This window comes from Scyliorhinus canicula, chromosome 4, assembly GCF_902713615.1.
Source record: "Scyliorhinus canicula chromosome 4, sScyCan1.1, whole genome shotgun sequence".
Lineage (NCBI taxonomy): Eukaryota > Metazoa > Chordata > Chondrichthyes > Carcharhiniformes > Scyliorhinidae > Scyliorhinus > Scyliorhinus canicula.
Genome location: NC_052149.1, coordinates 102,413,200 through 102,701,557, shown reverse-complemented (window position 1 = coordinate 102,701,557; position 288,358 = coordinate 102,413,200). Strand labels below are relative to the sequence as shown.

General features: G+C 46.9%; 1 protein-coding gene across 2 annotated transcripts; it reads right to left on the bottom strand.

Moving 5' to 3' along the window:
* Positions 1-58,558: 58,558 nt before the first annotated feature.
* Positions 58,559-260,069, bottom strand: ddr2a (discoidin domain receptor tyrosine kinase 2a). Of its 2 annotated transcripts, XM_038794916.1 has the most exons (18): positions 259,904-260,069; positions 209,808-209,951; positions 142,217-142,324; positions 121,717-121,819; positions 110,227-110,455; positions 106,805-106,952; positions 103,951-104,056; positions 99,370-99,556; positions 87,836-88,079; positions 82,450-82,521; positions 81,822-81,958; positions 79,442-79,649; positions 78,409-78,632; positions 76,116-76,243; positions 73,808-74,005; positions 72,460-72,694; positions 68,604-68,753; positions 58,559-59,648 (listed from the first exon to the last, which is right to left on the bottom strand). In XM_038794916.1, the coding sequence occupies exons 3-18, from the start codon at positions 142,299-142,301 to the stop codon at positions 59,499-59,501; spliced, it is 2,604 nt and encodes an 867-aa protein (XP_038650844.1). In that variant the 5' UTR covers positions 142,302-142,324; positions 209,808-209,951; positions 259,904-260,069; the 3' UTR covers positions 58,559-59,498. The 2 variants fall into 2 exon arrangements, with proteins under 2 accessions (XP_038650844.1, XP_038650845.1); XM_038794917.1 differs by lacking the exons at positions 209,808-209,951; positions 259,904-260,069 and adding an exon at positions 176,085-176,898 and having other exon boundaries at positions 59,499-59,648.
* Positions 260,070-288,358: the final 28,289 nt, after the last annotated feature.

Sequence of the window (288,358 nt, the reverse complement as noted above, 5' to 3'; positions counted from 1 at the left end):
CCCCGGCTGCCTATCTCTGTCGAGTATTTTCAAGTTTGGCTGTTTGACTTTCCATCAGGCCCGTTTGTGGTTTTCCTTGTGGTTTTAATTTAAAGTGTTTAATCCTTAATTTAAAGTGTCCAATTTTATGTCGGGCAGTACCTCCTCCTGATCCAGTGAGCGTCAGCGAACAGGATCACACAACTTTGACCGAGTTCCCAAACTGCGAAGTCCCAGAATCTCAGGCAAACAATCCTAATCCCTAACCCAACATATACACATTTCATAGACATCATAAATAAAATACAAAATTAAACTGCTTATGGACAAATACAATGGTTGAAATATGGATAAATACGAAGAAAATAAATACATAAAACAAAAAAAACCCTTTCAGATGTGAGTCCTTAATAGGCCCCTCAGTCACAGTGCCAGATCAACCATTCAAGCACCCCATTCATTCCTTTTTCCAGTGGATGGGCCTTATCGTGAGGATGGTTAAACAGACACCATCCTCACACTCGGCCGCATCCGGTGGAGTGAACCACATGCATCCAGGGTATTTTAGTGCAAATTTTCGATCATGTGTCCTTTCCGTAGGCTTGTATCATCATGTCCATTTCAGGGCGAAGAATCCCAGGCAGCACACTGCGAGTGTGTAATACATTCTGTAAAAGAGATAAGGGTAGCATCTGTTATTATTTCCCGATATCTGACCTCTTTTTCCTCCCACCAGATGCTAGCTCGCGCTCTTACTGACCCCTTTTTATAACAGCTTTGCCACAGAATTTGAGATGGCCAGATATATTTAAATTTACGCCTCCTGGGGCTGATGGGTTTTGTGGCTAACACCACAAGGCAGAGTCGTCTGGACATCCTCGTTTAACGAGTAGATGAGACAGGGCAGAATTAAACGGAAGTCATGGACGAGAAGAGATGACAAAAGAATGAGATGAGAAGAGGTGATCAAGCAAATCCGACTTTAGAAAAGAGTAGAGGAGACTACATTCTTGTATGATCAAGATGGAAGGTTGTTCGAGGGGAGGTGGGTTGATGATAATGGCTACCATCATCTGTGCTATAATCTCATGCCGATAATTGATACCAATCTTATCGGACCTTGGAACTGCCATGTATAGTTTATTCATTGAGCAGAATAGGGTCTCCTACTGGTTTTATTGGCCCAAGTTTCGGGCACAACAGGCAGGGGAGGCCATCTTCCATGAAATCAAAGGAAGAAAGAGATGTGGATAAAGTAAAAGTGGACAAAGAGCCTGTTACAGGGCCTAAAGATAAATACAAAATGAACACGACATTTTAAAAATTTACAATAAGGGATGGCAGAGTCTCTGTATTCCTTCTGGGGTGGTGATTTTAAGTGTGCGGGCTTTGGCTACCTGGGACCTGCTTTTCCACTGCCTCCCTATCTGAGCGCCGTACTGGGAACATCCATGGATCCCTGTGCCAGATGCCCTGGAGTGTCCGTGGCTTGATCATGGCTCGCTTCCTTTTTCTTCGTGACATTAGACGGAGTCTTGTATCGGGTTTGTGGGGGTGGCGGTGGCAGAAAGGTTTCAGGGTCTGGACCCCAGGGTCGGGGGCCACTGTCTCAATTCCCTCTCGCATTATATTGGACAGGTGATAGTTGCTTTGGAAGCCAAATGCCTACATTTGGTTCACATTGTACCATCTGGCTTTTCCGGAATCCATCAGCATCTGGTAAATGGATGGGCTCGCCTTATCTACCACCGGGTCGCGTCCTGCGTATCTGGGAGATAGGAATATGCCTGGCTGGAAAATTTGGAGCATCACCTTCTGCCCAACCTCATACTCCATGGGGTTCACCTTGCCATCAAAGTATGTCTGATCCTGATTCCTTCTTTTTCCCATTTTAATGGCTGCTTCCAGTTGTGCAGCTTGAATGTTTTCCAGCAGTGTTTTGACTGCGGTCTCATAGCTTTTGGTTACGAGCTAGGGTTCGGATAAATCCAGCCCTAGCAGGGGTTTTATCCCTCTCATGGGTCACCCTGTCATGAGCACAAGGTGGGGTGAACCCCCAGGGTTCAGTAAGGTGGGGGGTTGCCCCTCCCGAGCACCCTGATTGGCCAATACACCTACCGTTATGTTCCCAGTTGGGAAGGTTTTATGGTGGGCTAACTTCAATGATGCTATACTCACAACCTTGTCAGTTTGAAAAATAAATTTAAGCAGGGGTGTCAATGGTAAATGTTTCCCATCTGCCGAGTCAAATACTCTTAACTTCCCACAGTGGCAGGAAGTCAGTTAAAATATTGCAGACATACATGCTGTCCGAGTGTATGTCTGCAGTGTGGGGAACTGGTCAGGGTGGCTGACTGAGTAAGCTATGGCTGCTAGCTCTGCAGCCTGGGTGCTCATCTGGCTGGGACGCTTTTGGCCTATCCCCCCAGGGACTTGCCTTGCTGGTCTTCCACATAGGTGACGTACCTTTTCTTTCTGTTCCTGTCCTCCACCATAGAGGATCTGTTTACAAATATTTTTAAGGCCTGTTTGTCTGCTTCCCTGGACACTCCCCCCTTTTGTTTTGGCACTAATTGCCCCTTGGAGTCATTTATTGCTGCGACCTGGCACTCATTAGGTTCCCCTCCATAGCTCAAGTTGTCGGCTAGGAAGGTGGGAGCTTGGGTACGCTTTACCGTGATGTCGCAGCCCTGGAGCATGAGGGTCCAGCACACTGTACGGTTTTGACCAATTGTCCCATCCCGGCTGTCCAACAATAACTATGGGGGTCTGCTCCATGAGAATGGTTAGTGGGTTTAGGTCAATGATATAGCTAAAACTTTGCACCGCCCAGAAAATCGCTAAGGGTGCATCTCGCACACTGAGAATCCCTGTTCGACTGGGGTTAGGAGCTGGGAAGCATTGGTCACCTGCAGAAGTACGGCTGCAAATGTGCTGCTCGTGGTTGCTACTAACTGTGTAAAGGAGTGGTCTGGGTTAGATACTTGCAGTGCTCGGGCCTGCACTAGAGCATGCTTTAGCTCCAAGACAGCCTGTGTGTGGTGCTCGGTCCACTCCCATGGGGCATCTTTCTTTAGGGGGTCTAAAGGGGGGGGGGGGGGGCAGCTTTTGTTGCAAAACCATCAATGTGGCTTTAGCAGTACCCCACCAAGCCTAGAAATGAGCTCAACAAGCTCATGTCCTTTGGCACGGGAAGGCGTGTCACTGACTCAATCTGCTTCCTTTCTATTTCATGCATCCTTTCGGTCACTACTGTCCCCAAGTAGGAGACTTGTGATCTCATAATTTGGGCTTTCTTGGGGTTAATTTTTGGGCCTAACATAGTGAGGAGGTTCAACAATTCCTTCAACAGTTCAAGATGTTCCCCTGGTTTTGGTCTGGAGGAGGAGATCGTCCACATACTGAACCGAACATTCGGGTTTGGAAAACCCTTCCAGACTCTTTAAGAGTCTCTGGTGAAATATGGAGGATGAGTTGTGGAAACCTTGTGGCAGGCACGTCCAAGTATATTGCTTCCCCTGCAAGATGAAGGCAAACTTATACTCACATTGCCTGCCAGGGGAATCGACCAGAAGCTTTTGCTGATATCCAGCACCATGCAATACTTGGCGTGTCGGGCCTGCCTCATCATGGCTTCAAGGCTGGTCACTATCATGGGGCTGTGATCAGGGTGATTCTGTTTTGTTCCCGGTAATTGATTGTCAGGTACCATGACCCGTCCGGTTTTCTTACTGGCCAAATCGGAGAATTATTGGTGGAGGCGCAGTACTCCCTGTTGCAATAGTAATAATAATCGCTTATTGTCACAAGTAGGCTTCAGTGAAGTTACTGTGAAAAGCCCCTAGTCGCCATAAACTGTTGATTATTTTGGCCACCTCCCCCTCGGTTTCCTTGGGGAAGCCGTACTGTCGGGGCCATCTATAATGACTTCCCCTATCATCCGGCCACAGTCATGTTTGTGGCTTGCAAATGCCTGTGTGTGCTTCACAAGGATTCCCTGACCCCCGGATCATTTGTCATGTAGGTGGGTTTTATCCATAACTCCCCGATGGTGGAAATGCTTCCTACCTGTGTAGTTCCCCGTGGTTACTTCTGTCATTGCCTTACTTGTCTGGACCATCAACCATAGGCACTAATTACATTTCTCTCTCTTGAAGTTGGAACCCAGGGTATGGTCTGCTTCAGGTGGAGGTTAACTAAGATGGCTGAGTGATTGCACGCCACGTCCTCAGCGTGAAATCTAATAGATCCATCTTGGACCCTTCCTGAAAGTGTCCTGTAAAGCCACTTAACATGATCTTTACGGGGGCGCGCCACGTGTTACCCAAATCGCAGGATGTATTAAGGGTAGTGCAGGATCCTCCTGTGTCTGACAGGAATTTGACGGGGTGGCTGCCTTCCTCGCCTTGTACCAGGGATCTCCCTACCCTATCCCATTTGGCATTCAAGTCGGTGAGGCCTTACACCGTCATACCCTCAGTTCATTGCCTAGCTGGAGTACAGGCTGTATGGATTATCGGTCACCTCCACTAGTGTTACTGTGGCCTGTCGGGTGGGTCTCTGCAGTGGTATGGGTCGGGATCTTTGTTTTGGAAACCGCTGGTGTGTTTGTGGCTGTTGGCTCTACACTCTCTGACATAGTGGTCAATCTGCCGCAATTGTATATCGCCCCTGCGGAGGTGAATACCTGGGGTCCCCTCAGGGCTGATATCTGCTTCCAGGGCTGGGAGGAGCTTGTGGGGTTGGTTACCCTCTGTAGTCACCTCCCCTTTCCCGGTCCCCCCCCTCCCATTCTACCACACCAGGCCGGGGTTGGACTTGGTTTGGATGGGGTTCAGTTTCCTCCCCTCGTGGGTTTGGGCTTATCTACCTCCTGTACCTCCTCCCAAGCGCGGGTCATTCTCCGGATCGCACATACCTCGTTGTGTGTCGTCAGCTGGTCAAAATTCTCACATGTCTTCCGACTCCATTCGGTGGCATGTGAGACAATGCTCGTTCAACTGGGCTCAGTCCAACTGCCCAAAAATGCCATAAATTGTCCACAGGTGACTTGCATGCAAAAGGTGTTCCCTTTCCTTTTACCTACACTTATTCAGGCCGTCCACTGGGTCCCCTACATAACATCCCACGGTAGTCAAAATTGCAGCCTTCATTTCTTCTAGGTCCCCGGCTACATTTTGGGGATTGGGCAAGGCTGTGGATTATAATTATTGTTGTGGATAAGCATATTAAGATCAGTTTTACCTCCTCTGCATCATCTAACCCCTGTAAAACCCTCTATTGGGTTGTGTTTTCAAAGGAGGCGTTTGGATACCTTGTTGGTTCAAACACCTCAATTGTAGCGATGTTGGTGAGTTGCGCTGCAATGTACGGAGTTACATATTTAACATTAGCGTTCTGGTGCTCTCGCCAGCTAGTAGTGAGCGGACTCATAGGGCAGGGACATTTTCTGGGTGCCATCAGTTCTATTGTCTGGAACGGAAATGAGGGTCCCCACCTATTCTCAGGGTCGGTATATTTGTGGGCTTCCTCGACTATCTCTTCCCACTCTGCTATCCCCTAATTCTGTTGAAAAGGTTTAGATAATCCCCTTATGGACAATCACGCACAGGCACTTTGAATGTTCCATGGCACGATCTCTATTGTCTTTCCCTGCCTGGTGCAGGACTTTTACTGCAGCCTGAAGGGTGTTACATTTCTCTTTTAGTTCCTCTACTACTACTTGTCCTGTGTCTGGATCCAGGATCGCATGCTGCACTTTGCGATATGCCTTCTCGCATTGAGCCTGACACTGGCTCATATAGAAAAAGCTGGCTTGGTGTGGTGAATCACAGTAGCGTAATTCACACTGTATTACACATGTTGTACTATGTCTCTGTAAGCTTGGCACACGAGCAGTTGCGCTGCTCTGCCACTAGGGGGAGATGCAATGGGAGTGTACGGGGGTTTGTACTGGGCTCCACCCACGGCTCCTCCCCCAACCGGAAGTATAAAGGTTGATGCTGAGAGCCTGCCTGCCAGTTCATCTGGAGTTCAACTTGTCACAGGCAGGCTCTGTTGAAAGACAATTAAAACCACTGTTCACTTCTAACCATGCGTCGCGTGATGGTCTCATCAATTTAATCGTCTTACACTCCTCGACGAGTATTCCCTCCCCAGGATTGCAGACATGGTGAATCAGATCGCCCAGTATCAGATTTTTTCCATGGTGGATCTGAAGTCTGCATACCACCAACTCCCAATCTGCCCGGAGGACCGCCACTTCACGGCTTTTGAGGCTGATGGCCACCTCTTCCACTTCCTCCGGGTCCCCTTTGGCATCACGAATGGGGTTTCGGTGTTCCAACGAGCAATGGACCGAATGGTGGACCAGTATGGGCTGCGGGCCACGTTTCCGTACTTGGATAACATCACCATCTGTGGCTATGACCAGCAGGACCATGACGCCAACCTGAACCGATTTCTCCAGATGGCCCAGAAGCTTAACATAGAACATAGAACATAGAACATAGAACAGTACAGCACAGAACAGGCCCTTCGGCCCTCAATGTTGTGCCGAGCCATGATCACCCTACTCAAACCCACGTATCCACCCTATAACCGTAACCCAACAACCCCCCCTTAACCTTACTTTTATTAGGACACTACGGGCAATTTAGCATGGCCAATCCACCTAACCCACACATCTTTGGACTGTGGGAGGAAACCGGAGCACCCGGAGGAAACCCACGCACACAGGGGGAGGACGTGCAGACTCCACACAGACAGTGACCCAGCCGGGAATCGAACCTGGGACCCTGGAGCTGTGAAGCATTTATGCTAACCACCATGCTACCCTGCTGCCCCATACAACCTCACATACAACAAGGAGAAATGCGTTTTCTGCACAACCAGACTAGCCATCCTCGGCTATGTCGTTGAAAACGGAGTCCTGGGCTCCCTCTTAAAACTCCCTCTCCCTTATTGTCCTAAGGCCCTCAAACGGTGCTTGGGATTCTTTTCGTATTATGCCCGGTGGTCCCTCAATATGCGGACAAAGCCCTCCCACTCTTTAAGGCCACACTTTTTCCCCTGTCAGCTGAGGTTCGCCGGGCCTTCAACTGCATCATGGAGGACATCGCCAAGGCTGCCATGTGGGCAGTGGATGAATCCGTCCCTTTCCAGGTTGAGAGCGATGCCTTAGAGGTAGCTCTTGCAGCCACACTAAATCAGGCAGGGAGACCAGTCGCATTTTTCTCCCGAACCCTCTCCGCTTCGGAACTTCGACACTCCTCAGTTGAAAAGGAAGCACAAGCCATTATGGAGGCTGTTCGTCACTGGAGGCACTACCTCGCAGGTAGAAGGTTCACCCTCATCACCGACCAAAGATCGGTTGCCTTCATGTTTGACAACTCGCAAAGGGGAAAAATTAAAAATGACAAAATTCTGAGGTGGAGGATCGAACTCTCCACCTACTAATACGATATTATGTATCGACCGGGGAAGCTCAACGATGCCCTGTCCCGCGGGACGTGTGCCAGCGCACAGAGTGACCGCTTAAAAGCCATCCACAATGACCTCTGCCACCTGGGGGTCACCCGGCTTGCCCACTACATTAAAGCCCAAAACCTGCCTTTCTCCACCGAGGAGGTAAAAGCCATCACCAGGGATTGCCTGATATGCGCGGAGTGCAAACCGCACTTCTACAGACCAGACAGGGCCCACCTGGTCAAGGCGTCTCGGCCCTTTGAACGCCTCGCTATCGATTTAAAAAGGGCCACTCCCCTCAACTAACAGGAATGTGTACTTCCTGAACGTCACAGACGAGTTCTCCCATTTTCCCTTTGCTATCCCGTGCCCCGATATGACCTCCCACACAGCCATTAGGGCCGTGCATAGTATCTTCACCCTGTTTGGTTTCCCCAGCTATGTCCACAGCGACCGGGGTTCGTCCTTCCCAGGGGGAACGGGCAGGTGGAGAGGGAGAATGCGACGGTCTGGAAGACGTCCTACTGACCCTCCGGTCCAGGAATCTCCCGATTTCCCATTGGCAAGAAATCCTCCCTGACGCGCTCCACGCTATTAGGTCCCTCTTATGTACCGCTACCAACCAGACCCCTCACGAGCAGCTCTTTATTTTTTCCAGAGGCACTACCACAAGGGTTTTGCTCCCAGCATGATTGAAGACACCGGGCCCAGTACTCCTCCGGAGGCACGTCAGGGTGCACAAAACTGACCCACTCGTAGAGAAGGTGCTCCTTCCCCCAGTACGCATTCAAACCCCCAGTATGCCTTCGTAGAGTTCCCTGACGGCCGTCAGGACACTGTATCCCTCCAGGACCTAGCACCTGCAGGATCCAACCCCCCCACTACCACCGCTGAGGTACCCCTCACACTACATCTCACCCAACTCGCCCCCCACGCCCCCGCACCTACCAGTTCGCTACTTTTTTTTTGCGCTCCCACGCCAGCTAGCTCCCAGTGCCCCCAGTCCCCAGTCGAACCAGACGGGTACGAAGCTCGGGCGGAATCCGCCATCGTACCCCAACCGACGGTGCTCACCCAGTCACCAGAAGGGGCTGCAAACCCGGTGCTCCGCCGATCACAGCGGACAACTCGGCTACCGGACAGACTCAATCTGTAAGCCACCACCCCCGCCAGAGTTGATTTTTTTACAGGGGGTGAATGTGATGAATCACAGTAGCGTAATTGACACTGTATTACACATGTTGTACTATGTCTCTGTAAGCTCGGCACACTTGCAGTTGCGCTGCTCTGCCACTAGGGGGGGAGATGCACTGGGAGTGTACAGGAGTTTGTACTGGGCTGCACCCTTGGCTCCACCCACGGCTCCTCCCCCTAACCGGAAGTATAAAGGTTGATGCTGAGAGCCTGCCTGCCAGTTCATCTGGAGTTCACCTTGTCACAGGCAGGCTCTGTTGTAAGACGATTAAAGCCACTGTTCATTTCTAACCATGTGTCGCGTGAATTGATGGTCTCATCACTTGGTTCCTCCTCTAATTTGCTTTGCAGTTTCTCTATCTGCTGCCTTGCGTTATTTAAGTCTTGTTAAAATTTTAAACTCTCCGCCTCTCTCCTGCAGAGCTGTTCCAAACAACTAGCGAACACAATTGCCTTACTTAACTTGGAAGCCCGTCTGTCCAGCAATTTATAGCCGTGGTCCTGACAAATATTTCCAGATCTGCTATCAGGGTGTTACCCAATTCTATCCACTTAGGCCATTTCTTGTTCAAATATTTCCTGAGTGTTTCTTTCCATTTGGCACGGCTTGCCATTTCAAATTCTCTCACTCTCTCCCTTGGTTCATTACCAGTGTGTGGACGGGGAAGAGATCCAGTTTTCACTAAATTCGCTCCCACAGAGTTTACCCAATGTTCTGACTATCCTAGTTGTAACTAAGTTGTTTGTCACCTCATGTTACAGACACCTGGTTTATGGCCTAATTTACTGGTCGGGTGCCTGTACTCGCGTCCACCCACTTGAACCCTGGCCATAATGTGGGACGACTGCCCTCTTAATTCAGGCTCAGGCTGGATGTTGGCAAATACAAGGTTGGTGGGTTTAATTCAGAGAAACTAGGTCACATCATATTGAAGAACACCCAGAGGGATGCCAAATGTTGTCTGTAAAGTTCAGACGCTTAGACCAGTCTTATATGTGTGCAAAGCTCTTCAGCTTACTGGAGAAGAACTAACCAGTGTTGTCCGAGATTACTCTCTGGATTGGATTGGATTGGATTTGTTTATTGTCACGTGTACCGAGATACAGTGAAAAGTATTTTTCTGCAAACAGCTCAACAGATCATTCAGTACATTGGAAGAAAAGGGAATTAAACAAAATTCAAAAAAATACTTAATAGGGCAACACAAGTAATGTAACTGCATAAGCATTGGCATCGGATGAAGCATACAGGGTGCAGTGTCAGATGCAGTGTGTGGCAATGTGTCTCTTGGCCATGATTATGACTGCTACTCTTCATATCAGGCAGGCAGTCAAGGTCAACCACAGTAGCCGCTGGCAGAGCCTTTATTTCGACTGACATCGGGGTCCATCGCAGCATTTTCAGAAACTGAGTATTGAGCTGGCTTGTATATGGGGGAATCTCCCCACCTAATTGCAGTTCAGCTAACACAAAAACACACAAAGACAGGAACTCTGGTTAAGATGGCTTTACTTTCCAAACTTGGGTCAACAGACGAGGGAGAGTGATTTGGATAAATGGCAAAACCACTCGGCTTTACATTGCTTCAGGTTCAACAATTATAGAATCTCCAAAAATCAGTAGCCCACCCCAGTTGGACTCGATCCAATCCTTGTAGCTGTGGATTTTACCTTGACCAATGAATTTTACATGAGGCAGCATGGTGACTGCGTGATCAGCTGGTGGTTTAGCCACATTCTGTTCTCTGGCCATCTGTTATTTTTCAAGACCCTTGTGTCCGCTGTCTCTTGCTCTCCCCTACTCCCATTTCCCTTATGGTTCCTGCTCATACCATTGTCTGTCTGAGCGCAGGATGCTGGAGCTGCTGATAAAGACTGCTTATTGAGCTGGCTGTGTTATTGCAGACCACATTATCCTGTCTGATTCTGTTTGTCTTAGGAATGTGGTCAGGGCAGCACAGTGGCACAGTGGATAGCATTGCTGCTTACGGCGCTGAGGACCTGGGTTTGAATCCCAGCCCTGGGTCACTGTCTGGGTGGAGTTTGAACATTCTCCCTGTGTCTGCGTGGGTTTCACCCCACAACCCAAAAGATGTGCAGGGTAAGTGGATTGGCCATGCTAAATTGCCCCTTCATTGGAAAAAATAATTGGGTATTCTAAATTTATTTTTAAAAAAGGAATGTGGTCAAGTTAGCTAGCTTAAATCCCATCATACATTGTGGCCACTACTAGTAGTGAGAGTTTAAACACTTGTTACAGCTATGTTCTAAGAATACATGTTTGATAGATAATAATGCTTACTGGATATACTTTCTATGATTAGTTTCAATCTTTAATAAACTAACTTATGTAGAGCTATTCTAGTGTTATTTTAGCTATTTGGTTTTAAGGGTCTCATCTTAGGACCCCTCCCTTCAAGGTACTGGATTTTAGGCTGGATAGTTGACGAGGATAGATACTGATTTGGCAGATTTTGTGGCTGAGGAGTGCAGCATAATATTTTGTGTGATCTTGGGCACATTTCCTCAAGTAGGTGCTTGGCTGAGCATACCACCTGATTTGCAAGGCCATTTGTGTTTGGGTAAACGGGGCTACTCGAGAGGTCCTCAAAGTCCCATGTGTGTGCAAAACAGCTCAGCTCACTGGAGACAAACTGGCCAGTGTTGTCTGTCATTTAGCGAGTTGGTCACACCGCAGGTGAAAGTTACTGAGGGAGATAGAAAATGGGTGACCAAAAGACAGAGCAAGAGTAAGAAGGCAGTGCAGGTGTCCCCTGCGGTCATCTCCCTGAAAAACAGATATACTGCTTTGGATACTGTTGAGGGAGATGGCTCACCAGGGGAAGGCAGCAGCAGCAAGTTTCATGGCACCGTGGCTGGCTCTGCTGCGCAGCAGGGCAGGAAGAAAAATGGCAGGGCTATAGTGATAGGGGATCCGATCGTAAGGGGAATAGACAGGCAGTTCTGTGGACGCAATCGAGACTCCAGGATGGTATGTTGCCTCCCTGGTGCAAGGGTCAAGGATGTCTCGGAGCGGCTGCAGGACATTCTGGAGGGGGGGGGGGGGGGGGGGGTGAACAGCCAGCTGTCGTGGTGCACGTAGGCACCAACGATATAGGAAAAAAACGGGATGAGGTCCTACAAGCTGAATTCAGGGAGTTAGGAGTTAAACTAAAAAGTAGGACCTCAAAGGCAGTAATCTCAGGATTGCTACCAGTGCCACGAGCTAGTCAGAGTAGGAATGTCAGGATAGATAGGATGAATGCGTGGCTTGAGAGATGGTGCAAGAGGGAGGGATTCAAATTTCTGGGGCATTGGGACCGGTTCTGGGAGAGGTGGGACTAGTACAAACCGGAACTGTCTGCACCTGGGCAGGATTGGAACCAATGTCCTAGGGAGGGTGTTTGCTAGAGCTGTTGGGGAGGGTTTAAACTAATGTGGCAGGGGGATGGGAACCGATGCAGGAAGTTGGAAGTAGTAAAACAGGGCCAGAAGTAAAAGGAAGTAAGGGGGAAAGTGCAAGGCAGAGAAGACGTAGTCAAAAATCAAAAAGGGCGACAGTACAAGGTACCGTGACTGAGGGGAGCTCAGTGAATAGGCCCAGTAATACTAAAAGGAATAAAACTGGATATGTTAAGATTCAAAGCAGAGGTAAAAAAACCAACATAAGTGTACTTTAACTGAATGCTCGTAGTATTCGGAATAAAGTAAATGAGTTGATGGCGCAAATCATCGTGAATGACTATGATTTAGTGGCCATTACTGAAACATGGTTAAAGGATGGTCACGACTGGGAGTTAAATATCCGAGGGTATCAAACTATTCGGAAGGACAGAGTGGATGGTAAGGGAGGTGGTGTAGCTCTGTTATGTAAGGATGACATCCGGGCAATAGTAAGGGATGACATCGGTGCTATGGAGGATAAGGTTGAATCCATTTGGGTGGAAATCAGGAATAGTAAGGCGAAAAAGTCACTGATAGGAGTAGTCTATCGGCCACCAAATAGTAACGTTATGGTGGGGCAGGCAATAAACAAAGAAATAACTGATGCATGTAGAAATGGTACAGCAGTTATCAGGGGGATTTTAATCTACATGTCGATTGGTTTAACCAGGTCGGTCAAGGCAACCTTGGGGAGGAGTTTATAGAATGTATCCGCGATAGTTTCCGACAACAGTATGTAATGGAACCTACGAGGGAACAAGTGGTCCTAGATCTTGTCCTGTGTAATGAGACAGGATTGATTCATGATCTCATAGTTAGGGATCCTCTCGGAAGGAGCGATCACAATATGATGGAATTTAAAATACAGATGGAGGGTGAGAAAGTAAAATCAAATACTAGTGTTTTGTGTTTAAACAAAGGAGATTACAATGGGATGAGAGAAGAACTAGCTAAGGTACAGTGGAGAACCTTCCAAGCGATTTTTCACAGTGCTCAGCAAAGGTTTATACCAACAAAAAGGAAGGACGGTAGAAAGAGGGAAAATCGACCGTGGATATCTAAGGAAATAAGGGAGAGTATCAAATTGAAGGAAAAAGCATACAAAGCGGCAAAGATTGGTGGGAGACTAGAGGACTGGGAAATCTTTAGGGGGCAACAGAAAGCTACTAAAAATGCTATAAAGAAGAGTAAGATAGAGTATGAGAGTAAACTTGCTCAGAATATAAAACCAGACAGTAAAAGTTTCCACAAATATATAAAACAAAAAAGAGTGGCTAAGGTAAATATTGGTCCCTTGGAGGATGAGAAGGGAGTTTTAATAATGGGTGGTGAGGAAATGGCTGAGGAACTGAACAGGTTTTTTGGGTCGGTCTTCACAGTGGAAGACACAAATAACATGCCAGTGACTGATAGAAATGAGGCTATGACAGGTGAGGACGTTGAGAGGATTGTTATCACCAAGGAGGTAGTGATGGGCAAGCTAATGGGGCTAAAGGTAGACAAGTCTCCTGGCCCTGATGGAATGCATCCCAGAGTGCTAAAAGAGATGGCTAGGGAAATTGCAGATGCACTAGTGATGATTCACCAAAATTCACTAGACTCAGGGGTGGTCCCGGTGGATTGGAAATAAGCAAACGTGACACCATTGTTTAAAAAAGGAGGTCAGCAGAGAGCGGGAAATTATAGGCCAGTGAGCTTAACTTCGGTAGTAGGGAAGATGCTGGAACCTATCATCAAGGAAGAAATAGCGAGGCATCTGGATAGAAATTGTCCCATTGGGCAGACGCAGCATGGGTTCATAAAGGGCAGGTCGTGCCTAACTAATTTAGTGGAATTTTGTGAGGACATTACCAGTGCAGTAGATAATGGGGAGCCAATGGCTGTGGTATATCTGGATTTCCAGAAAGCCTTTGACAGGGTGCCACACAAAAGGTTGCTGCATAAGATAAAGATGCATGGCATTAAGGGTAAAGTAGTAGCATGGATAGAGGATTGGTTAATTAATAGAAAGCAAAGAGTGGGGATTTATGGGTGTTTCTCTGGTTGGCAATCAGTAGCTAGTGGTGTCCCTCAGGGATCCGTGTTGGGCCCACAATTGTTCACAATTTACACAGATGATTTGGAGTTGGGGACCAAGGGCAATGTGTCCAGGTTTGCAGATGACACTAAGATGAGTGGTAAAGCGAAAAGTGCAGAGGATACTGGAAGTCTGCAGAGGGATTTGGATAGGTTAAGTGAATGGGCTAGGGTCTGGCAGATGGAATACAATGTTGACAAATGTGAGGTTATCCATTTTGGTAGGAATAACAGCAAACGGGATTATTATTTAAACAATAAAATATTAAAGCATGCTGCTGTGCAGAGAGACCTGGCTGTGCTAGTGCATGAGTCACAGAAAGTTGGTTTACAGGTGCAACGGGTGATTAAGAAGGCAAATGGAATCTTGTCCTTCATTGCTAGAGGGATGGAGTTTAAGACTAGGGAGGTTATGCTGCAATTGTATAAGGTGTTAATGAGGCCACACCTGGAGTATTGTGTTCAGTTTTGGTCTCCTTACTTGTGAAAGGATGTACTGGCACTGGAGGGTGTGCACAGGAGATTCACTATGTTAATCCCAGAGCTGAAGGGGTTGGATTACGAGGAGAGGTTGATTAGACTGGGACTGTACTCGTTGGAATTTAGAAGGATGAGGGGGGATCTTATAGAAACATTTAAAATTATGAAGGGAATAGATAGGATAGATGCGGGCAGGTTGTTTCCACTGGCGGGTGAAAGCAGAACTAGGGGGCATAGCCTCAAAATAAGGGGAAGTAGATTTAGGACTGAGTTTAGGAGGAATTTCTTCACCCAAAGGGTTGTGAATCTATGGAATTCCTTGCCCCGTGAAGCAGTTGAGGCTCCCTCATTAAATGTTTTTAAGGTAAAGATAGATAGTTTTTTGAAGAATAAAGGGATTAAGGGTTATGGTGTTCGGGCCGGAAAGTGGAGCTGAGTCCGCAAAAGATCAGCCATGATCTCATTGAATGGTGGAGCAGGCTCGAGGGACCAGATGGCCTACTCCTGCTCCTAGTTCTTATGTTCTTATGTTCTTATTACTTTCTGAGGGATGCAGTGTGTGGCAATATGTTTCTTCAGCTTGATTATGACTGTGTTGTTCTTCATGTCAGGCAGGCGGTCAAGTTCAACCAAGCCAGAATAAAAGTTGACTAGGACGAAGTAAGTGTTTGTTGTGTTCTGTGACCTTGCCGTTACAATGATGCACGCAGAACCGCTAGTGACTTAACTAGAATGATGATTTTTTTTTGGGGTTAACACGTGGAAAGATAACAAACAGAATGCTATATAGGCTGGGTTACTATTTGAGTTTTGTGAATGCTCCTGGAACTACCCAATGTGCGACTGTCCTGTTGTATGCCTTACTACCAACCGGGGTAACTCCGATGTCACATGACCGATGTCTGACACCACCAGCTGGTTGGAGGTCGCATTGCTAACTATGTACAATATTACTCATAGGCATATCACCACAGTGTTGATTGCCATTCCATTGGAAAATGGAAGTGACCACGGAAGGGCCGGAACGCATGTAGGTGCAGTGACTCTTTGGCTTGGTGTGTCTTGTGTGCGTTGCATGGTGCATATCTAGATACCTCCCTCTCTTTGTCAGCATACATGGAGGGCTATTATAATGGTTCTTTTGCCCTGTAGCTGGTTGTGTCTGATCCTGAGTGCCCTTGGTGGTGTTGCTGGGTATAATACCTCTGCAGAGAGGTGGGGATGTCGAATCACTGCCCACGTAGTATTAGTTCATCTCTGATGGCAAAAAATGTGCGAAGATCAAATGGAACGTCCCTTGAGAACATGGGCCAGCCTTTCACAATGACATTGTGAAACTGTCTGCATGTGATATCTGGATGTAGGACATCCTTGAATTCTGGATTCTGCGAGAGGAGAGCACCTCTATAGTTGTGATGTTGATGTCCTCCTCATGATCTGCTTGGTCAGTGATGGGTAGGAAGGTTGTGGAAAGTGCAGCAGCCAGGTACTACTCTTTACCATGTTTGTGGCCGACACTGAGGTTGTAGCTTTAGCATCATGAACTGCAGCCGTGCAGACAGAGTGTGAAGTGACTTTTTTAGAATAGTTTTCAGTGGCTGTCGAGCAGCTTCTACACTTACAGGACGACCATATATGAAGTAATGGAATTTCTGTCAGGCGATAACTAGGGCGTGGAGTTCCTTGTTGATCTGTGCATAATAAGTCTCAATGTCAGTGAGAATCCTTGATGCAAAGGCTATTGATCTGCCATTCTGGATGCAGATTGAGCCAAGTCTGTGCTGGGAGGCATCTGCTGATAGTGCAGCTGCTCGAACATCAAGGTGTTGTAGCGCTGGCACGGTTGAGAGTGTCTGTTTGAGTCTATTGAACTGTAGTGTGGTGCTTTTGGAGAGGAAAACCCGAGGATCAGCCCAGGCTGCGTGGAATTGGTTTTGCCATTAAAAAATAACTCACCAACCGGCTCTCGGAGTTCCTTATCATCATCAATGAGCGCCTCATAAACCTCCGTCTACAACTTGCCAAGAACCAGCTGGCATTGGTTGTGAGGACTTATGCCTCAGCCCTTGATGCCAATGATGAGTCTAAAGAAGGCTTCTACTCCACCCTGGCACCATACTCTCCAACAGTCCAAAGGAAGATGAGAGCCTCTTCCTCAGGGTCAAGGTTTGCAACTTTGCGAGGGGCAAGGTTTAGAGGAGATGTACGAGGCAAGTTTTTTTACACAGAGGGTAGTGGGTGCCTGGAACTCGGTGTCGGAGGAGGTGGTGGAAGCAGGGACGATAGTAACGTTTAAGGGGCATCTTGACAAATACATGAATAGGATGGGAATAGAGGGATACGGACCCCGGAAGTGTAGAAGATTTTAGTTTAGACGGACAGCGTGGTCGACGCAGGCTTGGAGGGCCGAAGGGCCTGTTCCTTAGGCTGTACATTTTTTGTTCTTTGTCTTCAATACCAGGATTGGAAAGGACTCTCAAATCTGGAAATGAACCATTGGAAAGGAAGATGTTGGGAATTGCAACTCCAACAGGGTTCTCCTGCTCACCAAATGCATGGAACACCAGCTTGTCATCACTAACACACTGTTCTGCCAAAAGTTCAAGACTTCCTGGAGACATCCACGATCAAAGCACTGACACATGATCAATTTAGTTGTCCGATCCCAAAACCAAAAGAATGCCCTCATTGCCAAAGCAATGACCGATGCAGATGTCTGCCGGACAGACCACTGGCTCATCTGCTCCTCCACGTCCAAGAAAATCCACCAGAAGCAGCAGAAGATAAAGAAATAGCTCAGAAAAAAGATTAATGTTGAGCGGCTACAAGAGCCAAGCACGCAAGCGACCTTCCATCAATGTTTTCTACAAAATCTCCAAAGGATCCACTTTAATTGAGTGGAGGAAAACTGGAAAGAGCTGAAGACAGCCATCATCTCAAGCTGTGGAGAAACTATTGGCTACAAGACCAGGAAACACCAAGACGAGAACGACCACACCATCCAAAACCTCATCAAAAAGAAAGGGAAAGCTCTCCATGCCTGGAAAAATTATGTAGCCAGGAAGGCAAAGAGGAGAGCTCATCAATTGGAGGGTGGAGGTACAAAGAAGAACGAGGGAAACAAGAACCAATGTTGGACTGAGAAAGCTAAGGAGCTGCAACTCTTCACTGACAAACTTCTTCAGTGCCACCAAGGTGATATATGCACCCAATATTCTAGGCCTCAAACCCATCCAGAATAAGAACGGAACCCTCTTGAGAGACAGAGAAAACATCGGCCTTTGATGGCGAGAACACCTCAACGAACTCCTAAACCGTGATACAACCACAGTTGTGGACGTGTTTTAGGAAATCTCCAAACTCCCCATCAAAATAATATTGGGCTCCCACCAAGCGTGCACGAAGTCAAAGTCACCATTAAAAATATGAAGAATGGAAAAGCCGCAGGAATGGTTGGGATCCCAGCGGAGATTTTCAAAGTTAGAGAAGAGATTATCCATCATCTCCATCAGCTGTTGCTAAAAATCTGGGACAGAGAATACATTCCTGCCAGCCTTAGGAATGCTGTCATTGCCATCATCTTCAAGAAAGGAGACAAAGCAGACTGTAGGAACTACCGAAGAATCTCCTTACTCTCCATCGCCGGGAAGACCATCGCTTGAATCATTGCTAGCTGCCTTCTCCCATCCTCTGAAGAAATCCTTCCAGAAAACCAGTGTGGCTTCAGACCAAACTGTGGAACAGCGAACATGATTTTCACTGCTCGGCAACAAGAAAAATTCCAGGAGCAACACCAACCACTCTCTGTGGCTTTCATTGGTCTGACCAAAGCTTTTGACTCAGCCAATCGAGCATTCCTATGGAAGACCCTGTCAGGAGCTGGCTGTCCAGAGAAGTTCATCAACATCCTCCGACTCCTCCAAGACAACAGTACTCACCAATGGAAATAACACAGAAACGTTAGAGATCAAGACTGGGGTCAAGCAGGAATGGGTCATCGCACCACCTTTTTCTCCATCTTCATCGCCACCATCCTTCACCTTGTCAACTGCAAGCTTCCCAGTGGACTGAACATCATCTACAGGATGGACGGAAAGCATTTTAATCCTCAGCCAGTTGAAATCCAAGAAGAAAACGACACTGACATCGCTATCTCCACTCTCTCAGAACAGAATCTCCAAGCTAGGCTTGCCACCTTCATGGAAGCATGCCAAAGAATTGGTCTCAGCCTCAACCTCAAGAAGACTTAAATCCTTTACCAACTTTCCCCAGGGTAAGATCCAGTCTCTCCCTCCATCAAGATCAGTAGAGAAACCCTTCCGAATATGGAACATTTCCCATACCTGGGAGTCATCTCTCCTCAAAAGCTGGCATCGATGTGAAGATCCAACATTGTATCCAATCCGTGAGCTTTGGACGCCGAAGGATGAAAGTTTTTGGCAACCGTGATATCCGTGCTGACAACAAGATTCTTGTGTTCAAGGCAATAATCCTCCCAACTCTTATATACGGATCTGAATCCTGGACTACATACAGACACCACCTCAAGACCCTGGAGAGGTACCATCAATTCTGTCTGAGATAGATTCTCTGCATCAACTAGGAGGTCAGGCATACTAACATCAGTGTTCTTGAAGGAAACAAGAGCACCTGCATTAAGGCCATGATCACAGGTTTTCCCACTAACATGGCCTTCAATCTCCCAAACTATATTTGGTGTTCAGTGGACCACAGCGTTGTTGCTTGTTTCCGCAACATATTCGATATGCACTGTATTCCAGTCTCTAACTGAGCCAGCCTCCGTGTTTTTAGTTGAGACAGACGTGGCTTTATTGGTTCAGCGTTTCTAAGTTTCATTTCTACATTATGATTAGTTAATGGAGTGCCCGCTGGTGTGTCCCGACAACTCTGTCAATATTCTTTCAGTATCTTAATTAGAATCTTCTCTCTATTCTTCCTCTGCTGATACCTTTGGTTTTAGAACTCCCTCTAATAGCTTCAAACAGTGCCTTGTTTATCACTCTCAGCTACAAAATCAAAGACAGCGAGCTTCTCTTTGTCAGGTTTCTGACTGTTCAAGTTAGAGAGGATCGCCAAGTAAGTTTCTTCTGCATTTCCTTCTCTTTCTGTCTCTCGAGTAATGTATCTTTTCGAATTGTCCAATGAATGATTATCCAAATTTTGAGGATCTTCTGCAGCCAAACTACAAGCAGTATTGTCAGTGTTGAGGGAAATATATGGTTCATTTTAAATCAATAAACACTCTTCAACCCCTCAAGCTTTACATTCTCTCTTTTCCTTCACATGGTTACTTTCAGCGACAAGTAAAGTTGAGGGTTCATTCTTTGCAGAGTCTGTCATGATATGCACTCATGCACATAATGAGGTACAGACAGGCAGTGACAGACACCCAGTACAGCCAATCAACAAACAGGACAGAACACAACCAATCACCAGGCAGAACACTAGAAGGTGGTCTCCCACTATAAAACACACGAGGCAGCAACACTCTGCCTCTTTCCACTGCTGACAACTGTAGTGACAGTCAAGGTGTAAATATCAGTTAGCACCTTCTACACATGGCTCAGAGCTAGTCTGGTCTAGTTAGTTATAGTAAGCATGCTTAGATTAGTAGTGTCAAACCCACAGCGAACTGCGTGCACTGCTTAACAAGTTCAATAAAGTGTATTGAACTAACATCACAGTTTGGAGTCTACTTTCAAGTACAACTGGATCCAGTTGCAGTCCGTGTTACCCCAGGGTGATTAACACGGCAGAGTCAGTTGGCTATATATGCACCATTCTTTGTTTTACAGCATTTACCTTCTCATCCGAGTCTTCGTAATCACAGTTCTTATCTCCATTTAGTAATACAGACTAATACAATTTGTGCTTTCCAGATTTCAACTTTCCTTCTTTATTTTCAGATATATCAAGGTGAAGCCTGTGGTTAGAAGTGTCCGCGATGGATGGGTTGAACTGAGTAGATATTGTTCCTTTAAATTATGATGGCTTGTAACCACTTTTCACATTTATATTAGAATCAAAAGTAGCACATTGTTGGTTCCATTAACTTTCAATTTTTTGTTAACAGATGTGGTTTTAGAATCACTGCATAGCTCTTCATCTACCTTCCTCCTCATTTTCAAAAGGAATTGATCACTAATTATTTAATCTCTTTTGCCATTTGCTTCCTTGAAGAGGCACTGTGGTCTTTAGAATGATGTGGGTTAATCAGCCGGGTTCTTGATGTCACATCACAGTCATTGCTGTCCTCATCCTGAACAGCTGATGCCATGTATATTTCTCTTCAAAACAGGCATGCTCTGTGAAATATATTCAAGTTAGCAAAATACTGCGGATGCTGGAATCTGAAACAAACACAGAATTCTGGGAAAACGCAGCAGGTCTGGCAGCATCTGCCGAGAGACAACACAGAGTTAACATTTCGCGTCCTTTTGCCTCTTCATCAGAACTAAAAGAGAGGGAATATGTGTTGGATATTATACTATAGCTGGGAGAGATTGCAACAAATATGTAGCAAACTTAAGGACAAGTGATAGATGGCCCAGTTTGTGTGTGTTTTGGAGGGAGTAGTTGGGAGGGAGGGTTTTTACACGGACACAAAAAATGTATGGGATATTAAAATAAAGTTAAGATGGAGGAGAAAGGCCACGTCTGAAATTGTTGAACTCAATGTTGTCCTGAGGGCTGTAATGTGTTTTGTTATGCCCTTGATGTAGCATAAGCTGTTTCCTTGATGTGCACTCTGACAAAGGAAGGTTCAGACTTGGAGATAGCTTTAACACATTTATTAAACTGTTAATGATTCTCCTACTTGGATTCGACTCTCCTGTTAATCCTGCTATAGCTACTCAGACTAATGAACCAGCCTGCTACAATCCACATGATGGGTGTGATGTGTTTCAAATCACCCTGTGTACTCACTGAGTGTCTCCACTGGAAAGAGGAAGATCATGTGTGCTGTGTCCTTTTATATGGGTTGGTGTAATGCCCCCCCTGTGGTAGTGTCACCTCTGTGTGTATCGTGAATGCCCATTGGTCGTGTCCTATCTTACTGGCCTATTGGTTGAATGTCCGTGTGTCATGTCTCTGGTGCTCCCTCTAGTGTCTAGCTAGTCTACGTGTATTTACATTAACCCCTTGTGTATTTACATTGATGCGTATCACCACATAATGTGCCTAATTGGAAGATGAAATGCACTCCTCCAGCTTGCATTGGGCTTCACTGGAGTACAGCCATGAGAGCAGGGTGCTGAGGTAAAATGGTAAGCAACGGGAAGTTTGGGGTCATGCTTGCAGGCTGAGTGAAGGTGTTCTGCAAAGTGGTCACTCAGTCTGTGTTTAGTCTCCCCAGTGTAGATGAGATGATACATTAAAATGCCTGCTTATTCTCTGAATTTTAGTTTTCCAAAAGGGCCCTGCCCAATTTGTTGTCCAGTCTCTGCCCTTCACAGATGCTGATGATCTACTTTATGCTGTTCCGTTTTAGTTTCAGATGTCCAGCATTTGCAATTTATTTAGCAGAATAGTGAGCAGTACAGATATCTTGCCAGCAGATGTCACTGACATTTATATTAAGCACTTGCATGTTTACAATTAGAGAGTCAGGACATACTCAGTTCATCATAATTTTCCTCATGTTGAATGACTCGATCCAGCATTGCTCCTGCCTCAAGAGTCAGAAAATTACAGGTTCATGTCCCACATCCGAAACTTAAAACTCAATCAGGTGGCTAGCACTGTGGCTTCCTTCACAGAACCAGGGTCCCAGGCTCGAATTCCCACTGGGTCACTGTCTGTGCGGAGTCTGCACATTCTCCCCACGTGTCTGCGTGGGTTTTCCTCCGGGTGCTCTGGTTTCCTCCCACAGTCCAAAGACGTGCAGGTTAGGTGGAGTAGCCATGCTAAATTGCCCTTAGTGACCAAAAAGGTTAGGAGGGGTTATTGGGTTATGGGGATAGGGTGGAAGTGAGGGCTTAAGTGGGTCGCTGCAGACTCGATGGGCCGAATGGCCTCCTTCTGCACTGTATGTTCTATGTTATGTTCAGTCAATAAATTAAAGATTCATTACAAATTTACAAATTAGATTACAAATCTAAGGATTCATTAAAACTTCTAAGTTTAAAGTCAATAATTTTGGAAGAATTTAATGTACTATGTGTGCTGTAAATGGCTTATATCTAATAACATTATTATTGCTGCAGAAATGTGGGAAAAGGAACACAAAATAAAAGCAACTATCACTTTCACAAATTTGTGACTCACTGTCGAAGTTGGGTAAAGTAAACATGCTCCATGATGAATGCCAATAATCTATAACTAAAATGGAGAATGTGCACAAGGTATGTTAGTGGTTGTACTCAATAACGCAACAATGTGCAAGTTAATCTCACAAATCCATTTCCAAGCTTTTAAAATATGAACTGGAATTGATGGGGTTCTGTGAGCCATTTAAATAGGGTTTCTTGAAGCCAACCTTCTGACATTTGTGCCTTTTCTATCATTGTAAGTCTGAAAGAGCAGTCTGTCCCCATCCCAGTCAATGACGCTCGCATTTCCCACTGGTGGAAGTTGGGAACTGAATTTTAATAAATATGCATCCTATTATTGTGGCCACACACAAGAATCATCCTGCCTTTTTTTTAAAGTAAATTCAGAGTACCCAATTACTTTTTTCCCAATTAAGGTGCAATTTAGCGTGGCCAATCCACCTACCCTGCACATTTTTTGAGTTGTGGGGGTGAGACCCATGCAGACATGGGGAGAATGTGCAAACTCCACATGGACAGTGATCCGGGCCAGGATCAAACCCGTGTCCTCAGCGCCGTGAGGTAGCAGTGCTAACCACTGCACCGCTGTGCCACCCTCGCCATGTCAAGTTTAAATCCCACGTCGACATGATGACAGAACAGTGTGCTTCGCAACAGCATTTGAAAGGTGTGTGACTGACAACCTGAACTTTGAGGAGAAAATGGAGGTGAATGTACATACTCAGTGCAGCACGCATGAGGATCCCAATGCAAGGAAGTGTCTCCATGGATTGGGGGGGGGGGGCAGAGGCCAGAGGCCTGTCTCCACAGTAGCTTCTTTGTGGTGCTAGAGCAAGGACAACAGTGTTGGAGAGAAGGGATCCCCGGGCAAGGGTTACAGTGCAAGGGGGTTGGGACAGAGAATGTGTTGGTCAAGGGAGCACAGACTAAAGGCTACACAGACTAAAGGCTGCATGCAAACACATGCCGTGGAGAGAGGAGTGTGTGAAGAAAATGGCCAGGCACACAAAAAACATGCCAAAGATGAGCACACCTGCAATTGAGACCATTTAGCTTGAGCTCAATTGGCATGCTTGGAGTCAGGCTAAGTCAAGAAATTATGCCCACTCAAGCAGCTGAACGTCAATGATTGCTCCTCTACTTTTAACCTCATACTTAACCTCACACTTCAAAATCCAATTACTGCTATGGCACTGCATTACCTTTGGGTGACTCAAGCTCCAGAAAGGTAGCCATGGAACACAGATTGAGATGTACACTCCGAACCCCTTGCATTATGTTTAAGGATAGCCATGATGTGGAGATGCCGGCGTTGGACTGGGGTGAGCACAGTAAGAAGTCTTACAACACCAGGTTAAAGTCCAACAGGTTTGTTTCAAACACGAGCTTTCGGAGCACGGCTCCTTCTTCAGGTGATTCACCTGAAGAAGGAGCCGTGCTCCGAAAGCTCGTGTTTGAAACAAACCTGTTGGACTTTAACCTGGTGTTGTAAGACTTCTTACTATGTTTAAGGAAACATTGAAAAATCTACCTCCTGGTCCAAGCAAATGGCAAAGCCTTGGAGTGCAGGTTAGGCAATGCCTGCACTTGAGATGAGAGTTCAGGATTCAGTTGACGGGATAAAGCTGTTGCCTCTCGTTAAGGTGATGTGGGTGGTGGGGTTTAATCAACCACCACGCACAATAAACACTGGGCACCCATGTGGTGGCCAAAACTCTCTGACATGCATAAAGAGGCCTTGAGAGGTAGCCACAGACAATGACATCACCAAGAGTGGTCCTTCGGAGACAGTTGCTGACATTCGTATCTCTTTTTGACACTGTAGTGAGGAGACCGTCATAAAGACAAGCCCTCTCATGGCGCTGAGGACTCGGGTTTGATCCCAGCCCCAGATCACTGCCCATGTGGAGTTTGCATATACTTCCTGTGTCTATGAGAGTTTCGCCCCTCAACCCAAAGATGTACAGGGTAGGTGGACCGACCACGTTAAATTGTCCCTTAATTGGAAAAACATTTTAAAAAGCAAGATAGCTCCTCATGATCTCTGTCTGCTTCATTGTTTATGGGAGGGGAGACTAGTTGGCACAGAATGTGACGGTGGCGCTTGGCTTTCCAGGGGAAGGAGCAGAACCCTCAAGACCAAGGAGTTGCAGGGCCTCCTCCACATGCAGAGGATGAACCCAGAGAATTATCATTCATATACACATCAATAGACCCAAGATCTACAGAAGGCGCAAGTGTTACCTGCAGATGAGTGATGAACTAGAGTTAGATGGAGTCATAGATGTTTATAGCACGGAAACAGGCCCTTCGGCCCAGCTTGTCCGTGCCACCCAGTTTCTATCACTGAGCTAGTCCCACTTGCCCGCATTTGACCCATATCTCTCTATCCCTGACCTGCCCATGTAACTGTTTAACTGCTTTTTAAAGGAAAAAATTGTACCCGTCTCTACCACTGCCTCTGGCAGCTCGTTCCAGATGTCACCACCCTCTGTGTGAAAAAAGTCCCCCTCTGGTCTCTTTTGTATCTCTTCCCTCTCACCTTAAACCTATGCCCGCTAGTTCTAGACTCCTCTACCTTTGGGAAAAGATGTTGACTATCTACCTTATCTATGCTCTTCATTATTTTATAGACCTCTATAAGATCACCTCTAAGCTTTCTACACTCCAGGGAAAAAAGTCCCAGCCTATCCAGCCTCTCCTTATAACTCATACCATCAAGTTCTGGAGCATCCTCATAAATGTCTTCTGCACTCTTTCTAGTTTAACAATATCCTCCCTATAATAGGGTGACCAGAACTGAACACAGTATTCCATGTGTAGTCTTACCAATGTCTTGTACAACTTCAACAAGACGTCCAAACTCCTGTATTCAATATTCTGACAAATAAAACCTAGCATGCTGAACGCCTTCTTCACCACCCTGTCCACCTGCGACTCCACCTTCAAGGAGCTTTTCCCCTAGATCTCTTTGTTATGTAACTCTCCCTAACTCCCTACCATTAACTGAGTAGGTCCTGCCCTGATTTAATCTGCCAAAATGCATCACCTAACATTTATCCAAATTATACTGCATCTGCCATTCATCGGCCCACTGGCCCAATTGGTCAAGATCCTGTTGCAATCTTATATAACCTTCTTCACTATCCACTATGCCACCAATCTTGGTGTCATCTGCAAACTTACTAACCATGCCTCCTACATTCTCATCTAAATCATTAATCTTTATAACAAATAACAGTGGACCCAGCACCAATTCCTGAGGCACACCGCTGGTCACAGGCCTCCAGTTTGAAAAACAACCCTCCACAACCATCTTTCGGTCGCCAAGCCAATTTTGTAAACAATTGACGACCTCGCCCTGGATTCCTTGATATTTAACCTTTTGCAACAAACTACCATGTGGTACCTTGTCAAAGGCCTTGCTAATGTCCATGTAGACAACGTCGACCACGCTGCCCTCATCTACCTTCTTGGTTACTGTCATGTGAGAGTACCTTTAACAAATGGGTGTTTATAAATGGGTGAGTATATAAATATCTGTAGTTGGTGTACCTTTAAGAAATGGGTGTTTATTACTGCAGTGATGTCAGAGAGTGGGTGGAGCTGGTCTGTCTGTCAGCTTTTTACTTTCACTTTAGGCTTTCTGCTGCAGGGTGGGTTTGGTTTCATTTTAGTTTTGGAGAAGCTGAAATCACAGCAGGATGTGTATGAATCTCTGCAAGCTTATGAATGTTCATTTGCTGATTTCAATGTGGCAACTGTTCTCAATAGTGTATTTAAAACTGATCTTTGTGTTAAAAGGGTCTTTTGTCTTCTGAATGTTGTTATGGAATTTATTAAGGATTACTTAGTGTTGTATTCTTTGGGGGTTGTATTTGAATTAATGGTTGCTAAGATGTTCACGGTATGTTTTAAAAAGGTTAACTTGAGTTCATAGAATAAACATTGGTACATTCCCGTACCAGCCTCCCCGAACAGGCGCCGGAATGTGGCAACTAGGGGTTTTTCACAGTAACTTCATTTGAAGCCTACTTGTGACAATAAGCGATTTTCATTTCATTTCATTGTTTTACTTTAAAAAAAATACTTTTCCATTTCTGCTGTACTGCTCCTGTAGAGTGGGCCATGTGCTCCCCATACCACAGTCTATTAAAAGTTGTGGGTCAGGTGAACTCCATAATACACTTTGGGGTTCTCTAAACCCTGGCCCATAACAGTTACCCTTTCCAACCTCGGCTGGTCCGACACCCAAATATGGTCTCCCGAGGGCCCGGGTCCAGTTTCACGTACATCACTTTAGAGATTACCCTAAAAGCCTCCTTCCAGTAATCCTCTAGTTTTGGACAGGACGAAAACATATGAATGTGGTTTGTGGCCCCTACCCCCACCCCCCGCAACATTCACACACATCTTCTACCCCTCAAAGAGATGGTTCATCCTCGCCCTTGTAAGGTGTGCTCTATATACCACCTTCAGCTGTATCAGCCCCAACCTTGCCCACGAGGTGGAGGCATTCACTCTCCGGAGCACCTCACACCAGAACCTCTCCTCCAGACCCTCTCCCAACTCTTCCTCCCACTTTGCCTTGATCCCTTCCAGTGATGCCTTCTCCTCTTCCAAAATAGCTCCGTAAACCGCCGAAACTACCCCCTTCTCCAATCCCCCTGTCATCAGCACCTCTTCCAGCAATGTGGAAGCCGGCTCTACTGGGAAGCTCTGTATCTCCTTTCTGCCAAAGTCTTGAACCTGCATGTATCTAAATATTTCTCCCTGCTCCAGCCCATACTTCGCTCCCAGCTCCTTCAATCATGCAAACCAACCCCCAAGAAACAAATATTTTAGTGTCTTAATTCCTTTCTCCTCCCATCACCGAAAATTTCCATCCCACTTCCCTGGCTCAAATCTATGGTTCCGCTAAATCGACATTTCCCGTGATCCTGCCCGCAACCTGAAGTGCTGGCGAAACTGCCTCCAAATTCTCAACAGAGCTATTACTACTGGACTCACTATCTCCCCGGGGCCGTCGGGAGCGGCACTGTTGCTATTGTCTTCAATCCCGACCCCCTGCACAAACTCTCCTCCATTCTGACCCATTGAGTCAACACCTCCTACCCAGCTCCGTACCTTCGCCGCCCAGTAATAATACATCAGGTTTGGAAGACCCAAACCCCTGCCTGCCTTCCTCTGTAGTAGCACCTTTCTAATTCTGGCCACTTTCCCTCCCCATATGAACGAGATAATCATCCCTTCAGTCTCTCTAAAAAATGCCGTTGTCAGGAAAATTGGCAGGCATTGGAAAATAACCAGGAATCGTGGCAACACATTAATTTTAACCATCTGTACCCGACCCGCCTGAGGGAGACCATCTCACCTTGCGAGATCAGCTTTCACCCTCCCCACCAAACTAGAAATGTTGTACATACGGTGCCCCCCCCCCCCCCCCCCCCGCCCCTCGCCCGCAATCCCGAGCAACCTTCATCCTCAGGTACCTAAAGTGAAACCCTGCCCGACGGAATGACAGCCCACACCCCCAGCTGAGACACCACAAAATATTCACTCTTGTCTAGATTGAATTTGAATAGAAATGTGAGTTGTTGTTGTTAAATGCTTAAAGGAACATTACTTCAAAAAAGAGTTTTTGACAGATCCACTTTTTTCTCAGTTTACTCAAAAAATATGATGTGGAGATGGCAGTATTGGAGTTGGGTGGGCACAGTAAGAAGTCTTACAGAACCAGGTTAAAGTCCAACAGGTTTGTTTGAAATCACTACCTTTTGGAGCACTCACCTGAGGAAGGAGCTGTGCTCCGAAAGCTAGTGATTTCAAACAAACCTGTTGGACTTTAACCTGGTGTTGTCAGACTTCTTGCTGTATTAATAAATAATCATAATTGACAGAAAACCCATTCAAACATATCCTCACAGTATTCATGCCCGATTTCCCTCTAAAGAAAAAATACAGCTTTCCTTGCCGTCCAAGCAAAAACAATTACGATTCTTGGAAAGACATTGCTCCCTCAAAATAGAGTTTCCTCCTCTGGTTTAAATTAATGAATTTGCCGCACTGTAATTTTCCACCACTATGCACAATTTAATTGAAGGGTGCTTCATGAAAAAAATCATTTCATTCACTCAAGAGATCCTGCAGGATATTCAAAGACCCTGAGCTTATTTGCAGCTGGTGGGCACGGCATGGTGCTGGCAGCATGGAATGTGTGAGTGAAGCTTAATGGCCCACAAGCCATCTCAGGAGATCGTTTTCCCAGTTGGCAGTGCATTATCCTCTTGCCAGCCACACCGGTTGACCTCAAGTGCTTTTTTTTGCATAAAATGTGTGGGAACTTGATTGAAATGTAGAGAAATAAAGCACATTGTGTAAAGCCCCTCTGCTAGGATAGTGAATCATGCTGTGTGGTCCATTCATCTATCGGGATCAAAGGATCTCTCAATATGGAAGCCATTAGGTCAATGATACAGGGCAGATTTTAAAACCTGAGAGAAATGTCCTGTGATGCTTTTAAAGGGAAAAATGCCTCTTTGTGTAATGTTTTACATTTTCATTTTCCTAACACGTTTAAATTGTGATTTAAAAAAAGAACCTTTAGAAAGATTTTATTTCAATTTCTGATGTCTTTCTGTAATACCCTGAGGCAGGGGCAGGTTTGGTGCAAACAGACGTAAATTTTACTGGGAACATACGTTGAGATGTTTACAGGCTTGTCGCCATCTTACTTCCCGGAGCACAGCATTGGCACTGCCCACTGGCTGTTCTGCAGGAGGGAGGGATGGCCACTTTGCTTTTTGTATTAGAGTATGTGGAGAACATTCTTGTCAAATTAAAAGAGCTGTTTGTGAAATCATGGGAAATCCCAACATAACTGAAGCATTACAAACCTTCAGCAGAAACAGGAAGCATGACGAAAAGAGGTGTAAATACTTTACCAGACACCTCGCATCAATGAGGTATCAAAATGTAAGTTACTGAGTCCCATGATGGGAGCCAGCCTCAAGTTAAAATAAATAATCAGGGTTAGTTTCAAATACTGTATTTCATTACTGAAAGAGGGTGTACCGGGTGTCATGATATGCAGATATGCACATAATGAGATACAAACAGGCAGCTAATGAATACAGAGAACATGACATAACCAATCAGCAGGCAGAACACTTGGGGGTGGTTTCCCACTATAAAAGGCACGAGGCACTCACACTCCGCCTGTTTCCACTGGTGACATCTACAGTGTGAATCAGGGTGTACATATATAACTCCGACAGCACGTGGCTAAAAGCTAGTCTGGTTCAGTCAGACAGATTAATCACACTAGGTTAGCAGAGAGTCGAACTCACAGAGGATTGAGCTAACTGTGTGACAGGTTCAATAAATCAGATTGAACTAACTTTAAGGTGTGGAGTATCTCTCAGGTAAAGCTGCACCCAGTTGCAGCCCGTGTCATCTTACTGTGCTTAACACGACACCGGGTAGATCATATAAACTGAGGAGGATGGACCGGAGTTGGCTATTCAACTCTTTGAACGACACAATTAAATCATGGTTGATCTGTTTCCTAGCGAGCAACTTCTCCATCTCTTTTCCCTCTGATTGATCATTAAGCACCAGAGCTGGATTGCTATTATCCACATTTATACCACTTATATCTGCAAGCCTCAAGGACTGAGGACAACTGCTTACACAGGTCCAGGGTCAGCAGGGAGCCAGTTGCAGAGTGGTGCCAGTTGCACAGAGGAGGCCTGCAGCTGCCCTACTCTATGGAGATGGCACCGCTAGTAACAGTCAGGCTCCCTATTGCCCTCGATGGTGCTGCTTCAAGCGCCTTCCAGTCCGCTGTACAGATCATCTGTAGTTTGTAGTACCTGATAATGTGGCAAACAGGGTATCAGTGTGCCAATCAGTATAACCAGCTCTTTCACTTCCTTTTCCATTCATGTGAATTACAATACATAGAATTTACAGAACAGAAATAGACCACTCGGCCTTATCAGTCTCTATTGGGGTCAATGATCCACACAAGCCTCCTCCTAGCCTATTTCATCTCGCTATAATAGCATACCAATGTAATAGCAAAAGGAGCAAGCAGGGCTACATTTTTTAAAGTAAAGAACAATTAATAACAGCCAAGAGGCTATCCAGGTTTCTGCCTCCCCTCACTTACTATTTTCCTCATTAGACTCTGTGACTCACCGGTTTCTTGCTCGCTCCTCCAGCTCACTGACTGCTTCTTCTGGGATGTTGTTTTCTGCGCTGGTTGCTTGCAAATAGTGGGCTGAATCTTGCATACCCGCTACAGGCTTGTTTCCCTTGGGGAGGGACATATAAAATGGGATGGGTGCCAAACCATCATCTTCCTGCCCACCTCCAAGCTCTGCCCCATAATACTCATATTTAAACGGATAATTAAGGGTTAATTAGGCTTGCTTCAAGCCAATACATCATTGGGCTGATGAGCCATCAATTGCATGTGAGACGAGTTGCTGTACAAAAGTTAGGCTTAATAAGCTAGAACTTAGCCCTGCGGTTGACTACAATAAAATGGACGATCGCCGGGCGTTCTGACTATTTATACCTCGGTATGGAGGCGTGATTAACTCAGTCTCTCGATGGGCAGCACGGTGGCCTAGTGGTTAGCACAACCGCCTCACGGCGCTGAGGTCCCAGGTTCGATTCCGGCTCTGGGTCACTGTCCGTGTGGAGTTTGCACATTCTCCCCGTGTCTGCGTGGGTTTCGCCCCCCACAACCCAAAAATGTGCAGAGTAGGTGTATTGGCCACGCTAAATTGCCCCTTAATTGGAAAAAATAATTGGGTAATCTAAATTTAAAAAAAATAAAAAATAAAAAAAAAATAAAAAAAAACTCAGTCTCTCGACCAATCGGAGAGCCGTCACATGACTGGTCTCAACCAATCAGTCGAGAGGCACATGACCGACCAGGGCCAATGGTAAGCCGGTGTTCTGCACCAATGGCAGACAGCTATGCAAATCATACCACCACATTCACCCCTTGGGGGTGGGGGAGAGAGAGAGAGAGAGAGAGAGAGAGCTTCCCACAGGCCCAGACAATTAGCAATAGTACACAAAGTCCCAACAAAGTCCATGGAGCTGTTGTAATTTAAATTGATTCGATCAGTCTTTTCGTGGCCCGTGACGTTCTGGCAGACCGCCACAGTGGAGTAGGTGACGTCAGTTCAGCCGATGGTGGTGGTTCCGCTGACGTCCTGGAGTCCGGGAACGATGGTCCTTGAACAGTCTCCGTCACCCGGGCTGGTGGTGGAGACGCCATGGATGGGGGAGGGGTGGCCTGGGTGGGGCGCTGCGAGGAAAAAAACAGGGGGGGAGTCTGTGGTGAAGGGGGGGAGGCCGCACGCCGGCGGGTGCCAGGTCCCGGAGGGAGACCGTGTCCTACCGACCGTCGGGGTACTCCACATACGCATACTGCGGGTTAGCGTGAAGTAACTGGACATTGGTTCCACCAATGGGTCGGACTTGTGCACCCGCACATGCTTCCCGAGCAAGTTGGGTCCGGGGGCGGCCAGCCACGTCGGGAGAGGGGCTCCAGAGGACGACTTCCTTGGGAAGACAAGAAGACGTTTATGAGGTGTCTGATTAGTTGTGGTACAGAGGAGTGAGTGGATAGAATGTAGGGCATCGGGGATAACCTCTTGCCATCGGGAAATAGGGAGATCTCTGGACCGGAGGGCCAGTAGTATGGTCTTCCAGATGGTACCATTCTCCCGCTCGACCTGTCCGTTACCCCGAGGGTTATAGCTGGTCGTCCTGCTAGAGGCAATGCCCCTGTTGAGCAGGAATTGACGCAGCTCATTGCTCATAAGGAGGACCCCCGATCGCTGTGTATGTACGCGGGGTAGCCGAACAGGGAGAAGATGGAGAGGAGGGCCTTAATGACGTTCGATGTGGTCATGTCGGGGCAGGGAATGGAGAAGGGGAAGTGGGAGAATTCGTCGATTACCGCCAGGAAGTAAATGTTGCGGCTGTTAGAGGGAAGGGGCCCCTTCAAGTCAATGCTGAGACGTTCGGAAGGGGCGGGATGCTTTGATCAGGTGCGCGCGCTCGGGGCGGTAGAAGTGCGGTTTGCACTCTGCGCAGATGTGGCAGTCACGGGTTACTGTCCTGACTTCCGCGATGGAGAAAGGCAGGTTGCGGGCCTTAATGAAGTGGTAGAGACGGGTCACCCCTGGATGGCAGAGGTCCGCGTGGAGGGAGCGGAGGCGGTCTATCTGCGCGCTGGCGCAGGTACCGTGGGACAGGGCATCAGGAGGCTCATTGAGCTTCCCAGGACAATACAAGATCTCATAGTTGTACATGGACAACTTGATCCGCCACCGTAAGATCTTGTCGTTCTTAATCTTGCCCCTTTGTGCATTATCAAACATGAAGGCTACTGACCGTTGGTCTGTGAGGAGGGTAAACCTCCTGCCGGTCAAATAGTGCCTCCAATGTCGCACAGCTTCGACTATGGCCTGGGCTTCCTTTTCCACAGAGGGGTGGCGGAGTTCGGAAGCCTGGAGAGTTCTGGAGAAGAAGGCCACGGGTCTGCCCGATTGGTTCAGGGTGGCCGCCAGAGCAACCTCTGATGCGTCGCTCTCGACCTGGAAGGGGAGGGACTCGTCGATGGCGCGCATCGTGGCCTTTGCGATGTCCGCTTTGATGCGGCTAAAGGCCTGGCAGGCCTCTGTTGACGGCGGGTAGGTCGTGGTTTGAATGAGGGGACGGGCCTTGTCAGCGTAGTTGGGAACCCATTGGGCGTAGTACGCGAAGAAACCCAGGCAGCGTTTGAGGGATTTGAGGGTATTGGGGAGAGGGAGTTCCATCAGGTGGCGCATGCGTTCGGGGTCGGGGCCTATCACTCCTTTACGCACTACGTAGCCGAGGATGGCTAGACGGTCGGTGCTAAACACGCTCTTATCCTTATTGTATGTGAGGTTAAGGAGTTTTGCGGTTTGGAGGAATTTCTGGAGGTTGGCGTCATGGTCCTGCTGATCGTGGCCGCAGATGGTGACATTATCAAGATACGAAAAGGTAGCCGTAATTCGTACTTGTCGACCATTCGGTCCACCTCCGTTGGAAGACCGAGACCCCATTTGTGACACCAAATGGAACCCTAAGGAAGTGGTAGAGGCACCCATCTGCCTCAAACGCGGTGCAGTTGCGGTCACTCGCGCGGACGGGGAGCTGGTGGTAAGCGGGCTTAAGGTCCACAGTGGAGAAAACCTTGTATTTTGCGATATCGTTTACCATGGCGGAAATACGGGGGAGAGGATACGCGTCCAGTTGCGTAAACCGGTTGATGGTTTGGCTATAGTCGATAACCATCCGGTTTCTCTCCCCAGTCCGGACCACCAGCACTTGGGCTCGCCAGGGACTGTTGCTGCCCTCAATGACCCCTTCCGTCAGCAACCTCTGGACCTCGGACCTGATGAAGGTCTGGTCCTGGGCGCTGTACCGTCTGCTCCGTGTCACGACGGGTTTACAATCGGGGGTGAGATTAGCAAACAAGGAGGGGGGGTCCACTTTGAGGGACGCGAGGCTGCAGACAGTGAGGGGGGGTATAGGGCCGCCGAATTGGAAGGTCAAGCTCTGCAGGTTACACTGGAAGTCCAGTCCTAGGAGTGCCGGTGCGCAAAGGTCAGGGAGGACGAGGAATTTATAATTTTAAAAAACCTTCCCTTGGACCGTGAGGTCCGCGATGCAGCAGCCGGTGATGCGGACGGAGTGCAAACCTGAGGCTAACACGATTTTGTGTTTTACAGGATGGACAGGGAGCGTGCAGCGTCTTACCGTGGCAGGGCGAACGAAGCTTTCCGTGCTCCCGGAGTCCAACAGGCAGCCCGTCACGTGGCCGTTGAGGTGGATCAGCATTGTTGTTTTGGCGAGCGTGCGTGGACGTGACTGGTCGAGCTGAATGGCCGTGAGCCGTGGAGACGATCCATAGTCGTAGTCGTCGGCCGAGTAGGTGCTGGAAGAACCTTGCGTGCCAGTCAACCTCGAGGGCCCCACGGGCGCCGCCATCTCGGGGCACCGACTCCACATGCGGGTCCTGGGCACTGCCATCTCGGGGCACCGACTCCACATGCGGGTCCTGGGCACTGCCATCTTGGGACCTCGACTCCACGTGCAGGTCCTGGGTGCGCAGGCCAGGCGCAGGGGCCCGGGGGCGGGGGGGGGGAGAGAGTTGCGCGGTGCTCTGTGGGGGCCCGGAAGGCCCCGGAGGAGAGGAGAAGGCGCGCAGGCCGGGCGCAGGGGCCCGGCGGCGGGGGTGGGAGATTAGCGCGGTGTGCTGGAGGGGCCCAGAAAGGCCCGGCGGCGGGGGTGGGAGATTAGCGCGGTGTGCTGGAGGGGCCCAGAAAGGCCCGGCGGGGGGGGGGGGGGGGGGAGATTGGCGCGGCGGATGGCAGTGGGGAAGCGTGCCAGGAGGCCCAGGGCGCTGCAGTGCGGCTGGGGACATAGGCGCAGGCGTGTAAAGCGGTGACCTCCAGGGAGGTGGAGAGAGTCCGTGCCTCAGTTAAGCTGAGGTCGTCTTTCTCCAGCATCCGCTGGCGGATAGCGGGGGGCTACATCCCAGCCACGTAAGCATCACTGATCAGCAGTTCCATCTGCACCTTGGCTGAAACTTGGAGGCAGGAGCAATTCCTCCCCAGGATAGCGAGGGCCTGGTAAAATTGGTCTAATGACTCACCGGGGAGCTGTTGTCTGGTGGCCAGGAGATGTCGGGCGAATACCCTGTTGACTGGTTTAAGAAACTGTCCATTCAGCTCAAGTATGGCCGCATCGTAATCTTCCTCTTCCTTGATTATCGCGTAGGCTGCTGTGCCCACGCTGGAGTGGAGGACGTGAAGCTTCTGTGCCATGGTGGGGGGGCTGGTTGCAGACTCCAGGTATCCTTCGAGACATGCCAGCCAATGTTGAAAAATTTCTGAAGCGTTCTGAGTTTGCGGGCTGATGCGGAGGCATTCGGGCTTGATCCGGAACTCCATCTTCATAAATCTAGCTTATTAAATTGATGAGCCATCAATTGCACGTGAGACAAGTTGCTGTACAAAAGTTAGGCTTTAATAAGCTAGAACTTAAGCTAGGACTACAATAAATGGATGACCGCTGGGCGTTCTGACTATTTATACCTCGGTATGGAGGCGTGGTTAACTCATCCTCTCGACCAATCGGAGAGCCGTCACATGACTGGTCTCAACCAATCGGTCGAGAGGCACATGACCGACCAGGGCCAATGGTAAGCCGGTGTTCTGCACCAATGGCAGACAGCTATGCAAATCATACCACCACAAGGGCTTCTCCCTCTCTCTCACTCAATAATAAGTCTTACAACACCAGGTTAATGTCCAACAGGTTTGTTTGAAACACCGAAACTCCGAAAGCTCGTGTTTGAAACAAACCTGTTGGACTTTAATCTGGTGTTATAAGACTTCTTACTGTGCTCACCCCAGTCCAACGCCGGCATCTCCACATCATGTCTCTCACTCAACTGTGGGAATGAAAATGACTTATTGTTACAAGCAGGCTTCAAATGAAGTTACTGTGAAAAGCCCCTAGTCGCCACATTCCAGCACCTATTACAGGAATTGAACCGTGCTGCTGGCCTGCTTTCAAAGCCAGCGATTTAGCCCTGTGCTAAAGCCAAGGCTTTAAACAAAACCCAATATTCTGGAATGGACACGTCTCAGGGGTGGCAGAAGACTGCTCAGTTCACCTCTTCACAGTTCTATCTCAGCACAGCATTCTCTTCAGGATATTATATAGCCACACTGTAGAAGTCAGGTATTTTAAATACACTTAATATAGGTAAGAGGGCTGTTTAAAGCATAAATATTAAATCCCAGTTTTAAAATGAAAGAAACATACAACTTCCAAACTCAGACATGAGTTTGGGAAAAACAGAACCACTGATAAAAACATCACATTCTTTCAAGGACAGGGGCTAAATCCCATGGGCTGTAAGGTGGAATAATTAAAGGCTCCATTGTTCTGATTTCAGGCCACTTGTGATAACAGCCCGAAACATTTTAGACTGTGTCAAAAAACAGTTTAAATTATAGTATGATGAGATGACATAACGTCTTAATTGTTGCAGATAAGCAACAATTGGAAGTGGCGTTGCATCGTGAGGATGGACGGCTTGTTATCAAATCAAATGTGTTTTGAATATAGCTTAAACCAATTAGGATTATATTGGGGTGTGATCGGATCGCTTAAGACAGATATGAAAGAGTATATCCATGGATGATTTGGCCACCATTTTAGACAGAAAGACAGAAAGACAGAAAGAGACAGGAAAGAGACAAAGAGAACAAGACAGAAAGAGAGAGAGAGAAAGTAAAGGAAGAGAATTAGAAAAGAGTTCTGTATTCCTATTTCATTTTCATACTTTGACTTCAGCCTTTGACTTTTAAAGTTGTGTTCAGGCTATTGTCTCAGAAGATAATTCCTGTGATTCTTTGAAGAAAATCAAATTGTCTACAAACTACCTTTTAAATGAAATTCAAGTTGTAACCAATGAACTTCAAATAAAACAATTCTTATTTGCACCTGACAAGTTTTTAACTTGAATTTCTACTGAGTTTCAACAATGTCTCAACAACAATCGGCAACCGTAAATTGAATAAACTTCAAATCCAAAGATATAACACACACCCTCTAGCATAGCGTCCAATCTCACTTTCATCTTGTCCCAATTATCGTTATCTGTCCTTGAAATTTCTCAGAATATAAAAATCTTTTATGTTCTCCTTATTTTCAGGTAATAATAAAATGTAATGACTTTGCCTTATTTATTACGCCCTTTGTTAAGTTGTAAACTCCTTCTTACCTCCCTTTGAAATTCAACAGCTAAAATTCCAAGACCTCACCTATCTCCTAATGTAATTTTCTACGCATGATGCGTTTATTTGTAGAACATCTAACTGGGTCATATTCACTTCAAATACCTCCTTTTCACTGCTATTCCCTTTGATGGTCTCAATTCCATAGCCTCACAGTCCACAGCTTTATTTAAATTAGTAACAAACACAAGCACACAGCATTTCCACACACTAATGCAATAGCCTCAAAATAATAACATTAAAAAAAAAATCAGATTTCCCACAATGCAGTGCTGGCACGCTGTGGGGAGTTTTGTGTGGGGCAGTTTAAAGAAGGAAACCTGAAGACTGAATCTGGGAACATGGACAAGAAAAATAAAGGAACCATTATTGCTCCATTATTTTAAAGGCACCCATTAACTAAAGCCAGCCATGCCCATGGGATTCTTGGTAGTTGGAAATGGTTGTCGGAGGAGAATTGATGGCAAAACCCTGCATAGAGAAAGGAATTAGATCTCTACTTGAGGAAAACAAAGTACTTTGTGGCGGAATGAGGTGTCATATGTGCTGAGCGGACTACCTGATAAATCTTCGAGACCTAACTTTGTGGTAACTGATATTTAAAGGTGTACTTTAATATAGTTCATAAGGCCAACATTTACCTGTTAATTTCTGGGTGATTTATGTTGAGTTGGTTTGATTGGTAAAGTTTCAAAAAGTGAAATCTTGACTAATGTTTTTTAATTGGGATCATTAATTACTTTAGTTTGTTGGACTCCACGGGGACAAGTACAAGTGCAAGATGACGTGTGTGAAATTTGTATGATATGTTTATTTGTGAGTGAATGAGAAAGGAGGACAAGACAACAAACTGGAACAAGCCTTATGGTGGTCGTGTGGTGAGTGTGGGGGCTGGGATGCGGGAAAGGGCTGGGGATTGGAACTCAGCTGCAAGCTCTGCATCCTCCAAGGTCATATCATTCCTGAGGTGTGTTCCAGTTAAGGTCTGCTCTTTTGCATTACGATTCCACCTGTACATACAGGCACTAAAGTGGCCTTGGTGTGTTGAAAGAGCATGCATACAGAGACAAACTTGTGCCTGCTCATCTGGCAGCCCACCCTGTGCATCAGGAAGTGACCAAGCCTTATGCAACTTCAGGCATCACAAGATTCTACAGCCGAAGCTCATTCAAAGGTCAATGTCCTTAAGCTTTCAACTGTAACCTGTCCCTTGAATAATATGGAATCCAAACCAGTCATGACCTCGTGCTTCAATTTAATACGGCTGCTAAAGTGACAGAGGAAACCATACTGGGTATTTTGATGCTTGGGATATTGTACCTAATTTATTTTCTGACATGCAATACTTAGCTGCACTTCACAGGGAAGATCTTATTTGGATGGAAAACATGTCAGTAAATCTATAGCACAATGATGATGATGGGGTACTGGGCATATTTATTGTTCAAGTTGAGTAGTAACATGGGCATCCATCGCTCAAGTTCCCAATTTAGGAACTTCAGCTATTTTAAATTACCTAATGGATGTTACCATGTAACGTACCCGTGTAATGTAGCCACCTAATGTAACCATCTCACGGTTCTTTCCATAGTGTTAAAAGTGGGGAATACAATCCAGGATATTATCCTTTGAGATTGGTAATGGTCTGAACTTCATCTTTTTTAATGGATTGTTCCAACTCCTGCTGCCTGTTTTTAATAGATGGCTTTAACTTTATTGGCATGCCTATTTATTGAGCTGAGCATATTTCGAGTGCAGGCAGAATAGCTCTGGTCATTGCTATTTCACTATGGCTCATAGGAGAAAGTCAACTAATTGTATTGTGAACTGGACTTGCATTCAGCAGTGAACAGATTAAGAATGTATAGATTTATTCTTTCCATCACAGAGAGATCACTTTGTTCAAAGCGGTCAATAACAAGAACAATTTGTGTTTTTATATTGCCTTTAATGTAATAAAACATCCCATAGTGCTTTGCAGGAACTTTGGAAAACCACATTTGGTACTGGGTCACACAATGAAATATTTGGGTGGTGACCAAGATCTTTGTCAGAGAAGAATGGACGATGGACTGTCTTATGGGACATTGAGAAGCAGCGAAACGGTCAAGTTTAGAATCTTAATTGCAGTGTTGGGGCACAGTCAGCTGGTGTCACAACCACCAATGGTGGAGAAATCAAAAGTGAAGTTGCTAAAGAGCCAGAATTAGAGGAATGCAGATATCTCAGAGGGTTGTGAGGCTGGAGGCCATGGAGACTTTTGGAAACAAGGGCGAAAATTTTTAAATCGAGGTGTGCCTTATCTGGGAGCCAATGTCGCGAGCAAAAGGGCGATGGACCAATGGAGCTTTGAATGTGGGCTGCAGAATTTTGGATGAATTCAAGTTTATGGAGGGTAGAATGTGGGAGAGTGACCAGGAGAGTGGAGACCGTGGCTACCTCGGAGGATGACTCTGATAAACCACCAGCACCCTCCCTCAGGGCAGATTTGTGTACCATGAAGGGGTCTCGAGTGAATTTAGAATGGGTGACACAGGGTGAGCATCACATGAGCAGGAGATGGAGGTAGAGGCACCTGCGGGCAGGGTAGACGAGAACTCCAGACATACTTACCCAGCCGGAGATGCTGAGTTTTGGGTAGGGCATGTATAAAATGGGTGCTAGTGGTGCAGCAACAGGAGATGTATAAATGTCTGTCAGAGCTTCCTGAGGGAATGCCGTCCTTTTGATGAAACTAGAGACCATCCATGATATCTGCACCACAATGTCTCAAACATCTTCCCTCATGAGATTACCCTTATGAAGAGCCATATGTGGCATCCATCAGATCGTGCAGGAGCAGCGAACTTGCATCAACAGATTGTATGACACATTTTGTACTGTTGTAGTAATGGTGCATGCATGCACACACAACTAATCAGATGCTGTCCTGCACCAATGAGTGAGGGTGTGCACATGTGCTATTGAGCCATGAAAGGGCTGAGGCAGGAAGGGGATGATGCAGATGGTGCCACTCCCCAAGGAATCCCTTCTTCAGGAGGTATCCCCTCCGCCACCCTTATTGAGACACAGGATAAGCCTCATGACCCCTTATGACAAGTACCTCAGCCACCGGGACAACCACATGTGCAGCCAGTCCCAACTTCAGCTCCAGGCCCATGGGGAGCAATGTGTAGGAGTTCTCACAGGAGGGCAGAGAAGTGGTGCTAACAACACAAAAACTAAGTTTCATCTAGTAGCAGAGGATAAAGCTTTTGTTATATCCATGCACCTTAAAGTGAGGAAAAAGCTGTGTTCAAATCTGAGGGGGTTTAAACCCAGCTGACTGATTTTCGCTTTCCAGCAATTTACAGGTGCTGCTTCCTTTTCCTGAGCCAGAAGGTGTATTGCCCCAGGTGAGTTTTAAAGCAGTGATTTTTTTCACTGCCTCTGTCTGAGCTGCTCTCTAGCTTCTAGACAGGGTGTCTCTCTTCTGGGGTGCACTGGGGGGGTGGGGGGTTTCTTTACTTAAGGGGTCTCTGGTGGAGGTTTCTTTAATTACGGGGTCTCTGGTGAGGGGATCTGGTGGGGTGGGGTCGACAGGTGTTGTATTTTAGGCGGAGAGTGTCCCGCCCATGGACTTTTGGCGCAACTCCCTTGAAGAGTTATCCCCTTCGCCCACTGAGATCCATTGCGTCAAATACATGCTCGTCAAGACCTGCACCAATTCTCGCCTACACGATTCCCAGCCATGAGGGCTGGAGAATCACAAGGGCCCGGAGAATATGGTGCCCGGCCAAGAATAGGGTCCTCCCACTGGGGTGGGGCACAACCCTCGATCCTGACACTAGTGGGGGACTGGAACTTCCACGCCAATCCCCTTTTTCCCCGACATTGGATTTCCCGTTGTATCAGGAACTCCGCTATTGGCGGGGAGTGGTGGAGAATCCAGCCCTCAGTCTCCCAAATGGAGAATTCCAGCCATTAAAACATCCAAAGGAGATTTACAGGAGTGATAATCACATAAATTTGACATCAAGCTACATGGGCAGATATTACAAAGCTAGTTTGGGAAAAGAGGTACAGGTTTAAAATATTCTTAAAGAAGAGTGAGGCAGTGATGATTAATTTTTTTTTTTTTTTTTAATATAAATTTAGATTACCCAATTATTTTTTCCAATTAAGGGGCAATTTAGCGTGGCCAATCCACCTACTCTGCACATTTTTGGGTTGTGGGGGCGAAACCCACGCAGACACGGGAAGAATGTGCAAACTCCACACGGACAGTGACCCAGAGCCGGGATCGAACCTGGGACCTCAGCGCCGTGAGGCGGTTGTGCTAACCACTAGGCCACCGTGCTGCCCCGCAGTGATGATTAATGACTAAATTGCAGATCTAGACACCTACAATGGAACGTTTAAGCTAAATTTGTTCTAAGACTCCTGGTTTTCTTTCAGCTTGAGCCTCAATGAAGACATTCATGATTTATTTGTGTTGCCCATTTGATTTACATCCGCAAGTTCATTATTTTACCTGTCCAGATTCGGTTCCATCTGCCAATGTTCTGTCTATTTTATTTGTTTTAGTTTGTGCTTTGTCCTTCCCTGGAATTCTCTACTCCTGTTGATCTTCAGAATGGTTTGAGATTTTTTTTCCTCCTGGAATGATTTGAAAGTGAGAGTTACTTCTGAAGGATTTTTCTCCAAGCAAAAATGTGTCTTGATGTTTGGGAGGGGGCTGTAAGATAAAAGGTGGTTAATAAATATCCTGAATGGAAGTCATTTTCCCACGAGCTAAACTTTGAACAATCCGTTAGCTTGCTCCATTACTATAAAGACATTTCACCCAGTGACGTACGTCCTGATTTTAGATGTTAGTGTAAAATGGATGATAGCCAGTTAAAAATCAGGAGCAATATAAAATGGGCTGTAACTTGCTTTCATTCTTTTTACATTATCGCACAAAGTCAAGATCTATTCCATATTGTTTCTGGAAAGTCCTTTGATCTTGTCTGTGAGGAGAGATAAAAGAGAGGGGGATTTTTTTCTCAAGCAAGAGGGAAGCCACATGGGCAGGCATGCTGTAAAGGAGACAGAAGGCGACAAGAAAAAGGAGCTCCTGCTCTTGGTTTTGCATAGGATGCAGAGAAAGTTATTCCATATGTGTCTCTTATTTTAAAGTTTTAACTTCTCATCTTTGTATTTAATTGGTCTGTAACCTTGCTCTTCCATTTCCACCTGACCTTCTCCAAGATACTCTCGAACACTTTCTTCTGACTCCAACCTCTTGTGCATTTTGCCACACTCCAACCCTCATACCCCCACATTTAGCACCCATGTCTCCAACTACTTAGGCCTCATGTTCTAAAAATCCCTCTCTAAACCCCCCTGCCTCTTCAACTCATTTGCCCAAGAAGCTGCAAATGCTGGGGCAATTGAAATTGTGAAAATTGGTTACAATAGATTTCTGTTAGCTAACAGGGGATATGGAACAAAGGAGTTTAAGTGGTGTTAAGATTCTGTTTGCTGCAATAAGAAATAGGAGGCCATTTAACCCATTGAGCCTACTCCATCATTCAGCAATGATCTTGGGTGATCTGATTTTGGCATCAACATCACTTTCCTGCCTGTTCCCCATTGCTCCTCATATTTATGGTTTAAAAATCTGTCTATCTCAACTTGGAAGGAATTCAATGTGCCAGCCTCCACTGCAGTCTGGGCTAGAGATTTTCAAAGATTAACGATTCTGAGAGAAAAGAAATCCTCCTCATGTCTGACTTAAAAGGGCAACCTTTGATTCTGAAAATATGCTCCCCGGATACTCCCACAAGGTGAAACATCCTCCCACCATTTACCCTGTGCAAGCTCCTTCAGAATCTCAAGCATGATCAAGGGGCTGAATGGCATACATCTGATCTCTGTGTCCTTCTGTTAAAGCCTTCTTTTAAACCCAGCATATTGAAAAGCTCTTGTTGCTCACTTTTAATAACGCAGTGGTTGCAATTATTGCAGGCGGGGTTAAAATTGGGGCTAATTGCTGTTCTATAATAAACTTGAGAATACACAAGAAACAGGAGCAGCAGTAGACTATCTGGCTCTTTGAGCATTTTCCACCACTCAATGGTGGGATACTTCAGCCTCGCCCACCCGGCGATTGGAAATTCCCATCTGAGGTCAATGAACCTTTACATGATCCGCGTCCTATCAGTGACGATCGTAGTGTTAGCCCGGCTGAAGAATCCAGCCTAATATCATGTTTGATCTCCAGCTTCAGCTCCTGCATGCTCCTCATAATCCTTGATCCCCAGAGAGATCAAAATGTATCTGTCTCAGCCTTAATTACATTCAATGATGGGGCACCCATAATCATCCAAGATAGAGAATTCCAAAGATTCACAACCTTTTGAACAAAGAAATTTCTCCTCACCTCTGTCCTAAATGATCAACACCGTATCCTGATACCGTACCCCTGTGTTTTAAATTCTCCAGCCATGGGAAACAAACTTGGTGTCTATCCTGTGAACCCCATTTAATATTATATATTTCAATGAGATCAACTCTTGCTTTTATAAACTCCAGAGGGTGTACACCTAATTTACTCAGCCTCTTATTATAGCACAACCTCCTCATCCCAGGTACCAATCGAGTGAACCTTCACTCTACTGCCTGCTATGCAATTCTTTAAATGCGGAGATGAAAACTGGAAAAACTGGTTTCACCAAAGCCCTAAATTGTAGCAAACTTCTTTATGTTTGTCTTCCAGTCCCCTTGCAAGAAAGTTTAATATACCATTTGCCTTCCTTTTAAAAAAAAAATTAGAGTACCCAATTTTTGGGGCGAAAACCATGCAGACACGGGGAGAACGTGCAAACTCCACACGGACAGTGACCCAGGGCCTGGATTCGAACCCGGGTCCTCAGCGCATGGTCCCAGTGCTAACCACTGTGCCACCGTGCTGCCCTGTCACATACTATTTGCCTTCTTAACTGCTTGCTGTACCTGCATGCTAATTTTATGGGCGTAATTGTATCAGAATTTGGCTTCCAGTCCCCACCACAGAGGTATTGGGCATAACTCAACTCCCATCATCAGGGGCTCCCTCGCAACCCCCCCCCCCCCCCCCCCCCCCCAAACCACTGCGGACGAATCTCTGCCGTGGCCTCGCCCCCCCCCCCCCCCCCCCCCCACCGCACCTGCAACTTTTCCCCCAGAGCCCCCTTTCCCACCTCCCCCCATCACACATTAGTGGAACCACCCCCCCCTTTGGCACTGCCAACCTGTGCTGGGGCAGTGCTAGGATGAAGTGCCATGTCCCTCTCCAACTGAGGCTATTATTATCTCTGAACCTCCGGAGGGACCCCCTCAACTGTTTCTCATTCTGGTATGAGGTATTAATATTCAGTGAAGGTAGATCATGCGGCAGGGAGGCCATTAATAATATTAACATTTATTAAAATATATTTAAATGATAGGGCAGCAGAGTGGCGCAGTGGTTAGCATTGCTGTCTCATGGCGCCGAGGTCCCAGGTTCGAACCCGGCTCTGGGTCACTGTCCGTGTGGGGTTTGCACATTCTCCCCGTGTTTGCGTGGGTTTCGCCCCCACAACCCAAAGATGTGCAGGGTAAGTGGATTGGCCACGTTAAATTGCCCCTTAAGTGGAAAAAATGAATTGGGCACTCTAAATTAAAGATATATATATATTTAAATGATGTTCCTGCCCTTTATGGGTATGAACCTCATGACATTGTGGTGAGGGGCGGGGAAAATCAGGAAACACAATCTCTCCTGATTTTCTGCCTACATCTCTGATGGTGATCATGGGTTGAAAATCGCTCCCCATACGTTTCTTATCCAAGCACATCCAAGTCCCTCTGAGCATCAACATCTGAAAGTTTCACACAAATAATTATTTTCTATTCCTACTATCAAAGCCAATAACTTCACACTTCCCTACATTATATTCCATCTGCTGCCTTGTTGTCCACTCACGTAACCCATTTCTCTTTGCAGCCTCTGTCCTTCTCACAGCTTGAATTCCCATTTAACTTTGCATTGTCAGCAAGCTTGGATACATTCCTCTGTTTCTTAAGTCATTCATGTAGGGCGCGATCTACCGGCCACGTTACGTCCAAAAGGCAGCGTGGCGTGACGCAGCCGGGAGATACCTCCTCCAGGATCAACCCGACTCGCCACGTCATGATGTGAATCCCGCCCATTGTGAGCGGATCACTTTTTAGCAAATCTGCATATTAGAGCGAGACAGCTAGTCTCATTCTTAAATGTGCTCCCATGATCTAACCATGGCATTGGTGTCTAACCCCTTCACCTTTCAGATCTCGGGCAAGCACCATTCAGTGCTGGTCTCCACAAATGGTGACCAGGTGGAATGGCACTCATGGGGGTCTCCCAGGGGATTGGAGGTCCCTAGGTGCTTGCCCTGCTGGGCAGGATGCCATCCTGGCACTGCTGATGCCACCTTGGCTCTGCCAGCCTGGCCCTGCGAAGCGGTACAGTTTGGGTGCCAGGCAGGGAATGCCAAGGTGCCAAGCTGGCATTTTCTCCATAACAGGGACTGGGCCCAGGGGTGTCCTGTATGGGTGCAGGGGGTCAGAAAACCCCCTTTTGGTGAGTTGGGGCTTTGTGGGGATTTGGGGATCGCATCAGGGGTCAAGAGATCAGGATGCTGTCATAATATACATCTATGTATATAATGGAGTTAAGACAGGCAGTGATTGACACACAGGATGACCAGTGAGCACACAGAACACAGCAGCCTATCACCAGACAGGACACGACCACTATAAAGCCAGAGGGCACCAGTTTTCCCGCTCTCTCGGGACCCAGCCTCTGAGACAGTCAGAGCCCGTGAGCATTAGCCAGTGCAAACACCATGTGGTACTCAGTTAGTCTGGTCAGGCTAGTATCAGGTCTCCAGTCAAGTCAGCATAGTGCCAACCCACAGTTGAACATGTATAAGGACATGTATAAGGACATTAGGACAGATCTGAGGCGTTCAAGGCAGATGGCCATGATACAAGAAATCCAGGTACGACCTCCGCGAAGCCATCCGAGATGCCAAGAGAGAATATCAAACCAAGCTAGAGTCACAGACAGACCCTCGGCAGTTGTGGCAAGGACTAAACAACATAACGGGCTACAAAGCGAAGCCGAGCAGTATCTCTGGCAGCAGCGCACCCCTCCCTTATGAACTTAATGCATTCTATGCTCGGTTTGAGCAGGTAACCAACAATCCGCTGTAGAGTGCCCCAGCAGCCCATAATTCACCCATACCCACCATCACAGCTCCCAAAGTCAGATCAGCCTTCCTGAAAGTGAACCCGCGGAAGGCGACGGGCCCGGACGGGATCCCTGGTCGTGCACTCAGAGCCTGCGCAGACCAGCTGGCAGAGGTATTCACAGACATCTTTAACCTATCCCTATTCCACTCCGAGGTCCCCATCTGCTTCAAGAAGACCACCATCATACCGGTACCAAAGAAGAACCAGGCAACGTGCCTCAATGACTACCGTCCGGTGGCCCTGACGTCAGTTGTTATGAAGTGCTTCGAGAGGCTGATCATGAAGCGCATCACCTCCATACTCCCGGAACGTCTTGACCCAGTTCAATTTGCATACCGTCGCAACCGGTCCACATCAGATGCCATTTCCCTGGCCCTACACTCATCCCTGGAGCATCTCGAAAACAAGGACTCCTGCATCAGACTCCTATTTATTGACTACAGCTCTGCCTTCAACACCATAATCCCAGCCAAGCTCATATCAAAGCTCCAAAACCTAGGACTTGGCTCCCCACTCTGCAACTGGATCCTCGATTTTCTGACCAACAGACCACAATCAGTAAGAATGAACACCAACACCTCCTCCACAATAGTCCTCAATACCGGTGCCCCGCAATGTTGCGTATTTAGCCCCCTACTCTACTCCCTGCACACACACGACTGCGTGGCAAAACTTGGTTCCAACTCCATCTACAAGTTTGCTGATGATACGACCATAGTGGGCCGGATCTCGAATAACGACGAGTCAGAATGCGGGAGGGAGATAGAGAACCTAGTGGAGTGGTGTAACAACAACAATCTCTCCCTCAATGCCAGCAAAACTAAAGAGCTGGTCATCGATTTCAGGAAGCAAAGTACTGTACACACCCCTGTCAGCATCAACGGAGCCGAGGTGGAGATGGTGAGCAGTTTCAAATTCCTAGGGGTGCACATCACCAAATATCTGTCCTGGTCCACTCACGTCGACGCTATCACCAAGAAAGCACAACAGCGCCTATACTTCCTCAGGAAACTAAGGAAATTCGGCATGTCTACATTAACCCTTACCAACTTTTACAGATGCACTATAGAAAGCATCCTATCGGGCTGCATCACAGCCTGGTATGGCAACTGCTCAGCCAGGACCGCAAGGAATTTCAGAGAGTCGTGAATACCGCCCAGTCCATCACACGAACCTGCCTCCCATCCATGGACTACATCTACACCTCCCGCTGCCGGGGGAAAGCGGGCAGCATAATCAAGGATTCCTCCCACCCGGCTTACTCACTTTTCCAACTTCTTCCATCGGGCAGGAGATACAGAAGTCTGAGAACACGCACGAACAGACTCAAAAACAGCTTCTTCCCCACTGTCACCAGACTCCTAAATGACCCTCTTATTGACTGACCTCATTAACACTACAGCCTGTATGCTTCATCCAATGCCAATGCTTATGTAGTTACATTGTATATCCTGTGTTGCCCTATTATGTATTTTCTTGTATTTTCTTAAATTTTGTTTAATTCCCTTTTCTTCCCATGTACTGAATGTTCTGTTGAGCTGCTTGAAGAAAAATACTTTTCACTGTACCTCGGTACACGTGACAATAAACAAATCCAATCCAATCCAATAATAGTTAGATGTTTAATAAAATCGTGTTGCATCTCATCAAGTGTTGGAAGTCTGTCTCTCGCTGCACTGCATCAAGTGCAGTCCACATCGACCCAGCCTGCCCAACACATCAGATGCCATTTTTAAATGGCGTCCTGATCTCCTTCTACACCGAGGAGGAGCTCCTTAGTGCAGAAAATGGGACTAAGTGCGGCCTCATTGGGGAGTTCCCTGCTGAGGCCCTGAATCTACCCGAATGGGAACAGAGTCCCATTCGATAGAATGGGGTTTCTCGGCACTCCGAGCGCCAGGAAACACCCAGCTAAATGTGCCCGTTATGGGACTCTATTCCATTCAGGCAGATTGCGTCCATAGATTGTAAAGAACTGAAACCCCAGCACTGATTCTTGAAGCACTCCACTAGTTACAGACTGCTAGCTTGTAAATGCCGCATTTGCTCTACTCTTTACTTCTCCATTTACCAATCCTCTGTCCATATTACGATACCGCCTCCCAACTCCATGAGCCCTTACCTTTTGTGGGGTTGGTTTGACAAATTAACCTATGGATCTCATTCACAAACAGAACAATTGTATGTGGCAAGACTCTTGACACAAAGCCTTACTCAGAGAATTGGATGTGGGAATCAGCTAAGCAATTCAAATCAAGCAAAATCCTGGCACTGGGTGCCTCACTTTACAAAGTTTACTCCAAGGTATCCGAGTTCAGGTAACTGAGACACTGAACTCTGTAACAAAATCGTTTGTGATACATAATTAATAAATAATACATTCCATGAAACGAGTACGGGTATTGTTTCTTCATCAGAACTGATCGCACTTACAGCAATTATGCTTCATAGCATCTCTGAAAGTTATTGTTTTGATATTGGTCGAACCATTTGTACAAACTATTGCATAAATGGACTGTTGGTCTATACTGCCTAGAGTTTAGAAGAACGCAAAGACATCTCATTGAAACAGAAAATTCTTAAGAGACTCGACAAGTTAGATGCTAGGGGGTTGTTACCCCTGGCTGGGGATTCGGGAACATCGAGTCAGGTAAGAAGTTGCCCATTTAATACTGAAACGGGAAAATATTTCTTCACTCCAAGGGTTTTTGGAATTCCTGGTTTAGCTCACCAGGCTAAATCGCTGTCTTTTAAAGCAGACCAAGCAGGCCAGCTGATGAGCTATCAATTGCACGAGAGACGAGTTGCTATACAAAAGTTAGGCTTTAATAAGCTAGAACTTAGCCCTGCGGTTGACTACAATAAAATGGCCGACCGCTGGGCGTTCTGACTATTTATACCTCGGTATGGAGGCGTGGTTAACTCAGCCTCTCGACCAATCGGAGAGCCGTCACATGACTTGTCTCAACCAATCGGTTGAGAGGCACATGACCGGCCAGGGCCAATGGTAAGCCGGTGTTCTGCACCAATGGCAGACAGCTATGCAAATCATGCCACCGCATTCACCCCTTGGGGAGAAAGAAGACGGGGGGGGGGGTATCAACGAGAGCCGGGGGCGGGGGGGGCGGGGGCGGAGAGAACTGGTGGTATGAGTAGCAGCCGGGCGAACAAAAATTTTCTCTCCTTTTCTTTTATTACATTTTTGGCTTCCCACTGGCCCAGACAATTAACAATATTACACAAAGTCCCAACAAAGTCCATGGAGCTGTTGAAATTTAAATTGATTCGATCAGTCTTTTTGTGGCCCGTGACGTTCTGGCAGACCGCCGCAGTGGAGTAGGTGACGTCGGTTCAGCCGATGGTGGTGGTTCCGCTGACGCCTGGAGTCCGGGAGGGATGGTCCTTGAATAGTCTCCGTCACCCGAGCTGGCTGTGGAGACGCCATGGATGGGGAAGGGGTGACCTGGGTGGGGCGCTGGGGGGAAAAAAACAGGGGGGGGTCTGTGGTGAAGGGGGGGAAGGCTGCATGCCGGCGGGTGCCAGGTCCCGGAGGGAGACCGTGTCCTGCTGACCGTCGGGGTACTCCACATACGCATACTGCGGGTTAGCGTGGAGTAACTGGACTTGTTCCACCAACGTGTCGGACTTGTGCACCCGCACATGCTTCCAGAGCAAGATGGGTCCGGGAGAGGGGATCCGGAGGACGACTTCCTGGGGAAGGCAAGAAGACGTTCATGAGGTGTCTGATTTGTTGCGGTACAGAGGAGTGAGCGGATAGAATGTAGGGCATCGGGGATAACCTCTTGCCATCGGGAAATAGGGAGATATCTGGACCGGAGGGCCAGTAGAATGGTCTTCCAGATGGTACCATTCTCCCGCTCGACCTGTCCGTTACCCCGAGGGTCATAGCTGGTCGTCCTGCTGGAGGCAATGCCCCTGCTGAGCAGGAATTGACGCAGCTCGTCGCTCATAAATGAGGACCCCCGGTCGCTGTGGATGTACGCGGGGTAGCCGAACAGGGAGAAGATGGAGAGGAGGGCCTTAATGACGGTTGATGTGGTCATGTCGGGGCAGGGAATGGCGAAGGGGAAGCGGGAGAATTCGTCAATTACCGCCAGGAAGTAAATGTTGCGGTTGTTAGAGGGAAGGGGCCCCTTGAAGTCAATGCTGAGACGTTCGAAGGGGCGGGATGCTTTGATCAGATGTGCGAGCTCGGGGCGGTAGAAGTGCGGTTTGCACTCGGCGCAGATGTGGCAGTCACGGGTTACTGTCCTGACTTCCGCGATGGAGAAAGGCAGGTTGCGGGCCTTAATGAAATGGTAGAGACGGGTCACCCCTGGATGGCAGAGGTCCGCGTGGAGGGAGCGGAGGCGGTCTATCTGCGCGCTGGCGCAGGTACCGCGGGACAGGGCATCAGGAGGCTCATTGAGCTTCCCAGGACGATACAAGATATCGTAGTTGTACGTGGACCACTCGATCCGCCACCGTAAGATCTTGTCATTCTTAATCTTGCCCCTTTGTGCATTATCAAACATGAAGGCTACTGACCGTTGGTCTGTGAGGAGGGTAAACCTCCTGCCGGTCAAATAGTGCCTCCAATGTCGCACCGCATCGACTAGGCCTGGGGGGTTCTGGAGAAGAAGGCCATGGGTCTGCCCGCTTGGTTCAGAGTGGCCGCCAGAGCTACTTCTGATGCGTCGCTCTCGACCTGGAAGGGGAGGGACTCGTCGATGGCGCGCATCGTGGCCTTTGCGATGTCCGCTTTGATGCGGCTAAAGGCCTGGCAGACCTCTGTCGACGGCGGGTAGGTCGTGGTTTGAATGAGGGGACGGGCCTTGTCAGCGTAGTTGGGAACCCATTGGGCGTAGTAAGCGAAGAAACCCAGGCAGCGTTTGAGGGATTTGAGGGTATTGGGGAGAGGGAGTTCCATCAGCGGGCGCGTGCGTTCGGGGTCGGGGCCTATCACTCCTTTACGCACTACGTAGCCGAGGATGGCTAGACGGTCGGTGCTAAACACGCACTTATCCTTATTGTATGTGAGGTTAAGGAGTTTTGCGGTTTGGAGGAATTTCTGGAGGTTGGCGTCATGGTCCTGCTGATCGTGGCCGCAGATGGTGACATTATCAAGATACGGGAAGGTAGCCCGAAATCCGTACTTGTCGACCATTCGGTCCATCTCCCGTTGGAAGACCGAGACCCCATTTGTGACACCAAATGGAACCCTAAGGAAGTGATAGAGGCGCCCATCTGCCTCAAACGCGGTGTATTTGCGGTCACTCGCGCGGAGGGGGAGCTGGTGGTAAGCGGACTTAAGGTCCACAGTGGAGAAGACCTTGTATTTCGCGATATCGTTTACCATGGCGGAAATACGGGGGAGAGGATACGCGTCCAGTTGCGTAAACCGGTTGATGGTCTGGCTGTAGTCGATGACCATCCGGTTTTTCTCCCCAGTCCGGACCACCAGCACTTGGGCTCGCCAGGGACTGTTGCTGCCCTCGATGACCCCTTCCTTCAGCAACCTCTGGACCTCGAACCTGATGAAGGACCGGTCCTGGGCGCTGTACCGTCGGCTCGTGTCGCGACGGGTTTTCAATTGGGGGTGAGATTAGCAAACAAGGAGGGGGGGTCCACTTTGAGGGACGCGAGGCTGCAGACAGTGAGGGGGGGTATAGGGCCGCCGAATTGGAAGGTCAGGCTCTGCAGGTTGCACTGGAAGTCCAGTCCTAGGAGTGCCGGTGCGCACAGGTCAGGGAGGACAAGGAGTTTATAATTTTTAAAAACCTTCCCTTGGACCGTGAGGTCCGCGATGCAGCACCCGGTGATGCGGACGGAGTGCGAACCTGAGGCTAACCCGATTTTGTGTTTTACAGGATGGACAGGGAGCGCGCAGTGTCTTACCGTGTCAGGGTGAACGAAGCTTTCCGTGCTCCCGGAGTCCAGCAGGCAGCCCGTCTCGTGGCCGTTGAGGTAGATGAGCATCGTCGTTTTAGCGAGCGTGCGTGGACGTGACTGGTCGAGCTGAATGGCCGCGAGCCGTGGAGAAAATCCGCATTCGTCGTCGTCGTCCGAGTAGATGCTGGAAGAACCTTGCGTGCCAGTCCCGGAAGGCGGTGGCCAGGATCCGCACGTGGAGTCGGGGCCCCAAGATGGCGGCGCCCAGGACCCGCACGTGGAGTCGGGGGCCCCAAGATGGCGGCGCCCAGGGCCCGCACGTGTAGTCTGGGAGCAGGGGCCCGGGGGCGGGGGGGAGAGTGTTGCGCGCCGTCCAGGAGGGGCCCGGGAGGGCCCGGAGGAGAGAGAGATGCGCGCAGGCCGGGAGCAGGGACACGGGGGCGGGGGGGGGGAGAGTGTTGCGCGGCGTCCAGGAGGGGCCAGCAAGGGCCCGGAGGGGGAGGATCCCTGGTCGCTGCCCGGAACCGCAGCGACCGTTTTGGCCTGGCAGACAGTGGAGAAGTGGCCCTTCTTCCAACAGCTCTTACAGAGGGCGGAGTGGGCTGGGCAGCGCGAGCGAGGGTGTTTCGCGAACCCGCAAAAGTAGCAGCGGGGCCCCGTGGACTTGTCGGGGCGTCCCGCGGCGCAGGCCTGAGGGAGGTCTGGAGCGGCGGATGGCGGTGGGGAAGCGTGCCAGGAGGCCCAGGATGGTGCAGCACGGCTGGGGACATAGGCGCGGGTGTTTAGATCGGCGACCTCCAGGGAGGTGGAGAGAGTCCGTGCCTCAGTTAAGCTGGGGTCGTCTTTCTCCAGCATCCGCTGGCGGATAGCGGCAGACTGCATCCCAGCCATGTAAGCATCTCTGATCAGCAGTTCCATGTGCTTCGTAGCTGAAACTGCGACGCAGGAGCAATTCCTCCCCAGGATAGCGAGGGCCTGGTAAAATTGGTCTAGTGACTCACTGGGGAGCTGTTGTCTGGTGGCCAGAAGATGTCGGGCGAATACTTTGTTGACTGGTTTAAGGAATTGTCCATTCAGCTTAAGCATGGCGGCATCGTAATCTTCCTCCTCCTTGATTATCGCGTCGGCTGCTATGCCCACGCTGGAGTGGAGGATGTGAAGCTTCTGTGCCATGGTGGGGGGGCTGGTTGCAGACTCCAGGTATCCTTCGAGACATGCCAGCCAATGTTGAAAAAGTTCTGCAGAGTTCGGAGTTTGCGGGCTGATGTGGAGGCATTCGGGCTTGATCCGGAACTCCATCTTCAAAAATCTAGCTTATTAAATTGATGAGCCATCAATTGCACGAGAGACGAGTTGCTATACAAAAGTTAGGCTTTAATAAGCTAGAACTTAGCCCTGCGGTCGACTACAATAAAATGGACGACCGCCGGGCGTTCTGACTATTTATACCTCGGTATGGAGGCGTGGCTAACTCAGCCTCTCGACCAATCGGAGAGCCGTCACATGACTGGTCTCAACCAATCGGTCGAGAGGCATATGACCAACCAGGGCCGATAGTAAGCCGGTGTTCTGCACCAATGGCAGACAGCTATGCAAATCATACCACCACACCAGCAGCACGGTTCGATTCCCGTACCAGCCTCCCCGGACAGGCGCCGGAATGTGGCGACTAAGGGCTTTTAACAGTAACTTCATTGAAGCCAACTCGTGACAATAAGCGATTTTCATTTTTCATTTTTTTCAGAGGGCTGTGGATGTTCAATCCTTGAGTGTATTCAAAATAGAAATTGATTGATCCTTGGAGACAGGGTATCAAGGGATATGAAGCCAGTGCAGCTAGGTGTTGATGAGATAGAAGATCAGCCATGATCTTACTGAATGGTGGGGCAGGCTCAAGGGGCCGAATGGCCTTCTCCTGCTCCTCTTTTCTTATGGACATTTTAGCATCCTTTTTATCGGGACTTTAATTGGGAATTGGAAATAAGAGTTAGACGTTTTCACCCACATCTGTTAACGCCTCCCACCTCTGCTGGGCAAAGTATTACATTTGTCTGGAATTCCTGGCTTGCATGCCAAACATTTCTGGAGCTGGGTACAAACAGAGATGTGGTTCAGAGAATTAAACACAGCAATGGACACGTTGGCCAGTTGGAAGTTTGGTTAAAAATAAAGCACAGCTGAACGGTTTCTAAGAAAACCAGGTGTGTAAATATTGGGTATGTTACACTTTGGAAAGTATTCCAAATTCCTCTCATCTCCCACACTCCCATTTTATTCCTGTTCATCATATTTGTGCTTCTTCCTTTTGCACAGTCCACCAGACTGTGACCTGGACAGTCCCAGTCATCTTCCTAAAGGAGATTGAAAGGAAATGCATAAAATCTTGGAGGAAAAAGCTCACTTGCAAACAATCATTGCTCTGTTTGAATAAAGGCTTGTATGTTAATTTGTTGATTAATTTGGTATTCTTGCTGTAAACAAAACACAGTTTCAGAATCACTTTTTTAATGAATCAGAAAACCGAATAAAAATTTACTTCCCTTGCAGTAAATAATAAGATGAAAACGTGCCAGCAAATTCCCCACCCCCAAGAGCCACCAGCTCTAACTTCTCACTTGTTCACCATCTGACTTTAGGTGGTTTCTCCATTCACCACTTTCTGGTTTCTGCTTCTCACCAGGCCTCAGATGATGAAAAACATCCAGTGCAATTAAACGGCCCTTGTCACGCCCGACGGTGTCAGGACGAGGTTGTTGAATCTCGCTAGAGGCAGCGGAGAGAAGCTACCTGAGCCAAAACATCCGGTAACATGTCGTATAGCCGGGTGCTCCTCGCCGCTGTAGCTGCCAAGAAAACCCGCAAATTGCACCCAAAACTGGACAGATTGTTTCCGGTTAAATCGCGCCCATCGTCTCCACTAAATGCTATTAATCTATCATTTTCTCTGCATACAGATGTGTTTTTGCATTTATACTTGCAATTATGTACTTGTGTATGCAGGCAAATGGACATATGCATTTAAACTGTGCATTTGAGCTTACTTGTGTGAAGCAATGAAAATATATGCTTTCGCAGAAAGATATGTAGAATATGGAACCTGTAGGAAAAAGAACTGTTGCCTATAGTCAAGGCTCAAACAGGCTATCCAATCATGATAAATTTGGAAGATGCTGAAGTTGTTTAAAGATGCACTTCCACATATTTCATCAGTGAACATAAAAGGTATTTATTAAAAAGAATGGTGCAGCCACATAGACTGTAGCTCATTTCCAAAATGTCTCTGCCTAGGAGCCTTTCTCACCATGGGGGTGATTATCCACTCTGAGTCCCCATTGGTAACCCAGGCCCGGTGATCATAGAATCCCTCCAGTGCAGAAAGAGGCCATTTGATCCATCGTATCTGCATCGACCCTCCGAAAGAGCACTCCACCTAGGCCCACTCCCCAACTGTATCCTTGTAACCCCACCTAACATTGGACACTAAAGGGCAAGTTAGCTTGGCCAATCCACCTAACCTGCACACCGTTGGACTGTGGGAGGAAACTGGAGCACCTGGAGGAAACCCACGTAGACACCGAGGGGGGGGGGGGGGGGGGGGAGATGAGGAGAGGAAAGTACAAACTCCACACAGTCATCCAAAGCTGGAATTGAACCCATGACCCCTGGTGCTGTGAAGCAGCAGTGCTCACCACTATGCCACTGTGCTGTGTTGCCCTTAAAGGGACAATCAACACAATTTGAATAAAAACACCCATCACGTTTTTGAGAGATTGGTAGCACAGCTGGTGGGAAAGAATTTGTTTTGTTCAAGCTTGACGCCGTGGGATGTCTGTTAAAGTATTTTCCCAAATGACCCAGACGGTGTTATCAGGAGAGGACAAAGAAGAGTTATTTCAAACAAAGGCTAAAACCAGGGGGCTAGATTCTCTGCCGGCGGGATGCTCCATTTTGCCGGTAGCCCGGGCGATTCCTGACTGCGTGGGGCTGCCCCAGACTAAGTCCCCACACCGCCGGGAAAACTGTGGTATTTACGCCAGGAGAACTTGCATCAAAAGGCTACCAATTCCCCACTTTGCTAGGGGCTATCAGGGAGCCGCCGTAGAGATCGCAGCTCTAACTGCCGATTCAGCCCCCAGCACTTCCAGTTCAGAGGTCACGCATGTACACGGCGGCGGCCTGCAGCGGCCGTGCCGTGCTCCATGGCGGACTCAGCCGGAGGACCTGGACCGCCAAAGTAGTACCCCGCTTTGGTCGCTCGCGAGCCCCGGATTGCCCGCACACATTGCCCCAGCCCCGTATGAAGCGTCCCCTGCCCACTGATCGGACCTCCCCCAACTGTGACGGCCCCGGACTGAGTCCGCAGCCACCACGCGAGGATCCCAGATGGTGTGAGCACACGTAAGCCACGCTGCGGGAATTTGGCCAGTCGGCAACGGAGCATTGCGGGGCGGTTGCCTGAAGCGATGGATACTCGGCGTGGCGAGTGCGTTGATTTTCAGGGGGCAGATAATTGAAAAACCACGTCGCTCCCGATTTCGGCGCCAAAACGGATTCTCCGCCACGTTGCCGAACACGATTCCGGCATCGGGGAGTGGAGAATACAGCCCCAGATTTGTATCAGTCAGTGTCCCAGGACTTGATAAGTACACTAACTACTGGCTGACAAAGCACTCAGGCTTCACTTCTGGATAATTGCCAACTTAGTCAACGTGAACCACATTCGGCAGAAGAACACTGGAAGGTCATGACTGTCCCTCAACTTACCACATGCTAATGGAAATTGAACTTCGAAGAAACAATAGGTGAAATTTTCCCTTTGAATTCTGGGAAGCAGTTGAGATGGAGGTGATGTAACTCCATGGCCTGAATTTTCAGGATGCTGGGGCTTGGCCATTAATTTCTGTAAGGCAGGACTTCTGCTCCTCACTGTGGATGTCGTCACACCTTGGAGAGCTACCAGCCAATCAGATTGGCCAAATGGGATACTGCAGGGAGCTGCCTGGCACTAATTCCCAGGAACTGGAGGACAAGGTATGTGGCAGGGGTCCCAGCGCAGGGAGGGTAGGGAATGCCTGTGGGGTTGTGAGGTGGGTGATTGGAGTCTCATGAGATAGGCCGAAGGATGGGTGGGGAGGTCCAGGACATCAATGGGAATTAAGGCGAGGGTGTCCCAGTCAGAATGGGGCTTTTGGTGGAGGCACCCTTTCCTCTTCCTGCCCGATTTTCCACTATGTGACCCTCCCTCTATCCACCACCGAGCTGTCACCCACTCTCTCGCCAACCTAAACATTGAGGCTGAGCAGGAAATGGCCATTAAATGGCCACTTGAGGGCCTTAATTGGAGCAAGGGCAGACTTTCGTCTGAGACCCTACCCACCCCTGCTTAAAATCTAGTCCAGCGACATTTCCATTATGCCACCATCTCTCCATACCAGTATATTACCACCAGTGTATTGAATTATTGCATTGGCAAAGAGTAAGAAAGACTTTTGATGGACAACTAAAGATTTGGAGAGTTTCCCGGTCAGAACTCTCGAATTCTCCCGTTTAGGACTAAGAAAAGTCTCATAGATGGTACTGAAAAGATTGATATTTGCACATATATTTAATAAAATTTGCATAAATATCTAAATACAGTTGGGCAACTGCGCTCAAAATGAAAACATCTAGACAATATACAGATATCCAAAATCAAAATAATAAAGCAATGACGCAAGTCTGCCAATAGACATTTTGATACCTAAATTAAACCAGCATCCTTACTGCTTGGTCATAACTCAAAGAACAACATGCATTAGTAGACTTACTTTTGATGCTGTAAAATCTGACATGAAGCCATAAGCAATCTTATTCTTGAATATAAATTGCACTTTGAAAGCACTCATGACTGTGCTCTTCCTAAACATTAGTAGCAAAAAAGTGCTTCTTTTAAAAAAAAATGAAAAATAGTTTCTCTGTATTCCGAAGCGATGTGCTTTGATGTGAACCAGGTGCTAAAGAAAAATCAAAGACAAAACACTTTACCAAATACGTTATACCCTCCTATTCCAAACAGCATTTACAATTTCTCCTGACGATTTAATGAAAAATGTGAATAGAACATTTTGAATAAAGATGTTCATGGGAAGGAATTTCTTCTATTACATGGTTTCTTCTATTATCTCAATTTCTACATGTCCTTGTACCTTACCAAGAAACCGTCTACTCTGATATGGCTCTGCTTTCATTAATTTGTCCGCTTAATTGTAGGAAGTCCAAATGAACAAGGCAAAGATGTTTGTCCGGAGCCATATCACTAAGTTCCAATCTCCACTTTTTTATTGTGAAAATAAGACTTTCAACTTGCATATGTTCTCTTCATTTTTTCCTCCTTTAAATATGCTTCCATCTTTCGGCACTGGGAAACTGTGGCTTTCATTCCTCACCCTCCACAATTTAAACACGCCAGAAAATGCGCGATAGTAATTTTCATGAAAAGGTCTATTTAAAGTCATGACTGTTTGGCCGTCCCCCCCTCGCAATGCACTCATTCTTCCATCCCTTGTGCAATGGCGGATTCCTGCAAAACGTGGTGAATATCTTGGAATGTGGGCCGGGTTTTGGGTTCACGTCGCCAACAGCTGAGCATCAGCTTGTACACACCATTCGGGCAGATCGCTGGCTGAGCGAGATAAACCTACACACAATAGAACAGAGAAGCAAAACCAATGTCAGAAATCCATTGGCGTGGATTACAATAAAAACCACGGTAATGTTGCAACAAAAAAGAACAAACATGCATTTAGATAGCACCATTCATGGCTGCAAATGTCTCAAAATGTTTTACATCCAATGTAGTATTCTTTGAAGTATAGTCACCGTTCTAGTGTGGGGAACTGTGGCAGCCAATTGTTGCACAGGAAGCTCCCACAAACAACAATGTGATACTGACAAGATCATCTTTTTTATTGATGTTGATCGTGGGAACAATATTGACTAGGATTTCATAGAATTTACAGTGCTGAAGGAGGCCATTTGGCACATCGAGTCTGCACCGGCCCTTGGAAAGACCATCCTGCCCAAGCCCACACCGCACCCTATCCCTGTAACCCCACTTAACCTTTTTGGACACTAAGGGCAATTTAGCATGGCCAAACTACCTACCCCGCACATCTTTGGACTGTGGGAGGAAACCGGAGCACCCGGAGGAAACCCACGCACACATGGGGAGAACTTGCCGACTCCGCACAGTGACCCAAGCTGGGAATCGAACCTGGGACCCTGGAGCTGTGAGGAAACTATGCTAACCACTATGCTACCGTGCTACTCTGCAGGATACTGGTCCCCTGCACTTCATAGTATCATAGAATCTCTACAGTGCAGGAGGAGGCCACTCGACCCATCAAGTCTGCACCGACCCCCGGAAAAAGCACCCTTCCCAAGCCCATACCCCAACCCCATACCCGCAACCCAGCAACCCCACCGAACCTTTTGGACATTGTGGGGCAATTTGGCATGGCCAATCCACCTAACCTGCACATCTTTGGGCTGTGGGAGGAAACCAGAGTGCCCGGAGGAAACCCACGCACACACGGGGAGAAAGTGCAGACTCCGCACAGACAATCGCCCTTGGCCGGAATTGAACCCGGGTCCCTGGTGCTGTGAGGCAGCAGTGCTAACCACTGTGCCACTGTGCCACACAAAATAGTATGATGGAATCTTTTACATCCACCTGAGAGGGAAGATGGGGGTCACATTTTAACATCTTATTTGAAAGATGGAACCACTAACAATGCAGCACTCTGTCAGTACTATACCGAGAGTATCAGCATAAGTTTTGTCCTTGAATGCACAGACTTCTGACTCAATGGCAGGAGTGCTATCAACTCTACCACAACTAATACCTAATGAAAGTGTCCAACAAGAAAATACACCAGAGGAAAAGGATGGTTACACTGAAACAGCTTCTTTTCAGATATTGACTGACCTGCTACATGCTTCCTGTAATCATTCTTTTTGTTTATTCTAGCTGTTGTACAGCCATGCTCTCTATCAAATACAACTTTATGAATTTACTGAGTGGCAACCACAGATTGGTGTTTGAAAGACTCTACCAGCTTTCCAATGACTGAATCAGCAGCTGTTAAGATGGCCACCAGATTCTGTGGACCTCAGGTTTCTAGAAAGTTCTGAATTGAATGACCATGTTTGGGGTGCCCTCGCTGTAATGGACATTCTGAGACGAGACCAATGTGGAATTTACGCCCCCTATTTACCCAAAATCTCTGGATTCCTGAACATGTCTCCGAGCTCAACACTTAACAAAGAGAGCTGCAGAGAAACCAATTTATTATAAGCTGGTGTGAACAGTCACCATACATTACCCCACTGTGAAGCAGTAGCTCCTAACTTCAAACCATTTGAGCGAACAGTAGATCAATATTGACTCCAGATAACAAATCCTATCACTCCAAGGGCAAGACAGAAACAAATGAGTCTGGAAGCCAACTGCATCTTGCAAACGTGAACCATGTCTACTCTTTGACCACCTATCCGCCACAAGCAGCGTTTTTTTAAAAGAGTGTTTTTATTGGGCTTTCACATTTTGTATTTCACAACTCATACGTTACACTTTACATAACCTCGCCGAAAAGAGGAAACAAAATGAGCAAGAATAAAACAAGATGAAATGACAGGCAGAAATCAGTCAGATATCTACATAGAATTGCTTTACTTCCTGCTGCGACCACGATCCTCCTTTGTTCGGTGTACCTTTGTTCCAGTTACTAGTTTGGCATATTTACAGATGTCTATCTACAGTTTTGGTCCCTTGACCCTCTTGTATTCTTTGCATACTCACACCCCCTGTCCCTCTTCCCACTCCCCCTTCCCACCTCTTTCCTTTTTGTGATTATCCCGTGACTCGCTTGTGACTCCCCTTCTTACTCTATTGGTTGCCGGTTACGAACAGATCTTGGAAGAAGTTGGTGAACAGCTTCCATGTCCTTTGAAGTCCCCTTCCAAACCTGCGGATGGCAAATTTTATTTTCTCTAGTTTGGAAAATGTTGCCAGGTCGGACAGCCAGTCTGCAGCCTTGGGTGGTGCTGCTGATCGCCAGCCGAGCAGGATTTTCCGGCAGGCGATCAGGGAGGCAAAGGCTAGGGCCTTGGCCTCCCTCCCAATGAAGATTTATGGCTGGTCTGAGACAACGAAGACCGCCACAACCCTGGGCATTGCCTCAAAAAAGGTCATCCAGTACCCGATAAGTCTGGGGCAGTCCCAGAACACGTGAACATGGTTGGACGGGTCTCCTGGTACCGATCACATTTGTCCCCCACCTCTGGAAAGAACCTACTCATTCGGGTTCTGGTTAGGTGCGCTCTGTGCACAAACTTTAGTTGCGTTAAGCTGAGCCCTGCGCAGGTGGAGGTGAAGTTCACCCTGTGCAGTGCTCCGATCCAGAGTCGTCCCCCTATTTCTATGCCTAGTTCCTCATCCCATTTTTCTCTTGTCTCATCCGGGGGTAATGAACCTGCTTCATTAGTCACCTATACCGGTCTCCACAGTTTCCCTTCTCTAGTTTGCGTGCATCCAACAGTTCTTCAGCTAACAAATGTCCTGGTTTCTGGGAGGGTACGTCGTTGTTTCTTTATGGAGGAAGTTTATGACCTGTATGTATCTTAGCTTGTTTCCTTTTGGCAATTGGGACCTCTCCGTGAGTTCCCCCAGAGTCGCTAATCTGTCGTCCGTGTACATGTCCCTAACCGTCAGTGTCCCCTCGTCCTGTCTCCACCTTTTGAAGTTGGTATCCATTATTGCGGAAGTAAACCTGTGGTTGTTGCAGATGGGGGTCATGGTGGGCATTTTGGTTAGGCCGAAATATTGCCTCATTTGGTACCACGTCCAGAGCGTGGCGACTACCACTGGGCTTCTCCAGTGCCTAGCCGGGGAGAACGGTTGTGACTTGGGCTCAGAGGGACATCCCTATGCAGAAACTCTCCCCCACCATCACCCATTCTGCTCCCAGTTCCTTCACCCATCCCCTATTTCTTTCTGCTGTGCCGCCTCCCTCCGCCCAGCGGTAGAACTGTATGTTTAGGAGGGCCAGGCCTCCCATGTGCCCTTTCCTTTGTAGGACCTTCATTTGGATCCTCGGGTTCGTTCCCCCCCCCCCCCGCCTCTCCGATATAGAACATAGAACATAGAACAGTACAGCACAGAACAGGCCCTTCGGCCCTCAATGTTGTGCCGAGCCATGATCACCCTACTCAAACCCACGTATCCACCCTATACCCGTAACCCAACAACACCCCCCCCTTAACCTTACTTTTATTAGGACACTACGGGCAATTTAGCATGGCCAATCCACCTAACCCGCACATCTTTGGACTGTGGGAGGAAACCGGAGCACCTGGAGGAAACCCACGCACACAGGGGGAGGACGTGCAGACTCCACACAGACAGTGACCCAGCCGGGAATCGAACCTGGGACCCTGGAGCTGTGAAGCATTTATGCTAACCACCATGCTACCCTGCTGCCCGATATACAATGCCATGTTTAGTTTGTCTACCGTGTTGAAAAAGGTCAAAGGCCTTGGGGATGTAGATCGGGAAGGATCTGAACAGGAAAACCGGGGCAGTATGTTCATTTTGATGGTCTGCACTCTTCCTGAGGGTGAGAGTGGGCCCCACCTCTGCAGGTTCCTTTTTACTTCTTCGACCAGACACGTCAGGTTCTATTTGTGGATCCATGTCCAGTCAAGGTCTATTTGGATCCCAGGTTGCGGAATTTGGTCTGGGCTTGTTTGAACGATAGTCGCCCCAGGTCTGTTCCTCTGCATTGTTGGCTCACAGGGAAGATCTCACTATTGCTCAGGTTAAATCTGTAACCCGAGAAGGCTCCAAACATTATCCCTTCCATGCTAGCCCGGGGGTTTGAAATGTAGAGGAGCAGATCATCCGCGTAGAGTGAAACTCTATACTGTCTGTCCTCGCTTTGGATACCTCACCACCCGTGCGCCATTCTGAGGGCCCACTAATGAGATGCAAACGGGATTTCAGCTACATGCGGCATTCATCGCCATGACGTCGTTTTGGAGGGGGCAGAGCATTGCGACTCGGCGCCAAACAGGAGTCTGCTGCGATTTCAGCATCGGGAGCTATTGTCCGCCCGATCACCGTTCCCAAGCTCAGTGTCGGCCAACGGAGAATCCCGCCACCTGTCTTTTAACCAAACACTGATAGGAATTCTAATTCCATTGCATGGATTTGAAAAATTCTTCAATATGCGGGGAACTGGGCACATTAATATACATTCATATTGTCACAAAGCAATGTCAAATAATAATCTATAATCCAATTTGCCTCTGTGCATATTACACTTTCAAATCATTGGGGTGGAATCAGGGGGCTGGATTTTCCGATTTTGAGGCTATGTCCGGAGGAAGTATCTAGTTTTACGACGGCAAAATCGGCGCGGCCCCAGCACCGATGCTCTGACCGGTGAGGGGCTAGCACCCGTGCCACGTAAAACGCACGACCTTCCCAATATCAACACCTGGAGAATTGCCTGATTAATGGCCGTGCATGTGGACAGCGACGACCTGTAGCGGTCGCGCCATACATCATGGTTACAGCCGCGTGTGGACCCGACCTGCCAGATAGTGCCCCCTTGGACACCCCCTCTCCATCTCTGGGCCACCCCACCAGTCCCCCCAGCCCTTGCTGAAGCCCCCCCCCACCATCGACCAGCAGCACGGCCCCCCATCCCCCTGCCCCCCCCCCCCCCCCCCCCCACCCCTGACTGTGGCGGCGCTGGACACAATCCGCAGCTGCCACGTCTGGTTCCCGAAAACTGAGAGCACATGTGTCCTGCGCTGTCGGGAACTCGGCCCATCGGAGGCTGAGCATCGGTGGATGGCCTTCAGGTAACGTCCTGAGGCCGTCCCAATGGCGCGCCCCTCGATGACGCTGATTTGGAGGGGGCGGAGCATCCGAAAACAGGCAACTACCCCGATTCGGTCGTAAACACGGATTCTCCGCCCGATCGCTGATTACAATATCGGCCATCGGGCAACAGAGAATCCCGCCCAGGATGTCTGCAAAGATCAATCAAGCATAATGACTTGGAGAGTATGGGTGAACGACTTGGAGAGTATGGGTGAACCCATATCCGGTCCCCATAATCAAGGCATCAAGGCAGTCACTCAAGGTATTCAACTGGTGGCAATGAACCAGTAAGCCTAATCATTTGGACAATGAGACCCTAGTAGAGACGGGTTCCCAGACATGTACTCATCAAGCTATAACGGGAATGTTTTAAACCAGTCAGTTGAACAATAGAACCTTCGCTGTGAGAGGGTGACTCCCAGACATGAACTAATTACAGTTACAACGAGGAATGCACTAACAATAACCACGTTTTGAATCATTGGGTGACAGGCCCACTCTTTGTGTAATTAAGTTTCTGCTTTCTCTGCAAAGAGAACAAGTGGCTGAGACAGCAAGAGAGAAGGCCTGAGTGAGGTCCCTCCTTTCTCTCCAAACCACCTTGCAAATTTCAAACCCTCTTTGTTGACTGTGACCATTCAGGCACAGCCTGCTGCAAACAGCGGCTTCCTAAAATAATTTGGCCCAGCACTACTGTCACAGGGGTGCAATCAAATCAGCCATCTGCATCTTTAAATCACTGAAGGAGTCAGAGACCATTGAATTCTGCCTGAAGCCAGCCGAGTCACAAAGGATATTCCTTTTATTTTTATACACTCTAACTTGCCTTCCATATCTTTCCCCACTCTTTAATCTATTTGTGTGCATGTGTGACCTTCAAGTGTGTATGTGTGTGTGTGTGTGTCAGTGTATTAGTGTTAATGTGTGTCTGACAGTGTGGGTGTGTATGTGTGACAGTGAGCGCGTGTGTCAGTCTATTAGTGTATGCGTGACATTGTTGATGTGTATGTGTGACAGTGGGTGAGCGAGTGTGGTAGGGGCATATGCAGGTCATTCACAATGGGCGGGATCCAGGGCCGGGATAGTCCCCTACCCGGCGGGGCGGGGGGGTCCCGGCGTAGCGGAGTGGCGAGAACCACTCTGGTGTCGGGCCTCCCCAAAGGTGCGGAATTCTCCCCACCTTTAGAGGCTAGGCCCGCGCCGGAGTGGCTCCCGCTCTGCTGACTGGCGGCAACGGCCTTTGGCGCCACGCCGACCGGTGTCAGGGCTGGCCGAAAGGCCTTCGCCGGTCGGCGTGAGTCGCGCATGCGCCGGAGCGTCAGCGGCCGCTGACGTCATCCCGGCGCATGCGCAGTGGAGGGGGTCTCTTCCGCCTCCATCATGGTGGAGGCTGTGGCGGCGGCGGAAGAAAAAGAGTGCCCCCACGGCACAGGCCCGCCTGCCGATTTGTGGGCCCCGATCGCGGACCAGGCCACCGTGGGGGCACCCCCGGGGTCAGATCGCCCCGCGCCCCCCCCCAGGACCACGGGGCCCACTTGCTCCCGCCGGCACCAGAGGTGGTTTAAACTACGTCGGCGGGAGAGGCCTGACAGCGGCGGGACATCGGCCCATCGCTGGCCGGAGAATCGCCGCAGGGGACCCGCCGACTGGCGCGGCATGATTCCCGCCCCCGCCGATTCCCGGGTGGCGGAGAATTCCGGCCATGGTGGGGGCAGGATTTACGCTGGCCCCGGGCGATTCCCCGACCCTGCGGGGGGTCGGAGAATTCCGCCCCAGATTTGCATATTCAAGTGAGCAGTTAGGTCCGCTTGAATATGTTCACGTCGGAGATACCCAAAACGTGGGATTTAACACCCGCTCCTTGGGGACCCTGAAAGAGCGCCGTTTGGCACTGTTCTCCACCAACGTGGACCTGCCGCACCGGCACTTTGGGGGTCTCCAAAGTGATTGGGGTCCCTGGATGGTTGGGCTCTGGACAGGGTGGTACCCTGGTACCCCTGATTCCATCCGGGCACCATGCCACTGCCAGCCTGGAGTGCAACCTGGGTGGCATTGCCATGGTGCCCAGGTGGCACTGCTAGGCTGGCTAGGTACCCGGGTGGCATCTTGCTCGTGCCAGTGATTGAGCCCGGGGAAGCCGTGCCCTTATGAGGTGGAGTGTGGCGGTCTTGTGGACTCTCATTGGTAAGTTGGGATGTTGGGGGTCCAGAGGCCGTGATGGTGGTTCAGAGATCGGTGTGCTCTTTTTTAGTGGCACCCCGATCTCTTCCCGTACTGGCGAGTGGAGCTCGGTTGTGAGGAAATGGTATTAAGTGGCAGGGTTTTCCTTGTGTAGACCCAGAAATGAATCAGAGTCCCATTTAATAGTGGGGTTATTCTCGATGCTGCCAACACTGGGAAACACCTGGCTAAACGGGCAGCACGGTAGCATGGTGGTTAGCATAAATGCTTCACAGCTCCAGGGTCCCAGGTTCAGTTCCCGGCTGGGTCACTGTCTGTGCGGAGTCTGCACGTCCTCCCCGTGTGTGCGTGGGTTTCCTCCGGGTGCTCCGGTTTCCTCCCACAGTCCAAAGATGTGCGGGTTAGGTGGATTGGCCATGCTAAATTGCCCGTAGTGTCCTAAAAAGTAAGGTTAAGGGGGGGGGGGGGGGGGGGGGGGGGTTGTTGGTATAGGGTGGATACGTGGGTTTGAGTAGGGTGATCATTGTTCGGCACAACATCGAGGGCCGAAGGGCCTGTTCTGTGCTGTACTGTTCTATGTCTATGTCTAAACGTGCCCGACACAGGAATTTCATTTCCGTTAAATCGCACCCACTGATTATGTGTCTGCTTAGCTCACTTGATTAGACTTTTACTTCAGGCAGAACATTATGGGTTCATGTTGCTCTTGCAGAGTGCCAGCATGGACAATTAGGCTGAAAAGCCTCCTTTTGTGTTATAACCATTTGATGATTACAGGTCTCACTCCAAGACTTGAGCACACAATCCAGACTGATAATTCGGTGGTGTGTTGGGCAGACTGCTGCAGTGTTGGACATTCCACATTTCACATGGTCCCCTTTCAGGTTTGTATCTATGTATTTACATTGTGTATTTATGTTTGCTCTATGTTTTTTTTTCATGTATGGAATGATCTGTCTGGGTTGTACGCAGAACAATACTTTTCACTGTACGTCAGTACACGTTCTTCATAGACCAGCATGTTCTTCATAGAATTTACAGTGCAGAAGGAGGCTATTCGGCCCATCGAGTCCGCACCGGCTCTTGGAAAGAGCACCCACCAAGGTCAACACCTCCACCCTAGCCCCATAACCCAGTAACACCCAACACTAAGGGCAATTTATCATGGCCAATCCACTTAACCTGCACATCTTTGGACTGTGGGAGGAAACCGGAGCACCCGGAGGAAACCCATGCACACACGGGGAGGATGTGCAGACTCCGCACAGACAGTGACCCAAGCCGGAATCGAACCTGGGACCCTGGAGCTGTGAAGCGATTGTGCTATCCACAATGCTACCGTGCTGCCCCTACAAAAATGCGAATGCGAGGGGGAGGGTGGGGGGGCAAAAGTAGTGACAATAAATAAATCAAAAAATCTAAATCATGGGGTACATTATTGGATAGAAATGGACAGGGCTGAGTATAACATTTATAAATTGAATACACGATAAGTTGAAGATCAATTTAATCCAAGCTTACTTGTCGACCCTGATCTCTGAAGAACTCGCCAGTATTTTCAATGACTTGTTCATCTGACAGTTGGGAGTATGGCTGTTCTCGGCAGAAGGTTAAGGACTCCCATAGGGTCACGCCAAAAGCCCACACATCACTTGCTGTAGTAAACTTGCCCTAAAGAGAAAGCAGGCAAAATAAGGGCACATCACCACTTTTGTTAAAGAATTAAGAACATGCAGTTATCTTTGTAGTTGAGAGTGTAATAGTGACTGAAGAAAAGAGGAAATAAAAAATAATCGACAGATGCCTAACAAATGATTTTTATCTGTAGCGATCGACATGATGATCAAATATTCCACCTGGAATTATTGTCCATGTTGTTACTCATTCAACCACATTCTATAAAAGGAGTAAAACCCAATTAAATTGTAAGCCACTAATTCCTCGTCGCAAGAACACAAGACATAGGAGCAGGAGTAACCTCATGGCTTATTTAACCCGCACCGCTATTCCTGGCTGATCTTGGGCTTCAATTCCCCATATCCCTCAATTCCTTGAGAGACCAGCAGGTTTCAACCGAAGCCTAATTAGTATATCAATTTATCCGCCCACTTTCTTTCTTAAATAGCTTTATCTCATTTTGGTCTCTACAAATATCTTGGAACTCTCTTGCCATTCCTTCACTGTGGCTGTTTCAACATCTTGGAACTCCCTTCCAAATAGCAGTGTGTGTGTACCTGCACGAAACAGACATCAGAGTGTCAAGAAGGTGACTCACTACCTCCTTCTCAATGATGTGGAGATGCCGGCGTTGGACTGAGGTGAGCACAGTAAGAAGTCTTACAACACCAGGTTAAAGTCCAACAGGTTTGTTTCAAACACTAGCTTTCGGAGCACTGCTCCTTCCTCAGGTGAATTCACCTGCAGGGTGACTTGCAGGTCACTTGCAGGTCAGGCATGTCCCTCATCACTTGGGGGCTATACTCACCTGAGGAAGGAGCAGTGCTCCGAAAGCACGGGCGCGATTCTCCGCTCCCGGGAAAAATCGGGAGGCCGTTGTGAACTTGGCCGAGTTTCACGATGGCCTCGGAGGCCTCTCCTCGCCCCCTATTCTCCCCTCCCGGCGGGGCTAGGAGAGGCGCTCCATAACTCTCAGCCGCGGGGGCGTCGCGCAGAGAATGTCGCGCCCGGCGCGACTCATGACGTCAGCCGCGCATGCGCAGGTTGGCCGGTTCCAACCCGCGCATGCGCGGATTACGTCATCACGCAGACGGCACAAACCCGCACATGCGCGGTGGCCGTCTTTCCCCTCAGCCGCCCAGCAAGACGTGGCGGCTTGATCTTGCCGGGCGGCGGAGGGGACATAGTGCGTCCGATTTGGACGCTGGCCCGACAATCGGTGGGCACCGATCGTGGGCCTGTCCCCTCCTGAGCACAGTCGTGTTGCTCTTGTCCCAATCGGCCCCTAGAAGCCCCAAACGGGCATCTGGCGCCCGTTTCACGACGGCAGCGACCAGGTGTGGTTGCTGCCGTCGTGAAACGGTCGTGAACTGCCGGCCGCTCGGCCCATTGGGGTCGGAGAACCGCCGTTCGCCGTGAAAAACGCGCCCCTAGTGTTTGAAACAAACATGTTGGACTTTAACCTGATGTTGTAAGACTTCTTACTCTCCTTCTCTATGGCAATTGAAGTTGTGTCCTGCCAGCAATGCACATCTCCTTGTTAGCTAAACGGTAACTACAGGGGCAAAGTAACTATTCAATGGTGGAATTGTCCCAATTTTTTTCAGAGTGTCAGTATCAGACTGAAAACTGGCGTGTAGCTCTCCAGTTGCCCAGCTGAGTTTTCATTCCAGCTTTTCGGGCACTCAGTACTCTGGGGGTGTGTTTGCAGGGCTCCACAGAGATCGAGGCGCCATCTTAAAAGGACATCCTGATCTGCGCAAAAACTAAACTCCCCACCCCTCCCAACCCCAGACATAGAGGATTCCCTCACAAGTATTCGGGAAACACCTCCACAAGCACAGCAATCATCCCCTCAAAAGGCACTGGAGCATTCCCCACACCGTAAGCATCAGGGCACTTGCCCCCCTCTCCCCCACCCTCGGGGCATCAGCATGTCCCTCCCCTCCACCCCAAGCATCAGCGCGTGCACCCACTATACATCAGACCACTCTCCACCATGGGGCTCCCGAGAGGGCCCACCCATGGCACTGCCACAGTGGCATTGCCACACTGGCATGGCCAGGTTGTCACTTGCAGGTCAGGCATGTCCCTCATACTTACCTATGCACCCTCGGCGTGGTCATCACGACTGGTTTTCGCTTTTGAAAAGCAGTAGTAATTCACGTTGGTGTGATGGCACACCGGATGAGTGGGAGGATACGCTGAGGGTGGAAATAGCAGCATCAAGCCTGCTATTGAGATTATAATAATGCAAATCAGGCTCCCGCCCCTCTGGAGTATCATCAGACCGGGAGGGGGGGGGAGGGGTGAGGAGGATTGGAATCCAAAATATTGCCAGCGCAAATCATGTTTTCGGCCTCGAACGAAAATTGGCAGTCATTATGAGATTTGCACCCGTGGCTATTACACTCGTTCAGTCACGGCCAATATCTCTGCCCTTTCGCAGACATTAAGTGTGAGTTTACCATATATGCCCCTTACTGACCCAATCCCCATCTTGGTTTATCTCTTGTTATTTGTGTGCAGTAGAATATTTAACTTTTTTTATTTATTTGTGGCTAAAATCATAGAATCATAAAATCCATTGAGTTAAGAATGAGGCCATTCGGCCCATCGAGTCTGCACAAACCCTCCGTAAGAGCACCCCACCTAGGCCCACTCCTCATCCTATCCCTGTAACACCAGCTAACCGTTGGACACTGAGGGGAAAAGTAACATGAACAATCCACCTAATCTGTACATTTGTCGACACTGGGAGGAAGCCGGAGCACCCGGAGAAAACCCACGCAGACACGGGGAGAATGTGCAAACTCCACATGGTCAGAATCTAACCTGGCGCTGTAAAACATTTTACATATTTAAATTTTCTAATCCCTTTTTTGACTTTTTAATTGTAATCGCTTTGTATTGTGATCCTCTAATTTACTGTCTTTCTACTTGGTCAGTGCATTTTACTTTAATTTCAGTGTTGCTCTTATTTTTCGAATGCTGATGAGGTTTGATGAAATAGGCTCATAAACACTATGTCCAATGGCCAGGCTGAGTGCTGTAAACGCTATGTCATTCTATGTTAGGGTTGTCAATTGTGATTAAGTTTATTCCTGGAGATTTCATCACATGACTCACGCCTCCCCCACTCCAGCCATTCATCGGCCAACAGAGAATCCCTACCGTGCAGAATGAGGCCATTTGGCCCATCGTGTTGGCACCAACCCTCAAAAGAAAACCCTACCTGGACCCAATCTGCCACTCTGTCCCCGTATCCCCACCGAACCTTGGGACACGAAGGGGAAATTTAGAATGGCTAATGCACCTAACCTGCACATCTTTGGACTGTGGGAGGAAACCAAAGCACCTGGAGGAAACCCATGCAGACACATGGAGAATGTGCAAACTCCCCACAGAAAATCACCCGAGGTTGAAATCAAACCCGAATCACTGGCGCTGTGCGACAGCAGTGCTAACCACTGTGCCACCGTATCGCCTTTGGACATATCCGTCCTTGTGACGTATTGCCTGCCGACACCAATTGGAAAGCAAACAGGTTAATTACGCAATTGGATGATTGTTGAAAGAAGATAAAGTAAAACCCTTTGCTTCATCAATGCCTGGGGAATGCAGCTTCCAGACCCCAGACACGCATGTACACACGTGCACATTACCCCCAGTGAGTTAGAATACAAGTTGAGGTGCTCACCAGTAGAATGCTCTCCCAGGACATCCAGCGAATAGGAAGCACAGCTCGCCCTTGGATTCGGTAGTAATCTCCACTGTACAGGTTACGGCTCATACCAAAGTCAGCTATCTTGATTGTGTAATTCTTACCCACCAGGCAGTTCCGAGTGGCAAGGTCACGATGAACAAAGTTGAGTGAGGAGAGGTACTTCATGCCGGAGGCGATCTGCATGGCCATCAATATGAGGTTGGCATAGCTGAGATTAGAAAAGAAACAGACACAACTGAAAGGAGCTGTTGTTGTTGATTTATACGCCTGTTCCTTATGTCAAGAACAGATACCAAAAGCGGCCTGTGGATTTTGATTGCATAGCTTAAACAGAGGCCTAGGAAATGAGTTACTACTACTTTGTACAGCGAGTTTGACAAAAGAAATGACACCAGCAGCTAAATATACCAGTAAACAAATCATGTACAGGCAGACATTATGAACAGTTCCTGACTGAATCCAAACTCTCTGACCCCCCGCTGGGTCGGAGAATCGCCGGTGGGGGGGGGGGGGGGAGGGCCGCATGAATCCCGTCCTGCCGCTCCGACGCCGGCAGCCGAATTCTCCAACGCCGTTTATTTGGCGGGGTCGGGGATCACTTTGCGCCGGTCGGGGGCCGTTGGAAGTGGGCCGAGCAGCTGCCCTTTTTCGGCCAATTCCGCCGGCGTGAAATGGACAAAGTCCATGCCGGCGGGACCTGGCTCTGAGGGCGGTTAACGGGGTCCTCGGGGGGCACGGGGGGAATCGGGGCCCACCGATCTGCAGGCGGGCCTGTGCCATGGGGCAACAATTTCCCTCCGCGCCGGCCTCTGTAAAGCTCCGCCATGGCCGGCACGGAGCCGAAACCCCCTGCGCATGCGCAGGCATCACGCCAGTGGTTCTGCCTATGTGCCAGAACATGCTGGCACTCCTGCGCCAACTCGCGACGGCTGGAGGAGGCCCTTCGGCACCGGATGCCACGGCGCCAACCACTCCAGTGCCGGCCTAGCCCCGCAAGTGCGGCAGATTCCGCAACTTCCGGGTGGCCCAACGCCGGAGTGGTTGACGCTATTCTTTGGCGCCGGTATGGCCCGCCCGCTGGTTGGGGGAGAATCCCGGCCCAGAATTTAATTTGTTGATATTATTAACAAATATAGTATAAAAACCAAAGCCTATGCATGAGCTTGTTAGCAAAGGCTTACCTTTACACATTTGAATGAGCTCAGTTTTTAACTTTGATATCTCCCCTGTGCTGTTCAGATAGATAAGCAACACTATAATGCTATAAAGTATCATAGCAAGCATTAAAGTGACATTGAACAACTGCAAATAGAAGCCTCACCTTACAATGGGTGCATTGCTTGCCATTGGCTCTGCACTTTCTGGTTCATGGCGTGTTAAGAACTGATTAAGGTCCCCATTTTCCATGTACTCGGTGATCATACAGAGGGGGTCATCTCTGATGCAGACTGCCAACAATCGGATAATGTTTGGGTCTTTCAGCCGGGACATGATCTTGATTTCTTTCAGGAAGTCATTTCTGCGGAATGTTAAATATGATTGAGTTGAATTAAAACATGGTTTATGCTGTGTCGTGAACGGAGATTAAAGCAGAGACGCGCAGAAATATTTATGGGCCACCGGTTAAGTCACTATCCCCCAGCCATGCAGATTAGAAAGGTTTCGGGTTCCATTCCTAGTCCATGGTGAGTTAATTGGGCCCCGATCGTGGGCCAGGCCACCGTGGGGGCACCCCCCCAGGGCCAGATCGCCCTGACCCCCCCCCCCCTCCTCGAGGACCCCAGAGCTCGTGCTGCCTGGTCCCGCCGGTAAATACCTTGTTTAATTCACGCCGGCAGGACCGACAGAACAGCAGCGGGACTTCGACCCATCGTGGGCCGGACAATTGGCGGGGGTGGGCCCGTCGACAGGCACGGCGCGATTCCTGCCCCTGCCGAATATCCGGTGCCGGAGAATTCGGCGGCTGGCGGGGGCGGAATTCACGATGGCCCCCGCGATTCTCCGACCCGGCGGGGGGGTCGGAGAATCCAGCCCCAGAATCCAGATCCATAAAATCTATGTTTCATTCTTACAGGCACTAGATTAAGACAAGGGGCACGATTCTCCTGACAAATTACACTGTCATTTCGGACGGGAACCGCCGAGTGATTCACGCCGGTTAGATGGGCGCAATTCATATCGTTATTCACCCACCTTTAATATGTGAAGGTATGCACATCGGAAACCATGCCTGATCTCACACTTGATCTTTGCCAAAAGGGGTAAAGGGCATTAATGAAGTTGCTGGCATTAATGACAACCCATCAGCTTTATGGTCAATTACCCTGCTAGTTGTTTTATACTTCTAGATTTAATAAAACTTACTATTTTGAAATGTTTTGAGATGGTAATCTTCCTTCCTTGTCGCTGTTACCTCCTCTAGTCTCTGCACCACCTTCCCCCCACTCCCTCCCTCACTGCCAACTCCCGCCCATTTTCCAACCCTTCTTTCTCAGATTCTGCTTTCTATCTCAACTCCTCCGTTCTCCCCCGTCAGGGGTGGTCTTGTTTGTAGCTACCCAGGTGCCACATTCTGCATTCCTTCCCAAACCCCTTCCTCCACTCCTTCACACTCTGCTTTAAAGACTTTTTCTTAAAACTCATCACTTCCACCAAGCATTTGGTCTCTCCCCATAATTTCTCCCCCAACTTTACTTCATGTCTTTGTGAATTGCCTCAGGAGATTTCTCTGCATTAACAGTGAAAATAAACTGTGACAAACTTCATGAGAATGTATATCTCATTATTTTTAGCCAACCTCAAGATGTTGGGCTGTTGATAAGGCTGGTATTTCTTGTCAGTGGTTACTAAGGCATTTCAGAAGGCAGTTAAGGTGGGATGGGAGTCAGATACATGGCAGATGAGGTATAGGGCATTTTAAACAAAACATTCCATTCTCAGAGTTACAAAGTGGGAACTACAAGCCTTTAATCTATCTCCTTGCTTGCTCCAAAAAGCAATTAAAATTCAAATTGAATCCAATTCATGGTTCCCACAACGGGGACCTACTCAAGGTGACAAGAAAAGGCATTATACCTGATCTCACACTTGATCTTTGCCAAAAGGGGTAAAGGGCATTAGTGAAGTTGCTGGCATTAATGACAACCCATCAGCTTTATGGTCAATTACCCTGCTAGTTGTTTTATACTTCTAGATTTAATAAAAAAACAAGTCCAGTTCTCAAATAGCCATGGAATTAATATTTACATTCTTCAGGATTATTACGCTAGGCTTTTGGATTATTATCCCAGTAATATAAAGAGTTCACCATTGTACAGGATAAAGGCAAGCATCTGAATCTGTATATCAGTAGTTAATGAAATTTGGTATTTACAGGTTCAAAAATGTTTGTTGTTGTCCCTGAATTCACACAGGCATTGTGTTGCGAAATACATGGCAATATGGAGGCTTTGCAAAACCATCTGTTTACAGTAGCTTCTCCTCATTCTTTGAAAACTCTTTCGCATGTGACCCAAGCAAAATATTTGCTAATTGAATCAAATGAACAACTTTGATAATGGTGATAGTGAAGTCCTGGGCAGGGTCTTTGGAAAGGGTTTTTTGAGTGAGGGAACACAAGGAGCATTTACCTGGCATTTTTGTTGGCATCTGATCGCAGCATTTTTACTGCAACCAACACTGGCTGATTGAAGCAAATGTCAAATGGGAACTCCTTGTCCATGAATTCTTGCATCCCTTCTGCTTCACAGAGATGGACCTGAGGAGATCAGAATTTGCATCCAGTGAATTGTTAGATTTTGACATTGAGGGTTTGTGGCATGCAAACTGTTGCCAACCAACGATTTAAAAAAATTGATAACAAGCCTAATTGACCCTTAAATATGCATTAAAATATGGTGGGAGGGCTGCTGATTTCAGGGCCCGTCTGCCACCTTCTTATAGGGTGAGCTTGTGGGTGGGCAGGAAGTTGGTGGGATGAGCACCCAACCTATGTTATGTGGGGCCTTCTCCACATGGGAAATATGCCCGCCAGGGGGCAAGTAGAAATACTGCCCAGTGTGCCTGGTAATGATTTTTCCCAAAACTGACCAAATAGTAGCCATAGAGATTGAGCTGGTTGGGTGGGTGGTCTTTCGAAGCCGGAGAGCCAATAGGAGCCCCTCCAGCTAGGAGTTGAAGCCTGCAGTTCATCTCCATCTTCAGACACCGTCGTTCCAACATTTTAATGTTTCAAATTAAAAAGTAGCCTGAGCAATTGGGCCACCATTGTGGAGAAGAGAACTCTTTGATATGATGGCCTGCAGCCTCAGTTGTGGCCAAGCAGATGGGAAGGGCCTTAAAATCTGTCTGAAGGGCTAGCTTCTTTTGGTCTGCCGCTGTGAGGTCACCTCCAGGCAGATGGCCTAGTCCCTGACACCTTGGATTCTCCCCTACCCGGTGGGGCGGTCCCGGCGCTGAGGTGTGGCGTGAACCACTCCGGCGTCGGGCTGCCCCAAAGGTGCGGAATCCTCCGCACCTTCAGGGGCTAGGCCTGCCCTGGAGTGGTTTGCTCCCCGCCGGCTGGCGGGAAAGGGGCTTGGCACCATGCCAAACGGCGCGAAGGGTCAGCCGCCTGTCACGCGTTGGCGCATGCGTGGGAGCGGGCGTCATCCCCGTGCATGCGCAGAGGGCTTTGTTTCCACACGGGCAATGGTGGACCGCTACAGCCGCCGGTGCGGAAGAATAGAATGCCCCCACGCCACAGGCCCGCCCACGGATCAGTGGGCCCCGATCACGGGCCAAGCCACCGTGGGGGCACCTCCCGGGGCCAGATCCCCCTCGCGCCCCCCAAGATCCCCGGAGGCCGCCCGTGTCACCGGGTCCCGCCGGTAAGGACCTACTTCAATTTACGCCGGCGGGACTGGTGAAAAACGTGCGGGACTTCTGCCCATCGTGGGCCGGAGAATTCAGGTGGCCCCAGGGCCCATTGAGTCGCGCCGGTCCCCGCCATTCTCTGAGACGAGTGGCGTGATTCACGCCGGGGTGATTTTTGGGGGGCCGGAGAATTCAGAGGACGCCGAAGGCGGGTTTCACGCCAACCCAGGCGATTTTCCGACCCGGCTGTCAGTTTGAGAATCCCGCCCAATTCGGTTGGCCATGAACCGACTTCATTTGTTACTTGCCACTTACAAGGGGTATGAATTTCCACATCCAGCTAATCTCTGTACTTGTGATCATATGGGAGGTATTCCTCCCTACAGAGTAGTCGATTAGTATAGATGCCAAGTTAAGGAAACGATAGTGATAATTGTAACAAAATAGAGCTTTAGTTCATGAGGGAATGAGAAAGCGGGTTTGAAGACTGAAGGCCGTATTTTAGTGCTTCCTTTGTGAATAAACTACATTTTTCAGTAAGAATTGTTGCTGGTCTCCAGCTAAGTAAAATAAAATGTAGCCCCAAATTTAGGGTAATTGACTTGCATATAATTAAGTGCGTGGGTAAAAATGTGGCAAATGTGAGGCCATCTACTTAGTGGCCAACAAAAGATAAAGCAGACTATCTTCAAATGGAAAGAAAGTAGTAACTATAATGGAGCGAAGAGATTTGAGAGCCTCAGTCATTAAAATATACAAAAGGTACAGAACAGCCATGATCTGTACAGAATCGTGGAGCAGGCTCGAGGATCTGGATGAACTATTCCAGTTCTTGGTGTTTTCCAACTAAGGGGCAATTAGGCATGGCCAAACCACCTACCCTGCACATCTTTGGGTTGTGGGGGTGAGACACATGCAGACACGGACAGTGACCCAGGGCCTGTATCCAACCCGGTTCATGGCACTGTGAGGGAGCAGTGTTAACCACAGCACACTGTGCAGCCCGCAGTTCTTGATGCTCTCATGCTCTAGTTCAATAGCTAATTACAGCTAAAGTATTGTACTAACCTCCCCAAATTGTCCCTCTCCGAGCTTTTCTTTCAGTGTCAGCAGCTTGCGTGGGAACTCCTCCACAGCCACATCTTTACCAGACAGCAAGTCCATGGTCACAGCAGGAACAGAATAAGTGTTACTTCCAGTGACACCCTGTAGGTTCACAATGTCGGCCTCCGCATAATGTGGCACATTATCCTGCGGTGCTCCGAGTGGCTTTGCATAGTCACTGCTACACCCTGAGTGAAAAATAACAACATCGCACTCAATTCCCTGAACGGCAAGTTTAATCTAAAATGTTTAAAAAGAGAAAAACAAACTGTTATTCTAAATTGTTTTCTCGGAGGGACATATCACTGCTTATGAATGCAAGTAAGCCATTTTGTGCTCGCTTAGAAATGCATATTTTAATTACATAAATCCTCCTGAATCTCTCCAATTGGCCTCTCCACCATCATCCGTACCACAATAGCAAAACAACTCTTATCACAGTCACAAATGACATCCAATGTGACTGTGATGAAGATGAACTTTCCTTCCTCATTCTCTCAACCTGTCTTCTGCCTTTGACATGGCTAACCACATCGGCTTCCTCCACGTCGTGCAATTGGGTGAGACAGCTCTCACCTGGTCCCATGCTTTACCCATCTAATCATATCCAGAGTATCACTTTCAATGGTTTCTCTTCCTGCTCCTGCACCACCCCCATCCCCATTCTCCGCCCTTTCTCCCCCCCCCCACCACTCCTTGGCCCACATGCTACCTCTCAGCGATGGCATCCGAAAGCAGTGTTAGTTTCTACATGTACACTGACTCGACTGCACCACGTCTCTTAACTCCTCCACTGTTACTAAATTATCATACTTCTCCGACACCCAATACTGGATGATCAGAAACGTCCTTCAATTAGGAAGTCTGAAGCCATTGTCTTCAAGACCAAATTTTATTCCCTATCGACTGACTTGGTCCCTCTCCCTGGCAACAGGCTAAGATTAAAAACTATTATATGACTGAACTTAGCAGCTTATGTCGCTTTCAATATCCTCACCTGGCTCATCCCAACTCAAGGAAAATTCTGGAAGCTTGCGGAGCAGCTTTGATGGCTCCTGGTAATCGGGACCGAGAGGGAATATCCGGTCATATGTGGAGTTGGATTCCTGTTCGCTGGGTGGGGAGGACTTGTTATTTATCATGATGGTCTCACTCTGCAGTGAGAGACTCACCGTGAGCTCATCATCCAGCATTCGTCGTGAAGCCTAAAAGAGAAGCGTTCAGTCAATGAAATCGGTGCAAATATCATCTGACCCTGTAACCTAACTGAATGAATAATCCATATATCCTATTGATTGGTGTGGAAGCTATTACTGTTTCCTTGAGTTTAAACGTTAAAGGGTTCATTTGTTGAGGTGCTTAAATGATTATAGGAGTCAATAGGTTTAGATAAAAGCAAATCTATTTCCTCTGAAGGGGGTGTCTGGAACAAAGGAGCATCGCCTAAATATTAGAGCTAGGCTGCTCAGGCATACTTCTTCACAAAAAGAGTAGTGGGAATTTGGAACTGGCTCCCCGCAGATGTTGTAAAGGGTAGTCCAATCGAAAATCTCAAGAAAAAGATGGATAGATTTTTGTTACGAAAGAATACTGAAGGACTATGTCACCAATAATAAACAGCAATTTGCATTGAAATAGCATCTTTCACAAAACAAAACTGAGGCATTATAAAACAAAATATGCCACCAAGCGACATGAATATTGGGGCAGATGACCAAAAGCTTGTTCAAAGAGATTTGTTTGAAGGAATATGAAAGGTGGAATGCAAAGTAGATAGGCGAGGAGTGTAGGGAGCGTATTCCTGCCCTGGTGAAGAGCTGGTGAAAGGCTAGGCAATTATGGAGAGCAGGGTGGAGACAGAAAGAAGCCGGGATTGGTGTGAGAAGCAGGATTTGGATGGAGAGTGATATAAGGAAGCAAGCTGAGCAAATGGATTTAAGATGCAGCTCAGTTATGGTCTGATTGAATGATGGAACGCGCTTGAGGGGCCGAATAACCAACTCCCGTTTGTATGTTCCTCTATATGCACGCATAATCTAGCTGTATAAATCAGCTGGTTATTGATTTGTATACTGCAGGAGCACCTTGAAGATACGGTGCTCAGTACCACCTTTCAAGGTCAACTGGGGATGAGCAATAAGTAGCAGTAAAGTCCACATCCCCAGAACTGGTTATTTTGCATATGCCTTCTAACATAAAAATAACACATTAGATCCCGTAAAATTCTAATCATATAAATCTATGTGCGAGTCTGATCCATGAGCCAGAGTTTTATTCAGCCCATTGTGCCTGCACCAGCTTGCCAAATAGCAACTTACTACCATTCTCCTGCTTTTTTTCCGTCCCCTGTACATTGTTTCAATTTAAATAATCATCTAATGCTCTCTTTAATGCCTTTTGTGAACCTGCATCCGCCACATTTCCAGGCAATGCATTCCAGACCTGAGTCGGTGTGCAAAAACGGTTTTTCTCACATCACATTTGTTTCCTTTGCTCCCCTTGTCTATGTGGGTTTCACCCCCACAACCCAAAGTTCTGCAGGGCAGGTGGATTGGCCACGTTAAATTGCCCCTTAATCAGAAAAAAGAAGAATTGGGTACTCTAAAATTACTTTTAAAAAATTTGCTTCTTTTGTAAATCACTTTAAATCTGCGCCTCCTCATTCTTGATCCTTCTATGAACAGGAACAATTTCTCCCTATCTACTCAGTTTAGCCCTCTCATGATTTTGAACAGCTCTATCAAATCGCCTGTTTGGAGAGCAGTCCCAAACTCGCCAATCTATCTCATAACTGAAGTTTTTCATTACTGCAACCATTCTTGTAAACCCCTTCTGCACTCTCTCCAATGCGTTCACATCCTTCCTATAGTGTGGCGCCCTGAACTGTACACAATATTCCAGCTGATATGCACCACTTTACACTTCTCTACATTTAACTTCATTGCCACCTATTTGCCCACTCCCCTAACCTGTCTATGACCTTTCCAAGCTCGACACTGTCCTCTTTACAGTTTACAATACTTCCAAGTTTTGTATCACGAACCAATTATCATCACAGATTTTAGGGCATGGTTTTTAACCTGACATTGGATATAGGCCGTTAAGCCAAGAGGAAGGTGGGTGGGTGGGAATCTTGGTCAGAATTGTAGTTCTGGTGATGAGCTCCATGAGAAGTGTTGATCTACCTTCCTCAGATATTTACTGAGCCTTTGTTCATTCCCAGAATTTCCAATTTGCCCAGTGTACGTGTTTCTGTTTTTACTATCTCTTTGACTTATGCCTTTCAGGTCACAATATCCCACACGGAAGCGGCAAAAAATGCCATTAGCAGCTCCGAAAACAGAGCTGGAAAAAATCTTCAGTAAAGACATTAAAACCTTCTCCAACATCTTCTGCCAAAACTGCCGCCAAAGGATGATGACAATGATGGCGACCAGAATGAAAATAATAGCCACCAAGCAGCCAATGAGGATTCGGGTGTTGCTGTCATCCACTTTATGCATTGGGTCAATATCTGAGAACACAATGGGAAAAATGGGAATTGATACGTTGGAGCGGGAATTACGTACAATTTCAAACTACAACTACAACCATGCCTAAATGACATGCGTACACCTCCGACAGCAACACACACAAATTTCAGATAAATATAAAATGCAAGGAGTATTGTTAAACTGTGCAGCAAGTTGCGGAGGAATCCTCTTACCGGGCAATAAACTATACAATCATACCTAATCTATGCCACAGAGGAGGTAATCGTGTTAGATTCTGACAATTGGGACAATTGCTGCTATTATTTCATGAAATGAAGAAACAATGAAGGACTATACATCAACAGTTGTTGTGCGATGATACCAAACAGATCTTTTACACTCTATGTATACTTTAGCAAAACGGCTAACTTTTTCTGAAGCAAGAATTGGTCTGGAAAACCAAATGGGGAGCTTGAATCGAGATCTTGTTCAATGGTCTACTGAGGTTTGAGATAAGTCAATAGCTTCTTACCTATTTCACTGTGGGTTGTGCTGTCGACTTTCACAGTCGGGTAAACCCCTGAAGTGTTGTACATTGCGGTGTCTGCAATGAGAAACAATGGTGAACATATATTAGGCTGATCAGTTGATGGAAAGAAATCACACGAGGTTTAGAATTGATAATGAAGCAATGAGCTACTATGATCAAGCAGTTTAATCTCAAAGGGCAACACCAGATTGGACGATGCTGACAAAACAATTTGGTGCTCAGAAATTCTGGAGAAAAGCCCTTGTGCATGCATTTCAGTTAAATGACTTGTTAGCCAATGTCTCAGTTCATGGTGGAACAATCTCATTGTCAGGTTTAAGGAGGTGCCAAATAGTAACTATCTGTATACATGATCAATCTATGTAAAGCTAGTACAGGCAACTGAATACATGGGGCGGGATTCTCCGACCCCGTCGCCGGATTCTAGGCTAGCCCCCCCCCCCCCCTCCCCCCCCCCCGGCGATTCTCCGGCCCGCGATGGGCCGTAGTCCGCTGGTTCTATGCAGCTGCCGCCGGCCTAAGTTGGACTAGGTCCTTCACCGGTGCGACCTGGCGGCGCGGGCGGGCTCCGGGGTCCTGGGGGGGGGCGCAGGGCGATCTGGCCCCGGGGGTGCCCCCATGGTGGCCTGGCCCGCGATCAGGGCCCACCGATCCGCGGGCGGGCCTGTGCCATGGGGGCACTCTTTTCTTACGCGCCGGCCTTAGTCAGCCTCCGCCATGACTGATGCTTGGTGAACACCCCCCTGCGCATGCGCGGGGATGACATCAGCAGCCGCTGACGCTCCTGCGCATGCACGGACCTGCACCGGCCGGCGGAGTCCTTTCGGCCCTGGCTGGCGCGGCACCAAAGGCCTTCCACGACAGCTGGCGGGGCGCCAACCACTGCGGGGCGGGCCTAGCCCCTAAAGGTGCGGAGGATTCAGCACCTTTGGGGCGGCCTGACGCCGGAGTGGTTCATGCCAATCCGTCCCGCCAGGACCCCCCACCCCGCCGGGTACAGCAGAATCCCGCCCATGATGTCTCACTATCAGGACCTATATAAATAGCTTTCCCGCTCTTTCTAAGAGGAATGTGTATCAGGAGTGCAGAGAAAACAGATGTAGGAAAGCTATCAAATTATTGCATTGTATAATTTAATTAGTTATAACTACAATTGTTTATTTGTTTTACTAGTTGAGTATTAAAAAATAAGAACTCATGATATTAATTTATATTCAATAAATTAGTTTATTTATACAAGAAGACTACTGCTCATTTCAACAGCTCAGCTGGTTCAAAAGAGTAATATATATATATATATATTACACAAAGTAATATAACAACCTCCTAGGGCAGCACGGTGGTGCAATGGGTTAGCCCTGCAGCCTCACGGTGCTGAGGTCCCAGATTTGATCCCGGCTCTGGGTCACTGTCCGTGTGGAGTTTGCACATTCTCCCCATATTTGCGTGGGTTTCGCCCCCACAACCCAAAAATGTACAGGCTAGGTGGATTGGCCATGCTAAATTGCCCCTTAATTGGAAAAAAAATGAATTATGTACACTAAATTTATTTTAAAAAAATAACAACCTCCTGTCCAAATTGGAGCAAATATCTTTGAAAAAGCCGGAGCTGATGTGATGGACTGAATGGCCTCCTTCTGTACTCGACTGTTCGACAATTTGCCAGGAAATTTAACAAGCGGGCCTCAGAATGTGACAATCAAACCTCAGCTGGCAGCAAACCTGATGCCACGTTCTGATGTTGCCCAAGAGATACCACATGACCCTCGACCTGGTATAAGTATTGTGGACAAAGCATCACGAACTGTAAGCAAGACAAGCTCAACGGCATCTCGAGTTCAAATTCAGAATCTTGATTTTCTCATTTACTTACTATTTCAATTATAAAAAGGTAACAGGAGTCAATGCGTCATTTCTTCCTCATCATGATGTGATGTCTAAATTCTCAATAGGTCATTCATATAATGTTGCAGCTTACATAAAGCAGGATCAGATTCCAACAAACGCAAAATATTGCGAATGCTGGAAATCTAAAATGAAAACAGAAAGTGCTGGAAAAAATCAAGGTGGTCCGGCAGCAGCTGTGCCGAGAGAACTATAAAGAAGAGTCATATTGGATTTGAAACATTGAAAGTTTCCTCTCAGCATAGATGCTGCCAGACCTGATAAATTTCCCCAGCAATTCTGTTTTTACTTCAGATTCCAACACACTGCTATAGTAAGCTGGGGCGTCAATGTGCCTTGTAATGAAGTGGACGGCTGCAGATATTTTGCACAATTGCAAGTTCCAAGTATAAATCAGGGGATCTCAGCAGTGGGGAAAGAGGTCAGAAGGAGAGCTAGGCCAGCCTCTGAAAGACTAGCTGGACACTGGAAGAGGACTAGGAGCAGGAACCGGAGGGACCTGAATAGAGGGATTTCATATTCGTAAAAAGAAAGGTTAAATGTACACAGTAGCCCAATACATGGCCTTATTATATATTGCCCTTGTATTAACATGAACAATATTTTTCACTTATGACAGAAACTTCTTTGGAAATGTTAATGTTAAATATAATTCACGCTTACATTGTTAGATTAGAAATTAAAATAAACAGTAAATTCCAAGTGCCTCTGTTGAGTGAATAGTTGATCCAAATATACTGAGTCAAAATAATTGCCAGGCTTACGTTTTATATGCATACCAAGAATGGTATAACTCCCGGGAACACAGAACATAACTCCCCTACTTCTCATGAAAATTAAACAATTTGAAATTTTATTGTGCAAAATTATTCACAAATACATAAATGCATGAGTAAGAAATTCCGCTTGATCTTTTTATCAATGAAACAGTTAGCCTATTTAAAATAAATAACTTAATGACTTCCTTCAAAAAGCAAACAAAAGATTTCATGCAAATGCATTCAAGATGTTTGTTACTAATAACAGTGTGATTTTCAACCCAAGGGTATTAAAGACTTTAGATAAAAAGTTTTGATTAAGGTTTTCGCCTCTGAACCCCTACTCCAGTCTAAAAGTAGTCTCAAATAAACCATTCATATTGTATTTGTTAAATTCCTTTGATTCCATGTATATAATTCTAAAACAGCAAAACTTTTCAGAAACATGGCCAGGATTCTCCAAAATCCAGGCCAAGTGTTGACGCCGGCATCAAAACCAGCACGAGTGACGTCGGCGTCAACGGGTCTTCAGGCCCAGTCATACTCCTTCCTCGGAGGCTAGCACGGCGCCGGAGTGCTGTGCGTTGCTCCAGCGGTGAAAGCCGGCCCTACACGGCAGGCCCGAGTCCGTGCATGCGCGCCATGACCAATGCGGGTCCGTGCATGCGTGCCACAGCCGTCTCCGTGCCAGCCCCTGGGAAACATGGCGGTGCCTTACAGGGGCCCAGTGCGGAGGAACATAGGCCACCTCCCCCCTCCGGAATGACCGCGCGCACCGGTTGGCCCGATCGTGGGCCTGGCCATCGTGGAGGCCCCCCCCCCCCCACCGAAGTCGGCTCCCCCTGCCCCCCCACCAGGACGACCCCCGCAGCCATAACGTCGAGGTAGGACCACATGCGAACGACGCCGGCAGGACTTAGCGGGCACTTGGCCCGTTGAGCGCGGAGAATCGCCGCGGGACCGCTTTCAACGGCCCCTGACCGAAGCCGCGGCGACCATGCCAGTGCAATTGCCGCCAATTCTCCGGAGAATCGGCGGCCTGGCGTTGGAGCGGTGTTACGCTCCCCCCCTGCCGATTCTCCGACCCGGCGAGGGCTCGGAAAATCCCGCCCCATTATTTTGAAAAGTTCATCAGAAACACATTTTAAAAAGAAAATAATAATAGATTGAGTTTCATCAGGTTTAAGCTATACATGCTCAGTGTTCAGCTATGAGCATCCATCTTATGCAGGTGTTAGGTTTTCCAAATAGGAACTGACAAACCTTTCTCGCTAACAATGTGTTATCTCTACAAGCCACCCTGTCGTTATTTGTTCTAATGAGTATTAACTGCAGTTCTCTCTACAGATGCTGAGCCAAACTTGCTGCGCGTTGCCAGTACTTTTTATTTCTGTTTTACATTTTCAGCACCCCAATCTTCTTTTTATTTTGCCACTTGTTCCCCAATTGCCTGATCAACTGGTTGCCATGGTTTCAAGAACTATATAAGGGAGCTTGTTGCCTGCGAAACAAGCTGAAGATAGATGCAGGTGGGTGGAGCCGAGAAGCGGTGATGGGGACAGTGAAGAGGAACATTGGGTGAGAGGGAAATCAAGTCGTAGAGTATTTGACCCCATGGTGGGTCACTGAACCTAGAACTAACTACTACTGGAAACACAGTTACATTGCAAAGTGAACTTCTTAATTCGAGTGCTGAACACAGCACATGAAACACCTGAGAGGAAGAGGGAGTTAAAAAGTCAAAAGTCACCTCATTTTAAAATCATGTTGGACAATCATGCCAGCCATGTTACTGTGATCTTCCAGATATCGAGGGCGGGATTCTCCCGTACCCAGCGGGGTGGGGGGCCATCCCCGTGCATGCGCGGGGGGGGGGTTTCACCTTTGTGTCGGACATCGCGGAGGCTGATATGGCTGACGTGTAGGAAAAGAGTGCTCCCACGGCACAGGCCCGCCCTCGGATTGGTGGTCTCCGATCTCGGGCTAGGCCACCGTGGGGGCACTCCCGGGGCCAGATCGCCCCGCGTCCCCCCCCCCCCAGGACCCCGCCCACGCCACCAGATCCCGCCGGTAAGGGACCTAGTCTGATCTATGCCGGCAGGACTGGAAAAGAACCAGCGGGACTTCGGCCCATCGCGGGTCGGTGAATCGCCGGGGGGGGGGGGGGTACGGTGAGGCGTGATTCCCGCCGCCACCGAATCTCCAGTGCCAGAGAATTTGGCGGACGACGGGGGCGGGATTCATGCCGCCCCGCCCCCCCCCCCCCCCCCCCCGGCGATTCTCTGACCTGGCGGTGGGGTCGGAGAATCCTACCCAGAATCTCTACAGTGCAGAAGGAGGCCATTCGGCCCATCGAGGCTGCATTGGCTCTCTGAAAGAGCAGCCCACCTAGGCCCAATTCTCCACTCCCGTAACCCCACCTAGGGGCAATCTAGCATAGCCAATCCACTTAAGCTGCACATCTTTGGACTGTGGAGGAAACCAGAGCACTGAGAGGAAACTCACGGAGACACAAGGAGAAAGTGCAAACTGCACACAGCCACCCGAGGTCGGAATGAAACCCGGGTCTCTGGCGCTGCCAGGCAGCAGGGCGAACGACTGTGCCTCCGTGCTGCTATGACAGGGTGGTATGCATAAAGACAAACAGCACTCAGAAGGGCAAAATAACAGAACAATATTATCAAACTGACATAACTGGAAAATACCTGACTGGAAGGAAATTTCACTGAACATCATCCAGATATCAGCAAAGTAGAATCGGCACATGATGGAGTTTGCCATACGGTGTTGTAACGGAACGGTGACAAAGCGAGCACTTGGATTGACATCGTCTAGAACCAGAACAGATGTAGCTGGGTTTGGCTCCCATTTACCCGGTTCCGAGCAGAAAAAGCATTGCACTTCTCTGAATATCTTCACCGCCTTTGTGAACATATTATTGCAATGGACCTGCAGTGATGGAAGGATAAATATGCCATGATAGATTTGTACACTACGTTTAACACAAACCCACCCCCATCAACTGGTGTACATGCTATACAAAACTCTTCTTACTTCTAATATTCAACATGAAATTCAACCACAATCTTTTGCCATTTATTCATGAAGCACCAATTGAACATTTTCTTGAACAAGGCAAGCTGCCTTAGTCATTTTCAAGTATAATTGAATCTCATAGACACAACTCACTCAGTTATCTATAGCTTTTCCAAAGCTTTATGGAAGCTACATTACAATTAAGGAACATAGATTATAAGAAACAAGAGCAGGGCTAGTTCTTTTGGCCAATCGAGCTTGCTCTGCAATTCAATAAAATCATCTGGCTCATCTGATCATGGCGTAAACTCCACTTACTGGCCTGTCCTCCATAACCCTTAACTCTCTTATGGATTAAACATCTGTCTAACTCAGCCTTGACTATATTCAGTGATCCAGCCTCCACTGCTCCCTGCAATAAAGAATTAAGATTAACAACCCTCTGTGGGAATCCATAGAATCCCTACAGTGCAGAAGGAGGCCGTTGGATCCATCAAATCTGTATCACCCTCTGAAAGAGCACCCTACTCAGGCCCACTTCCCTGTCCTATCCCCATAACCTCACCTTACCTGTATATCTTTGGACACTAAGGGGCAATTGATCATGGTTTATCCACACACACAGCCACCCAAGGCTGGATTTGAACTTGGTCTCTAGTGTTGTGAGGCAACAGTGCTCACCACTGTGCCACCGTTCCGCCCTTAGGAAGAAATTCCTCTTCATTGTTGTCGGAAATGGTAGACCTCCTTATTTTGAAAATGATCCCCCCCCCCCCAGCTCCACATTTCTCCCACGAGGGGAAACATCCTCTCAGGGACTCAAACCTCCACAGACATATTCTTGCTAGGATTAATTATTGTATCTGATGAGCTAATAGAGGTTTAATACAGGGATATTGTTCAGCAAAAGTGAAACCTTTCTAGCTTTGGGATCTGTGCCTAACTTTGAGCAGGCTTGTGTCAATTTGGCATAGTGATAGTGATAGTCAGGAAATTTCTAAAACTCTTTTAAAATGTAATTTATTACAGTTATTTGAGGAAGTAACAAACAACATAGATTAAAAAGGAACCTGTAGATGTGGGGAGCTTGGATTTCCTAATGGCATTTGATATGGTGCCACAAAAAAGTTCCTACACAAAACAAGAGCTCATAGTGTCAGGAATAACATATTAGCATGGATAGAGGATTGCTGAGCTAACAGGAAGCAATGGGTAGAGATAAATGTATTTAACTGGGACATCCATAGCATTAGGGGTTTGGATGGAGAGAAATTTATCGAGTGTATTCAGGAAGAATTCCTCATGCAATATGTGGATGGTCTGACTAGAGAGGGGGCAAAACCTGACCTCCTCTTGGGAATAAGGAAGGGCAGGTGACGGAAGTGTAAGTGAAGGATCACTTTGGGACCAGTGATCATAATGCCATTACTTTTAAGATAGCTATGGAGAATGATAGTTCTGGCCCAAAAGTTAAAATTCTAAATTGGGGCGAGGCCAATTTCGATAGTATTAGGCGGGTACTTTCAAAGGTTGATTGGGGGAGCCTGTTTACAGGCAAGGGGACAGCTGGGAAGTAGGAGTCTTCCAAAAAGTGAGTTAGCTAGGGTTCAGGGTGAGCACATCCCTCTTAGAGTGAAGGGTATGGTTGGTAGAAGAATGGAACTCTGGATGACCCGGGATATTGAGGCCATGATCAAAAGGAAGGAGGAGGCATATGACATGAATAGGCAGCTGGGGTCAAATGGATCCCTTGAAGTGTAAAGGGTTTGGCAGAGTAAAGAGAAAAATCAGGAGGGCAAAAAGGGATTGTCTTGGCAGATAAGGCAAAGGAAAATCCAAAGAGGTTTTACAGATGCATTAAGGGCAAAAGAGTGACTAGGGAGAGCGTAGGGCCTCTTAAAGGTAGACAGGGTCATCTATGTGCGGATCCACAGGGATGGAGAGGTCCTAAATGAATATTTCTCGTCAGTATTTATTGTTAAGAACGACACGAATGTTAGGGAAATTGGAGAAATAAATATGATATCTTGAGGATTGCTGGAGGTATTAAAGCGCATCAAGATAGACAAATCCCTGGGACCTGATGAAATATATCCCAGGATGTTGTGGGAGGCTAGGGAGGAAATTGCCGACCCCCGAGCTGAGATATTTAAATCATCGACAGCCACAGGAGAGGTGCCTGAAGATTGGAGGGTAGCAAATGTTGTGCCCTTGTTTAAGAAGGGCTGTAGGGATAAGTCCGGGAACTACCGACCGGTGAGTCTTACTGCTGTAGTGGTAAGTTGTTAGAAGATATTCTGAGGGACAGGATCTACGGGCATTTAGAAAGGCAAGGGCTAATTAGGGAAAGTCATCATGGATTTGTAAGGGGAAAGTCATGTCTCATGAATTTGATTGAGTTTTTTCAAGGGGTAACCAAGAAGGTAGATGAGGGCAGTGCAGTCGACATTGTCTACATGGACTTTAGCAAGGCCTTAGACAAGGTACCGACCACATGGTAGGTTGTTGCAAAAGGTTAAATCTCATGGACTCCAGGGCAAGGTAACCAAATGGATACAAAATTGTCTTGGCGACCGAAACCAAAGGATGGTTGTGGAGGGTTGTTTTTCAGATTGAAGTCCTGTGACCAGCGGTGTGCCTCAGGGATCGGTGCTGGGTCCACTGGTATTTGTTATATATATTAATGATTTGGATGAGAATGTAGGAGGCATGGTTAGTAAGTTTGCAGGGGACACCAAGATTGGTGGTATAGTGGATAGTGAAGAAGGTTATATAAGATTGCAACAGGATCTTGACCAATTGGGTCAGTGGGCCGATGAATGGCAGGTGGAGTTTAATTAGGATAAATGTGAGGTGATGCATTTTGGTAGATCAAATCAGGACAGGACCTACTCAGTTAATGGCAGGGAGTTGGGGACAGCTACAGAACAAAAATATCTAGGATTACAGGTTCATAGCTCCTTGAAGGTGGAGTTGCAGGTGGACAGGGTGTTGAAGAAGGCATTCAGCATGCTCAGTTTTATTGGTCAGAATACTGAATATAGAAGTTGGGATGTCTTGTTGAAATTGTACAAGACATTGGTAAGACCACACATGGAATACTGTGTTCAGTTCTGGTCACTCTATTATAGGAAGGATATTGTTAAACTAGAAAGAGTGCAGAAGACATTTACTGAGGATGCTCCAGAACTTGATGGTCTGAGTTATAAGGAGAGGCTGGATAGGCTGGGACTTTTTTCCCTGGAGTGTAGAAAGCTTAGAGGTGATCTTATAGAGGTCTATAAAATAATGAGGAGCATAGATAAGGGAGATAGTCAACATCTTTTCCCAAAGGTAGAGGAGTCTAGAACTAGAGGGCATAGGTTTAAGGTGAGAGGGAAGAGATACAAAAGAGACCAGAGGGGACCTTTTTTCACACAGAGGGTGGTGAGCATCTGGAACGGGCTGCCAGAGGCAGTGGTAGAGACGGGTTACCTTATTTCAGGAAGGATATTGTTAAACAAGAAAGAGCGCTGAAGAGATTTATGAGGATGCTACCGGGACTTGATAGTCTGAGTTAAAAGCAGAGGCTGGATAGGCTGGGACCTTTTTCCCTGGAGCATAGGAGGCTTAGGGGTGAACTTATAGAGGTCTATAAAATAATGAGAAGCATTGATGAGGTGGATAGTCAATGGGTGGGATTCTCCGACCCCCCGCCGGGTCGTAGAATCGCGGGGGGTCGGCGTGAATCCCGCCTCCGCCGGCCGTTGAATTCTCCGGCCCTCCAAATGGCAGCAAGGCGTGAGTCGCACCGCCCGCCCCGGAGAATGGCGGGGTCCGGCGCGACTCAATGAGCCCTGGGGCTGCCCGAATTCTCAGGCCCGAAGTCCCGCTGGTTTTTTGCCGGTCCCGCCGGTGTGGATCAGACTAGGTCCCTTACCGGCGTGAGCGGGCTCCGGGGGGGGGGGGGGGGGGGGGGGGGGGGGCGGGGGGCCCACCGATCCGCGGGCAGGCCTGTGCCGTGGGGGCACTCTTTTACTATGCGTCGGTCGTGTTAGCCTCCGCGATGGCCGATGCGTAGGTGACCCCCGCCCTGCGCATGCGCGGGGAAGACATCAGCAGCCGCTGACGCACCCGTGTATGCGCGGACTCTCGCCGGCCGGCGGAGTCCCTTCGGCCCCGGCTGCCATGGCGCCAAAGGCCTTCCACGCCGGCCGGCGGGGCGCAAACCACTCCGGCGCGGGCCTAGCCCCTGAAGATGCGGAGGATTCTGCACCATTGGGTCGGGCCGACGCCGGAGTGGTTCACGCCACTCTGTCCCGCCGGGACCCCCCGCCCCGCCGGATACGGGAGAATCCCACCCAATGTCTTTTCCCAAAGGCAAAGGAGTCTAGAACTAGAGGGCATAGGTTTAAGGTGAGAGGATAGAGATACAAAAGAGACCAGAGGGGAAATTTCTTCACACAGACAGTGGTGAGCATTTGGAACGGGCTGCCAGAGGCAATGGTAGAGGCGGGTACAATTTTGTCCTTTAAAAAGAAGTTAGACAGTTACATGGACAGGGTGGGTATAGAGGGATATGGGCCAAATGTGGGCAAGTGGGACTAGCTTAGTGATAGAAACTGGGTGGCATGGGCAAGCTGAGCCGAAGGGACTGTTTCCATGCTGTAAACATCTATGTATCATTTTCAGGTTGGCAATCTATAACCTGTGGAGTGCCAAACGGAACAATGCTGGGGCCTCAACAATTTACAATCTATATCACCAATTTGGATGGAGGGATAGAATGTATGGTTGCTGGATTTGATGATCACACAAAGATAGGTAGGAGAGTAGGTTATGAAGAGGACATAAGGAGTCTGCAAAGTGATGGAGATAAGTTGGGTGAAACCTTGCACTCTGTGCACAGGCTGCTGCGTGGGGTGAGAAAACCGATGTGTAGTCTCCAGCTGAACGGCCAGGTTTTATCTCTATATTCTAAGGTACTCTGAACAGAGAATCTTGGGGCATGGTTTCCATCATCAGGCTGGCAGGATGGGGCCTGTGAGAGTCAACAAAGCTGGCTCCATAGAGATCGGGGATCCCTCCAATCTGTACTGGAGGGAAACTCGTCACCTCTCCCCCCCCCCCCCCCCCCCCACCCACACCCCCATGGACACGGGGGACATGCCACAAGAAATGGAGTAACCTGCCTCCCATCTCCTCCACACAAGCAGCGAGGCAATCCCCTTCAACACACCGTTTTTGGCCGGTCCCACCGGCGTGAAATACACAAGGTCCATACTTTGGGGCACCACGGTAGCATTGTGGATAGCACAACTGCTTCACAGCTCCAGGGTTCCAGGTTCGATTCCGGCTTGGGTCACTGTCTGTGCGGAGTCTGCACATCCTCCCCGTGTGTGCGTGGGTTTCCTCCGGGTGCTCCGGTTTCCTCCCACAGTCCAAAGATGTGCAGGTTAGGTGGATTGGCCATGATAAATTGCCCTTAGTGTCCAAAATTTCCCTTGGTGTTGGGTGGGGTTGCTGGGTTATGGGGATGGGGTGGAGGTGTTGACTTTGGGTAGGGTGCTATTTCCAGGGGCCGGTGCAGACTTGATGGGCCGAATGGCCTCCTTCTGCACTGTAAATTCTATGATACTGGCGGGACATGGCTCTGAGGGCTGAATCCTCAGGGGGGTCCGGCCCCGTGGGGGGGCTCCCACGGTGGCCTGGCCCGCGATCGTGGCCCACCGATCAACGGGCGGGCCTGTGCCGTGGGGGACTTTCCCTCCGCGCCGGCCTCTGTAAAGCTCTGCCATGGCCGGCGCAGAGACGAAACTCCTTGCGCATGCGCAGGGATCACGCCAGTGGTTCTGCACATGCGCCAGAACATGCTGGCGCTCCTGCGCATGCGCCAACCGCGCTGGCCGGCAGAGGCCCTTCGGTGCTGGTTGGCGCGGCGCCAATCACTCCAGCGCCGGCCTAGCCGCCGGAAGTGCGGAGGATTCCGCAACTTCCGGTCAGCCCGACGCCAGAGTGGTTCACACCACTCTTTGGCGCCGGTATGGCCCGCCCGCCGGTTGGGGGAGAATCCCGGCCCTTGTTGTCCGATTTTGCACCCATCCTGCCGTTTGCGCTTGTGGTGAATATAGGCGCAAAGCTTCCCCTTTTAAGAGAGTAGGCAAAATCTAGCAGATTGAGTGTAACGTGGGACAATGTGAACTTGTCCACTCTGTCAGGAAGAACAGAAAAACAACATAATATTTAAATGGAGAGAGATTGCAGAACTCTGTGGGATCTGTTTTTTCCTAGAATCCCCAAAAATTGGTATGCAGGCACAGCAAGTGATTAGAAAGGGAAATGGAATGTCGGTGTTAACTGCAAGGGGAATCAAGTATACAAATAGAATGGTTTTGTTACAGTGCTACAGGACATTGTTGGGACCATCTGGAGCGCTGCGTACAACTTTGGTCTTCTTATTTAAGGTAGGATATAATTGCATTAGAAGCAGTTCACAGAAGGTTCAGAGATTGATTCCTGGTATGGGTGGTTATCTTATGAAGAGAGGTTTGACATGTTAGTTCTATATTTGGAGTTTAGAAGATTGAGAGGGGATCTTTTGAAACAGACAAGATCCTGAGGGGTCTTGAAAGGGTTGATGCCATGTTGATGTTTACCCTCATGGGAAAGACTAAAACAAGGGGACACATTTTTAAAATAAGGGGTCTGCCATTTAAGAGAGAAATTAGTTCAATTCCGGCCTCGGGTGACTGTCTGTGTGGAGTTTGCACTTTCTCCCTGTGTCAGTGTGGGTTTCCTCCAGGTGCTCCCGTTTCCTCCCACAGTCCAAAGGTGTGCAGGTTAGGTAGATTGGCCATGCTAAATTGCCCCTTAGTGTCCAAAAGGTTAGGTTGGATTACGGGTGGGGCAGCACGTGGTGCAGTGGTTAGCACTGCAGCCTACGGCGCTGAGGTCCCGGGTTAGAATCCCGGCCCTGGGTCACTGTCCGTGTGGAGTTTGCACATTCTTCCCATGTCTGCGTGGGTTTCGCCCCCACAACACAAAAGATGTCCAGGTTAGGTGGATTGGCCACACTAAACTGCCCCTTAATTGGAAAAGAAAAATAATTGGCTACTCTAATTTTTTTAAAAGGTTGGGTTACGGGGATAGGGTGGAGGCATGGACTTGGGTAAGGTGCTCTTTCCATGGGCCGGTGCAGACTCGATGGCCTCCTTCTGCACTGTAAATTCTATGATTCTATGAGGAGAATTTCTTTCTCTCAAATATCAGGTAGTTTGTGGAACTGTCTTCCCAAAAGAGCAGTGGAGGCAGGACCATTGAATTGTTTAGATAGATTCATGATGAACAAGGGATTCAAACGTTGTAGAGGGAAAGTAGAATTGAGATCACAATCAGATCGGCCATGATCTTATCAAATGGTGGAGCAAGCTCGAGGGGCCGAATGGCGTACTCCTGCTCCTAATTCGTATGTTCATATATCCATAAAATATTTATTTTACTTACTCCCTTTCTGTTGATCTGGGCCAACTAGCTAGTAAAGTTAACAATAAATCAGAGGATGAATTCAAACTCCGGTCTCCCCTGATTTCCCCATTCCACCCTCAGTTCAGTTTGGGGTGAGCAAAAGCTAGCCATTAAAGTTATGAACAAAACCTTGACTGGATTGAAATCTTCTCATAGCAACTTGCACCTCTGCAGTTGCAACTTTTGAGCTTTAATGGAGGTTGAATATATATGCAATTGTGAGTTTTCCCAGATCCCCAGGATTTCTGTTGGAACAAATATGGGCAGTTCACCCATCCACCACCATCCCAAAATCCTTCAGAATTTGATCTATGGAATTGGTCGGACAGAGCCGAATACTTCCCGGAACCTACCTGCAGATCCATTCACACTGACAGGGAAAGATAATTCTAACAAGATAAGTGATCACAGAATTGTTACCAGGCAGAAGGAGGCCATTCAGCCCATCGTGTCTGCACTGGCTCGTCAAATAATAGCCATTGTCCTGCATTTCTCCATACCCCTGCATATTGTTTCTTTTTAAATAATCATCTAACACCCTCTTAAATGCCTCCGTTGAACCTGCCTCCACCACACTTCCAGGCAGTGCTTTCCAGACCCCAACCACTTGTTGTGTGAACATGATTTTTCTCACACCACACAGATCTGCAAGTGAGGACAGCATTCTCATTTATTGGTAATTGATACTCAATTTGGCAGTTAATGCTTTTTATTGTGATGACGCCCTTTCAAATGTAATTTTTCAATGTTTCAATTCGTGTGGATTGGGATTTGGTGAAGCCGAGTACTAATGCGATGTTGCTGTGCCAATCTGACATTTAATTGAAGAGTTTATTGGTGCACAAACTGTGACCTGTACAGCTTTGTAAAGTATTCTCAAACATAAAATCCATTGAACAAACCATTCTGGGGGTGGGGGGGACTCATGTTTGGATGTCTCAGATACAAATGATGGTGAGTCAACAACAGCAACTTGCATTTATATAGCGCCACGTAACATAGGAAGATATTAGGCCTGCTGATTTGAAGCTTGGTCAAAGAGGGAGATTGTAAGGAGGAAAGTGAGGCAGAGAGATGCAGGGAGGGTATTCCATGGCTTATAAGGCCTGAACATCTGAAGGCATAGCACAAATGGTGGAGTGATAAAAATTGGGACTTCTTGAGAGACAGAAAGGGCGCAATAATAGACGTTGGAGCTTTATGGCTGGAGGAGATCATAGAGACACGAAGGGTAGAGGCCATGTAGGGATTTGAATCCAAATCTGAGAATTTTAAAATCAAGATGTTGTTTAACTGGCAACCAATGTTGTTGAGTAGCACTGGGGAGATGGGAAAAAAGAGGGAGGGGGCTTCATTCCCAATGCAGCCCCCACTCTTAAAGCCTCCCATAGAGGATTGTTTCGCTTTGTGAGCGCCGTGCATGTAAAGTCCTGAGTCTGTTTCATACAATGGCTTTTTGTTAACTTTTGAATTCTGGGAGCCATGAGTAAATTATGACTTTGTGAGGACCTAAAATGAACAATAATTATATGGATACCTTGTTTTAGAGTACTGACAGGCAAAAGACCAGTAGCAATTTATATCTTTTTCAATAAATGCCAAAAGAGAAGGAAAATATGGAGATCTAGTATGTTTCGAAGAAAGAAGTTTCTCCCCATATGGAATGTTAAAAATTACTAGTCGGAGATGTTGGAATTTATTTTTAAAAATTCCTTTGCCAATTTTCAGTCTCCTCTTCCCTCTCCTGAAGGCATTAAATCTTATATGGGATACAAAGGGGAAGGCAGGCAGGGGGTTTGGGTCTTCCGAGCCTGATTATTATTATTACTGGGCGGCGAATGTGGAGCTGGGTCAGAGGGGTTGATTCCCAGTGGGACAGAATGGAGGAGAGTTTGCAGGGGGTCGGGATTGAAAGCACTAGCAACAGCGCCGCTCCCGATAGCCCCGGGGAAATACTCAGGAAGTCTGGTAATAATAGCTTCATTGAGAATTTGGAGGCAGTTTCGCCAACACTTTGGGTTGGGGGCAGGGTCAAGGGAAACGCCGCTTCGGGGGAACCACAGATTTGAACCAGGGAGATGGGATGGAAATTTTCAGAAATGGGAGGAGAAGGGGATTAAGACACTAAAAGATTTGTTTCTTAGGGGTTGGTTGGCAAGATTGAAGGAGCTGGAAGCGAAGTATGGGCTGGAGCAGGGGGAAATGTTTAGATACATGCAGGTTCGAGATTTTGCCAGAAAGGAGATACAGAGCTTCCCGGTGGAGCCGGCCTCCACATTGCTGGAGGAGGTGCTGATGACTGGAGAAGGGGGTAGTGTCAGCGGGTTACGGAGCTATTTTGGAAGTGGAGAAGGCACCACTGGAAGGGATCAAAGTAAAATGGGAGGAAGAGTTGAAGAGGATATGGAGGAGGGGTTCTGGTGTGAGGTGGTCCGGAGAGTGAATGCCTCCACCTCATGTGCGAGGTTGGGGTTTATACAGCTGAAGGTGGTGTACAGAGCACACCTCACAAGGGCGAGGATGAGCCAATTCTTTGAAGGAGTAGAAGATGTGCGTGAACGTTGCGGGGGGGGGGGGCACTAATCACGGTTCATGTTTTGGTCCTGTCCAATGCTAGAGGATTACTGGAAGGAGGTGTTTAGGATAATTTCTAACGTGGTGCACGTGAAACTGGACCCGGGCCCCCGGGAGGCCATATTCGGGGTATAGGACTGGCCAGGGTTGGAAACGGGTGCGGAGGCAAATATCATAGCCTTCTTCTCATTGATCGCCCGAAGGCAGATCCTGATGGGTTGGAGAGCAACCTCTCCACCCTGTGCCCTGGCATGGTGGGGGGACCTGTTGGAATTCTTAACTCTTGAGAAGGTTATATTTGAACTGAGGGGAAGGATGGAACCCAGCCCATCGGGGGTAGAGTATCGGGAGTGGGCTTTCAGGTAACGTCCTGAGGCCGTCCCAATGGCGTGCTCCTCGATGACGCTGTTTCGGAGGTGGCGAAGCATCTGAAAACAGGTGCCCCATTGATTCCATCGTAAAAAATGATTCTCCGCCTGATCGGCGACTATGAAATCGGCCTTGGGGACGGGGAACCCCGCCCAAGTATTTTCCAGCCCTACTCCCAGTAATGGATTCTCCCATCACAAGTGATGCCGGGGACTGGCGAATCAGAGTCAGCGTACCCGTGGGCATGGTGTTAAACACATGCAAAAGTTTTTTTCCTAAGTCTCTGAAAATGCAGGGCAATATCTTGCTGACGTTGCTGGCATGCTGCTCTCCAGTTTGCTCGCCCAAAACGTAACATAATGGAAAATTCCATCCTCTGCTTCCACTGTCTTTCGGTAAGAGAGTTCCAAAGACTGGCGAACCTCTGAGAGAAGAAAAAATTCTCCTCATCTCTGTCTTAAATGAGCAACCTCTTATTTTTAAACAGCGACCCCCTCGTTCAAGATTCTCCCACAGGAGGAAACATCCGCTCCACATCCACCCTGTCAATACCCCTCAGGATCTTAAAGGTTTCAATCAGGGAAATTTTGTTAAGTAACATTCCTCCAAAACAGCTTGGAATGTTTTATCATGTTAAAGACGCTATATAAATGCAAATTGTTGTTGCTCCATTAATCTCAAGTAAAGATGCCGACCATCAAACGTTTGTTGATATTTATAAATATATACATTTTCGGGAAAAATAGAACGATTGTACCTTCATCGCTGTGAAATTTCGGATCCGGTCAAACTCAAACAGGATTTCCACGTAGCCATTTTCAAAGCTATCGTTCCTCCATCCCAAGTAGTCATAGCCTGGCCACACATTGTATACATGACTGTGTGTGAAATCATCCAAACCCCAGACGCCATCAGTCATTTGGCCAAGTCCTTCTGAAACCATCCTGGAACAAGGAAACATTTGAGGACATTTATTCAGAAACATAGAGCAATAGAACAAGTTAAAAAGACTCGAAGCATCATTATGAAGTTTATAGGATTCAATACAGGCAAACCAAATTTCTTTATGTCTTTAGGCAGCTTTTTTATTCTACCAAGAGGCAAAGTATTAAGAAAATTAATACATAGGGTGGAATCTGACCAGAAAATGGCAAAGTGTCAGTTCCAGTATGAAAAACAGGGCGAATCCCGCGTCGGGCATCGCCGGGAGTTCTCACGGAATTTTGAGCCTCTTTGCCGAATAAAGTGAGTGGGCGTGGTTTACGCTGTCATGCTGGTACTGCCTCCTAGAGCCGGGAACCGGCTTTAAACAGATTGGGGTAACATCTTTAAAGGATGCCTCAAACAGTGCTCCCACTCCCCATCTCCGTCGGCATTAATCACCGGCAAACCCCCCCATCTGACATTCATCGGCGTCATCCTCCCTCAATGTCTGCTCTCCCCCTCCCCACTCCCAGCACACATATGTGCACACACCTTCCACCATGAGGCTCCCACTAGGTCCACCCCTTACACTGCCAGGTTGGCACTGCCAAGTAGGTCGTGCTAACCTGTGCCAGGAGGCAATACGAGGGCACGGCTCTCTCCCCACCCCTGACTCCAGAGCTTTACTTACATCTGTGCCCCTGGAGTGATCCCCTTGACTGCATCATACCTGACCAAACTTGTTGTAAATTATGCCAGCATGACATCACATCGGCGCCAGATTAATATTCCGTTGGTGGGGGGGGGTCTAGAGAAAGTTCTTGCTAATGACATGCTAATGTATTAAAAGTAGGCTTTTGGGCTCCCGAGGCACGACTCGTACCATCCTGGGAGGAGGGGTTTGAACGCTGGAGAGAATCAAAAAGGTTTCTCACGGGTGGAGTGTGTGGGCTCTGAAGCACCCTCATAGAATAGTTACATAATCAAAATACAGTGGATATGTTGTTCCAGTAAAAGGCTATTGAATTGAAACATTAACCTAGTTGATCATTTTACAGATGCTGCCTGACCTTCAGAATATTTCCAGCATTTTCTATTTTTATGCCATAGTCGATCAGCTAGATGATTTTTCACATGATGTATAAATTTTCCACAAAAAGGACTTGGAACAGCAAATGGTTAATGGTGGTTGCATTCTTTTTACATTTCTTTAAATAGGCAGCACAGTAGCACTATGGTCCAGGGCCCCAGGTTCGATTCCCGGTTGGGTCACTTTCTGTGCAGAGTCTGTATGTTCTTCCCATGTTTGCGTGGGTTTCCTCCGGGTGTTCTGGTTTCCTCCCACTAGTCCCGAAAGATGTGCTGTTATGTAATTTGGACATTCTGAATTCTCCCTCTGTGTAACCGAACAGGTGCCAGAATGTGGCGACTAGGGGCTTTCTACAGTAACTTCATTGCAATGTAAGTCTACTTGTGACAATAAAGATTATTATAGTTGTTCTTTAAAAATAAACCCTGAAATAATGAACCCTGTGTTCAATACTTTTTAGGTTAGGAATGTGCGAAATATTTAGTGAAACTGGCTATATTGTTACTGCAAGCAGTGTTGCAGCTTGTCAACAACATTATCTGAAGATAGATTCACTGTTGTATGAATGCACTGTGATATCCCAATAGTTAGTCTACTTTTCTAAAAATTCACTGACTTAGTTTCATCCTTTTGCTGTAGTTTGTCAGAGTTGTTTCGTTGCTCTGTGTACAGCACTGATGCTAAACCTGTAGCACTGATGCAAGTGAAACATGACTTGAATCTCTTGTAAACCAGGGCCCAACCTGGTGGTTATTTAACCTGAGGACCTCAGGCAAGGGGCAAGGTTGGAAAGGCGGGGCCTTCATGAATAACCTCAGCTGGTACGGGAATTAAACCTGCGCTGTTGGTCTTGCTCTGCATCACAGACCAACTGTCCAGCCAACTGAGTTAAACTGGCCCCGATTACCCCCATTTTATTTACAGAGAAGATGAGTGGCGCCACAGTAAGGTGGCAGGTAGATGGTTTGGTGTACAGGTGGGTGGCATGGCCTTGCAAAAGCCAACTGTGGGTAAGGAAAGTCTCCCTGTTAGACCTATTAGTGTTGTGTTTTTCTTCTGTACTTTTGTTATTTTGGGATTATGGAATCCTTGCATGTCTCCTCGGAAGGTACAGACAGACTATGTATCCTAGAGAAGACTGGGTTCCTCTTTCTTCTCCTTTGTGGTTGGCCCCTCTGGTGTTGTTGGAGCAGAGGGAAGTGTGTATTTGTGTACGCCCGAGCGCAGTTGGTTAATTGTCGCCTTTCTTGGGTTGGTCTTAGAGTCTATCTTTGCTTAGGGGTTAGGCTGAATGGAAGAGTAAGTTACCCTCCTCCAAGTCATCTCATATAGGGATTTCCAGACTGTCCTCCTTCTTGAGGCTTGAGCTCGCCTGGCAGTGTCCTGTTGCTTATGAGGCTATGCTATTCAGTCTTTGGTATCATTTGTGCAAAGGTGTACATTGTTTGAAGTTTAGCAGCTAACCCTGGTGTTTCCCTCTGTCTGGGATTCCTTTCTTTATCTGGGTAGATAATGTGCTGTTACAGGCACTGATTTGTTATATTTAGTTTTATAGGGTTTCCCTTATTGTGTTCATCATGAAGCATCATATCCCCTTTCCGAGACACCCCATTAATGGGTGTCTTGACAGCTCACCTTCTCCTTATTGGTGGAGTTTCCTTGGTGGAGAGTGGTTTAGGCTTTCTGGTGTTGGTGGGACCTGGACAGTGTATCTGATACATGTGAGGATGTGCACCCCTTTACCATGATTATGTGGTTTTATCCTCTTCTTACTCATTCTCTAGGTTATCTGTTTGCCATATTTTCTGGTATAAGTGGAAGGTACCAGGATTAATGGTTCAGCTGAACTACCTATGCTGGTGTTCTGTCTTTTCTGTGTTCATGTACATTGAAACATTTGGGCTGCACTGTGCCAGCTTGGAGGATTTAATTGGTAAAAATTATAAGATTTCAATAAAAATATATTAACAAAACAGAGCAAGGAGGGATAGGTCAGAAATTGTGACAACAGCTGGGTGAAAGAACTAGGTTTTACGGAGTATTGGAGCAGGAGAGAGAGGTGACAATGCAGTGAGATTTAGGGAGGGAATTCTTGAATTTAGCACCAAGGAAGCTGAAGGCACGTCCACCAGTGGTGGGGTGAAGAGAATGGAGAATGTGGAAGAGACCAGAGTCAGGAGAACATAGGGCAAGATTTTCCAATCTGGCCAGCAGTGGGTGGGAAGGCAAATTAGAAGAGTGGCCAAAAATAACTGACTCATGGTTCTTGAGGGATTGTAGCGCTCGAAGAGGATGACGGGGAAAAGGAGGGAAGGAGGGGTTTGGGTATCCTTGCAATTCAACAAAACAAAGACCGGGATTATCGGTGCCACACCATCTCCGCCTCTTCCTCCCCCCCCCCCCCCCCCCCCCCCCCCCAAATCCCACCTCCACCCGCAGCAGGATTTTAGGCAGTGGAGGTAGCTCCACATTGGCTACTGGCAGAATTTTCTGGTCCCGAAGTCAATGGTCATTTGCGTTAGTCGCCGGCAGAGAACCCGCACAAGAGGGTCACCTTCAACGGGATCGGACGTTCCTGCTGGTGGGAAGGGCTGGAAAGACATCCTCAAAGACATGCTTGTTAGGTGAATTGGACATTCTGAATTCTCCCTTCGTGTACCTGAACAGGCGCCGGCATGTGGCGACTAGGGATTTTTCGCAGTAACTTAATTGCAGTGTTAATGTAAACCTACTTGTGACACTAATAAAGATCATTATAATTATTAGAGAAAATCCCAACCAAAATCTCTAACTGAATAATTATAACAGGATATATGACAACCTCTATGCAACACAGACGCTAATCAGCTGTGTGGCTTTCATGCTTCTTTACTCAACTGTAAAAAGTTGAGCTTTTAATGAGATTCCATTGCTCAAAAAAAGTTTATTTACTTTGCACCACATCCTGCCATAAGACAAAAAAGAATGGTTTCAAAATAGGATCAGAACTCTCAGGTGACGTGACGCATGTCTTGTGGTCAGCACCACCTCCAGATCAAATATTCTACTGTTTGAGAGACCGTGAGTATTTGACTTAATAAGAAGCTGAAATTTCTAGCAGATAATTCGAGAAAAGTAAACCTAGCTAAAAAGAAAACTATTTTGAAGATCCATTTTTAGGTAAGAATGTGGACCCTATATATTGTGTTACATTTAGTGATTAAGTATACCAGTTTCGTTCATTGGCACCAAATCTAATTGCAACTGAGGAAAGTAGTGGAAGAGGAAAGTGTGCTTGGAGAGGCGAGCTAATGGAAACTTATTAAAGTGTGTAGGACATCTTACCTTGAACTGATTGCACCGTCGTAGACTGAATCATTCAAATAAACAGTGGGCCTCTTAGGTGAGAAAATCTGGTGACCAACTGGGCTACTGTAAGACACTAGACCATCTGCACAAGACATAAACAGGCCAAATCAAAGATATGATCATTGAGGTGCAACCCATTTGCCATTTTCGATGGGCATTTGTACTCCCTCCACTTGATGAGAGGCTGAACAGTATGAGTTAAAACCAAAGTGGACCCACTTACTGATCTGCTACCACTCAAGGCCATCTTAAAAGCTGGATGGATGGCTCCTCATGAATTTACATTAATCAGGGTCTATCACACTGCTTGGCTCTCAAGTGGTATGACTCCCAAGTGAGTGGGTCATCTGCTGTAGAAACTTTGCTGATTAGAAGGAATTTGGCCAGAAACACAGGTTCTCAATGCTAAGTAAAAAAAGAACCAAAGTGTCCTTTGAGAGGCCATTGGGAGCACAGGTGGCCCTCTCAAGCAGACAAAAAATAATTTGGGCTACTGATGCCCAGCCTCCGATTCTGTATTCTGGAATGTTCCAGCATGCTCCAGCTGACAGCGTTCCTTGCCAGGCCCCCAATATTGTGCAGGTACAATCATAGGAAGCTGCCGAATTGGGGATGGGCTTATATTGCAACAAGAATTGGCTATGAAAGTAGACTAGGCATTGTGCAACCATGCCTTGCTGGGCCTGCCCATGGTCAGCCAGCTGCTGGCTCAGGTGTTAAAACGTGCCCTGTTCAATTTTACTCTCAAATCAAATAAGCTACGACTTCTCCCATCTAAAGTTGCATTGAGAATAAATGGTGTATCGCATGCCATTTTGAATTTGTGCCAACTTTACCACATGATCATCAATAGGAGGAATTTTATCTGCCCTCACCCCCGCTCCCTCCAAAAGTATTCGGGCTAATGCCCTTCCCTCAACTATCATCACATTTAACTTATGTTTGTGGGAACTCGCCTTTTGCCAATTAGTTGTCATATTTACCTATAATAACAACAGTGAGGACAGTGCATAGAAATACATAGACACTTATAGCAAAAAGCAGGCCATTTGGCCCAACAGGTTTATGCCAGTGTTTATGATCCATATCAGTCTGCTCTCCCCCTACTTATCTAATGTTATCAACATGCCTCTATTCCTGTTTCTCTTGCTTACTTATTTAGCTTCTTCTCAAAGGCATCTGTGCTACTCAACGCAACCATTCCACATAATTACAAATTTCACATTCTACCCAGGTTAAGAAATTTCTCCTGAAATCCTTACTGGATTATTAATGACACACAAGGAGAAGCATCTTTTCTACAGCGACATCTATCTAACCCCTTCAGAATTGTGAAGATCTTTACCATGTCACCTCTCTGAAATCTCTATTCTAGAGATAAGAGTCCCAGCATGTTGTGACTTTTCTGATAAGTATATCTTCATAGTTCTGGTATGCACAGAAGTAATACATTGGGCAACAACATCTTGGGGGGGGGGGGGGGGGGTGTGTCCTAAAGATGTAATGAAGTTCCATATAAATGCAATTGTTTCCTTCACATCCTCGTTTAACATTCTGTGGCTGTGAGTTCCTAAGTTAGTTTAAAAGAAGCTATTGCCACATGATTCTGATCCACATTGATACCCATTATGCTGCCAACCTGCAACATTGCAAAAGTTTTGAGGTTTGTGCCCAAGAGAAAACCCAAAACCCGAAATCCCTCGTCACCTCAGTGTAAATAGCTCTCTGCCTTAATCTGAGGCAGTGTCCCCTGGTTCTAGACCCTCCAGCCAGAGAAAATATCCTTCCTGTTGAGCCCTGCAAGAATTTAGTATGCTTCAATGAGAAATTCAATGAAAAGAAGAGCTGTGCATCATTTTTGACACTAATAATGTTCATAGCTGAATGACACATTTCAATGTGATTTACATCAAGATAGACTGTAAGGCTTCCAAACATTTTTTCAGGAAAATAATGCACTTTGACCTTTCACAAGTGGGGATTTTATACGTGGTTGAGACATCTCCTTACCTCCCTAATCCCTTCCCTTTAATATCTCTCTCTGTTTTCAGAAGCTTTCTTGAAACCTTCTCCTCAAACATGCTTTCTTGTCCCCACAAACACAATCTTTATGTTCCCCTTTTTCCTTATGATCTGCATCGATTTCATTCCTCCACCCTGTAAAGTACCCTGGAAAATGTACATAATTGTTGGCAGGATTGCTTTGGATTTAAATATCAACCAACCAGGAGGTTAATTCCATTATTTTAATTCAGTCATGGGCGGGTTTAGCACAGTGGACTAGACAACTGGCTTGTAATACAGAAGAAGGCCAGCAGCGCAGGTTCAATTCCCATACCGGCCTCCCCGAACAGGTGCCGGAACGTGGCGACTAGGGGCTTTTCACAGAAACTTCATTGAAATCTACTTGTGACAATAAGTTATTATTATTATGTGGGCATCACTGGCTCTGCCAGCATTTGTTGCCCATCCCTAATTGCCCTTGGGAAGGTGGTGGTGGGCTGGCTTCTTGAACCGCTGCAGTCCATGTGGTGTAGGTATATCCACAGTGCTGTTAGGGAGGGAGCTCCAGAATTTTGACCCAATGACAATGAAGGAATGCCGATATATTTCCAAGTCAGGATGATGAGTGGCTTGGAGGGGAATATCCAAGTGGTGGTGTTCCTGTGCATTGGCTGCCCTTGTCCTGCGAGGTGGTACAGATTGTGGGTTTGGATGGAGCCTTGATGAGTTGCAGCAGTACAGCCTGTAGATGGTTCACACTGTCTTATTTTTTGAAACAGTTAATGGTTCACACTGTCTTATTTTTTGAAACAGTTTACACACTTACCTAACCACTCACATCCATACAGCTCCACTCTCATACACACACTCATGGAATGATCAGTCATTGGTATGAACCGGATGAATCTGGCTATCATGGGTGGCTCTAGGTCTCTCAGTACAGCATCATATGGGTTTACATTTCCTTCAATCACCTGAGAAAGAAGACACAATAATACAGTTAAAATGAGAAAAGCCTGCATTGACAAACTCAGGTATTTCAAGGTTTTGAGTGAAGTTTTGTGTTAGATGTCACAGTGTCAGCAGGCCCGCCTCGGGCTCAGAGGTCGCCGGTTCACATCCTTGAGAGATTTTGGCTCCATGTTTAAAGTGAAGGATGTGTGAAAATCACAAAGCAGCAACAACCCACAATCATTGAGGTAATGGAAGGCTGTATGTAAATGCAAATTATTATTTTTCTTTATACATTACAATTGAAAATTCATTACTGCCACAATGATTACATGCATGTAATACTTTGTATTAGGCTTATTATATGTACATTGTGTGTAATCAATGTGCTGTAGTCACTTGGAAAATAACTTTTATTGTACATACAATCTATTGAGAAAAGTTAACGCATCTTCATTAAGTTCAGAACTGATGGCAGAAACTCAAATAAATTATTCAGAGATCATAGTGAACTAACCAGGGACACAAAATAACCAGACGTAAAGAAAGCCAGGGGCACAATCTAACGAAAAATAAAACAGAGTCTGTTCTGGGCACAACTAGGGAGGTCCCACCGGGAATGACCTCGCTTTCTAAAGGCACTCTTTTTTTTAGGGGCCTCAGCGGGGCCCCGTCGAAGCCACACGCAGTCGCATTTCCTGCACTGAGGATCTCCGCTCGTTTTAAAATGGCGTCCCAATCTCTTGACCTCCAGGCTCCCAACTCACCTGTTGGAGGGGGGAGGGGTCTGTATATGGGCAGCCCATCGCATATGGGCAGGGCACCCCGGGCATCGTTCCTGCCACCATCTAGGCATCTTGGCAGCACCTGGGTGGCACTGCCAGGATGCCTGGGTGGCATAAGCATTGCCAGGGGCCACCCTGCCCAGATTCCAACCACCGGGGGCATCTGATCACATGGATGACCCTTCCATGTGCCATTCTGCCTGGCTCCTATTTGTGGGGACCAGTGTTAAACAGTACAGGTGCCGGCTAGGTCTGGTGTCAGCAGAGTTAAGTGGTCTTTTAATTGTTCACAACGCCGCGCGAGATCTTGTGGCGTAACAACCGTTTGGAATCCTGGAAGATGCCTCTTGTGGGATCTCCCGACTGGGTCCCATCCCAATTCCGGTGGGATATGGCCAGTAAATTGTGCCCCAGATTTCCATTGATGGAGTATCTTTCATCATCTCACATCTTCCCAAAAATGTGAACAGTCAAGAATATCTTTGAAATCTAGCTACACTGTTGTAACGTAGAAAACATCAGGAACACAAGGACAATTGAAGTGAGGTGCGTGCTGATTGTTCACAACATTGACTGTGAGAGCAACGTGCTCCCTCTGAGTCCAAAATGTAAATATTTATTTTGTTTTTACCATTTGATGTTGATGATAGTTATATTAATATATAAATGATGAAGCATTTCCATAATTCAATATTAAACATACAGCGGACAGAATTCTACATTTGGGAGACTAAGGGCTGGTTTCTCCGATTTTGAGGCTATGTCCGGAGGATCTGTGGCGATTTACGTAGGGGAACTCTGCGCCACCCCAGCACTAATCTTTCGACCGGTGAGGGGCGAGCAGCCACACCACATAAAACGCTGGGCCTCCACGGAATAAGCAGGCAGAGAATTGACGGATTCATGGCTGCACATGGGCACGGCGACCTGCAGCGGTCGTGCCGTACAACATGGCGTCGGCCGTGCGCGGACCTTCCAGATAGTGCCCCCCCTGGACACCCCTCGCTACCCCCTCCCCCCCCAGGCTCCCTCGCCGAAGCCCCCTGGCCAGCAGCACAGCTCCCGCCCGACTGTCGCGGCGCTGGACACAGTCCGACTGCTGAGATCAAACGTCAGCAGCACGCCAGGAACTAGGTCCATCGGGGGGGGGGGGGGGGGGGGGGGGGGGGGGAGGGCCTTTATGTGACGTCCTGAGCCCGTTCCAAAAGCATGCGGCGAATGCCGCGATGGCGCCGTTTTGGAGGGGGCAGATCATGCGCACCAGGCTTAAAACAGACGCCACTTTCGAATCGGTCGTAAAAATGGATTCCCCACCCGATCGCCGATTACGAAATCAACGTCGGGAAAAAGGGGAATCCCGTCCATAGTTCTCTCACCAAAGTTGTATTGCATGTGATTTGCACATGTTATGCCTGATGAGGAATGTGAGAGATTGTCTATGTGCCATATTCAGTGGGAGACCTGATAACGAAGTCCCGCAGCCGCCTCCCTGTGCCCCCCGCACTGCGAATCAACCGTAAATACATTCAATTTCCAGCTCAACACTTCAAAATCACTCAAGCAGGAAGGGGCGTGACTGGAATGCACTTAACTCTCTTTGATATGGTTGCAACATGTGGTTTCAGCACTTATTCAAACACATCTACGAAGAAGATGAATGGAACAGGCTTACAGCTTTGTGGAAGCTGTCAATCACAGCCCACTAAAAGAAATGAATGAATGACTTCCAGCTAGTGGGTCTGAGGGGTTTAAACACAGGTCACAGCTGTTCTCTTTCCAGGAATGGACACGTGGTGCTTCCAGGTGAATGTTACGACTGTAATTTGTTTCTCTGCCCCTGTCTGGACTGCTCTCCAGCTTCCAGACAGGGGTCTTTTTTCTGGCAGGTCCGCCTACTTAGGGGATCCCTGTGAGGAGAATCTCCCTATTTAGGGGTCCCTGTGGAGGATTCCTTTAGTTAGGGGGGATCCTTTAGTTAGGGGGTCCTTGGAGGGGGCCTCCCTTATTCAGTTTAATTTATTTTAATTGAACTTAGTCGGAAGATAAATACTTAAGATCACAAGTTATGTTTAACTACATTATGTTTCACTGACCATTTTGGTTTACATAGAATTTACAGTGCAGAAGGAGGCCATTCGGCCCATCGAGTCTGCACCGGCTCCTGGAAAGAGCACCCTACCCAAGGTTAACACCTCCACCCTATCCCCATAACCCAGTAGCCCCACCCAACACTAAGGGCAATTTAGCCTGGCCAATCCACCTAACCTGCACATCTTTGGACTGTGGGAGGAAACCGGAGCACCCGGAGGAAACCCACGCACACACGGGGAGGATGTGCAGACTCCACACAGACAGTGGCCCAAGCCGGAATCGAACCTGGGACCCTGGAGCTGTGAAGCAATTGTGCTATCCACAATAAGTAGTTGTTACCAAGCGCCAATTAATAATAATTTCACCTGCTCCCTTTCACAAGTGAAGCAAATAATTAGCCTGCCTTCACTGTCGGATTTACCTGTTTCCCATGTCGATTTTTCCACGAGTTCCATCGGTTCCCATCCCTGCTGTAGTCAAGCCGATACATCTGTGCAAACTCGTTACCGTGGCCTCCAGCGTGGCGACCCTGGGTCCCCACAAGGGTAATAAAGTGCAGAGTTTGCAGGTCAACCTGAAGGAATTCCATGTCTTCAGGATCGACTGGACCATCTGGACACCAGGCTCCATCGCCTTCTTCACAATCCAGTCTGTGGGACAGCAAGAGAGTTTGTCACTGCCAGGGTTATGGCAACACAACACTGGAGCGTTCTAGCTGAATGGTTTGAAATGTTACTGATACCTGGACTCGTGAACAAAGAGTAAATGTGGAGGGTGAAATAGAATCATAGAATGGTTATAGTATTTCGACCCATTGCGCTTTTTGCAAAAGTAACTCAGATAGGCCCAACTAAAAATAGAAAATGCTGGAAAAACTCAGTGGGACTGGCAACATCTGTGGAGAAAGAAACAGAGTTAACATCGAGTCCAATATGACATTTCTTTGCAACTTCCAAACCTCCGCCCATCCTGCAGTTCTTCAGTTATTTTCTTTTCAGTTAATTATCCAATTTCCTTTTGAAAGCCACAAAAGGCCCTGCCTCCGCTCCCAGGCAGTGCATTCCTGATCCTAACCACATGCTATGTAAGAAAAAATGTTTTTCCTTGTGTCGCCCTTAATTCTTTGCCCTCTCATTCTTAGGCCTTTCACAAATGGGAACGGTCATTCCCTATCTCCTTGGTCTAGACCCCTCATGAGTTTGAGCACCTCTATCAAATTTCCTCTCCACCCTCTCTTCACTAAGGAAAATGCCCCAGCTTCTCCAAATATCCATGTGGCTGAAGGCCCTCATCCCTGGAACCATTCATGTAAATCTTTTCTGCACTCTCTCAGATTTCTTCACATCCTTCCAAAAGTGGTGGCCAGAATTGGACACAATGAGCTAATTCTCTTGCCCCGAGCGCTCCTGCGCAAATTACACGGAGACCGGAGAATCGCGATGCAGGGACCATCATGCAGTTAGCACCAGTGTGAAACCCTGTGTGATTCTCCCAGCCTCCGCACCCCAACGTAATGTTCATTTAAACATGCTAGGTTTAAATATAAATGGCAGCAGCGGGAACCCGGCATGAATCACTGTTGGTCTCTACAAATGGAGAGCAGCCGTGATGACCAGGCTCGGGAGCTCGAAGGCCATAGAAGCCCTGGGTGGTATGGAAAATGCTGGGTAGTGCTCTGGCACAGACCCAGGTTGGCACTGCAAGGTAGGCAGTATCAAAGGGCTGAAGGACTGGCGGCCGCAAAAAGGTGGGGGGGGGGGGCTCAAGGCGGTATGGGGGGGAGCCTCCTGAAGGGAGGGAAATGAGGGGATGGCCTTTGATGACCCCATTGCAGAGTGTTGCTCGCTTGCAGGAGGAAGGGGTGGTGGTGGGGAGTGTAAGAGTGCTGGTACCAGTGAGTGGAGGGCCTTTAGCTCAGTGGGCTGGGCAACAGGTTTGTGATGCAGAACAAGGCCAGCAGCATGGATTAAATTCCCGTACCAGCTGAGAATTTTGAATTCTCTCTCCATGTACCCAAACAGGCGCCGGAATGTGGCGACTAGGGGCTTTTCACAGTAACTTCATTGCAGTGTTAATGTAAGTCTACTTGTGACAATAAAGATTATTTATTTATATTTTATATTTAACCTGTGAGTAGGAGTGGGGGTGTGTGTATAGTTGTCTGGAGATCGGGGTCACTCCTTTCCGGCCCCTTTTAGTCTCCACTCCAAAAACAATTCGAAGTGTGGGTGAATTCAGTCAGGAACTCCCCAGCTTCCAAAAAACCTGGGCTGGATTCTACATCAGCCAACGCAGTATCAGGGTCCACAGTGTGGCGGAGAACTTAGTGCTTGGAATGCACTTACCTCACTTCTATGTGGTCAATGATTGGAAACATTGAGGTTTCACCACTTAGAGTCACTCATCCATGAAGGGAGATGAATGAATCAAGATTGCAGCTGGTTTTTGGAAACTGTCAATCACAGCCCACTACTAGAACGTTATGAATGGTTTGCAGCTGATGGATCTGTGCGAGGGGGTCTTCTAGCCAGGGGGTTTCTGCGGAGGGTTCCTTCAGTTAGGGGGCTCTGGAGGGGTCCCTTTATTTATAGGGTCCCTGTTGGGGGTCCCTCTAGTTAGGGGGTCCCTGTGGGGTGTTTCTTCAGTTAGGGAAATCCCTGGGGGGGTTTCCCAATTCATGGGGTCTGTGGGGAGATCCCTATGCATTGGGTCCCTGGGGGTCTCCCGATTACAGGAGTCCCTGGTGGGGGGATCCCTATTCTTGGGGCACCTGAGGGTCTCCCCATCACAGGGATGCCTGGGGGGGGGGGGTCTCCTCAATACAAGGTCCCTGGGAGGGGTCTCCCTAATGCAGGGGTCCCTTGGAGGGGTCTCCATAATACAGGGGACCCTGGGAGGGGGTCTCCTTCTGTCATGTGAGAGTATCTTTAAGAAATGGGTGCTTAAGAAATGTACCTTTAAGAAATGAGTGTTTATCAGTGATGTCAGAGTGGGGGTGGAGCTGGGCTGTCTGTCAGCTTTTTACTTTTGTTTTAGGCTGTTTGCTGCAGGGTGTGTTTTAGTTTCGTTTTCAGTGTTGGAACTGAAGCCAGACCAAGCAGGTGTACCGCTGTTCTCTCTGCCATCAAAATACTATCTCTTGATCATTTGGTGAATTCAGAATTATAAATGTTCTCAGTAGTGAATGTAAACCCTAATGTGCTTCTGATAAAAGGTTTTTTTTTCAAGTCTTCTGGATGTTGTTTGGGAAGTTATTAAACATTACTTAGTGTTGTATTCTTTGCAGGTTGTATATGAATTAATGGTTGCTAAGATGTTCACTGTATATTTTAAAAAGGTTAACTTGAGTTCATAGAATAAACATTGTTTTGCTTTAAAAAATACTTTTCCATTTCTGCTGTACCACACCTGTAGAGTGGGCCATGTGCTCCCCATACCACAATCTATTAAAAGTTGTGGGTCAGGTGAACTCCATAATACACTTTGGTGTTCTCTAGACCCAGGTCCATAACAAATTGGGGGCTCGAGGGGGATAAAAGCCTATCTATTGGATTGGCTTAGTCAACTTAAAGACAGTGAGGGGTGAGCATATTGTGGTTGCTTTTCAGGTGTGGTATTTTAGTTTAAGTAGGCAGTGTGTTGTGGACAATGGCTCTTTCAGAAGCTCTGAGGTTTTTGGGGGTGGAGACGGTCACATGCAGTACCTTAAGGACAGAGACTAAAATCAGACTGTTAGATTTGGCAAAAACATTGCAGTTAACATTACCTGACAAAATGCGAAAAGATGAGGTCATTGTGGCGGTGGCTAAGCATTTAAAGTTGCCTGAGATATAGTTTGACTCATTGGAAATGGCAAAAATTCAGTTGCAAATTAAACAAATGGAACATGAGAAAGAATTAAAGCAGCTTGAATACGAAAGAGAGAGAGAGGAAAAAGAAAGAAAGAGAAAGTGAGAGAGAAGAAAAAGGGAGAGAAGAAAGGAAAACAGAACGAATAGCCCCAGCAGAACAAAAAGAAAGAGAAAGGGAGATACAGATCAGGGAAAAAGATAAAGAGAGAGAGTTTGAACTTCAGAAAATGACCATGAAACATGACAGTTAGTTAAAATTGGCAGACGTAAAGGGAAACATACAGTTGATGGACAGTGATGAGGATAGTGAGAAAGAGCATTAAAGTCGAAGGCTTGGTGGGGATCTATTTAAATATGCCCAAGCATTGCCATGTTTTGAGGAGGAGGTAGAAGCCTTTTTCATTTCATTTGAGAAGCTGGCTAAACAAATGAAATGGCCACAGGATATGTGGGTATTACTGATTCATACAAAGCTGGTAGGTAGGGCTAGTGAAGTGTTTGCATCACTACCGGAGGAGGTATCTGAGACGTATGAGGAGGAGAAGAAAATCCATCTAAGGTGCATATGAACTAGTGCCTGAAGCCTACAGACAAAGGTTTAGAAATTTAAGGAAAGAATTTGGTCAAACATACATGGAGTTTGAAAGGATCAAACAGAGTAATTTTGATCGGTGGATAACGGCTTTGAAAATAGACTAAATATATGAAGCTCTCAGAGAAATTATACTTTTGGAGTAGTTAAAAAATTCAATTCCTGATGTAGTGAGAACTCATGTGGAAGAGCAGAGGGTTAAAACTGCAAGATTAGCAGCAGAAATGGCAGATGATTATGAATTAGTTCATAAATCAAAGCTTGGTTTCCGACATCAGTTTCAACCTGTGAGGGATAGAAACTGGGGACATGAGAAATACTCAAGTGGTAAAAGTAAAGGTGATCTGATGGGAGATAATAAGGAGAGTGTACCGCAGAATAAAAAAAGCAATCCAGGAGGGTAGAAAAGAAATGAAAAGTTTCAAATGTTTTTACTGTAATAAATAGGCCATGTAAAGTCACAGTGTTGGTGGTTGAAGAAAAGCACTGGGAAGGCTGATGTGGTAAAACAGGATAAGACGGTGGGGTTTGTTAAAGTGGAAGAGGAAAGCCGAAGTGAAGTGAAGGAGGTGCAAAACATTGTACAGCCTGATTAACAGGTGATTGATAAGAAGGTGCCAGATCTCTTCAAAGAATTTATTGTGTGGGTAAAGTTTACTCAAGTGTATCAGGAGGAGCAGGTAAAGAAGTCACAATTTTAAGGGATACGGGAGCTAGTCAATCTTTAATGGTAATAGATGAAGAATTATGTAGTTGGGAAGAACGTTGCCAGAAAAGGTTGTAATATGTGGAATTCGGCGTGAGAGAAGTAGTGTTTCATTATATAAGATAAGGTTGGAAAGTCCAGTGAAGAGTGGTGAAGTGGTAGTAGGAATAATAGAGAAACTACCTTGTCCAGGAATACAGTTTATCTTGGGTAATGATATAGCTGGATCCCAGGTGGGAGTGATGCCTACTGTGGTTGATAAGCCAGTGGGAAATTAGACAACTGGAAAATCAGACAACTGAAGTGTTGAAGGACGAATATCTTGGGATTTTTCTGAATTGTGTAGTAACAAGGTTGCAAAGTCACAGGTTAAGACAAGAGGAGAAATATGAGAGTGAAGATAAAGGTGAAGTGCAATTATCAGAAATGATTTTTGATCAGATGGTTGGAAAAGAACAGGTGGAGGACGAGGCATATATTTTTAGTTCAGGAAAATTGGCGGAATTACAACAGAAAGATATAGAAATAAAACGGATGTATCAGAAAGCATATATGGAAGAGGAATCTGAGTGTATGCCAGAGTGTTATTACTGTAAAAGTGATGTCTTGATGAGAAAATGGAGACCTTTACATATGCAGGTGGATGAAAAGTGGGCAGAAGTTCATCAAGTAGTATTGCCGGTAGGGTACAGAAAGGAAGTGTTGCGATTTGCACATGAGGTACCAGTGGGAGGTCATTTGGGAATAAGGAAAACTCAAGCTAAAATACAAAAACATTTTTATTGGCCTTGACTACATAAACATGCAGTTAAATTTTGTCAATCATGTCACACATGTCAAGTGACAGGGAAACCTCAAGCAGTGATAAAACCAGCACCCTTAATACCCATCCCAGCATTTGAGGAAGCTTTTACACGGGTCCTAATTGATTGCATAGGACTGCTTGCTAAAACAAAAAATGGGAATCAATATCCTTTGACGATAATGAATATGTCTACTAGGTTTCCAGAGGCCACTCCAGTACATAATATTACAGCTAAAAAGATTGTGGAGGAGTTACTTAAATTCTTTACTAGATATGGACTACCCACAGAAATACAATCGGATCAAGGATCAAATTTTACCTCAAGGTTATTCAAAGAATTTATGGATAGCTTAGAAATAAAACAATTTAAATCAAGTGCGTACCATCCAGAATCCGAGGAGCGTTAGAAAGGTGGCATCAGACATTATAGACAATGTTGAGGGCTTATTGTCAAGATTATCCAGAGGATTGGGATAAAGGAATTCCATTCGTACTGTTTGCAATTAGGGATGCACCTAATGAGTCAACCAAATTTAGTCCTTCTGAACTAATTTTTGGTCATGAGGTAAGAGGACCACTTAAATTGATTAAGGAATAATTGGTGAGTGAGAAATCGGAAATTACATTATTGGATTACTTGTCAAATTTTAGGGAATTATTAAATAGAGCAGGTGAATTCGCTAGACAACATTTAAAGGTTGCACAAAATGTGATGAAAGGGGTAGCAGACAAGAAATCCAAAGTTCGTAGTTTTGCCTGTGGAGATAAAGTTTTAGTGTTGTTATCAGTGGGAGGTGAACCTTTAAAAGCTAGGTTTTGTGAACCTTATCAGATTAAAAGGAAATGAAGTGAGGTGAATTATGTGGTAAAAACGCTGGATAGAAGGAAAACTCACTGAGTGTGTCATGTGAATATGCTTAAAGGGCACATTGAAAGGGAAGGAGAGAAAAATAAGGTTTTAATGATTCTAACTCAAAGTGACGAACCAAATCCAGATGACTTGGAATTTGATATACTTCAAATTAAATTGGAAAACGAGGCTGTTCTTAAAAAATGGGATAAATTGTTGAGTTACCTTCCAGAGGAAAAACGGACTGACCTGAAAGAGTTATTGATATCACGTGGGCAAGTTTGTAGAGATAAATTGGGAAGTACTAAAATGGCTATACATGATGTAGATGTGGGAAATGCTGTTCCAAACAAACAACATCCATATAGACTTAACCCTTTAAAATTGGCACAGGTTAACAAAGAAATTGAGAGTATGCTTAAAAATGGCATAATTGAAGGGGTTGCAGCCAATGGAGCTCACCCATAGTGATGGTACCAAAACCAGATGGTACCCAACGGTTGTGTGTGGACTATAGAAAGGTTAATGCAGTTACAAGAACGGACTCTTATCCTATGCCACATTTGGAGGATTACATTGAGAAAGTGGGACAATCAGCTTTTATTTTCAAACTGGATTTACTTACAGGTTACTGGCAGGTACCATTATCCAAAAGGGCGAAGGAGATTTCAGCTTTTGTGACTCCAGATGGTATATACCAATTCAAAGTTATGCCATTTGGCATGAAAAATGCACCAGCCACATTTCAACGGTTAACTAACAAAGTTGTTTCAGGATTACCCAATTTTGTGGTATACATCGACGATCTGGTAATTTTCAGCCAGACATGGACAGAACATTTCAAACGTCTGATGGAGTTATTCAATCGACTTCAGGAGGCGGGTTTGGTGATAAACCTACCCAAAAGTGAATTTGGAAAGGCCCAAGTCACTTTCCTTGGCCATACAATTGGACATGGTTGAATGGTCCCACGGGCTATGAAAACAAAAGTTATTGGGGAGATTCCGATACCCTCGACATGACGGGAAATAATGCCATTTCCTGGTATGAGTGGATTTTACCGGAAATTTGTACCGAATTTTAGCAGTGTGGTTGCTCCACTGATGGACTTGCTCAAGAAGCGTAACAAATTCCAGTGGACAGCGGAGTGCTAACAGGCATTTGACGGCCTGAAGGCTTTGCTAACCTCTGCTCCTGTGTTAGCCATCCCAAATTATATGAAACCATTCCAAGTGGCTGTTGATGTGAGTGATGTGGGTGTCGGTGCGGTGCTTCTATATGAAGGGCTAGAACGGCCTATTGGTTATTTTTCAAAGAAATTGAATTCTCACCAGAAAAAGTATTCCACGATTGAGAAGGAGACTTTGGATTTGGTCCTGACTTTGCAACATTTTCACATTTATGTGACCAGCAATCCGTCTGACACCGTTATATATGCTGATCATAATCCATTGACGTCTTTGGAGCGATTCCGGAATAACAATGCAAGGCTGTTTTGCTGGAGTTTATTGTTACAACCATTTCATTTAAAAATAGTACATGTGGCAGGACAAGAAAACGTGATAGCCAATGCTTTGTCACAAATGTAATGAACGGAAGCAGTTTCAGTTGGAGGAAGAAGAACAAAAAAAAGGACTTTTTTATTATACCTGTTTGCGTGTGTTGTTTTTTGAAACTAAAAAGTTATTTACTGTGTGCATTTCCTAAAGGATGGTGAAAAGGTGAAAAATGAAACCATCTTGAAGTTGATGGTTTATTTATTTTTCTTGGGGGGGGATGTGTCATGTGAGAGTACCTTTAAGAAATAGGTGCTGAAGAAATGTACCTTTAAGAAATGGGTGTTTATCAGTGATGTCAGAGTGGGGGTGAAGCTGGGCTGTGTCAGCTTTTTACTTTTGTTTTAGGATGTTTGCTGTAGCGTGTGTTTTAGTTTCGTTTTCAGTGTTGGAACTGAAGCCAGACCAAGCAGGTGGACTGCCATCAAAAGACTATCTAAACAGGGGCTGTTTAGCACAGGGCTAAATCGCTGGCTTTGAAAGCAGGCCAGCAGCACGGTTCTATTCCCGTAACAGCCTCCCCGAACAGGCGCCTGAATGTGGCGACTAGGGGCTTTTCACAGTAACTTAATTTAAGCCTACTCGTGACAATAAGCGATTTTCATTTCATTCTTGATCATTTGGTGAAGTAGAATTATAACTGTTCTCAGTAGTGTATGTAAACCTAATGTGCTTCTGTTAAAAGGTTTTTTTTCAAGTCTTCTGGATGTTGTTTGGAAAGTTATTAAGCATTACTTAGTTTTGTATTCTTTGAGGGTTGTATTTGAATTAATGGTTGCTAAGATGTTCACTGTATGTTTTAAAAATGTTAACTTGAGTTCATAGAATGAACATTGTTTTGCTTTAAAAAATACTTTTCCATTTTTGCTGTACCATACCTTAGAGTGGGCTGTGTGCTCCCCATACCACAATCTATTAAAAGTTGTGGGTCAGGTGAACTCCATAACACACTTTGGGGTTCTCTAAACCCTGGCCCATAACACTTTTTACAGGGGTCCCTGTGCAGGGTGGGGTAGGTCGGGTCACTGCCATACTTGGGGGAAAGTGGGGGCACCAAGGCATTTCGATTCCCACCTTGGGTGATTGTGTGGAGTGTGCATTTCTCCTCGTATCTGTGTGGGTTTCCTCCGCTTAGTCCAGTTTCCTCCCACAATCCAAAGATATGCAGGTTAGGTGGATTGGCCATGCTAAATTGCCCCTTAGGTTGAGGATGGTTACACGGTGAGGGATTGGGCCTAGGTAGGGTGGTCCTTCAAAGGGTTGTTGGAGACTTGATGGGCCGAATGGGCTCATTCTGTACTGTAGGGATTTTTGGGGCAGGGGGCTGAATCGCGATGTGAGGCGGGGGGTGGGGGGGAGGGCGGAGCAGAGTTCGGAACTGATTTCCAGTGGGGGTAGAGGAGAGTAGCTGGCAGCGGAGCTTAGCGATCGGGCCACTGGCTCAAAATGGCGCCAGATAGCAGGATTCCATTGGGAATCCTTTGTATTCCTCGCCATGCCATATTTCGCATGACAATGGATGCGGAATTTCATCCCTATCTGTGCTCCCGGTGTATAGTAAATTCTCATCCGGCGGGCGAACATGGGTCGTGATTCTCCGGTTCCCCAGTGGCGTGTTTCACGGTGGCGGGCTGTTCATTGGTGGTGGGATTCTATCTTCCCACTGTAATCACCCGATGCAACCAGGAAATCCGCGGCGCAGTTGTGCTGCCGATGGGAAAAGCGGATTCCAACGATCGGAGAATGCTGGCCATAGTCTCCCAAATGGAGAATTCACCCCGTTATTAGCATGGATGAAACGCACCAAACTACCCAGCGGGAATCTCCCTGGTTTTCCCATTGGCAACAACACTTTCGAAATTTTTGGGAAAACATTCCGCCCGATATTCCAGTTGAGGCCAAACCAGTTTTTTTAAGGATCTTCATAATTTCTTTTTTAGTACTGTACATTCTTGTTTTTTTAACCCACAGGATCCCATAAACTTTATTAACTACTTTCTCAACCAACCCTGCCACTTTCAACCATTTGTGCTCATATATCCCACAGGTCCCTCTACATCTACATCCTCTCTAGAATTGTAATCTTTATTTGAGATTCCTGCTCCTCATTCTTCTTACAAATTTGTATCACATCACTCTTCTCTACGTGAAATTTGATTTGCAACATGCCTACCCATTCCACCAGCCCATCTATGCCCTCTTGAAGTCTATCACTGACAGTTCGCAGTACTTCAAAGTTTTGGCAGATCATAAAGACATGGCAGGCACTATTATATGACTTCAAATCCATAGAATCAAACAACAATTTGTACTTAACATAGTAAAACATTATCAAACAAAAGTTGCTTTTTCTTTTCTTATTTCCTGGGATGCGGGCATTGCTGGCAAGGCCAGAATTTGTTGTCCATCCCTAATTTCTCGTGAAATGAGTGGTTTCCTCGGGCATTTCAGAGAGCAACTGAGTCAACCACATTGCTGTGGGTCTGAAGTCACGTATAGGCCAGACCTGGTAAGGATGGCAGATTTCCTTCTCAAAAGTACAGTACGAGGAGGTAGAAGGAGAAGAGGTGTACGGAGGTCATTTCAGAGATTAGGGCCTGAAGACATGCCACTAATGCTAGAGAGATTAAAATCAGGGATTGTTAAGGGGCCAAAATGAGAGGGGCGCAGGTACCTCGGTAAGGCTGCAAGTGGTTACAGAGATAGGCAGAGCTGAGGCCACAGAAAGATTTGAAAACATTTTAAAATCAGTGCTCTATTCAATTGGAAGCACTAGGGTGTGACTTGGTGTGAAATAGGACATGGACAGCAATATTTTAGATGAGATCAAGTTTATAAAGAGTGGAAGATGAGATGCCACTGAGAAGTACATTGGAATAATTGTGTCTATAAGTAATAAAGGCATGGATGAGGTTTTCAGCAACAGGTGAACTGAGGCAGGGACATTCAGACAATGTTACAGAGCTGGAAGTAGGATATCTTGACGGTAGAGTAGATGTGTGGTCGGACGTTTATCTGGAGGTCAAATATTGTACCGATGTTACGAGGGAGAGGGATGGCGTTGGCAGTCAGAGGATGGAGTTTGTGGTGGGAACAGAAGACGATGGCTTTGGTCTTCTCGATATTCCGCTGGAGGAATTTTCTGCCCATCCATCAAGTGATGTTGGATAAACGAAGTGACAAGTTGGAGATAATGGAGACGTATTGTGCCGGAGCCAACTTTTGAAACAGCCACCAATCAGTTCTATGCCCCTGCTAATTGCATAACTCTTTCTTCTTTATCTTGATTTCAGTTCTGACGAAGAGCACACTGCTGAATTGCTGACTTGCTGATCCTTTTTAATTCTGCTGACAATTCTACTGTGTTTTGTTCTGGGTACAATTAAGGATTGAATCTCCCCTCTGATTTTCCTACACTGTGACATGAATAGATCCTGAGAAATTTTTAAAAATTGTCCAATGTTGTACAGCTGGTACCATATCATGTGCCCTTATGTAAATCTCATGCCAACCAACCGCAACTTGCAACTGCAAGTGGATTATCCACTTACCGTCCGTGTTTGGCTGCTGTCGAATCGTACCACTGGCTGGAAGCTGTAATGTCTTCATCGGGAATTTTCCTCCCAGACATCCCAAGGGGGTAGCGACACACAGCTGTAGGAGATCACAGGAGGTTAGGAGTTTGACATTGCATGCTTCTAGCAGATCAAGAGAGGGCTAAACTCTTAAAAAAACAAATTCCCAACCCAAACCTGCTCCAACCCATCCTCTTCCAGCTTTAATTGAGAAAGAAGTCTGACAACACCAGGTTAAAGTTCAACAAGTTTGTTTTGAATCACTAGCTTTCAGAGCATTGCTCCTTCCTCAGGTGAATGAAGAGGTAGGTTCCAGAAATATATATATATAGGCAAAGATGCAATCCGATATTTTGTGAATGCGAGTCTTTGCAGGTAATTAAATCTACAGGTCCAGACGGAACAACTGGAGAGAGGAATAATCACAGGTTAAAGAGGTGTGAATTGTCTCAAGCCAGGATAGTTGGTAGGATTTTGCAAGCCCAGGCCAGATGGTGTGGGGTGAATGTAATGCGACATAAATCCCAGGTCCTGGTTGAGGCCGTACTCATGCGTGCGGAACTTGGCTATAAGTTTCTGCTCGGCGATTCTGCGTTGTCGCATGTCCTGAAGTCCACCTTGGAGAACGCTTACCCGAAGATCAGAGGCTGAATGCCCTCGACTGCCAAAGTGTTCCCCGACTGGAAGGGAACATTCCTGCCTGGCGATTGTCGTGCGATGTCCGTTCATCCGTTGTTGCAGCGTCTGCATGGTCTCGCCAATGTACCACACTTCGGGACATCTTTTCCTGCAGAATCTTCTTCCTGCAGAGGCTTCAACACGTCATCGATGAAGATGAACATCTTGCCAAGTTCATCCCTACACCCCACTACTTGCCTTCAAACAACCGTGCAACCTCAAACACATCATTGTTTGCAGCAAACTACCCAGCCTTCAGAACAGCGACCATGACACCACACAATCCTGCCATGGCAATCTCTGCAAGACGTGCCAGATCATCGACATGGGTACCATCGTTACACGCGAGAACACCACCCACCAAGTACGTGGTACATACTCGTGCAACTCAACCAACGTTGTCTACCTCATACGCTGCAGGAAAGGATGTCCCGAAGCGTGGTGCATTGGCGAGACCATGCAGATGCTGCGACAACAGATGAACGGACACCGCACGACAATCGCCAGGCAGGAATGTTTCCTTCCAGTCGGGGAACACTTCAGCAGTCAAGGGCATTCAGCCTCTGATCTCCGGGTAAGCGTTCTCCAAGGCGGCCTTCAGGACATGCGACAACGCAGAATTGCGGAGCAGAAACGTATAGCCAAGTTCCGCATACATGAGTGCGGCCTCAACCAAGACCTTGGATTCATGTCGCATTACATTCACCCCCTCACCATCAGGCCTGAGCTTGTAAAATCCTAACAACTTTCCTGGCTTGAGACAATTCACACCTCTTTAACCTGTGATTGTTCCTCTCTCCAGTTGCTCCGCCTGGACCTGTAGACTTAATTACCTGCGAAGACTCACATTTAAAGTACCGTATTGCTTCTTTGACTTTGTCTATATATATGTTTCTGGAACCCAATTCTTCATTCACCTGAGGAAGGAGTAGTGCTCCAAAAGCTAGTGATTCAAAACAAATCTGTTGGACTTTAACCTGGTGTTGTCAGACTTCTTACTGTGCTCACCCCAGTCCAACGCCGGCATCTCCACATCATAGCTTTAATTGTGGCAGGAAAGTGAGCGGGTGACCAACTTTGAGCCTTATTGTCATTTAGCTATTTGAATTAAACTTGCAAAAGTTTTATTGTGGCAGTTATCTGTGTCCAGTGGTGATTGGGTTGGGAAATTGAATTTGGAACCATTGAGCATTTTAATAAAAGTATGTGGCAAATTTATTTCTCACAAGACCGGTAAATGTTTGAAATGTCAGTTTGGAACTATGCACTGGATAGGGTTCCCGTTTGTGCACTCGATTAGGAAAGGTGTGCATCTTTTGTCTCACAGGTAATAGGATCATTCTGCCACTGTGTTATTTGAGAGTGAGAGCAAATTGCTCTATGACGACAGCAGTTTTCTCCAGTGTCATAGCTGGCTGTTGCGCAGGGATAAGAGGCTTCTTATACACCAACGCATGCAAACAAACTGTCTGAGCATTCAGCATCTTTACTGTCCTGAATCTGATTGCACGTTCAGGAGTTAGAGAAAGCATAGGTTAAAGTGTGGAAATCCTGAATTTGCATTCTACCTGCCACAGGCTGTACTGTGGACCCTCTCACCCAGGACCAGCTATCAAAGAAATTTGCTGATTTGGCAAGAACTTTCCTTTTTCCGCTCTCATCTGTCAGAAATTCTATAAACCGTTATACATTGTTCAGTGATGTGTAAACGGTTTGTTTTAACAGCTATCATAGTGATAACTATTGCTCTAGGAAAATAATTTTAAATCTGTGAAAAGTCTCCATTATGGCCAATTACTAGATTTTTTAAACTAAGTTTTATTAAAATCTTTTTATAGTTTATTTACATTCTATCAGTTTCCACCTTGGGTCAATGCTCCTATCTTTATCTCACTCTGGAATTTTTTGAAAAAGTGATTTGATGATGAGTGCATTTCTTTCGGCTGACTGTCTATGAGAATTCTCCAATGCAATTGGATGCTTGGCCAGCTTGCTGATATCACTGCAACCCATGCTGGAAATCCCCGTTAAAGAATGCTACAATCCACTGCATGGTGAGAGAGGTGACGTTCTTTTTACAAAGATTGAGTTTGGCTTTCATCAAGTTCTCTTGCTTTGCTGCTGATTGCAAAATCCAGACCTTTGTGTGAGTCACACGTTCAGTCCTCCATTGAACCGACCAACTAAGTGGAAGTTGTGCTTCATAAAACCAAATGATACGCAGAGAGAATTGTTTCTTCCATGCTTTAATTCAATCAAGGGGACTGATCACATTGCAATCACTTTAATCCCACCCAACACCCTCAACTATTTTTAATATCTATGCTTGTTGCAGTGCCATACTTCTCACTGAAAGTATCTGGAAAGATCAATACATAGTTTTTGATTAACTACAAGTCACTCAAATGATGGCAAAGGATTGATGGGGTAGAACTGTCATTTTGCAATAGTGCCAATTTACATATAGAATTTACAGTGCAGAAGGAGGCCATTCGGCCCATCAAGTCTGCATCGGCTCTTGGAAAGAGCACCCTACCCCCTACCCAAGGTCAACACCTCCACCCTATCCCCATAACTCAGTAACCCCACCCAACACTAAGGGCAATTTTGGACACTAAGGGCAATTTATCATGGCCAATCCACCTAACCTGCACATCTTTGTGACTGTGATAGGAAACCGGAGCACCCGGAGGAAACCCACGCACACACGGGGAGGATGTGCAGAATCCGCACAGACAGTGACCCAAGCCGGAATCGAACCTGGGACCCTGGAGCTGTGAAGCGATTGTGCTATCCGCAATGCTACCGTGCTGCCGTTGTCAAGTTGTCAATTGAAGTTAATAGGGATAAAACGGGGGAGAGATTAAAATGGGTTACCAACTCACTGTTACCTATTATGCATCATCACACAAAGTGACAATCCATCGCTGCATTCGGCAGTAAAGTTGAATGCATAGGGTGAAGTTACTCATCCAGGACATTTGGTAACCATTACTGCTTGTGACAAACTCTGCACAGGCACTTATCTTTAAATACTACTCTCATTGCCAAGTCATCATTGGTGCTCAAAGAGCAGAATTCCTACAGTGCAATAGATTTCAATAGATTTCTTGAAAGCAGTGTTAGCTGCTGTAGAGATACCATTTGACGTGAGTTCCTCCTTTGGCTGCATTACTTATATTTGTCAAATGCATTACTTGTGTTGTGTTTTTAAAAAGACAGTGAGTGATAAAGTAACGTAGAATTTGAAGCCAAGTTACATGTTGTTAGAAACCCTTATTTATTTTGGTGTAAATAAACAACAAACTTCAAAGCTCAGCATATGAAAGCATCTTCTTCAGAGTGATACACCCCAGAAGGTCCATTGGTACTGTTTGAAAACGTCTCCAAACAAAACAAGTCTGTTTCTTTGACCACTCATGACATTCTTTATGGCAGCGAAATACAGTGATCCACAAGAAAAAATATTAAAAGTTCAAGAACATCTCAGCATCCAATCACCCCTCTGCTGAGGTGGCGCAGCAGGGCTGGGGAGTACTGTTTTATTTTGAAAACAGAATCCATGGCTTGACGTTGGGGCAAAGCAAGCCGAATCGAATCAGACAGACATTACACAATCACCGCGCTTCCGAAGTGTATTGGGTTTATTTTCATTAAATTGTCAATCATGAGATTCAGTCTGGAGTACATTTCAAGTTGTCACCTCCTCTGCCTTCCCCCAGGACTTCTAGTATCCAGCAGTATATTCGGTGCCTGCGCCTCGACTACAGACCCATGGATTGGAAGCATGTATAGGTTACAGTATGATGAAAGAAGACTTTCAGCTTTAAATACAAAGAATGGAAAAGTACTAGCCTCAATTCCACCCTGACTTTATAGCTGTTTGGTACAGTCCTAAACCAGCACTGTAGACCTTGGCAGCAATGTGGGGAAAAAGCAGCAAGATGAATGGTCTAATTGTTTCCCCAATATTTACCATTTTACCACTGGCTCCAACACACGCACATTATCATTAGAGTCGGCTAATGTGTATCATATAAGTCAAGCAGAGAGTCAGTTTATGTCAGATATTACAGCTGGACTTTGAGAAGGAAAACAGAGGGTATAAATAGAAAAACATACTTATATTCCAGGAAAGAAACTCTTGACTATCTTTTTGATGAAAAAAATGACATTTTTCAGCCGATGCAAATTTTTTCCTAATGAACTTATAGTGCTTGGAAGTGCTTAAGGAAATGCTTTCATCAGCAAATTAATTTGCTATTTTTCTGCTTATATGTGCACAGAATCTAGCACATTTCACATTTTTTGAGACACACAGTAGTCTCGAAAGAGCATTAACAAAAAAAAATAACACTGCCAAAAGGAGGGTGTTGCCATCTTCTGTGGAGCTCCACAATCAACTTGCTATTTGGATCCAACATAGAGGGGCTCAAACTACAAAAGGTTCTGCTTCTGAGGCTTGAGCACAGAACCTGGCCTAACGCTCCAGCGTTAATAACAATATCATTGGGGCGCTGCACTATCGAAGGTGCTTATTTTTGAATTAGATGTTAAAAGGTGGCCTGCTTTCCTGCTCAGGTACAAAAGTAGTGCGCAGGGGAATGCTAACGCATACTATTTATATGGCCTTCCGGAAGGCTGTCTCTCATGAGAGACTGTTACCTAAAACTGGAATTCAAGGAATTGAAGGCAAATTGTTGACCTGGTTAGGAAACCGGATGCGTGAAAGGAGACGGAAAGTCCAGAATCATGGGCAGGATGTGATTAATGGTCTCTCCGAGGATCTGTTTTGGGACCTTAACTATTCACTCCATTACTTAATCATTTAGGTGATGGAATAGAAAGTTGCATATACGAATTAACTGATGATCCTAAAATAGACATCAGTTTAACCAGTATAGATGGAAGCATATATTTACAACGAGATATTGATAGATTAAGTAAAAGGGGCAAAATTGTGGCAAATAGATTTCAATGTAGGCAACTGTAAGGTTGTCCAATTTAGACAGATAAAAGATAGAACGGTGTACTTTCTAAACGCTGAAAGGTCGAAAGAAACTTGGAGTGGGGGCGGGGACAGATCACTAACTTGTCATGAGCGGGGTCAGAAAATAATCAAAAATGATAATGGAATGCTGGTCTTTCGGTCTCTGGAAACAAAAGGGAGTAGATGACATGCTTCAGCTGTACAAAGCGCTGGTCAGACTGCACCCGCAATACTGGGAGCAACTCTGGACACCACATCTCTGGAAGGGCATATTGGTCTTGGACTAATTCAGCATAGACTTACCAGAATAATAAATGTATTTAAAGGCGATAACACAAACCATTCTCTGGAATTTAGACGGTGATTAGATTAGCACTTTCAAGATATGAAGGGGAGCAGATAGCATAAATTGGGAGAAAGTATTTTCGTTAGTTTGGCAATTTAGGACTCGGGGACATTGTCCAAATATTAGGATGCAAACTTACAAGAGTGAAATTAGGAAACACGTCTACATTTTGGAATAGTGGATAAGTTGTTAATTTTAAAACTGAGATTGAAAAATTTTCATGCACCAAAGTTATGAAGGGTTATGGAGCAATGCCTGGTATACAGAGTTAGGGCGCGGATGGGGAACGGTCACATTGAATGGCTGAACTGGCTTGAGGGATAAATGATTGACTCCTGTTTCTATGATTTATTCCTAGGTTGATCCTAAATGATCCACGCCCTGGGTCTCTATGTTTCTAGGTTGATGTAATGACTCATTTAATGGCTCATTTAAATATGCAGATCTGGATCTCGCCCAGCGAGGGATCTCTTGCCGGGCGGAGTGAGTCGGGTGACTTGCGATCGGCCCAGCGTGGAGCCTGATTTCGGGCTCTCGCGTGAATCACCCATTGCGCCCGGATCCACGCCGGGCGCAACACGGTCGCTGGATTGCACCCTGTAAAGCTTTTTTGAATGTTATGAGGTTGGGAATGCCATTGTATCGAGTTGTTTTCTTTCTTTCTAATCAAATACAGTACCAGTAATAAACTGAAAATACACAGAATACAGTTTAAGCACTCTGATTGTCCAACTTTATGAGAATTTGATTACAAAGGTTCCTATGTATTATGGGTATCTGTTTGCACTGGAACAGATGGAGCTACTAAGATGCATGAAAAGTAAAGTTTAAACAAATCTCCTTATTTTCCAGCATAATTTTGATAGCATACTGTTTAGGAGAATGGTCATTGTAAGGTTCTTAAGGAAATTGGGTTTCCATATTTTCAGCCAACTTCCTCTAATTGGCTATGCCAGTGAGAAATGTTCCAAGAATAAGATAAAGGGGGATCTGGAAATATGATACTGGTGTAGGAGGCAATTGTTCTGTGGCCATTCTGTGATCAGATTGTCACCTCCTCATTCATTAGGCTCTGAGATTTGATAATAGGCCTTGGGCTGCATTCTCCATTGCTCGACGGAATCAGAGAGATCGCAATCGGGTGGAGAATTCAGCATTGTCACAAAAACGGGATAAGCACCCGGCACCAATCCATTTCCGATGCTCCGATCCCCCAATGGCGGCGGTATTGAAGTTTGCGCCCAGCGCCAGCGAGAGGATGATGACCCATTTACAACCTATTAATTGCTGGACACCAGAGTCTCCACACCTGCCTGATTCTACGGAATTCCCAGCTGGGATTCATATTGGCGTGGGTTGGTGCAGGCATTTGTCAGCGTAGTCCTGGAGCGGTGGACTTCCCAGTGTGCCAAGAGGTTAGATCTTGAAGGTAGGTGCATCGGAGGGCCCCCTCTGCCCCACAATACAAATCCTGCCCATCCCCCCACACCAGCACCCCCCCCCCCCCCCGCCCCATCAGTCACCCCTACCTGTAAGCTGAAGAGCAGTCCAGACAGAAACAATGAAAAAAAGCGCAGCTTTAAAACTAACTTGACCCTTACAGCTGCTGCCTCAGGAAGAGACTGCAGCTGCTGTAACTTCCTAGAAAGCAAATACCACATCACCAGGCTTTAAACCCCCTCAGATCCCTTGATCTGCAAGGTTTCTATTCCCATCAAAGAGAAATAGCTGTTACTAGGCGATGATTGAGAGATTCCAGACAGCCAGATGTCTGGATTGTTTAATTTCATTTCTCTTCACGCTTGAGTGGATCACAAGTACCCAGCTGTGACACCAATTGAAATGTTTATAAACATCTAGCTCTGATTGACAGCTCATGATCACATCAAAAGCAGTTAAGTGATTTCTGCTGAGACAAAGAGCAAGTCTCTGGTGGGCTCCCTGTTGGGGGAGTTCTCAGCTGGGGTGTGTGTGGGGGGGGTTAGGTCACCCTTGTGCATGTGTTCTGTGGAGGAGGGACAATTTCTGCGGTGCGGCCGGCAGGATTTGCGTTGCAGGTGGGAGGGTGGCCATCCATCGGACCTCACTATTGCACCGCCCGCTCAAAATGATGGCCCAATAGCATGGTTCACGATGTAATCCCTTGCGATCCCCACCATGCATAAATTTGCATGGCAAGGAATAGTGAATCGCTTCTGACCGCTCCCAGCATGAGCGCAAATCACAGGCAATTTATAGGGCTGGATTCTCCAATTTTGAGACTATATCCGGACAAAGTGTCTGGTTTTACGACGATAAAATCGGCGAGGTTTCAACACCGATCCTCCGACCGGTGAGGGTCTAGCAGCCACGCCACGTAAAATGCACGGCCTTCCTGATATAAACACCTGGAGAATTGCTGGGTCCGTGGCCGTGAATGTGCATGGCAATGACCTGCAGTGGTCGCGCCGTACAACATGGCGCCAGCTGCGCGTGGACTTGACCTGCCAGATAGTGACCTCCTGGACACCCCCTTGCCACCCCTCACCAGTCCCTCCAGCCTTTGCCGAAGCCCGAAGCCCCCCCCCCCCCACCCGAGTCCCCATCATGGCTCCACCCGACTGTGGTGACGCTAGACACAGTCCGAAGCCGCCACGCCGGGTTCACAAAAACTGAGAGGACACTTGTCCCGTGCCGTTGGGAACTCGGCCCATCGGGGGTGGAGCATCGGGGGAGGCCTTCAGGTAACGTCCTGAGGCCGTCCCAACGGCTTGCGGCATACCCCTCGATGACGGCGTTCTGGAGGGGGCGCAGCATCAGAAAACAGGCACCGCCCCCGATTCGGTCATTAACAGGGATTCTCCGCCCGATCGCCGGTTACAATATCAGCTTCGGGAAATGGAGAATCCAGCCCATTGTCTTCTAAACGGAGAATCCAGCCCCTTTTCTCTAGATGGCCAAAAGTAGTCTTTTCCCACCAGCAGTGCACCCCTGCCCATGGATTTCCCGGCAGCATGGGGTGGCTTCAATGGCAGGAAGAAAGAATTCCACCATCAGCAAATGGTACACTGTCGAATAACACACGGCTGGGGAACTGGAGAATCCAGCCCGATGCTCAGCATTTCAGTTGAACTGCATGGATGATATGCCATCAATGAACACACAACGAGTGGTGAATGTAACTGAGGCTTTAATACACTAAACAGAAAGCCTCCTGGCCACGGATCCCGAACTGGATCGGAGGCGGAGACCAGCCACCTTTATACATGAGCCCGAGGGGAGGAGCCACAGGCGGACCCAGCAGGGCCAAGCCCAGGCATGTAATACAATACAATACAATACAATAGTGGTTTACCACATTCACCCACTGTTTAAAAAAAAAAGAGTCCAGCGGGGGTGAAGTGGACTTAAAGATCAAGTCTGTCAGGGGCCTTCACCTTCCACCGTGATCGCCTCAGTCCCGGCTGTGGTGTGGGCACCGGTGTCGAGACCTGCACGTCCGGGAGCGTGTTGTCCTCTTCTTCACCCAGTAGTTGAGTCGGTGAGGGGGGGGGGGGGGGTATGGGCGGAGGTGGTGGTGATTGTCGCTGGTGAGCCTGCGGGTGCTAGTCCGTGAGGTGGGTGGGTAGAGGTGGGAGAAGACGGTGTAGGGTTGGGGCTGGTGGTGATGGTCGTTGGGGAACCTGCAGGTGCCAAATCCCGAAGGGAGACTGTGTCCTGCCGCCCGTCCTGGTGTGCCACGTAGACATATTGTGGGTTGGCATGGCCCTCTCGACGAGGGGATCTGATTTATGGCTCCTCACATGCTTCCGGAGGAGAACGGGCCCTGGGACAGTCAGCCAGGACAGGAGCGAGACACCGGAGGTGGACTTCCTGGGGAAGGCAAACATACGCTCATGAGGAGTCTCGTTGGTGGCAGTGCACAGGAGCGACCGGATGGAGTGGAGCGCATCGGAGAGGGCCTCTTGCCAGCGGGAGACTGGGAGACATCTAGACCGTAGGGCCAGAAGCATGGCCTTGCAGACCGTTGCGTTATCCCTCTCCACCTGTCCGTTTCCCCGGGGGTTGTAGCTGGTCGTCCTGCTGGAGGCGATGCCTTTGCTGAACAGGAACTGATGCAACTCGTCGCTCATGAAGGACGAACCCCGGTCGCTATGGATGTAGGTGGGGGAGCCGAAAAAAGTGAAAAGACTGTGCAGGGCCTTGATGATGGTGGCAGAGGTCATGTCAGGGCATGGAATGGCAAAGGGGAATCTTGAGTACTCATCAACAATGTTGAGGAAGTACACGTTACGATCAGTGGAGGGAAGGGGACCTTTGCAATCGACGCTGAGGCACTCAAAGGGGCAAGAGGCCTTCACCAGGTACGCTCTGTCTGGCCGATAGAAGGTTTGCACTCTGCGCAGACCTGGCAGTTCTTGGTCACGGTCCTGACCCCCTCAATGGAGTAAGGCAAGTTGCGAGCCTTGATAAAGTGAAAAAAACAGGTGACTCCCCGGTTGACAGAGGTCATTGTAGCGGGCCCGGAGTCAGCCAACTTGTGCGCTGGCACATGTACCGCGGGATAGGGCATTTGGGGGCTCATTGAGCTTCCCAGGTCGATACAAGACATCGTAGTTGTAGGTGGAGAGCTCGACCCTCCACCTCAGAATCTTGTCATTATTCATCTTGCCCCGCTGTGTGTTATTGAACATGAAGGCAACCGACCTTTGGTCAGTGAGGAGAGTGAATCGCCTGCCTGCCAGGTAATGCCTCCAATGTCGCACAGCTTCTACTATGGCTTGGGCTTCCTTTCCGACAGAGGAGTGTCGAATTTTGGAGGCATGGAGGGTACGGGAGAAGAAAGCCATGGGCCTACCCCCCTGGTTGAGGGTAGCGGCCAGCGCAAAGTCCGACGCATCGCTCTCCACCTGGAACAGAATGGACTCGTCCACAGCGTGCATCGCAGCTTTGGAAATATCTGCCTTGAAGGCCAGGCGGGCCTCAGCCGTCAGGGAGAAAACGGTGGATTTAATAAGCGGACGGGCCTTGTCCGCATAATTGGGGACCCACTGGGCATAGTAAGAGAAGAACCCCAGGCATCTCTTCAGGGCCTTGGGGCATTGGAGAGGGGGACCTCTAGGAGGGGGCGCATGCGGTTGGGGTCGGGTCTCGGACTTCATTTTCCACAACGTAGCCAAGGATGGCTCGGCGGGTTGTGCGGAAAACGCATTTTTCCTTATTGTAAGTGAGGTTCAGTAGTTTAGCGGTGTGGAGGAAGTGCCGGAGGTTTTCGTCATGGTCCTGCTGGTCATGTCTGCAGATGGTGACATTATCGAAGTACGAGAACGTGTCCCGCAGCCTGTACTGGTCAACCATTCGGTCCATTTCTCGTTGGAAGACCGAGACCCCATTGGTGATGTCAAAGGGGACCCTGAGGAAGTGGTAGAGGTGGCCATCTGCCTCGAAGGCAGTGTATTTGCGGTCCTCCGGGCGGATAGGGAGCTGGTGGTACGCGGACTTCAAGTCAACTGTGGAGAAGACTCGATACTGCGTAATCTGATTGACCATGTCAGATATGCGGAGGAGGGGGTACGCGTCGAGCTGCGTGTATCGGTTAATGGTCTGACTGTAGTCAATGGCCATCCGGTGCTTCTCCCCAGTCTTGACGACCACCACTTGGGCTCTCCAGGGGCTGTTACCCTGTTAATCCGGGGTGAGGTTGGCGAAGAGCGAAAGTGGGGCGACCTTAAGGATCGTGAGGCTACAGACGGTGAGGGGGGCAGGGGTCCGCCTAACTTTAAAGTAAGGCTTTGGAGGTTGCACTGGAAGTCGTGCCCCAGTAATAGGGCAGCACAGAGATGGGGAAGGACTTAGAGTTCGAAGTTAGTGGACTCTACGCCTTGTACAGTAAGGGTGCGACACAGTACCCCCAGATTTCTACTGCATGTGATCTGGGAGATTTTCTGGGTTGCGGGTAAGATTGGGAGTGAGCAGCGCCTTACCGTATCTGGGTGTATGAAGCTGTCTGTGCTCCAGTAGTCGAAAAGCCAGGCCGTCTCGTGCCCGTTGATCCGGACGGTCATCATAGATTTTGTGAGGTGGTGAGGCCGGGACTGGTCGAGCGTGGTGGAGGCGAGTTTCAGAAGGTGATGGGTAGGCCGGTCGGTGATAGCAGCGGCCAGCGTACGATCGGGTGAGCAGGCCTCCCGGGAGGTGGCGGAGTGGTTCTAAGGTTGCGGCCCCCGTGGGACGTGCATGGCGGGTGGCATCGGAGATGGCGTCAAAGATGGCGGACCCCGTGGGACGTGCATGGTGGGTGAAGTACAAAATGGCGTTAAAGATGGCGGCACCCACGGGTCGCACATGGCGGGTGGCGCGGCAGCTGGGGGTGGCCCCGACAGGCAGCAGGCAGCACTGCTGGGCCTAGAAGCTTTAGGAAGAGATCGGGCCTGGCAGGCTTTCGCAAAGTGGCCCTTCCTCCCACACCCGTTGCAAGTCGCGTTCCGTGCAGGGCAGCGTTGTCTGGGATGATTACCCTGGCCGCAAAAGTAGCACTTGGGGCTTCCGGCGTTGGCGGGCTCCTGCGCGGCACAGGCTTGCGCCGCACCTGGGTCGGATGATGGCGGCGTCCACGAGGTCCACGAGGGTGCTGCACGATCGGAGGTGTAGGCCTCCATGTTCTGGCAGGTCACCTCCAGTGACTTTGAGAGCTGCACTGTCTCTGGGAGGCTGAGTGCACCCCCCTCTAGCACTCGCTGGCAGATGTAGCTCGATTTCATGCCCGCAACATAAGCGTCCCTGATCAACTGATCCGTGTGTTGGGTAGCCGATACGACCTGGCAGTCACAGCTCTGGCAGAGTACCCGCAAGGCACGCAGGAATTCTGCTAGTGACTCCCCAGGGCATTGTCGTCTCGTGGCAAGAAGGTGCCCAGCATACACCTCATTTACCGACTTTACATAATGTCCCTTCAGCAGCATTATCGCCTCCGTATACGAGGGGACGTCCCTGATGAGAAGAAAGACTTTCAGGCTCACCCGTGCGTGGAGGATCTGCTTCTTTTGGAGGTCGGTGAAGTCTTCGGTGAAGGATCCGAGGTACGCTTCGCAGCAGCTTAGCCAGTGCTCGAAAGGTGCAGTGGCGTCGGCTGCCTGTGGGTCCAGCTCCAGGCGATCAGGCTTGAGTGATGAATTCAAATTAGATGTTTAGTGTATTGAATTGATATGCCAACAATGAACACACGATGAGTGGTGAACGTAACGGAGGCTTTAATACCCTAAACAGAAAGCTTCCTGGCCTCTGATCCCGAACTGGATCAGAGGCGGAGACCAGCCACCTTTATACATGAGCCTGAGGGGAGGAGCCATAGGCGGAGCCAGCAGGGACAAGCCCAGGCATGTAACAATACAATACAGTACAGTGGTTTACCACAATGGATAAGTAAAGGAACTCATTGTGCATCTCTCCCAGTGCAGCTGCCGAGACACTAGAGCTACAGGCACTGTGAATGGGTTGGAAACATTGCTAGGCCCCCGACCATTCTCTGAGGAAATAGCTCCCCCTGTCTGGAAATTGTGGGCTCAGGACACCCATTTATTTGACCCTGACACCAGGGTCCTGAGGCTCAAAGTTCCCGCCCATGGAATCAGAGATTTATTGGAGGTCATCTAATGGATGACCTGCTCAACATCTTTGTGTGGAATTGGTGGCTAATGTATGAGAACGGGGTTCATGTAACCGAATATATGAGGTTTATATTACTGTGATTTGGGGTATCTGCAGCTGTTAGCTGATTATTGGTACTGTCCTAAATTGGCTCTGCCAGCAAATTGCCAGGTCCGCTGCCCACGGCAGGGATCAGCACCCATTCCTGTCCCCAGTGACAGGTCTTCTTCCATGGTGATGAAATGTAGCCTATTAACTCTGCTCCCCTCTCTACAGATGCTGCCTGATCGCCCAAACATTTGCAGCATTTTCTGTTTGTTTTCAGATTTCCAGAATTGGCGGTATTTTGCTTTTGCATTGAAATTAATGCAAAAGTATCCTATTCTGGACCTGTTGTATTGTTAAAAATCAATGCAGCACTAATTTTTCATCATAAAAAGATTGACTTAACTTCAGAAATTGCAGCTTTACTACACATTACACTGGCGAACCCAGATACTGGGCTGAAAATACAGTGCATGAGTGAGACTCCACAATTTCCCCGTCTGCTAAGTGCCTAATCGGAGCCTGACCACTTAACAAATGAGGGAGAAAAAGTTTACTGAGTGGAGGAAGGGAAGATTCAGACTGTGAATCACTGCAGGCTGCAATCTTACACATCTCCCAGTGGCCATCTTAGAGAAGACATACCAGTAACGAATGACCTCCCAGAACACTGCCATTCATTTATTTAGAGGTAGGGGGTGAAGGAGTAGGTGCTTAAGAGTTAACTTACAGTCACATTCTCCCCGTGTCTACGTGGGTCTCACCCCCACAACCCAAAGATGCGCAGGTTAGGTGGATTGGCTACGCTAAATTGTCCCTTAATTAGAAAAGAAAATTGGGCACGTTAAATTTATTCAAAAAAGTTAACTTACAGGGACCTGAGAGGTGGCGTAGCACTAAATGAGTTTAGTTATGATGTCTCCTCTCAGTATGATTAAAGTCTGCCGTTTACTGCCCAGTTTCACAAATAAAGAAGCAAAAGACTCTCTGGCTGTCTCACTGCATGGCTACATGATTGGAGAAATATTTTACCATCCAATCCTTGCCAATGAGAATGCTGTGCAGTGATGCTTTGGTGATTGGCTTCAACATACGTGGCCCTGCCTAAGATTATACCTCAGAAAGTTGCACCAACTCTGGGTACATGCTCGGATGCGGGTCTGGTCTTATTCAGACAGACTCACTTTTAACAGGAATTCCAAGTATGAAAACACAATCGTGGAAAATTCCACAGCTACGAAGTGATGAAAATAGCAGGCAATCACCAGGGCCCGCAGGTGGAGGAGGATTTTAGCTGCTGATGTGTTTGTGTTTCATGTGTTTTAAAGTTTAGTTTCTCACACCTGCATGGAGAAATGCCAGTGGAAGATGGAATCATATTTTCACTGCTTAACATCACAGTGACGATGTGACACGAGGAGCAGCCTCAGTTCAATATCCTGTTCTATGTTAACTGCAAAAATACTGATCCTATTTCATGTTAGAAATGTACCAGATGTACTAAACGCAAAGGGTTGCCCTGGCAACTGCTGAAAGAAAATATCCCAATGCTGAGCCTGCCGGTTAGCCATCCCTTGGGAACTTTCCTGTCAGTTTCATTTCACAGGATCTCAAGGTAAGTACGGATGAGGCCCATTCACCTCCTCTTGTAGCGTTCATCTGAAATAATCGACCAGCTTCTTCCAACACTGCATGCAGCTCTCCATTAAATGGCTCCAAAATGTAGTCTTTGTTACTCTACCAAAGTTAATGCGCGCAATCTAACGGAAATGTTTCTAAGTGTGGTACCGAGTGGAAATTGCCGGGTGCTTCCCGATGGCCGACTCAGTGAGGTTGCCACTGGTACCAAACGCCGATGAGGGACGGTAATGATGCCCCACGGGCTTCACATCAGAAATGACTGTCCCACCAGGTGATTGACCTGGACCGTGCCCGGCAGCTCCCTGCTAACGAGGGGGAGCAGCTCTTAAACCGATCCCGCAGAGCAAACCCCAGATAGGACACAGAGATGCCGCAACGCAAACCTGCTCCACGATTCAGGGATGCCGACCTGGCCAGACTATTGGGCGCTTTGGAGGCCAGACGGGATACCCTATTGCCCCGAGGAGGTCGGAGGGTCAGCCCCACGGCAGCCAGTACCACCTTGGATGCAATGTCAGCACAGGGAGTGACACCAGGAGGGCCACCACCCAGTGACGCAAGAAGCTCAACAACCTCCACTGGGTTGCACGGGTGAGTTGGCATCGGCCCCCTGGCACTGGTCCCACCTGCCACACCCCCGCCCCCGATGACCCTGCAGTTGGCACCGCACCAACCCTGTCTTCCCCCACTACCACCCCCCAGGCATTATACTGGGCCTGTGCCCTAGCACACCCTGGCACCCATCAGCACACCCCACCCATTCCCAGCAGCGGTGCCCATGCCTGTCCCCACCATAGCCACCCCCCTGCGCGTTGCATGAAGCATGTGCTCACAATGGTCTTCGCACGGTCCCCGGCCTCAGTAATGGCGTGATTAGCCAGGAACTCAGCAAGTACCCCTAATTCCCCAACAGCCAACCCGTCATTCTGGGGTGTTCCTTGAAAACAGCCGGGATCTCCGGCTGCTCCAGAATGTAATTGTCATGCACACTCCCTAAGATGCATACACACAAGTGCATGCTCTTGAGGTGGTGGTCGGGCACAAATTAAACGTTTGGGGAGTGGAACCCCTTCCTGTTAATGAAGGGCTCTCCCGGACCTCAAGGTGCACACAAGGTGAAATGCATGCCATCTATTACCCCCTGGACCTGGGGCATCCTGGAGATGGCTGAGAATCCTGCGACCCAGGCATCTTGGTGGGCTTGGTCCAGCTCCCGGGCAAACAGGGAATCCGTGACTTCTCGCCTCACCCCTCCCCAGCCCAGGGGTGACCCCCCACCAAACCCGTCCCCCCTGGGGGCTCCCCCACCCACCCTGTGCACTGGGATAGCAGCCCCGGTGCCCCCACGCTGAATGCCCGATTTTGAAGATGGCTGCTTAACTCCTCCAATCCCCATAGCAGACACTGCGCAAGCTTCACATTTTTAAATAGGTGTGCCAAAGAGCGCCCACGTGACCTCTCACTGGAGAGCCGGTTAGGTGAAGGGAGACCGTTCGATAGTTAATGAGATGGAGATCGGCCTTAATTGGTGATTATTCGTTACTCACCACGTTGTGGCGGGATCCAGATCTCACCAACGGGAGCAGGTCAGTTAAATTGGAAACCGATCGGCGGCCAGCAAGGTTCCCAATTTCGGCCTCTCTAACTGGCTCGCGTGGATTCGCACCCGGCCCAGCCCTTAGATCAAGCCCAAGCGGATTATTCTTTTCAGAAAGCAGCAACTCCTAAACAAATCTCAAATTTGCTTTTCATCGAGTTGAAGCTGGACCCTTCTTTCAGGGCGCACCTGGAAGTGGACTTGGTCAGGGGCAGGGTGGCGGAGGGAGAGTTGAAGGGAAATATTTATTCTAGTCGCGGCACATACACATTTGTCTTTGCTTCTTGACAAAAGAAGCAAATATAAACCTGTGAGGAAAGTAAATGAAATTGTGACAAAATAGATATCAATATATATGATTCTAAATAAAAAAGTAAATATTTAAAATGCACAGGTCAGACTGCATTGAAAAAGAGGAAAATAAACCTTGGTGTATAGAACCTTTGCCAAAACTGAAACGTTCAACTTTGGATGAAGAATTTTGCACTCGAAATGTTAATGCATAAACAATGGCCGGAAATCTGCAGTCGTTGGGATTCTCTGTTGGCGCCTGCCATCCGGGACGCTGAGTCGGGGGCAGTTCCGTGGTCATTCTGGGGTGAGTCACAGCGGAGTTGGCAGGACCAGCGGTGACTTCCGACCTGGGAACTTCCCGGCACCTCGCTTATGGAAGTTGTTGGCTGACGCCCAATGTTCAGGACCGCCAAGGTCCTGGTATTCCTGGAGTCCACGGTCGGCGCTTTCCTGAGCGAGCGCTATGTCAGTGGCCCTATCAAGGGTCAGGAAGGTCTCCAATAGCAGCTTCCACTGTGTCTCCCCATCCTGAAGTCCGCAAACAAAGCGATCCTGCAGCGCTTCAACAAGGGCAGCTCCGAACTCGTAGGGGGCAGCAAGTCCCCGTAAGTGCACCAGGTATTCCCCGGTGGATTCCACCGGCTTCTGCGAAGCACTGTGGGAATGGTACCATCGGAACATAATCGGGCTCTGTGTATTTAGGTGACGCCCCATCCAGTCGATCAGCATAGTGAATAACAACCCGTACGGCCTGTCTGTGTAAGTCATGTTCCTGATTAATGCATAGATTGGTCTGCCAACAGTGGTCAGCAAAGTGACGGTCTGTCACTGGTGATGGCAATTTGCAGAAAAAAAACGTTGAAGTCTTTCAAAGTACTGGGCCCAATCCTCTGAGTCACCGTCAAAAGGCTCGAATTTACCGATGTATGCCATGCCTCCCGGCTGGCGAGCAGCCTCCCGAGGTAGTTGAGAAATGGTCCAAGTTCGCAGCACTTGTCGCTTATGGGAGCTCTACTTCATTCTCGTCGCCAGTGTTGTAGATGGAGGCAAAGACTCCATGAGAGGCCAGGCTGACAGGGTACAGCTCACTTTATTCCATACTAGTCACAAATATCATTCCTCTTCACTCCTCACAGGGTCTCCTTCCCCGAACTGCTTCCAAGCCGGGGTTTATATTCTGTAGGCAGCTCCTCCAATTGGGAGCAAGCTCACCCCCTAGTTACCTGAGTAGCTCATATACTGAGGCGAATGCAGGCTGTATTTCTCTGAGCTCCTGCTACTTCTGTCTGTAACTCTACTGCTGGACCTATTATTCTGTATGCTGGCTGCCTTTTCCGGACTTTGAAGCCTGGACTATAGGAAGGGAGAACGGTGCTACAACCGGTTGGATGGAGGGCAAGGGGAACCTGTTGCTGCTGCTGCCAGCTGCTTGAAGGGGAAAGAGAGGAGAAAGTGCTTGCCTGCCTGCAGTTGCCAAGCCTGGGACCTGTACTTGTTACTGGCTGCCTGTCTGCTAATCGGCTGGGAGTGGAACACAGTGTGGAGTTTGGTTGGCCTGCTGCCGGGCTGAAAGTGGAAGACAACGGACTCACTTTTGCAGTTTTGGACCGAATGGTGTCCGGAGACCAGATTCTGGAACTGTGAGAGCAGCAGTGCAGTGACCCAATTGACCCTGAGTACTGTTTATACTGATGTTGGTTTTGTTTTACTGTTGGGGGATTGTATGGTGATTATAGTATTTTTGTTGTGTATTTGTTTTGTGTTTAGCGGCTGTGTGCTTGCCAATTGTGGCCCCCATTTCTATCCACTGGGGTTGAGGGGACCCTCCTGGAACTAGTGAGGGGGAAGAGTAATCTCTCTCTCTCTCTCTCTCCTTAATCGTGCGCTGCCTGTCCGTTTCCGGTGGACTGTGCTGCTTGTGGGCACCTGGCCTGGACCGATGTGGGCTGTTCCTGGAGCTGGGGGAGGCGGGTGGGGTAGCATGCGCTGGCTTGAGTGTTGGCGGCTTTGCCTTATACTTCATTGTTTCTTTGGTTTCTTGTGGCTGCTCTATATTTTGTCCTTTTTTTGGAAGGGGTGTTCTCTCTCTCTCTCTTCCACCATGCCCTGTATCGGTATGTCCTTTTCCAGTGATCTGCGCTGCATGTTTGGATGCCTTTCTACTAATGTGGGGCTGCTGTTGGGGCAGGGGTGTTTTCTCTCTTACACCGTGTCCTGCACCAGGGTACCCTTTTCTGGTGGTCTGTCATGCACGTTGGGGTGCCTTTCCGCCAATGTGGGGCTACCATTGGGGCCGGGGGAGCATGTGTGTGTGCTGGCTTGAGAGCTGGTGGTTTCGTATTTTGGTGTCTTGTAAATGCTTTTAGCATATTACTGATTTTCCTGACTGTTTTTCACATGTTGCTCTTTTGTATTCTTGAGTTGTCAATAAACTTAAAGGGTGGGATTCTCCGTCGCCCAACGCCGATATTGTAATCGGCGATCAGGTGGAGAATCCATTCTGACACACAAATCGGGGCCGGCAGCAGTTCGACACAGGTTTTCAAGTATCCGCCCCCAAAATAGCGTCATCACATCAGGCGCCGCACACCGTTGCAACAAATTGGCTCATCATCGGAAGGCCCTCCTGTGATGTCACGCCCCTGATGGGCCGAGTTCCACACCGCGTGGTTGACGGTTGATCTGAGCGATCAAGAACCTGGTCGGGATCCACGCCGCTGGCTGGGGGTAGGGGGCTTCCACAAGGTCTAGGTGCCACTGGTTGAGAGAGGCTTCAATGAAGTTTAGGGGAACTGGTGGGGGGTGGCCAGGGGTTGTCCTGTGGGGTCGCAAATGGTGGGTCGAGTCCGTGCGTGGCCGGCACCATGTTGCACAGTGCAACCGCAGCCAGGAACCCGGCCATTCTCCACCTGGTTTCGGGGCGGGAGTCAATGGTTTCACCCAGCGCTGCTGCTAGCCTCTCACTGGTCCCAGAATCGGCGAGGTTTCAGCGCCGATTTTGGCATCGTAAAACACTGTGAAATGGAGAATCTAGCCCATGGTATTGGTAGGAGGGGAAGCAGACGCTATACAAGCTCTGTCCTGTAGGGGGCCGTAACCGAGTAGAACATAGGTTTTGAGAAGTTAAAATGTTTGGCTTCATTGGTTTGTCGCGTCATCTCTCAATTTAACAAATTGTGAACCCATATACACGTTCTTAATCCAAAGAAAGTTTTTACCAGAAGCATTACATCATTCATATTGCTGATTAGCACCTTACCTGGATTTACTTGGGCACTTGCAAGACCAAAGCAATGGAGTAGCATCAACAGCAGATGCATAATTGGACAGGAAGTGGTGACCATCTCAGGAGAGCAGGTTTTCCGGGCTGAAAAGAGAGTCAGAGTTAGTGTCGAGCTGCAAATGATGGCATCGCCCCTTCTAAACCGTATAGTGCCAGTGCAAATTCACCTTATTTTTATCGTGTGTAACACTGTAAAATCTCGCCATCTCTAATGAAATTGATGCAACATATGTACTGTGAGTTTACATTGCTCTCCACAGCAATGGGGATTTTCTAGTCCTGCTGAAGTCTACGGTGTTTTGTGCACCGCATTGCCGGCGAACCCGTCATAGGAGGGCAGAGGTCGCCCTTGGCGGGATCGGAAGATCCTGTCGGCAGAAAGGGCAGGAAAATCCTGCCCATGGTTAATTACCTTTCCGCTACAACTTATTCAACAGGACAGGAACAATGTGATATTCATCATCTGAATGTGGATTATGCTACAATCACTTAAAAGTATCAGCCATTATTTTTTTCAATGAACATCTTGCTACTTTTTGCTGTTGGTTTCTTCTTATGTCTGGGCAACATTTCTCACTATTTGCCATTTTTAGGAGTACAATGAGAACCAAGCATAGAAATAAAGGACTGGCATTTATATCATGCCTTTCACAATCTCAGAATATCCCAAAGCATTTTGCAACGTGGGGAAACACAGTCGCCAATCTGTTTTAGTAATAGTGATTAATATTGGCCAGGACATCAGGAAAACTCTCCTGCTCTTTTTCGAACTTGTGCCATGGGACCTCGGCTTAATGTCTCATCCAAACTTAAGCATTGCTTGCGGTGCAGCAGTCACTCCCTCAGTACTGCACCAGAGTGTCAGCCTAGATTCTGTGCCTCTCGAGAGTCGGCAGAGAACCCATGGCTTTCTGACAATTTAATGTCTGAGCCCACAGTGTTACCACTAAGAATCCATTGACAATAATACAAATAGGTTACATTGCTTTGGTTCACACGGTGAGTTTATTATGGTGGAATTATGATTGAGGTAGGACTACGTCACAGTGGTGTACAGTTTAATTCTCTTGACCTCGAGCAATTTCCTACGCCTACACATTATGAAATACAGAAAATGCAAACTTTCTCAAGCCAACTTTTAAAATCAATAAAACATTTAATCATTCTAGAAATACATCTTATAAAGAGTTATAACTGCCTCTTCCTGCTCGTCAATGAATTAGTAGCTTCCTATATTTTGTTGTAAAAGTTTACAGAGTTGTTACATTTAGTCATTTTTATGCTTTAAAGATTCTTGCAAAACAAACTGAAAAGCATTTCTGTAGTAACTTTCATACAAAACTTTGATCTTGTTTTGAATATTCTTAGTTCCATTTCCAATTACAGATCCCAGAACAAAAAACATGACTGACAGCATTATATGTTTTCAGCTGTACCATGCATTAGTCTTGAAAACAAAAACTCGACACATCAGTGTAGGCAAAACTCGACACATCAGTGTAGGCAAAACTCGACACATCAGTGTAGGCAAAACTTGACACATCAGTGTAGGCAAAGCTCGACACATCAGTGTAGGCAAAAACGCAACACATCAGTGTAGGCAAAAACGCAACACATCAGTGTAGTCCACGTGTCATCACTGTATGATTTAGTCCACATGGCGTTTGCAGTTTTAACAAAACAACTGGGATGAAGTCCCAGAGAACATGACGCCTGTCTAGGCACTCAGCAGTAAGGCTGCCTGCGATCTGCGTCCAGGGTTAATGGGCCCAACTCTACCCTGCACCCACTCTGCTAGAATGAAAACCCTGTCATTCAGGACATTTTTCCTTCATGTGGAAAATGTCCTTAATTGAGCTACATACCTCAATGGAAGACATTCAATGGCATTAACATCTCTGAATCCCCCACTGTCAACATCCTGAGGGTTACCATTAACCAGAAAATGAACTGGACCAGCCATATAAATACTATGCAAGTGCAGGACAGACTCGGAATTCTGCAGTAAGTAGCTCACCTCCAGAATCCCCAAAGGATGCACAGAACCTACAAGGCACAAGTCAGGACTGTGATGCTCTCCATTTGCCTGGATGAGGGCAGCTCTAACAATATTCAAGCAGCTCAACTCCATCCAGGACAAAGCAGCCTGCTTGACTGGCACCCTATCCACCACTTTAAACATTCACTCCCTCCATCACTGATGCACAGTGGCAGCTGTGTGCACCAGCTACAAGATGCACTGCAGCAACTCACCAAGGCTCCTTTGACAACACCTTCCAAACTCATGACCTCTCCACTTGAAAGGTCAAGCAGATTCATGGGAACATCATCACCTGCAAGTTACTCTCCAGGTCACACGCCATCCTGACTTGGAACTATATCACTGTTGCTGGGCCAAAATCCTGGAACTCCCTCCCTAACAGCACTTTGGGTATACCACAGGGACTGCAGTGATTCAAGAAGGTTGGTCACCACCACCTTCTGAAAGGCAATTAGGTATGCAGCTTGTTCTTTCTAGCAAGCACTTGAGAACAAAGAGGCATCCTTGTGAAAAAAACTGTGGTTAGGAAAACACCTGTTCCCCTGAGTTAATGGATCCCTGTAGAGCTACATAACTAAACAGTCCAAATCTCTCCTTTGAAACTGGCCGACCTGTCAACCAAAAAGGCTTTTTGCAGACAATTGTAATGGGCCAGGGTTTAGAGAACCCTAAAGTGTATCATGGAGTTCACCTGACCCACAACTTTTAATAGATTGTGGTATGGGGAGCACACGGCCCACTCTACAGGTGTGGGACAGCAGAAATGGAAATGTATTTTTAAAGCAAAACAATGTTTATCCTATGAACTCAAGTTAACCTTTTTAAAAACATACAGTGGACATCTTAGCAACCATCAATTCAAATACAACCCCCGAAGAATACAACACTAAGTAATCCTTAATAACTTCCCAAACAACATCCAGAAGACTTTAAAAAAAAATCTTTCAGCAGAAGCACGTCAGGTTAAAATCCCTACTATGACAGTTATAATTCCGAATTCACCAAATGATCAAGAGATAGTCTTTTCATGGCAGAGAGATCAACGGTACACCTGCTCTGTCTGGGTTCAGCTCCAACACTGAAAATGAAACTAAAACACACCTGCAGCAAACAGCCTAAAACAAAAGTAAAAAGCTGACAGCCCAGCTCCACCCACACTCTGACATCACTGATAAAACCGCATTTCTTAAAGGTACATTTCTTAAACATCCATTTCTTAAAGGTACTCTCACATGATACAATGGTGTGTGGAATTGAATGCAAACAAAACTTCTAGCCTTTTGGGCATACTCACGGGCTTCTATAATTTAAAGGCCAATGAAACTGACTGTGAAAAAACCATTTCACAAGGTATCCACCACTTTAAAGGGATTACTTTTCCCTCCATCTCACAGACGTTTAACCTTGGCATATTGACAGATTTTTTAAAAGTTTTAGGGGTACAGATGGCTCACTTCCACTTGAGCACCCTGGAGACAATTGAAGGGAAGGTTGCCAACTTTGAACTGCAAACCACCAGGTTCACATTCCTCAGGACTTGCACCAATTTACGCCAGAAGGAGTCTCGACTTGGGGAGGGTTGCTGGAGCATCCCAGCTGGCAAAAGAGAAGGGCCTCCTCCCTGTCAATTAGATGTTGAACAGTTCTAATGAGCTATTTGCATGTTCCCACTGGCTCCGGGTGTGAAGCTCGGTGGGCACATCGGTCAACATGTTATGGCCAGCAGGGCAGGCTGGGATACCCGTGACCAGTTTGATGCCTGGCACGATTCCCAAATTTGGCCGGCCACGGGATGCCGCAGGCCGTCAAAAATCCCGCATCTAGCGGGCGACTTGAAGAATCCCATCCTGTGTACCAAGATGCTGAAGGACCTCAGTGCAGGGTTAGAAAGGTAAGTGCCATAACAGTTTCAGGTACCAAGCTTCACACTCTGACTTGGCCAGCAGCCTCCTGCATGGTACTCATCAAGACCACACATCTTGCAACTTCACTCTTTCTTCTCTCTCAAACCGCAGCACATCCCCATCTGAAAAACCAACACTCACATTCACCATCAGTCTATTACCATCTCGCATGAATGCCTCACAGTTACTCTGCACATTTATTGTCTTTCCCTCCTCTCTACCGCTAATAAGCATCCCTCTCTGCTGTCTCTCCTTGAAGAAGAGAGTACATAAGAGACAGAGACTCAGTGGGTGACCTTCCGGTGACAAGCACCTTTACGGCTGTTATAACCTCCACAAGGTCCACGGGGCGACCCAATGGATCTCCCCATGCGGCCTGTTGAATATGCGCTTCCTGCTGAGGGGCGGAGGTCAATCAGCGAGGTCAGTTTATTCCCCGAGATAAAAGCAGGCCCAAAAGGAAGCCGGCATCGCAGGATGGTCCTGGCTGGGACTTTGAGTCTTGCTTAGTTGTAGTATTTCCTAACTGTGAGTAGGAAATAAACGACTTTTGACTGACCATTTCGGGGCTCCTCATTGACTACAATAAAGGCCAATGGCAATGCCCATCTGCCCACTGAGAAGGGGCCACCTTGTTCCAGGAGGCTTCAGATGGCAGGACCGACCTGTCATAAGTGTGCAAGCTTCCTGCTGTCCTTGCGAGACCTCACCTCACTGCAGTGCCTCAGATCCCAGAGCAGGATATGAGACATTAGTGGGAGACCCAGGTCTCCTCTCCTTTGCTGTGGTTGCTGCAGCCACAGGAATCAATGTTTGGTTCAGCCATTCTGACCTTATTCTGACCTTGCTGCGGTTCCTTTAATTCGGAACCTGTCCTTTGACAGATTTGGTGCACCGTCCTGCACACCCTCACTGATTGGTTGGAAATCCTGGAAGTGGGATGCCAATACCAGGACACGTTTATGGAGCCTTTGCTGCAGATCCCACCTGCCACAAGTCCCACCATTAAACCGGGACTATTTCAATGGTCTGCCCGCTGTCCTGAGTACACTGTCACACACAAAGGCAAAATGTTCAGTTGTTATGTAGATGAATAAAGAAGCAAATGCTAATCTGAATCTGTCCAGTGTCCCCAGTATAAAGTTCCTGGACCAATGTATTCCAGTCACACTGCTGCTACTCCATTGAGCAAGGAGCCTTCTTTGTTACAAGTCATTGTCTGGCCTTAAAAAAATTCCCTCATAGCCATTCTGACACTTATTGCTTCTATTTAAGCTGGAAATCCCCAATCATTGGGATTCTCTATTCCCGCCAGCACTGCACCACCTCCCGCGAGTTTCCTGGTGGCTTGTGGTGGCTTCAATGGGAGATCCCATTGACAAGTGGTGGGAGTAGAGAATCCCACCATCAGCGAACGGCAGGCCGCCAAACAACATGCGACCGTGAGCCGGCTAATCCAGCCCTTAAGGTCTGAAATATCAGTGATTAGAAGTTTCAACAGTGACTGAAACTGAGAGTTTTGGGAGAGGTTTCAATTCCAGCCTGCTCCCAATCACATGATCCTGCAATGCCAAAAGGGAAAATAAAAATATTCCACTGCCTTCCGAATTCCAAATTCTTTATTTAAAAAGAAACACTAAATAGAAAGCCAGAGAATCTCATACTATAAAGGCTGGAAGATTATAGTCATTGTTTATTTTGATATAATCAAGGCATTTGATAATGATATGATGCCAAGAAGCCTTTTTTAAAAAATGGTGGTGAATTCAGACAATTCCGGATAATAGAAGTTTTTTCCACTGCAACATTTGGTACAACACTAATGTCTCCCATGTTGCAATAACAGAAAGCCACATCTCTGCAGTCCTCGTCATCTTCTAATTTGTGCCTCTTGGTTCTGCGGTATTTATTCAGCTTGCATAAATCGGTTTAAGCTCCAATCATAGACATTTAAGGCACAATAGGCCTTTGTGTCCATGATGACCAAAAGAGAGATGGCCAGCTTAATGCCCCTTTCCAGCTCTTGGTCCCTAGACTTGTAGGTTACAACACTTCAAGCGCAAATTCAAGTGCTTTTTTAAAACAAATGTTCTAAAGATATTTAGCCTCTTCCATCCTTTCAGGCAGTGAGCCGGAAGGACTTCCAGCAATTCCTGGGTGAAAACTTTATATTCTCAACTCGTCATTAATCCTCTGCCAATTTCTTTGAATCGTCTCCCTAATTATTTTTAATAGAAATATGTCCTTTCAATCCACTCTGTAGCCCCATCATAATTTTATACACCTCAATTAAATCTCTCCGGATGAGTAAAGCAGCAAATTCTATTCTGTTCAGTGTCCCTAACATAAAGCCCCTGAACCAATATATTCCAGTCACACTGGTGCTACTCCTTTGAGCAAAGAGCCTCTGTTGTAACAAGACACCTTCTGGCCTTAACAAAATTCCGTCATTGCCATTTTCACACTTGTTGCCCCTATTTAATGTCTGCTGTTCCAAATAAACAATCCCATCATATCCAATCTTTCCTCATAGCTAAAAGTTTCCATTCCTGGCAACATCCTCATGAATCTCCTCTGTATTGTCTACTGCGATCAGATCCATCATGTAATGTGCTGACCAGAACGTGACCCAGTGCTATAGCTGTGGCCTAACAAGTTTATTATAGACCTTTAGCATTACCTCCCTAACTTCTGCGAGCCCACGGCCAGGATTTTACGCTAGCGTTTGCCGCAAGCGCAAATGATGATGAAGGCACAAACTCCCGGGAGAGTCAAAAAATGAGAATCTCGCTGGCGACGTCTTAGAACATAGAACATAGAACAGTACAGCACAGCACAGAACAGGCCCTTAGGCCCTCGATGTTGTGCCGAGCAATGATCACCCTACTCAAACCCACGTATCCACCCTATACCCGTAACCCAACAACCCCCCCCCCTTAACCTTACTTTTTAGGAGACTATGGGCAATTTAGCATGGCCAATCCACCTAACCCGCACATCTTTGGACTGTGGGAGGAAACCGGAGCACCCGGAGGAAACCCACGCACACACGGGGAGGACGTGCAGACTCCACACAGACAGTGACCCAGCCGGGAACCGAACCTGGGACCCTGGAGCTGTGAAGCATTTATGCTAACCACTATGCTACCATGCTGCCCTCTCCACCATTGACATTACGATATTCCCACCCTTCCATTTAATTTAGATTAACTTATAGCAACAGGGCTTCCCTGCCATATCGTTCCCTCACACTGGGATCTCCCCTCTCGCCAACGTGACACCAGTGAGGTTTACAACACGTTTTTAAAAACACGAACCAGACCAAGGCAACCTGACAGGGGTGCACAGTTAAGTTCAGTCCCCCCTCCCCATGGAGGCACGGGGGTTGGTGGTGGTGGTGGTGGCAGGGCCATGCCCTCCATTGAGGCAGGGGGACGGGGTTCTCAGTGTGCCTGGGGGTGTCCTTGTTGAGGAGGGTGGCTGATTATGTGCGTATGGGTCGTGCAGACTCGAGTGGCTTGCAGGTGAAGTTACAGGTTTGGAAGGCGCTGTTAAAGGAGCCTGAGTGAGTTGCTGCAGTACATCTTGTATATATATAATGCCTGTGCTATTCTTTCCAGACAATATCGACAGCCAAATGAGTAATAGTCAGCTCACACTGATGTACAAAATTCAGAAAACCCTTGAAGCACCAACCATTTAGTACTGCTCCCGGTGTATAGATTTATTGAATCCTGTTAAACAATCCTAACTGAGCTAAGAATTATACTGAAAACCAATTTAAGATTATCAGACAGACTCGCTTGTGATTCACCAACGCTTGCAAGAAGCCACATATATTCACACACAGGAGTCTGCCGTTTACAAATAGGAAGAACATGTCCTCAGTTTGTCATTTTTCAACTCAGCGAAAGTTTAGGAGACAGACATGTTTCTGGTTCATTCTCCAGGAAGATGCCATGACCAATCAGGATCGATCTGTCCAGTTTGGATTTAAACAAAACTGTGCCATGCTGCATTCCTCACGGGAACGCCTCCACCAGAGTCCATTCACCAACCAATTTGCACTCTCTTCTCATGCAGTATAAATTGTTGTTGGTAATTTCCCGTGAGCTATCCTGATGAGTACAAGATGAAAAACTTTGATCGCATGTCTCTTTTTTCATCAATACGCAAGTCCAGATATTTTACTGAGTATAATCTTTACCAGCTGTATTTATTTTTGTTTTAAAACCAACATTATCCTGCATTATTGCTGACAATATAAACTGGGGATCATTCAGTCTTATTATTTTGCAGACTGTTGTGCAGTTACGGTCAGAAGGCATATTTGTTGGTCACATTCCAAAAAATGCATAATGACTTCCTTATAAGATCTTTATTATGAGAAGAGTCATTAAAAAAAATTATGTTGCCTCATGCTTTGTCTCACATTGTTCTCCTCATTTACATCATGAAATAAGGATAAATCTGGGTAATAAATTGGACAAAAACAAACTAGTGTAAATGCTCATAATCTGAATGGGTGACACGATGGCACAGTGGTGGCACATTGCCGCCTCACAGGACCTGGAACCCGCGTTCAATTCCGGCCTTGGGTGACTGTCTGTATGGAATTTGCACTTTCTCCCCATTTCGGCGAGGTTTTTCTCCGGGTGTTCCGGTTTATGCTTGGTCAGAGGGTCATGCAGACTCGATGGGCCGAATGGCTTTCTTCTGCACTGTGGGGATTCTAACATTCTATGAATTAAAAACAGAAAATATTCAGCAGATCTGGCAGCATCTGCAGTGAGCTTAGGAGCAGGAGTAGGCCATTCGGTCCTTTGAGCTTTCGCTGTCTACCATTCAGTACGATCGTGGTTGCTCTGGTTGTGATCTCAACTCCACTTTACTGTCCGGCCCTCATAACCCTAGTCTCCCTTGTCAATCAAAAATCTGTCCAACTCAGCCTCAATATTCCATGACCCAGTCTCCCCTGCTCACTGGAAAAGGGAATTCCACAGACTAGCGACCCTCTAAGCGTAAAAAATTATCCTCATCTCAGTCTTAAAATGGAGACCCCAGGCGGCACAGTGGCGCAGTGGTTAGCACTGCTGCTTCACGCGCCGAGGACCCGGGTTCAATCCCAGACCCAGATCACTGTCCGTGTGGAGTTTGCACATTCTCCCCATGTCTGCGTGGGTTTCACCCCCACAAAACCCAAAAGGTGTGCAGGATGGGTAAATTGCCCCCTAATTGGAAAAAAATGATTGGGTGCTCTAAAAAAAAAATTTTAAACTTAAAAGGGAGCCTTTTATATTAAACTGTGTTCCACACTCCCCCAAGTGAAGTGAATGAAACGGTGCTAATGTTTCAGGGCAATGAGCTTCCATCTTAACTGGAAGATCCCAGCGATGAATAACATCAGCCCTAAAGAATCTCCCAGTTCTGACAGAAGGTCATCAATCAGAAACCCGGGCAGCACGGTGGCCTAGTGGTTAGCACAGCTGCCTCATGGCGCTGAGGTCCCAGGTTCGATCCCGACTCTGGGTCACTGCCCACAACCCACAAATGTGCAGAGTAGGTGGATTGGCCATGCTAAATTGCCCCTTAATTGGAAAAAAAAATAATTGGGTAATCAAAATTTTAAAAAATCAATCGGAAACCACTGGGCCTGGATTCTCCATTGGCTGATGTCAAAATCGCGAAAAGCGATTGGGCAGAGAATAGGTTCTGATGCCAAAATTATGGCTAGTGCCGATTTGACGCCAAATCGCAATTCTCCACCACCTCGACAGAGGCGTCAATTAGGTCTGGAACTCACGGACAGTAAACACCATTTGCATGCCATTAGTGGGGCTTAACTGGTATTCTCTGGGGCCTCAGCGAAGCTCCACCTTTGATGGGCCGTGTTTCCGACAGTGCGGCTCACTTGTGCTTTTAAAAATCATGAAACAGGCGCTGTGGCTGCCGAGGGAGAGAGAGGGAATATGGAAAGTGACCACCATCATCATAGTTTGCTGACAATTGTGCCGATGGCTGGGTGGGCTTCTGTCAGGGCCAGGGGGAGTAGTGGGGGTGGCCAGGAGGTGGGCTGTGGGGCTGGGGTGGCTGGGCACGGAACACCATTGCCATAGCCAGCAAGACAGCCATGCAGCTGCGCATGTCGCTGTCTGCCCACTGTGAACTTAGGGCCATGGGTTGTATGGGTCTCTCACAAGGCCACTCCCCTAGCTGCCCTCTGGCCCCAGCCGGCCCATCAACTGTATGGGCATGCTCCTGCACAACCAGTGCCATCTTGTTGACTGGCATAAGTGTGTGTGGAGATTGTAATGTGTATGTGTGGTTGCAGCTTGGATTGGATTGGATTGGATTTGTTTATTGTCACGTGTACCGAGGTTACAGGGAAAAGTATTTTTCTGCAAGCAGCTCAACAGATCATTCAGTACATGGAAGAAAAGGGAATTAAACAAAATTCAAGAAAATACATGAGAATACATAATAGGGCAACACAAGATATACAATGTAACTACATAAGCATTGGCATCGGTTGAAGCATACAGGGTGTAGTGTTAATGAGGTCAGTCAATAAGAGGGTCATTTAGGAGTCTGGTGACAGTGGGGAAGAAGCTGTTTTTGAGTCTGTTCGTGTGTGTTCTCAGACTTCAGAGCTTGTCAGCCTCCTTAGTGTCAATCACGGACCCGGCGAATCCTGTACTGTTTTTTAATTGGAATCGATTGTGTTCCACATGGTGCCGGTGCTAGCCCCTCCACAGTTGTTGAATCGATCCAGGTTTGCCGCCAATTTTGCTGTTGTGAAAGTCCACAAATTCTGCATCAGCATCAACGCTTAGTCCCAGAAGCGGCGAATCCCGCTCCTGTTCTCTACCCAGGTCCAAATGACCGACTGAGTGAATCCACTATTTTCCGTTTTTACTGGAATATATATGACATTTAATATGTTTAAATCCTAAATTACTTGATTGATAAACAAAGATGGTCTTAAGCATTTCACTGCAGTTTCGACTGGATAAAAAAAAAGCCAGGAAGCCACTACTTGGAGTAACGGACTCAAACTATTTCAAATGCAGTTTGAAGTGAAGCAAGGACAGTGTTGGTTGCCTGTCGTATAATGTCAGATTTAGGCACTCCAGTCACGAGAACAACATATGGGCAAAAAAAATATTGTTTTCCCAAAACACTGCAGTTCGCATAGCAACCTTTTTTTTTCTTGGCTTGATAACTGGAAATTCCATCAGTTGCTCAAAAACTGTAATAGGTTTGGATGGGAACCATGAAAAGCACTAGTCTAGTTTTTGTTGTCCAACAAATGGTGGCCGAACGAAGAACTAAAAGCATCGAATGCTTGATTAAAATGCTTCTGATTTCAAAATAAATGCTTAAACTGCACTTATTGCTGATCAATTGACTTATGTTATCGCATCGTAAAATTAATTACATTTTCGATTAACTGCTAGAGTAAAGGAACATACTTATTAACAACATAGGCAGAACCAGGAATAATAAGATTTTGGGGAGTTAAGGTCCGAATTAAAACGTAGAACATCAAATGTAATCATCCCTGAAATTTAGGCCATAGGGTCAAGCAGATTAGAAAAATAAACACGTGGCTCATGCGTGGGTAAAAGGGGGTTATGATTCCTGGGGGAAGCGTGGCATGGTGGCGCACTGGTTAGCACTGCTACCTCATGGCGCTGAGGACCCGGGTTCGAGTCCAGTGGGGGACTTCAGTTTTCATATAGAATAGGACTATCAAATTGGCAAGGGTGTTCTGGAAGATGAGTTCACAGAAGATAAGTTCACTGGAAAAGTTTCAACCTTATTTTACTGAAGAAGCAGAAAAGATAAATCATAGCAGCAGCTTATTCTAGATTTAAACTCCCCCAGGGGAGACCTCCACCGTGGCCTGACCTGCTATCAGGGCCTACGGATCGGCAGGCCCGGCCTCCCTTGGTGGCGGCCTCTTTTACTCAGCACCGGCCCCTGTAGCCCTAAGCCATGTTGCGTCGGGGCCGGTGTGGAGAAGGAAGCTACAGTGCATGTGCGCATTTGTGCCTGTCGCAACGTGCTTCGCAAACCCGCGCCGCCCATTTGACGCCGGTATCGGCAACAGGAGCAGCGTGGGTCGCTCCAGTGCCATGCTGGCCTCCTGTAGGGCAGAGGATCGCTACCTTTAGCAGTCCGATGGCGCCGTTGTTAAACTCTCCAGTTTTTACGACGGCATCAACACTCTGCCGTCAGAAGGGAGAATGCCGCGTACTTGCAAGGGAGAATTCAAGAATATTTCTCAACATTTTACAAAGCTTCTCGGGAATACTTGGCATGCATCTGAATATACTAGCTTCTGTAGTACCCTGGAAGACTTTATCTCTTTCTTAGAAGCTGTGAGAACTTGAAGGCAAAAACAAATCTGGGCAAATGTTGTGACATAATTTATGCAGAGGATGCAAAGTCCTGCCAAGTCGTCAAGGCCGCAGACTCAGAATGTGCTGACTTGTTCAAGCTAATAAAATGGGTCCATCAAGCTGTCATTCCAATGCTAAGTGTTCTCATGCATTCTATGAGCAAGCTATAGAACCATAGTATTGTAGAAGTGGCACTGCCTGGTGACATACGATGAATCTCAAAAAATGCTACGACAAATCTGCCTCCAATGCGATGATCTACTTGTTACATCTTTGAAACTGGGAACAAAGAACAACCAGTGAAGTGCCTTGTAGTTCATTGGGTAAATGGACCATGTGGACATACTGACAAGATGTTGAATGGGGGCGAGGGATGCAGAACAAGTGTGAAAGGCACTCACTGGCTTTAGTTTCAGCCTTGGAATATAATTCCCGCGTGTCATTTAAATGCTGCTGGTTTACTTCCCGGACACATAATCATACTTTCAGTCAGAACGAATACATGTAAGCACAGTCACGCACAGGACCGGCCTCCAGTTATATAATGTGTACATGCACTTAATCACAGGATCCGTACTTCTACCCATATGTGTAGACAAGGCTCGCACACTCACACAACACATAGGAATTTTAGTCTTGCACACACACCCACACACACACACACACACACACACACACACACGCATACACACACTCAGGAAAAACTGCAGATGCTGAAACTCCAAAATGGGTAGGTAGCAATGGGTCACTCAGAATCTGGGGAAATTAAGAGATTAGCAACAATTAAGGTGCGGACTCATTGTCAAAACTGACCAACCTGCTGAGCATTCAAAGCACTCCTTGATTTTAATTCCCACCTTTCAGAGGCTTCAGTGCCTTGTGAATTAAACGGTTTTCACACAGGTGTAATTAGAATGGACTCTGGATTGCAACTTCATTATAACACCATTCAAACCAACACATAGCCCACCTTGCACACAGAACACATTCGCCAACAGTATTTTAGAAGGATGTTTTATATTTAAGGTGTGGCACAATGGTTAGCACTGCTGTCTCACAATGCCAAGGACTCAGGTTCAATTCCAGCCTTGAGTGGAACTCTGTGTAGAGTTTGCACTTTCTCTCTGTGTCTGCGCGGGTTTCCTCCGGATGCTCCGGTTTCCTCCCACAGTCCAAAGATGTGCAGGTTAGGTGGACTGGCCATGTTAAATTGTCCCTCAGTGACCAAAAGGTGGGGTTGGAGGGTGGGGGTGTGGGCCTAGGTAGGTTGCTCTTTGATGTGGTTGGTGCAGCTTCGATGGGCTGAATGGCCCCCCTCTGCAATCTAGGGATTCGATGATTTATGAGATGCTCTCTCTTGGAAGGGAAGGTCTTCCCTTGGGAGGTCTGAAGAAACAAATGCTGAGAGTAGTTGTTTTTTCTGTTAGATAATTTTGGAAATCAGAGTAGACATTAGCAAAAGGGTTATACAATCAGAGCAATGATAGGACGTTTATGGCACAGAAAGAGGTCACTTGGTCCATCGTGTTTGTCCCAACCGAATAGGAGGTCAAAAGGATGTTATAATGTTAGCAGAAAGCATTTATGGACAACCTGCCTAGCCTGGATTTGACAATCAGAAGTTACTTCATGAACATCAACATTTAACAGATGGATAGATTTATTGAGGAACTTGTGTAGCTTTTCACAAAGTTTAGCTGCATGTTAAATCTGAATCCGATGAGCTTAAAAAATTGGAAACCTTCAAGGCATGACTATAGCAGTGACAGATTTGGAGTATAGAGATATTCATATTGTCAGATGAATGGTTATGGTACTCATTATAGGAATTGGGCAGCATTTTCTCCAAAAATGTCAATTCCGGACTTCTGGTGGTGGCCATGAGCTGAGCAGCCACACGAAAGGTGGCTCTTTTCTAGGAACGTCTCACTAGACTTGTCAAACAGGCATCAAAATGACAAAAGATTGCCCAACTTAACCCTCACTTACTACCCAACCGACTGAGATGCCGATGAGCCAGCTGCCAGGCCGCAAGGTTAGCAAGATGAAACAAAGGAAGACCCCAACCCCAGAACAAGGGGACACACGTGGTGATCCCGACTTGAGCATGGCAGACCCAGCAAGGTCACCAGCGCCGACCCACTCATTGACGGAGAATCTGATGGAGTTTATCTCCGTGGAGCTCCAGAAACGCAGAGAGACAATAAAAGAAGACCTCATGTCAGCTATGAAGTCAGCAATCGAGGCCAGGCTGGCCCCTAAAAACAGAACAATGGGCAAAGCAGAGCGGAGACTGGAGACCCAAGAGGAGATGGTGCAGGACCTGGAGAAATCGGCCACCAACCAGGACGAGCGAATCGCCTCGCTCAAAGCCAAGGTGACAAGGTTGGTGATGGACCAGAAGGCACTAAAGGGGATGGTGGACGACCAGCAAAACTGGTCCCATGGAAAAAACCTTTGAATTGTTGGGCTACCAGAGGGCACAGAGGGTAGGAACCCAATAGAACATTTTTCGAGGATGCTTGGAAAACTGGTCAGGGAGGAGGGCTTCGCCAAATTCCCAGAGGTGGACCTGGCCCACAGTTCGCTCCGACAAAAACCCAAGTCAGGAGAAACACCACGGGCAATAATAGTGAAGCTCCGCAAGTTCCAGGTCAAGACCGGGTTCTGAGGTGGGTGAGGAGCATGCGATCATGTAGGTGGGAAGGACACCACCCACATATACCAGGATATTGGAGCCGACCTGGCCAAGTGCCAGGCAAAGTTTAATGAGGCCAAAACTGCACTGTCTAAAAGCAAGCTGCGATTCAGCATGTTGTACCCGGCAAGACGATGGGTCACGTACAATGATAAAGAACTTTATTTACATGGCAGAGAAAGCAAATGAGCTCATATGAAAGAATGGAATCGGAAAGAAACAGTGAGGGAAAACTAAGAACTATATTGACTTGGGCGATCTGTGGGAGGGGGTGCAACTGTTCTCGGCAGCATGGAAAGTGAGGGGGGAAAGCCTCGGGTGCAAGAAGATCCATTTCCAGGGGGGAACCATCACACTAGCGGGCAGGCTGATGCACGGGAGTAAAAGGAGGGCGAGGTGCGCTGCGCGTCCCCCGAGAAGGAGGGGGATAAAGCACCAAGCCGGGGGGGGGGGGGGGGGGGGGGGGGGGGGCACTGTACAGGCAGAGGGGCTCATGCAGGGGGACTAGAATTCTGGCATCAACAGGTCGTACATGGAGGTGGTTGGAAAGAGGAAGGCGATGGCAGCCATCTTGAACTTCTCTCTGCCTCGCTTGCTTTTCACTGATTCAGCCATGGGTTTAAAGATATGGAACTTACCAAATTTACCAAAAGAAATTTACCAAATAACTAAGTAAGTATAAAAACTTGTTATCAAAACTCTAACATTATCTAAACAGTAATCGTAATAAAACTCCAACAAAATGTAAAGACAGTTAGAACGATGAAACGACCAAATAACTAAGTGTAAAAGCTGGTATACCTGTGTCATACCTGTGACCATACTCAAGAATGATTTCTGAATGAATGAGCGCTGAAACGTCCTTGCGCTGAAATATTTTGCGCTGAAATATTTGGCGCTGAAACGTCCTGGCGCTGAAATGTCGGCGCTGAAACGTCGGCGCTGAACTGTCCCATTCCCTAGCAAAGAGCACCCTACTTAGGCCCACACCTCCACCTTATCCCCGTAACCTGACCAAACATTTTGGACACGAGGGGCCAATTTAGCATGACTAATCCACCTAAATTGCACATATTTGACAGTGGGAGGAAACCGGAGCATCCAGAGGAAACCCATGCAGACATGGGGAGAAAGTTCAAACACCACACAGTCACCCGAGGCCGGAAGTGAACCTGGATCGCTGGAGCTGTGAGGCAGCAGTGCCAGCCACTGTGCCACACCAATTTCACGGCCATTATGGGATGTGCGCCTAACAGAACTGCGAATCGTGTCCAAAGGCCAAAGGGTTGAGGCGGAGATGGGGAGATAGGAAGTGAGGGAGAAATGAGGGAATGGTGAGGCTGGCTTGTGAACATAGAGTACTGACAATTAACAATGCAAGACAATGGGTGTGGTGTGAGTGTGATTTGAATAGGCGTTACAGAGCAGCAGTCCATGAATAAAAGCAGAGGCTCACCAACAGGGCTGGCCCATGAAGACCTGCAAGGGTCAGTCTGGCCACTGCAATCGCTAACAGTGGCAGAGAGAGTCTGCATTAATGCCAGAGGCTCTTTCCAGGCACTCACAAAGGATAGCTTAGGAGTCAGTCCAAAAAACTGAACAGCTAGTTCTTTCTTGACTGAAAGACTCCAAGATACAGTTGCCAAGCCATTCTTCGCAACTTGTGTGTACTCCATGAAAAAAAGAAATTTTTGTTCATGTACAGTTTTTCACAACCTGGGATTTGCTGAGTGAGGAGGGAGTTTCAAGTATGGAGGTAGAAATGTGTCCTCCCCTCTTTTGATCCAGACCGGTTCACAATTGAACCTTGCATTTTAAAAGTTATGTTATTTTTTGAACATAACTGATACTGAAGCTCTTTAAAATAGTAGTAACATGAAAATTAACATTTGTTCAGCTTATTTCAACGTTTTAATTGAGCAAAAGTTCTTTGATACTGGCTCTCAGAACTGTGAGTTACAGATGCTGACTATCCGTGAGGTTGAACATAGAACATTACAGCGCAGTACGGGCCCTTCGGCCCTCGATGTTGCGCCGACCTGTGAAACCATCTGAAGCCTATCTGACCTACACTATTCCATTTTCATCCATATGTCTATCCAGTGACCACTTAAATGCCCTTAAAGTTGGCGAGTCTACTACTGTTGCAGACAGGGCGTTCCACACCCCTACTACCCTCTGAGTAAAGAAACTGCCTCTGACATCTGTCCTATATCTATCACCCCTCAATTTAAAGCTATGTCCCCTCGTGTTGGTCATCACCATCTGAGGAAAGAGACTCTCACTGTCCACCCTATCTAACCCTCTGACTATCTTATATGTCTCTATTAAGTCACCTCTCAGCCTTCTCCTCTCTAATGAAAACAACCTCAAGTCCCTGAGCCTTTCCTCGTAAGACCTTCCCTCCATACCAGGCAACATCCTAGTAAAACTCCTCTGAACCCTTTCCAAAGCTTCCACATCCTTCCTATAATGTGGTGACCAGAACTGCACGCAGTACTCCAGGAGCGGTGTCCAGTTATCTACAATCAAATATATATGGTAGTGGCTGAAAATTCTAATGCATCGTACAGCTGTGTTGAAAACCAATGGATGGGATTCTCCGTCCTGGGACACCCGGAATGAGTTCCCCGATGTGGGGCAGAGAATTGAGCATTGGGGGAAAATTGGGATCGGCACCTTAAGCGATGCTCCGACCCTCCACCACTGGTGGCGTGAGTGAGGTCCACGAGGGGGGGGGGTGGGTAAATAATTGCAAATGGGTCCTTTTGTTAAAATATAAATATAGAGTACCCAATTCATTTTTCTTTCCAATTAAGGGACAATTTTAGCATGACCCATCCACCTACCCGGCACATCTTTTGGCTGTGGGAGTGAGACCCACGCAGGCCCGGGGAGAAAGTACGAACTCCACACAGACAGGGACCCGGGGCTGGAATAGAACCCGGGTCCTCGGCGCCTTGAGGCAGCAGTGCTAACCACTGCACCACCGTGCCGCGCATGCAAATGGGTCTTAATGATCCATTTGCATCTAGTTAGCGGGCCGGTGCCCTATGCTGCGGCCTCCCATGATTCTCCAATCCTGCGGCCGCGGAAACATCTGGCCGCGGATCACTTGTGGTCTCAGCAATCGTGAAGCTGACGTGTTGGACCTGATGGTGGGCAGGAAGGGAGAGGGAATAATTACTGGCTTTACCAGTCATGCCAACATCTTGAGAATGGATTCATAAAAAAGACTACAACAGCTCAAGGAGATCCACCACCATCATCTCAGTGCAACTGAGGATGGTAATCAAGGTGGCAGAGTCACCCACATCCTGAGAGCAAACGTGCAGCAAAGAAAATACATACGCTCCCCAAACGGAAACCATGGCTTAAGCGAGAGATTGATGCCCTACTGAAGGCAAGGTCTGAGGTGTTCAGGTCGAGCGACCCTGACCTATACAGGAAATCCAGGTACGACCTCCGCAAAGTCATCAGGGCTGCCAAGAGACAATATCAGACCAAGCTGGAGTCACAGACTAGCGTTACAGACTCTCACTGATGGCAAGTCTTAAACAACATAACGGGCTACAAAGCGAAGCCGAGCAGTATCTCCGGCAACCAGGGCACTCCTTCCCAATGAACTCAATGCATTGTATGCTCCGTTTGAGCAGGAAACCATCAAACGATTGTCGACTCCCCCAGCAGCTCCGGACACTCCCACACCCACCATCACAGCTTCTGAAGTCAGATTGGCCTTCCTGTAAGTGAACCCTTGGAAAGCGACGGGTCCTGACAGGATCCCTGATCGTGCACTCAGATCCTGCATGGACCAGCTGGCAGATGTGTTAGTGGACATCTTCAATCTCTCCCTTCACCGTTCCGAGGTCCCCACCTGCTTCAAGAAGACCACCATCATACTAGTGCCAAAGAAGAACCAGGCAACGTGCCTCAATGACTATTGTCCGGTGGCCTCGACATCGATCGTAGTGAAGTGTTTCGAGAAGTCGGTCAGGAGGCACATCAACTCCATACCCCAAGAATGCCTACATCCACTGCAATTTGCATACCGCCGCAATCGGTCCACATCAGACGCCATCTCCGTGGCCCTATACTCATCCCTAGAGCATCTCAACAACAAGAACTCCTACATCAGACTCCTATTAATTAATTACAGATCTGCCTTCAACACATAATCCCAGCCAAGCTCATATCAAAGCTCCAAAACCTCGGACTTGGTTCTTCACTCTGCAACTGGATCCTCGACTTCCTGACCCACAACCACAATCAGTAAGAATGAACAACAACATCTCCTCACAATAGTCCTCAATACCGGGGCCCCACATAGCTGCAAAGGTAGCCCCCTACTATACTCCCTGTACACACACGACTGCGTGGCAAAACTTGGCTCCAAGTCCATCTACAAGTTTGCTGACGACACGACCGTAGTGGGTCAGATCTCGAACAACGATGAGTCAGAATACGGGAGGGAGATAGAGAACCTAGTGGAGTGGTGTAATGACAACAATCTCTCCCCTAATGCCAGCAAAACTAAAGAGCTGGTCATTGACTTCAGGAAGCAAAGCATTGTACACACCCCTGTCTGCATCAACGGGACCGAGGTGGAGATGGGTGACAGCTTCAAATTCCTATGTGTGCACATCACCAAGAAATCTGTCCTGGTCCTTGTGGTAGTCACCACTGTTGTATTATATATATCACATATGAGATGTAATACGGTAAGGCCCCTGTACTACAGGTACGGGGGTAGATCCCTGCCTGCTGGCTCCGCCAGTAGGCGGAGTATAAATGTGTGTGCTCTCCGAGCTGCAGCCATTTCGGCCCCAGCTGCGGGAGGCTACACATCTCTGCTTAATAAAGCCTCGATTACTCTCTACTCGTCTCGTCGTAATTGATAGTGCATCAATTTATTAAGCAGAGATTTTAGAACGATGGATGTCTGCATCAAGCCTGATCGCCTGCAGCTTCACCCTCAAGCAGAAACGCCAAGTCGGCCTTCGCACATTGGCTGGCTTGCTTCGAAGCATGAATCGGATCTGCAACAGAACCACCCACAGAAGCACAGAAGCTCCAGATCCTTTACACGCGGCTGAGCTCAGACATCTTTACCCTCATCCGGGACGTGCCTACCTATGCTGAGGCCATGGCGCTACTGAAGGAGAACTACGGTCAGCAGACCAACAAACTCTACGCCAGGCACCTCCTGTCCACACGGCATCAACTCCCCGGTGAGTCTGTGGAAGGTTTCTGCCGTGCCCTGCACGCCCTGGTGAGGGACTGTGATTGCCAGGCCATTTCGGCCGTTGAACATTCTGAACTTCTAATGAGAGACACGTTCGTTACGGGCATAGGGTCAGCTTACATCCACCAGCGCCTCTTAGAAGGGGCTACCCTCGATCTCGCGGCGACCAAGAAACTAGCGATCTCACTTACAGTCGCCTCCCACAATGTACAGGTGTATGCCCCTGACCGCTTGGCCCAGCCCTCCTGGGCTTTGTGGACCCCGCCAGCGAACACCCCATCGTGGACCCCACCAGCAACCGCCCCCAGCCAACCCCAGGCCTGCGCCACGCTGCAGCCAAACAACCCCGGGGGACCCAAGTGCCACTTCTGCGGACAGACAAAACAGCCCCGGCAGCCCTGTCCGGCGCGGAGCGTGCTCTGCAAGGCCTGCGGGAAGAAAGGACATTTTACTGCTGTGTGCCAGGCCCGCTCGATCGCCGCTATTGTTCCTGCACCCCACACGTGTGACCCTTGGGCGGGTCCCTACCACCCCTAACTGTCTGCGGCCTCATGACCCTGAAGGTCGACCAACCTTCTCTGTTTGCGAACCTCACCCCGGATTGCAAACCCGTCGTCACCAGGAGCAGACGGTACAGCGCCCAGGACAGGACCTTCATCGGGTCTGAGGTCCAGCGGCTGCTACGGGAAGGTATTATCGAGACCAGCAACAGCCCCTGGACAGCCCAAGTGGTAGTTGTGAAAACTGGGGAGAAAAACAGGATGGTCGTTGACTACAGTCAGACCATCAATCGGTACACGCAGCTCGACGCGTACCCCCTCCCACGCATATCTGATATGGTCAATCAGATTGCACAGTACCGGGTCACCTCGACGGTGGACCTGAAATCTGCCTACCACCAGCTCCTCATTCGCAAGGCGGACCACCCATACACTGTGTTTGAAGCGGACAGCCGCCTTTACCACTTCCTCAGGGTTCCCTTTGGTGTCACTAATGGGGTCTCGGTCTTCCAACGGGAGATGTACCGAATGGTTGACCAGTACGGACTGCGGGCCACCTTCCGTACCTGGATAACGTCACCATCTGCGGCCACGACCAGCTGGACCACGACGCTAACCTTTCCAAATTCCTCCACACCGCCAAGCCCCTCAACCTAACCTACAACAAGGAGAAGTGCGTGTTCAGCACCAACCGCTTAGCCATCCTCGGCTACGTGGTTCAAAATGGAGTTCTAGGGCCCGACCCCGATCGCATGCGCCCCCTCATGGAACTTCCCCTTCCCCACTGCCCCAAGGCCCTCAAACGATGCCTGGGGTTCTTCTCGTACTACGCCCAGTCGGTCCCGAACTATGCTGACATGGCCCGCCCACTCATTCACTCCACTGTTTTCCCACTGACGGCCAAGGCTCACCAGGCCTTCAACCATTTCAAGGCCGACATTGCCAAGGCCGCGATGCACGCGGTCGACAAGACGCTCCCCTTCCAAGTCGAGAGCGATGCATCAGATGTCGCTCAGGCCGCCACCCTCAACCAGGCAGGCAGGCAGGCCCGTGGCGTTCTTTTCACGCGCTCTCTATGCCTCTGAAATTAGGCACTCCTCCGTCGAGAAGGAGGCCCGAGCCATAGTAGAAGCTGTGCGGCATTGGAGGCATTACCTGGCCGGCAGGAGATTCACTCGCCTCACTGACCAACGGTCGGTCGCCTTCATGTTCAACAACACACAGCGGGCAAGATCAAAAAATGATTAAATCTTGAGGTGGAGGATCGAACTCTCCACCTACAATTATGAGAATTTGTATCGCCCCGGTAAGCTCAACGAGCCACCCGATGCCCTATCCTGAGGTACATGTGCCAGCGCACAAGTGGACCGACTCCGGAGCCAGCACGACAATCTCTGTCACCCAGGGGTCACCCGTTTCTTTCACTTCATAAAGGCCCGCAATCTGCCCTACTCCATCGAGGAAGTCAGGGCGATCACCAGAGACTGCCAGGTCTGCGCGGAGTGTAAACCGCACTTCTACCGGCCAAACCATGCGCGCCTGGTGAAGGCCGCGCGCCCCTTTGAACGCCTCAGCGTGGATTTCACAGGGCCCCTCCCCTCCACCAACCGAAACAAGTACTTTCTTAACATGGTCGACGAATACTCCAGATTCCCCTTTGTCGTCCCATGCCCCGATATGATGTCCGCCACCGTCATCAAAGCCCTCAACACCATCTTCACTCTGTTCGGTTTCCCGCCTACGTCCACGGCGACCGGGGATCCTCATTTATGAGTGATGCGCTGCGCCAGTACCTGTTCAGCAGGGGCATCGCCTCGAGCAGGACGACCAGCTACAACCCTTGGGGAGACGGGCAGGTGGAGCGGGAGAATGGGACGGTCTGGAGGGCCGTCCAGCTGGCCCTAGGGTCCAGAAATCTCCCGGCTTCCCGCTGGTCCTCCCCGACGCCCTTCACTCCATTCGGTCGCTCCTTTGCACTGCGGCTAACGAAACTCCCCATTAACGTCTCTTTGCCTTCCCCAGGAAGTCCACCTCAGTGGTTTCGCTCCCAACGTGGCTGGCAGCTCCGGGACCTGCTCTCCTCCGTAAGCAAGTGCGGCTCCACAAGGCGGACCTGTTGGTTGCGAGGGTACAGCTACTTCACGCGAACCCGCAGCACGCCTACGTGGCGTACCCCGACAACCGCCAAGCCACAGTCTCCCTCAGTCTACCTGGCGCCAGCTGGGTCCCCACACACCACCCCCCTCTGCCCCGGCGCCACCCTCCCTCCCCACAGCGCACCTCACCACAGCCCCCGCTCCAGGATGATCCGTCCTCCCCTTGGTCCCACCTGGGGATGGAAATGAGGTCAACATGCTCCCGGAGTCACCAACGACCGAACCGACGCCTGCATTGCCACAGGGACTGCGGCGCTCGAAATGACGGATCAAGGCGCCCGATCGTCTGAATTTGTAAACTTTTCCTAAAATGTTAAACACCTGCATGTAAATAGCCTTCCACCATCCCTGCTGGACTCTTTTTAACAGGGGGTGAATGTGGTAGTCACCACTGTTGTATTGTATATATCGCATATGAGGTGTATTACGGTAAGGCTCCTGTAGTACAGGTACAGGGGTAGATCCCTGCCTGCTGCCTCCGCCCAGTAGGCGGAGTATAAATGTGTGTGCTCACTGAGCTGCAGCCATTTCGGCAGCAGCTGAGGGAGGCTACACATCTCTGCGTAATAAAGCCTCGATTACACTCTACTCTCGTCTCGTCGTAATTGATAGTGCATCAGTCCTCCCATATCGAGGCTACGACCAAGAAAGCACAACAGCACCTATACTTCCTCAGCAAACTAAGGAAATTCGACATCTCTACATTGACTCTTATCAACGTATACAGCTGCACCATAGAAAGCATCTTATCTGGCTGTATCACAGCCTGGTATGGCAACTGCCCGGCCCAAGACCAGAAGAAACTAGTCGTGATCACAGCCCAGTCCATCACACGAACCCACCTCCCATCCACTGACTGCCTACACCTCCCACCTCCCACTGCCTTGGGAAAGCGGGCAGCGGAATCAAAGACCCCTCCCACCCGACTTACTCACTCTTCCAACTTCTTCCATCGGGCAGGAGATACAAAAGTCTGAGAACACGCACAAACAGATTCAGAAACAACTTCGCTGCTGTGACCCGACTCCGAAACGACCCTCTTACGAGCTGATCTGATCTCTTCATACATCTTCTCTACTGAGTAGCACTGCACTGCGTTTGCTTCACCCGATGCCTGTGTCTATGTATTTACATTGTGTATTTTATCTTTGCCTTATTATGTATTTTCTCTTCAAGTACGGAATGATCTGTTTGAGTTGCACACAGAACAATACTTCCCACTGTATCTCATACACGTGCCAATAAACAAATACAATCCAATATCACCACCAAATAACATGATGGCAGCCAAAGGATACATCAACAGTGGCCATCCTCTTCCTTTAGAATCTCTGAACATTACACATGTATAGTGGAAACAACCTGCCCTAATCATTCTCAATGCACAGTGGATGATACATAAAATCACTAATCCAGCAGGTTAGTCTGTTCAGCCATTAAACATCTCAAATCTATTTGTTTCTTGCTGCCATGAGATGACAATCCGCCAATGCTATTAACACGTTTCCATGTATACTTTGAGAATTTAAAAAGAATCGGGCCACTTTTTGCTTAGCAGACTTACTCCATGTGCCAAACAGACAGAAAGCTTCTAGAATTTCATCGAGTTGAACAATCTTTGAAACGCATAAGATAGAAAGTTGAAACCTCTCAAATTCCTAATTTGTCAATAAAAGCTCTCCAGAGAAGAATACTAAGCAAATCAATCGATTTTCAAAGCACATCAGACGTCAAAAGATATATCCTGCAGCAGAAATATTTACTGCCTGGCCTTAAAGTCAGGCCTTATACATACACTACGAGTAGTAATGAAAAGCAGATTTCAGTGGAAACAGAAGATGCCTGGAGCATGAAGTTTCAAGATTGAGACAAAATGGCACAGTTAAATGACACATCAATATCGACTAGTTAATGCATCATTATGGCATCGAAACAGGACGGGAGAAGAATTTTGAAATGGCTAAATGGCTGTCTGAAACAGTTTGATCATTTACCTGTCACATTTCAGCAAATTAAGATAGATATGATTGTCCATGAAATAAAATAGTACATTAACAAATCTATCATTAGAGTGAAACACCCAAGCTGACATGAGTAAGCTGATGCTCTTGCATACCATTCCTATTGCTGATGGAATATGTAGAATGACTCCTGCCCCCAATGAACTGATCCTGCTGGCTTTGTGACCAGTCTTGTCTGCCATCAAGTCATTCCAACTATTCTCCTTCATGTTTTTTGCTCTTGTGCCTTCTTTCCTGAAGACAACTCATAGTTTCCGATTTCAGAATTAAATGCAGTTCTCCAATATCTTGCCTAAGTAGGCTGACACGTTCAATGTTTAACTGCACATCTCATTCTGTTTTGTCAGCCATGGTTCAATGGTTGCACTCTTATCTTGGAGTAAAAAGATTATAGGTTCTTGCAGGGACTCGGGCATAAAATCCAGGCTGACACTTCAGTGCAGTACTGAAGGAGTGCTCAGATGAGATGTTAAACTGTGGTCCCTTCTGCCCTCTCAGATTGATAGCAGTACAACCATTGGTATTTCTTTTGCAAGAGATGGAGAGTTCCCCAAAACAGTGCCTGGCCAATACTTATCCTTTAATCTGGCTATGCTTCAAAGAATAGATCATTGACTCTGGAGCACTTTGGGCCATTCTGAATCATGATAGCGGTTGAATAAATGTACGTTTCCTTCTTATTCACAGGTCTGCTTTCTTGTAGAGATCTAGGAAAGCGTTCAAGAGCTGGGATTGCCAATTGATCTTGTTTAACCTCCTAGCCCTCGTGTGGAGCTGCCATTGTTGGCGGAGATCCGTTACCTCAACATTCAAGGGCATTATCCGGGTCCTTTGTAAACTCGAGCTCATGAAAAACATGGACTAACTTGCACCAGGTTTCATTCACCCTGCACCCACGTGTTCACTAAATCTACATTGTGTCCCGGTACAGCAAGGTCTCAACTTTAAAATTCTTTACCACTCCCTACCTCGAGCCTTACAACCCTCCAAAAATGTTCCCCCAATTGTGGCCACTCTGTTGCTTTGTTTAGCTACTTTGCCTCCAGCCTTCTAGATCTGGAATTCCTTCCCTCAATCCCACCACCTCTCAATTCCTCTTCATTGCTTCTTAAAACCTACCTCTTCGGTGAAGAATATGGTCACCTATCCGAATGTCCCCTGTTTTGGCTCAATGGAATGTTTTGTTCGATTATGCTCCTGAGGAGAACTTTGGAACTATTTACTGTGCTAAAGACCCTGGTTACAATAAATGTGATAAAACAAAGTTCTCATGTAATGTCTCCATTATATTTTTTCTATAGTACATTAAATAGACAGCGCACAAGTGAATTCAATATTGGCTTCAGATGCCCATACCAGGGAAAGAACTCCTTAGCGATGAGGGATCAGAATCAAAACACAAAACTGTGCTGATCCATGCGTATTTTCAGAGAAAGATGCTTGATACCACTGTCAGCCAGATTCCAGAATTTCTGCTCTTTTTTATCATGGTGATTTAATGTTTCCTGTACACTTTTTGTTATCTATTATAGAACAAATATGACTGCAGAAGCAGTGGTTAGATTAGTATGGACCCCATTATATCCAACCTCAAATCTCTTACATCATTTTGATTGTGGTGGATTGGGAGATAGGTAAGTTTTTCTCGCAATTTTTACCCACTATGGCTCTTGCACATTATATTTTATAAAATAGTTACGGGAACAAAAGGCAGTGGGCTGGATTTTCCGAAGTCCGACGCTGAAATTGTGTTCGGAAATCGGGCGGAGAATGGGTTCTCGCACCAAAATCGGGGCCAGTCTGCCATGCTCCACCCCTTCAAACTGGCATCATTGGGACATGCAGTGCGTGTCGTTTCAACGGCATTGGCGCATCATTGGCCCGAAGGGCGAATTCATGATTGCATGGGATACATGAGGGGTGGGATTCTCCCACCCTCCGCTGGGTCGGAGAATCGCCGGGGGCCGGCGTGAATCCTGCCCCCGCCGTCTCCCCAAGTCTCCAGCACCAGAGATTCGGCAGGGGCGGGAATCACACCGCGCCTGTTGGCGCCCCCCCCCCCCCCCCCCCCCCCGGCGATTCTCCGGCCCACAATGGGCCAAAGTCCCACCGCTGTCATGCCGGTCCCACCGGCGTGAATCAAACCACCTACCTTACCGGCGGGACAAGGCGGCCCGGGTGGGCACCGGGGTCCTTGGGGGGGGCGTGGGGCGATCTGGCCCCGGGGGGCGCCTCCACGGTGGCCTGGCCCATGATCGGGACCCGAGCATGTGCCGTGGGGGCACGCTTTTCCTTCCACTTTCACCATCGTCTTCATGATGGCGGAGGTGACCCCCCTCTCCTGCGCATGCATGACGTCTGCAGCCGCTGACGCTCCGGCGCATGCGCGGACTTCCGCCGGCCGGCGGAGTCCCTTCGGCCCCGGATTGTGTGGTGCCAAAAGCCGTTCCCGCCGGCCAGCGGGACGCCAACCACTCCGGCGCGTGCCTAGCCCCTCAAGGTTAGGGCTTGGCCCCTAAAGGTGCGGAGACCTCTGCACCTTTGGGGTGGCTGGACGCTGGAGTGGTTCACGCCACTCCATCCCGCCGGGAGCCCCGCCCCGCCGGGTAGGGGAGAATCCCGCCTGAGATCACAGCCGGCGGGAACACGGCATGCTGGCTGCGGACGGTGTCCAGCGTCGCCACACTCGGCAAGAATTTGTGCCGCTGGCCGGAGGGGGGGGGGGGGGGAAGAGAGAGAGAGAGAGAGAGAGAGAGAGAGAGAGAGTGAAGGGGGGGGGGGGGGGTGTCTGCTTGGGCTGGGGGTACTGCTGGGGTATGGCCATAGGCTGGGCTGTGGGGTAGCGGTTTGCGGGCGCCGGCGTGGGACCCGTAGTGTTTCACGACTGACAAATCGGCGTGAACCCCTCACCGATTCGAGTATTGGTAAGGGGCTAGCACCGGTGCCACATGAAATGCCTGTGGACCGCGCAGAAATCGGCCGGAGAGTGGCCGGATCACTGGCCACGTATGCTCATGACTGAGGGCCTGCAATGGTCACGCCATGTTGTACAGCGTGACCATTGCAGGCCCTCAGTCATGAGCATACGTGGCCAGTGATCCGGCCACTCTCCGGCCGATTTCTGCGCGGTCCACAGGCATTTCATGTGGCACCGGTGCTAGCCCCTTACCAATACTCGAATCGGTGAGGGGTTCACGCCGATTTGTCGGTCGTGAAACACTACGGGTCCCACGCCGGCGACAGCATTGAACTGCAGAAATGGAAAATCCAGCCAGTAACTATTGATAAGTGGTAACTGAATTGTTGACATTTTAAAGTAGAATGATTGATATAGTTACATTATGGCCCTTCAAATTTTAGGTTTCAATAGTTTCGAAATATGTATATTTATAAGTTTCCAGGGAAGCACAAACATTCATTATCTTGAGTGTCAGATTAATTAATTGATAACTTGAAAGGAAGAATGTTAATGTTTTAAGATTATTATATGAGACACAAAGAGCTTCTTTTGACACCTACTTATCTTTTGTCGAGTTTAATTCTGATTCCAGTACCAACATTTACACTCTATTTGGTGAATAGCAGTATGAGTTTACCAATTTACAAAATATATCGGGAGGAATATGAAAGACTACAAGATTAGAAATTCTTGCCGATTCCTGCACTCCGAAAGACTAACATTCTGGAGAACCTTTCAAAGTCTTAAAAATGGATTCAGTCTCAGTTGTTTCTTGGTTATTTTGCAACTTGCTGTGCCTGTCACAGTTTATGCTCATGTTACAGACCATCAAAAGCCGCCGACTTTATGGAGAAAGTAATTTTTTTGAAAGCCAATTAGAGAATGTGAAATGTGAAAACTCAGGCAAAATGACATTGCCATTAAAACAGTATTTTTGCAAGATGAAAATGTCCCTTTAATAAGGCATTTTACTGCTGTTTTTGGCATGTCACAAGTCCCCTCATGTTACACAAACAACAGCTGCCTTTATACGCAGAGCACTACAGGAAATATTTTTAAAAGGCAGACATACAAAGAGCATCATGAAGGGCAATATATATTAAACCACTTTGGAAGTACTGGGATATAATATGATTTTAAATCCCTGGCAATGTTAGCAGAAGTCAGATTTTCATTTTCGAATCTCATCACGCCAGGCCCCACTTGCCAACTGACAGCAAAGGCAGAATGCCTTCTGCCAGGGCTCTGCCAATAGCATGCTTGACCTGGCCAACATTGGATGCATGGATAGCGTGATTTCTTCCTTTTCTTCATGCATGAAAATGCCAAGTCGATGCTCTGCGCCTTGCCCCCAACAGGGGCATCAGCAACCAAGCATGTAAAATTAGCGCCCAACCATTCTGAGGCATAGCACATCAGAACCCCAACTAACTGTGGCATCATATCTCTACAACATGATCTTTCGTTACCTTCACAACAAGGACGTCAAACTGGCCTTTGGTATGTCCAAACTGATTCATTCCTTATGCAACACACAGACATTTTTCTTTGGCTCTACATTAGACTATTCCAAACAAGCTACACTGCGAAAAATGCGTAGTTCAGGAGCAGACCTTCAAAGTAAGGCTCCAAGGTATAACTTTCAGTCAGGTCAAACTGAATTCATTTCAATCACAAATGGCAAATCGGGCTGGATAGTGGCCATTTTTGAGTGCTTAGAGGTCCCTCAAGGTTCCAAATTGGTATCAGCAGAGCACACACTTCTGATGTAAAGTGCTCCAAAGTTATATTGGTAATGGTGCACGTGAGCATGCACTGAACACCATTGGCAGCAGGCAGAGCAGGCACCTCAATGTCATTAAGCATTTAACACTGAGCACTGCCATTCTGGAGCACATTCCAGCCTATTCCATCTGTTAGCCTGGCACAGGTGAATGTGCATTAAGCAGCAGGAAGGACCTCCCACTCCCCCCCCCCCCCCCCCCCCCCCCCCCCCCCCGCCGCCTCACCACCCCCACACCAACTAGCGCCATTTAAAAAGATGTTCAACTACTTACAGGTTAGCTTCTTCCCGATTTTTTCTGTTTATTGCTATGATTCTCCAAGAGTTTGGTGTTTTGGTTTTCCAGTTTAAAGTTTCAAATCTCAAAGATAGGCGCTGAAGGACATCATGCTGACTTCAAGACTTTCACATAGAATCCCCATGGGTGCACTCTTTGGACACACAAAGAAATCCCGCAGACACACACATGCAGACACACACATGCAGACACTCGCACATGCAGACACACACATGCAGACACTCGCACATGCAGACACTCGCACACTTAAGTGCTGCAGACGCACAAACTCACCATCATGTTCGACACAGCCTTAACCACTAAGCATCAGGAGAGGAGCAGGAACACAAGGTGAAGGAGGAGAATGAGGAAGAGGAGGAGGTGGAAAAGGAGATGGAAGAAGAAGTGAGGTTGTAACCCGAAACAGGCCCTTTCTGCCAGGCTCTACGTGAAGAACTCATTTGTCTAATTTACGTTAGCTTCAACCCTAATTCTCCATCTAACAGTACCAATTCCTTAACTTCCCTCTGTTAATGACCATCACTGCAGCCTCTAGGTCACAATGCAAAATTAAAAGCCACCCAAAATACACAATCCAATTCAAATTATAAATTAATTTGTGCCATACAAAAAAAATCTAATCACCCTTATGCAATCCCTAGTTCCAAGTTGGTGTATATCATTGACTGTCCTCGCTCTAGCCCAGTGGCAGTAGCATGACTGGGTTGACATGGCTGCTGACTTTCAGTGGAGGAGAGTGCAGATTGCCTTTGAGGTTGACTAGGAGCAGCCTGAGGCCTAAAATGCCGGTTGTCTATGATGGAGGCTGGTTCAGCCTCAGACAATGGCCAACGGGAAGGATGGAGTCAGTGGTTAGGGAATAGAGTTTGTGATGTGAACTGAAGACATTGGCTTCAGGCTTCCCAGTGTTTAATTGGAGAAAACTACTACTGAGTAATAAATTAATGTTTAAGGATAATATTAATAAGGATAGAGGGTGGTGATTGCATCTAATTAAACCATTCTTATTGACTCCCGGAGGTATTAGGAAAAAACAGCTATATTCACCGATTTGATGTGAACTCGGAATGTACATGACAACAAACAGATTACTGTGTTGATAGTTAGATTAAACTAAATAATTTTTGGTGTCTGATGTGTACGCGCAGTGGCTTCTAGAATGAATTTCAGAATTTTAAAAATGGCTGGCATTGGAAAGAATATGGGATCATTGCCCCTTACGTCCTCCCCGTGTGTGCGTGGGTTTCCTCCGGGTGCTCCGGTTTCCTCCCACAGTCCAAAGATGTGCGGGTTAGGTGGATTGGCCATGCTAAATTGCCCGTAGTGTCCTAAAAAAGTAAGGTTAAGGGGGGTTGTTGGGTTACGGGTATAGGGTGGATACGTGGGTTTGTGTAGGGTGATCATTACTCGGCACACCATCGAGGGCTGAAGGGCCTGTTCTGTGCTGTACTGTTCTATGTTCTATGTTTAATGCTCGAGGGACAAATGGGTGGGTTATAATCACTAAGATTATTATTTGACCAATATTATTAAAGATGTGGTTTTAAATTGGACAGGGCATGGTGACAGACTTGTGCATTCATTCCTGTAAATTCAACCCTCTTGAGGCTTGTGTTAACCCCTTCAAGTGCCAATTCTTGAGTGTGGAGGTGCAATGGTGGGAACAAGTTGGATTTCATTTTTGGAGATACTGAGGAGGTCTGGCATTACTTCTGCAGAGCAGTATGTCAGGTTGATGACCGTTTGTCAGAACCAGTTCCAAGTTCTGGTGATAGGCCATCAGACTGACACACGGGAGCAGAAGTAGGCCATTCAGCCCATCAAGTCTGCTCTGCCATTCAATAAGATCATGGCTAATCTGATATGATAATCCTCAACTCCACTTTCCCGCCTTATCCCCGTAACCCTTGATTCACTAACTGATTAATAATCTGTCTATTTCAGCCTTAATCATACTTAACTATCCAGCCTCTACAGCTCTCTGCAGTAAAGAATTCTACAGATTAACTACCTTTCCTTCTCACCTCTGTCTTAAATGGGCCCTCTGGTCCTAGACTCTCTCACAAGGGGAAACAGCCTCTCAGCAGCTACCCTGCCAAGCCCCCTGAAATCCAATATGTCTCCATAAAATCACCTCTCATTCTTCCAAACTCCAATGAGTATAAACCTAACCTACTCAACCTCCCCTCATAAGAGAATCCCTCCATGCCCGTTTCTCTCTCCACCAAAGTTGCCAGAGCGATTGACTATTTCCAACATTTAGCCTTTATTTCAAATTTCCAGTATCCCACAGTATTTAGCTACTGGATTATAGCTGTAAACCGTAAACTCTGAAAATATCTTCCATCAGCTATGAACAACATTTCAGCTTTACACTTGCTACCTTAAAAGAAGTGAGAAGGCAAATGAATGGATTTGAGAACAAATAGACATAAAAAACACGACAATAAAATGTTACCACGAACTGAAAGCGCTAAGAGAGGGGACGCAAATAAATTTCAACTCAACCAGCTAGTATCCTGAGAAACAAGAGGCACGTTTAGTATCCAGAGAAACAAGAGGAAGAAAGTAGGTCCACGTGTGGAGGGGCGCACTCAAGCTTGGGGTCGCCTGAGCCAAGGTGCAATGGGGGAAAGGCAACTGTGTCAGGCCTTTTAGCCAATTTACAACAACAGGTTGGTACAAGTGCAGCAGAGAACGCTGAGGAGTGACCTGACTGAGGTGTACAAAATTATGAGGTGCATAGACAGGTTAGATAGAAAGAAATGTTTCTCCTTAGCAGAGAGTTCAATAAGCATGGGGCATAATTTTAAGTTAAAGGGCAGAAGATTTAGAGGAGATTTGAGGAAAAGTATTTTTCACACAGAAGGTGGTGGGAATCTTTTACAGTAATCTTTATCTTTATTGTCACAAGTAGGTTTACATTAACACTGCAATGAGGTTACTGTGAAAAGTCCCTAGTTGCCACAATCCAGCGCCTGTTTGAGTACACAGAGGGAGAATTCAGAATGTCCAATTGACCTAACTATCTGGAGCTCACTGCCTGAAAGGGTGGTAGAGGTGTGAACCCTCACAACATTTAAGAAGCATTTAGATGAGCACATGAAATACCATAAAGTATGAGGCCATGTGCTGGAAAATGGGATTAGAATAGATCGGTACTTGATGGCTGGCACAGACATGATGGACCAAAAGGCCTCTATCTGTGTTGTAAAACTCTATGGCTCAATGATTCTCTAACCTGTAAGCTTGTTCTTGACTGTAAATAGTAAATGCAACTATGCTAAAGCACTTCAGAGTGCAGCATGACCTATGTGCATAATTTGAACAGCATTGTTATTTATGTAATGAAAATATTGAAATATTTGTAATGTTCTCATAACTGTATTGAAGCACCTTAGAGTGCATTTTGATCTTTGTGGGGAACGTGAATATCGTTGCAATTTCCTGTCATGACCATTTGAAATGTTTTCTTTATGAATAAAGTATATTTTTGCAAAAGGAAAAGTAGAAGTATCTCACTTCACTATACCCTGTGCCTCCGATCTGCTCTCAGTCACACTTGTTTAGCTAGTAATTGTGGAGATAAAAAGTGCAGAAAGTATGCAGCTCATGAAGTACGCTGTCTAATATTTTATGCACCAAATAATTCCAGCATTTGAACAAAGGGTTAAATAGCCCACTGTAAAACTGGGTGCGTGTTAACCGAAAATAAGACAGCGAGGGGGGAAAACAACAAAAAAAAAGACAGGGCGGCATAAAATAGTGGGAAATTGGAGCTAAAATCCAACAAACACGAACCAAACTGCGAAACAAGTTTTGTGATTCACGTACCTGAGCCGATTGAACAAATAATCTTCTGATAATCCTGACTTTGCTCCACAAGGCTTTCAATCACATCCAAATCCAACCAGTAAACACCTTCATTAATGTCTCACCCTGCATCCAGGGTCCAGCTCCTGGCGCTCTGCACCTTAAATGACCGAGAGTCCAGCTCTGAGAAAGGGCAGGTAACATCTTCGGTTTTGTACAAAACAGCAGATTAACATAATGTGTGTTTCAATCTGCCACTTCCGTCCAATAGAACTGGGCAGGCAGATAATCACGGAGTCAGGTCACGCCTGGAGGACTGAGCGCGGGAGGGCTTTTTCCTTCGCTCAGATCAAACCAAGTCTGCGCTTCTACCAGGATTGTAGCGATTTAAATGGAATACTTGCAGAGAGCGGCTAAAACAAACGTTTTCAAACACCGAGGTGAAAGCTTTCCCGGCTGGGAAGTTTTCAAGGAGAGCGCACAACAAGCGATTGCTGACACACGGCTTGTGCCATCCGCCACTCTTCGATCCAGTGGAGGAGTCGCCAAGTTTACTCTGCTGGGATTGTCCACACTGGCTCTCCCACACACTGATTTTCACCACTTTGCCCCATCTCTCCTCACTTTCAGTCTGCTCCCCTTGAGGCATTCGTCCATGAAGAGGGCGATCCAAAGCGGGAAACTCCGCTTTCCGCCGCAATGTGAGGAAAAAAAATGCTGCCAGCAAATCCAGATGTTGTTAATAATGTTCAGTCATCTCTGCACGATATACCCCATGCTAGTTGGAATGGCAGAGTTATTTACAAGAAGAGTGTCTCATGCATAAAAGACACATTGACGATTTCAACAAAACAGCGAAGGACGTGGATGTCCAAAATCCCTTTTTAATGTGAGAAAATAATCTCTCTTTTTTAACATCCCCAGCTCTTGACTCCTCCCTCAGAGTTTTCCAGCAAGGAAACCGGCTACTGCAGGACTTCTGCTCATGTTGTATTTAGACTCGAATTTCTTTGCTAATAGATGTGACAACCAAAGGAGAAGTTCATCCCATCTAGTAGGTTCGACCCTCTGAAAGAGCACCCAACAATAGGCTTACTGCCCTGTCCTATCCCTGTTACCCCATTACCCCAGCTAACCCATGCATTTTTGGGCATTAAGGAGCAATTTACCCAGGCCATTTCATCTAACCTGCTCATCTTTGGACTGTGGGAGGAAACTGGAGCACCTGCAGGAAACCCCCACAGACATGGGTAGAAAGTGCAAACTACAGAGTGTCCCAAGGCTGGAATTGAACCCGGGCTCCTGGCACTGTGAGGCAGCAGTGCCTGATATACTGTGCCACCGTGCATACAGCACAAACTTAAATCTTCCTTCCGGGAAGGAAAAATATTCCAATCAGAATCCCCAACTTCATGCTTTTTATAAAGTGCAAGTTAAACTGTTCCCACTGGTAGAAAGGTTGGCAAATTAAAACACACAAATTTATGTTCATTGACTAAAGAGCCAGGAAGAATGGGGGAGAATTTTTTTGTATCCTGAGTTGTGAACTGGAGGCAGATTCAATAGTAACTTTCTTTTTTTTTATTACTTTATCTGAGTTACAAAGCCAGGGCTCCGAGTGTGGATCAGAGGTGAACCCCTAATCCAGTTCCTTGCCTGCTCCAAAAACGAATTCAAATTGAATCCAATTCATGGTCCCCACAAGAGAGACATACCAGATCTGAGCCAAAAGGCTCAATCTACGCTTGATCTTAGCCAAAAAGCCGAGAAGCGATTCAATAGTAACTTTCAAGGGGAAATTGGATATATGCTTGAAATGAAAGCTGCTGTAGTCCTATGGAGGGCAGCAGGCTGGCACATTGGTTAGCACTGCTGCCTCACACCGCCAAGGACCCAGGTTTGATCCCAGCCTCGGTGACTGTCTGTGTGGAGTTTGCACTTTTCCCCATGTCTGAATGGGTTTCCTCCAGGTGCTCAAGTTTCCTCAAAAGATGTGCAGGTTAGTTGGATTGGCCCTGCTAAATTACGTCTTAGTGTCCAAAGATGTGCAGATTACCAAGGGTTACGTACAGGGATAGGGTGGGGACATGGACCTAGGCAGAGTTCTCCTTTCGAGGGTCAGTGCAGACTCAATGGGCCGAATGACCTTCTGCACTGTAGGAATTCCACGGAGGAACAGCATTGGAGTGGGACTAATTAGGTAGCTCTTTCACTGAGCTTCCACAGGCACATTAGGCCTCATTTGTGTTGTATGGTCCAATGTTACCATCATAATATTGTGACATAACTTTGATTGGAGATTAACCACTGATTCAGGGAGCTGCCAGTTTTAGGGGGATCTACCAGATGCCTGCTCCCGTGAAGGAAGCTTTGATCCCTGGAACATTTAATATAAATCTTTGTAAAATGAAAGCTAACCTGGTGTGCAATTATACTGATTTGGCCTGATGGACATCCTATAGATATGTTAGTAAGGCCACTGCAAAGCTTATAAACTAGAATGCCAGCAATGGCTCAGGTGGTAGCACTGTCGCCTCTGTACGAGAAGGCTGTTGGTACAAAATCGGAGAGTACAAAGGAAGTATTTTTAAAATTCATTTTATGGGATGTGGGCATCACTGGCTAGACCACCATTTATTGCCCATCCCTAGTTGCTCTTCAGAGCTGCTTTCTTGAACCTCTGCGATCCCAGAGGTACAGGCACATCCAGAGTGCTACCAGGCAGGGAATTCTGGGATTTTGACCCAATGACAGTGAAAGAACAGTGACATATTTCCAAATAACCCACACAGTGTGTTAAGGAGACAAATGATCCAGAGGCAGTCTAGGATGGACAGGTTGTAAAGACCTAACATGGAGTCAGCTCCATACATGTACCTTCTACTGTAGTTGAGTTTTTAAATAAACACTTGCTGTTTATATACTCAATACAACAAAGCCTGCTTCATGATGTCTAAAGCAAGATTCTTCAATTCTATTTTTTAAGGGGAGACATTACATTATATCTTTTAAATTTAAAGTAGATTAAGACCTCCATTGAAACCGAGGGCAGAGGAATGTCCTATGAAAATGCAAGCATTCACTCAGCTTACTCGTATAGATTCAGAAATTTTTTAAGCCTGGGCCAGGCCCGTCAGGTTCAGACATTCACCACTCAAATTGAACAGCTGGTTTAGCTCACTGAGTTAAATCACTGGCTTTTAAAGCAGACCAGGCAGGCCTGCACCACGGTTCGATTCCCAGCCTCCCCGGACAGGCGCTGGGATGTGGTGACTAGGGGCTTTTCACAGTAACTTCATTGAAGCCTACTCGTGACAATAAGCAATTTTCATTTTTTCATTTTCATTCCTTTCCTGGTATCTTGGTACATTAGTGTGACCAGCAGCTGATATAAAAAAAATTAGAGTACCCAATTTTTTTTTTCCCAATTGAGAGGCAAACTAGCGTGGCCAATCCATCTACCCTGCACATCTTTGGGTTGTGGCGGTGAGGCAGTAGGGCTAACCATTGCGCCACCATACCACCTGACCAGTAGCTGAGTCTGAGGTATATAAAACGGACAACACTGCATTAAAAAGTGTACAATGGTTGTATTTTTTCCAGCATTTCACCATTTTTACTAATATTTAAATAACAAAAACAAGGGAATATAGCTTGTCCCTTGCCCTTTCTCTCATACCGTAGTCTTTGCTGAAGTATCTACTGTTTCACCATATTTTCCACTTGTTTTTCTTGGATGTATCAGTGGCACTAGACATATCCTGAAAGCCAAAACAACTGCATCTGGATGTCTGTAGGATTTGGTACTGCATTTCGTACATGTGGAGAGTGGGAGGGGATGAGGGTTGTGATTAAGTACATTTTATTATTGTGGCAGTACTCCAGAGTCGATGCTGCAGTTAGCTAGGAGAAGAAAAATAAGGAACTTTGATTGCATTTAATTGTTTTTCAATTTTAACAAGGAAATTGGCTGTTCAGTCCAAGCTTAGTGTTTAACCTCCAAACATGTTATAGTTCTAACTCTATGTGACTGCCCTGTTCTCAAATTCCAATTTAGCCACCTATCTGACCGATTGTGAAATGTTGATGGGCAGTTTTTTTCGAATAATAATTAATTAACAATGAAGTTTGACGATCGTGAAAGTAAACAGAATGTGTTTGTCTCTACTTGGTGTGCAACACAACTTTGTGTAGAATGTATCCTGGAGCATTGCTAATGTGTGACCCAATTAAAGTGAAGACTGCATGCTGGGGCTGTATTTTCCCTGTGGGCTTCTGAACCCTGCAATCAGGCTTAAATGTCAGCTGTGAAAATAACAGTAATGTTTAAAAACATTGAGCTTTGATTGACATCTTCTGGACCACTTCAAACAGAGTTAATTGCTGTTAGTTTCACAGCTGACCACTTCAGAGTCACTCAACTTGAAAGAGAGATGAATGGAAAGCACTTCATTCTGGTTGAAGTGGTCCAGGACCTGTCAGTCAAAGCTTAACTTATAAACAGTGTGGTTGGTTTCACAGCTGACCACTTAAAAAAGTTACTCAACCAAAAGGGAGATGAATGAAATAATGCTGGCAGCTAGGGGAGGGGGGGAGGAGGGGGGAGGAGGGAGGAGGGGGGAGGGGGGGAGGAGGGGGAGGAGGGGGGGGAGGAGGGGGGGGGAGGAGGGGGGGGAGGAGGGGGGGAGGAGGGGGGGGAGGTGCTGTCAATCATAGCCCAGTAAAATCAATATCAAAGGGAAATGATTGAATGGCTTGCAGACCAAAGATCTGAGGGGGTTTAAACCCAGCTGACTGTTTTATTTTCTCTTTCCAGGAATTGACAAGTGCTGCTTCCTCTGCCTGAGCCAGTGGCTATACTGCCCAGGTGTGTGCTAAAGCAGTGATTTTTATTTCACTGCCTCTGTCTAGATTGCATTCTAACTTCCAGACAGGGGTCTCTTTTCTGGGGGGGGGGTGGGATGTGGGGGGGGAGGGGGGGGGGTATCCTGACCGGAGTCTCTCTTTTGGGGCGTTAGACATATCCTGAAAGTCTGGGGGGGGGGTCTCTTTATTTAGGGGGTCTCTATGGGGGGTCTTTTTATTTAGTGGGTCTCTAAGTTGGGTCTCTTTATTTAGGGGTTATGAGGGAAGTCTATCTGGAGGGTCTCTGAGGGGGGGTGTTATCTATATTTAGTGGATCTCTGTGGGGTTATCTTAATTTAGGGGGCCTATGGGGGTTTCTTTATTTAGGAGGTCTCTTGTGGGGGTTTGTGGCTGTGGGGTCAGATCATGGGGAGGAGGGGTGCTGAATTGCATTGCGGTGAGGGGAGGTTGGCACCAAGGAACTTCACAATCGGGCCCGCTAAAAATGGCAGTCCGATAGTGGGATTCCCTTAGCAATACCTCATGAACCTCACCATTTTGCATGGCTAAGGAAAGCCAGCCAGCTCCCAGCGGAAGCGCAAATCAGTTTTAATTCAGCTCTGGCAAGAGAACATAGTGCGGGTTTCTCCTTTTGCTGACGCTGAAATCACATTTGGCGAGCGGGCGGAGATTACATTTTGATGCCGAAATCGGGGGGGCGCCTGTTTTCAGATGCTCCGCCCCCTCCAAACGGCGTCATCGGTGAGTATGCCGCATACCATTGGGACAGCTTCAGGATGCCACCTTAAGGACCTCCCCTGATGCTCCGCCCCTGATGGGCCAACTTCCCGATGGCGTGGGTCACTTGTGGTCTGAGTTTTCATCAACCTCTAGTGGCGGCTGCAGACTGTGTCCAGTGCTGCCACAGTCAGGGGGGGAGCCGTTCCGCTGGCTTCGGGGACTTCGGCAAGGGCTGGAGGACTGGCGAGGGTGGTTCGGAGGGTTTGAGGGGAGCACTATCTGGCAGGCCGAGCCCGCGCGCAGCCGGTGCCATGTTGTAGGCCACGACCATTGCAGGTCGTTGCCGTTCGCATGCGCAGCCACGGATCCAGCAATTCTCCGGCCGTTTCTGTCGGGAACGCCAAGGGTTTTACGTGGCGCGGCTACCAGCCCTCCACAGGGTGGAGCTTGGTGCGGGAGCGGCGCGGACCTTTTCATCGTAAGACTGGACACATGCTCCGGAAATAGCCTCAAAATTGGAGAATCCAGCCCATAGTCTCCCAAACAGAGAATCCTGCCCTTCACCTATTAATGGCTCTGAATCACTGAGTTACCGATATTTACTCGGATGTGTAGGGACAGGAGAGTGAGTGGGAAGTCACTGGGAAACGAGTCATATATTGGGGGGAGGTGAAATTTGGATATTATCAGTCAATTGCATCAAGGTAATCTTTCTGTACTGCTGGAAAACAGGTCTTTTCATCGTGACCCTCAAGCATTGCTGCAACGACGCTTATGTCATGCATCCAACCTTGTCTGTCTCTTTTTAATTGCCCTGAATTAGGTTTTAAGGAGTATTAATTGACTTCCATTGGAAGGAGAGCTGGATTCTTGTCCAGTCTTCCCTGCCCACCCTAGTGATTATTGCTGACGACAGGATTGGTGTCTGGAAACTGTCAGAACATCTGGTGTTGGTGTTCCTGCCACTCTGCCTCCCCATTCTCAACTTTGGGGACCCTGAACCTTCAGCAAATATGTCTGTTTGCTATCAATTGTTGTCCATTGGCTTTGAGTGTCACAATTGGTCTTTGGCTATCTTGTGACTGAGAAATCCCATCACCCACTTGATGTTAGACAACCGCTACTCATTTGACCATGAGGACTTTGTGTCAATGACAAAGAATACCATCACAGTGGATAAGTAACATCACTGATTGTTCTCAATTTTTTTCTGGGCTGTAATTTTCTTCAAAAATGCACCATCAAGGTTGTAAATAAATTGGCAAGAGAAAGTGCAACCTGATTTTTCCATTTATCAGAAAAAAGGAAAATGTAGCAGAATTAGATGAGAATTGAACTTTCAGGATTAAATGTATAAATAAATTCAAGCAATAATATTGTAAGACTCTGCAGCCAGCACAGTGTTGCTAGTGCCAAGCAAGGCTTTGATAATTCTTTTTCAAAAAAATATTTTTTATTCTTCTCCTTTTTCACATTTCCTCCCAAATTTACACCCACCAACAACGAACAATAATCAGTAACAAATATGTCAATCCCCATATCAATAACAACGATCTCATCCTCCCACCAAACCCGAAACATTAGCCCGCATGTTCACATAAACAGGAATCAGGAATTACCCATAGTCACCATCACCACACACACCGCCCCCCCACCCCCAACCCTCCCACCCACCCCCTCCAATTAATGTTCGATGTTACCCAGTTCTTGAAAGTGCATGATGAATAATGTCCATGAATTGTAGAACCACTCCATCCTTCCCGTCAGTTCAAACTTAACCTTCTCAAGAGTCAAGAATTCCAACAGGTTCCCCGCCACGCCAGGGCACAGGTGGAGAGGTTGCTCTCCAACCCATCAGGATCCGCCTTCGGGCGATCAACAAGGCGAAGGCCACAACATCTGCCTCTGCACCCATTTCCAACCCTGGCTGGTCCGACACCCCGAATATGGCCACCCGGGGGCTCGGATCCAGTTTCACATGCACCACTTTAGAAATTACCCTAAAAACCTCCTTTCAGTAATCCTCTAGCTTTGGACAGGACCAAAACATATGAATGTGAGTGGTGCCTCTCCCCCCACCCTCCTCCCCCGCCCCCACTCCCCCCGCCGCAACATTCACACACATCTTCTGCTCCTTCAAAGAATCAGCTCATCCTTGCCCTTGTGAGGTGTGCTCCGTATACCACCTTCAGCTGTATCAGCCCCAACCTCGCGCACGCGATGGAGGAAGGCTTTGACAATTCACCATGTTATTAAAGTAAAGTTGCCATAGTCCCAGGTGGCCATGGGCTGCTTTCTCCTTCGAGGGGAAGAGCTGACTGGTGGTGATTTAACCTGAGGATTACCACACTTCAGGAGAGGGGCAAGGTTGAGAAGTTGGGGCCTTCATGGGTAACCTCAGCCGGTACAGGAATTGAAACTGTGCAGTTTGCCTCACTCTGCATAATGAACCAGCTGCCCAACCAACTGAACTAAACTGGCCCCCATCTACCTCTGCTCCCAGAAAGCCTCACAAAATTATTGCCGTAGTATAAAAACATAATTCGGTAAGCATACATATTTTTAGGTTTACCGTGTCGAATAACTTGTAATAATTTAAACATGTGCATTTGTTTTGAAATAGCAATGCAATCATAAAAAATGTTTCCTATATTTTTGGAAAAGGATGTATATTCTATGGCAATGCTCACGTTTCTGGTTACATGTAACCATTATAGTTCCCTCACAGAGAAAGCATTTTTCAATGCTAGTACAGCGTTCTCAAAATGGCTACCCCTCAAATTTCTTTCTATTTGGTTGGCACATAGAAGGGCTTGAAAAAAATTACAAGAGAATGTCACCACAATATGGCTGTGATGGAAGGAAAAATGGAAAAGTTTGACAAGTTCCAGAGGTCACAGTAAAATGTGAAATTTGTATGAAGCAGTCAGACTAGCAACTTGGGTGAAGGCAGTTGGCCAGTAGGGACTCCATATCAGATTGATTACTTTTACCTTAAAAAGCACAGCAACCATTCCCTCCAAGCCCCCTCGCTCCGCTGGTGAAAATATGTGCATTGTCAGAAATAGAACTCAGAATAACAGTTTTTACAAGAGAATATATCATGAGGCTTAGAGTTGTGCAGCTCTAGTGGATTTTTCCATATTCCATTTCAGATTCTGAAATTCTTCCAGGTTCTTCATCCTTCGGGATTTGAAATTTAACCTCCGTCCAAAAACAAGTCTGCAAAGGGAGATCGTGATTCAACTTGTGCGGCAGGTGAAGCTTTCCAGAATCGCAATTTCTTATGTTTTTCAAGGTCTAGGCCGAAACCTCCTTCACAATAATTCTTTCTTTTATGAAAATTACCCACTTGTCAGCGATCTGGAAACCCCAAAATAACAAATCAGAAATAACTTCAGGTTGCTCTTGCTACTTACACACAGGAAACACATGCATTCTCCTGCCATTCCCCTGTGCTGGGCACTATGGAAAGCATTTATCAATGTCTCCCCGAAGCTTGAAGGACCTTTGTTGCCAATTCACACTGGAGACGCCAATAATGTTGCTCTTTAATTAGTGGAATGCTATCCCATCAGTGTCACCAATAATTTTGCCAAGTCTGGGGTATCTACTTTAGTCAGATATTAGTCTGACTGTTATTAATGAGGATATTGCTTTCAGAGTCGGCAGATACCACCACAAGGTTCAACCGGATATCAATCAAAGACCCAACAACCAGTCAGTTAGTTCAAGTTCAACAATAGTTTATTTACACACAAGATTAACTCACACATGCAACATAAAAACACCGCAGGCTAAATTATACCTAACACTACAACAACCTGTACTTAACTTCAGGCACCCGGCTTTGGCAGAGGAACAAGGCCTTTGTTCGGATCTGGAGTGACTGGGTCTGGAGAAGTAACTTCGGTTCTGCTGTCTCGTCCGTCTCGTAGTGATCGTTGATCTTGAACTTGCTTCTGGTCGCGGTGCTGCAGTTCAGGTATAGGCCGGGCTGAAGAGTGCTGGTGTGCCAGGGCCAAAAGAAATCGAACACATGGCAGTGTCTCTCTTTATCCTTTGGGGGTTTCGCGCTCTTTTGGGCGGTCCTTAGCTTTGGACCCAATAATTCGGCAGGCTTCGATTACTGCCTTCGATTTGAGCCAATAAATGGCGGGTGCTTTGGTGGCTGGGCATGTCCTGAGCGGTCATTGATCTTGGCTATTTGAGCTTCCTGGGTGAAGGGAGTGGCGCAGATGTGTCCAGAATTGTATCTGATACATGAGTACAAGTCCTTTGTCCTGGGGAAATGGGCCATAAGAATGCAAATCGGCTAGGGGTTTCGATACTGTCTGGTTATCTGTTAGAAAATATACATTTAGAGTTTGCTGAATCCTGTATTGGCCATATTTCCCTTGAGTCTTTGCAAGTGTCCATGTTTCCTTTGTAAGTGACCATCCCAGATGGCTACACCTTCGTTGTTGGAAGGGGCATTCCTTAAAGAAGGAATTTTGGTAATTCTTTTTCGACTGGGGAAATGGAGGAGCCAGAGGAGATGTGCGCAAGAATTTCAAGATGTTTTATGTTATGATGGAAAGGAGAAGGTGTATTTATAGAGCATCACTCACAATCACAGGATATGCAAAGCACTTCACAAAAGCTTTACCCATGCAGTATGCTTTACGTCCATGTGACACAATTAAGTCATACAGTACAAGTAAAACTACAAGGATAGACCTTACAAAATGTCACGACATATTGTTACATGACAATCGGCAGTGACTAAGATGCAATTGAAGAGGAAATGCTTTTATAATATAACATCACTCTATAATAAAAAAAAACATCATTCTCAGACATTAACTCAGCTTAATATCTAACCAGTCTACAGTTGCGGTTATAGTATACGAATGGGCTGCAGCTGTTTGCCAGAGTGAAAAGGCAGACAAGGAAGACAAGACTACAAAAGATAATAAGGCAGTTCCATACTTGTTAAATTGATATTTTGAACTAGGTGCACAGCTAGTTTTGGAGAATGTTTTCAGCACTATAGCTAGAATAATATAAGGAACTGTAGCCTTTGCTATGTTCACGTTGAGAGAATTGAATGGCTGAAGACTGATATCTGTGGTGGGGGCCTCAGGAGGAAGCCAAGATGGATCATTCAGGCTGAAGATGGTTTCAAATGCTTCAGCCTTGTATTTTAGCTCACTGGTGGTCTCTGCCATCATTGAAGATGGGAACCTTCAAAGAGCTTCCTTCTCTCATTGGTTGCCTAATTGACCATCACATTTGCAACTGGATTTGCCAAGAGATTTGGTCTGAGATATTTGTAGGATCACTTATCTTTATATGTAACACGCCACGTCTGCGTTTTAGCATGCATTTCGTTCTGTGATGTAGCTTCACCAATTTGACACATCATTTTCATGCATCCCTGGTACTTATCCTGGCATACTCTTCTATACCTCATTGAATTAGGGTTCTACTGGCTTGAAGGTATTGATGGATTGGGGGATATGCCAGGCCATGAACTAACAGATTGTGGTAGAATATAATTCTGTTGATGCTGATGTCCCACAACACCTCATGGATTCCCAGTTTTGAGTTGCTAAATTTGATGTTAATTTATCCCTTTTAGCACTGCGGTTGTGGGACAAAATGCAATGGAATCTAACTTCAAACACGGTATTTAGTCTTCACAAGGTTTGTGTGGTTTCCACTCCTACCAGTGACATGATTGACAGAAGCATGCGTGCTCGGTAGATTTGTGATGGAGAGATCAGGTAGATCTTTCTCTCTTGGTGGTTGTCTCATCACCTGCTGCCAACTACCGAGCCACTCTCAGTGATGGGTATTGAAGTTCCCCATCCAATCGTGTTTAATATGGAGGAGTACTGATTCATCAGCTGAGGTAAGGTGATAGGTGGTAATCAGCAGGAGGTTTCCTTCCTCATGTTTGACCTGAAGACATGAGAGTTCATGCGATCCAGAGTCAATGTTGAGGACTCCCCAGGCCCCTGCTGGAGCGGAGAATGGTGCAGGGATAGATTGCAGCAAATCCATTCATTTATTTTAGACTCTCAATGTATTTTAAAATACTCTTGCAAAAAAAACTATAAGAATTGCTGAGATGAAAATGAATTAATTCACTTAAAAGAATGCGCAGCAAAATATAAACTCCCTAAAAATATGTCCTACGCCATTTCTAAACACGCTCAGACACACAACGTGAAGTTTCGAACAGTTGTCATGAGTGGCTGTCAGAAATTCATGCAGCAAAACCCAGATAGACTTTACTCAAAGCAAGATTTTAATAGAGAATATTTCAAGAGTCATTTTTTCCTGAAAGGTTCAGCTTCGTGCTAAGTCCATTGACAGCTTTTCAGAGCATAAACAGGGGCAGCCAAAAGAGTACAGTTTTCAGTGACAACACAATTGTCAAGCTGCAAAATAATTCACTTGCGTGCTCCCTTTTCCATGAACTTTCTGTTGAGAGTTTGCATATGACGTTTTACTTGGGATTTTGTTTAATAGATATACGAAACAGGTGTTAGGGTCATAGAGCCATGTTGTTTCATAGGTGTTAAAAGGCCTCCAGTGCCTCATTCAGGCGCTCCTCTTATTTTAGAAGATCAGTAGGCCACGAGACTACAAGGACATTGCTGAATAGTTCAATCCTGTTCTCGCTCGCTGTCAACAAATATCAGCACAATTGTTGGTGTTAGGTAGAAATCTGAGGGCTTTCTCTTCTGACAGACTAGCAAACGGAGCTGAACCAATTTCCCATCTGTCCTAATCATGCCCCCACCCCCTCCCCTGATTGTTGGTCTCACAGAGGTTGGTTACAGGTCACACCTGGGATCCCTCATAGTTTATGGTGTGATTTAATCATTACCCCAGCGCAAATCTGGGCGCTCCAGTTAAATAGCGGGAAAGGCTAAAATCGAGATTTGCGCCCGATGGCGAGTTCTGGATCAGGCCCAAATATGACGAGCATATCATTGACCCCAATTTGCATCAATTTACGTCTCATTAGCGAGATTGAAGTCGAATGTAATAGCCTCCCGGAAATGAACCGGCCCCCCAGCGGGAAATCACCTGAGCGTCATTTAGCACTCCTTTAAAAAAATGTGAAGCTGGTGCAATGGCTGCTGAGGGGAACTGAGGGGGTGAGTTGCCATTTTCATTTTTCAGCATGTAGATCAAGGGCACTGGAGCTGCTGCCCCAGTGCTCAGTTGGGGGTGGGGGCAAGGCTTGGTAGGGGGGGCAGAAGCATTTTAGGTAGGGGGTCGCCCAAGGGACGACTCTGGATGGCCCAGCCCCATCAGTTTAGACCTCTGAGAGAATGGGCATGTGGTCAGCAAGAGGAAAGGATCATTTTGTCTGACATGAGCAACTCACTTGAGATAGATCACCTGGGTGAAAGGGCAGTGGATCCTCACCTCTGCGGCGCAGGCCAACCTCGCAGTCAGTGACTGGTCTCTTCTGGGCCAACCTCGGGATCTCCAGGGCCTGTTCCTCATACTTCAGGACAGGGTCAGACGTACTTTGCTAGTGAGTGGGAAGGTGACTGTGTCTGCAGCACAAGGGAGGTCACAAGTCTCTTGATACAAATGAGACAAATGCGACAAGGTCGTATTTGAAGTCATTGTTCAGGCTGATGCACCACATGGAGTGGCGTGGGATTCCAAGAAGCACACAGGTTATGTAGGCTTGAAGAACCAGGGAGCAACCTGTTACATGAACAGTTTATTGCAGACATTGTTCTTCACAAATCAGCTGCGAAAGGCTGTCTATATGATGCCAACAGAAGGGGATGATTCATAGAACAGTACAGCACAGAACAGTACAGCACAGAACAGGCCCTTCGGCCCTCGATGTTGTGCCGAGCAATGATCACCCTACTCAACCCCACGTATCCACCCTATACCCGTAACCCAACAACCCCCCCCCCCCTTAACCTTACTTTTAAGGACACTACGGGCAATTTAGCATGGCCAATCCACCTAACCCGCACATCTTTGGACTGTGGGAGGAAACCGGAGCACCCGGAGGAAACCCACGCACACACGTGGAGGACGTGTAGAGTCCGCACAGACAGTGACCCAGCCGGGAACCGAACCTGGGACCCTGGAGCTGTGAAGCATTTATGCTAACCACCATGCTACTGTGCTGCTCAAAAAGTGTCCCCTTAGCATTGCAACGGGTGTTCTATGAATTGCAGCACAGTGACAAATCAGTTGGAACTAAGAAACTGACAAAGTCTTTTGGGTGGGAAACACTAAATAGTTTTATGCAGCATGATGTTCAGGAACTGTGCAGGGTGCTGCTTGATAATGTTGAGAATAAAATGAAAGGAACCTGTGTAGAGGGCACAATTCCAAAATTGTTCAAGGGAAAGATGGTGTCATATATTCAATGCAAACATGTGGAGTATCGGTCTGAAAGAATAGAAGATTATTACGATATTCAACTCAGTATAAAGGGACTGAGAGTGGGTAATCACCCCAGGGGTTCGAGTCCTCTTTTAGGCAGAAAACATAGAATTCATGTAAGGACTGGGGCAGCAGCTGTGTGGCTGCTGGCCCCTGTACAGTTTTTCTTATTAATAAATACCTGTTGTGTTTCTAAAGAAGTCTGCAAATGCATCATTACAACTTTAATATGCAAACCACCACACATATGCAGCATGCATACAATGAAAGCCAAGAAATGTGATGGAACCAAACTATTGACATGCTGAAGCAACAATTTTGCTACTTGGAACACTCTGGGAATGGCCTGTGGTACTTGACTGTGCAGGTCTGCTTGCTGTATAATGTTGCCAACATGAGGGGCCAGGCTTTGTTGTCACCTATCAGACAAGAAGCCGAGGGGCAGGAGCATGCAGAATAATTGGAGGAGCTAGCGGATGAGAAAGGGAGGCAATCCCTTTTTCCCTGGCTGTATGTGATGAACTAATTCAAGTACGATGCCAGTAACTGCAAGTCCAATTCCCCATTCACCAACAGACATACACTCCTTACTTTCCCTCTATCACTGACCATCACATCGTGTTCTTGGCGACAATGCAAAATTAAAAGACGACACGAAGTACACATTCTAAACAAATTGTATAAATGAAATCATGCTACGTGGCATACAAAATTAAACTATTCACTCTTCCACATTCCCTTAATGCCAATCCCAGTGCGCCTGGACAAAACTGCTCCAACAGCTACAGCATGACTGGTGGAAGGCTGCTGCCTTTCAGTGAGGGAGACTGCAGCTGGCCTTGGAGGATGGTTTTGGGCAGCACCCAGCGGGGGTAAGAGGCCTGTGTTCACACTGAGCCATCTTGGCATCAGCAGTAGTAGTCTGGCTGACAGGCAATAGCAAATGTATTGGCAGAGTATCAGTGATGGGAGGTGTATGGCATCATTGAGAGCAAGGACAGCAGGGGTTTGCTCCATGGAGTAACTGCAAGACCCCTGGGTGGAGCCTCAGCAATCCTAGTTGTTTCAATTACATTGTTACGGTTAAGAGAATCAGGTGATGGGTATTAATTGTCTGAGCACATATAAATAGGCCATAGCTGGGACACTGGTTGGAGTGGGTGAAGAGCTGTGGGACTGTACAAATCTATAAACTCTTTCAATAAGGAAACACTCTGTCTCTTGCCTTTGGCTTCACCAAACAGCTTGAATCCTGTTAACACTAGCAATCTGCTGAAGGGCAGATCAGTGGGCTGCTTTGGGACTTTGCAAGATCCTTTCAACACTGGTATCCACAGCCATGGTGGTAGATGGCAGTCTGAGCTTGATTTGTCTGTGTTTACATTGCAGCATTGAGACATTGGGTGGCCTCTGGGTTGGAATGAAAGCAGTGGCATCAGCCGCCTGATGTTGCATCATGGCTGGGCCCACCTATGTGGCTGTTGGAGTTGGCCACCTTTTCCTTGCTGCCAGGGATGAGTTCTAATTGCTGCATAAAACTGAGTGCCAGCTTGGTGCCAGATTCCGCCATGCTCCTTGACATTGACCGATAAGCTTTCTGGCAGAGCATCCAATTTACAAAACTGTGTTCTGCACACCCATCAACCTTTTTCTGTAGGCTGGCCCATCAAAGTCTTCATCTCAGCCCACTACTTCATAGAACATAGAACATAGAACAGTACAGCACAGAACAGGCCCTTCGGCCCTCAATATTGTGCCGAGCCATGATCACCCTACTCAAACCCACGTATCCACCCTATACCCATAACCCAACAACCTCCCCCTTAACCTTACTTTTTTTTTTTATTGGGACACTACGGGCAATTTAGCATGGCCAATCTACCTAACCCGCACATCTTTGGACTGTGGGAGGAAACCGGAGCACCCGGAGGAAACCCACGCACACAGGGGGAGGACGTGCAGACTCCACACAGACAGTGACCCAGCCGAGAATCGAACCTGGGACCCTGGAGCTGTGAAGCATTTATGCTAACCACCATGCTACCCTGCTGCCCCTTCAGAACTCTTTGGTTAGACCACCAACTCAAAGAAGATTCAATGTGCAACGCAAAGACTCCATCTATTTGAGTTCTGAAATGGCAGCAAGTTATAATAAGACCATAAGACATAGGAGCAGAATTAAGCCATTCGACCCATCGAGTCTGCTCCGCCATTCAATCATGGCTGATATTTTCTCATCCCCATTCTCATGCCTCCTCCCCATAACCTCTGATCCCCTTATTAATCAACAACCTATCTGTCTCTGTCTTAAAGACACTCAGTAATTTGGCCACCACTGTCTTCTGTTCCACAGATTCACCACCCTCTGGCTGAAGAAATTCCTCCTCATCTCAGTTTTAAAGGATCGTTCCTTTAGTCTGGGATGGTGTCCTCTGGTTCTAGTTTTTCCAATAAGTGGAAACATCCTCTCCATGTCCACTCTATCCAGGCCTCGCAGTATCCTGTAAGTTTCAACAAGACCCCCCTCATCCTTCTAAACTTCAATGAGTACAGACCCAGAGTCCTCAACCGTTCCTCATACGACAAGTTCTTCATTTGAGGGATCATTCTTGTGAACCTCCTCTGGACCCTTTCCAAGGCCAGCACATCCTTCCTTAGTTATGGGGCCCAAAACTGCACACAATACTCCAAATGGGGTCGGACCAGAGCCTTATACAGCCTCAGAAGTACATCCCTGGTCTTGTATTCTAGCCCTCTCGACATGAATACTAACATTGCATTTGCCTTCTTAACTGCCGACTGAACCTGCACATTAACCTTAAGAGAATCGTGAACAAGGACTCCGAAGTCCCTTTGTGCTTCTGATTTCCTAAGCATTTCTCCATTTAGAAAATAATCTATGCCTAAATTCCTCCTTCCAAAGTGCATAACCTCACACATTGTACTTCATGTGTCATTTCATTGCCCACTCTCCTAGCTTGTCCAAATCCTTCTGCAGCTCTCTTGCTTCCTCAATACTACCTGTCGTTCTACAGATCTTTGTATCATCTGCAAATTTCATAATGGTGCCTTCAGTTCCTTCTTCCAAATCATTTATGTATACAGTATTGTGAAAAGTTGTGGTCCCAGCACAGCCCCCTGAGGCACACCACTAGTCATCCTGAAAAAGACCCCTATATCCCCACTGTCTGCCTTCTGCCAGTCAGCCAATCCTCTATCCATGCCAGGATCTTACCCGTAAGACCATGGGCTTTTAACTTATTTAACAGTCTCCTATGCGATACCTTGTCAAAGGCCTTCTGGAAATCTATATAAATCATGTCCACTGGTTCTCCTTTGTCTAACTTCATTGTTACCTCCTCAAAAAACTCTACCAGATTTGTCAGGCATAACCTCCCTTTGACAAAGCCATGCTGACTCAGTCCTATTTTACCATGTACTTCCAAGTACTTTGCGATCTCATCTTTAATAACAGACTCTAAAATCTTACCAATGGCCGAAGTCATGCTAACCGGTCTATAATTTCCCGTCTTCTGCCTCCCTCCTTTCGTAAACAGTGGTGTTACATTAGCCACTTTCCAGTCCTCAGGGACCCTTCCTGCCTCCAGTAATTCCTGAAAGATCATCACTAATGCCTTCACAATCTCCTCAACTATCTCTTTTAGGACCCTGGGGTGTAGTCCATCCGGTCCAGGTGACTTATCCACCTTCAGACCTTTCAGTTTCAGTTGATATTGCTGGATCCCAGTTTAAATTCATAATTTAGTTGCGTGCTTGCTTCAAGCAGCTGCATGGAGGCCTACTCTGGAGAACCTGGAAAAACAACGATAGCAATGGCAAGGGCAAGGATGGGATTGAAATCGTTAAGTTCTTCCTTGTGATTTTTAGGATGTCATCACCCTGTTTACGCAGGCCCGGAGGCCAAAGCGTCTTCCTCTACAGCTTTGCATCATATCTGGGATACTCTTGGCTGAAGTTCTCTTGAAGCCGAAAGTCTGCTTTGTGTCTCCGGGGAGCTCTGGCACACATTCCACCCACATTGTCGAATGACCTTTTAATCAAAGGATTAGATACACTCACTCATGACCCTGCAGATGTTAGTGTTGACAAACAATAGGTCTTTATGTAGAAATAATGTTAGGCACCGAGATATTGCATTGTGCAACTTTTAACTGCAGTACATCAACCTTCTAGTATAAATGCAAATTCCTCTTCTAATATTAGATCTAAATTCATGGCACTACCCTGAAGGGAGGATAGGATAAAATTTCATTTGTACATTGAGCAGCTGAAAAGTACTTGTGCTGTGTAATTACACACGAACGGAACAGAAAAGGAAACATTTGCATGGTCAGGGGAAAAGAAGAGGACATTGGCGACTACTAGGATTGCTCCTGCAAAGAGCCAGCATGAACATGATGGGCTGAAAGGACTCTTCCTGCGCAGTAAGGTTACATGATACCTATAACTCCAAAAGGGCTTTATTGAGTATCAATAAGTTAACATTGCAATTTACGTATTTCAACAATATGGGCTGGATTTCCATCCTCGAGTTGGGAGTGGGAGTGAGGAAATTTTCCCAGATAGTCCCCTTCGCCTCAGGAGGAAGTGCCCGCAAAGACTGATTTTCATTGTGCGATGGGGTGGGTGTTGGCTGCAGTTGGGCCCGCTGATCCAGGAAAGAGTTCAGCTGGGAAGGCAGGCTGTTTAAAAGGCAGTGAGACATTGTCTCAATTATAATTTTAGAAAAGCATTCCAGCCCTTAACCCCGCAACCTCCACACACTCTCCATACCCCAACCCTGCCACCTTATGCACCCCTCACCCACCACCTATGATCCGTCATGTCTCTCATGCCACGTTAGGCCCCAATCCAAACCCCATCCTCTCCCCAGCCACTCCTGCCCCCCATGCCAAGGCATCCCCATCCTCCATTTCATTTGCTTGTAGTAAATATGACTTTTTTAAAGAAAGCTATAAGTTATCAATGAATTTTTTTTTTAAAGCTTTCATTTTTACACATCCTACTGTCACTATAGGGTTAATTTCTTCGACATGGTGTATATTGGGTGAATTGGCATGGGATAAATGGGGGTGCGGGAAGAAGGGTGGGGTGAGTGGGGTGGCATGATCTGTCAGTGGAACATTTGGGGACTCTTGTGAACCATTAAAGTCTGTTGATCAGAATGACGCTTCCGGCCTCCTGGGTTCCTCATTCCCTCCCACGGCACAGCATGTGCAGGCGACAGGTGTGAGAGAGCACACAGCAGACAGGCAGGAGTCAGACGATTGCTCAGCTCACACCGGGTTATCATCACTCCCCTTGCCCTTGCCCATGACCTGCTGACAGTGCCGACATAGTCCCATCACACGTGAAAGATGTTACACAGACCCTGGGAGGGTGGGAATGGGGGGTTGGGGGTGGGAGGATGGAGAAGGGGACAGAGATGGAAGGCAGGGGAATGTGAGTAGGGTGGGAGGGGGGATGAGGACAGGGAGAATGATGGACGGGGCCATGTCCTATGTGAAATGGGCTAGGTTAAGGGCCTCGCTGGCTCTCCGGGAATGCCGGCCCTTCGCCACTCCCAACTGTGTTTCATCCTCTGGCTGGTCATGTGGGTCCACCCCCAACTCATCCTCTAACCCCTCCTGGTCTAGCACCTCCTCGTCTTCCTTGGAGGAGGTGGCCACATATTCCTCCTCCTCCACCTCCAGCACAAGTGGGTGTCCCTCTGGGGTGGCGTACTGCAGTGCATCACCAGAGTGGTTGAGGTGTTGGAACCGCATTTTGAGTAGTCCGATGCACCATCAATGACAGCCCAGGTGCCACATGGCCTCAATGTATCGGGTCTCCAGATCGGTCATTGGCCTCCATACTGGCATCATTAGCCAGATCCTCAGCGGGTACCATGTATCCCCCAAGAGCTAACCAGCCATCCATGATGGTGGGCTTCGAAGAGGCCGGAGATGTTTGACTGTCCCAGGATGTAGCTGTCGTGCACACTCCCTGGTAAGTGTGCACACACGTGCATGATTTTCATGTGATGGACACACACAAGCTGGACATCAGGGAGTGGAACCACTTCCTGTTGATATAGGGAACTCCCAGACGGTCCAGTGCGCACAAAGTGACATGTGTACCATATAAGCCCTTGGACCTGGGGCATCCCAGCGATGGCGGAGAATCTTGCTGCCCAGGCATCTTGTTAGGCTTGGTCCATGTCAAAGTTTATATAGATTTTTGCCTAGGCAAATAGGGCATCCGTGACCTCACGGATGCACTTGTGGGCTGCAGCTTGTTAGATGCCACACAAGTCCCCACTCAAGCCCTGGAATAGTCCTAAGGCATAGACATTCAGGGCTGTGCTGGCATTGACAGCCAGCGGGAGTGGGCATCCTCCTCCTCCATGTGGTGCCAAGTCCGCAAGGACATGGCACAGGTGCCGCACCGTCTGCTTGTTGAGATGGAGCCTCCTGCGGTCTTCTGATTGGAGCGCCCTTTAAAGATGGTGCGCCGATCTCTGTGGAGCTGGGTGCTGGCTCTATCAGGCCATACCCCGTCATCGAGATGTGTAAACTCTGCCCACTCTTTTTTTATTTTAAGAGGCTCATGATCTGGAGAGAAAGCTGGTCTGTGCAACTGGAGAGTCACACAACAGTTTTCAGTCTGAGTCTGACACATTGTCAAATTCTGATGAGACTCCATTCATCATTTGTGAAGACAGTCATTTAACTCTAGCTATGATATCTCCACAGTTTGGACTCTCATAGGCCTAATAACAATGGAATTCAGCTTTCCGTCTGCCCACATCTCCATTACATTAGGATTACATGCTTGAACAGCAAAAGTAGTGAGTTAATTCCTCATAAGGCCCAGCATGTAACCTCACAGGATCGCTGAAATGAAGTTAGGACACAATGTCACTATTCACCTCATAATGTTAAAAAACAACCTCACCTTACACCGCTGTCCCTCACTGCACCCCCAAAATCCCCACTTTCTAGCCAATAGTCGTAAAATAAATGTTTATAATCAACGATCTGCACACAATGCCTCAGTTGTTGCTATGAATTTCTTCCAGAGCGTTCGGACTGAATTTAACGCTCCATCACTGGTGGATTTGAAGATGGGGTGCCACATAAAATCCAGCTGTTGGCCTGCCCGCCTTCTATACAACAACTCTTGCCCCACTGCAATTATACCAGTGGCAGGGTGGTGTCTAGTAGTCCCTTCCTTAAAAATAGCTGTTATCACATGAGTAGGCGGGGGAAATGGGGATGTGTTCCAAATTGTACATCTGTGCTACATGAAGGCAACAGCCCATATAAAATAACATCTTCCTCCAATCATGGCTGATTTTGTGTTCGCCAGAAGTGGTAAACATGACATGTGCTGATTTGATCTGGTATGATCAGGTCTAACTTTATGAAGTTTCTCGGATAGGTTGGGTATACTTTTGAAGAGTTAGGATAGCCTTTTGGACATGGTCCCAAGAAACCCTTGGGGTAGTCAGGTGCCCATTGGGAGAGGTAAGATACCATTTCGGATTATTAAAAATTGACATGAATGTGCATAAAAAGTACATTAACTCATTAGAACTGTCGAAAGGAGCTGACAAAGGAACTGTATTGGAGCTGCCAAAAACTGCCAGGCTGTCAAGGCATTTAAAACTTCTGGCATTTAAATATTTGAAAATAAATCTCAACAGTGTTTTTTGAAAAGCTAATTATTTCCCTTGTCAGTTGACATTGGCCTAAGGGTTTTCATTAGTAGATGGTGCTGAACAAGTGATTTCACAACCTTCTGTTATCACAATGGCATGTCGCTCAATTCAGTTTGATTGGCAATTCAGAATGGTATAAAGTATTTGAAGGGAACAATGGATATAAATGTTGTTTTAATAAGGGATTATGCACTTGAATGAAAGATGTGTTTTAGAACATAGAACATAGAACGATACAGCGCAGTACAGGCCCTTCGGCCCTCGATGTTACACCGACATGGAAAAAAAAACTAAAGGCCATCTAACCTACACTATGCCCTTATCATCCATATGCTTATCCAATAAACTTTTAAATGCCCTCAATGTTGGCGAGTTCACTACTGTTGCAGGTAGGGCATTCCACGGCCTCACCAGTCTTTGCATAAAAAACCCACCTCTGACCTCTGTCCTATATCTATTACCCCTCAATTTAAGGCTATGTCCCCTCGTGCTAGCCACCTCCATCCGCGGGAGAAGGCTCTCACTGTCCACCCTATCTAACCCTCTGATCATTTTGTATGCCTCTATTAAGTCACCTCTTAACCTTCTTCTCTCTAACGAAAACAACCTCAAGTCCATCAGCCTTTCCTCATAAGATTTGCCCTCCATACCAGGCAACATCCTGGTAAATCTCCTCTGCACCCGTTCCAAAGCTTCCACGTCCTTCCTATAATGAGGCAACCAGAACTGTACGCAATACTCCAAATGCGGCCGTACTAGAGTTTTGTACAACTGCAACATGACCTCATGGCTCCGGAACTCAATCCCTCTACCAATAAAGGCCAACACACCATAGGCCTTCTTCACAACCCTATCAACCTGGGTGGCAACTTTCAGGGATCTATGTACATGGACACCGAGATCCCTCTGCTCATCCACACTACCAAGAATTTTACCATTAGCCAAATATTCCGCATTCCTGTTATTCTTTCCAAAGTGAATCACCTCACACTTCTCCACATTAAACTCCATTTGCCACCTCTCAGCCCAGCTCTGCAGCTTATCTATGCCCCTCTGTAACCTGCAACATCCTTCCGCACTGTCTACAATTCCACCGACTTTAGTGTCGTCTGCAAATTTACTCACCCATCCTTCTGCGCCCTCCTCTAGGTCATTTATAAAAATGACAAACAGCAACGGCCCCAGAACAGATCCTTGTGGTACGCCACTCGTAACTGAACTCCATTCTGAACATTTCCCATCAACTACCACTCTCTGTCTTCTTTCAACTAGCCAATTTCTGATCCACATCTCTAAATCACCCTCAATCCCCAGCCTCCGTATTTTCTGCAATAGCCGACCGTGGGGAACCTTATCAAACGCTTTACTGAAATCCATATACACCACATCAACTGCTCTACCCTCGTCTACCTGTTCAGTCACCTTCTCAAAGAACTCGATAAGGTTTGTGAGGCACGACCTACCCTTCACAAAACCATGCTGACTATCCCTAATCATATTATTCCTATCTAGATGATTATAAATCGTATCTTTTATAATCCTCTCCAAGACTTTACCCACCACAGACGTTAGGCTCACCGGCCTATAGTTACCGGGGTTATCTCTATTCCCCTTCTTGAACAAAGGGACCACATTTGCTATCCTCCAGTCCTCTGGCACTATTCCTGTAGACAATGATGACCTAAAAATCAAAGCCAAAGGCTCAGCAATCTCTTCCCTGGCTTCCCAGAGAATCCTAGGATAAATCCCATCAGGCCCCGGGGACTTATCTATTTTCACCTTGTCAAGAATTGCCAACACTTCTTCCCTATGCACCTCAATGCCATCTATTCTAATAGCCTGGGTCTCAGCATTCTCCTCCACAATATTATCTTTTTCCTGAGTGAATACTGACGAAAAGTATTCATTTAATATCTCGCTTATCTCCTCAGCCTCCACACACAACTTCCCACCACTGTCCTTGACTGGCCCTACTCTTACCCTAGTCATTCTTTTATTCCTGACATACCTATAGAAAGCTTTTGGGTTTTCCTTGATCCTACCTGCCAAAGACTTCTCATGTCCCCTCCTTGCTCGTCTTAGCTCTCTCTTTAGATCCTTCCTCGCTTCCTTGTAACTATCAAGCGCCCCAACTGAAACTTTACGCCTCATCTTCACATAGGCCTCCTTCTTCCTCTTAACAAGAGATTCCACTTCTTTGGTAAACCACGGTTCCCTCGCTCAACCCCTTCCTCCCTGCCTGACTGGTACGTACTTATCAAGAACATGCAATAGCTGTTCCTTGAACAAGCTCCACATATCCAGTTTGCCCAACCCTTGCAGCCTACTTCTCCAACCTACACATCCTAAGTCATGTCTAATGGCATCATAATTGCCCTTCCCCCAGCTATAACTCTTGCCCTGCGGGGTATACTTATCCCTTTCCATCACTAACGTAAAGGTCACCGAATTGTGGTCACTGTTTCCAAAGTGCTCACCTACCTCCAGATCTAACACCTGGCCTGGTTCATTACCAAAAACCAAATCCAATGTGGCCTCGCCTCTTGTTGGCCTGTCAACATATTGTGTCAGGAAACCCTCCTGCACACATTGTACAAAGAACGACCCATCTAATGTACTCGAACTATATCTTTTCCAGTCAATATTTGGAAAGTTAAAGTCTCCCATAACAACTACCCTGTTACTTTCGCTCTTTTCCAGAATCATCTTCGCCATCCTTTCCTCTACATCCCTAGAACTATTAGGTGGCCTATATAAAACTCCCAACAGGGTGACCTCTCCTTTCCTGTTTCTAACCTCAGCCCATACTACCTCGGAAGAAGAGTCCCCATCTAGCATCCTTTCCGCCACCGTAATACTGTCCTTGACTAGCAGCGCCACACCTCCCCCTCTTTTGCCCCCTTTTCTGAGCTTACTAAAACACCTAAACCCCGGAACCTGCAACAACCATTCCTGTCCCTGCTCTATCCATGTCTCTGAAATGGCCACAACATCGAAGTCCCAGGTACCCACCCATGCTGCCAGTTCCCCTACCTTATTTCGTATACTCCTGGCATTGAAGTAGACACACTTCAAACCACCTACCTGAACACTGGCACCCTCCTGCGAAGTCAAATCTGTGCTACTGACCTCTATACTCTCAGTCTCCCGTACAATCCAGGTTCCCATGCCCCTGCTGAATTAGTTTAAACCCCCCCCAAAGAGCACTAACAATGTTCTTTTAATAAGGCATTACATAGTTGAAGGAATATAATATAGCAAATGAGTTTTTATCAATGAGAATGTGTTTTTTATGTATAAAATTGAAGTCTGTAATAGGTACTTAGAATTGTATTTTATTTCATATAAGCATGGGACCTGTGGTCTGCCCCTGATGAATATTGGGTGTCTTGACATGGAAGGGCAAAGGGTGGAGGACATTGATTGGTATGAGTTTTCACTAAGTTGGTAAGGGGCTATAAAGGGGCATGGGATTGGATAGAGGCGCATAGGATGTCATGGGGGGGGGGGGGGGGGGGGGTACAAGGGGCCACAGACAGTGGGTGGGAACATGAGGTGGCCATATGTTGGCATGGATGGGGGTGAGGGGTAGGAGAAATAAGGGCTGGAGAGTTGTTTTATGTTTTATTGCTGGTGCAGAGTCAAGCGTTTCACCCAACCCGTCTCTGTATTCTGCACTAATTCCCTACCATGACGACCTGCAATCCAGCCAACAACACTCCCAATAGCCCTCTCCACACCCCACACTGGACCAAAAAGCTGTCCCTCTGGGACATTTTTCCCTGGGTTAGGTTTGAAAATATGGTTATTTCCCTGACACTTGGTTTCCCGATCAGGGAGCAAAACTCAGGCCTGTGAGTCTGCAGCTTGACTGAAACACATGACACATTCCAGCAAATTGTTGGGTGATTATTGGCCTGCCACTTCCTGGATGGGCCAATACCACAACTTGTTAATTATAGTGGGCAGTGTCGCTAAATACAGCCAATTAGAATAATCAAGTTCACACATGAAAGTCAGTTAGAAACAGTGAACTCACGTCATTGTCTGAGTTAAGTAGCTGAATTTATTAAGATACATTAGTGAGCTGTTGCATTTAAACCAGGAGTAGAGAAGTCTGGCTTTCAATTTATAAGATTGGAATGAATTAATGCTGCAATGTTTGTGACTGGATATTGTGTATGCGTGTATGTGTGTGCGTCCGCGAGTATGTAAATCTGCACACTTGGGGATGCTTTTAGAATGGCATTGCCATTGAGAATCCTGCCCATCTGCAGCACAAATTGAAAAAAATTCAAATATTCTGACCAACGTGGCACTTGGGGGGGGGGGGCGGGGGGGATAGTGGCATTGTCACATGACTAGTATTCCAGGGGCCAAGCCAATGCCAAGTGGCCAAACTCCATCAGCACGACAGGTGGAATCTAAATTTAATTAATACAATCTGGAATTGACAGCTGGTCTCAGTAATATTGACAATAAAAGTATTGCTGACTGTCATAAAACAAACCCCATCTGGTTCACTAATGCCCTTTCAGAAAGGAAATCTTCAGCTTCACCTCGTCAGACTCCCTCTGAAATGGCCTGAGCATGTCACTCAGTTCAAGGACAATTATGGATAGGTAATAAATGCTGGCCTTTCCGGTGACTCTTACCACCCACGAAAGAAGAAAGAAAAAAAGCTCATAAAATTGCCCCCAGTATTTATAGAATCTTCCAGCTTTGAAGGGAGGCATTTGCCCCATCTTTGACAGAGCTATCCAATTAGTCCTTTTCCCCACAGCCCAGGAAATATCCCTCTTTTCAGCTTACAACAGAATCATTCCAGATCACATCCTGCCCCTGTGTAAATAAATTTCTTCTCACCTTCTCCTGTTTTATTTGATCCATTACCTTAAATCTGTCTCTTTAGTTGCCGACCCTCTTGTAAGCTGAACTCTAAGATTGTCTCTGATTTCTCCAGTCCCCTGGCCATTGTCCAAATGCAAGTGATGCTAATCACACAAGCCTCAATGACCTGCTGGCTCCTAATTTAACTACTGGGACCATTAGAGATAAAGCCAATTGTGTTATCTCCTGATGTCCACACCAACATATTTCTACATTTAGGTTTGGAAACCCCAACCAGATTCCCCTCCACACTCCCCACCAAACCTCAAGACGGATATACCATGGGGTCAGTACGGCTCCCTGAATAGAGATATAACTAATTTAATAGAGACCTGGAGCCAAACCCTACTGGGTTACAGCTCTCAGTCCTTCATTCGATGACCACATTGCACCTTTCCCTCACGCCGTTCTGAACACGATGGTGCTGATGCAGATTTGGGTGGCAGTTAAACAGAGAAACGTTAACCGGGAGGAGATGGAATGCACAGATTTCCAGTAGGATTCAGGTTACTAATCCATTATTATTTTAACGTTAAAAGACCTTCCACAGGTTCCACATTGGCACGCGGGTCTGGCCATAGCTGCTGCCAATTCAAAAATTTATACCGGTGTTGTTGATAGCGGCATAAAAAGTTAGATTTCAGCAGGAATCAGACCGCCCTTTCCCATCTATAAAATGCAGTATGAAAACTACTGGGTTGACTGAGTATCTCTCCTCAGCTCATTTTCTGGGAAAGTTTAAATGGAACACATTTCATCAGAATACAATTTACTCCTCACATGCCAATAAAGTCTGCTCTATGAAGTACAAATTTTCCCCCGATTGCTTCTTAGGATGAGGGAATCGCTGGCAGGGATGGCATTTATTACCCATCCCACTTTGCCACGTCACTTCAGAAGGCAGTGAAGAGTCAAGCATTACTGCTGTGGGCTTGGAATCACATATAATCCAGACTAGACAAGAGCAACAGATTTCACTTGGGCTCATTCATAGACCAGTTGGGATCATCTGACAGCCTAATAGCTTCACGGCCACTTTTAGTGATACCATCCTTTTACTTCTCGCTTTGTTTATTGTTCTGACCTATTACACTAAAGAGCAATAACACCATCCAAATTTATTATCAGAAATCCAGTCAAGAAATCTCACAACAGCAATAATGCAAAACATGTGTGGAATTAGAAGGAAATACATTACTGAAAAATAAGAGAGGTAACAGTCTGTGCACAGATCTACCTGCACACTTACTGAAGATTGTAGTTGAGAGTTCAGAACGCTTTTGTGATGTTTAAGATAACACAGTGCCACTAGTAATGGGGAGTTATGTGCTGAGGAATATTCAGAAAATGCAATGTGAAATATTCAGATCAAACCCTTTATGTAGGTGACTTGATCTCACTGCAGTCTGTCAAAGCAATAAAATGTAAGCTTTTTTTTTAATAGCAGCTTTCACAACCTCAGGACATCCAGGGGCTGGTTTAGCACACTGGGCTAAATCGCTGGCTTTTAAAGCAGACCATGGCAGGTCAGCAGCACAGTCCAATTCCTGTACCAGCCTCCCCGAACAGGCGCCGGAATGTGGCGACTAGGGGCTTTTCACTGTAACTTCATTGAAGCCTACTTGTGACAATAAGCGATTTTCATTTCATTCATTTCATTTTCATTTCCAGGAGTTCTTTACAGCCAGTGAAGTATTTCTGAAGTGTAGTCACTGTTGTAACATAGGATACACGGACCTCAATATGCACAGAGCAAGCTCTCACAAACAGCAATGTGATAATGAGAAGATATTCTGGTTACCCGATGTTGGTTGAGGTATGTGTATATTGGTGAGGACCCTGGGAGAACTCCCCTAGTCGGTTCTCTGAATGTGATGTGGATCTTTTACATGAGCGGCAGAGGGAAACATGGTTTAACATCTCATCTGGAACATAGTGGCTCCGACAGAGTAGTAATCCTTCAGCAGTGCATTGGAGTGTCAAGTTTGTCCATGGCTCCGGAGTGGAACTTGAACTCCCAACCTTCTGACTCAAAGGCAAGTATTCTACCCACTGAGCCACAGGTGGCAAAAAGTGTGATATCTCCAGTTCATTCGGGACGTGCTTGTATATAAGTGTGCTTTGACCACAGGTAGCCTTTGTTTTTATCTGCAGCATTCCAATCATTTGGAGGTCTTTGTTCAATCCCTTTTTGTAGCTCTCCCTCACAATTGAAATAACATTGCTCTATTTTACAATGAATACCGTAGACCAGCAGTTCCTAACCTTTTCCTTTATGCAAACCATAGATTATCAAAAGCTTCTGTGGACCACAACATACGTAAGCCGTCTTAAACATTATTTTTTACATAGGCTATGGCTGACGTGAGTTAAACTTATATATCAACGCAGCTATTTCTAATAGTTTATGATGCACACTCATAAATATATTGCGGATTATATTACACAAGGATGTTTGTGAAGCAAATGACATTGCAAATAATAAAGTAACATTGATTGTGATACATATGAGGTACACATAGTCGTAATTTTTTTTCTCTCCACGGACCACTTGCAGTACGAGGATCGCCGACCACAGATTGGGAACCACTGCCATAGACCACATGTGCCATTTATTAATCAGACCTTCAGATCTTGCAGCACCCAGCAAAGTATAAGATGCAGATACGTCACCCCATGTTAAAATTTAAAATTGGAGTCAAAAATGGTTTTAGATTTGAATTAAATCTAGACAGTGACTGAAACTTTCAAGAATGGTTTAAGAGGTACATTTTCCCTCTCTCTCATCTCACCAAGGGTATTGACTCCTGGGTGCAAGCAGTAGTTGCCTTCCAGTGCCTTAAATATGTGGAGCTAAATTGTGACTCAACATTGGCTATTCAACTGTGACAGGCATGACAGCCAAATCTACTCCTATCGTCAAGTGACTTCATGCTTCCAAGCTTAACATGAATAGTTCCTGGATGGGAACCCGGAGTGGAAACCCCAGTTGACATTTACTTTTGCAATCTTAGGTACTGACTGCTAGGTCATTTCCCCACTTGCAATGTGGCTACTCAAGTTTAACCAAAAATTCTTTTGAGGGAACCACTAGGCAGTACAAGCAACCAACTGAGCGACAGGCTTGAGCCCAGCACAATGTACTCCAGATACATTTATGAAAGGAAGCAAAGGATATCCCCGAATTATGAATTAACACCTATACACCAAAGCAGTTGCTGCTACTCCATCCGCCTTTGAATGTTCCAATAAATAACAGGACTTGGTCCAATGACAGCCAAAACCTACATTGTGTGAACTGCAGTAGCCTCATAGTCTCAGATTGTATGGGTTTTGGGTGGGTGTCTTTGCTGCTTGCCATTGGGATTTGCTGTTCCTGCGGCAGTGCCCCACCACCCGTGAGTTTCCCAGTGGCGTGGGGCGGCTTCAATGGGAAATACCATTAACAAGCAGCAGGAAGAGAGAATCAACGAATGGCACGTGGCTGAGAAACCAGCTGGGGGACTGGAGAATCCCACCCCAGGTTAAAGTTTAGAAATTATGAATTCCTGCTGGTTTTCCAGTGAGTTACAATAACCTGGCCAGTTATAACTGCCCACCTGCCTGGTTCCTGCGGGATGGGGGGTCTGACAGTCACCAAGTACTGATGGTAATTCCTCCTTTAATATTCTTTATATCATCTTTATTAGTGTGGCTTACATTAACGCTGCAATGAAGTTGCTGTGAAAATCCCTAGTCGCCACATTCTGGCGCCTGTTCGGGTACACAGAGGGAGAATTCAGAATGTCCAATTCACCTAACAGCACGTCTTTTGGGACTTGTGGGAGGAAACCAGAGGAAACCCATGCAGACACAGGGAGAACGTGCAGACTCCACACAGACTGCGACCCAAGCTGGGAGTGGAACCTGGGACTCTGGCACTGTGAAGCGACAGTGCTAACCACTGTGTTCTTTAAAAGAAAAGATAATTAAAGGACCAATTCAGAGAACCGGGGAAGCCTATGATTGGAACAGCTCTTTTACATGTTGAAGTATTTGGGGCCTTATGATAGCTGATTTTACAGAAAAAAAAGTATGTTTGATAATAGAGCAAGAACTCCCAGTATGCCAACAGTGAAACCTACCTATTTCTATCTGAGTTAATGTTTCGAGTCCGCCTGACATTTCTTTGGAGCCGTGTAGACAAGTCCTTCAGACTCAAAGGCTATCTGTGTTTCTCTCCCCACAGATGCTGCCTAGTCGGCTGGGTTTTTCCAGCATTATCTGTTCGTATTTCAGATTTCCATCATCCGCAGTATTTTGTTTTTATTTGCTTTTATTTCTAATTCATAGACACATCTCCTGAGCAGCGGATGAGGAGAGCAAACAACAGCAATTAAAATGTCACTTGCAGCTGGATGGATGGGAAAATTTTCAGTGAGTGTTAAGTTTCAAAATAATTTTGATTGCGTTGAAAAGGGACTTTTGAACAAAATTAAGGGCCAGAACTTCATGCAAAGCAAATTGTATCTTTCTGTCAGCTTATGGCAGTGTAGTATAACATTGACTTGGAAGTGTCTTTGGGTGGCTAAAGTAGTAAAGAAAGTTATTGTGTGAGAACCCCTGCTCCAAGGTGCATGTATTCAGATACAGGGCTGGGATAGGGTTGGGCTCACCTTTATTAATTAATACTTTGCTAACACAAGATACAAAGTATTGGATGGCAGCTATAGTTCCTGTAGAACTGTAACAGGAGTCAAAACCTTGAGGACAGACAGGGAGACAATTGGCATAAAAATTGGCTTGGTATTAAAAATATGAAATACTGGTGGGATTTTCCGCTTGCATTTCCAGGGGACAGGAACGGTGGAGGGGATGGAGAATTGAGCAGGAGTCCCAAAAGGGACTCCTCTTTCGATTTTCCCCGCCTCCCCTCCGCCAATGACATAACAGGAATCCCCGACTTTAAATGTCGGGATCTCCATTTGCATCTATTTAACTTTGCCTACCAGGATTTTGCATCTCATAGATCCCTCCCCCCACCCCCAGGTTAAATTGTCCAATCATGTCCGCGTGCCCTTATGGCGTGCACCTGGTAATCAGAACCCACCAGAGGTGTACAAATGAGTACACTTGTGTGGGGTTGGAGAGTCCGCGGTGAGGGTGGGGTTATCCACATTTATTCTTTTGAAAGGAAACTCTGATCTTTTAAAAGCAAGCCGGAGTTGTTGGTGACCCCACCAGCATGACGTTGTGGAATTCGTCCCTTGGATTTATTTTGACCAAGTCCCTAATAAACGGCGGGAAAAGCCGGCAGCACAGCCGACGGGCTACCCTCCACTTTTCCCACTGAGTTGACACTTGGATAAAAGAGTTCATGAATTTTGCTCGTTATGTCTATGTTGAAATAGATATTTATTCATCAGGCTGCAGCTGAGTTGGGAATTCCAAAAGATTGGGAGAACTGGAAACGGGAATTTGGTTTGTTGCATTCTTGCCTCGGAAAAAGATCCCCTTCGCGTATACCACATATATAATCATTCCGTCAAAACACAAGAATGGGCCATTCAGCCCCTCGAGCCTGCTGTAGTGGTGAGCCCCTTTAAGCGGGAGAGGTTTTGGGGTGGTGAGGTCATGTGACCAGACTGGCCAATCGGGCTGGAAAGCACGAATCATGGCGCTGAGTATGGATAATCCCAGCCAGTCTGGGACTGGGGTCGAAATAGTTGGTAGCACATTTCTTATATGCTGTATATAGTTTATTCTTTATAATAAGTAGTTTGTTTAGTTTCTAAACTTGGTGCTCGCCCATCCTTGACACAACATTGTGGGTTGAAGGGCCTGTACTGTGCTGTACTGTTCTGTGTTCTATTACACCTGCTCCACCATTACATAAGATGATGGTTGATCTGACTGTGCCCTCAATTCCACTTTCCTGTTTGCCTCCCCAGAACCTTTGACTCCCTTGTTGAACTAAAATCTTACCCAATCTTGAATATATTTAACGACCCACCTCCTCTGTTCTCTGGTAGAGAATTCCACTGACAAATGATCCTCTGAGAGCAAAACAAAATCTCCTCATCTCAGCCTTAATGAGACCCCTAATGTTTTAACTGTGTCTGATAGCTCTCAGCATTCGCCCAGTCAAACCCCCTCAGGATCTTGTATGTCTCAGATATCAGAAACATGGGGTGGGATTCTCCAATCCTGCGGCAGAGTGTCCACGTTGTCGTAAACGCCGTCGCGATTTATGACGGCGTGAATGGGCTGCTCCCAGGACTAATTCTGGCCCCTACAGGGATCCAGCATGGTGCTGGAGCGGTTTCGTGCCGCTACAGCTGCCGATCCCGGCGCGAACTGTGCGCTGCGGGATCCGGCATGCGCAGTTATGCTGACGCCAAAGAGGACGTGTGCAGTGGCACCAGTGCCAACGCGCGCATGCGCAGTGGCCTCCTTCAACGCGCAAGCCCTGATGCAACATGGCGCAGGGCGACAGGGGCCGGCGCTTAGGAAAGGATGCCCCCAGCCAGAGAGGCTGGCCCACCAATTGGTGGGCCATGATCATGGGCCAGGGCACATCGGAGGCCCCCCCCGGGGTCGGACCCCCCCTCCCTTCCCACAGGCTGCCCGCTCTCCCCCACCCTCTCACCCTCACCCCCTCCCCCCCCCCCCACCCCCCCCCCCCCCCCCTCCCCCCAGGCCCTTGCACGCCGAGTTCCCGCCGGCTGAGAGTAGGTTAGAAAGGCGCCGGCAGGTCTCGTTTTTTTTTCACGGCCGCTCGGCCCATTTGGGCCAGAGAATCGGTGGGCCAGCCGCGTAGAGCAGCCCGCGACCGGCGCACACCGGCGCCAAAGGCGCCGATTCTCCGCTCTGCGAAGAATCGTGTGCCGGTGTCGGAGCGGCGTGGCCCGTTCGCGGGGATTCTCCGGCCCGGCTCAGGGCTGAGAGAATTCCGCCCATGGTTTTGAAACAAAGGAACATCGCTGAGCAGGGATGGGGTAATGGGAGAAAAGTTTGGCTGAATGCCAGATGTGGGGGAATCTCTGTGATTGAGCAACAGAGCTCCTTCCACACATAAATTGAACTGAGAGCAGCGCAATACTACTGAAGATGTACACACATGCCATATAGTTTCTTTTACTTACTTTGGGTGATCTTCACTTGTTACAGAACCATCCTGCTCTTCAGGCTCCTCTTTTCATTTACCTTGCAGCATTAGAGTTTTTTGACACTGTGGACTGGCAATTTTGGTGCCTTTTCTCCAAAAGGAGTCCGGAACGTTGGAAATACTAAAATTAATAAGAAACAAAATAGTCAAAATGAAGGGAATATCTGGTATACAATTGAAACAAGGTCAAATCCTGAACCTCCAGTTGATTTGATTTTTTGTCTTCTTCCTTTGGTTTGCTGCAGGCAAGCTGATTGCCCAGCAAATCCCCTTAACTTCAGTTCACTGTATTTTATATTTCCAACAAGTAATAGTCATGGGGATAATGCAGGTACGTTACTTTTCCAAATTATATGCATTTGTCACAGTAAAATAAATTTATATTGAGCATTATGCTTGAATTTGAGATGGAATTTCTACCTCAGCAACCAAGAGAGCAAAATTGGGAATTGGACTTTCCTGAGCCTAGGATTTTCTTCCCAAGGTTTTTTCTGAATAGACAAAATCCAGGTATACCACAGTGTTTATCTAACAATAGCTAGTCTTAGTTTCCACATTGCCAAGGTACAAAAAGAAATAGAAAGATGTGTACTCCTATAACAACTTTCATGACTCCAGATGTCCTGAACTTCATAGCCAATGAAATACTTTTCAGGAGAGGTCTCTGCTATAATGTAGAAAAGGTGTTTTTATAATTCTATGAAGGCACCAGCCACTCAGAAAGGCTTCAGTAAACGCATTGTGAGTGCATTTATTGAGACTGGGCACATGAAAACAGGTATACATAGGTATGAAGCTCAATGACACCAGCAACAGAACTGGTTGTTTGTGCTCTGCTTCAAAGTAAAAGTGGGGGCAACACGGTGGTGCAGTGGTTAGCATTGCTGTCTCACAGCACCACGGTCCCAGGTTCGATCCTGGCTCTGGCTCACTGTCTGTGTAGAGTTTGCACACTCTCCCCATGTTTGAGTGGGTTTCTTCCCACAGTCCAAAGATGTGCAGGTTAGGTAGATTGGCCATGATAAATTGCCCCTTAGTATCCAAAAAAGGTTAGGACGGGTTATTGGGTTACCGGAATAGGGTAGAAGTGAAGGCTTAAATAGGTCGGCGCAGACTCGATGGGCCGAATGGCCTCCTGCTGCACTGTATGCTCTATTTTCTATGTGCAGGGTAAGTGGATTGGTCACGCTAAATTGCCCTTAATTGGAAAAAATGAATTGGTTACTACAAGAACTCCCTTGCTGCTCTTCCAATAGTGCCATGGAATCAGTTACACCCTCCTGAGAGGGAAGATTGGGCCTAATTTTGTGTGTCACTCCACAGTTAGCACCTTCAGCAGACCAATACCACCTCAGTACTGCTCTGGTCTGACCAACAACCGACATTCCCTCAGTAATGCACTGATGAGTCAGCCCAGATTATACACTTAAATCTCTCGAGTCAAACTTGAACTCACAACCTTCTAATTCATTGCTGAGAGCATTGTCTCTGGGTCACAGCTGATAAAACTAAGCCTTTTAAATGGCATTTAAATTTATCCTTCGAAATTGAATTTGAAGGAACAGTTTGTTCTGAGATACAAGTTTTGGAGACTAAGGGCTGGATTCTTCCGCTCTGCCCACCGCAAAATTGCCACGGGCGGGTCGCGGACTACGTAAAGGCCCATTGACCTTGGACGGGAATTTCCGGTTGCTAGGTGGGTGTGGCTGGAGAATCCCGCCCTATGGGCGCGATTCTCCCAAAACGGGAGAAATCGTAAGGCTGGCGTCAAACCCGGGTGGGTTTGACGCCAGCGCGCCCCTTCCCGACCGGGAACCGATTCTGGTCCCCGGTCGGGGCTAGCAGCCCGACGCCGTAGGCTCCAGCATGACGGGTTTAACGAATATCGTTAAGCCCGCTTGCCGGAGTTAGCGGCGGCTGACGCGTCATATGACGTCAGCCGCGCATGCGCGGATTGGAAGACTCCAACCCGCGCATGCGCAGATGACGGCATCGCGTATTTGCGCGAAACCCGTGCATGCGCGGGCCGGGTTGCCCCTCAGCCGCCCCGCGAATGGATACTGCGGGGCGGCGGAAGGAGAAAGAGTGCACGGGCATCGGGCCCGCTGCCCACGATCGGTACCCACCGATCGCGGGCCCATGGCACCCTTGGCACGGCCGTGGTACTGCCGTGCCAATCGGTGCCATGGTTATGAAAAGCGAGTTTGTGACGCCGTTTTTACGAACGGCCAGACCAGGTGTGTTTGCCGTTCGTAAAAACGGCGTAAAGGGCTGGGACTTCGGCCCATCGAACAGCTGTGAATCGCTGCCGGCCGTAAAAAAACGGCGGCAGCGATTCGGGTCGGGAGTTGGGCGGGGGGTGGGGGAGAATAGCGGGAGGGCGGGAAAAATGTCGGGAAGGCCCTCCCGCTATTCTCCGACCCGTCGTGGGGGTCGGAGAATTTCGCCCTAAGTACTCCCGCCAGCAGTGATTCAGAACACCTTCATGCTACTGCTAGGAGCGCCGGGAAGGCGCGATTCCATCCATGCAAATTAACCAGCAAGCTACCCACGTGCACCCTGCCCCAGTCCCGGTTCCTCAGGCATGTGATTCGCTGGGGTTGGGAATCCCATAGTGAGCCTGATGGGCTGGTGCAGCTTTTAATCACTCCACTCACCCCAGACTCTTATTCCAGCCAAGAAGATGTCTGCTAAAAGGCCTGCACCACACTTCCTTGATCCGCAGAATGTTGGATGCCGTTGAAGAGAGGAGGAACACCCTCTTCCCCAAGTGGTGGAGACACCAGCCAGCCGCAATGAATAAAACCTGGGTTGAGATGGCAGATGCATTGAGTGCTGGCAACCTCACCAAGAGGGCTGTTTTGCAATACAAGAAGAACAACCTCCTTCAAGCAACTCGGCTGAGTAAACACCTATATGACCCTGGCCTCAATCTCATCCTTGACCCCTAACACCTGCCCCAAAACCTTATCAGCCAGTAATACACCATCTACCTGAATGCCCCTCGGAAACCATGCTGCAGGAACCCCAACACATGCCCTCCCCTCTTTGGCCAGTTGCCTTACCCACATATGCCACCAGCTAGAAGCCCTCCCACCATTAAACTAGCGTCAGGCATGTCCAAGATATGGGTCCACACCCCTTTGAAGAAAGGGCCATGGAACTTGGGGGGGGGGGGGTGGTGAGTTGGGGCTGACATGTAGGTTGGCATGCATCAAAGATGTGAGTATCCAATGCCACTTTATCCAGAATCCAGATGTCCTAGCTCAGTGTGTCTTTAATCTCCCACAGCCCTGTCCTTCTGAAGACTTGACCCCATGTTCTTTGTCTTCCAGGATCTCCATCAATGAGGCCAAGCCATCTGGGGTCACAGCCCCCCATCCAGACCCTCAGACCACCTGGAGTAGACCTCGAGGGAAGACACCGCCTTTACGGCACTGCCTACACCAAAAGCGTGCGACAGCCTAGTATAAGAGCATTCCCAGTCTATGACCCCAAAGCTTGCCCCATCTTGCACCCCGCCTCAAAATAACATGGCTCTTGAGAAGGAGTTCCCATCGCACAACCAGGGTGAGAGTGGTATGTTATCTAAAAGACAGGAGTCAGACTTTGTCAGACAATGAGGAGCACCAGAGCTCATCGCACAACAAGTCGTCATCATCCCCCATCCCACAGACCAGACCCACTGATCCTGCCAATCCAGGCCCAACACCCTGTAGTGATGCTGCTCTGACCCTTGGAAGGGGGAGGGGGTGCTGTGGTCATGAGAAGGGGTGAATGGTTAAGGGTAAAGTAGAGTGAAAGGGGAAGTTGGGTGGGGGGGTTAATGGGACAAAAGAGAGTGAGGGCGAGGGGGTGATGGCGGTGAAGCTGCCGGTCTTTTGACCTCCTAGTTGAAGAATCGGGAGCTGATCAGGTTCTCCCTGGCTCAATGGCCCTGAAGGATTTGTTCGCAGTCTGTCGAACCAGCTTCAGGTCCTTACCTGGCTCATTTACATTGTGTATTTTATGTTTGCCGTATGTATTTTCTTTTCATAAACGGAATGATCTGTCTGAACTGTACACAGAACAATACTTTGTCACGTGGTACATGTGACAATAAACAAATCCAATCCAATTCTGGACCATCTCCTCATCCTCCTCAACTGACGAGGCTGTTGATCTTTGCCCTCGTCCAGCATGTTGCCTGCTGCTGTGAAATGATGTACAGGATGCAGCCGGTCGCTATGATACGCACAACCCTCTGGGGGCTGTATTGTAGAGACCCACCAAAGCGGTCCGGGCCGCGGAAGCACACCATTAGGAGCCCGATGCACTGCTCGATGACACTCTTGGTTGCTGAGTGAGCATCGTTATAACACCTCTACCCCTCAGTATGGGGCCTCTACAGCGGGGCCATCAATCATGACCTAATCAGGTAGGCCTTGCCACCCAATACCAACCCCTCACCTGAGGGAGTGCCACTAATGTGCCGGGAACCTCAGTGTGCCGGGATGTAAGCAGCATGCATGCTACCTGGGTATCTGGTGCAGACGTGCATGATGTGGGGATCGCACATCAACTGCACCTTCAAGGAGTTGAACCCCTTCCAATTAATAAAGGGCACTCCCTGTTGAGCCGATCCTCTGAGGTCAACTTGTGAGCCATCAATAAGCCACTGGACCTGGGGAATGCCAGCGATGGATATAAATCCAGCAGCCCCGGCAACCTGGTGAGACTGATTTTGGTTAAAGGGGATGACGATAGCTGCACAGGTGCATAGGGCATCTGTGACATCTCGGACACACCTGTGCGCGGAAGTTTGCGAAACCCTGCACATTGACCGCTGGAATGAGCCAGAGGTATTGAACGCAACCTATCGGCCTCATCACGCCCAACAGAGTGACACAACGAGGCTGGTAAATCTCACAAGAGGCATCATGATTTGGATCTCGCCCTCACTGGGCATGATCTAGATTAGCATTTTCAAGTGAGTAGTTAGTCTCACTGGAATATGTCTAAGTCAGAGTTACCCAAGGCACAGGGTTGAATGGCCTCAGCTTGGAAACCACCTCATGATGCCATTTAGCACTGGTTTCCATTAACATGGACGTGGCATAGCAGCACTTGGTGGGTCTCCCAAGCGATCAGAGGCCCGGGTGGTCAGGCTCTGGGCAGAGTATTACCCTTGCATCCCGGTGCCACCTGGGCACCCTGGCAATGCTACCCAGGTGCCACACTGGCAATGCCAAGGTGCTCCAGTGGCACTGCCAGGGTGCCAAGCTGGCAGTACTAACGTGCCCGGGTGGCAGTTTGCCCGTACTGGGGATCGGGCCTGGGGGTGCCCTGCCCTTATGAAGTGGGTGTGGGGGGGCTCCACGACTCCCTAATTAGTAAGTTGGGGCTCAGCCCGTCAGTGCAATAAATGTGCCTAAGTGTGGCCTCGGCCTGGCGTTCCTCATCAAGGCTAAAAATATGAGCAGAGTCCCGTTTAATAGTGCAGTCGTTCTCAGTGCTGCAGGCGCCGAGAAACACTCTGCTAAATGCACCCACAATGGGATCTTTTCCCCCATTAAATTGTGCCCAGAGAAGTTGAGGGCAACCATCAACTAACAGACTTAGCCATTTCAAAGTAATTTACATATCTCAAAAAAGCAGTTGTTTTAGACCAACCTATGAGGAGCATCATTGTCCAGCTGAAAAATAACCAGGACTCACTGCTTTCTGTCCTGCAGCCATTTTTTGTTCAAGTTGACACAGACCCTCTTATTCCACGAGCCCCAATTTTGTTAATCAGCATTTCATGTGGCACCTTGTCAAATGCTTTCTTAAAATCCATACAGCTACACTTCATCAGCTTCTCTTTTACATCATTGGATTCATCAAGCATGATCTGCCTTTCTCTAATCTGTGCTGGTTCTGCTTAATTAACTTGTCCTTTTCCCTGATTATTTCAAAAATCTTACCCACCACTGATGTTCAAATTGACTGATCTGTAGTTTTCTTTTATTCGTTCTTGGAATGTTGGCGTCGCTGGCTGGGTCAATAGTTGTTGCCCATCCCAATTACCCTTGAACTGAGTGGCTTGCTAGGGCATTTCAGTGAGGGGTGGGGGGGGGGGGGGGGCATGCAGACATACACATCCCATGTGGGTCTGGAGTCACCTGTAGGCCAGACCGGGTAAGGACGGCAGATTTTCCTTCCCTGAAGGACATTAGTGAACCAGACGGCTTTTTAACAACAATTGACAATAGTTTCATGATCATCATTAGAATTCAAACTTCACCATCTGCCATGGTGGGATTCGAACCCAGGATCCCAGAGCATTACCCTGCATCTCTGGATTGCTAGTCCAGTGACAATACCACCTCGCCACCGCCTCCCAGTTGCTGTCTTTACACCCTTTCTTGAGTAAGGGTGTCATACTTACCTTTTCAAACCTCAGGGACCTCCCTGTCTCCAGGGAAGATTAGATGGTTACAGTAATTTCTTTCCCTCCACCCAAACTTCCCTCAGCAACCTGGGATGTAAGCAATCTGGATCAGATGATTTCCAGTCTGAGCAGAGCCAGCCTTTCCAATAACTCCTGCCTCTCAGTTTTCACTCTACCCATGACCTCTACCATCTCCACTTCTGCTGATGTTTTCTTAGTAAACACCGAGGCATAGGACTCATGAAATATTCTTCCCTTTCTCTGCCTCTAAGCATATCCCACCTCTTTGTCCCTGATAGGACCCACTCTACCTATTGTACCTGCTTACTATTTACATGCCTGTAGAAGGTTTTGGGGGTTTCCTTTTATGTTGACTGCCATTGCATTCGTATATTCTCTCTTTTCCAGTTTTAATTTCTCTCTCCACCTCCCCTCACAACATAGTTTAACAGGTGCAAGGATAATTTAAGATATAAAATTAGATCCTGCATCGTTATTATGGGAACTTACGTTGGTGTAACAGATTTAATGTAGAAATGCCTCAAGACTTTTCAGAGAAACCTAATTCAACACAAATAGGAACCGAGCAAAGATATGAGGGGTGACTAACTCTTGATCAAATAATCGGTTTTAAAGGATGGTCTTAAAGGAGATGAAAGTGGACTAGCAAAGTGGTTTAGGGAGGGAATTCCAGAGAAAAAACACCGCAATATTCTAATGAGTGGAAGATAAAAATATTTATTGCCAAACAGACTTAGCCATATATTTGGGCCAATGTGAAAAGTTTTTCACTATTTCAAAAACAACCAGCCTATAAATTAATCTCCACAAGTATCAGCTGAGCCTGATACACGTTACCACTCTATAGATTTGGGTGTTAAAACTCCCGGATACATTGAAGTGGCCAGGGTATTGAATGCAATATCGGAATCCACAGACGTGAGTTAAGAACTTGGTGATGTGCAATATTCCCAGATATTACGAGAGCAATAATGGCAGCGGGAGGCCATGGGGATAGCGGAAAGCTTGGCTGGTTGAGAATGCATGAGGGTGATAGTGAGCATAGGTGGGTTGAGAATGCATGAGGGTGATATTGTGCATGGGTGGGTTGAGAATGCATGAGGTGATATTGGGCATGGGTGGCTTGAGAATGCATGAGGGTGATACTGAGCATGGGTGGGTTGAGAATGCATGAGGGTGATAGTGAGCATGGGTGGGTTGAGAATGCACGAGGGTGATATTGTGCATGGGTGGGTTGAGAATGCATGAGGGTGATAGTGAGCATAGGTGGGTTGAGAATGCATGAGGGTGATAGTGAGCATGGGTGGGTTGAGAATGCATGAGGGTGATAGTGAGCATAGGTGGGTTGAGAATGCATGAGGGTGATAGTGAGCATAGGTGGGTTGAGAATGCACGAGGGTGATATTGTGCATGGGTGGGTTGAGAATGCACGAGGTGATATTGGGCATGGGTGGCTTGAGAATGCATGAGGGTGATACTGAGCATGGGTGGGTTGAGAATGCACGAGGGTGATAGTGAGCATAGGTGGGTTGAGAATGCACGAGGGTGATAGTGAGCATAGGTGGGTTGAGAATGCATGAGGGTGATAGTGAGCATAGGTGGGTTGAGAATGCACGAGGGTGATATTGTGCATGGGTGGGTTGAGAATGCATGAGGTGATATTGGGCATGGGTGGCTTGAGAATGCATGAGGTGATATTGTGCATGGGTGGCTTGAGAATGCATGAGGGTGATATTGGGCATGGGTGGGTTGAGAATGCATGAGGTGATATTAGGCATGGGTGGGTTGAGAATGCATGAGGGTGATACTGAGCATGGGTGGGTTGAGAATGCATGAGGGTGATATTGGGCATGGGTGAGAGTGCAATGCTGGCAGTTTTGCATCATTCACCTGTTATACATCTGCCCCGCCCCCCACTCCCTGTGGCATTGTTTCCTGAGTATCAAGTGTGTTCTATTACAATCAGCAAAAGCTTGACTCTTCTTGTGCCTCCGTCCAAGTCCAATTTAGTTCTCAGCTTGTTTTAAATTATCATTGTTGTTATGTTTTTGCAGAACATATTGTGATTGCCGAATGGGTCAAAACAAAAAAAATATTGTTCAAATATAGCATCTAATAGATCTGCTCAATGCATCAAGGCAGGCCAAATGTTCTGAGAAGAAGTGAATCACCGATCTGCCTGATCCACAACAGAGCTGATCGGATTGAAATTAATCTCCAGTGGACAAGGAGCCAACTATATCAACATATGCTTTTGAGCAGCTATAATGAAAACCGACAGTAGCTCACGGAACAGAAACCAGACTTGTTGACAGAATCTTTGCAAAGGATTTTGTTTCGCAAACATCCAAATCATTTCATTTATGTTGGATGTTTCTTCAATTTTGTGGATGGGATTAAAACATCCAATGTTGGAACACTGGTGTGGTTGATATCCCTGGGTGCTGAGCTCTGGCTGAATTTACCAGTCACCCGCTTACTAAGAGCTTTCAGCTGCCACAACACCAGAAGAAAATATATACACGGTCCCACTTTAACTCTAACATTTAATGGGCTTTAAGTGAGTCAAAATCGGGCCCTACATATTTGGTTATTTGCAGCAGCATTATAGATGAGGGTGTAGTTGGAGACCAGGTAGAGTAGCCAATGTATAAACAGATGTACCATAAGACCTTAATATATAGGAGCAGAATTAGGCCATTCGGCCCATCAAGTCTGCTCCGCCATTCAATCATGGCTGATATGTTTCTCATCCCTATTCTCCTGCCTTTTCCCTGCAACTCCTGATCCCCTTATTAATCAAGAACCTATCTATCTCTGTCTTAAAGACACTCAGTGACCTGGCCTCCACAGCCTTCTGCAGCAATGAGTTCCACAGATTCACCACCCTCTGGCTGAAGAAATTCCTCCTCATCTCAGTTTTAAAGGATTGGCCCTTCAGTCTGAGGCTGTGCCCACAGGTTCTGGTCTCTCTTACCAGTGGAAGAGACCTCTATCTAGGCCTCACAGTATCCTGTAAGTTTCAATAAGATCCCCTCTCATTCTTTTAAACTCCATCGAGTACAGGCCCAGAGTCCTCAACCGTTCCTCATACAACAAGCTCTTCATTCCCAGGATAATTCTTGCCAACCTCCTCTGGACCTCCTTCAAGGCCAGCACATCTTTCTTTAGATACGGGGCACAAATGGGCTCACAATACTCCAAATGGGGTCTGACCAGAGCCTTTTCCAGCCTCAGAAGTACTTCCCTGCTCTTGTAGTCTAGTCCTCTCGAAATGAATCTAACATTGCATTTGCCTTCCTAACTGCCGACTGAACCTGCATGCTAACCTTAAGAGAATGCTGAACCAAGACTCCTAAGTCCCTTTGTGCTTCAGATTTTGGAGCCTTTCCCCATTTAGAAAATAGTCTGTGCCTTTATTCTTCCTACCAAAGTGCATAATCTCACACTTCTCCACATTGTATTATATCTTCCACCTTGCCCATTCTCCTAACCTGTCCAAGTCATTCTGCAGCCTCCCTGATTCCTCAACACTACCTGTCCCTATATATATATTTGAATCATCTGCAAACTTAGCAACAATGCTCTCAGTTCCTTCTTCCAGATCGTTGATGTATATGGTGAATAGTTGTGGTCCCAACACTGATCCCTGCGAACACCACTAGCCACAAGATGGCATCCTAAAAAAGATCCCTTTATCCCCACTCTCTTCCTTCTGCCAGTCAGCCAATCCTCTATCCGTGCCAGAACCTTGCCCCTAACACCATGTCCGACACCTTATCAAGGGCTTTTTGGAAATCCAAATAGATCACATCCACTGTCTCTTCATAAGTCTAACTTCCTTGTTACCTCCTCAAAGAATTCTAAAAGATTTGTCAGACTTGATCTCCCTTTGACAAAGCCATGCTGACTCAGTCCTATTTTACCATGGACTTACAAGTACTCCGCAATCTTATCCTTAATAGTGGACTCTAAAATCCTTACCAATAACCGAAGTCAGGCTAACCGGCCTATAAATTAACATCTTCTGTCTCCCTCCCTTCTGAAATGGGGTATTTTATTCGCTATTTTCCAGTCCTCTGGGACCCCCGCTGCCTCCAGTGATTCCTGAAAGATCACCATCAACCTCTCCGCAATCTCCTCAGCTACCTTCTTCAGAACGCTCGGGTGCAGTCCATCTGTTCCAGATGATTTATCCACTTTCAGACCTTTCAGCTTCCCCGGCATCTTCTCCTTAGTGATGGCCACTGCACTCACCTCTGCCCCCTTACTCTTGAGGTTCTGGAATGCCTCTGGTGTCTCTCACCTTGGAGACTGGCACAAGGTACCTATTCAGTTCCTCTACCATTTCTTTATTCTCTATTAGTACTTCTCCAGCCTCATTTTACAGTGGTTCAATGGTCATTCTGGCTTCCCACGAATCCTCGCCACTTTGTATGCTTTTACTTTTGCTTTTATGCTGTCCCTAACTGTCCTTGTCAATCATGGTTGTCTTGTCTCCCCCTGACCATGTTCCCTCCTCCTTAGGATGCATTTCTGTTGTGCCTCCTGAATAACTCCCCAAAACCCCTGCTATTGATGTTCCACTATCTTCCGTGCTAGGCTCCCCTTGCAAACAACTCTGGCCATCTCCTCCCTCATGTCTTTTTAATTACCTTTATTCAATTGTAATACCGTTACATCTGATTCCAACTTCTCCCTCTCAAACTGCAGGGTGAAGGCTATTATGTATGGTCACTGCCCCTTAAGGGTTCCTTCATCTTCATCGACTGTCGTTTTATGCGGATGACCTGTTGCTGTATGTGGCGGACCCGGTGGGAGGGATGCCGGAGGTGATAAGGATTCTTAGTGAATTTGGGGGCTTCTCTGGGTATAAGCTGAACCTGGGCAAGAGTGAGTTGTTCGTGGTGCACCCGGGGGATCAGGAGGAGGGGATTGGTAGGCTCACACTGAAGCAGGCAGGGAAGAGCTTCAGGTACCTAGGAGTCCAGGTGGCTGGGAGCTGGGGGGCCCTGCACAAGCTCAACCTCACAAGGTTGGTGGAGCAGATGGAGGAGGAGTTCAAAAGGTGGGATATGTTACCGCTGTCACTGGCGGGGAGGGTGCAGTCCGTTAAGATGACGGTACTCCCGAGGTTTTTGTTCCTGTTCCAGTGCCTCCCCATCCTTATCCCGAAGGCCTTTTTTAGGAGGGTCAACAGGAGTATTACGGGATTTGTGTGGGCGTATGGGACTCCGAGGGTGAGAAGAGTGTTCCTGGAATGGGGCAGGGATAGGGGGGGGGGCTGGCGTTGCCCAACCTCTGGGTACTATTGTGCTGCCAACGCAGCGATGGTGCGTAAGTGAGTAATGGACGGGGAAGGGGCAGCATGGAAGAGGATGGAGGTGGCGTCCTGTGTGGGCACAAGCCTGGAGGCACTGGTAACGGCGCCATTGCCGCTCCCTCCAACGAGGTATACGACGAGCCCGGTGGTGGCGGCTACCCTCAAACTTTGGGGGCAATGGAGACGCAATAGGGGAGAAGTGGGGGGCTCGATGGAGGCCCCGATATGGGGGAACCATTGGTTTGTCCCAGGGAGCATTGATGGCGGATTTCTGGGCTGGCACAGGGTAGGGGTTAGGAGGTTGAGGGACCTGTTTGTGGAGGGGAGGTTCGCGAGCTTGGGGGTGTTAGAGGGGAAGTTTGGACTCCCCCGGGGAACATGTTTCGGTACATGCAGGTTAGGGCGTTTGCCAGACGGCAGGTAGAGGGGTTCCCCTTGTTGTCCCCACGTAGGGTGCGGGACAGGGTGCTCTTGGGGGTGTGGGTTGGAGGAGGGAGGATTTCGGACATATACCAGGTAATGCAGGAGGTAGACGAGGCCTCGGTGGAGGAACTGAAGGGTAAATGGGAAGAGGAGCTGGGTGAGGAGATTAAGGAGGGGACGTGGGCAGATGCCCTGGAAAGGGTGAATTCCTCCTCTTCCTGTGCGAGGCTTAGCCTCATACAGTTCAAGGTGCTGCATAGGGCCCACATGACTGGGATGAGGATGAGTAGGTTTTTCGGGGGCGAAGACAGGTGTGCTAGGTGCTTGGGGAGCCCAGCGAACCACGCCCATGTGTTTTATGCGTGCCCAGCGTTGGGGGAGTTTTGGAAGGGAGTAGCAAGGACGGTGTCGAGGGTGGTGGGATCCAGGGTGAAGCCAGGCTGGGGACTCGCAATTTTTGGGGTTGCAGTGGAGCCGGGAGTGCAGGAGGTGAAAGAGGCCGGTGTCCTGGCCTTTGCGTCCCTAGTAGCCCGGCGGAGGATTCTTCTTCAGTGGAAGGATGCGAGGCCCCCAAGTGTGGATCAATGATTTGGCGGGGTTCATCAAATTGGAGAAGGTGAAATTTGCCCTGAGGGGATCAGTACAAGGGTTCTTTAGGCGGTGGCAGCCTTTCCTGGACTTCCTGGCGGAACGGTAGGGAAATAGGCCGGCAGCAGCAGCAACCGGGGGGGGGGGGGGGGGGGGGGGGGTTGGTTCGGTGGGACGGTGGGAGGGAGAACTGTGTATATGGGTTTGTGGGATGTGGCGAGTGTTATCTCTTTCCCTGTTGTTGTTTGTTTTTTTGGGTTTTTTTTGTTTGTAGTTGCTTTTGTAGTTGGGTGGGTGTTGTTCTTGGGTTTTTACCATGGTTGTTTTGTTAATATTGTTTTGTTGTTTATATTTTGTGAAAATCTTAATAAAAATTATTTTTTTTAAAAAAAGGGTTCCTTCATCTTCTGTTCCCTCATCAAGTCTGCCTCATTAGGGCGGCATGGTGGCACAGTCGTGGCACATGGTGGCCATGCTAAATCGCCCACTAGTGTCAAAAAATATTAGGTGGGATTACTGGGTTACGGGAATAGGGTGAGCCTAGGTAGGGTACTCTTTTCTAGGGTCGGTGCAGGCTCGATGGGTTGGAATTGCCTTATTCTGCACCGTGGGGATTGTTATGATTACACATCATCAAATCCAGAATTGCCTGTTCCCTCGTGCGTTCTACTACACAGTGCACCAAAGAACCATCTTGTAGACATTCCACAAATTCCTTTTCTTGGGGTTGACTATCAACCTGATTTTCCCAGTACACCATGAAGTCATGATTATTGTAATATTACCTTTCTTATATGCCTTTTCTATCTCCTGATTTATTTTCTGCCTCACATCCTAATTACTGCTAGGGGGCCTACACATAACTCCCATCAGAGTACTTTTTCCTTTGTGATTCCTCAACTCTACCCACACACCTTCTGACCTTTTATTGCTTCTTGCTATCAATATAATTCAATTTCTTACTAACAAGGCCCCCTGCATCTGCCTGTCCTTTTGATAGGATACATATCATTGGATATTTAGATCCCAGCCCTGATCCCATTCCAGCCACGTCTCTGCAAGGCAGCAGTGCTAACCACTGTGCCACCGTGCCGCCCTGTAATCTGTAAAATATTTCTTATTTAACCTTTCATCTGAAAGCGACTTAGAGTAAGTAGTGCAGATTAGCAGTGGGTTACCAGCCAATGAATTTACTGTTTTCCTATGAAGTCACTCCTGGATTGTTTTTCAAACTCAGCCCGCTGCCCAGAGGTGTCCTTCTCAGCTCCCGCTCTTTTAAAATCTCCGCTCTGACTCTCAGCTCCCGCTCTTTTTAAATTTCCGCTCTGACTCTCAGCTCCCGCTCTTTTTAAATCTCCGCTCTGACTCTCAGCTCCCACTCTTTTTAAATCTCCGCTCTGACTCTCAGCTCTCGCTCTTTTTAAATCTCCGCTCTGACTATCAGCTCCCGCTCTTTTTAAATCTCCGCGTGATAAGTGATCAAAGTAGTAAAGACTTACCGACCGTACCTACTATTTACCAATCAGCTCTCTCCCTTGAAGCCGCAACTGCTGAAGCAGGACAAGACCACTCACTGAAGATTTAAAAGTAACAAAGCAAGGAGAAAAGACAAAAAGCACCCCTTCCTGTTCTGCATCAAATTCCCACTCTGTTTCAAATTCCTGATAACCGCACTCACTCTGGCTGTGTCTCACTCTGGATGTGGACGTGGACGTAGTCTTAGAGATGTGAAACAAGCATCAGTTTTAAAGTAACAAACAAAATGTAAATGAATAACTTGTTTTGTATTCGTTCATGGTATATGAGCAAGACGAATATCTAGTCCCTCTTCCAAACTGTCCTCAAGAAGGTGATTGGGAGATGCTTCTTTGGTGAAGACACACCCATAGTGTTGTAAGGGAAGTTTATCCAGGAACATTACCCAACATTAATGAAGGAACGGTGGCATTTCCTCAAGACAGGATGGTGGGTGATCTGGAGAGGAACTTGGAGGTGGTAGTGTTCCCACAGGCCTGCTGCCCTTGCCCTTCCAGAGTGATGGACTTTGCATGTTTGGGAGGTGCTGTCAAGGGAACCATGGCAAGTTGCTACAATGCATTTATGTAGCTAGTACACACTGCTGCCATGATGCACTGGGTGATTTTGACATGGCATCTTGCGCACATTATCCGAAAAGCTTTTACAGGAAATTAGTACAGCAGAAAGCACTAACTTATACAGCGAGTTTCACAAAATCTTGAAGAATTTCATTGCTGATGGCCAGAAATTTCCAGCCGTTCAAATCGTCGGGACCTATTGTTTCTGCCGATAGCGCACCCCCACCACCGGTATCCCGGTGGCAAGAGGTGCATTCAAAGGGGGACCCCGTTAAGAATGGTGGGACTAGAGATTCCTGCCGCTGGCCAATAGCAGGCCGCCTCTGCCACCGCGAAACATGCACGGCGTGGGTGGGGGAAATCCCATCCAATTAGTTACTTTTGAAATAAAGTCACTGCTGTAATGTAGGAAAATTCTGTAGGTAATTTGCATATGTCAGGTTCCCATAAATAGAAATAAATTCAATGATCAACTAATCTATTCTGGTGATTTTATGTGAGGAATAGATGTTGACGTCAGCCGTCTAAGGACTCTGTTACTCTTGGAGCGTTGGTCTAATGTCTAATCAGATAGACTGAACCTGCAGTCAGCAGCAACATCAAATTGGTTATATAGCACCTTTAACATAGTCAAATGTGCAAAAGTGTTTCACAGGAACATAACCAGGCAAAGAAAAAAATTACAGATGCAAAATGTGGAGATATTAAGAGAGGCAAGCAAAACCTTGGTCAAAATGTTAGATTTTCAGAAGCATCTTAATGAGGAGTATTGTCTATCTCCTTAACCAATTCATTTTGAGGATCAAGAAGAGAAGAGTGAAACAACAGATAAGGAAGTTTTATAGAGTAACATAAGAATAGAAAGAGAATGAGAAAGATTGGATTTGAAAGAAGGAAAAGGAGACAGAAAAGAAAAGTAAGATAAACATTTAAAAGCATCGCATTTATAATTTCTGCAACCTTTAGGAACTTTATTTGTGACCCTCAGGAATGAAATCCCACGGTTTCAATCATTACCTTTCTGGACCAGAAAAGCTAAATTTCATGGCAGGACCATAGGTTTTTTTTTAAACTTGGTCCCTCGAACGTGAGAAAGCAACCCTGATTATATGGTGAGATGCACTTGTACATGCAGCATCAATACAGCAATGTCTGGAAACCCATGGCAGAGATAAAGGTGGCCCAGATTTTAAAGTGGCAACAATCGTGTAACTGTCAGAGTTTGACACCTTTACTGAAATTCAGAACATTTTTTTGAGTCCACAAAGTCGCAGGATAATACAGAAAACTCGAATTTGTCAATGATTCTAATCTTCTCCATTGAGTCCCTGCAGACTGCTATGAATTGACATGAACTTCCACTTTTTTTGTACTATTTGTCTCACCAAAAAACTCTTGTTGAATGAGGTGTAACTTAGCTTTAAACAGCATACTAATGCCATAATTACTGCTAACTACTTGTCTGGAATACTTTATATATTTGTGCGGTAACAAATTTCTTAATTATAAAAATAATTGTACATTTTCAACTTTTAAAAAAAGTTTGCTTGTGTTCATGATGGCCCCTTATCATAATCACTTATTTTGCCATCTGAAATTTTAAATTAAAAGTAACTTTCTGGTTGCTGCCTGTAAGAATACTTCTATGTAATTGGTTGCTTTTCCTGCTTGCTGACATCACTGCTGCTGGATGTCTGGAGATCCCCTTAACGAGGCCAAAAATCCAGGTTCCCATTTTTGCAAGGTTAATAGCGGACAGCACAAAATTTCCAACAACTTGTGGTAATTCGCACATAATGAGGCATCTTTTCGTCGCCACAAATTACTGTGTTTTTAACACATGAATAATGGCAGACGCCATGAACTTAATATTACTTTTTCCATAACTTCTGGTACAATTTCCCGTGTTACTCATCCCTAAAGAACTGAAGGGGAAATCATTTAGTAAATTTATTTAGTATTTAATATGAAAAAAATTAAGCCACAGTCTCTGATTCTGAACATTCATTCACAGATATGCTTTGTTTGTTCCAACTTAATTTAGAATGTGCCTTTATCGACTAACTCAGCAACTAACAGCAGTCCACTGATGTTTCTCTTAACGTTTCATCAAATGTGGTCCAGTAGTGACCAAATGGGAAACTAAATCCAAGTTAAAATGCCTTGACCAAACCACATCTCAACATACTTGCCCATATTGACCAAATCCATGCCTTGTGGCATTGCAGTGCTCAATAAAATTACTTTATTTACACATTTGCAAAGAAATGCCATAAAGTGGAATTATTTCATTTCTCATTGAGGCTTATTTTCCTATTTTGTGAAGAACTGCAGAATTTAGCTGAAGAAAGTCAGATGGCAAGATTGTGCAATTTTACTGCCAAAAGATCTTTTACATTGTGAATTCCATAGAAGGAAAGAAAAGAGAAGCAGCCAATCATGACACACCTTTTATCATGTTTCTGTCACACATCACACGGTGTTCTTTCATCTGCGGCATGTGGAGAACTCTTGTAAATAATGACTCACTGATAAATTATTTCCACAGGTCAGGACCTGGATGTTTTTGATTGACAGCATTTTATAAAAATGAACATTTAAAGGTGAGGGGACAGGTCACAGACTTCCCTTCAGAGATCTGGTACAAGGATCAACAAAGCAATACATTACAGGCCAGGTCAGTTCAGAGCTGACTATTGCAACTAGCTGGGAGCAGGAACAGAAGAACGTTGGAGACTTGAAAAATAAATAATATGGAGATAAAGGGGATAACCTTTTTGCTTTGTGCCAAGTTTACTTATTCACTTTCACTTCTCTTGAAAAAAAATCTGACATACAACAATATAAAGCTGAAAAATGAGCTCTCCTCTTTCTTTTTCAATTTCCCACATCAATTCCTTTGATGCCTATCGTATTTTAATTCCAGGTTTCCTTGTACAGAGTTGGCGTTCAAGAGGAACTTGTGGTAACTTCAGAATGGGTAACATTGTAGTAGTGTTGGCATGGGGAAACTCCGCCCAAGAAGTACAGCACAGGTACAGGTGTGTCTTCTACAAACTATCAGTTTTGGTGCATGTCTGCTGGATGCAGATCGAACCTAAATGTTTTGATCGCGTTGTACATAATCAGCAACATCAATGTTATAATTCCAGTGCTGATATAGGGAACATCTGACATCACTTTAACGTCTGTTTTAATTACCATATTGCATCATGTGGTGTACTGTGAAACCAAAGATTTATAATTTTGGTAGCGATCTGCAATGTGGTCTGAAAAATCGGACATCAAGGTGCAGTAATCTAGAGGACATGAAGAAGTAGAAGGCTAAACAGGTTTATTTTAGCTCAAACGACAAAACCTCAACCACAACGTAACACATATTTCCCAGCTCGGGATTATTGCAATTTATGGTCCGGGTCTGGGAACAGCATTTAAAGGGTTCACTAATGAGTCCCAGCTGGGAAGGCCTCCACCCACTACCATGGGAACTCATACTCCACCTCCGAGCCCCACAGGGAGATCGATTAGTGATGCCCCGTGGTCCTCGTGAGAGTTATCGCACATGGATAACTCTTGAAAAAGGAAAAAGGCCTTAGAATCCCTAAAGTATAAAATGGAGGCAATTCAGCCCATTGAGACTGCACCAGCCCCTCTGAAAGAGACCCTACCTAGGCCCAATCCACTACATGACCATAACCCCATCTAACCTGCACATGTTTGGACACTAAGAGGCAATTTAGCATGGCCAATCCACCTAACCTGCAAATCTTTGGACTGTGGGAAGAAACAAGAGCACCCAGAGAAAACCCACACAGACACAGGAAGAACGTACAAACTCCTCACAGTCACCCAAGACTGGAATTGAACCCAGATCCCTGGTGCTGTGAGGCACCATGCCGTCATACCTGCCCCATACCAAAAAATTGGAATGTTAAGAGATGATTTCCTTAGATGAAAGATGAGGTACAACAAAATCTTACTTTTTTCTGCTTCCTACGCTTTGCATAAAACTACTAGGCTTTCTGGGGATGGTAATAGGATTGGCTGGATTCCTTTAATATGGCATTGGTGCCTTCTTAAGGCCATCACAGAGCTCAGGTAAGCTCTCACCTATTTGAGGTTGGAATTTCCCTGGATAACCTGAGATTTGGGAGGCAAAAAGTCAGAAAACAACTGGTGTAAAATCAGGCATTGCATCAATCATCACAATGGCATTGCCGTCTTCCTGCTGGCTGGTGGCGTGAATGCCATTTGCATTAATTTGCATCTAATGAATTCTCATTAACACAGCTGCTGGCCAGCATCCTGTCAGGCCTCCCGATCTTGTGTCATGCCAGCATTAAATTATATCCATTTTAAACCCAATTAATATATAGTGACGTGCACAGGGAGGTCCACTGTTCACAAGGAACTTCAAAATGAGTGCAACAACATCTGGCTGTCATAATGCCACACTGTTCCTGATGCTCTGTACACCGCTCTGCCGGGGCAGACCGGTTCCTGCCCTCCATCTCCATGCTGAGCTGCCCTCCATCTCCATGCTGCTGGACCCACGGACCCTCCTGTCCCTGGGGTTGGGGAAAATTGGGCCTCTGCTGGTGCCACACACCAGTGTATATCTGAACAGTACTGTGCTGCAGGACTCAAGCAGCCACCATAACAAAGGTCCGACGTTTGACCAGGGGAGGAGTATGAGGTGAGGCTGGAGGGTGGGGCCGAAGACAAGGGGGGCAATGTGAAAGGAGGACTGTGGAAGGCAGTCGGTTTGGGGGTAGGGTGAGGCTCTATGGTGGCAAGCAGAGGGGCTAGCAGGTGGATGAAGAAGACAAACAATGTAAGGCAGAGGGAAAACCGAAGGGAGGGAAGCTGGATCCTGACAATGTTGAATAAAACGCTCAAAAACAAGTGGGTCAAGGGAGTAACACATTGTTTACTGTAATGTGATGCACGAAGACTCCAGATGCAGTGGGTAGAGTGGGGCATTGGCGCCTCGCAGGTGATGGGGGAGGGGAGGTTGAATCCATGGTCAAACTTCTTCTTGAGGCTGCTGGCAGTTAACCTCTGGGTTGCTGACATCCTGCACGGTCTGGTGAAGACAGGGCTGGAGAGAGTGATATGAGTGTGCTGGATTGGTACTTAAATATGGCACCGGGACCTTTGAACCCACCAGCTGAAGGTGGGCGGATGAATCAGCTGCTGGCCCAGGAAGTGGCCGGAGGGGAACTCATCTGTGCATAATTAATGAGATTGCAAGTGCAGAATCTGGGTTGGGATCCCGCTATTCCGGTCAGCGGGAATGGCACCGTCAGTCGCCCACCACTTCACTGAGCCTCAGCAGGGTCGGAGAATCGCCTGGGGGCGCCTAAAATCCCGCCCCCGCCGTGGCAGAGATTCTCCGCCACCCGGGGAGTGGCGGGGGCAGGAATCTCGCCCCGCCGATCAGAGAGGCCCCTGCGGTGATTCTCCGGCCCGGATGGGCCGAGCTCCCGCCACTGGGAGGCCTCTCCCGCCGCTGAGGTTTAAACCACCTCTGGAATGGCGGGCACAGCGGCGCGAGCAGGCCCCCGGGGTCCTGGGGGGGCGGGGGGCGATCGGACCCCGGGGGGTGCCCCCACGGTGGCCTGGCCCGCGATCGGGGCCCCCCGCTCAGACTCCAGGCCAGTGCCCTGGGTGCACTATGTTCCTCCGCGACCGCCACGGCCTCCACCAAGGCGGAAGCGGAAGGGAACCCCACATCGCGCATTCGCTGGCAGTGACGTCAGCGGCCAGCTGCCGCTGACGTCACTGCCGGCGCATACGCCGACCGGCGAAAGCCTTTCGGCCAGCCCCGCTGCCGGGGGCGCCGGATTTTTGCGCCAGTCTTCTGGTGCAAACCGCTCCGGCGCGGGGCTGGCCCCCAAAGGTGGGGAGAATTCCCCACCTTTGGGGAGGCGCGACCCCTGAGTGGTTGGCGCCACTCCCCTACTCCGGCACCCTCCGTCATGCCGGGTAGGGGAGAATGCTGCCCCTGGATGCCGCACTTTAGGAAGGATGTGGAGGTGTTAGGGTGAGGGTAGAAAAGATGTAGGAAAGTTGTTCTAGAGTTGAAGGACTTGTGTAACTTGAATGGTTCGGAGAAGCTCAAGCAGTTCTCCTCGAAGCAGAGAAGGTTGAGAGGTGATTTGATAGAGATATTGAAAATCATGAAGGGTCTACATGGAGTAGATAGGGAGAAACTATTTCCACTGGCAGAAGTGTCAAGAATCAAAAGTCATATTTAAAATAAATGACAAAAAAACCAAAGGTAACAGGAGGAAAAGCTTTTTTTATGCGACGAGTGGTTGGGATGTGGAATGCACTCGCTGAGAGAGAGGTGGAGGCAGATTCAATCATTGTTTCCAAGAGGGAATTGGGTAAGCACTTGAAAGAAAATAATATTACAGGATTAGGAAGAGAGGGAAGAGGTGTGGGACATCTAAATCACCATTGCAGAGAGCCAGAATGCGCTCTACATGCTGAATGGTCTCCTTCTATGCTGTAACCATGTTATGATTTGACAGGAATTTAATGTGATTGCCACATCTTGGCCACATATTTCTTTATGCAATAACATTAATGGTCAAATAGATGTGAGTAGGCGACAGTGCTGATGGAGACCACACATGGATTCATCTGTGTTTAAGCACGTCTCAGTGGATTTATATTTCTCAAGAAACCCAAGTAAAAGTTTCAAAAGCACCACCCGATGCTTATTGAAGTTGAGAAATGAGTCATCTCCTACAACGAGCAATTCAAAATGTCTTTAATATGTTTATTTGGCTCCTCAATTAACGCTGGCATTCTGAATATCTGCTTTAAGATTCTATACAAACAAGAATCACCTTCAGAACTTATCGATACACTAGCAGCGAAAGTCCGGAGGGCAGAACAGAAGAGAACAAACTCGCACAAAGTTTTCATAAAAACATCCCATTTGCAATAAATCTTTGCCTCTGGTTCAAGTGGCACATACACAGTCATAAAAGCTAAAGTAGTTCATGATTGCACAAGCACCAAGTTATTTAAGCATTCAGCTCTTACAATATGACAATCTTCTGGCATTTTATCATTTAAGTGATGTGGTCCTGATAAAGCATTGATGTAATTTTCTGGCCAAGCAAGGCCTGGATTCTGATTGATCTCTTCCATAATCAGTTAAAAATACACATGATGTTTCCAAGAATCTCTAAAGGGTAAACATAAAAAGTTACAACCTGTTCAGCAACTTTTTAAGCATTCCATCTTTGGGCCTTTCTTGCAGTGGCTAAATATATCCTGCAGAGAGTGGTCATCAGTGAGTCTTTTTCAGATTGGCAAAATGTAAGGAGTGGTGTGCCACAGGGATTAGTGCTGGGACCTCAACCGTTTGCAATTTATATAAATGAGTTGGATGAAGGGATAGAAGGATGGTTGCCAAATTTGCTGACGACACAAAGACAGAAAGGGTGGAACGGTAGCACAGTGGTTAGCACTGTTGCTTCACAGCGCCAGGGTCCCAGGTTTGATTCCCGGCTTGGATCACTGTCTGTGCGGAGTCCGCATGTTCTCCTCATTTCTGCGTGGGTTTCCTCCCACAAGTTCCAAAAGATGTGATTGTTAGGTGACCTGGGCATCCTGAATTCTCCCTCAGTGTACCCGAACATGCGCTGTAGCCTGGCGACTAGGGGATTTTCACAGTAACTTCAGTGCCCTGTGAATATAAACCTACTTGTGACAATAATACAAAAAGACAGGAAAATATGTTATGAAGAGGACATAGCAAGGCTATAAAAAGATAGTGGGCGGGATTCTCCGATCGCCGCTGGATCGGAGAATCGCTGAGGGGCAGTGCGAATCCCGGCCCCACCGGCTGCCGATTTCTCCGGCGCCAAGGTTTTGGCGGGGACAGGAATCAGGGCACGCCAATCGGCGACTTCTGGCAGCGCCCCCCCCCCCCCTCCCCCCCCGGCGATTCTCCTGCCCGCAATGGGCTGAGTGGCCGCCTGTTTTCGGCAGGTCCCACCGGCGTGGATCATAACAGGTCCTTACCGGCGGGACCTGATTCCACGGGTGGCGTACAAAGTCCTCGGGCGGGGCGCGGGGGGGGGGGGGGGGGGGGATCTGGCCCCGGGGTGCCCCCACGGTGACCTGGCCCACGATCGGGGACCACTGATCAGCGGGTGGGCCTGTGGCATGGGGGTACTCTTTCCCTTCGCACCGGCCGCTGTCAACCTCCGCCATGGCCGGTGCGGAGAAGAACCTCCCTGCACAGGCGCTGGGATGACGCCAGCACACGCTGGTACACCCACGCATGCGCCAACTCACGCCGGCTGGCGGAGGTCCTTCGGCGCCAGCTGGCACGGCAACAAACACTCCGGCGCCGGCCAAGCCCCTGAAGGTGTGGAGGATTCCGCACCTTTGGGGAGGCCCGACGCCGGAGTGGTTCACGCCACTCCTCAATGCCGGAGTGGACCCGCCCCGCAGGTTCGCAGAGAATCCCGCCCATAGATACATTAGTGAATGGGCAAGTATCTGGAAAATGGAGTATAATGTGGGAAAATGTGAAATTGTCCATTTTGGCAGGAAAAATAAAAACTAAGCACATGAAAATGAAATGAAAATCGCTTATTGTCACGAGTAGTTTCAATGAAGTTACTGTGAAAAGCCCCTAGTCGCCACATTCCGGCACCTGTCCGGGGAGGCTGGTAGGGGAATCGAACCGTGCTGCTGGCCTGCTTGGTCTGCTTTAAACGCCAGCGATTAGCCCAGTGAGCTAAACCAGCCCATTATCTAAATGGTGAGAGATTGCAGAGCTCTGAGGTGCAGAGGAATCTGGTTGTCCTGGTGCATGAATCACAAAAGCTTAGTATCTAACTGCAGTAATTAGGAAGCCTAATATATAATGTTATAATTTATTGCAAAGGGAATTGAATAGAAAAGTAAGGAGGTTATGCTTCAGCTGTACAGGGCACTACTGAGACCACATTTGGAATATTGTGTACACTGCATTGGAAGAAGTTCAGAGAAGGTTTACCAGACTAATGCCTGGGTTGTCTTATGAAGAAAGGTTAAACAGGCTAGACTTGTATCTGCTGGAGTTTAGAAGAGTAAGAGGCAGCTTGATTGAAACATATAAGAACCTGAGTGATCTTTGACAGGGTGGATGTGGGGTGGGTGTTTCCTCTTGTGGGGTGGATCTCAAACTAGGGGTCACTGTTTAAAAATAAGGGGTTGCCCATTTAAAATGGAGATGGACCAAACTAAATTTCATCCAGACGGCCGTGAGTTTTTGGAACTCTCTTCCGGAAAAGGCAGTGGAAGCAGAGTCTTGGAATATTTTTAAGGCAGAGGTTCTTCGTGAGCAAGGGGGCGGTAGGTTATTGGGGGCAGGAGGGCTGAAGATTTGAGGTTACTGTCAGATCAGCCATGATCTTATTAAATGGTGAAATAGGCTCCTACTCCTGCACCTTGTTCGTATGTTCATATATTCTTCATCACGTTAATCACAGCCTCGTTCCAGTATGTAACTCTTACTTTATTCTCTAACATTAGTTCCTATCCTGAGCTGTTGATGCGTATTATTCAGTGAAAATATCCTTCCGACCATACCACTGTTCTAATGTATTATCGTGCTGAATTTCCTAGCTGCTTAACATAGGTAAATGGTCATGAACTTTAGCTCCAATGATATTGGAATGGAAATGGTAGACTTTGAGCAGCAAACATGCAAAACTAGAGTTGGATTCATTCATCTGACCTTCAAAATACAATCTATATACTCTGCAAAATGGTTCATCCTGGTAGCATGTAACTGTAGGATTGTTATGACTAGCAAGTCACAATATCCACATATAATGGAATGACATGCTGTTATTATGTACCTCGTGTTATATTTTATGTTCCTGTGGTACATATTCACTTTGACCTTTGACTGTTCCAATCTTATCTTGGCTCCTTCCTTGCTGTTTTCTATTTATTGACATCAGTAAACTCAGCTATCTGTCCTACTATGAGATGTTCTACAATTCAGAAACAACAGACATTGTGTAATCTTCTAAAATGATAAATATCATGATGAGGCATAATTACCAACAGAAGAAAATTGTTAGCAGATGGGATTGACAAAAATATGTTGTTGCTTGGGAATGAGCAACCGCTGTAATTGATTTTGAATAACATATATTAAACACTGCTCCACTTTGGAGTAATATTAACATATGCAATGCTTGGGTCATTTATCACCTCTGAATCCATTGGGTGGATTTCAACAATACTTGATAAACAGATAGGAGGAACTGATTAGTTTCTGTTGAAGATGCAGATCCTAATCCTGGATTTTTTTTAAAGGATCCGTTCATACTGGGTGGACAGGACGAATTGATTTTTAAAATATAATGTTGTGGGTTATGTGATTTCAAATTTTGTTGATTGTTTCAGAACATTGTGGATTGTGTCGGCTATTGTGGTGGATTTTTTCACAGCTGACAAAGTGTGAGCAGAATTTTCAGAGCAGGTAGTCGGATGTGGATTGGCCTGAAACCTCCTCATTGAGATGTAAACTCTTGATAAAAATATGCAGTTACACTGCATCAACCAGGCAGGGAAAAGCCTCAAGAAAGAGCTGCATAATTGTAATAACTTAAGTATTGCTGAAAAAGAGAGACAGGCTGCCATACTGCCCTCATCGGGGCAGAATCACAAGAATACCAAATACCGGAGGGAGCAACAAATTGATTCTGCATGAGGGAAGAATGCAGGTTTGTTTGCAACTAGACTCTGATTGGTTGAGAAACCAGGGAACAGACTTCCCTGATGATCATAATGAATGGCAGAGTGGGTTTGAAGGGCCAAATGGCTTCCTCCTGCCTCTATTTTTTCGATGGTTCTGTTTCCCCCAAGCTTCTTTTTAAATTCAAACTAGGCAAGTCAACTCTGATTAGTCAAGGCATTGCCATGTAGAATCGACCAGGGAACTGTTGTCCATCAAGCTTTTGTTTATCCCCAAAAAAGACTCAATACATGTACATGTTCTTTTTATTTATTGAGGACAAGACCCTGCCTGTGAATATATGTAGCTTCTGGCAAGCTTAAATGTATTACATTGTGAGAACAACTGATAATATTGAATTTAAATAAGTCTGGGGGATATTACTGTGCCCTGGTGCCATTCCTCCTTACCCAACTGTGCCACAGCAACCACACCCATGTCAGCATCCCCCCACGCATCTCCCGCCCCATAACCACACCAAAAATCAACCCATTCCCCCCCGGCCCAACTCCCACCTCCTGGAAACCCCCCACTTCATTTCTGTTAACTTGCCCAACCAGCTAGTGTGCTGGCCCCCGCCCAGGGCTTCTGACTACCCCTTATCCTCCACAATCCACCCCTCCCTCATCCCTCCAAACAACAAATATACATGGAAAAATAAAATGTACGGTCACCACCACCACTCCCCCCATCGTAACCTTCACCAATCCACCCACCCTGCGTGCCCACATTTTACACAAAACACCACTCCAAAGTTCAATGTCCTCACACTGTTCCTAGCTCACGGTCTCTAATAAAGTCCGTTACCTCCTCTGGCAAGTCAAAATAAAACTCTTGCTTCTGGTACGTAACCCACAGATGAACGGGCTACAGAACCCTGAACCTCACCCCCCTTCTTGTAGAGGGCGCCTTTGATCCGGTTATAGCCGCCCCCCCGCTTGGCCAGCTCTGCACCCAGTTCCTGGTAAATCCTAAGCTCACTCTTCTACCCGCTACACTTCTTGGTCTGCCTCCCCCACCTTAGAATCTTCTCCTTATCAAGGAATCGATGCAGCCTCACCACCATTGCTCTCGGTGGCTCTCCCACCTGCGGCCTCCTCCTCAGCGCCCTGCACGCTCGGTCCACCATGAGAGGCTGGTCAAAGGCCCCCTCCCTCATCAGCTTCTCCAGCATTGTCGTCACGTACTTGGCGACCTCCGCGCCTTCAATGCCTTCAGGCATCCCCACAATCCACAGGTTTTGCCTCCTGGAGCAGTTCTCGAGATCCTCCAACTTCTCCTTCAGCGTTTTATGGCTGCTCATTCTCATCTCGGCAGCATGGTAGCATTGTGGATAGCACAATTGCTTCACAGCTCCAGGGTCCTAGGTTCGATTCCGGCTTGGGTCACTGTCTGTGCGGAGCCTGCACACCTTCCCCGTGTGTGCCTGGGTTTCCTTCGGGTGCTCCGGTTTCCTCCCACAGTCCAAAGATGTGCAGGTTAGGTGGATTGGCCATGATAAATTGCCCTTAGTGTCCAAAATTGCCCTTAGTATTTTGGATGGGGTTACTGGGTTATGGGGATAGTGTGGAGGTGTTGACCTTGGGTAGGGTGCTCTTTCCAAGAGCCGGTGCAGACTCGATGGGCTGAATGGCCTCCTTCTGCACTGTAAATTCTATGATAATCTCCAGCGAGGTCAGCCGATCCACATGCTCCCCCACCAACCCCTCCACATTCAGGCCCTGTGTCTCCTGCCTCTGCTCCACCCGCTTGATCAACGCCATAAGTGGCTCCACCACCTTAGCCAAGTTCCCTAAGGCCTCCTTCCTCTGCTGTTGGAGCTTACTATTGAAGAATTCCACCAGCTGCGCCGTAGAAAACTGGGCGGGCAGCATTGCCACCCCTGCCCTCCACCATCTTCACCTGTGTCGCACCACAAAAACCATCTTGCTTAAGTTGCTGGCTCTTTCTCATAGCACGTCTTGTTTGATGAGCCACAGACCAGTCCCACCAGGGGAGTATCACATTCCCTGGGCACTCATGTACCTTTTGCCATCAAACACCACACTATTTGGGTGGGGAAGGACCAAAAAGATCCACAGCGAGCGGGAGTCGCCAAATGTGCGGCACTCGCTCCATGGCCACCACTGGAAGTCCCTCAGTAGCCCTCTCCTCTAGCGTACCCCATCAAAATGCTCATTTGAGTACTTAGCAGCAGAGCTCCGATGTGAGCATATGCTGCGGCCAGCTGGCACTGGTGATGCCCTTGCCCCTGCCCTTGCTGCTGATCATTCATGTCCAGCAGCTCACAACATGCAGATCCTGCCTGTAAACTATCCTGTAACGTATGCACAGTGTCAGTATCTGGTGGCTGAAAGTGTGAATGTGAATGACAAGTGTTCATTACTGTTGTTCGACCTGTGCTTTCACCACTGCCTGGCCAGGTGGAGGTTCTTGGGTAGTGGAAAAGAGAAATGCACCAGGGTAAGATCATGTTCAGGATTGGGGGGGGGGAGAAGTAAGAGGGGCACTCTGACACAATCTGCAGACTGGAGATCAGAAGAGAATATGAGAAATGGGCTGCGAGAAGGATGATCAGGTAAGAGTGCACCATTATCGGCATTGTTTCTGACTCCCCACTGAGCATGGCCTCAGTTGTGGCTTCTCCAAGGATAGCGAATAATGTCACCACATGGGGGGGGGGGGGGGGGGGGGGGGGGGGGGCAAGGACATGCAGAGCCATGCCTGCCGCCACAAGTTACGTGCTGCTGCCTCAGATTGTGTGCCAATTTGTCCTGCGAGAGGGAAGATTGTCAGTGTAGATGATGTGACTATTGTAGTTGAATAGCTGAATGTGGGCAAGCTGTGAGATGTTGGTGTAAGGCTTGCAGCAGTGCTCAATATGTGAGGGTGGGGTGAAGCAATGAAGGGCTGAGTCGTGATTGAATAAGAATGTTGCTAGGTGATAGATGGAGGTCTCGTGTGTTGGCTAGTTGTCCAGTTGTTAGGATATTTGAAGATGCGTTCACTGTCCTTGACCAGCCACGTGGTCATTGACCGCCTTGGGTCTTTACTCCTGGCATTAATCGCCTCAGCTATCTGGTTCCACTGTCTTCTCAAAGTTTGTCGGGGAGTCTCCTCATCCCCTGTGGGTAGATGACATCTCTCCTGCTCTCCAACTCCTCAACCAAGGGCTCCAATGCAGCATCAGAAAGTACTGGAGCCCATCCTCTACCATGCTGTGACATTCTGGTGTCATTCCTGAGATAAACTCACTTTTAGAGTGACTTCCATAATCTGCTGTAAACGTAACTGCTCCTCTGCTGCAGTCTAATCTCTCACAATTTTATTCTTGCTGAGCTGAGGCTCACAGCCGTTCAACAATATGCTCAGCACTGACTGCACAATGCAATCACTTAGACACACAGACAGCACAAAGTCTGTATGCTGACTATATCAGAGGCAGTCAATCACACATTGAAATGTCCACGTTCGTTTTCAGGGGTCATTGAATTTTGTGTTCAAGGAAACGTTTTCTGGTCCTGTTCATTTCCACAGCACTGTTTCATTTTGTTTATAAACTGGATCCATGAACAAATACACACATCTCATTCATAATTAAAACATACGCTGTCACGTTGGCAAAACACATTTAAAACGCAATTTTAATTCCCACTGGTTAATTATTTCCACATTCTGTTACTGGTCACACTCAAAATGTTTTTGGGACTATGGGCCTTCCTGGGACAGATGTGATATAGTTCCAACTTGGAACAGTTTTAAAGAATTAATCTATGGGATGTGTGTGTTGCTGGCTGGACCAGCATTTATTGCCCATACTTATTGCCCTCAAAAGGTGGTGGTGAGCTACCTTCTTGACCCACTGCAGTCCATGTGGTGTAGGTACACCCACACTGCTGTTAGGGAGGGAGTTTCAGGATTTTGACCCAATGACAGTGAAGGAATGGCGATATGATTTCAAGTTAGGAGGGTGAATGACTTCTCGGTGGTGGTGTTCCAATGTGTCTGTGGCCTTGTCCTTCTTGGTGGTAGTGTTTGTTGGTTTGGAAGGTGCTGTTTAAGGAGCCTTGATGAGTTCCTGCATCTTGTAGATTGTCCACATGGCTGCGACTGCGCATCGGTGGCGGAGGGAATGAATGTTTGTGGATGGGGTGCCAATCAAGTGGGCTACTTTGTCCTGGATGGTGTCAACTTTCTTGAGTGTTGGAGCTACACTCATACAGGCAAGTGGAGAGCATTCCATCACACTCCTGACTATCGCCCTGTAGATGGTGGACAGATAGGTATGATACAGACCAACATGAGACAGGTTATCAGTGCTGGAGTATTCAAAATACGACACTTTAAATTCTGAGATGATTGACTTTTCATTTAAATATTTCAGCTGAATATAAAGAGATACCTTGGGTGGGATTTATCGATCACCCCGCCTCGTGTTTTTGGGCGGCGGAGGTGGCCCATCAGCAGTTTTACCGACCCGCTGTTGTCAACGGGATTTCCTGGTAACAGCATTCCTCATCGCCGGAAAGCCCGTGCGCTGTTGCAGCACCGGAATTTCCCGCCGGCATGAACAGCCGGTAAATCCCGCCCTTATATAGGAACAGAAATTGAAACTTCACTGAAAGTTATCCCTCATTGATATACAGCATGGCATGCATTATTAGAACCTCCAGACTGCAGGTTTTTAATCATCGCCTCATTCGGAGATATATGTAGAGAACGGTATTTTCAATTCATGTACCTCTATGTGACTGGTGGAGGTGTGATTTTGAAAAGTGAGGGATAAAGAGACAGAAATAGATAGAGACGGACAGAAAGCACAACTGGAGATTGAACTGTAACACCTCTACTGAGTGAGAGAATGATGTGAAGCAGAGTGCTCCGTTCTGAGATTTGGGCAAGATAGAAGAAATTAGAGGAAGTCAAATAAATTAAAAACAATCCGAGGTGAATAAGAACATATTAATCTCATGTTAGAACCTTCAGACACTCTGGGCAGAGTCTAACGGAAAACTTTCTCAGTATCATTTCAGGTGGGTTTTCCTGGGAGTTTCCCGCTGGCTTCATCGGCGAGTTCCCCATCACTATCTCACCACACTTAGGTCGGATTTACCAGTTGTGGATCACGACTGGTAAATGCTGGGAGATCCCACTTCCGGGATCTACCTGACTTGCCATGCCTTGCGAGACCTAACGCAATCTCACGAGATGTCGCGATGTGAATCCCACCCATTGTGGGCAGGATGACTTTCTGGCAAATCTGCATATTAGAGTGAGACTACTTGTCTCACTCTAATATGCGTTCTTGAGATTTACCCAAGGGATAATAGGGACCGGCTGGGATCTAACTCCTTTGCCTGGGAGACCTCGGGCGTGTGCGGGTCTCTACAAATGGGGACCAGATGAACAGGCACTCATGGGGGTCTCCCAGGGGATTGGAGGCCCCAGGTGCATCCCTCTGAGGAGTTCCCTGCTTAGGCCCCGATCTACCCAGATGGGCGTTCTGGACGACTCGGCCGGTAGTTTGCGCCCTACATATATTGTCATCCACTTCAGCAAGAGTCCTATTTTGGTGGGTTACTCATAATAACTAAATAACTAATCATTTGTTAACGTCACTAAAGATAACTATAGTAAAGTTTGATTTTAAAGTGATGTGAACTGCTTACATATTCAAACACTATGTCAATAGAAACATACCAAAAATCGATTGAACCAATTTAAATTATTTTCTATTTTATTTCTTGCTTCACAACATCCTATTCAAGTATTCCTATTTCGTCAAACAAGCTATTGGCAGATTAGAGCTCCACATTAATAAAGCTAAAATTCATTTTTTTATCAATGGATACAAGTAATACTTGTGAAAATTATATATGTGAATATTAACAAAATCATTCAAAATTGACATAAAAATCTCGTCTAGCCTATTATGATCAAACATAAATAGGCCCACAAGGGCATCTAAGAATGAAGAACGATTACACCCATATTTTGACAGGATTTGGGGGCCTTGACATCTTTATATTTCAACCCAGTTTAAATTAAAATGAATAGCATGCTTTAATTCTGAATGAGCCCAGATCGTTTCAAACATACCCATTTCTGAAATCTTGACTCTGCCGCCATTTTCAAAATCTTTGCAAGACATGAATGAAGTTGTAGATATTTTTCTATTCATTTATGGGATGTGGACATTGCTGACAAGGTTAGCATTTATTGTGCTCGTAAAGGTGGTGGTAAACTGGAATGAATATCTTGCCAGGCCATTTCAGAGCACAGTTCAGAGAAGCTCAGTGCGGTGGAGGCTGACTTGTTTAAGTTTACAAACTCTTCAAACTTTTTGGGTGGCCACATAAAGGAGCTAATGATATGCTATGCAGCAGACAGGCTGGAGGCCTCATAGTCTGGAGTCACATTTAGCCTAGATCATTAAGGGCAACAGAGTTTCCTAAAGGATTTTAGTGAAGCAAATCTTTTTTAACATTCGACTAGTTTCAAGGTCATCATTACTAATAACAGCTTTTTTGGAGTTAAATTTCCAGGTTTGATTGAACTTAAATTCCTAGCTACCTAGGTGGACTTTGAACACAGATATTCACCTCATGAACCTCAGGGGTGCTAGTCAAGTAACATAACCACTGTGTTACCCTACATCGCTGCAGTCTGCTAAGTACATGATGGAATAGCTTCTCTATTTGAGCAATTTCCAACTTCACAGTAGATAATATTATAATAGGAAGAAATTAAGTGATTAACTTTTTTTTGTTGCTAAAGAGATGCTACAAACAAAATGTCCACCAGCCTCTGGCTAAACAAAACAATTAAAGCTCTACTAACTAATTACCCCTTGTTTCCTTAAATCTGTGAATTAAATTAGAATAATTTAGTGCATAATTATTTGCTCTTGCCTACTTTACCCTCTATTTTCCAGCTCAATGCCCTCATGCAAGCATGATTTTTCTATGATATACATGCTTTAGAATGTCCTGCCTTTGAACTACTCAGGGTGGCACAGTGGTTAGCACTGCTGTCTCACAGCGTCAGGGATCAGGGTTCAATTACGGCCTTCAGTGACTGTGTGGAGCTTGTACATTCTCCCCGTGTGTGCGTGGGTTTCCTCCGTGTGTTCCAGTTTCCTCCCACAGTCCAAAGATGTGTGGTTTAGCTGGATTGGACACTCTAAATTGCCCCTTAGTGTCCAGGGCTGTGCAGGTTAGGTGGGGTTACGGGATTACAGGATAGGCCTGCAGGGTACTCTTTCAGAGTGTTGGTGCATACTTGATGGGCTGAATGGACTCCTTCTGCACTGTAGCAATTCTATGGTAGTTGCCAGATTTTAGACCTCTATAAACTGGATGAGAGGTGAAACAACCAAGACCCCTTTCCCCTTTGATTGTTCATAGACTTCTCTAATGAACCTTGCATGCAAATCCACGTCTCCAGGTGCCAAAAGCTTAAAAAGTTAGTACATGCTATGAAACCCCCTGGAATAATTTTAATTACAATCAACATTTCACCGATTCCAGTCCGGAATGTCAGTGCAGTACTGAGAGAGTACTGCATTGTTGGTAGAGTTGGTTTTACTGAGTCATTTAACCGAGCTGCTGTCTGCTCGGTACATGTAAAAGATCCCATTGAAAGAAGAACATAAGGCACTCTTGGTGTCCAAGTCAAAATATTTCCCCCAGCCTTCTGCAAGTTGTTTGTTCATTTGCTGTTGGCAGGGTCTTATTGTACATGAATTGGATTCTGCTTTTGCCTCAATGGTAATAATGACTGGAGTCCAAATATAGTCTATTGCCTTAAAGAGCATTAGGAGATCCCAATAATGTAAGGCGGTAAAATAAATGCATGTTTTTTCGTTCTTATTGCGAATTGATTGTTTTGTGCAGGATTAAGTGAAAAGAAAACACATCATGTTCACAGTCACTTAGGGCATGATGTAACGGCCGCCTCGCGCTGGGTGAGAATCAACATGAGCCAGTTAGGCGGCAGGAGAGGCCGAAATCGGGGACCACGTTGAGCGCTGATTGTTTTCCAATCTCACCGACCCGCTCCGGTTGGCAAGATCCGGATCTCAGTGCGGCGTGGCAAAAAAACAATAATCACCAATTCAGGCCAATCTCCATCCCATTCAGTGGAAGGACCCCATATCTAAGAGCATCGCATGATCTTGCTGGCTCCCCAGTGAGCGGTCACTCAGGCGCCCTTTAGTATAGCTATTTAAAGACGTGAAGCTAGTGCAATGGCTACTGTGGGGTTTAGAGGAGATGAGCAGCCAACTTGACAATCGGGCAGTCAGCCTGCGATCACTGGAGCTGCTGCCCCAGTGTCCGGGGTGGATGGGGGAGCCCCCAGGTGGCACGGGCCCAGCCACGGGGGAGTTCGGCCTCCATCGGTGGGGGACACCCCTGGGCTGAGGGAGGGGGCGGGGGGTGGCGAGGGGCTCAGCGCCTGCGGGTCCAACATGCCACCCCTCCCGGATTGTGCATACCCATACCAGGGGCAACGTCAGTTACTGTCTTTCCACCCCAACTAACGCCCTCAGGACAGAGCCTTGTCCATGGTAATTTCCTGATGGTCACTTTAACTCCCACTGACCTCTGGCTGCACACTGAAGGTTAAGGCTAATAGGGAATTGTCAGTGTTAGTAATGTGAGCACTTCACAGCTCCCAAGTGGATTCCTGTGGGTAGATGTGCCATGTCAAAGGCAGCTGTTACTGCCTGGCACCCCAATCAGACTGTGAAATCTGGACACTTGTCCTGAATACTGGAGGCATCAACATCACAGAGGCAGCAGCCAACAACCACACCCAAGAGTAGGGCTTCAGCACTGGGGAAATCCCCACGACCTGTGGGTGTGTGGAACAGGGTGGAAAGGGACATCTGAGCCTGGTCCAGGTTATGTTCCCAGTAGGGGGGTTTGGGGTCTGGGGTCCGGTGCACAGGGGCCCCTGCTGTGGCCGGGCATGTGTGTGCAGGGTAGGGTCCCCCAGCACAAGCGGCTTGTTGAATGGCACCCTAAGAGAAGGTGGAAAGTGTAAGGGTGGGGGAGACTTGGGGGACTCGAGGGTCCCGGGGTGGAAGCCATAGTCGATTGTTGGTTTTGCACCCTCTCCAATTCAATTGAGATATCATCGTATGGAAGATATTGTGGACCCCGCAGCAGCTGACCTTGCGATGGCTGTCCAGGCAGCCAGATAATGGGTAACCACTGAGGTCCTAACTAATGACACCAGTGCGGAACTGGAGAGCGATGCGGAGAGCCAATATAATAAGGCCCATGTGGCCACATGGGTTGTAATTGAGCGGTGCATCGGACTACTGAAATGCTGTTCCCATGTCTTGAATGCTCTGGTGGTACACTGCAGTAAACCACCCAGAGTGTTGCCCGCTTTGTGGTGGTCTGGTGTGCACTCCACAACCTCGCACAGTAGTGGGATGATGTACTCGGGTGAAGGAGGAGGAACATGTGGCATCATCAGAGGAGGAGGGCAAGGAGGAGATGGACCAAGAAGAGCTGGAGGACAAGCTGGGGATGACCCAGGGGAGGAGCCAGAGGGTGGAGGACAGGCAACGGCAGTGAAAGTCCGGCGTGTCCGAGGGCTAGGGAGCCCTCACCTTGCCCGCTTCTCATAAGAGTGGCTTCATCCATCATCTCAACACTTCTCCACTTTCCACCCACGTTCCCCCCCCACCCAATCTGTCTCTCCCTCACCCTCCCCAATCAACCATTCCCCACACACTCATTTTCCTCCCCAGTCACTCTGTTTCACCCTCCCAGCGTCTATGTAACATCTCTCCAGGGTGATGGGCCTGTGTCGGCACTGTTGACAGGTCAATATACAAGGCAGGAGGGCGATGAGCTGTTCTCCTCAATCTATGCCACAGACTGACTCCTGTCTATCTGCTGACAGCGTGCTCACACCCACCACCTTCATGTGGCATGCCTCGGGGAGGGGGGACGAGTTTGCTGGATCTAGGAGCTCCGTGCCCAGGGGGTTGGGGCTGGGGCCGGGGGAGGGGTGCGCAGGCCGGCCCTCAATGTGGAATAACGTGACAGAGGCTCCACAGGCTGGATTCTCCGCAGCCCCACGCAGAAATAGCGTTCGACGCGGGTGCGGAAAATCCAAATACACGCCAAAATCGGACCTGCCGCCGATCCCGCGATTTTCTGTGACCCGAGATTTCGCGTGATCGCGGAGTACTCCGGGCGGCTGGGGGCCCATTGACAGAGGCCAGCGTAACGGTCCTCCGCTCCCGACCGGCCGAGTACCCGACGGCTTGGAACTAATCTGCTATTGCCGGTTGGGATGCTCACATGGCAGCTGCAGATTCAGTCCGCAGCCACCCTGGTGAGGGGCGGGGGGATCGGACACCGGGGGGGGGCCTTATAGGCGGCCAGGGGGCAGATCTGCGCGGTCAAATTCTTGGGTGTGCGACCGATCCGGGGGAGGGTCCAGTTCTTATGTGTGGCTCCGCGGTCTGAGTCCGCCATGGAGCTTGGTGCGGCTGCTGGGGGCCGCCGTTGTGCGCATGCGCTGACTCAAAATGGGAAGTGCTGGGGCCCATATCCGCAGCGAAAGCTGTGTGAATTACTCTGGGTCCCTGCCATCCCCCTGCAGGGCATTGAATTAGCTCATCGTTTTTGCAGGAATTGCTGAGAAAAAGGCCAGCATTTTTACGCTGGCGTGCGGCCATAGTCCCAGGCAGCCTGCTGCATACCACGCCCTGTGGCCTTTGATGTACCTGGCGGGTATCCTCTGGAGGGCCTGGGCCAGAGGGGCCCAGCTGACTTGCCAGTGGCACAAGCCTCACCATGCCATCCTGTTCCACCTGCTGAGCCCGAGATGTGCTGTTGTCAGTGTAGTGATATCATGGTTGTATTGTAATTCACCGACTGACCAGCAGAAATCTCATTAGTATATAAGTGAATGTTGGAGTCAGGTGACCTCAGACTGACCTCGGAGCTGGGACAGACAGTCGTTTGTGCATGTTCATACTGTTATTCATCTGTTGTTTTGTACACATTTGACCCACGGTTAATGTTAATAAATCATTTATAGCTTTAGCTACAAGTGTTCTCGTAATATAAATGAAGCCATCTGACAAGAACATTATATAGTACATGGTACTAAGAACTTACATTACAGTCAGGAGGGGAGGAACTCAGGAGAGCTGGTGACCGCCATCATCTCCCTGTAGGAATGCTCCAGGTTGACTTCCAGCACTCCCTCCTCCCGTTCGGTGCCTGTGGGGCCCTGGGGGTCACCTTGGGACAGAGGGGCAGCTGTGTCATCTGGCTCTGCCATCCCTGCTGGCTCCACATTATCTATACCATGGTGTTGATATGTTCAATGATGTTCCTCTGTGACTGAACCACACTCTGCAGTGCGTCGCCAATGTCCACCTGCGTTTGGGACACATTCCTCAGCGACTGGGACATGCTCTGGAAAACCTCGGCAATGCCCACCTGAGGCTGGGACATGCTCCGCAGTGCCTCGGCAAGATCTACCTGTGTCAAGAACACGTCCCCCAGTGACCGGGTCATGCGGTTGAGGTGCTCAGCCATAGCCGTCACTGACTGAGCAATGCCTTGGACACCACCACTCATGCTCCTGGCATCGTGCTCCAGCCTCTCCACTGCAGTCGCCACCCTAGCAGAGATGGCCTCGGTGCCATGCATTGCCAGCGCCATCTCATGCGCCCGTAGCCTTTGGGACTCCTCCAATCGGCTATGGACCCACTGAAGTGTCACTGACATCCCCCTCTGAATCTCGCGGCTGCACCCTAGCATCTGCATCACCTCCTGGATTAACTGGTCCAGAAGCTCTGACTGGGACCCAGCTGGACTCTGGGATGCAGCAGGTCATCGACTGCTGTCTCCCTTGATTGTTTCCTTGGTCCATGTGCATCGGCAACTGTGTTGTGCTCGCCAGATTGTGCCCCAGAAACCTGTTCACTATTCTGCCCACTAAGCTGTGTGTTGCTGCGCTGGTGGAAGGTGGGGATGATAGCTGTGACACGCCAATGGTGGCATCCTCGTAGTTATCCTCCAAAGTGTTCAAAGTGTTCTCATGGAAGGTGGTTGGGGGGGGGGGGGGGGGGGGGGGGGGGGGGCAGCCCGGACGGCGATCCTGCGGGAAAATGGACACATGGTCGGTGGGGCAGAAGGATCATTCTGTCTGGCATGAACAATCCACAGGTCACCTGAGTGGGGGCCAGTGGATACTCATCTCAATGGCACAGACCAAGCTCGACAGTGGTGACCGCCCTGCCCTCGGTCACCCCAGAAACGCCCAGGGCCCGTTCCTAGTAGGGGATGAGGACTCTGCTCAGCTTAAGTGCTTCTCCTCGTTGTTAACAGGGAGCTGCCAGGAGCAGTCTAGACGAAACAGCTGGTGAGATAGTAATTTCTGACGTGAAGATCGTGGGGCATCATTAACGGCCCTAATTGCTGTTTGATATCGATGGCGGTGTCACCAGGTGGGTCGTCGGGAAGCACCCAGCAGTTCAAGCTCACTACCACACTTAGAACTTTATCTTAGAATCCCTCTGGCCGGAATTCTCCAGCCGTTCACCAGCGGCTGGATTCTCGGTCCTGCCTGCAGAGCACCTCTGCCCACGGGTTTCCTGGTAGCGAGGAGCGGCGTCAATGGGAGTTCCCATTGAAAGCAGCGGGAGCAGAGAATCCTGCTGCCAGCGAATGGAGCACCACCTCTAGCCACCGGGAAACACGCAGCTGGGAGGTCGGTGAATCCTGCCCATGGGATTTTCCAGGCCTGCGCTTGGGAGGACTGGAAAGTCAATGGATGTTTAGCTGCCTCACGAGATTTTCCATCCCACCCACCTTTATGTCTTTACATACTTGTAATGAGGGGAATATAATTCAGAAGTTCCTATCTCTAAACATCATAGATCTGCTTTCTAACAAAGCAGAAAATAATCAGGTTCATACACTGATAACTGAATAAATATTGATGACCAGCAACAATATATATCTATATTGCACATTTAATGCAATAAAACATCCTAAGGTGCTTCACAGGAGTATAATGGGACTAAATTTGACACTGGAGAAAAAAAAAGGTAAAAAACTTGCATTTATATTGCACCTTTCACAACTTCAGGACATTGCAAAGTGCCAGTGAAATACTTTTGAAATAAAGTCACTCTGATCATGTTGAAAACAAAGCAGCAAATTTGCAAACAGAAACATCCCACAAACTGCAATTAAATAAATGACGACATCATTTGCTTTTAGGCGTTAGTTGTTAAAATAAATGTTGGCCAGGATATTGGGAGAATCCCCTTCCTCTTCTTTGAATAGTGCAGTGGGATCGTTCACGTCTACCTGAGAGTGCTTTAACGTCCCATAATCTCAAAGACAATGGACGGAATTCACCAGTGCCCTTCCACCTCCCACCATGCCGGGTTTTCCCATGACAGAGGCAGCTCGTCATTGGTTGCCGGCGGGAAGGGGTGCAGAATTCCGCCCAGCATTGCCAACATTCCAACCAAAGACACCAGTCTAACAACGTTCTGACTGGGCCACGGCTGATAGTGCTGTCCAACTCATGGGGTAGATCCGAATTAAACATCAGACCCTCCTTTCAACATATTCCTTACACATAGTCAATCACAGTCCCCAGAAAACCTATCAAATAATTTCATCTGCTCTGGATCTATAAGCGTTTCCTCTGCTAGTTACTCTATCTAAAATGATTAACAGAAAACCTTGCCAATTATTCTCATAGCAATCACTCCATTTGTGGAGAAGGAAATCCCAGTTGTCCCAGTACAGCAGCTGTGGTGGTCTAACTGATTGCTATGATTGATAGAACATAGCAGACAATATAAAAAAGGTAAATTGAAAACATCCTTTTCAAATAACATGATTGTTAAGTATTCAAGTTTGAAATTATAAACCTACTAATAATAAATAGGGCATTTCATGTGAAGATTAGTGCTACGTAAGTTGATTTGAAAGTTTGAAATTCTTTTTTCACAAATTACTCTACCATTTCAACATCTGGGATGAATTTCCAAATGAAGTAAGAGCTAAATTACTTCAATTGAACAATTGATTAATTAGCAGGGGAAAAAAAATTCAGGTTTAAATCTCCAATTGAGTGAAATTGTCCACAATTGTCCTGCCATTCCTGCTGGATCTCATGGGGCGTTGGGAGCCAGGTAGACCCCAGGAGTGCGATCTCTCAGCTTTTATCAGCCACACTGTGCCACTCACTGTGAGCTGCTTTTGGGCACAGCATGGCCACTCAGTTTCACTTGGAAATTGTAAAATGATGAAAAATATCTGTTCTGATGGCACAACTTTTCCAGTTAGGAGCAGTTCAGGCAGAGTTAAGAAGGAGATTTGTGCTAGTCGCCATTTACAACGTGGTAAAGCTGCATGTTTTTCAGCCAAGTGCTGTCCACTCAACGGATGTCATTCATATTAATGGGCTTTCACCCCAACTCAGCTCTCTCTGAAATCCCTGTTAGATTCCCTCCAGTCTAAAGTCAGCATCGAAACAGACCATGTTACAGTCACAAACAAATCACATTTCCTGAACTCTTGATTGCCTCAGTCTCACCAGGCTACGTGTACAGCATGAAGTCATAGGTGGTAATAACGTGCTCCATTCCATAATTGTAATAATGAATGTAGTCATGCATCATGCACTTCGCTCTCTTGCTACTGACTTGGCGTGAGGTACTTTTAACCTGGCCGACTGGGCAGAAAACCCACGAGATTGGGTGGAACGTTCCAAGCAAGATTCCTCTCCACTAATCAAAGAGTGTAAAACCAACATTGCATCTGATCCTGCCAGTCTCTCAAGCAGCAGGTTAGGTTAAAATTGTCCTTGATAGCAATCCTTGCCTGTGTGTGTGAAGAGTAAAAGAGAGATCGGGTACACTGGATGAATCATGAAGGATTACTTCAATACAAAATAATTCAAAGGCCCAGCATATTGAGTAGAGGTTACTGGGTTACAGGGATGGGGTAGAGACATGGGCTTGAGTAGTGTGCTCTTTATAAGGGCCGTGCAGACTAGATGGACCGAGTGGCCTCCTTCTGCACTGTAAATTCTATGATTCTATGATTCATCCATCAATTAATTAAAATTTTAATCTTGCCCCATGTGCAAAAACAGTTCTTACATCTGAAGGTTGAGTAGATTTTTGTACCATAACTGTTCCAGACTTGTAACGGACATTCGGACATTTTCCCCCTGATTTTTCTCAGATTTTATGGGATAATTCGGTGAACTGTGCTACAGTAAGGAGGATTCCTTCTCTGGTGTATGCCGAATTGGACCGGAAGTGGCCGTGTGAAACGACTCAGTCCTGGTAGTGAGAAGCAAGCGGAGCTGGTACCGCGGGACAGCATGACGGAGGGCAAGGGCCGAGGAGAGACGGCACAGTGGTCGACGGAGCAGCTGGTGAAGTTTTTTGAGGATTGCTTCGTCAAGCTGAAAAAGGATACGCTGGACCCGATCAAGGCTTCGATTGATCAAGTAGTCTTGAATCAGGAGACCCAGGGGAAAGCGATACAGGTGATCGAACAAAAGTTATCCAACCAGGAGGACTATATAACCGTGCTGGAGACCAAGGTGGAGATGTTGGACGACCGCCAGAAGAGGATGCAGGAGAAGCTGGAGGACCTGGAGAATAGGTCCAGCAGGCAGAACCTCAGAATTGTTGGCCTCCCTGAAGGCAGTGAGGGATCGGATGCGAGGGCATATGTGATGGACATGCTGGAGAGGTTGATGGGGGCTGGGGCGTTTCCTCACGTCCATAAAGTGTACTCATGTATTGACATTTTTTGTTCTGAGCAGGGCACTAATACCCAGGGTGGTGGGGACGGAATACTCGGCAATTGCAGTGTCGGATCATGCCCCGCACTGGGTGGATTTGCGGGTTAGTGAGGAGAGAGGGCAACGTCCGTTATGGAGACTCGAGGTGGAGTTGTTAGCGGTTGAAGCAGTCTCCGGGCGGGTGAATAAGTCCATCCAGAACTACCTGGAAACAAATGACATGGGAGAGGTATCTGCAGCGACGGTTTGGAAAGCTCTGAAGGTGGTTGTTAGAGGGGAACTAATTTCGATTCGGTCCCACAGGGAAAAGGGGGAACAGACGGAGAGAGATTAGTGAAGGGGATACTCTGGGTGGACAGGAGATATGTAGAGGCCTCGGACGCGGGGCTCCTGAGGGAGCGGCGGAGGTTGCAGGCAGAGTTTGAGTTGTTGACCATAGGGAAGGCAGTGGAGCAGTTGAGGAAGGTAAAGGAGGCGGTTTATGAGTACGGGGAGTACGGCGATAGGATATTGGCGCAACAGCTTAGGAAGAGAGAGGCGGCCAGGGAGGTTGGTAGAGTGAAGAATAGGGATGGTAACATGGTCTTGGACCCAGGGGGGTGAACAAAGTTCAGCCGGGGGGGCTGGAGTGGAGGGGATGAGGCAATATCTGGATAAGTTGAGGTTTCCGAGGGTGGTGGAGGACCTGATGGATGTGGTGGGAGCCCCAATTGAGATTGAGGAAATTATCAAGGGGCTGGAGGGCATGCAGTTGGGCAAAGCTCCGGGGAGAGACGGTTACCCAGTGGAATTTTATAAGAAGTTCTCAGAGATATTGAGTCCACTGCTGGTGAGGACATTTAACGAGGCTAGAGAGAAGGGAATCCTCCCACTGACAATGTCGCAGGCCTCGATTTCACTTATTCTTAAACGGGAGAAGGATCCTGAGCAGTGTGGCTCATATATGCTGGTCTCACTTTTGAATGTGGATGCCAAGTTGTTGGCTAAGATATTTGCCACAAGGATGGAAGACTGCATTCCCGAGTGATAGGGGAAGACCAGACGGGATTCGTTAAGGGCAGGCATCTCAAGGCCAACTTTTGGAGGCTTTTAAATGTTATTATGATGCCCTCAGAGGGAGGAGAGGCGGAGGTGGTGGTAGCGATGGATGCAGAGAAGGCTTTTGATCGGGTGGAGTGGGAGTACCTGTGGGAGTCGCTGGGAAGATTTGGGTTTGTTGTGGGCTTTATTGGCTGGGTGCGGTTGCTCTACCAGGCGCCTGTAGCGAGCATGCGTACGAACCGGCTGAGGTCGGGGTATTTTAAATTACATCGAGGGACGAGGCAAGGGTGCCCCCTCTCCCCGTTATTGTTTGCTCTAGCTAAAGAGCCATTGGCCATGGTGCTATGAGCTTTGAGGAACTGATGGGCTGGTTCGGGGGACTTGGAGCACCGGGTCTCGCTCTACGCGGACAATTCGCTTTTGTACATTTCGGACCCGTTGGAGGGGATGGGGGAGTTTATGTGGATCTTGGGGGAATTTGGCAGTTTTGCAGGGTATAAATTGAACATGGGGAAGAGCGAGATGTTCGTGATTCAGGCTAGAAGGCAGGAGGAGAGACTGGGAGAGCTGCTGCTTAGAATGGTAGGGAAGAGCTTTCACTATCTGGGAATCCAGGTGGCACGGAAATGGGACGCACTGCATAAGCTTAATCTATTCCGGTTGGTAGAGCAAATAGAAGGGGACTTTAAGAGATGGGACATGCTCCCGTTGTCACTGGCGGGGAGGATACAGACCGTGAAAATGACGGTCCTCCCCAGATTTCTGTTTGTCTTTCAGTGCCTCCCCATCTTCATCCCTAAGGCCTTTTTCAAGCGTGTGAACATCTCGGGCTTTGTGTGGCCGAATAAAACCCCACGGGTGAAGAAAATGTGGTTGGAACGTAGTCGGGTGGAGGGTGGGTTGGCGCTACCGAACTTCTGCAACTAGTACTGGGCGGCTAACATAGCCATGATTAGGAAGTGGGTAATGGTGGATGGGTCGGCATAGGAGCGGTTGGAGGCGGTGTCATGTAAAGGCACCAGTCTGGGAGCATTGGTAACGGCACCTCTGCCGTTCTCACCGGCCCGATACTCCACAGGTCCGGTAGTAGTGGTGGTACTGAGCATCTGGGGGCAATGGAGGAGGTATTAGAAGGTGGAGGGTGCGTTGGTCTGGACCCCGATTTGCAACAACCACAGGTTTGCACCGGGCAGGCTGGATGGCGGGTTCCAGAGCTGGCAGAGGGCAGGAATTAGAAGGATGGGGGAATCTGTTTAGAAATGGGAGCTTTCCCAGCTTGAAGGTGCTGGAGGATAAATTTAAACTGCCACTAGGGAATGGTTTTAGATATTTGCAAGTGCAAGACTTCCTGAGAAAGCAGGTGCCGGTCTTTCCACTGCTGCCACCACGGGGGATATAGGATAGAGTAGTTTCCAGTTCCTGGGTGAGGAAGGGGAAGGTGTCGGATGTCTACCAGGAGCTGTTGGAGGCGGAGGAAACCCCGGTGGAGGAGCTTATGGGCAAGTAGGAGGGCGTGCTAGGTGGAGAGTTAGAGGCAGGTCTATGGGCGGATGCCCTAAGCAGGGTCAATGCCTCCTCTTCATGTGCCAGTCTTAGCCTAATACAATTTAAGGTGGTCCACCGGGCATACATGTGTGAGGCGCGTGGGAACCCCACCAAAACCATGTTCACATGTTCTGGGCATGCCCGAAGCTCAGAGGGCTTTGGCAGGGGTTTGCGAAGGCAATGTCCATGGTGCAAGAAACTCAGGTGGTGCTGAGTCCAGAGATAGCGATCTTTGGAGTGTCAGAAGATCCGGGAGTTCAAAGAGTGAAAGAGGCCGACGTCCTGGCATTTGCCTCCCTGGTAGCCCGGAGGCGGATCCTTTTAATGTGGAGGGACTCGAAGCCCCTGAGTGTAGAGACCTGGCTTAGTGACATGGCTGGGTTTCTCAGTCTTGAGAAAATAAAGTTTGCCTTAAGAGGGTCTACGCTAGGGTTCTCTCAGAGGTGGCAGCCGTTCGTTGACTTTCTCGGGGAAAATTAAAATGTCGGCAGAAGCAGCATTCTGAAGGGGTGAGGGGGGTGCGGGGGTGCGGGCGGATAGCTGTTAGATGGTTGAGGTGTGTGAAGATTGGGTCGGGTGGGGAAATATTTATTTTACCATGTCAATGCTGTGTTAAAAAATATCTTAATAAAAATATTTTTAAATAAAAAACTGTTCCAGACTCTTAGCAATAGGGACATAGCAGCTATGGGCAAAGAAATAGGAAGACTCCTTTATCATAAATGACCTGCAACTATTCAGCAGGCCAGGCAGAGGGAGAGGGGAATAGAATTAGTGTTGCAGGTTGAAAGAATTTTCTGTTTTTATTTCAGATTTTGAGTATCTGCAGTATGTTTGCTTTTAAACTCCTTATTCAACGGGTGTTGGACATTTTTTTCAAAAGACTAAACAACAATCCAAAACAAACTTACAAAACAGCATTTATTTTTCCAACTCTGTGAAGAGAACATAAGAAATAGATGCAGATGTAAACCACTCAGATCCTTGAGCTGCTCTGCCATTCATTATGATCATGGCTGAGCATTTGCTTCAACTTCATTTTCTCACTTACTCTCATACCCCTTGGTTGCCGAAGAGATCAAAAACCTATTGACTTCAGTCTTGAATATATACCCAACAATGGAGCGTCCATAACCCTCTGGGATAGAGAATCCCAAAGATTCACAATCTCTTGAGTGAAGAAGGTTCTCCTAATTTCAGTTGTAAATGATGCCCATTATCCTGATTCCCCAGCCAGAGGAAACAACCTCTCAGTGTCTACCCTGCCAAAGCCCCTTCAGGATAATATACATTTCAATGAGATCACCTCTCATTCTTCAACTCCAGAGAGAGAGAGAGACCCAATTTGCCCAACCTCTCATCGTTGGAAAACAGGAACCAATCTTGTGAACCTTTGTTGTACTGCCTCCATTGTGAATCTCACCATCCTCAGATATGGAGACCAATATTGTACACAGTACAGCACTGGTCTCACCAAAGCCCTGTACAATTGGAGCAAGACTTATTCAGCCTTGTAGTCTTAATCCCTTTGCAATAAAGGCCTTACATTGCAATCTAATAGTCTAACATCAGCCAACTTGGATACATTACTTCTGATCTCTTTGTCTAAGTCATTAATATATAGATTGTAAATATCTGAGACTCCAGTACAGATCCTTGAAACACTCCACTATTCAGAGCCTGCCAACTTGGAAGTGCCCCATTTATCCCTAATCTCTGCCTCCTGCCCATTAACAACACCCATCCATGCTAATATATTATAGCTAACTCGATGAGTCCTTCCTTTTCTTGTGCATTAACCTTTTGAATGGCATCTTACTAAATGCCTCTTGGAAATCAAAGTACATTACATCTACTGATTCCCCTTTATTTACCCTACTTGTTACATCCTCAAAACATTCTGATAATTTTTTTTTATATAAATGTTTTTATTCACACTCTGATAATGCGAAACACTGGGTGGGATCGTCCGGCCCCCCTAGCCATGTGTTTCTTGGACGTGCACTGTTCACTGGTGGTGGAATTCTATCTTCCTGCTGCTTTTCAATGGGATTTCCCATCGAAACCACCCCATGCTGCCATGAAACCTGCCTCCAGGGCTGCGCTGCCAGCGGGGAAAGTGAATTTCGAAGACTGGAGAATTCCGGCCAGTATTTCTCTTTCATAAAGCCATGTTGACTCTGTCTTATCATACTATGATTTTTGAAGTACATTGTTAAGACTGCCTTAATAATAGATTCCTGCATTTTTCTGAGGATTGTGATCAGGCTAACTGGCCGGTAGATACTGTTTTCTCACCCCCACAACAAGACTCATCCCATGTCTTGAATAGCAGTGTTACATTTGCTAACTTCCAAACTGCTGAGACCAGGGGCGGGATTCTCCCATACCCGGTGGGACGGGGGGTCCTGGCGTAAGGGAATGGCGCCGACCACTCCGGGGTCGGGCCTCCCCAAAGGTGCGGTATTCTCCACACCTTTGGGGGCTAGCCCTGCGCCGGAGCAGTTGGCACCACGCCGACTGGCGCAAAAACCGGCGCCAGCGGCCTTTCAGGCCCGCCGCCCAGCAGTGGGGCTGGCCGAAAGGCTTTCGCTGGTTTGCGCATGCGCCGGTGGTGACGTCAGCGGCCAGAGGTGGTTCAAAGCTCGGCGGCGGGAGAGGCCTCCCAGTGGCGGGACTTCGGCCCATCGCGGGCCGGAGAATCGCCGCAGGGGCCTCGCCGATCGGAGTGGCGAGATTCCCGCCCCCGCCACTTCCCGGGTGGTGGAGAATCTCTGCCACGGCGGGGGCAGGATTTTCGGTGGCCCCAGGCAATTCTCTGACCCTGCTGGGGGTCGGAGCATTTCGCCCCAGGTTAGAATCTTGAGAATTTTGTAAAATCATAACTTGTTCATCCGCCATCTCCACAGCCGCCTCTTTTAGAACCTTATGATGTAGGCCATCACATCCTGGGATGTCAACTTTTAGTTGCTTAATTTTCTCTAATACATTTTCACTGCTGATATTAATTAGCTTAAATTGCTTACTCTTTTTACCCCCTAGTTTGCCCTCTTTTTTTAGTATGTAATCTCCTATGAAGACAGGTGGAAAATGTTTGTTCAACATCTCTGCCATTTCCTCATTCTCCATAATGATTTATCCTGACCCTGCTTCTAAGGGAACAACATTTACTTTAGCTACTCTCCTCCTTATGTATTTGTAAAAGCTCTTAAAATCTGTTTTATATCCCGTGCGAGTTTACTCCCATATTCATTTTTTCCCCTTTTTAATCAATTTGGTGACCTTTGCTGTTATGCATCAATTTACTCTTTGCACTTCAATGTGCCATGCATTTATACAGTATGCAGGTATCTGCCAATTTTTAAAATTAAAGATTAATATAAAAAACAAAAAACTGCGATCAGAACTGATTAAAGTTCATTGACCCAAAAAGTTATCTCTATTTCTCTCTCCACAGATATTGCCAGATCTGCTAATTAGTTCAAGAGAGAAAATTAAGGAAATAAAGATGAATAATGCGGGTGCTTTAAACTTGAATAGTTAACGAACAAACATTTGGCTTCCAATATTTCATGAGTAGCATGGACTCCTTCTAACACTGATCTTGGCCAGAACTTGTGGGGCCAGCGTGCTTCTTCAGGAGTTGCTTGCCTTACGTACCTGAAAAGTGTGCTTGTGTGTGTGTGGGGGTGGGGATCATCTGCTTATACATAGAAACAGACATAGAAAATAGAAGCAGGAGGAGGCCATTCGGCCCATCAAGTCTACTCCACCATTTATAGAATCATTGAATTTACAGTGCAGAAGGAGGCCATTCAGCCAATCAAGTCTACACTGGCCCTTGCAAAGCGCACGCTACTTAAGCCCACGCCTCCTCCCTATCCACATCTTCTGGCCAGTAACCCCACCTAACCTTTTGGACACCAAGGGGAAATTTAGCATATCTAATCCACTTAACCTGCACATCTTAGGACTGTGGGAGGAAATTAGAACACCTGAAGGAAACTAACGCAGACACGGGGAGAAAGTGCAAACTCTGCACAGACTGTCGCTCGTGGCCGGAATTGAACACAGGTCCCTGGAGGAATGAGGCAGTGGTGATAACCACTGTGCCACAGTGGCGCCCCTTCATTATAATCATAGCTGATCATCAAGTTCAATATTCTAATCCTGGCTTCCCACAATACTCCTTGATCCCTTTCGACCCACAACTATTCTAATTGCTTCTTGAAATTACACAAAGTTTTGGTCTCAACTACTAATGAGATCCACAGATTCACCACTCTCTGAATGAAGAAACTCCTCCTCACCCCATTCCTAAAAGGTTACCCCTTATCCTCAAACTATGAACCCCAGTTCTGGACTCCCCCACCATTGGGAACATTCTTTCTGAATCTACCCAGTCTAATCGCGTTAGAATTTTATAAGTTTTATGAGATCCACTCTCACTCTTTGAAATTTCAATGGATATAATACTAACCGATTTAGTCACTCCTCATATGACAGTCCCACCATCCCTGGAATTACCTGGTAAATTTTGCGGCCCTCTTTCCATAGCAAGAGCATTCTTCCTCCGATAAGCACAACAAAACCACACACAATACGCCAGCTGTGGCCTCACCAACACCCTAAACAAGGGCATTCGTGAACTAGATATTTTTTTTAAAAATCGTTTGATAATACTATTACTGGTCACTATGACCAAGACTACTTTTATAATTCCAGATTTTATTAATTGCACTTAAATTACACTAGCTGCGGGGCAGCACGGGGTGGCGCAGTGGTTAGCACTGCTGCCTCACGGTGCCAAGGTCCCAGGTTCAATCCAAGCTCTGGGTCACTGACCATGTGAAGTTTTCACATTCACCCCGTGTATGCGTGGGTTTCGCCCCCACAACCCAAAAGATGTGCAGGGTAGGTGTATTGGCCATGTTAAATTGCCCTTTAAATTGGAAAAAGTGAATTGGGTACTCTAATTTGTTTTTAAATTACACTAGCTGCCATGGTGGGATTTGAACCCTGGTCCCCAGTGCATTAGCCTGGGCCTCTGGATTACTACACATAGAATCCCCTATCATGGAATCCCCACAGTGCGGGTGGAGGCCATTCAGCCCATCGAGTCTATACTGATGCTCTTAAAGAGCACCCGACCCAGGCTCACTCAACCACCTAACCTTTGGACACTAAAGGGCAATTTAGCGTGGCCAATCCACCGAACCTGCACATCTTTGGACTGTGGGCGGTAACCAGTGCACTCGGAGAAAGCCCACGCAGACACGGGGAGAAAGTGCAAACTCCACACAGTTACCCAAGGCTGGAATTGAACACGGGTCCCTGGTGCTGTGAGGCACCAGTGCTAACCACTATGCCACCGTGTCACCCCATGACCAGATCGGTGACATTATCACTGCACGACGATCTCCCCTACTAAAATAAACAAGCTTATAAACCGGATTTTACAGATGCAGAAACAAGAGTCCATGTACCACTATTAAACAGCTGTAAAAACAACTAGGAAGGTACAATCTGTATAGAACAGACAATACTTGTAAGCACAGTGAGACAGCTGAGCATAAGTAGATATGGACCGAAAAGGTTGTGAATAGATAATACAACATTAATGCGCGATCATAGCAATGCACACTAGTCTGTCAATGGATACTAATCCTAAAACCTTCTACTTCCATGGATCCTGAAAGTTAAGAGCCGATGAAACCTGCATCTGGACACATAGCATGCACTGAAAATATCGGTGCTGTCGATGATCATCTGGTTATGCCTGCCATGCAGACAGCAAAAAAAAAGTTATATTTGAACCACAAAACTTTTCTTTTTCCACATTGCATCAGTTTTCAATACTAATGACTCCTTGAAATGAGAGATACAAACTATGTGCCTGCTTTTCATTTTCGTTAGATTTTAACGAGCCATAATTCATCTCTCTTCAAAAAAGTAGTAAGATTTTCCCAATTTAAACAAAAACACTGGAGATCCAGTACAGAGCTGCCACAAAGGATTTGCAAAGAAAACTTACCTTGATGATGAAGATCACTTTTCTCGACATGAACATCTAGAATATTTTGCTTTCTTGCCTGTGTGTATGTACACCAAGTTTCTTAGAATCCGTACTTTTTCTGTCATAAACGAAGCTGATGTAAGATGCCTGCAGCAAAAAAAACAGCTAACATTCTGGGCATTCTTGGGAGCCAGCCAGGGATCCCAGAATTCCACCAGTAACACAGGCTGTTTCAATTAGAGGTGCTGATTATAACCAATCACGGCAGTTTAGACCCATTTTTACTGGCCTGAGGGACGCTGCCTGCCTATTACTGACAGCAAGCTCTGTATGAAAAGTGCTGTCAGTCCACAGGTCATGCAAGAGGACTTCTTTCTGTTATACGATTAGAACACTCCAAACCAAAACAAAACCCAACAGCAAAATGGGAAGCAAATCAAACTGCAATGTCAGCATTATCACCCCAAATTTCAAGCGTGTAGACATTTGAATAAAACAGCAAATTTCTGACCTTCCCCCTCTCCCAGGATACATCTGCTAAAAGCAAGTACAATGTGCTTTAAATTAGCTAGACTGTACTTAAGCACTCATGAGATCGAATGCACTTGTATTTTGGAAACAAAACACTTTTTGTCCAACTGCCATGCATATTATTCAAACTAAATCTGTCAATGATTTTTGTCTCTGTTGTGCAGATTGTCGTAATATTGAAGGATCTAAAGTTATTTCACTTCATGATTTAACAGAATTGAGCAATTTTACATTGAATCTTCTGAGAGAACAGATTGCAAGAGAAATAATAGGTGTGATTTTAACTCTACGGACCAGCGGGAACTGAGTAGTGGGCAGGTAGTTAAAATCATTCAGGAGATGATTTTAACCATCCACATCTTAATCTGTTGCCTTGTTTTATATGTTTTTATCTGAGCAAAAGAAAGGGTGTCAGTGGGGCCTATTACTTAAAATATACAGGGCAGGGTTCCCAAATTTAACTGATGGGCTGAGCTGCGAAACTTTCCCAACAGGTGAAGACAGCAGGGAGACAGACGACCAGACACCCAAAGAAGCCCAATCACACAAGTTTGTTTATTAAAAAGCTTTCCTAGTTCAGACGCCCTACAATGGAAGTTCAGGCCTCTTCTTCCCTAGAAATACTCATCTTCCCAAATGCAAGAGTATGCCAAAACTGCCCTCCCTACACCTTAGCTAGTGCTGGCTAATGTTCCTTTTGGTGCTGGCCAGGGACCTTCTGTCACCTTCAATTATGCTTCCACTCACTGGAAACAGGCAACTGAGCAAATACCCAGCTGAGATATAAAAAATAAAATTGAGTAGGTGTTGCTGAGGTCATGTGAGCTTGGCACTCACCTCAGCCCCCGATCGGCCTCATTCCCACTCCAGGTTAAACTTGGGCCTCACGCATTTACACTAAGGGTACATGCTTGGGTTGAGACCACCTAGTTGATATAGTATTTACAGAGTCAGTACTCTCTTTAATTTATACAGTTTTTAAGCGATGTTGGAAAGCTTGGTCGTTTTTGTTGATATCAATCAGCCCAATTTTATATTCAGAGCTGCCCCAGTCGAGCTGTACGAAGGACATCAAAGTGCCAGTGTGAAAATGGAAAAGTGGAGGGTGGGAGGTAGAGACAAGAGTGCCAGGGTGAATTAGAGGGGTGGGCTGGGCGCAAGGCAGCAAAAAAGTGAAAAAGAAACAATAAAGTGCCTGCATGAGGCTAGAGGAGAAGCAAATCAATAAAGTATGGGTGAAGCATGCCAATATGAACTGTGTGTGTTGGAGAAGAGTGGGGGAGATGAAGGATGTTTGTAGAAGGACAGAAACCTGAAGTGTACCATCCTGAATTAGGAGAGGGAGAAAACTGCTGCTTTCAAAAAAAAGGAAGATGTGCATTTATATAGCATTTTTCATGATGACCCGATCAGGTCATTCTCAACTGCTTAACAGTCATTGCAGTGCTTTTGAAGTATAGTCACTGTCATGATGTAGGAAACATGGAGGTCAGTGTGAACACAGCAAGATCCCACTAACAGCAAGGAGTTCTTAACCAGATTCATAACCACGTTCATAATCAGTGACTCGGCTTTGGTCACTGTTTGTGCCAAGTCTGCATGTTCTCCTTGTGTCTGCGTGGGTTTCCTCCGGGTGCTCCGGTTTCCTCCCACAAGTCCTGAAAGATGTGCTGTTAGGTGAATAAATATGGGCGGCACGGTAGCACAATGATTAGCACTGTTGCTTCACAGCGCCAGGGTCCCAGGTTCGATTCCAGGCCTGGGTCATTGTCTGTACAGAGTCTGCACGTTCTCCCTGTGTCTGCATGGGTTTCCTCCAGGTGCTCCGGCTTTCTCCTACAAGTCCCAAAAGACACGCTGTTAGGTAAATTGGACAATCTGAATTCTCCCTCTGTGTATCCGAACAGGCACCGGAATGTGGCGACAAGGGGATTTTCACAGTGACTTCATTACAGTGTTAATATAAGCTCACTTGTGATAATAAAGATTATTATTAAAGATTATTATTAAATAATCTATTTTTCCATGTCGGTAGAGGAATGGATATTAGCCAGGACACCTGGAAGATCTACAATGCTCTTCTTTGAAATAGTATGTTCGGATCTGAGATTGATGTGGTGGGGGGGAGGGGGGGGGGGGGGGGGGGGGGAGAGTGCTAAACCATCTTAAATCTGTGAAATGGATGATTTTCAGCTTGTCTCCCTTCCTGTCTCAAGCAGGAACGGTGGTAGCGTACGTGGCCCATAGGCCTTCATGATGATTGGCCCATGAAGAAATTATGTTTGGATTGCCAGTTTTCTACAGTCTGTTTTAACTTCCAACATCAGGAAGTGATCCCTTTTCCCTGTTGTGTTAATGCAGCATTTTGAGTTCCCACGCCAAGAAAGCTCAGTGGCTTCTCTGAATGAGACTGGCAATTAGGGCCCAATTATGGGCAGTTCCTGCTCTGGGGACTCAGAACTATGCTGGGACTGTCTCGAGCGGACAACTGAGGCTTTACCCGATCAGATTGATCCATACCCAAATACCAGAGATCAAAGCATAATGCGCCAACAGTACCACCCAGTCCTATTTGAAGAGTACCTTTGAAGATAAAAACAGCAGAATTTAATTTGTCACTATGCTTTACTAATCTTTCTCCACCCGCTCAGAATGAATTTTGAAAGTTAACTGAGATGATGTGTTGATTACAACTGACTGCTACAAGGGCAGATTAATTTTTTTGGCAGCGATATTTGCAGAGGGAGCATTGAAGCTTAATTCTAAACATTACGGGCATTTACCATAAAGCGATCTTTTGTTTAGACAAATATATCTGTGTAATTTTCCTTGAATTATAGGCTTCTTAGCTTCATTGTGGAATTGGCTCTTCCGAAAACTCTGGCGCCTTGAGCATCCCCGACTTTAATAGTTCCAACATTGACGGCCGTGTCTTCAGCTGCCAAGATGAAATTCCCTCCCTTAACCTTAATGCCTCTGCCTCGCTCTCATCCTTTAAACGTAACCTCTGCAATGAAGATTTAGGTCATGTGCCCCTAATATCTTCCACGTGGCTCAGTGTCAAATCTTGTTTGATAATGTGTTATGGGCCAGGGTTTAGAGAACCCCAAAGTGTATCATGGAGTTTACCTGTCCCACAACTATTAATACATTGTGGTATGGGGAGCACACGGCCCACTCTACAAGTGTGGTACAGCAGAAATGGAAAAGTATTTTTTAAAGCAAAACAATGTTTATTCTATGAACTCAAGTTAACCTTTTTAAAACATACAGTGAACATCCTAGCAACCATTAATTCAAATACAACCCCCAACGACTACAACACTAAGTAATGCTTATGCTATCCTTTTAACATCCAGAAGACTTACAAAAGAAACACCTTTTAACAGAGACACATCAGGTTTACATTCACTACTAAACACATTTGCAATTCTGAATTCACCAAATGATCAAGAGATAGTCTTTTCATGTCAGATAGATCAACAGTATAGCTGCTTTGTCTGGCTTCAGCTCCTACACTGAAAACAAAACTAAAACAGACCCTGCAGCAAACAGCCTAAAACAAATTTAAAAAGCTGACAGACAGCCCAGCTCCACCCATACTCTGACATCACTGCAGTAATAAACACTCATTTCTTAAAGGTACATTTCTTAAACACCCTTTTCTTAAAGGTACTCTCACATGACACCTCCCCCCAAGAAAAATAAATAAACCATCAACTTCAAGATGGTTTCATTTTTCATCTTTTCACTATCCTTTAACAAATGCACACAGTAAATATACTTTTTTGTTTCAAAAAACTACACACACAAACAGGTATAATAATATAGTCCATTTTTTTGTTCTTCTTCCTCCAACTGAAACTCTTCTCAATTGACAGTCTCTTTGACCAAGACGGTCTCTGCATGATCCATCCATTTCTCGATACTTTAGTTCACTCTGATCACAGAGTCCCTTGTAATTCTCCAACACAGGAGCATTGGTTATCACAGCTTTCAGGCAGTCAAATGCCTGTTGAAAGTCAGCTGTCTACTGAAATGATCGACGTTTCTTCAGCAAGTCCATCATTGGAGAAATCACGCGACAAAACTTTTGCACAAATGATTGATCAAATCGACTCATGCCAAGAACTCGCATTATTTCCCTTCATCTTGAGGGTATTGGAAACTCCTCAATAACTGTTGGTTTCACATTCTGTGTGACCATTCGACCCTGCCCGACTGTATGGCCAAGGAAAGTGACCTGGGATTTTCCAAATTCACTTTTGGCTAGGTTTACCACCGAACCTGCCTCCTGAAGTCGATCGAATAACTCCATCAGATGTTTGAAATGTTCTTTCTATGTCTGGCTGAAAATGACCAGATTGTCGATGTATACTGCAGAATTGGGTAATCCTGAAACGACTTTGTTAGTTAACCGTTGAAATGTGGCTGGGGCGTTTTTTATGCCAAATGGCATAACTTTGAATTGGTATATACAATCTGGAGTCACAAAAACTGAAATCCCCTTCGCCCTTTCGGATAAAGGTACCTGCCAGTAACCTTTAAGTAAATAAAAGCTGATTCTCCCACTTTCTCAATGCAATCATCCAAACGTGGGAGAGGAAAAGAGTCCATTCTTGTAACTGCATTAACCTTTCTATAGTCCACACACAACTGTTGGGTACCGTCTGGTTTTGGTACCATCACTATGAGTGAGCTCCATTGGCTGCAACCCACTTCAATTGTGCCATTTGTAAGCATACGCTCAATCTCTTTGTTAACCTGTGCTAATTTTAAAGGTTACGTCTGTATGGATGTTGTTTCATTGGAACAGCATTTTCCACATCTACACCATGTATAGCCATTTTAGTACTTCCCAATTTATCTCCACAAACTTGCTCATGTGATATCAATAACTCTTTCAGGTCAGTTTGTTTTTCCTCCGGAAGGTAACTCAACAATTTATCCCAATTTTTAAGAACATCCTCGTTTTCCAATTTAATTTGTGGTATGTCAAATTCACAATCATCTGGATTTGGTTCGTCACTTTGAGTTAGAATCATTAAAACCTCCTCCTTTTTCTCTCCTTCCCTTTCAAAGTACCTTTTAAGCATATTCACATGACACACTTGGTGATTCTTCCTTCTGTCTGGTGTTTTTACCACATAATTCACCTCATTTAATTTACTTTCAATCTAATAAGGTCCACAAAACCTAGCTTTTAAAGATTCACCTACCACTGGTAACAACATTAAAACTTTATCTCCACTGGCAAATCTACAAACTTTTGCTTTCTTGTCCGCTACCAGTTTCATCACATTTTGTGCAACTTTCAAATGTTGACTAGCCAATTCACCTGCTCTAATTAATCGTTCCCTGATATTTGACACGTAATCCAATAATGTAATTTCTGATTTCTCACTCACCAATTTTTCCTTAATCAATTTAAGTGGTCCTCTTACCTCATGACCAAAAATTAGTTCAAAAGGACTAAATTTGGTTGATTCATTAGGTGCATCCCTAATTGCAAACAGTACAAATGGAATTCCTTTATCCCAATCCTCTGAATAATCGTGACAATAAGCCCTCAACATTTTCTTTTATGTCTGATGCTACTTTTCTAACTCTCCCTGCGATTCTGGATGCTCTGCAGTTGATTTAAATTGTTTTATTCCTAAGCTATCCATAACTTCTTTGAAAAAGCTTGAGGTAAAATTTGATCCTTGATCCGATTGTATTTCTGTGGGTAGTCCATAGCTAGTAAAGAATTTAAGTAACTCCTCCACAATCTTTTTAGCTGTAATGTTACGTACTGGAATCACCTCTGGAAACCTGGTAGACAGATCCATTATCATCAAAAGATATTGATGCCCACTTTTCGTTCTAGGAAGCGGTCCTATGCAATCAATTAGGACCCTTGTAAAACATTCCTCAAATGCTGGAATGGGTATTCAGGGCACTGGTTTTATCACTGCTTGAGGTTTCCCTATCACCTGACATGTGTGACATGATTGACAAAATTTAACTACATCTTTATGTAGTCCAGGCCAATAAAAATGTTTTTGTATTTTAATTTGAGTTTTCCTTATTCCCAATTGACCTCCCACTGGTACCTCATGTGCAACTCGCAACACCTCCTTTCTATACCCTACTGGCAATACAACTTGATGAACTTCTGCCCACTTTTCATCCGCCTGCATATGTAAAGGTCTCCATTTTCTCATCAAGACATCACTTTTACAGTAATAACACTCTGGTATACACTCAGATTCCTTTTCCATATATGCTTTCTGATACATCCGTTATATTTCTATATCTTTCTGTTGTAACTCCGCCAATTTTCCTGAACTAAAAATATCCGCCTCGTCCTCCACCTGTTCTTGTTCTTTTTCAACCATCTGATCAAAAATTGTTTCTGATAATTGCACTTCAACGTCATCTTCACTCTTTGATTTCTCCTCTTGTCTTAACCTGTGACTTTGAGACCTTGTTACTACACAATCCGGAAAAATCCCAGGATAATCGTCCTTCAACACTTCAGTTGTCTGATTTTCCACTGGCTTATCAACCACAGTAGGCATCACTTCCACCTGCGATGCAGCTATATCATTACCCAAGATCAACTGTATTCCTGGACAAGATCGTTTCTCTATTACTCCTACTACCACTTCACCACTCTTCACTGGACTTTCGAACCTTACCTGATATAATGGAACACTACTCCTCTCACCCTGAATTCCACATATTACCACCTTTTCTGGCAGTATTCTTCCCAAACTACATACCTCCTCATCTCTTACCATTAAAGATTGACTAGCCCGTATCTCTTAAAATTGTGACTTCTTTACCTGCTCCTCATGAGTAAACTACCCACACAAGTAAATTATTTAAAGAGATCTGGCACCTTCTTATCAATCACCTCTTGATCAGGCTGTACAATCTTTTGCACCTCCTTCGCTTCACTTGGGCTTTCCTTTCCCACATTCACAAACCCCACTGTCTTATCCCATTTTACCACATCAGCCTTCCCACTGCTTTTCTTCAACCACTTTACATGGCCTAGTTTATTACAGTGAAAACATTTGGAACTTTTCATTTCTTTTCCACCTTCCTGGATTTCTTTTTTATTCTGCGGTACACTCTCCTTATTATCTCCCGTCAGATCACCTTTACCTTTACCACTTGAGTATTTCTCATGTCCCCAGTTTCTATCCCTCAAAGCTGAAACTGATGTTGGAAACCAAGCTTTGATTTATGAACTAATTCATAATCATCTGCCATTTCTGTTGCTAACCTCCCAGTTTTAACCCTCTCTTCTTCTACATGAGTTCTCACTACATCAGGAATTTAATTTTTAAACCCCTCCAAAAGCATAATTTGTCTGAGAGCTTCACATGTTTGGTCTATTTTCAAAGCCCTTACCCACCTATCAACATTACTCTGTTTGATCCTTTCAAACTCCATGTATGTTTGACCAAATTCTTTCCTTAAATTTCTAACTCTTTGTCTGTAGGCTTCAGGCACTGGTTCATATGCACCTAAGGTGGATTTTTTCACCTCCTCATACGTCCCAGAAACCTCCTCCGGTAGTGATGCAAACACTTCACTAGCCCGACCTAGCAGCTTTGTTTGAATCAGTAATACCCACATGTCCTGTGGCCATTTTATTTGTTTAACTACCTTCTCAAATGAAATGAAAAAAGCTTCTACCTCCTTCTCATCAAACCTTGGCAATGCTTGGACACGTTGAAATAGATTCTCACCAAGCCTTTGACTTTGACGCACTTTCACACTATCCTCATCACTATCATCCAACTGTGTGTTTCCCTTTACGCCTGCCAATTTTAACTGACTGTCATGTTTAATGGCCATTTTCTGAAGTTCAACTCTCTCTCTTAATCTTTTTCCCTGATCTGTATCTCCCTTTCTCTTTCTTTTTGTTCAGCTAGGGCTATTCTTTCTGTTTTCCTTTCTTCTCTTTCTTTTTCCTCTCTCTCTTTCCTTTTCCTCTCTCTCTCTTTTGTATTTAAGCTGCTTTAATTCTTTCTCATGTTCCATTAGTTTAATTTATAACTGATTTTTTGCCATTTCCAATTAATCAAACTGTATCTCAGGCAACTTTAAATGCTGAGCCACTACCATATGACCTCATCTTTTCGTATTTTGTCAGGTAATGTTAACTGCAATGTTTTTGCCAAATCTAACAGTCTGCATTTAGTCTCTGTCCGTAAGGTAATTTGTGTGACCATCTCTACCCCCACAAACCTCTGAGTCTCTGAAAGAGCCATTTGTCCACAGCACACTCCCTACTTAAACTAAAATATCACACCTGAAAAGAACCCACAATATGCTCACCCCTCACTGTCTTTAAGTTCACAAAGCCAATCCAATAGATAGACTTTTATCCAGGACGAGCCCCCAATTTGCTATGGGCCAGGGTGTAGAGAATCCCAAAGTGTATCATGGAGTTCACCTGACCCACAGCTTTTAATAGATTGCGGTATGGGGAGCACACGGCCCACTCTGCAGGTGTGGTACAGCAGAAATGGAAAAGTATTTTTTAAAGCAAAACAATGTTTATTCTATGAACTCAAGTTAACCTTTTTAAAACATACAGTGAACATCCTAGCAACCATTAATTCAAATACAACCCCCAACGACTACAACACTAAGTAATGCTTATGCTATCCTTTTAACATCCAGAAGACTTACAAAAGAAACACCTTTTAACAGAGACACATCAGGTTTACATTCACTACTGAAGAAATTTATAATTCTGAATTCACCAAATGATCAAGAGATAGTCTTTTCATGTCAGATAGAGCAACAGTACAGCTGCTCTGTCTGGCTTCAGCTCCTACACTGAAAACAAAACTAAAACACATCCTACAGCAAACAGCCTAAACCGAAAGAAACAGCTGACAGACAGCCCAGCTCCACCCCCTCTCTGATATCACTGCAGTAATAAACACCTATTTCTTGAAGGTACTCTCACTACAGAGATTTATATACACACCCATTTATAGATACCCATTTCTTGAAGGTAAATTTCTTTAACACCCATTTCTTAAAGGTACTCTCACATGACAAATGCTTCTGGAGTGTTTTGCTCGGGACTATATGAATGCAAGCTGTTGTTGTTATTACTACTTGTTAATCAAAAATGTTTGAACACTCAGTTTAAACACCAGTCAAGAATTCCAATGTGGCTAATTGTGTCACCATTTCATAAATAAAAATGATTTGCACCCAGAGCTCTGAAAGGGTATATAGTTATAAAAGTTTGGACATGAATAACCCAAAACGGAAGAAAGTCCCTGAGCGAGCGCATTTAACGCATGTTTTCCAACACTCAGTGTCGAGAAACACATGGGTATTCAACGCGACTCACTTTGAATAAGGAGCCTAAATAGCCGATGGTGCACATAGCCCCCTTTTACAACGGGAGCTCCGCATCCCGATCTCCGAGGCCCTGAAAGAAATCCCCAAACTCCCCCCCCCCACCCCCCCGCCCATCTTCCCCCAGCCTGAACGCAACATGGAAGGTACATGGGAGGTTCCCCTGCACCCGCCCACCCTCGGCCCAATTGCACGTGCACACAAAATGCCAGTTTGGCACCTTGGCAGTGCCAACCTGGCAGTGCCCCAGCTACCTGGGAACCTTGGCAGTGCCAGGTTGGCACCCAGGTGACACCAGCAGTGGGAAGGCAGCCTGCCCTACTGTAGCTGAAGGCAACTTCACCACAATCTTGTTGGATCCAACTTAATGACATAGAAAACCCTCACCGTCACCTTCATTGTTGACATCACTCTGGAGAAAGGACGTTCTCTATTTGCTTATTCCCAAAGCGGCAGAGGTCAGCCTGTAAATCCATTGCATCAACAAGAGAGCTGAGGAGATGATGATGGCGGTAATGAATAAGATGATGTCAACTGCAGCCCATCCATCCCTTGCTCCTTTCTTCCGATCTCCTGCACCTCATCGCCTGAATCATTTGCTGCTTCGCTTCCAAGAACCAGCTCAAATACTTTCACCCAAGGGTAAATCGATAATGTTAGTCAATGTGTTATGCCGGTCAATTCCCAAAAGCAGGAGCGGGGGTTGGGGGGGTGCCCTGTGGGCTACAGAATCACTGGGCCAAGAGGCCCGTTTACGCTGGCGTGAAACACTCCGGTATTTACGCCGGCGTCAACACTTAACCGCGTTTTTAGAGAATTCTAGCCATACTACCTTCTTCCCAAAGGTTGAGGAGAAGATCACTTGTTGCTTCAGAATTGCACAACTCAGAACTCAACAGAAGATTTGAGATTCCATAGAACCTCTACAGTGCAGAAGGAGGCCATTCTGCCCATAGAGTCTACACTGACCCTCTGAAAGAGGACCCTACTCATGTCCACTGCCCCATCCACCCTGTAACATAACGTGCACTTCCCTGGACACAAAGGGATAATTTATCATGGCCAACCCATCTAACTTGCATATCTTTGGATTGCGTGAGGAAACTGGAGCACATGGAGGAAACCCACGCGGACACGTGGAGAATGTACAAACTCCAGACAGTCATGTATCCAAGGCCTGGAATTGAACCCAGGTCCGTGGCACTGTGAGGCAGTAGTACTAACCACTGTGCCGCCACATCACAATACATTAAATACAAACTCTGAGGTCAACCAACAATAATATGCAGCAACTGAGAGGTGTGATTTCTAAGACTACAGTTGTTATTTTGGTAACATCTTAGAAGATGTTTTGCATTGCAGAAATCAAGGACAACATCAGTAGCATTTTCAACATATCTTGAATACATTGCCAAAATTGGGGGTAACAAGTTTATGAACAACTATCAAAAGGCCATTGGATATGTAATTGAAAAGGGAATTTAGCAGGGCTGTGGGAAAAGGACAGGGACATAGGACTAATTGGACAGCTCTTTCAAAGAGCGGGCACAGGCAAAATGGGCTGAATGGCCTCTTTCTGTGCTTATGATTCCACAATACTATTTATACACTCCTTATCATTGGCAATCACTCGTGTTGAGGATGATTCTTCCTTACGGATTGCTGGGATTAAAGTGAGGTGTCAGTATTGGCTGTGGGTATGTAGATAGCTTATGATCCCTATCTTATCCGATAGCCTAATTTTCACGACTAAAATTAAGAAAATTTCAAGTAAATTATTCCTCAGTAAAATTACAAAGAAATAAACACAAGTGTGTCAAAAAGTTTTTGTAATGTATCACTTCATTGCTTTGTGGTTATTGTTTGCTTTTGCTATTGCAGAAATGCAATCCTAGGAGTTATGATTAGAAAGGACAATTTTTAGAATATGAATTATAGGTCTCAAGTTGTGCTATGAAAGGCCAGGAAAATAAATGCTCAGCTTCTTAAATGTAATTACTTAGAATTACTTCCCTTGACAATAGGGCTGATTATCTTGATTTGACAAGAAATGCTGTAATTGAAAATAAATTATGACCCCCTGGGTTAGATTTCCACTGGAACCTGGAATTTCATTGCACGTCAGTGATTTCACAATTTTCTTTGAAAAGAAACGTAATAAGCTTATCTTCTCTTGTCATCTTTATGCCAATTTAATACCAAAAGTGCACTTTAAATTATAAGTTTACCTTTATCTTTGTCCACCCCCATCCGTCGCTTGTTTGCAATCCCGAAATCTAAAAGCAGTTAACTGTTTTGCAATTTGTGTAACGTGGAAAGCCCTTTCTGGCAAAAAGGGCATTTGTTAATAGGAACAAGGCAAATGGAGCCCAGAGAATCATGGATAACAGGATTTAACATCTCTCTGCTCGCTTCAGTTCTGTGCACAATTTCCTGCTTGGTTGTCCAGTAGCTTTTAAGGCCCTCTCTCCCACAGCATGTATCAATAATCAGACAAATTTAATTTGAAACTATTGTCCTTTTGGTAACCCACAATTCCTCAGTTCTCCAATGATCCTGCCAGCGCTAGGTATGTATTAGAGTGTGGGGCAGATGCCATCGGTTTGGATAGGATCCTTTAAAGATAACATTGGGTGCAATTTAATGGCCATGTTGCACTCAAACAAGGCTGTTAAATCGTGGGAGAGGCCCAACTTGAGAACCGCGTTGGGCGCTGATCTGTTTGTGATCTAATTGGCCCGCTTCTGTTGGTGAGATCAGCATCCCACCGTAACGTGGCAAGAAACCAATAATCAACACTTAAGTTAAATCTCCATACAATTAACGGGAGTGACCCCCTATCTAACGCCCCCCCCCCCCCCCCCCCCCCCCCCCCCCCCCGGGAACTAATGGCCCTCCAGGTAAGTGGTCACGTGTGTGCTGATTAGTACTCCTTTTTAAAAATGTGAAGTTGGTGGAATGGCTGCTGAAGGGAGGAGGCAAGTAGCCATCTTTGTTCCCGAGCAAAGATCTCGGGGGACTGGGGTTGCTGTCCCCGTGCTCGGAGAGTGGTGGGGGACCCACCAAGGGGCCAGCCTCGATTGGGGTGGGTCGCCATCAGTGGGGTGGGTTACGGAGCAGGTGGAATGCCTGCCCATGGTCTGGGATAGGCTTAGGGGGGTGGTGGGTTGGGGAGATGGCGTCTCAATGCCCACAGATCGACCATGCCAATCCCTGGACAGTGTGGCTCTGTGCCGGGGGCAACCCCAGCATGTTAACCTTAAGAGAATCATGAACAAGGACTCCCAATCCCTTTGTGCTTCTGATTTCCTAAGCATTTCCTCATTTAGAAAATAGTCCGTGCCTCCATTTCTCCTTACAAAGTGCATAACCACACACTTTTCCACATTGTATTCCATCTGCCACTTCTTTGCCCACTTTCCTAGCCTGTCCAAGTCCTTCTGCAGCCCGCATACTTCAATACTACCTGTCCCTCTACATTGTTAGACGTATTAAATGCTGTGGTATGAAGAGGCAAAAGTTCTGCTCCTTTTTCACCAAAACACTTTTATTTGTTGCAACTGACTCTACACAGAACTCTACACATCACCAGATCCAGAGGCCACTTGAAGCCCCTTTACATATCAGTGTCAATCATTGAACACTTAACATAAATGAGACAATCATTGAACACTTAACATGAATGAGACAACTAATTGCAATGTCTCTTAACCCATTACTTAACAGTCTCCCCTTCGTTGAAGAAAAAAACAATTAGGTGAAAACAAAATTTCAAGAAACTAAAACACACACGTGATTTTTTGAGTAGAAGAAAAACAACATTCACAGAAACAGGCGCCCTTCATTCACAATATCCAAAAGTTTCTGTGAACTAGCCCCTCTTTTCGTAAAACAGTCTGATAGTTGATAGCTACTGTCAACCCATTTAATTTTTGTTATTTCCCCTCTGTCCAACATCTGCTTCAAACTTGTGATGTCTATCCGTAACCTCTTTTCATTGACACTTTTTGTAGAGTGCACATTTTCCCACAGGGATTTATTGTCAATGTGACAGTCAATAGGTATATTACCCAAATCCCCTAATCCCAAAATTTCTGTCAATATCTGACTTATATAAAAAGCCATATCCACCGCTTCCACTAAGCTTAACGTCTCAGCAGCCAAAGTGCTTTTGACCACTCTCCTTATTTTTTTTGTTTCCCACACAAGAGGGCAACATTTACCATTGTTCCCCAAAAGGAAAATTATAAAACCTCCTGCGCTTGAAACTCCATCACATAAATTTGCATAGGACGCATCACTATAAACTATGAGTTTTAAATGCCTAAGATCACTTAAAACCGGGATCTTCAAAACACACTCCTGCATTTTTAGTTTGGCCAACACTTTATTTGCTCTTATTATGTCTTCCACTTTGGGATCATTCATTTTTGTACTCAACTCTAAGACATCAAAACTCACGTCCGGTCTAGTCTGTCTTCCTAACCAGTTCAGTTGCCCAATTAAACTCCGCAGTTGCTCTTTTTCTATCTTCGAAACCATTGCGTCTTTTTGTGAAACCCGGCCACAACTAATTGTTATTGGGCTGATGCTTTCCAAATAAGATTGCTGACGTAAAGTTGCCCCTAACTGAGTCTGTCCGATTTCCAAAGCAATATATTTAAATGCACCGGAAGCCTGACTTCCAACCCTGAATTCTTTTCTCAAACCAGAGATTACAATAGCTTCAAAATCACTAGTCCCACCCCACAAAAAATCATCGGCATGCATCATAAAGATGCCAGCAAGATTTCCTTTATAGGGCCAGTAAAACATTGCAGGATCTGCTTTCAACTGGCAACAGCCTAACTTTAACAAGACTGACCTTACCGAAAAGTACACACTCTAGGACATCATTTAATCCATATACACATTTGTTCAATTTCCAGAGTACCCCTTCTGTGTTAGCTGCTTCTTTAGGAGGACGGAGAAAAATGTCTCTCTGGAGTTGATGCCCCTGCAAAAAGGCAGCTTTTATATCTATAGATTTGCATTCCCATGCCTTTGTGGCTAATAGAGCCAAGAAGATCTTTAAAATAACCTTTCCTGCTGTAGGTGAATCTACCCTTAAGTCCTGATCTTCTAAGTTTTCTTCAAATCCCCTTGCCACAAGCCTGGCCTTTGCCTTATGAAAAATGAAAATCGCTTATTGTCACGAGTAGGCTTCAATGAAGTTACTGTGAAAAGCCCCTAGTCGCCACATTCCGGCGCCTGTCCGGGGAGGCTGGTACGGGACTTCCTCCCCTGAATGCTGTACATTCAACCAATGTTTATAAGTTCCATCTGGAAGAATCTTTTCCGTACAAATCCACCTGTGGGATAGAGCTCTTTGTCCCCTATCCGGTACTTCCGTGTATACCCCAAATTCACTCCAACTATACAATTCTTGCTGTTTAGCGTCTCTGATAACTTTTTCACCTAATTTATTTGAAGCCACCAAAATCTCACGTGCATGTGGGCTTCTACTTCTATTAGTATTCGTAGTCTTACTCATGTTCCGAGACCTTGATAAACTACGTCCCCTCTTGTGCCTGGTATCTTGTTCTGTACTGCTTGATCTTTCTCTTCTGTAGCGGGATGTCCTTTCAATAGTTCTCAACCTTTTCCTGCGAACCTGTTCACTATCTGATGTACTATCTGAACTGGCACTGCGTTTCTGTGCCCTCCATTTTTGAACTTTGTTTTCCCAATCCATTGTCTTAACTTCCTCCCCTGAATGCTGTACATTCAACCAATGTTTATACTTTCCAGTGGCCTTCCCTGCTCTACTAACAACAGTTGCATCCTTCCATTGACTAGACCCTTCAGGCAGATATGTCACTTTTGTACCAACCTTTGGCAGTTGCCCTTTCGGAAAAATGGCCTGATCTAATTTATCAGAAGTGTCGTGTTCCTCTACAGAAACCCTGTCTATATCAGTTAACTGGTCCTCATAGTTCTGCAACACATGCGTACCAGATGACTCTGGCTCCTCGTCATGTCTGTCTGCTCTGTCTAAATTTGAAAATTTGTAATCGGTATTCATTATCCTTGATGAATGTACCCTAACAGTTTGATTACCATGTTGCAAAATAAATGTTTTGCCATCTATGCCTATGATCTTTCCTGGGCCTTTCCATTCATTAGAATTGTCTCTCTTATAGTATACCATGTCTCCTTGCTGAAAAACGGCATCTGATGGCCGTACATTATGTCTAAAAGCTCTGCGAATTCTTTCAGAGATTTCTGCTTCCAAAAAAGCTTTTCTACTGCTATGTAACGCGTTTAAATGTTCAGCAAAACCTGAGCTAATTTTAGTCCCTTCCCAAGCTGGGGGCTGGTCATCCAAAATGGAGGGAATTTTAGGATTTCTACCAAACACTAACTGATAAGGACTATAGCCCCCAACCATCTGCAATGAATTCTTTGCATGTACCGCCCATGCTAAAGCTGAATTTAGTGTGCAGTTTGGTCGATCTCCCAAAATTTTCCGAAGCATGTCATCGATAACAGCATGATTTCTTTTGCAGACACCATTACTAAATGGGCTTTCTGCAGCCGTGTTCATAACTCTGATATTCATGTTTTCACACATATCCTTAAACTCATCATTAGCAAATTCTCCCCCATTGTCCGTAAAGAATTTTGCTGGTGGATCCATTCCTGTCCCGATCCATTTTTCCACAATTTGATCCAAAATTACTCTCTTTTCTTTACTTCGTACAATCATTGATTGACTAAATCTGGTTGCTAAATCTACAAAATGCAAAATAAATCTATTATTTGCTTTATCCCAGATCTTAAGGTCCATGGCCACAATGTCATTAAAATCCCTGGCCAAAGGTAGGGTTACTATCGGTCGTGCTGGTGTCCTTCTGTACTTCCTGCAAATTTCACAGCGATCACTAACCTGGTCTATCAGTTTAGTATAGTCATCATCCCTTACCCCTGCATCCTTTAATACATTTTTCAGCCTCCGAGGAGACGGATGTGCAAATTGCCTATGCAGTTTTACTACAACAAGCTTTTTATCACCTAAAGTCGCATTATCAACTGCCATTAACACATCCTTAACCACTCTACTTGAAATATTATTTGTCAATAATGGAAGACAATAGTGTCCCGAGTGTGTAAATTGTAAGTCCACCGTCTTTCCAAAAACTGTTGCCTTATCCTGTTCCATATCCAGCTTCATGTGTGCTTTCTTCATCGACGGTCTGCTCAGAAGCAAAGGTATCTCACTTGATACAACATCCATGCTAATGAAACGATTCACTCCAGCAATATTGCAAGGGATCACCACTCTTTTCAGCGACTTCAGAGTATTATCATCCCCAAACCTGCAACTTGTGGAACTTTTAAATTCCTTAACCTTGTTATGATTTTCAGCATCCAATGAGTCCAGATAACATTTTAACCAGTCAATCCCACACACAGTAGATGTGCAGCCACTGTCCAATACAGCACAGTTGAAAGATTCTGCAACCAACACCCTCATTACTTGCGTAAAACAGCTTGTTAATAGGACAATGCCTTCTTTCTGTTCACTATCTTTTTCCTCTTCTGACTCTTCCGTGTCATGTGTCGCTTCAAATACTCTATCATAACGAGTTGGACAGTTGAAAGCATAATGGTATTGAGAGTCACATCGAAAACATCGATTTATCATGCCCTGTGCATTTCTGGGGTTCATCCTCCTATTGTAGGTTCTAACTGGGTTTCTGTCTTCATAATTTCCTTGTCTCGGTCTCCTTTTATAGTCTTGAAGCCTGTTTGTAGCCATCCTGTTAGTAGTGTATATTCCATATTCTGCGTTATTGCAGGCTGACCTATTTGGGTCATCAGAGCCATTGGAATCGAATGTTTCCCTAGAAATTTTTTAAAGCTGTTGTCATCTGTTCGAATAAGGTATCGTTATCTGTAAACTGAACTCCTGTCAAAACCAGGAGCCTATCCATGTTGCTCACTCTAGCACAGTCAAGTAATTTAAAGGCCAACACAGACTGTGGAAATTCCAGCCAGTGTTTCTGCAGCCTTTTATATAGTCTGCCAAATTCCATTATATAGTCTTCCATAGATAAATCCTCCATTTTCCGGAACTTATCAAAATCCGACCATGCTTCATACGCACTTAACAAGTCATCTTTCTTATAAATCTTATCCATATAAAGTAATAAAGTCGCCAGACCTTCTTCTGAGTCTAACTCTTCCACCTCTACCTCAGAAAGCACTTTGTTTCGAATTTTACTGCCATATGGTAAAGAAAGAGCCAATGCCATACCTTGTTTTCTCTTTCCTAAAGCAGTCACCTTAGTCCACATAACTACCGCACTTCTCCATTGGTCGTATGATTCCCTTTCAGAAAATAAGGGAGGATAATCATATCCAGCCATCTTCGTCCTGGGTTCAGCCATATCTCCCCTTTTGTTTTTTTTCACTCCTTGGTTTGATCTGGAACAATCGTATCTTTTAACCCTTCACATTTACACAGCAACCATTCTCTGCTACCAATTGTTAGACGTATTAAATGCTGTGGTATGAAGAGGCAAAAGTTCTGCTCCTTTTTCACCAAAACACTTTTATTTGTTGCAACTGACTCTACACAGAACTCTACACATCACCAGATCCAGAGGCCACCTGAAGCCCCTTTACATATCAGTGTCAATCATTGAACACTTAACATAAATGAGACAATCATTGAACATTTAACATGAATGAGACAACTAATTGCAATGTCTCTTAACCCATTACTTAACATACATATCTTTGTATCATCTGCAAAAATAGCAACAGTGCCTTCAGTTCCTTCTTCTAGGTCATTAATATATATTGTGAAAAGTTGTGGTCCCAGCGCCGACCCCTGAGGCACACTAGTCACCAGCTGCTCTCCCCAAAAAGACCCCTTTATCCCCACTCTCTGCCTTTTGCCAGACAGCCAATCCTCTATCCATGTCAGGCTTGTACCCTTAACACCATGGGCTCTTAATTTATTTAACAATCTCCTATGCGGCACCTTGTCAAAGGCCTTCTGGAAATCTACATAAATCATGTCCACTGGTTCTCCTTTGTCTAACCATAACAAATTTGTCAGACATGACCTCCCCTTGACGAAGCCGTGCTGACTCAGTCCTATTTTATCATGCACTTCCAAGTACTCCGCGATTTCATCTTTAATAATGGACTCTAAAATCTTACCAATGACCGAGGTCAGGCTAACCAGCCTATAATTTCCCGTCTTCTGCCTCCCTCCTTTCTTAAACAGCAGTGTTACATTAGCCACTTTCCAGTCCTCTGGGACCCTTCCTGCCTCCAGTGATTCCTGAAAGATCACCACCAACCCGCCTCCACAATTTCCTCAACTATCTCTTTTAGAACCCTGAGGTGTAGTCCATCCGGTCCAGGTGATTTATCCACCTTCAGACCTTTAAGTTTCCTCAGAACTTTATCCTCAGTGATGGTCACTGCACTCACCTCTGCCCCCTGGTTCTCCTGGAGCTCTGGCATCCCACTGGTGTCTTCCACAGTGAAGACTGATGCAAAGTAACTATTCAGTTCCTCTGCCATTTCTTTGTTCCCTATTATTACTTCTCCAGCCACATTTTCCAGTGGTCCAATATCTATTTTTGCCTCTCTCGTACCTTTTATAGATTGAAAAAAACTCTTCCTATCTTCTTTTATATTACTAGGTAGCTTGCACTCATATTTCATCTTCTCCCCCCTTATTGCTTTTTTAGTTGTCTCCTCTGTTTGCTTTTAAAAGCTTCCCAATCCTCTGCATTCCCACTCACCCTTGCCACCTTGTATGCTTTTTCTTTTACTTTTATGTTGTCCTTGACTTCCCTCGTCCTGCCCTTAGCATGTTTCTTCCTTCTTGGGATGAATTTCTGCTGTAACTCCTGATAACCCCAAAAACCTCCTGCCATTGCTGTTCCACTGTCTTCCATGCTGGGCTCCTTTTCCAATCAACTCTGGCCAGCTCCTCCCTCATGTCTTTGTAGTTACCCTTATTTAATTGTAATAACGTTACATCTGACTCCAGCTTCTCCCTCTCAAACTGCAGGATAAATTATATCACATTGTGGTCACTGCTCCCTAAGGTTTCCTTCACCTTAAGTTCCCTAATCAAGTCTGCCTCATTACACATCACCAAATCCAGAATTGCCTGTTCCCTAGTAGGCTCTGTCACAAGCTGCTCCAAAAAAACATCTCGCAGATATTCCACAAATTCCCTTTTTTGGGACCTAATTTTCCCAGTCCACCTGCATATTGAAGTCCCCATGATTATCGTAATATTGCTTTTTTTACATGTCTTTTCCATCTCCTGATTTATTTTCTGCCCCACATCTTGACTACTGCTCCGGGGCCTGTACCCAGAGATTCTATGCCTTCTGATTCTATATTGCTCCTTGCTATCAGTTTAAATTCATTCCTTGCTAACAATGCAATCCCGCTCCCTTTGCCCATCTGCCTGTCCTTTCAATAGGACACATATCTTCGTGTGCAACAAGCTCACTTACCTTGTTCCGTATACTGCAAGCATTTAGGTATAAAACCCTCAGTCCTGCAATGACCACCTCCCTTCTCACACTTGTCACCTTTTTTGCTCTGCCTGAGGGTGATGTTGTTCTCTTATTTTTATTCTCTATTTCCCATTCAGTTATTACATCTTCTAAGCTAACATTCTGGTTCCAACCCTCCTTGCCATACTAGTTTAAATCCTCCCGAGTGACTCTAGCAAACCTCCCAGCCAGCATATCAGTGCCCTTCCAATTTAGATGCAACCTGTCCTTCTTGTACAGGTCCCACCTACCCCGGAGAGACCCCAATATTCCAGAAATCTGAAACCCTCCCTCCTACACCACCAGTTTAGTCACGTGTTCTACAGCGCCTCGGCAATGCCTACCTCGGACTGGAACATGCTCGGCAGCACCTCATCAAGGTCCATCTGGTACTGGGTGATGTCCCCCAGCTCCTGGGACATGCTGTTGAGGTGCTCAGCCATGCCCGTCACTGACCGAACATGCCTTGGACACTGCCACTCATGCTGCCAACATTGTGAACCAGGCCCTCCACTGCGGTCGCCATCCTTGCAGTGTCGTCCTTGGTGCCACGAATTGCCAGCACCATCACCTGTGCCCATAGCCTCTGGGACTCCTCCAATCAACTATGGGCCTGCTGGAATGTCGCTGGCATCCCCCTCTGAATCTCATGGCCTCACCCTATTGTCTGCATTAGCTCCAGGTAAACATGTACCAGAGGGTCAGCATCTGACTGGGACCCAACTGGGTCTTGGGATACAGCAGACCTCCGACTGCCGACTCACCTGGTCGTTCTTGCCTCCACCTGATGTGCATCTGCTACTGTATGGTGCTCATCAGATTCTGCCCCCGAAGCCTGCACAACTATCACCCACCGAGGTGGGTGTCTCTGCGTTAGTGGAGGGTGGGGATGACAACTATGCCACAATAATGGTGGCATCTTCGGAGCTCTTCTCCGAGGTGTTCTCTTGGGAGGTGGGGGGTTGGAGAGCACCTCGGATGGGCCACAGTCGTCAGCCCATCTGGTCCTATGGCAGAATGGACAAGTGATCAGTGGGAGGGGTGGGTCAGTCTGTATGGCATTAAGAACTTGCATTTAACAGGTCATCTGGGTGGGGCCAGTGGATCCTTAGCTCTGCACCATGCGCTGACTTCTACAGTGGTCAGTGCTCTGCCCTTGCCCACTCCCTCGATCTCCAGTGCCCGTTCCTCATAGTGGGTGAGGGCTCTAATGTTCGGCAGCCCGCTGCCCATCTGGGTCCTCTCCCATCGGATGTGGGAAAATTCTCCTGTGGGGACACAGAGGGGACATCGTCGGTCGCATGCGTGGTTCATTGTGGGGATGGGGGCTGTTCTCACGGGTTGGGTGAAGGGGTGAGTATTGAGGGGGGGGGGGGGAATGAGGCGGCGTGGGTGGCACTGCTGGACATAGGTTGGCTGAGGCACGGAACGGTGCTGGGCGGGGGCGGTGCTAGGTGCATTCCCTGTGGCAGGAGTGGACTGTGGGCCTGGTGCAAACTCACCTGAGCGGCCCAGTGGAGGTCATTGAACTCTTTGCCGCACTGGGTGCTGGTCCTCCTGGTCAAGCTCCCCTAGCTGACTGCCGCTGCCAATTTCTCCCAGGCGGCACTAGCTGCCCTGTGGCTGACCCTTTGAGATCCTTGGGGGAACAGAGCCTCCCGTCCGGCCTTGAGTGCTTCGGGTAGTCTGCCCAGGTTGACATCCCCGAATCATAGGGCTGGTTGTCTCGGTGACATGGCTGCGAGCGGAGTGGGGTTGACTGCAAGATTGGTTTAAGTGCTGCTTTCTCCCTTGTTAGCAGGGGGCTGACGGGCTTGGTCCCGGTGAATCTCCCGGCGGAACAATGACATGCAGTGTGAAGGCCATGGAGCCTCCTGAAGTGGACCAATTAACGCTTTATCGCAGTGACAGCCTCGCCGGGCCAAGCGTTGGGGAGTTCGCAGAAGTTCCCGTTCCTTCGAAATCTTTTGGTTAAATCGCACCCACTTTCTTTTCTGTTCCTTTGTAAGTGACAAGAATTTCCCTCCTTTTAACGCATTAGAGGACAAAGGAGATCAGGGAGTATGCAGCTGACTTTGCTTCACGCAAAAAGTGCCTAACTGTTTGGCACTGTGCCTGCCTTTTGAAATGACAGTGGTGAAGAGCTGGAACAAAATTCAGATGAAACTAGGTTCTGCTTCATATTCCAAGTTATTGGTCTCCCCATGGGACCTACAGTGGGTTCTGGAAATTATATCTGCCTAAATGCCGCAGAAGACATTTGAGGCCAAAACATTGTGGGCTGCAGCGCCGGTAACCACCCCACTATCTGAAGCTCGCCAGCAGGCAAGGCTCCCCACAGATTAGGAGAGCATTTTGTCCGGTAGCCTCGATCTCCACCCCCACACACACTTTCAGGCCCTCAGGGAGTTTTTGACTCCCCCTCACCCTTCAAACTTTAGGAAGGTCCTTGGGAATCCCCTCATCTGCCCTCTACCTAGCAAGGCTCCACCCAGGGGTCTCCAATGGCCTAGGAAGCCCCCCAAGTGCGGTTACGACTGCTCCATATTTGTATGAACCAGTATTAAAAGGCACGGCTGGTGAGTCCCAGCCACCGGATGAATCCGGCAATTATGCTCATTTAAATATTCAGATCTGGATCTTGTCCAGCGAGGGTACGATCCAAATCGCCCCAGGTGGAGCGGGTTGGGTGACTCATAATTGGCCAGGCGCCAAACCCAATTTGGGGCTCACGCACGATTCATCGATTACAGCCAGCTCCACAATGGCGGTCACTGAATTGCGCCCCACATGTTTTCAAAAGCAGTTAGATATAGCACTTGGGGAAAAGGGGATCAAAGGTATGGGGAGGAAGGCAGGATCAGGCTATTGAGTTGGATGATCAGACATCATCATAATGAATGGTGGAGCAGGTTTGAAGGGCCGAATGGCCTCCTCCTGCTCCAATTTTCTATGCTTCTGTGTTTTCTATCATGGCCGAAATCAACCTAACTCAGCACAGAGCAGGACTTCAATCTTCTTAGTCCGTATGATTTAAGAGTCATCAATTAGGGCATTGAGCATTTGAGGGGATTACAAGCTTAATACATTGTTAACACAGTGACACAAGGATGATACATGGTTCAAAGTAACAAGATGCTTTGTCTATTTTTAAAATTTTCAAATTAAGGGGCAAGTTAGCGTTGCTGTACATCTACGCTACTCATTTTTGGGTTGTGGGGGTGAGACTTAAGCAGACACGGGGAGAATGTGCAAATTCCACACGGACAGTGACCCGGGGCCAGGATTGAACCCGGGTCCTTGGTGCTGTTAGGCAGCAGTGCTAATCATTGCGCCACTGTGCCGCCCCAAAGATGCTTTGTCTTAACTAATGACTTTAGTCTCGAGCAGTAAAACATCCCAGTGCAGTAACAGCAAGCAGGAGGACAAGAGTTAACACTGGTACGGTATTTACTGCTGCAGTCTCAAATTCACAAAGTTTGCTATCCAGCTATTTGCTTTGCATGATAGCCAGGGTTTCTGCGGGTTTGTTGACAATATTCATTATGTATATATAGGATTGAGAATAACAAGGCATTCTGCTTCCAAGTAATTGAAGGGTAGAACGAGAGTAACTTTTTCTGCTGGTGGGAGAGTTTGGACAGACGTCGGGCTGTTCAGGAGACACATCTTCATGCAAAGGGTGGCAGAAGTGTAGAACTCTCTCCCATAAAAAGCAGCGAATTCCAGCTCGAGTAATAAATTAAAAACTGAAATTGATAAAATCTTTGCGAGCTAAGTTGGCAAAAGCATATGGAGCCAAGATGGAGTTAAGATACAAATCAACCATGAGCTCACTGAATACTAGAACGGGCTTTAGGGGCTGAATGGCTTATTCCTGTGCCTACTGTTTTGTTACCTGTGTGGTAGGTAACATGTGCTACGCAATCCTTGGTTAGTGATGAGGTATTCTGAATCTCGATGAAGAAGATTCAAACTCGTCCAGCAGTAACGAAAGGTTTATTGAGTAACCATAACAATAATTACATGAGTTTGTTACTTTAACTTTGATACTAGTGATAAGGTTAACAAGATCTAACTACTGTAACTATACGTAACTCCACTAGCCATCTGAGCAAGTCTGCTATTGCCCTGGTCACAGTGCACCCAAGCGAGTGGGAGAGACACAATGTGGTTGCCTTTTATACCCCTGTTGGTCTGGCCCTCTAGTGATCATGTGGTGCTACTGATTACACATTAACCCCTTGTGTACATGCACATATAGAGATCACTACACCGACATTTTCCATCATTCTATGGCCTGGAATTTGCACTCTGGGTGTGACCCGAGGAATTACTCTTTCCCACACCAATTATGTTCAAATCGCCTGCTATTCTTATTAGCATTTGCCCTAATGCGAAAATGGCCGTAAATTTGAGCACAAGGAGAGTACAACTGGTATATCACACAGTTTGCTTCCTTAAGTCTGAAAATAAAGGTTTCAAATCATTCTACCATCCTACATGCACACCAAGCACAGCAGCTTCAAAAACTGGGAATCAGGGACGCTTTCAACTGTTAATATAAATTATAGAGATTGCCATGTAAGAGTCCCTTTAAGAAATGTGTGTTTCTCAAATGACAGCAGTGATGTCAGAGTGTGGGTGGAGCTGGGCTGTCTTTCACTTTCATTTTGAGCTGAAAAGCTACTTTGTGGCTCTGTTTAGTTTTGTTTTAGATTTGTAGAAGTTGCAGTCACAGCAAGATGTGTATAAATTTCTGCAAGCTAAAGAATGTTCATTTGGTGATTTAAAAGTGGTAACTACTCTCAGTAGAGAATTTAAACCTGCTGCCCTTCTGTAAAAAGGGTTTTTGTCTTATGGATGGTAAAAGGAAAGATTTAGGGGTTACTTATAGAGTATTGTATTATTTGGGGGGGGGGCGTGTATTTGAATTGGTGGTTGCTAAGATGTTCACTGTATGTTTATAAAATGTTAACTGGGTTCATAGAATAAACATTGTTTTTGTTTAAAAATGCAATTAGTTCTCTTTGCATCACACCTGTAGAATGGGCCCTTGTGTTCCCCATAACCAAAATCTATTTAAAGTTGTGGGTCAGGTAAACTCCATGATACACTTTGGGGTTCTCTAAACCTTGGACCATAACAAGATGCTACAAAATCCATTAAGTAAAATATATAATGCAGAGCAGGTCTCAAACTTCAAAAACAATTCTTAAAGACTTGCAATAAAGCATTTCAAAAATGATTTTGTGTGCTTCTACTGTGAGCATTTTTGGGCCCCGTATCTAAGGAAGGATGTGCTGGCCTTGGAGAGGGTCCAGAGGAGGTTCACAATATCATCCCCGGAATGAAGGGCTTGTCATATGAGGAGTGGTTGAGGGCTCTGGGTCTGTACTCAATGGAGTTTAGAAGGATGAGGGGGGATCTCATTGAAACTTACAGAATACTGAGAGGCCTGGATAGCGTGGATGTGGAGAGGATGTTTCCATGAGTAGGAGAAACTAAAACCTGAGGGCACAGCTTCAAACTGAAGGAAAGATCCTTTAAAACTGAGATGACGAGGAATTTCTTCAGCCAGAGGGTGGTGAATCTGTGGAACTCTTTGCCACAGAAGGCTGTGGAGACCAAATTACGAATGTCTTTAAGATGGAGATAGATAGGTTCTTGATCAATAAGGGAATCAGGGGTTCTGGGAAAAAGCAGGAGAATGGGGAGAAGAAACGTAGCCATGATTGAATGTGGAGCAGACTCAATGGGCCGAATGGCCTATGTCTCATGGTCTACTGAAAGTCTGGTGATGATTGGCAGAGCGTCGGAACAATTGCGATTAAAAGAAAGTCATATGCAACAAACAGTTACTTGGAAACGGATAGTCTTATGGATAAAAATGCACCCAGGAGATTGACAGACAGCCGTAAAAGATCAAGACAATTTGCAGGTACACATACGAACCTAATTCTTGAATTCTCAAATTTCTTTCATTTTTGGTTGCATTATTGAGTTGCTCCTCAGTTACCCATAGTAGTTAGTATTGCTGCCTCACAGGGCAGCACGGTGGCCTAGTGGTTAGCACAACCGCCTCACGGCGCTGAGGTCCCAGGTTCGATCCCGGCTCTGGGTCACTGTCCGTGTGGAGTTTGCATGTTCTCCCCGTGTCTGCGTGGGTTTCGCCCCCACAACCCAAAAATGTGCAGAGTAGGTGGATTGGCCACGCTAAAATTGCCCCTTAATTGGAAAAAATAATTGGCTAATCTAAATTTATTTAAAAAAAATTTTTTTTTTAAAGTATTGCTGCCTCACAGCGCCAGGACCCGGGTTCAATTCCAGCCTTGGATGACTGTCTCTATGGAATTTGTATGTTCTCTCTTTATCTGCGTTGGGTCTCCTCCGGGTGTTCCGGTTTCCTCTCACAGTCCAAAGATGTGCAGGTTAGGTGGATTGCCATGCTAGATTGCCTCTTAGTACTCAGGGATGTGCGGGTTAGGTGGAGTTGCAGGGTATAAGGTGGGGGCCTCGGAAGGGTGGTGCTGTTTCAGAGGGTCAATGTAGATTCGATGGGCCGAATGGCCTCCTTCTGCACTGTAGGGATTCTATGATTTCCAGGTGCAGGTAGACAGGAAATTCCAAGCTACACAGCAATACTAGACAAGGCAGTAGACATGCGCTCCCACATTTAATGACACTGCTACAAGTGACTCATAAAATGCTGGTAGCCAAATTCATCTGAGCTGTTGTGCCTTTTACTTGGCAACTGCACTAGCTGTTGCAATGAGGCATTGTTTTAATTGTTTTAAAATCCTGGGAAGCTCAGTAGTGACCTTGTTGGCACCTTGTCGTGTCTGGGAGGAAGAGGTCCAGACTTCTCATAAGGGCTTTCTCAAGGAAGAGCTAAATTAATTATTGATCCATAGGAGCTCTGGGTTTATTTTAGAGAGTCACTTCTTGACCTGGTAATGGATTTTTAAGCTCTCGGCTATTGCAGGCTTTTTTTTTAACGACTAAAACTACAAGGTTTTTGGAAATCAGAATGCTCCTTCAGCCAGGATTCTCAATATTCACTTCTCACTCTTTTTTTGAATTCAATAGCTGTTTCACAGCTTTTCAGTCTTGGAGGAAGAATTCAATAATTGATTTACTTGGCTTGGAAACTAATGTTTTGCATTAGACAAGCTAAGTAAATTCTGATTGTGGTTTGCCTGGCAAAGCATCAGGTCCCTGTTTTCAGGATTGTGAAAGAGGTTTATGGTGAGCACTTTAGGAACCTATTTTGCAATACATTGTTTGAAAATGCTAGTGTTCTACGCTAGAGGCAGCATTGAAAGTAGGAGAATGCAATAAACTTGTGATCAGGTATGTGACTCTGTTATGATAATTATGATTTTCAGGCCTTTACATTTTTCTCATTTATTCAAAATAAGTGTTTAAAAAGAAACTACTGCATACAATCCTTTTGTATATGGACAGACCTGTAGAGGTCAATACCAAACCAACTAGATTAAGATATTTGATTTGATTTATTTATTGTCACGTGTATCAAGACACAGTGAAAAGTATTGTTCTGCTTACAGTCCAGGCAGATCATTCCATTCATGAAAACATAGAATTTAATCTAAATAACAGTTATAAAAGATGTAGGAAGAGGCTCTGCAGGGGAGGGCTTGTAGAGAGTCACCACGCTCCAGTGCCATCTTGGAAAAAAGTTAAATTTTAAAATCCAGTTGCAGCCTGTTCGTTTTTGTTCCTGCTTTGATCTTAGTCCTGCATCACAGCCTTTGGCTTCTCCTTTCTCTTGTTTCTCCTCCCCTTCTGCTTCTCCAGCCACTGCTGTTGGACATCTTTGGGAGTTTTCTCCCTGTTCTTGGCTTTTCCACTGCCGCCCTCCAGTCCCTGGGCCTAGCCTATTGCTGCTGGGGGAAGCTGGGCCACTTCTGTGGCGAGTGAAGATGTTACAGGAGGCCTCACTGCTCTGGCTGCTGTGTCT

Bases quoted from the DNA above. Each gene is read 5' to 3' on its own strand.
- ddr2a (XM_038794916.1), bottom strand. From the start codon at position 142,301: ATGGTCACCACTTCCTGTCCAATTATGCATCTGCTGTTGATGCTACTC. The intron at 110,456-121,716 runs GTAAGTGGATAA...GCTGTCCCACAG, and splicing joins ACAGCAGCCAAACACGGACG to ACTGGATTGTGAAGAAGGCG. The intron at 74,006-76,115 runs GTAAATGCTCCT...AACATTCCGCAG, and splicing joins GATGCCAACAAAAATGCCAG to AAATGACTTCCTGAAAGAAA.